The following is a 288,358-nucleotide window of genomic DNA, read 5'->3' as shown; positions in this document are numbered from 1 at the left end:
TTCACTTATATATTGTGTATTTATATAAGACTGTAGCACTAACCCCTACTGTACCATAACATAGTTCATTAGTTACAGCCACATATTTAACCCTTTAACCGCCAACGTCCGATTGATCGTACGTTCCGGAAAATACTTTCCAAGTTATGTATTCGTTTTAATAATCTATAATACCAGTTTTGGACTAGTGTTTGGATTAAATAAGACTATATACAAAAAGTCTAGTTGAGGAACTTGCTGCCGAGTGGCTTGGTGGCCAAGCGGCAATTCGGCTCCCGCGGGCGGGTAACGAACCCCTTAATATTTTACCGAAAAAAAGGAACGCAACTGTTCCGTATTCAGAAAGATTAGTACTAGTAAAGGTGGTAAATGGAAAAAAGACCAGATGCATTTGTAAACAGTGTAAGAAGAGCGTACACCCTTTGTGCCTCCCTAAGCACATTTGCTAGAACACGTCATAAACATGTGTAAATATTAGTAAATCATTTCTTGTATCATATTTTTAAGGCAAAAAGTGAATTTTTGAGCGTTAAGTCTGTGTGAAATAGATATTAGTAGTAATTTTTTACTTAAAACGAACCAGGAACTGCAGCATTTGCATATAATGTAAGATTAGAACATTTCACGTTAATGTAATAATAATAATAATAATAATAATAATAATAATAATAATAATAATAATAATAATATTGTAACTGTAATATTGTACATAAGGCTCTACTTTTTATATATAGCATAGGAAGCACCACCTCTCTAAAATAATGCAGCTTTTGATAGTAAAATAGTTTTTTCTTACCGGTTTTTGATCATGATATACTTTTTTCAAAGAAAGGAAACATTTATTTGAATTATCACTTCATAAAATAAAAATTTATAAAATAAAGGTGCATTAATTTACATCAATAAAATGTCCGAAGCATTACCTTTGAAACAAAAAATGTCCATCCAATTTATATAAATTGAACAGAAGTTATTACGAATAATTTACTGTAAGGTAAAAAAGTGCTCATTTGGCCTTGGCGGTATAGGGCATGGGCACCACGTATGAGGCTGGCGGTCAAAAGGTTAAATAACATTTTAACTGTACAAGAGTATGATCCCCAATTTTAGGGTTGGAAATGTTTGTATATGACTATCTCCCAATTTTAGGCTAGGAAATTTTCGTAAAATAATTTGCAATATAAAGTAGTAAATATCATGTGAGTTTTTAGATTAAGCTGTAATAAAATAATATTCTAAGAAGTATGTGTAGTTAGGGAATAGTGAATACGGTATGTGCATCATTATATTTTGTATACATTTCTGTTTGGGTAAGACTCTGTAAACATGGCCTAGCAGTTGAGATTGTGTAAGCTGGAAAACCGCTGCTATATCAGGAAAGACGGTTGAACTCGGTTAAAAGTGTTGCAACGTGTTGTTTAGGCACCCGGGGTAAGGCCGGGACGCGTGTGCTGAAGCGTTGCCTACGAGATATACAAGGCCGGGAAGTGTGCGCTAGTTCTGAGCATAAAAACCGTCCCCAACCAGGTTCGTAGTACCGCCGCCAGATGTCTCGACATCATGCTATAGTTTTCATGTGCTGTAGTGTATTAACATATGGAGAAAAGTGTTTTTAAATACGTTTACTTACAGATTTCACTTACTGTTAGTGTTCAAATGAACTCGAAGTAAATTTCATATACTCTATAAAATATGGTATATCGTCCAATTCGTAAAAAAAAAAAGAGAACATTTGGAGTTTTCAATCATTTCCAGCCGATCCAGTTTTAAATGAGAAGTGAGTAATTGCTACATCCGGACGGGGGTGGGGAGAAGTTAGGTTCGCTTTGGTCGCCTGGGACGTCATCCAGAGTCTGTAATTTACATTTAAAATATTGAGACTTCAGATTATGGGTTAAAGATTCATTAGATCACTTCACTGCCTCCGACTACCGCATCAAAAGACACGAATTAGGCCTATGGTTGCTTTTCGAATCGAAAAAACTAGAATAACACCCCTCATTAATGATACACCTGTGGGTGGGGGCGGTAAAATAACCCTCACGGTATCCCCAGCCCATCGTAAGAGAAGACTAAAAGGGGCCCCGAACTTTGGAACGTGGGTTAGCGACCACTGGACCCTTAGCTGAGACCTGGCATTGCTTCCACTTACTTGTCCTAGGCTCCTCACTTTCATCTATCCTATCCGACTCTTCTTGGCCAACTCTTGTTCTTTCCGACCCCCACGGTATTAGGTTCCCCAGGCCTAGGGATTCTTTCATTTTCACGTGGTTCTTGTCTTCCTTTGGCCGATATCTTTATTTTTTGAAGTGCCTAGTTGTACTTACCCTTAAAACAATGATTACCACCACCACCACCTCATTAAAGAAAACCTCCATTACGAAGTAATGAATTTGACATGCGTGGAGGAAACGTTAGGATCCCTTATCATAGATGAAATTGCTATCAAGCCCGGAGTGCACTATAATCGTAATCCTGATGAGCAACAGTTCTGGAAATAGGCCTATTCGATGAGACGTTCGAAGGTAAGCTAACTAATCAATTCGCGATTATTCTATTTTCTTTCAGATGTACTATTTTTAATAGGCCTAAAATATCTGGAAGTTTTTTTGCTATTAGTTTTACGTCGCACCGATACAGATAAGTCTTATGGCGACGATGGGATAGGAAAGGGCTAGGAGTGGGAAGGAATCGGCCGTGGCCTTAATTAAGGCACAGCCCCAGCGTTTGCCTGGTGTGAAAATGGAGAACCACGGAAAACCATCTACAGGGCTGCCGACACTAGGATTCGAACGCACTATCTCCCGGATGCAAGCTCTCAGCTGCGCGCTCCTAACCGCACGGCCATCTCGCCTGGTAGTTTTATATTATCTTAGATGCTATTGATATTAAGAATGACACCATGCCTTTTCAGAAAAAACCTGTCACTCTGGAGTTGTCTTCTTTGGCCATGATATGTGGTTATCGTGTTCGAGTTGCGGAAGAACATTCCAACTGTGAATCATGCTTGGGGCAGATATCCTCGGCCGCTACTGACAGTCCATTGATGTGCCTCATTAGGATGAAAGATCGTGGAGCATTACGCTACCCCTCAAAATAATTTGTTTACTTCCTGCAAAATATGTTGAATTTTACGCGTCACTCATTATGTTATCTGGGAAGTACGAATTTAGTTTAAAAACGTTTTTGTTGTTCCAAAGTTCACTGAGGCATTCAGATGTGAGGAGTGTGATCAGAAAGTACTGACTGCAACTCTCATTACAAAACTTTTAAAACCAATACTCGACAATGAAGCTCATACAATTATAGATGCTCATGACTTGGAAAATAACATCAGGACAAAACCTTTAAGTTGGAAGATCTTAAAACTGTGAGTGATACGAGCAGTGATCATGGTAAGTCATTTTTAATGTATTGCTTTTATTATTTATTGCACTTGACTCCTCTAAAGTAATACCACTTAAATGTGCTTTACTTTACATCCAAACACTCGAAATCACATTTAGGTGGTCCGAACTTCATTATTTGTAGATTTTTACGTCTTTAAAAACCAACATGTACCGGTACTATTAAGTGAATGTATTTCGCGCGAGCAACATAGCACGATGTCGAGACCTCTATCGGACGTTCGTAAAACTACTTGCGACCCGCATTGCTATCGGTCCATTTCCCGGCCTTGTATATCTCGTAGGCAACGGCTGAAGATGGTAATTCATGTGGATGAACATGCAAGATCGTGATTTGCGGATCAGCAGCTTCGTAACCAATCTGGAAGCTCCGATTTCGAACGAGGCTGCCTTGACCAAGAGACGCTTGAAGATGTGGCAATAGTAGTGTTGTTTCCTGTGGATTTTGGCAGACCACATTACGCTACTTAGAGTGGGCCTATATATACATAGCCTATGTGCACGTGCAATGAGTGTCTTATATCAGATTTATCATGGAGTGATGGACAAAGCATATTGTGCCTGCTGCGAGTTTGTTATTATTAACTTACTGTTCACGACTATTGCGGTTGCTGTTCATGAAGATTACCGGTACCATTACGAAGTGTTTGCTATATGAGTTCTTTACGGTTTTATTAATGTAGCGTTATGGAGTCACGGCGAGTGCATAACTCGGCAATCAAGTTTCCGATGACCAGTTGGTGGAAGATGCTACATTGTGTTCTTTTATAAGTAAGACTCTGGATGATTCCTCGCTGAGGAAATGCACACTGTGAGATAATTTATGTGTGTAATCTGGAGGTAATATGTTGTTGTGCACAGAACTAATTACGTATTGATGAAAACGTAGGCCGAGTGTTTATTACCACTGCCTTCGTAATGTCCAGGCCGTATTGTACCTCTGATGACGTCACGCTTTGGGGGGGACTTGAAGGCGATACGCATACGCTCCGCTTGAATAACACACTCGTTTAAATTACTTAAAGAACTGTTAACACCTTATAAAACCAAAACCTATCCTCAAATATTTGTTAATTCTGACATACAATGCATATTCTTCTCCGTAACGTTGTATTTCTCGCATATATACGTTCGTTTGCGTGAGTACAGCAAATGTACTTTGAGATATGTTCTTGCGATTTTAACCATTTTTTGGTCAACTGGAACATTCACATCATACACACTGACAGAAAACATACAGCCAATTACCATTACTATTCATTTATTACAAATATAAATTATTTCTGTACCGTACCTCACTGCTTCTATTCCATGAACATTGCAGCTTTCCTGGACCTCTTGCAGGATGTTACACCAGTATGGAGTAGGTCTGCTCTCTTTGAAGCACTTTGTTGAATACACAAGTCGGTGTGAATTTTAAATAAGTTATTTAAAAATATATTCACCCAAATATATATAGGCCTACAGTGTCCAGCCAGGTCTTCCATTTTTTTCCCGCAGTCACAAATGACTAGGGAATCTGCCAACTGCATTGACTCCAAAGCCAAGGATTTTGTGACACACTTAGGATTGTCTGAATTTAGAGATACCATCTTATATGTATCTGACACTAACACACAAAATACTTTGTACACCTCAATTCCATGTTCTATTGACATGTCTGATGGATACTTTAAGCCCCCTCGATTTAGGAAATTCAGATATCTTACTTCTGAAGGTAATTCATAAATAAGATCTGAATCAGTCAGAAGATAAGATTCACGTAAATCACACTGCTGTTTGATAATCATAAATTATTATTATTATTATTATTATTATTATTATTATTATTATTATTATTATTATTATTATTTTGCTATTTGCTTTTCGTCGCACCGACACAGATAGGTCTTACGGCGACAACGGGACAGGAAAGGTCTAGGAATGGCAAGCGGCCGTGACCTTAATTAAGGTACAGCCCCAGCATTTGCCTGGCGTGAAAATGGGAAATCACGTAAAACCATCTTCAGGGCTGCCGAAAGTGGGGTTCGAACCCACTGTCTCCCGAATACTGGATACTGGCCGCACTTAAGCGACTGCAGCTATCGAGCTCGGTGATACTCATAAATATGACTTGCATGTTCAAATTCACCGAATTCAGATAAGCCGTAGGTCTGATTACATAAACATATAGGGCTACCTAATGTTACCCATGTTTATGACATAATAAAAAAATTTAACTCACCATCTGGACGGGACACTCTTATTTCTCTCAGGATGTGATTTTCAGGAAAGTGCTTGATACACACAACTGTGTTGTGATTAACTATTAAATTCTTCCTGGGAATAGCCTTCTTCCATAACTTAACTCGTTCTTCATCAGAAGGAAACACAAATACCGGAGTGTACTCTCCTTGTTTATAATTGGCTTTGCAGCCAGGCACACAGCAACTCTTAGGCATGGTGATTTCCCTCACTGATCATCTTAATTCAAGTATATACAATTAGTGGTTAATAATAAAACACAGAATGCACTAACTCAATTAATTTTACACTATAAATATCACTTTACACAAATAAACTACAAAATTAAAACACTGAAGAACGATCTTCTTAACCTATAGCTTCACATAAATACACGCTCACACTAAGTTTTCTTCACTAATTAACGACTTTCCACTTAATAATGCAGTCGATGACGACTCATTCTCGCATATATCTGAGTGAACATGCGTCCACTGGTAAAAATTTCAATAAAACTGCGAAAATCTATGTTTAACTCTACTAACTCATGTACTAAATTTCCCCCCTAACGATCAGCTGATTGCTTTCCCGCGCTCGGTACAGTACGGCCTGGACATCACGAAGGCAGTGTTATTACTTGCTCGTTCTTTGAATAATATGACATGGTTGTCGTTATTTATCAATCCCACAGCAGACATTTTACATTGTGGATGTGTATGGCTTATTAACAGTGTATAGTGTGACGACTGGGTTTATTTCACATAGCCTACAGTTATAACCCTGGATAAATAGATTCCGCGGTGATGATGCTATTGTGCTAATGTACCGTATATAAGGTTAGGAAGGGACAGTCTTCTTATTCTTAGGATATATACAGTTTGAAGCTGGGCCTTCAGAACTATGCATAGTTGTGGTGTTTTGGGAGTAAATTCATGTAGTGAAACTTGTGGTAAATCTTTTATTGGTGGAGTAAGGAAAAACCTGGCATGCTACCCACATTTAATTTCAGGAGTAAACAGTAATAGGTAAGGTTATAAAGCAAGTTTGGAGCCTCGTCAGCCTGATGACCGTTGCCTTGGGAGAGGGAGTTCTTTCATGCTCTACAGAATCGATTATTTCTGTAAATCTTTTGCAGGTGGCCCCGCTGCTTGGGTCACGTAGCTATCAGCTTGTATTTGGGAGATGGTGGGTTCGAACCTCGCTGTTGGCAGCCCTGAAGATGGTTTACTGTGGTTTCCCATTTCACACCAGGCAAATGCTGGACCTGTACCTTAATTAAGGACATGGTCACTTCCTTCCCACTTCTAGCCCTTTCCTATCCCAGCATTGCTATAGGACCTTCCAGTGTTGCAGTGACATAAAGCAAATTGTATTGAATAAATAAGAAAAGCAGATGAGGAGTTGGTGATCCATCCAACACTCATTAATATTTCATGCAGTCCAAGACTGCTCCAGTGCAGAGTCGATTTAAAGGGAATTTGTAAGCAAGGAAACAGCTTATTTGCTTGATCTTCCGTTACCAATAAGTTTGCTTTCAGATATTTTCTTGTTTATTCCTCATAATGGATACTGAATTATTGTATGTCATCTTCTTCATCCATTCCCTTTTCCTGATTCTCATGTTCATTTTCCAAAATATGATTTCAGAATACCATCAAACATTTGTTTTAATCTGGAGATTCTAGCGAGACCTGATTAGATTGTATGGTTGAGTTGATTGATTGCATTTTGCATTTCATTTCTAATATCAATGCTTTGTTTTCATTAATACTAATTTTATGTTTTCTGATTTCAGTTTGAAGAGGAATTCCAACGCATATTTTTATGCGACATTTGCAGCATACTTTCTTGGTTTGATGGCTACTATATTCGTGATGCATTTATTCAAACATGCACAACCTGCCTTGTTGTACCTTGTGTGCCTGCCTGTTTGGGAACCCCTCTTGCATTAGCAGTTGTGAAAGGTGACATCAAAGCTATGTTTTGTAAGTATCTAAGCAATTTAATACACCAGTATGAGTGAATATATTTTCTAGGAGTCTGTAATGTAGTGGAACTAATGTTATTTTAATGGACCTCCAAGTATAATCTCTGATGTTGCATTGCTCTGTTAGCAAAGTTAAAGTGATGATTATGTCTATGGTTATGAAAAATGTTTAGATTCATGGTGAAATAGTTTTCATGCCATTAACTTGTTTGAATCTCTCCTACAAAAAATAGCTATGATATTTAGCTTTGCTCTCATGCAAAATTAAGAATGTTATGAAATACAATGCAGTTGTGGAATAGGCCTACACCATTTGTGCTGGCATTAAAACAGTATTATCCTACAATCTGACCTTGTCTGTATAAGTAGTGTCTCTGCAGGCTTCGAGATAATGTTGTAAAGTTGTCAGAGGCAGCTGGTGTGTAACACTTTTTATCCAGAGCAGAATGAACTGTTTGTGTACATTTGTGGTGTGACCCTGGAATACATTTAACTGTTGTTGTTCTAGAATTTTGTAATGCAGTAGAACTAATGTCATTTTAATGGTTCTTCAGGTATAATCTCTAATGTTGCATTTATCTATTAGCACAATTAAGGTGATGTGTTTTATGTCTGTGGCTACAAAGAATTTTCAGATTCATGGTGAAATTGTTTTCATGGTGTTAGCTTCTTTGAATATCTTCCCCAAATCAAGAAACACATGTGAATGATACTGTGCAAAGAAGAATCTATTATTAGGCAACTCAAGGTAAATCAAACTCAGATTACGGTGTCCAATACCTAGAGGTGTTAGTTTTTGTTAATTAGCAATAAAATGAAAAAATTATTCATTGGTTAGGATGGTTTTATTTTCACGTATTTACATGTTTTTTGTTGTCTGGGACTGAATTTAAATAATGAAATAACACTAATTTTGTAAATAACACCACAAACACCACAATCGGCATAATATAACCCTTTTTATAAAAATAATCCAATGTTTGAAATTGTTTTGGGTAAATTCGTAATGATGGATTGTGTAGTTTCACGAGGGGAAATATATTGTTGATAGTCTCATTACTTGGCGACTCATGAGTAATGGAGTTGGTCCTGGATTAGTAGCACTGTGGCCTCATACTTCCTTTTTGTTATTTCAGATTATTCGAAATTGGGCTCAGTTGTTGTCTGTGTGGTTGCTTTTGTGAACATCACAGCAAAACAGCTTGAAAGAATTTCTTGAAATTGAAGTAGAGGGATATGCAGAGTGTGCACTAGGCTATATATTATTTGATTTATATACTGTGACATGGAAATATTGAGGATCATCAAAACATGAAATGTCAAATTTCTCCTTTAATATTAGCTATATTAGAATACTGTACATTTTGAAAGTTGTGTAAAATATAATTTCCAATGTTTTATGTGTTACAAACTTTTACCTTAAGAGAAAAAATAACTGATATTCGTAACTATTACATTATTCACAAATGTCCAAATGTCCTGGGATATATTTCTTCAATTAAAAACCTGTACATGACAAACGTTATAAAAATTGAAATATACAATTCTTTGTCTTGTATATTTTTACTCCAGGGACACTGATAAGAGATCTTCACGAATTTAGATTTTCAGAGCGAAGGCCACCGACGTCAAACATCACTGATATGGAAATATTGTTCAATCTTTATGGTAACGAGGTACATGGCGATATTGGTGAGAGATTTTATAAAGTACAAAACTGCATCATCAGCTTATATTGATCAGGAAAACAGATAACTATTGAAATGAGAACAACCATAGTAAAAGCAAAAGGAACCGTAAAGGGACGTGGAAATATGACTCCCCGACCTTGGGTGTTCCAATATTGCCAAGCCAGAAGAAAATGAAATGCGATGGATTCCAATGTCCTAAGCCTTTTAGAACTGGTCAGCAATAACATTACATTGACTGTTGTTAATTGAGAAGTGCTGTTTCTCTCTTCGGCTGCTACTCTTCTCCACTTGATGGCATTACCGCTCTAGTTGTATATAAAGAAACCTGTTATTTTCAATAATTAGTTTACAGTAAAATGTACTGAATTCTCTCCTCACTTATTCACCCTTATATTTTATTGCCCCATTCTATAGTCAAGAATTGGAGGGCTTCCGTGATAAACTCTTCTTTTTATTCAACTACTCTTTGAATTATTTCTCCTCTTATAAATAATAACTCTGCCTTGTGTTTGCCTCAACACTTCTCCATGCTCTCTCATCCTGGACTACTTGAAATAACTTCTATGTAACCACTTCACCTTCTAGTAACAAAGTTTTCAATCTCTTATCGTCCAAGTCTTTTTTTTCTGTTCCTGAAATTGCTCGTTACCTTGTTTTAAAGATGAGCTCTTCTTTTTCAGTTTCCTTCAAATTCCATTGTGAGCATCCCATATGGTTATAACATTCTGTATCTGTTACTTAATGATTGGTTTATTTGTTATAATTTTTATCTTCAAGTTATATATTTTCTTTGCTTCATTACAATGGAAAATAATCATTCTAGCAATATTATTTGTGCTGTTTGTGATGTCACCATCCCACTATTATTAATTACATATATTTTTCACATCATGTTATTTTACAGGTATGAAGACCATCTATATGAGAAAGCTGAAGAGCCAAGTAAATCTGTCACAAGCAAGGAAAATAAAATAAAATAGATATTCCATTATTTTCGTACAAGTTACAGTGATGCAACTCAGGAGTGGTCTAAAGGAAGGTGCAGCCCATATTTATTTTATTGGAATTTTGAAATAATATTGGGGGCTAGAGTTCTGTGGACCATATAGTTCCAGTTAGCCTATATTGTCATTAAAAAATAAATTTTCCTGAAGTCTATTTCTTTGAGGCCATTTAACACTGATAGCAGTTTTGATTTGTATCTACCTAATTTCCCTTTTACCCTGAAAATAGCATTTAAGGAAGTTATCGCACTTTCTAAATGCATCGTTCTTCAAAAGAACTGTATTGTGAAGATTATACTAAACTATCCAGATTATGAAAATACTGAATTATACAGCCTTATAAAGGTTTTTTCCTCAAAAGAAAACTTTCATTGGACAGTTATTATAAATGTGTACATTTGGCACATTAATCTGGAAATTAACATTAGTCCCTAAATTGATAATTTAATATCTTCTCACAGCCACATCATTGTGTACAAAAGTGGCTTGACCACTGCTGGGTTAACATCAGTCTGCCCCAAGACTATGCTTCGCAAGATAAATTTTGTGCAGAAAAGAGAAAAGAAGCGAGTTAAAATGTTAAAAATCCATTGATTGTGATCATTATTTGCCTTCGGTGTGCATGAGAAACCTCTGCCATATTCTATAGCTGGGCATTTCTTATAAGAAATTTTCCCATCAAGGGAGATTTCTCGCAAAGGGTGAAGTTGATAGCTTGTCTGTCCCTGAAATGTGATTTGAATTCTTCCTTTCGAACTAATTTCAACGCACATGCCAGGATGGTAGTTATTTCCTTTGGGAAACAGAGAATAGCTTCTCCTGTAAGAAAAAAGAAGTATTATAATTATTTATAAATTTTATACATGAACAGAAGGAAGTTCAAAGTGTATTTGTCCTTCTTGTTCTGCAGAGGAATAGGACAATAGAAAGATTGTGTAGGCCTTTTGACACTGGCACAGGGGCCTGTATTTGATGTCATTAAAAAAAATTTTTTATTAATTTGAAGCCTTTCCTACTTTTTCCCTTTATCATATTTACATTGTGCATTCTCTTAAGAACTTAGGTAGGTAGATACTGGTAATTGTACAGTTGACAGAAACAAATTTCAAAAATGGTTATTATCTACAGTTGTAATTGTAAATCCATAAATTTTATTACGTGATCAAAGAAAATCAGCAGGAGATCTTGTTTAGATTGTTTTGATCAGTGAAAGGGATTTTTGGTTTTATTAGGTTCATGCTGAAGGAACATTGCCATACATGAAGTTCGATAATTATGATCTTTCGGCTTAAGAACAGCTGTTTGAAAGTAACTTATGTATTATTGATTAGGAGGTTAACTGGAAGTAAATTGGAATTTTGAGCAGAAGAAATAAAATGATTATTTTATCCTTATGTTTATCTTTGTCCAAGATGGAAGAAAAGTTGAGCTTGAGGTAAAATGGACTAAAAATGAATTCAACTTTTGTTACTACATCTAGGATTGATCAGCTTTTTCAAAACATTTTGTGTGAACTCAGTGTTTTTGAAAATAATGCTTTGTTAAAATTGTGTGTGTCTAATGAAATCGGTTGTCCTCGTAGATAATTGGAAAGAAGTCAGTTCTTCCTTGTTCTTCCTATTAATCTGGACATTCAAACTGTTCATTCTAGTATTACTGTAGGCATTTCTCCAGAATTGTTCATTATTTATGAGGTATTTGATGTATTATATATAATCTTCTGTGTACAGAACACCAGTAGGAAAGAAATTATACAAGAGGCAATACTGAAGGATCATGTACGGTATGTATTTTAAATGTACTCCATGCAACATTGCAAAAAGCCTAAGTCCCACTAATAATTCTTCAGTACTTTGCAATTTACGAACGTTGTAATCTTTGAAATGAACAGTCTTCCTTTCTTCACCTAATAGATACATTTCTTTGCATTTAGTACAATATCCATGGATATAGAGCAATTTCCATTTGGCCAGCTCTCCCTTTAAGAGGGATTGTAACAATGTTCATTGCAATTCAGGTTACATATATTGTTTTGATATGTCTGAATAAGTGTAATTATTGTGCACTTTGCACATTATTACTATTTTAGAAGCATGCCTCAAGCTTGCTTTTGCAGTTAAAAAAACCTCTTATATATTTAAAAAATCCATTTAATTGAAATATTTTACACCTGTTTATTATTAGTGGCAAACTTTGTATGTCATAGCGAATGAATGTTGGTATATGTGCTTCCAGACTTTTTCAGTCAAATTACTGTTGAAGTTTCCAGAAAAGTCTCCTCCAAGCTGTGTTGTATTTGAAATAACTCTTAGGATCATACAAGACTATAAATCTAATACTAAAATGATTTTTATTTTGATCTTTCTAATTTAAACTGTAGCTGTTGTTGTTATAGTATTTCTCCGATTTTGTGTTAGCTCTGTCTAGATGAGGTTTACCGGGCGAGTTAGGGGCACGCAGCTATGAGCTTGCATACGGAGATAGTGGGTTCGACCTCCATGGTCGGCAGCCCTGAAGATGGTTTTTCTGTAGTTTACCATTATCAGACCAGGCAAATGCTGGGGCTGTACCTTAAGGCCACGGCCGCTTCCTTCCCACCCCTTGGCCTTTCCTATCACTGCATCGCCGTAAGACCTATCTGTGGCGGTGCGACATAAAGCAAATTGTTAAAAAAAAGAAAAATAATTATAATTCTAACAGAATATTTTTGTAATATTTGATGAAATAAAAATTATTCCTCTGAATTTACAAAAACTATTATCAAAAAGAAACAGGTGCATCAACAGCAGCTTCCTAAAAAGAGGTTCAGCAATGAGAAGAATTGATGTACATGTTGCTAAATTGCAGGCAGGAGTACAGAAGATCAACCTCTGGAGTGGCCCTAAAGTTAAAGGGGATGGAGCACCAGTAATGAAAGTAAAGCATTCTTCCAAATCAGATGCCAATGTTCAGTGTAATATTGAAACAAAACCTCGAGAACTGACCACAAAGAGAGGTAGAACCCGAAAAATCATTGACCTAACATCAAATTACTTCAGATTCAAGTCTGTCACATCATTTCACCTCTATCAGTACAGTGTTGACTTTGCTCCAGAAGAAGATCTTAATTCAATAAAACAGAAACTTGTGAGAATCCACAGAGAGACTATAGGTGCCTATATCTTTGATGGCACTCTTCTTTTTACTGCACGCAAGATTTTGAGGGACCCACTGACGTTAGTATCGTGAAGAGAAGCAGATGATCCCAATGTTGTTGTCACCATACGGCTTGTAAGCAGTGTGTCAGCTGGAGAATACCATTACTGTCACTTTTTTAATATCCTCATGAGATGTTGCTTGGAAACACTAAATTTACAGATGGTAGGTTGTAATTATTTTGATGCAAAAGCAAACATGCCAGTACCCAACCACGAACCTACTACATTGGTGTAGCAGGGGGAGAGGTGATACTCCCACGTGGCGCGTCCCCAGGTGGCGGATCGGGGGGTCCTAACCGGCTTGCCGGCGGACTTGAGCGAAATAAAATAGCTCTCGCGGACCAAACTCAACCCCCTGTGGGTGGGGGATGCAGATGGAGAATACACCCACGGTATCCCCTGCCTGTCGTAAGAGGCGACTAAAAGGGGCGACCAAGGTTTGATTGAATTAGAACCATGAGACTTCTTGTAATTAGTACCATCACACAGGGAACACCTTGGGTCGCTTTTACTTGCGCGTTGTACCAGTATGTTATGTACACAATAGGTTTGCGAGTAGTAGCAAAAGAGTGCGCTTCCGGCTGGGTTTTACAGTATCCATGGTTGGTACCAAGTACCACTATATGAGTGACACCATGGTTCTGCCTTGCCTATGATTAGTACCCACTATGTGAGGAACACCACGGGGTGGTACGAGTCCCTATGGTTAGTACATTTATGTAAGGAACACCATAGATTTGCGTTGTCTGTAAATGGCGCCACAATGTGCAAAACACCATAGGTCTGTGTTACATGTGCGAATTACATTACCTGTGAGTAGTATCATAATGTGTGGAATACCGTGTGTCTACGCTACTTTTGAATAGTACCACAACATGACAAATACCATGGTTCTACTTTCCTAGTGATAAGTACTGTTATGAGGGGCCAATGACCTGGATTTTGGGTCCCTTTATACTACAAGCATCATTGATTCTGTATTGTGCTTTAGAAGCAGTCCCTTGGTCAGTGATACTATTGTTTAATGCTAGTTTTTGGGACTGTGGGGCATTGTGGGTCAGATCCACTGATTGTTTTAAATTCATATCCATCCATTCATTCTTTGTTCTCGTGTTTTGAATTCTGATCAGTGGTGTATTTTGGACTTAACTACCATCTTGAATTATGGCCAGGGTATGTGACTTCAATCCAACAACATGAAGACAACATTTTGCTGTGTGCCGAGATTACTCACAAGGTGATGCATCGAGATAATTCTCTCGACATTCTGGAGAGTATTGCCGAAAATGATCCGGCTCATTTTCGGCACTTATGTCAGAAGTGCATTGTGGGAGCAACAAAACTGAAAGACTACAATAACACCCCTGTGGGTTGGAGACTTAGATGTAGAATACACCCGCGGTATCCCCTGCCTGGTATGAAGCGACTAAAAGGGGTGACCAGGGGATCATCGAATTAGAACCATGAGACTACTTGTAATTAGTACCACCACGTGGAGAATACCATGGGTCGCTTTTACTTGCGCGTAGTACCACTTCATTAGGTACAAAATAGGTTTGTGGTTAGTAGCAACAGAGTGTGCTGTTGGCTTTAAGAGTACCTGTGATTAGTACCACTATATGAGCAACACCATGGTTCTGGCTTGCCTATGATTATTACCCACTCTGAGAGGAACACCACGGGATAGTACGAGTCCCTGTGGTTAGTACACTTATGCGATGAACACCATAGGTTTGCGTTGCCTGTTAATGGCGCCACAATGTGCGAAACACCATAGGTCTGTGTTACATATGCGAATTACATTACCTGTGAGTAGTACCATAATGTGTGGAATACCGCGAGTCTACACTAATTTTGATTAGTACTGCAACATGACAAATACCATGGTTCTACTTTCCTAGCAATAAGTACCATTATGAGGGGCCGATTACTTCGATTTTGAACCCCTTTAGACTACAAGCCTCATCGATTCAGTATTGTGCTATAGAAGCAGTCCCTTGGTTAGTAATAATATTTTTTTACGTCAGCTTCTGTGAATGTGAGGTATTGCGGGTTGGATCCACTGATTGTTTTAAATTCATATCCATCCATTCATTCTTCGTCATGTTTTGAATTCTAGTCAGTGGAGGATTTTTGATTTTTAATTTGTCATTACGTTTTGTCTCATTTCGTACCATTAGGGGCCGATGACCTAGATGTTAGCCCCCTTTAAACAAGCGTCATCATCAGACTACAATAACAAGACTTACAGGGTGGATGATATTGATTTCACCGTAACTCCTATGAGTCCATTTTCTCAAGATGGCAAGCATGTAACCCCCAAGGCTTACTTCAAATCTTGGTATGGCCTTGAAATCAAGAATTCTGAACAGCCAATGCTTGTATCTCTACTCAAATTGTGTGAACGTCATCGATGCTTCTCCATACCAGTGTATCTGGTGCCTGAGCTGTGCCGTATGACTGGCATCACAGATGAAATGCGTGCCAAGTTCCACCTCATGAGGAACTTGGCTGAATACACGAGACTATCACCAAAAGACCGCATTGCAGCCCTGAACAATTTTCACAAGAGACTTTCTGACATGAATATATGTGATTTTACCATTCCTCATCATGTTTATTTTGAAAAACAACATCATAGTTCAGTACAAGAGCTCACCCTTATGTGAATAACTGTTTTTAATCATAAACAGTCTAATGCAATTGAGCGAAGATTATTATGGTCATTGATTTATACGAACATTTAATCACTACATATTATAGTAACATTTCATGTCATTCATTCCACTTACAGTTGAAGCAATTTTAATGATCAATATTTGTTTTAATAGACATAATATAATCTTATTGATTATTTTTTAAAAAATTTTAAATTCATATTTTATCAATGTATATCAGACGTTTTTTCGTTATATATACCAGGATCAGGGCGCTGACCTACCATGTATTATGTTATCTATAGGTGATGATGCTCACTAAGATTGAGCGAAACATGTCCTACTTGTAATTAAATGGTTTTATCCTAAATATAAAGGACTATTGTGTATTGCAAAGGTGGTTTTATTAATATAATAACTTCATATTATGAAGAAGGTAGCCAGTGAACTGAAACAATGGAACTTTGCTCTCCCAAATGAGTTTATCAAGGTGGGAAATGCTTTATCTTTGCATAGTGGCACACAGAATAACTGGGGCCGAGAAATCAGTGTTTAGGCCCTGCTGTGTACCCCAGTCCTGAGAGAGTGGGGAATTTTAGTTCCTTGCGGTTTCAGTCACCCACCTCACAGTTTCACAGCAACACTTACAGAGGTTGCCACTAGGATGCACTTTTGCATGAAACCATCATGTGTGCAAGAGATTTTTTATGAATGGACGACAAGATATATTGATGGCATTGACAGCATTACCTGCTCAAAGAATCCAAAGTTACTCATGCTGATGTTACCAAACCGTGCCTGGTGTAGTCCCGGTTGGGGACTGGTTCTGAGTTGGGTAGGATCCAGTCACTACTCTTCAGGGAATAGACTGGGATGGGGGGCCTCAACCCCAATACGGCGTGTCCCAGTGGGGAAGTTCCTGTAGATATGCAGGGCAGGTGCAAATGTTATACCAAATAAGCAACCGTGGATCAACCTGGGAAATCCGCTTTTTTGTGGATAGGGTTTTGACACAAAAGCTATGGGAGTAAACCCAGAAAGAAAATCAAGCAAGTACAGAGGCTTTAAGGGGGCAGTCCTCTCACTGTCCTAGCACCATCACAGGGTTAATTACCCATATGGAGTGAATTTCAAAACAATTCAGAGAAATATTAGATTTGAAGTCGGATGGATCACAAGACGACGAATTGGTGAGAAAAGGAATATGATAATCGGAACCTAGAATATTTCCTTTTACAGGCAAGGAAGTGGAAGTGGTGTAGGAGATGAAGTACAAACTCAAAATTCTTGGTATCATTGAGGCGAAGGGAAAGGAAACAGGGGAGATGGAACTGAACCAGGGATATGTCCGAGATATTCAGGAGTTGATAAGAGAATTAGAGCTAAAGGAGTCGGAATTATCACAAGTGAACAAGTAAGTAATAAAGTGGTGGATTGGAAGGCAGTAAGCCCAAGGATAATGAGATTAGATCAGGATCTGGAAAATAACCGAAAAGTTGCACTCGTACAGATATATGCTCCTACTGAATATAATGATTAGATAGAAAAGGAGATATTTCACTCTGCCCTCCAGAGGACATTGGACAAAGCTAGAGATGCCATAGAATCGGTGGTGATAATGGGGGACTGGAATGCTAGAGTTGGAAATAAGGTGAGTTCTGGTCATTGAAGCTTGGGAAGGTATCAGGCAGAGAGAAGTCTGAAAAGCAATGGGAAGATGATGCTTGAGTTCTGCATAGATAATGAAATGCAAATAGGGAATTCTTTCTTCCCTCATAAACAGATCCACCAAATTACCTTTGTGGCAATAAGCAGAAATGTATGAAGCACAATAGACTACCATGTGTACTCAAAGAATACCAACTATGATGTAATGGATGTGAGGGTATTCCGCAGTACGGAACTCAACACTGAACATAGTTTATTAGTAATGGAAACCTGGTTCAGATGTATATCAGAATCAACAATAAATTATGTCAAAGTGAAAGTATCTGCCTTAGAGGATATTTCCATGCGACAGGAGTATGAGAATAAGTTGGGCGAAAAACTCATACAGAAGGAGCAAAATCACAGAGGTATGTGGAACATGGAAGACAAATAGGTGATGAAAGAGGCTACAGAGGTGTGTGGGATCAGCAGTCAAAGGAAGCAGGAAACATACAAGATGGTGGAGTGAAACCGAAAAGGAAGTGGTTGCAGCCAAGAAGAAAGCATGAAAAAGATATATGAAATCCAAAAGTGAGGAAGACAAAGGAACATATATTCAATTAAGAAATGCAGCAGGGAGAGCAGTCAAGGAAGTTAAACAGGAATTCTGGGAACAGTTCGGAATGGAAATAGAAGAAAGTTATAAGGAAAATCAAAGAAAGTTCTGGCATGTGGTGAAAGGCTTGAAGGGGAAAGAAAATCAGAAACATTAAGGATAAAAATAACAGGCTGAAAACCAACATAAAGGACATCCTGGAACTGTGGAGCAAATATTACTGAGAAACTGTCAAGGAAAGCAATAGAATGGTGGGCATGACACCAGTGGAAGAGGATAACAGTGGAGAGAGGGAAAAGGAAGAAGGTTTTAGATTGAAGGAAGTGCATGAGGCAATCAAGTCTGGTAAAGCAGCAGGCTGGGATAATATTTACCGGGAGTTTGTGAAATTCGGAGGGAGAGAACTAGAGGAATGGATCCGGGATCTCTTCAAGTTAGTTTGGAACTTTGAGAAAGTACTAGAAGATTGGGAACGGAACATCATATTTCCCATTCACAAGAAGGGAAGCTCAGATGACTGTCATAATTACAGAGTGATATGCTTAGCATCAGTTCTCCAGAAGTTATATTCAACTATAATAGAGAAGAGACTTAGAGAGCAAGTGGAGGAAGAACTGGAAGAACAACAGGCTGGATTTAGAACCCATTGGCAAACACAAGATTGAATCTTCTGTTTGAGTAATGCAGCAGAAGAGATCCTAAATCGGCAAGGAGAACTGTTTGCAGCATTTATAGATTTGAAGTCAGAATTTGACAGAGTACCGAGAGAAGAGCTATGAATGGCTTTACAGAAGGCACATATTACCTCCGAACTGACTAGGATGATTAAAAGTATTTACAGAAGGGTTAACTCAAAGGAATTTACAATGGAAGGAGGTGTCAGCAAGGTGATGGGCTTAGTCTTCTACTCTTTATAATATTCATGGATCAAGTTATTAAACGATGTAAGAGGCGAAGAAGTGAATGCAAAGTTGGAACTTAAAAGATGAGGCCAGTGTGGATACAGGCACTAGTATACGCAGCTGATATCGCGTTGGCAACAGATGGAGATAAATTATAGAGGGCAGTGTTAGAATGGGGGTGTGCAATCCAAGATGGGGATGGAAGTTAATGTTAGTAAAAGTAAAGTTATGTACCTTACTAAGAAAGAACAAAAAGACCTGAACATCGAGTGGCAGAATGAGATTTTAGAACAGGTTCAGCAGTTTGAATATTTAGGCAGCATCATAACAGCAGATGGGAAAGTGGATTTTAAAATAAATCACAGAATCCATAAAACTAACAATTTATATTATAATATTAATGATACCATCATAGGAAAGACAGGTTACCAGGAAAACAAAAATTAGAATATACAAATCTGTTCACCTTCCAGTGCTGACGTACAGATCTGAAAGCTAGACACTGCAGAGTAGTTTATAGAGCAGACTCTCTGTCACAGAAATGAAGTATTTGTGAAAAAAAGAAGGAAGGACAAGGAGGAATATGGTTAGAAATACTAGGACAAGGAAAGAGTGTCTCAACCAAGAACTACTAATTAGTTTAATTGAAAAGAAGGGACTTGGATGGTTGGGGGACCTGCTGTGGATGGAAGAGTAAAGGAAACCTAAACAAATATTCCAAGCAAGACCAGAGGGTAAAAAAGGGAGCGGATGACCGAGGCTGAAGTGGGTCACCTACGTCTTTGACCTGGCACGAAAGAGGGGAAAGACTCCAGCAGAATTGAGAACATGGCTCTGGACCGGGTTTCATATGGAAAGGACCCGAAGCCTGCGAGGACATAAAGGGAAAAGAGAAAAATGATGATGTTACCAACACTCTGCACATACAGATATAGAAGAGAGGCTGTGTGGATTTAGGAATTCCCACTCAAGTGGTACTCCCAAAGAACCTACAAGGCAAGAACTTGAAGTCCATTGCAATCAAGATAGCCATCCAGATGTGCTGCAAGATTGGGGGTGCACCATGAAGTGTAGTCATTCCTCTGTCTGGACTCATGGTGGTGGGATTTGATGAATATCATGAGGCCAATATGCATGGAGTCACTATTGGTGTTCTTGTAGCAACCATGAACAAGGATGCAAATCAGTACTTCTCAGCTATAAGCTACCTGCGCACATGAGAAGAAATGAGTAGGGACTTGACCACTAACATTGTGAAAGTTCTTTGCTAGTACAACAACTGCCTACCACAGCATATATTGTTGTATCGAGATGGAGTTGGTGAGGGTCAAGTTGCCTATGTGTTCCAGCAGGAAGTTGAACTTCTCAGGAGAAAGCTCAAAGAGATATATGGAGAACATGAATGGAAACTGGCTTACATCATTGTTACCAAACGTCTGAATACTCGTCTTTTCCATGGGCTGGATAATCCTTCACCTGGCACTGTGGTTGATGGTGTCATCACACTCCCACAAAGGTATAACTTCTATCTGGTGAGTTAGTCTGTACATCAGCGAACAGTGAGTCCCACATCCTACAATGAGATCAGCAACAATTTGGGTCTAGAGCCAGATCAGCTCCAATGTCTCACGTACAAGTTGACACCATCTGTATTATAATTGGAATGGAACAGTTTGTGTACCAGCACCAGTACAGTATGCTTACAAGCTGGCCTTCTCGGTTGGGCAGAACCTCCACAAGATACCCAGTCCAAGACTCGAGGATAGACTACTTCCTCTAATGATCACTGTATTCCACATGAGCTTATTTACTACAGTAGAATTTCGTACTTTCTGAGGATATTTTATCAGTTAGATGGTTTATATACTTTAAGATTATGTAAGCAAGATTATGCCTTTTTTCATGTCTCAGGAATTAGGGTTCTGTGGGTAGATGTACATTTTTCGTATCATATGTTGTTCGTAAATGGTTATAAAAGGATTATCAATCAGGTGTTTACAGATGCTTTGGCAGTCAAGAGATCAATGTAATTAATTTAGAAATGGGAAACCACGGAAAACCATCTTCAGGGCTGCTGACAGTGGGGTTCGAACCCGGATGCAAGGTCACAGCTGCATTCCCCGAAATTTATGGCCAATTCGCCCGGTAGAATTGTTTAGCATTTTACTCTAGGAAATGTGGAAATTATTTTTAATAGTATATTCTGTGTATGTGGAAAATAAACAGCCTTGCTCTAGCAAAGAGAATATCTGTGAACTAAGATATATATAGTGCAGGAGGGAACTGGCATGCATCTTCAAGTTGCTGTATTCCTCACATGCAAACATTTATCTTCATGGTAGGGACTATTAGGCGAACAAATGTAGTGAACATATTGCAAAATTAATACTACTTGATAGTGATGTAACAATTTTATAAATCAAGTGTATGGATGGACGGACAGACGGTAAGTGCAATATTTGAACTGTACATATATCTGTATATTTTTAAAATAAAATTTGCAGTTCCAAAAGACTATATTAAATATCATTTTGAAAACTTAATGAATGAGAAGATACTAACATGTTGGTAAATTAAAGTATTCAACCTCTTTAAACCTTCTCAATCATAAAATTACCAGTATTGTGCCCCAGTGTGGCAGTGGCAGTGAGCTTATGAGTTGGGTTGCCACCCCTTTCCATTTATGCAAGTTAAGGTATCTCCTCTCCTAGCGTGCTGTCCCTGCATTGTTATCACAAAGAGGGTTGCAGAGGTGTCTCAATGGTGCACTACCCACCAGCATCTAGGAAAGGTGTAGCAATTGATTCCCTTCTGGGAGCCTAATTGTTGATATGTTTGTAATTGTTGACATATTACATAATTATTTTGTATCATTTAATTAAATGCAGTGTATGAAAATTTAGATATTTCTAATACATATCTTACCTCTTGCTATTTACACTCCTTACAACTGAAATTGTCATAATGTTATAATATTACTTTGTTCTCCGGTGTATGCGAGTGTATTTTTCGAGTGCTGACAACCTGTGAAGAAAATATTGGAGTACGTGTATCTTCATCCCTGCGGCATGCTGTATGGGACGAGGTGGACAAAGGATTGAAGGATGAGTGGACATCAGAGCGATATACCAGAGGTCAGTCATTCCTCTCATTTTTCCTTTCTTTCCTAACTTTATATCATGGAGTCTAATGATTAAAACCTGTTGGTGAAACAACGGGCAGTCATTAAAAATTAACTGACATGTATCAGTAAGTATGTAGACAAGTTTGTGGCGGGCTCCGATATTAATACATTATGTAGCAGGTAGAAACAATTGCCTTCACTCTGGGAGAAATATAAGCACGTTCAATGTAAACTTGAGATTAATGATGACAAGAACTACAAAAATCATGAATGGGATAGAGAACAGTTCGAAGAAACCTATTACAATTCAGAGGTGAGAATGACTACACTTACTGAAAAGAGCACAACCTCCGAGCAGAATATCGATCAGTTATCTCAGCATTCTTGCGGTAATTCCCAACAGAATTCCATGGAGATACGATTGCCCGTCATTAACCTCCCTACATTTCATGGGCAGTATGAGATTTGGACTCATTTTCAAGACACTTTTCAGGCTGTAATTGCTGGTAATTTAAAACTATTGAACGTTCAGCATTTTCATTGTCTACTTTCAGCACTTCAAGGCGAGCCTCATCAATGAATTCAGATCATTCCTGTTTCTAACCCTAACTCTTTAGTAGCTTGTGAAATCGTATGTAAGGGGTACAACAACAGAAAACTGATAGCAACACAACAGAACTCAGAGATTCGCAGTTACCTCTACGATTTGATAAGGAAGACAATATCAAAACACCAGGATTGCTGTGGCATCCCTTTCTTGACAAGTTCCAGTTTGAGGTCCACATTAAGGAGAACAGTGGAGGCCCTACAAAACGAAAGGTGCTTTCAATAATAGCCTCTGTATTTGATCCACTAGGGCTGATGGGACCAGTAATCATAGTGTGTAAACTTTTCATGCAGCAGTTGTGGCGAAAAAACTAGGATGGAATGAACCACTACCATCTCCTTTACTTGAGGGCTGGATTAAAATCTTTACTGATCTTCTAGCACTGAACAGCATTCATGTCGACAGGTTGATTCTTTGCACGGGAAGAGTAATCCAAATAGAAGTTCATGGCTTCTCAGACGCTTCTGAACGGGGCTATGCAGCGTGTGTGTATATTCGCAGTGCCAATTAACACGGTGAAATTTTGGTGCATTTGGTATGTTCAAAATGCAGAGTTGCTCCTCTGAAACAATAGTCTCTCCCTAGATTAGAACTGTGTGGGGCTCTTTTGTTGGCATGTCTGGTTGATATGACTACCAACACCCTGAACCTGACAACACTTTCTTGTGGACTGACGCGACAATAGTACTCGCGTGGCTTGCAGCTGAACCGACCGAGATGGAAAACTTTCATTGCAAATCATGTCTCTGAGATACAGCAGTTGACTGGAAGAGAGCTGAGTGGGCTCATGTTATGTCAGATGACAAAGGGAGAAGGACAGCTCAGCTTACAACGTAATGAGGAATGGTGGCATGGACTGGCATGGTTAGTGCAAGACGCAAGTCGCTGGCCCACTAAGGATACAAACGACTCTGCAGACGAACTTCCAGAAAGAAGGGATATGGTACAATGAGTGCCAGTCCATCTGACGAAGTCACGACAAGGTTCTCATCCCTCCATCGTCTACGGAGGGTGATGGCTTATTGCAACTGATTTGTGTTCAATTCCAGAAGACAGAACATAAGAGAAACGGGACCAATATCTGCAGGAGAACTAGCGATGGGAGTCGGATATGTATCAAACTTGCTCAAAGTATGACATTCAGAAGGGAAATGGGCGAGTTGAATTTGAATTGATCAGTTTCACTGCAAAGTTCAGTAAGGAATCTGACCTCATTCCTAGATGGGTACGAGGTATTACGAGTAGGTGGATGCTTACAAAACTCTTTGAAACCATTTGCAGAAAGGCATCAAATCATATTACCTCAGCGTCATAACATAATCCAGGTGGTTGTGGCTGACGGGCATATTCGGCTGCTATATGCTGGTGCAAATCATGTAGCAGCTACTTTTAGGTCCAGATATTGGGTAGTGAGCATAAAGAAAGTGGTACAGACTGTCATTCACAAATGTTGAATTAATGAACTTCATTGTTTGTCTGTATTGAACCAAGATTACAACTTTTATTATAATTTGGGTCCACCTTATTCAATACATAAAAGTTGTTGCGTACATTTAATTACAACATATATTTCAATCAGTACTAGTTTCGGCGCCTGTCTGCGTCATCATCACCTGATAGAAGTTTGTGGAAAAATTGACAGTCATATAAATTTATCAGCGTTATATGATTGTCAACTTCTATCAGCTGATGATGACGCAGAATAAGGTGGACCCAAATTATAACAAAAGTTGTATTCACAAATGTGTGAAGTGTTTCAGAATACGAGCCTCAACAGCAACGCAACTCATGGGGCAGCTACTTTCTCCTCGAGTGACTCCATCTTGCCCATTCTTGAATACGGGAGTTGACTACGTTGGTCTGTTGTACATTAAACAGTGTTTAACCAGGAGCAAAGTCAAGGTAAAATGCTTCGTAGCATTGTTTGTTTGCCTTTGCACCGAGGCAATACACTTGGAAATAGTTTGTGACTTGACCACACAGGGCTTTATTGCCACCATATGGAGATTCGCAGCCAGTAGGGGAGGTGTACAAACCTATATAGTGACAATGCTACTAACTTTGTAGGAGCTAGAAATGAATTGTTGAAGGTGCACCAGTCGGAGCAGTGGAAGTCCGAAATGCTGAACAACGTAGCCCAAGAGGGATTCACTGGGCATTTCATTCCTCCTAATTCACCTCACTTCGGGGGACTCCGGGAAGCTGGAGTGCAATCCATGAAACATCATTTCCGAAAAACTACTCGCAATGCCTGCTTAACGGAGAAGCTGATAGATTATAGTGCTTAACGTTTGACGAGATGTATACCCTACTTTGCCAAATAGAGGCATGCCTAAACTCACGACCAATCGTTAGACTCTCAGGCGACAGATGAACCCTCATACCTACCTCCTGTCCACTCTCTGATCTGAGCTGCCATGCTATCCTTCCCTGAACCTGACCTCAGTGATGGTGTGCACTGATATACTTACAGATGGCACTACATTCAGGTGGTGCAGCAGTACTTTTGGAGACAGTGGTCCAATGACTACCTAATTAGCTTACAACAGCAGCAGAAATGGTTGACGAGTCAGCCTAACCATCAGCTTGGAACTATCGTTTTAGTTAAGGACGACAACATTCTTCCTCTCTATTGGCGACTTGTAAGGGTCGAGGAAACTCATACTGGAAAGGACAGATGAGTGCGTATGGTTACAATTCGCACCAATAATGGAATTTTAACGTGTTCTGTACATAAGTTATGTCCATTGCCAGGTCAACACTGATACTTACAAATACATTCTAGTCTCATTTTAGGTTGGTGTTAAATTCGTTGCTCTTGTATTGTAAGATTTTAATTGTGATCAGTGTCCTTTATTGTTTGTGTTTAGTGCTGCACTTTTGTTTTGTTAGATTTAAATTTGTTCATTTAGGTTTCATTATTTGAACATCTGTGTACATTTTTGCTAAGTTATATTGGTTGAACTTGTGCGTGTCTCGTAATCGGCATATGTATTGATGGTGAAAGAACTTCCAAATATGGCTGTGTGTTCAGTTTAAATTCAATATTTCTTTTAATTGTTAAATGTGATAATTTAGGTGAGGCGGTATGTTTGTGGTTGATCAGAGCGCCACTTCATGAGATAGTTTATCTCGGGAGTGGTCAGGCACCTTCATGTGCAATCGGGTGAGCGAGTGAGTAAATAGCAAGACTATGGTGAATTGTGTTATGCAGTCAAGTTTTGTAAATATCCAAACCATAACATGAGCGACAGGTTAAACAAATGTATCATGAGGTGTATATAGTGTAATAAACCTAGTATATATATAAATAAATACATTTCATCTTTCTATGTGTTGAACCAGCATGTGGTTCCTAGAACCACGTGTTCTCCAAACAAGGTTGGAACACATACCTTGATAAACCGGACTTTGCTTAACTCAGAGACAAGAAACAAAGCAGGAGAGGGAAAAGAAAGTTAGGAAATGCAGAGTGCAAAGTCAACAATCACATTTGTCATTCAGCTACGTTGTGGTAGATTGTTTTCCATTGTTGTTTCTACTCTTCTTGCTGGTTATTTAAGTTAATCTGACTTCCCTTAATCCAAACAACTCACCACACCCCAAGTTAGTCTGGATTAACAAGGTTCTACTGTGCTCAAGTAGGGTCTAAGAGGAATCACACTTGACCCCTTATTTTCAAAGTAGAGCAGAAAATAAGATTGTTGGATTGTTGGATGTGCTTGTAAATGGTCGGCTGTTGAGAGAGCTCTTGCATTATTTTAGTGATAAAGTAGTTAAAACCTATTAAAATTGTTCAACTTTGCGTGTGTGTGATCCATTTAGTGCTATTTATATATTGATGTTTAGTGCTTGTTGTTAGAAATTGGGAGTGTTGATATTTATTTGAATTTTGTAAGAAGTAATTCAGTTGGTGTTCAGTAGATTATGTTTTCTAGGTTAAGTAGGCTAGCTAGGTGTACCTTGTTCAAATTTAGGTGTAGGAAATATTTTAGATAATATTATTAACTTTTAAAAAATATTTTGAAATATCCTTGTAACTTCCGCCGCAACATTTCCAGTATTTTGTATAGATATCCATTCAAACTATCACGAAAGTAATGATTTATTAAATTAAATAACACAATACGCCTGTAAACTTCGATTTAATAAGAAGTTAAAGAGATTACACGGCAATTACACTGGATAATTCAGGTACTTAACAGTTTCTGAATTGTTGACGATTGTTGCTACATGCACATGGTAGTTGTGTAAACAGATACAAAATCAGCTGATTACTTTATTCCAATAATTTGTAGTTTAACTTCCCGGCATACTTTGTACTTTCCTTTGTTCATCGAGTAAAAGATAATAATCAAATTACTATATCCCAATAATATTGCAGTTCAAGCTCCCGGCATATTTTTGACAGAAATTATTGTAGCCAACCTCATATTTTTCAGCATTGAAGGACACTTTTATTCTCCGTCCCATGTAGTAGGGAAAATAATAGTAATACACCAACGGTAAATATCATATAAACATATTTCAGTTAGAATTGTAGTGTTGATACGATATATTTAGATAGTACCGTATCTTGCCTGCTATATTTTTGTGTATCTTTCATGTGTATCTATTAGTGCATAGTACTAATAATAATCTGTCTAAGCATTTAGCTTTGTTTGTAATCTTCGAGTACACTAGGTCGTGCTATTTTCATTTCTGTTTGTGCTTACTAGTGACATACGGTACCGGTATTGTAATTAGGATATGCTTGAATGTAGTTTAAAATTATTGTAATGTACTGCACAGTAGTATACGAGTAATATCTTATTAGAAATCAACATGCTTATTTTATTATTTTAAAGATATTTCTGTACTATTTGTATAGTAGAGGTATCTGTAGAAACTCGTTTACTAGAATTCTGGTGTTGTAATTAGAATAGGCTTAACTGCAGTTTAGAATTGTGTGATTCTTGTGTAATTCTTTCAGTATCCAGTAACTAACAGCAGTTTTTATCATGTTAGGGTGTTGTAGGAGAAAAATAGAATACGACTAAGTAGTACTGTAGTGTAGTAGTATATTAATTACCTTATTGTCGTGAGATCTTTGAGTACTAACCTAGACAATATTTCCTTCCGTCTTTTTCTTTTGCACATAATAAGTTATTTTATTTTTCCTTTTCTTTTCATTTTTTCCTTAAAGAATGGCACATGTGACGAGGCATTGAGGGATATGAGAGAGGAGTTGGAGAGTTGAGAGAGATAATTAGGATTCTCACAGAAGACAGGAAGGAAGGTAGGCCTCCCTCAAACAATGTACGGTACAGGCTACAGTAGGTATAAAAGAGGAATGGGAAGAAAAGGGGAGAATTGTAAAAGACAGGTGGTCTAATGTTCTAAGGGGAGGGAGATTGTAGGCTAAGGGCTCTATTCAGGATCAGAATTCAGGACAGGTATCTGTGAGAAATCGGTACAAGTCACTCCAGGTAGAACAATAGAGCGAAGATCAGGAACAGGGAACTGTTGCTGAGATGTGTGGAATTAGGAGGAAGGGAAAGGTAGGAAAGGGAAATGTAGAGTAGAGGACAGGAAAAGACAGGTGGAACAGGGTCATGGAGGAGAGAAAAGGGAGTAGGAAATAGCTTTCCTAGCTCTCAGGAAAGATAGGGCTGACCAGGAGGGGAGGGGATCAAGTGAGGTGGGTAGGGTTGATGCTCTTGTTATGGGGGATTCCATCGTTAGACATGTGGGGAAGGTGTGTGGAGGAAAGGGAACCAGGGTAAAGTGTTAGCCAGGAATTAGGTTGAGGCAGATGTTGAGGAAAGTAGAAGAGAAGGAGTTGGGAAGGAGAAGGTGGTAGTGTTTCACGTTGGTACCAACAACGTAAGCCAAGCTGGTATAAGTGCCAACATAGTTGGGGATGTGTGGGATCTAGTAAATGCAGATTGTTATCAGTGGAGTACTGTATAGGAGGGATACTGACTGGAGGCTGATTGGAGATTTAAATGAGACTATGGAGTGGGTATGTGGGAAATTGGGAGTGAAATTTCTAGATCCTAATGGGTGGGTAGGAGATAGGGATCTGCGCTCAGATGGCCTTTACTTAAACCGCAGTGATACGTATAAGTTAGGAAATTTGTTTGGAAGGGTAATAGGGAGGTACATTCAGGGAGACAGAGTTGTCTAGGGAGCGGTGATAAGGGTAGAGATCTGGAAGTCAAGTAGGGATGACAAAAATGTTAGAGTTGAACTGTAAAAGTATTGTAAAGAAAGGAATAGAATTAATTAATTTAATAGATATATACTTACCAGATATTTTAATAGGAGTTGAATCATGGCTGACAAATGATATAATGGATGCAGAAATTTTCTCACGGAGCTGGAGTGTGTATCATAGAGACAGGATAGGAATGGTGGGAGTGGGAGTATTCATTTTGGTGAAAGAGGAATTTGTAAGCTACGAAAAAGTTAAAGATGACAAACGTGAAATTCTAGGTGTAAGGTTCATTTCTAAGGATAATATGCAACTTGATATCATTGGAGTCTACAGACTGGAAAAGGGTGGCACTGACACGGATTCAGATTTATTTGATAAGATAATCAGTTATGTGCGAAACGACATGGAAAGGAATGCGATTGTAGCGGGAGATCTGAATTTACCAAATGTCAATTGGGAAGGAAATACGAACGACATGAGGCATGACCAACAAATGGCAAATAAGCTAATATGGGAAGGTCAGCTGATTCAGAAAGTGATGGAACCAACTAGAGGGAAAAATATCCTGGACGTGGTGCTGGTAAAACCAGATGAGCTCTATAGAGAAACCGAATTATTAGAAGGTATTAGTGATCATGAAGCTGTTTTTGTCGTAGTTAAAATTAAATGAGATAGAAAGGAAGGTCTTAAAAGTAGGACTATTAGGCAGAACCATATGGCTGATAAAGCACACACGAGGCAGTTTTTGAAAAGTAACTGTGACCGGTGCAAATGGTAAATTAAAATGTAAACAGACTCTGGGATGGGATAAACCAATTTTTGAGGAATGTGAAAAATGGTTTGTACCTTTAAAGGTGGTAAGGAATGGTAATAAATGAACAAGGGGAGTGTGTGTGTGAGGATCTTCAAAAGGCAGAAGTATTCAGTCAGCAGTATGTAAAGATTGTTGTTACAAGGATAATGTCCAGATAGAGGAGGTGACTATTGCTAAAGAAGCAATGAAATTTACATATGATAACAATGACATTTACAATAAGATACAAAAGTTGAAAACTAGAAAAGCGGTTGGAATTGATAAGATTCCTGGTGATATACTAAAGACAATGGGTTGGGATATAGTACCATATCTGAAGTACTTATTTGATTATTGTTTGGTTGAATGAGCTATACCAAATGGATGGAGAGTTGCTATAGTAGCCCCTGTGTATAAAGGAAAGGGTGATAGACATAAAGCTGAAAATTACAGGACAGTTAGTTCGCCATGCGTTGCATGTAAGCTTTGGGAAGGCATTCCTTCTGATTATATTAGACATGTTTGCAAAATTAATAACTCGTTTGATAGAAGGCAGTTTGGGTTTAGGACAGATCATTCCACTGAAGCTCAACTGGTAGGATTCCAACAAGATACAGCAGATATCCTGGATTCAGGTCAAATGGACTGTATCGTGATTGACCTATCTAAGGCATTTGATAGGGTAGATCATGGGAGACTACTGGCAAAAATGAGTGGAATTGGACTTGACAAAAGAGTGACTGAATGGGTGGCTAATTTTCTAGAAAATAGAACTCAGAGAATTAGAGTAGGCAAAGCTTTATCTGCCCCTGTAGTCATTAAGAAGGGAATTCCTCAAGGCATTAGTATTGGACCTTTATGTTTGCTTATATATATATCAATGATATGTATAAAGAAGTGGAATCATAAGTAAGGCTTTTTGCAGATGATGTTATTTTGTATAGAGTAATAAATAAGTTACAAGATTGTGAGCAACTGCAACATGACCTCGATAATGTTGTGAGATGGACAGCAGGCAATGATATGATGATGACCGGGGTTAAAAGTCAGATTGTGAGCTTTACAAATAGGAAAAGTCCTCTCAGTTTAATTACTGTGTTGATGGGGTGAAGGTTCCTTTTGGGGATCATTGTAAGTATCTAGGTGTTAATATAAGGAAATATCTTCATTGGGGTAATCACATAATTGGGATTGTCAATAAAGTGTGCAGAACTCTGCACATGGTTATGAGGGTGTTTAGGGGTTGTAGTAAGGATGTAAAGGAGAGGGCATATAAGTCTCTAGGAAGAACCCAACTAGAGTATGGTTCCAATGTATGGGACACTCACCAGAATTACTTGAATAAGGAACTGGAGAATATTCAATGAAAAGCAGCTCGATTTGTTCTGAGGGATTTCCGACAGAAAAATATTGCAAAGTTTGGCCTGGGAAGAATTGGGAGAAAGAGGACTCATTGCATAGTGAACAAATGAAATGGCATATGGCTTTTAGTGCCAGGAGTGTCTGAAGACAAGTTCGGCTCGCCAGATGCAGGACTTTTGATTTGACTCCCATAGGCGACCTGTGCATCATGATGAGGATGGAATTATGATGATGACTACACATACACCCGGGACCCATGCCAGCGAAATAAACCAATTAAGGTTAAAATTCCCAACCCTGTCTGGAATCGAACCCAGAGCCCCTGTGACCATAGGCCAGCACGCTAACCATTTGGCCATGGAGCCAGACTGAACAAAAGAAAAGGGGCACTCTTAGAGCAAATAATCTAGGGATAGCATAGCCAAAGCAGTCAACGGGTGCTTGATTTAGCTGAAAGGACGTGGATTCAATTTCCCACGTGATAGTCAATAAACTTCAAAATGAGGCTGCCCCTTCTAGGATGTGGGATTCACTGTTCACTAATGTACAGACTGACTCACCAGATAGAAGTCATACGTTTGTGGGAGTGTAATGACACCATCAACCACACTGCTAGTTGGAGGATTCTGCAGCCCATGGAAAAGACAAGTATTCAGACATTTGGAAACAGTGATGTAAGCCAGTTTACATTCATGTTCTCCATATATCTCTTTGAGCTTTCTCCTGAGAAGTTCAACTTCCTACTGGAACACATAGGCAAATTGACCCTCACCAACTCCACCTCGATACAACATTATACGCTGTGGTAGGCAGTTGTTGTAGGCGTTGAACTGGCGAAGAACTTTCACGATGTTAGTGGTCAAGTCGCTACTCCTTTCTTCTCCTGTGCGCAGGTAGCTTACAGCTGAGAAGTACTGACTTGCATCCTTGTTCATGGTTGCCACAAGAGCACCAAAAGTGACTCCATGCATATTGACCTCATGATATTCATCAAATCCCACCACCATGAGACCAGATACAGGAATGAGTACACTCCATGGTGCACCCCGAATCTTGCAGCACATCTGGATGGCTATCTTGATTGCATTGGACTTCAAGTTCTTGCTTTGTAGGTTGTTTGTGAGAGTACCACTTGAGTGGGAATTCCTAAATCCACGCAGCCTCTCTTCTTAATAACATTGTATCTGTCTGTGCAGCGTGATGGTAACACCAGCATGAGTAACTCTCGATTCTTTGAATGGGTAATGCTGTCAATGCCATCAATATAACTTGTCGCCTGTTCATCAAACATCTCTTGCACACATGGTGGTTTAATGCAAAAGTGCATCCTAGTGGCAACCTCTGTAAGTGTTCCTATCAAAATGTGAGCTGGGTGACTGAAACCACAAGGAACTACAATTCCCCACTCTCTCAGGACTGGGGTACACAGCAAGCCCTGACCACTGATTTTTCGGCCCCAGTTATTCTATGTGCCACTATGGAATGATAAATATTTCCCACCTTGATAAACTCATCTGGGAGAACACGACCTTTCAAAGAAACCAAGCTTTCACTGAGAGCAAAGTTCCTTTGTTTCAGTTTACTGGCTACCTTCTCTATATCAGAAAATCTCTTGTGAAACTTGTTCAGGGCTGTAATGCGGTCTTTTGTTGATGGTCTCATGTGTTCAGCCATGTTCCTCATGAGGTGGAAGTTTGCACGCATTTCATCTGTGATGCCAGTCATACTGCACAGCTCAGGCAACAGATATACTGGTGTGGAGAAGCCCCAATGACGCAATTTGGGTAGAGATACAAGCATTGGCTGGTCAGGATTCTTGATTTTGAGACCATACCAAGATTTGAAGTAAGCCCTTGTGTGTTACATCCTTGCCATCTCAAGAAAATGCGCTCACAGGAGTTACAACATCATCCACCCTGTAAGTCTTGTTATTGTAGTCTGTCAGTACTGTTGTTCCTGCAATGAACTTCTGATATAAGTGCTGAAAATGAACCGGATCCTTTTCAGCAATACTCTCCAGAATGTTGAGAGCATTATCTCGACCCCTCACCTTGTGAGTAATCTCGGTACACAGCAAAATGTCGTCTTCATGTTGTCGGATTGATGTCAAATACCCTGGCCATAATTGTTAATTGGGTACCGGCACGTTTGTTTTTGCATCAAACTACATTCGACCTACCAACTGTAAATGTAGTGCTTCCAAGCAACATCTCATGAGGATATTAAAAAAGTGACAGTAATGGTATTCTCCAGCTGACACACTGCTTACAAGCCGTATGGTGACAACAACATTGGGATCATCTGCTTCTCTTCACGATGCTAACGTCAGTGGGTCCTTCAAAATCTTGTGTTTAGTAAAAAGAAGAGTGCCATCAAAGATATAGGCACCTATAGTCTCTCTGTGGATTCTCACAAGTTTCTGTTTTATTGAATTAAGATCTTCTTCTGGAGCAAAGTCAACACTGTACTGATAGAGGTGAAATGATGTGACAGACTTGAATCTGAAGTAATTTGATGTTAGGTCAATGATTTTTCGGGTTCTACCTCTCTTTGTGGTCAGTTCTCGAGGTTTTGTTTCAATATTACACTGAACATTGGCATCTGATTTGGAAGAATGCTTTACTTTTATTACTGGTGCTCCATCCCCTTTAACTTTAGGGCCACTCCCAAGGTTGATCTTCTGTACTCCTGCCTGCAATTTAGCGACATGTACATTGATATCTTCTCATTGCTGAACCTCCTTTTTAGGAAGCTGCGTTGATGCACCTGTTACTTTCTGATAATAGTTTTTGTAAATTCAGAGGAATAATTTTTATTTCATCAAATATTACAAAAATATTCTGTTAGAATTAGAATTATTATTATTTTATTTTTTTTAACAATTTGCTTTATGTCGCACCGCCATAGATAGGTCTTACGGCGACGCAGTGATAGGAAAGGCCAAGGGGTGGGAAGGAAGCGGCCGTGGCCTTAATCTTAATTAAGGTACAGCGCTAGCATTTGCCTGATGTGAAAATGGGAAACTTCAGAAAACGATCTTCAGGGCTGCTGACAGTGGAGTTCGAACCTGGATGCAAGCTCACAGCTGTGCGCCTCGAACCCCACAGCCAACTCGCCCAGTGAATTGTTTAGCATTTTACTGTAAGGAATGTGGAAATTATTTTTAATAGTATATTCTGGGTATGTAGAAAATAAACAGCCTGGCACTAGCAAAGAGGATATCTGTGAACTGAGAAATACAGTATATAGTGCAGAAGGGAACTAGCATGCATCCTCAAGCTGCTGTATTCTTTACATGCAAACATTTATCTTGCATGGTTGGGACTATTACTCGAACAAATGTAGTGAACATATTGCAAAATTAATACTACTTGATTTATAAAATTGTTACATCACTATCAAGTGTATGGATGGATGGTAAATGTAATATTTGAACTAAACATATATTTATGTATTTTTATCACAAAATTTGTGGTTCCAAAAATTTATATTAAATGATATTTTGAAAACATAATAAACGAGAAGATACTAACATGTTTGTGAATTATTCAAGCTAACTTTCTCAGTCGTAAAATTACCAGTATTGTGCCCCAGAGTGGCAGTGGCAGCAAGCTTATTTGTTGGATTGCTACACTTTTCCACTTATGCAGGTTAAGGTATCTCTCCCAGCGTGCTGTCACTACATTGTCGTAAAAAAGAGGGTTGCAGAGGGGTCTCAGTGGTGCACTAGCTACTAGCATCTTGGAAAGGTGTAGCAATTGATTCCCTTCTGGGAGCCTAATTGTTGATATGTTTGTAATTGTTGAGACATTATATAATTATTCTGTATCATTTAATTAAATGCAGTGAATGAAAATGTAGATATTTCTAATACATATCTCCTCTCTTGCTATTCACACTCATTACAACTCATTTCAATACCTGTGATAGGGCCGATGACCTAGATGTTAAAACCCTTTAAACAAGCACTACCTATGTTCAATGTATCATGTATAGTGCTGCTGTACTTGTCATCTACTCTCCACCACATAAGAAGCATTCTCCTTCTTGTTGGATGTTCTAAATTCTGCTGCTATATCATATTGCTCATCTATCTACTTCACTTAACCCTGTTCACAGATACCTTCTCTTTGTTCAAGTTCATTACAACAACTATACTCAATTTTAGAGGGCTATAACAGTACTTTCTGCTTTGTTTGTTAATGTACAAAATTTATAAATAATGCTTACTCTATCAAATTTATATATGTTGTGTATTGTTTTAAAATTCAAACCTGTAATTTTCATGTACCTTGAACTTCACTTTTCTTCCTCTATAAAATGCTGTGGACATACAAGTGGTGAAAATATCACAAACTCTTAATAGTTTTGTTAGTAAGCAAATGATTGAGTACTTCTTCCCGAGATGAGTGACATTCTCATCTCAGTATTGTTTATGATGTGCTTATATAAATTCATGGTTTGTCCCAAAAGATTGAGAGAAATCTCTTTAAACTGCTCCTGTATATAGCGAGGCATATTATCTGTTCATATTCAACTGGTATCGTTTATGATTGCTACTGTGCCAGTGTTTTGACCTCCTCCTACATTTTCTTTCAAAGTTCCTCTTGTATTTTAACTCGTAATAAAATGTACTGGTTTTATACTTATAGGAGATCTTACTATTTGTATATTTGTATTTATGAACATTTTCTGTTTTCAGTTATTTGTTCTCATCAAAAATATTTGCGTCATATCAGTGATACTTTGCCTGAAGGAATTGTTATTTTATTGCTTCCTTCAGACATTCTGATATTACTCTTTGACAGTCATCATTTTCATCAAGAAGTAGAAAGAGATAGAAACATTTCTTTGATGTGCATAATTGTTATTGAGAACAGGAGAATTATAGCCATTTTCTTCCAATGTTTTTATGATATTTTAAGGCTTCCAGGTGCCATTTGATGTCAAATAGAACTGACTGAATTATTTCACACTGTTATTGAGAAACTGAAGCCAGCTTGCTGGAGTGAAGAACTAATGATTATACTTTAAGAGGTACAGATTACTGTATTATTCTTTCTGTTCCATGGTTTTGTACTTATTCAGCTTCCTATTTTATTCTGTCCTTTGAATAGCGCTTGCTGGTAAATGAAGTCTAGGTGAAAGAAAATGAAAATTGCTTTTCAGATATGTTTTGTTTCCTTTACATTTCCTGTTGAAAATTGCCATGTTAATTGTGTTTAAACCATTATATATGTTGTATCAAAAGTTTGTACTTGATAAATGTATCGATTTGTACAGAGATGACAACCATCAAAATGTTATGATAAATAGAGAAACATTCTTGATCCAGTTCATGTGGCTTCATATTCTTCTTTCCATTGTTACTGTTTTGTTGAAGTGACAATTTTTGTAATCACCCATTGTTCTGGTTTATACTAATTATACCTTAGAACGTATGAAGAAAGAGACCAAGTTTTGATCTGTTCTTTGTTAAAAATAATTTAAGCGCAATTCATTTTAGTTCTAGGTTTGATACTGCACTAAGATTTTCAGGTATACACTGTAAAATGTTACAACCTAGAGCACCCTAATGTCAATAATGAAAAGTGTGGGTGAGGCGTATGAGCAGGCATCATCCTAAACTATTGTCCGCACATAGCTAGAATGGGATTGACTGCTGCCTCAGCTCATGTTCTCAGCTGTAATGGGGATGGAGTGAGAAGAAAACATTAGCAGGTTGTCATAACAACCCAAATTTGGCAAATCACATGCAACTGGGCACAAAAGAATGCAGGCAAGCAAAGAGAAATGAGGGAAAGCTCAAGATCTTGTTGCCGTTCTCCTAACGTGTGGCACGAGATAACAAAATAGCTTTCACCAGCAGTGTTCACTGTGCTATCAGTTTCTTAATAGTGGATGTTACTTTGTATTGGTAAATGTATGTCCGTGTGTATAATTGCTTCATTTCTAATAGTAACTGATATTAATAAACAGTTTCTCTGCGTGCATGCATGCATGTGTGTAATAATAGTTGTACAGTTAAGTTTTAGATATTGTTTGTGTATATATGCCAAGTAGTATCTTCTAATTTTAATTCAATGGCAGAAAGTGAAGGGAGAGAACTTCTCGGCAAAGGCATTCCTGTAAAGGGACAGTCTCTGAACGTTATTTGTTATGTACGAGAGTACTTTGAATGGGAGAAAGAGGGCAACAATTCTGACACTGGATGTGGCTCACAGATGAGTGGTGTATTCCATATATAAGATTTATCGTGTCAGGTATGACGATATATCGTCAATGTTCACACTGGCTAAAAAGACCAGCTGGCGATATTTTGTCAATGGAATAAAAGGATGTCTGTAGGCCAAATATTTTAACACATGAATAATATGACGCTATATTAAGGGTCTTGAAGATCTTTCGGGACAAAGTTTGATTGAGTATGGCAGTCAAACCATGAAATAAACACCAACAAGTACAGTGCAGCACACCTAATGCAGAGTGCCGCTGTGCAGTCTGTTGTTGCCGTTTCAACATAAACCACGAGTGGTGGCAAGTAACATAGTGTATTCTTCTCAATTTTATTATTTGTTTGTTATCTTATTTACGATATTTCCTTTCCAAAATTCTGATAAATCTAACAAGTCATCATCAAAGTTCTTATTGAGTTCTGCCTGCAATTCGCAACTTGTCATACGTTTACAAGAAACACTCATTATTTACAAAGGTGATGGCTGTATCACTCGAAACGGAAAACAACAATCAAAATAATTATCCACTTGGAAAGAAGATACTGTAAATAAACAAACAAACGATAAAACTGTATATATAAAATATTGTTTATTCTAAAGTATTAATTTTGTTCAAACTGCCTCCGTTTACATCTCATAAGAAAAAGGGTTGTTTTATCAAGATTTGGAACAAGAATCATGAAGAAACCTTTATTGCAGCCTAAGTTATAGGTTTCTGAAAGGAGATGTGAAAAATATGCCTCGAATGCCTTGGTCTTTTTTGCCATACCACATGCTAAACAGCTGGTCTTCTTAGGCGCTCCCACCTTGAACATACCCGATCCTAAAAGGGTTAAATATTTGCATAATCCTGTTTTATGTTTTTGTACTTTTTGGTTACTCTAAAGGGGTAGTTGAAAGACAGGAATTATATCTATTCTTGCCATAAATACTAATCTGAATTTTGAATTACATATGTATTTTTATATTTTATTTTGAATATCTGTGTGAATTCTTTAAAATACTTTTCCTCTAATGTATGCTACTAGAATTTGCTGCGAGAAGGCCTTCATTAGCGTAACACTACATGTCAACACCTAGCATCTCGCTCTCTTAAAAGTCAATCCCATTCTAGTTTAGCATGGACAATAATGAACATCTGTGCTTATAACAGCACTCAGAACGAAGAGCCTTTCAAGATTGTCAAAAATTACTTACCACCTTGCAGTCAATGCTCATTGACCATGCAAGTGGCTAAAGCAGATGTGGCAAAACTCTGTCAATAAGAACACTGCATTGTAGCGTTTCAAGGTTCTAAGCGCAGATCCAGCAACTGTAGGAATATGCTACGATGAAGAAATTTATTACTCCTAACTTATGAGGGGAACCCGCCAAGTGTAACAACCCAGTTTCCCAGAAATTTCGCTCAGCGAAAGAGGGTTCGAAATTAGCACGCATACATGTTTCGGCTTGTCTGTAGACACTCGACATTTTCCGAGAAAATAGTGCTTGAAGTTTCTGACATTTTACGTACCACGTTGAGCGTAACAAATTCAACTGATGTGGTGGCGCAGTAGCTATCACTGTGGCTTTACAATTTTGCGCCTCATGTTCAAATCCTGATTAATTGTTTTGTTTGATTTATCTACTTATGTCCATCCATTGAATGTTGGTTGTAAAATTACAACTGGGTTTCACAATAAGTGTTATGTATGTGTTGTTATATATATATGGCTGGCCCTGTTGTGTAGGGGTAGCATGCCTGCCTCTTACCCGGAGGACCCGGGTTCGATTCCCGGCCAGGTCAGAGATTTTTACCTGGACCTGAGAGCTGGTTCGAGGTCCACTCAGACTATGTGATTAGAATTGAGGAGCTATCTGATGGTGAGATAGAGGCCCCGGTCTAGAAAGCCAAGAATAACGACTGAGAGGATTTGTCGTGCTGACCACACGACACGTCATAATCTGCAGGCCTTCAGGATGAGCAGCGGTCGCTTGGCAGGCCAAGGCCCTTCAAGGGCTGTAGTGCCATGGGGTTGTTGTATATATTATATGGTATATTTCAGAGATTGCAATAAATTGTAAGTTCATTCCCATATTATCGCTTCAGGGAGATACGGAGCATTCCCTTGGATGATTCCGATCATAGGAACGTTCAAAACATGGCAATTTCGCTCACAGCGAGCATCATTTGAAGGCAGATTTGCCATGGTTATATTTCTGGGTGGGTATGTCGCTTAGGAAAGAAACTTTGTTAACATTACTGAAGATTTGGCTGTAAGTCTGCAACAAACCACGCATAATGGATCATTTTTCTGAAAACTGGCGCTTGCAGTTGATTATGAATCAATGCGTGGATTTTTATTGCATCACATCTAGTCGTGATATCCCTTTGCTGTGTAATGAGTGTAGAACAATTGAAGTTTTAAAATTCAATTATCAGGCAGAAAATAGATGAAAAAGGACAATGATATTTCAAAATACATTGAGCAAAACCATTCGTGTAGTAATCGTAAATGTACAAATGTAAATAAATGAAACAAAAACAAAAAATCACAATTCATCAGCATTTGAACATGGTGTAAAAGTTTCAAACAAATTTATATAAAAACCACCATTACAATACTTTAAAATCTCTAAGTTACTAAGATACTAATACTACATACATGTTGAAATGGGACATGTTTCGCTTAGTATAATAATACAAGATAAAACAGTCATAAAATCTAGTTTGTGGAAAAAGCAATACTTAAATACATATAAAATTCAATAATGAACTTGTCATAATATTATATGTACATGGAATGAATACTAGTGTTCATCTAAAAAAGTACACGTTAGTTATTTGTAGAACGGGACAGTCATAATGATCTGACATACATTTGGATTGTACAGATTGTTTGACATTAATGAAGCATGGATTAATTAAAAATGTCAAAAAATAAACTTCGAGCATTGCTGACTGAGAATCAGGTACGTAGAATACAGTAGAGTTGTTGACTCCAAGTGGTTGCGTAATAAGTTCTAAACGTTGAAGGTTAGGTCAAATGTTCCACCTTTACAATACCAAGATTCTTTAATAACTAAATATTTACATGATTTTTAATTATATCGGGACATGTTTCGTCTACCTTGTAGACATCATCAGCCATAAAAACTTTTGAGAAAAAGCTACAAGGACAAGGACAAAGTAACACATTAAAATAATTCGGATAACCGAATATGTCATTTAAAATGGTGAAGAATTCAGAACTGTTTTGATCATAGCACTTAAGAATACCGTTGACATTAAAATTAAAATTGTCCACATGGGATGATTCAGTAAAAACTTTGCGTTAAAATTCTTCTTCTTTTTTTTTTTTTGTGTGATGCGTTAATATATAATATTCTGTTGTCGTGAAGGCTTGATAATGAATTGCACAATGTTAATTCCAATAGGATAATAACGATGTATAAGAAATCCAGCGAGCAGATGTTAAAGCCGTCTTATTGGTGTAGTGTTGGCATTTCTTGTTGAGAGGTTAGGTGGAAAATTTAAATGTGATAACATAATGTGGAATGTGCAATGGCTGATGATGTCTACAAGGTAGACGAAACATGTCCCGATATAATTAAAAATCATGTAAATATTTAGTTATTAAAGAATCTTGGTATTGTAAAGGTGGAACATTTGACCTAACCTTCAACGTATACTCACGACAATACGGGCTTTATAATGAAGTTTATTTTATGTAATAAGGTCTAAAGGCGCTTGAAGCATCAGTATAGAAGGGTTGTGTCTCCTTCTAGAATAATCTTTGTAATAGATTGTAGTCGCGAGCTGTCTAGCGTAGATTCAAAAAATAGGATGTTCAATAAAGCCTTAGATGTGGGAGAATTTGCAATGTAGTGCGTGTTGAAAACTGAAATGTGTAAGAAAATAAATGTAAGTTTTGAAGCATAGAGAACATTCTATTAATGAGTGGAAGTTTAACAACGCTTACCCCTAGTGTTGACAGAGAGGTGACTAGTCGTGTTGGTTGTCTGAGACGATCTGGCAGTTGTTATTCTACTGCTACGTATACTGTAGGGGTGTGTCTGTGAAGGCGGAGAATGAGTCAGGAGAGGGGAGGTATGCGGAGCATTGAGGACATTAGGAGTACATGGAGGGGGTGTGGCGTGAATCGGTGACTTGGGAGTGGCTACTATTGCGTTATGGAAATTGCTGACGTGTTTATAATTAAATATTTTCATGAAGTTATTTGTATTTATGTTGAAGACTGTGAGTAATTTAGGGATTTATTCAATTAATGGGCTATTTGTGTCAAGAACATTGTTTAGATTACTATTAATGTTATAATGCTGGTCTAGAAAAATGTAAGCATTTTCAAACTCGGTCATCAGTTTACTCTCGTTGACGTGTTTTATAATATGAAGGTCTTGTTCAGTCGTGGTAAAGTTATGGCCGGTATCCTTCATATGATTGCTCATGGCGGAATATTTTCTATGTTTTGAAGCATTGTAATGTTCCAAATATCTAGTTTTGAAACTGCGTCCGGTTTGTCCTATGTACGTAAAGTTACATTGGGCGCATTTGAGTCTATAAATTCCGGAATTCGAAAATGTATTGTGTATTGAATTTACGGTATTGGAGTTTAAAAATATATTATGATTCATGTTACGAGTTTTATACGCGATTTTGACATCATCATTTCTTTAGCAGATTGGTTATACGGTATATAGAAGGGTCAGTAAAAGGAAAAGAAGCAAAATTAGTTTTTTCGGGTTTTTCGAGAGTTAATTTTGAAGCGGCTTTTCGTTTGATTTTACCTATAATTTTATTGACCATATCTGATTTGTAGCCGTTGAGTTCAGCTAGATCTTTAATGTAACCAAATTCTTTCTTTCTGTTAGCTTTAGACAGTGGGATTTTTAGAGCCCTGTGAATTAAACTGTAAAAAGTCGCCTGCTTATGAGAATGTGGATGCAAAGAATCATTCTTTATAGTCAACGGAGTGGACAAAGGTTTCCTGTAAATTTGTAATATAAATTTATCCTTAGCCCTTGTTAAATTTAAATCCAAGAAAATCAGAGAATTATTGGATTTGTCTTCTTCAGTGAATTTGATATTATTGTCAAGGTCGTTGAGGTACTTTAATATATTATCACTGTTATTTTGATGTTTGTCAATGATAGCGAATGTGTCGTGTACAAATCTCAGCCACAATTGAAGACCATTGATTCTGTTAATTATCTTATTCGTTTCTAGGTTGTCCATGAAAATATTGGCAAGAATACCCGAAACTGGGTCGCCCATTGTGAGGCCCTTTTGATGGTAGATTTTGTCGTTAAAAGTGAAAAAGTTATTGTTTAGAACAAATTTCAGTAGATTGATGAATTCTTCTATTTCAAATTTACTTAAGTTATTCTGTTTTGAAAGATTAGTTTTAATGATGTTGATAGTTTCGTTTATAGGTATATTCGAATACATATTGACAGTGTCATATGAAACCATTATATGATTGTGTTGTAATTTAAATTTAGAGAGTTTTTCGCAAAAATCGATGGAATTTTTGATGTAGGCGAGATTATTAAATTTAAAGTGTTTACTTAAGAAAGTGTGTAAGAATTTAGAAACATTGTATTTGGGGCTGTTTCTGCAGTTTATGATAGGGCATACGGGTACTTCGTTTTTATGAATTTTTGGTAAGGCTTTGGCTGTTGGTAGTTTGAGATTCATTAAAATAAGCTTGTGATATTCGTGTTCTTGTAAAAGAAAGGACGAATTTTTCAATAAATTCTTTAAATCTCGTTGGATCTTAGGGATTGGGTCTTTATTTATTATGGTATATGTATTAGCAGAAAAGAAGTCTTCAGTTTTTTTGATGTAGTCATCTTTATTAAGCAACATGGTTGTGGAACCTTTGTCTGCTTTCGTAATGATTATATTCTTCTTAATTTTACTCTTTATCTCACGTTTTTGTTTCTTGAGAATCGGATCGGACTTGGATCTTAGTTCATTTACTAAAGAAGGGAGTTTCTTTTTTATTTCGTATTTGATGTCATTTTGTTTATCAATGGGAAGTTTTGAAATATTGGACTCAATTTCAGCAATTGTAGTGATTAAATCGTCCGTATTATTAGGATTAGGCTAATTGAATTTCAACCCTTTATTTAGGAGAGCGGGTGAAATGTCCAATATTTCAAAACATCCTGTGTTACTGAGTTTTAATTGATTTTGTCGGATGAGCACCAAATTTATCAGCAGATTTCTTTAACGTTCCGACATCCAACGAAATGCACTTCTTTCCATTTCGTTACCTCTGCCGGGTTTGAATCGACTGTCTTGAGATTCGGAACCTGACAATCTACCATCATCAACAGAGGGAATTATCTGTGCAATGAAGCCACGTCCACATTGTTCGTATTCCACGTAAAACTGGAGATGCCATGGCTTTGGTGACGATATCGGCAGTCACATAAAACTACAAGTTTGCTTGACTTTTAGTTTTGGAGATCACTTTGGTTAGTTGTTTGCTCACTGTGTGAACTGCCTCAATAATTAGAATGATTTTTATTCCAGCAAATATTTTTGCAAATTTTCCACCTTGCTTTCAGACAATAACCGGATGTAGCAGTAAAAATAAACTTATCTGAGAAGAAGATCCACCAGATTCTTGGTACATGTGATCAGAAACATGTAATCAAACGTGTGGAAACCCCAGGCCTACGTAAAAATAGATAATTACTTCCATCTATGAAATACATCATTAGGATGCCCAATGTCAGACCTCTGCCCAGAAGCGCGCACCTTGCGGTGGGGATAAGGAAAAAACAGTGGGAATACCAAATGAATGTGAAATGCATGAAGGAAATTAAGGTCCCTCTAAAAGAACGGAGACTCTGATTGGACACCGGACAGCCAATATTTGATTTCGAGTAATTATTTCCGATACTCCCCCATAAAGAAGGAAAAGTAAACAACTCTTTATGTTGTGGAGTTCTCTTTCGTACTGTGACGTCCCGTCCATTACCTTCAAGCTTGAGTTCGAAGTTTGATTGAATTTCCTTAAGAGACGTCATACACGATGTTTGTTTCGTAGCGTCCAGTACCTTTCCAGTAGCGTGAGTGTCACGTATTTTAGTGTATGAGCTACAGATGTGACCAGGAAATCTTGATCTTTCTTCCTTTCTTAATCTGTTTACCCTCCAGGGTTGCTTTTTCCGTCGGACTCAGCGAGGGATCCCACCCCTACCGCCTCAAGGGCAGTGTCCTGGAGCTTCAGACTCTGGGTCAGCGATACAACTGGAGAGAAGGACCAATACCTCACCCAGGCGGCCCCACTTGCTATACTGAGCAGGGGTCTTGTGGGGGGATGGGAAGATCGGAATGGGTAGACAAGGCTGAGGTGGGAATCGAACCTCCCGAGGCTGAATGGATCAAGTTCCAGCCCTCGTACCACTTTCCAACTTTCGTGGTAGAGCCGGGAATCGAACCCTTGCCTCTGGGGGTGGCAGCTTAATCACACCAACCAGTACACCACAGAGGTGAAATTAGAAGTCTTCATTTTGCTTCAAATATGCAATAAACAATTCAACGTGTAATTCTCGACACAAAAACTCAGCAGACACTTGAACGGAAGATACACCGTCAAACACTGTATATCTCGTCAGTCCGGCTTTGTGAATAAATTGTCGGCACCATGGCCTTCAGTTCAGAGAGCCCGGAGTGCTATTCCCGTCTGGGCTGGGAATTTTAACTGGGTATGATGGATTCCTCTGGCTCGGGAACTAGGTTTTTTGTTGGTATTAAAACACATCTCTTCATCTACGCACAACACAACACAGCACGCCACCAACCACCACAGAAACACACAACAGTGAATACATCCCTCCATATACTGTACGGTTGGCGACAGGAAGGGCCAAATCCACACTAAATGCCCACCCTAATAAACAGGAAAAGGACAACAAAAAGAACTGAATATCTCGTCACGTTCTGTAGTCTGTAGAACATTCCTTGGCTTTCTCAAATTACCCATTTGTTCCGTACCTTTTAAAGTTTTTCAATGCATCGAACACTGGCTACATACCTGAAAAAAATTAATTAGTAATGACAGAATTATAAGTTTCGTTTTAGAAAATTTTGTACAGGCTGGAAAACCTGAAAGTTGTTTTATCTAAATCGACATTAAAAGCATGGCTTTCATCTTTTTTTTAAAGACTATTTGTTGTACGTTGCACCGACACAGACAGGTTTTATGGCGATGATGGGATTGAAGGAAGGTACTGTGACCTTAAGGTAGGCCCTACAGCCCCACCTCGTGTGAAAATAGGAAACAATGGTAAACCATCTTGAAGGCTGCCTACAGTCGGTTACTGCGAATGCAAGTTCACAGTTACACAGCCACTCGCTCGGCGGCTTCCGTCTTAACAAAGCCTTCAGAACAATTTGTAAGGAACGCCATCACTTAAATTCGCTCCAAAATCAGGGAAAATGCCTGTTTATTGGGAAAGTGCAGTTATACCTCACTGTATTTCCATCGTAACGTGCTTCTTCCTTCTGGTCATGCTTGTACTCGGGAACTTAGCACATTCAACTGATCACTTATTGTATCAAGAAGTGTACTTACGAGGAAACCTTACGGAAGAGTTCTGCTTTTGGCGCAACCGACATTGGTTCAAGTGATTAAGAGTCAAGCTCCGTAGAGTAACGATTACCCCCATTAGTTGCCGTTCTCAGATGACTGGGTTCGATTCCCTGCCCAGCCATAGATTTAATATTGACAACGGAGCTGGTACATGTTTAAAAAATACATGCCGTGCAATGAGTGAGTATGAGCTTATTCCTCTCCAATTCTACTGGTAGACTCGGTGAATAGTAGCCGGTCTGCCACGGGAAATACTTGCTTTCTTCCCGAGTGGCGGGTTCAAAGTGCGTGGTCAGACAGCGCAGTGAACATGGTTAGCGGTAAGCGTGGTTTACGAGTGGCGTTCTTCCTGAGCGCATGTTATTATAATTATTAGTGTTGCATTCCCAAACTTGTTTTTGAATGTTATTTATGTTAGCTATTTCTATGGTAACATATGGTATTAGACAGCGGATATTTCTAGAAATTGTATAACAAATAATATAATAATATTATTGGCTTTGCGTCCCACTAACTCCATGTTTACTGTTACCACAATGCAAAGTGGAAATGAATGCTTATAATATTGGTGCTGAGCATTTCTGTCCGTTCTTTCCGCCACGCTCAGCCTTGCATTGTTATAACTTGTGTTAATTATTGTTTTCTGTTATAATTCATCATGACTTTTATTGTTTAAGTTTGAATTTATATTTAACTAGCAATTACCCGCGGCTTTGCTCATGTGGATCTTGTAATTTGATCAAAGTAATCATTCCTCGGCATTGTACAGAGATATTATCTGAAAATTCCTAAAGTATAAAAACTCACCCAAAAATTCCAAATTCATTTACGCCGGAAATTCTTTGTAAACCTTGTTTATGGTATTACCTTTTGGGGCTAAGACGACCATGCGACATAGAATTGTACATGTGAGAAACAGTCTTCTCTCAGGTCGAAAAAATAAATACATGTTTCTTTATTTTTAAAGGAAATTCCAAATACCTATATTTTTAAAGGAAATTCCAAATACCTATTCCCTCACCTGTAACATCTTCAGTTTTTGAGATATACATAAGTATCCCCATCAAAAGAATTCAACCCCTTGATCAGTCCTTCCCCCACCCTCATCCTCATCTAAGTGTATTTTCCAAAAACAAAAATTCATGTTTCTTTATTTAAAAAGGAGTTTCCAAATACCAGTTTTCACGTCTGTAGCATCTTCAGTTTTTAAGATATAAGTATCCTCATTAAAAATAATTCAACTAATTTTCACTTCTTTCCACCCTCTGTTATGCACCTTCTCCAAAAACAAAAAGTTCGGGTTCCTGTATTTTTAAAGGACTTTTCCAAATACTAAGTTTCTTGTCTCTAACATGTTAAGTTTTTGACATAAAATGTAGATATACCAGTACTCATTTCAAAAATTCACCCACTTTTCTTTTCAGTCCCTTAACTGGATTTTGTGAAAACAAAAAAATACGTGTTTCATTATTTTTAAAGGAGATTCCAAATACCAGTTTTCATGCATGTGCTCTGTAACACCTTCAGTTTTTGAGATAAATGTATACTCGTAAGAATAATTCACCTTCTTCACTTCTTTCCACCCCTCTTCCGCCTTAAGTGGACGTTCAGAAAACAAGGAATACATGTTTCTTTATTTTGAAAGGAAATTCAAAATACCAACTTTTACATCTTTAATAGCTTCAGTTTTTAAGATAAAGTATCCTCATAAACATACTTCAGCTCCTTATTTACTTATTTTCAACCCCACACCCCTTATGTCGATTTTCTGAAAAGAACAAATGCATGTTTCTTCATTTTTAAAGGAGATTCCAAATACTAATTTTCACATCTGTGCCATCTTCAGTTTTTGAGATATAAGTATACTCATAAAAGTAATTCAACTCCTTTTCCAACCCCCCCCCCCACCCCTTCTTACTCATTAAATTGATTCCCCTCCTCCTCCTCAAAAGTGCGTGTTCCTTTATTTTTAAAGGAGATTCCACATACCAGTTTTGATGTGTTTAACATTTTTAGTTTTTTAGATATAAGTATCCTTACACAAAGAATTCAATTAATTTTTCATTTCATTCACCCCCTTAAGTGGATTTTCCGTGGGACAAAAGAACATTTGTTTCTTTACTTTGAAAGAAGATTCCGAATACAAATGGTCATGCCTCTAACATCTTCAGTTTTTTAGATACAAGTGTCCTCATAAAAAGAATTCAACTCCTTTTTCACTCCAGCCCGTTCAGTTTATTCCCCACCCCCTCCACAAATGCATGTTTTTTTAATTTTTTAAGGTGATTCCAAATACAAATTTTTGTGTGTGTGTTACCTTAAGTTTGAGATATAAGTTTCTGCATAAAAAGAATTAAATTTTTTCACTTTTCACCCTCCCCCCTTAAATGAATTTTCCGAAAGCCAAAAATACTTGTTTATTTATAAAGGGGCTTCCAAAATGCCAATTATCATGACTGTAACATCTTCAGTTTTGAGATATATGTATCCTCATAAAAAGGAATAAACTGCTTTTTAACTGCCCCCGCCCCAAGTTGATTTCCCACCCCTCCACCCCGAAAATGCATGTTTCTTTATTTTCAAAGCAGATTCCAAATACTAATTTTCATGTCTGTAACATCTTTAGTTGTTGAGGTTTAAGTATCCTCATACAAAGTATTCAACTAATTTTTCAATAAATTCACATCCCCTTAAGTGGATTTTCCAAATACAAAAGATTACGTATTTCTTTACTTTGAAAGAAAATTCCAAATACAAATTTTCATATCTTTAACATCTTAAGTTTTTGAGATATAAGTACCCTCATGAAAAGAATTCAACTCCTTTTTCACTCCACCCCCGCCCGTTAAGTGTGTTTCCACCCACCCAAAAAATGCGTGTTTCTTTATTTTTAAAGATGATTCCAAATACCAATTTGCATGTCTGTAACCTTCAGTTTTGAGATATAAGTTTCTCCAGAAAAAGAATTCAATTTTTTTTACATTCTTTCACACTCCGCACTCAAGTGAATTTTCCGAAAACAAACAGTACCCGTTTCTTTAAAAGAGCTTCCAAATATCAATTATCACGACTGTAACATCTTCAGTTTTTGAGATATATGTATCCTTGTAGAAGGAATTCTTCTCCATTCCCCCTCCCCGCCCCCCTACAAAGTTGATTCTCCCCACCAAAAATGCGCGTTTCTTTATTTTTAAAGGAGATTCCAAATACCAGTTTTCACGTTTGTAACATCTTTAGATTTTTGGGTATGTATATATATTCACATGCAAATTGCAACTAATTTTTCACTTTCACTCCCCCACCCCCATTAAGTTTTTTCGGAATAGAAAAGAATAGGTGTTTCCTTATTTTTGAAGGAGATTCCAAATATCAATTTTCACGTCTGCAACATGTTAAGTTTTTGAGATATACTGTGGATACATTAATTTTAATAATTCACCCCCTTTTTCATTTCCCCTTAAGTGGATTTTCCGAAAAAATATTTGTTTCTTTACTTTTACAGGAATGGTTCATGTTTGTGAGTTACTGTAGTCATGTCCTAGTTCGTGAACCATGGGCAACGGCTGAGTGGCCTAGTAAGTGGTCCTGAGAGTCGGGATACCAGTTGCTATGGAATGGGGTGGGCATCTCGGACATATTCTGAGTCATGGCCCTCTTTGTGGTCAGGCGGCTAGGACTATACAATTCACTGGTGGTCCATAACCCGTTAGAGGAGAGATCTTCACTTGGACTATGTGCAAGTAGGGTAGCATCCTGCTTCATGAATTTACCGAGCTCAGACCATTTTAAGCAAGCCTCGGAGCTATGGGAGTAAAGGAGTCCCACTCCCATTTGACAGGCGAGGGACTCCTTGGAAACAACTTGGCGAATGAAATGGAATTCGATGGGGAGCTGTCAATATTAATGGGGCTTATGGAAGAAAGAAGGTAGGACTGGCTGAGTCAGAAAAGAGGATGCATCTGGATTTGCTAGGAGTAAGTGATATTCGGGTAAGGGGAGATAATGAGGAAGAGATAGGAGATTATAAAGTGTACTTGACGGGTGTTAAAAAGGGAAGTGCAGAGTCTGGGGTAGGGCTCTTTATCAGGAATACCATTGCACGTAACATAGTTTCTGTTAGGCACGTAAATGAACGAATGATGTGGGTAGATTTGTCAGTTGGAGGAATTAGGACAAGAATTGTGTCCATGTATTCACCATGTGAGGGTGCAGATGAGGATGAAGTTGACAAGTTTTATGAAGCATTGAGTGACATCGTGGTCAGGGTCAACAGCAAGGATAGAATAGTGCTACAGCCTGTGGGTGGGGGAGGCAGACGAAGAATTCACCCACGGTATCCCCTGCCTGTCATAAGAGGCAACTGAAAGGGGCGACCAAGTGATGAATGAATTAGAACCATGAAACTACTCTTGATTCGCACCATCATGCGGGGAACACCATGGGTTGCATGTACTTGCGAGTAGTATCACTAACTTGGTACGAAATAGGTTTGTGATTCGTTGCAGTAAAAAGCCTGGCCGGGTGGATTCCAGTACCCGTGCGTTGTACCCATGTGGGCAACACCGCGGGTCTGGGCGTAGCCTGTGAGTTGTACCACTATATGAGCGACACCGTGGGTCTGCGTTGCCTATGATTAGTACACACTATGTGAGGAACACCACAGGGCCCTTGGGACCGGCACCCGTGACTAGTACACCTAGGTGAGGAAACTCATCGGTTTGCGTTGGCTGTAAGTGGCGCCATTGTGTGCGAAACACCATAGGTCTGCGTTACCTGTACGAAGTACAATACTTGTGAGTAGTACCATCTTTTGTGGAACACCGTGAGTCTTCGCTACTTCTGATTAATACCCCAACATGACACATACCATGGTTCTATTTTACTAGCGACATGTACCATTGTGTGGGGCCTTAGATTTGGATTTTCCACCCCCTTTAGACACCAAGCATCATTGTGCTTTATAAGTGGCTCCTTGGTCGGTAATAATGTTATTTTCGATCTCTATTGAGTCCGATCCTCTGGTTTTTGTTTGTTTTGTGTTTTGTTGGGTTCCTGTCCATCCATTCATTCTTCATGACATATTTTATTTTTATTTTGGTCAGTGGATGCCTTTGAAATTTTTTTCTTTCATTTCGTACCATTAGGGGCCGATGACCTTCGATGTTAGGCCCCTTAAAAAAACAAGCATCATCATCATCATCAGAATAGTGCTAATGGGCGATTTCAATGTGAGAGCTGGGAATAGAACTGAAGGATACGAAAGAGTGATTGATAAATGTGGGGAAGATATGGAAGCTAATGGGAATGGCAAGCGTTTGCTGGTCTTCTGTGCTAGTATGGGTTTAGCTGTTACGAATATATTCTTCAAGCATAAGGCTATTCACCGCTACACATGGGAGGCTAGGGGTACCAGATCCATAATAGACTATATCTTAACAGACTTTGAATTCAGGAAATCTGTTAGGAATGTACGAGTTTTTCGCGGATTTTTCGATGATACAGACCACTATCTGATCTGTAGTGAACTAAGTATATCTAGGCCTAGGGTAGAGAAAGTGAAATCTGTCTGCAAACGAATAAGGGTAGAAAATCTCCAGGACGAGGAAATTAGACAGAAGTACATGGATATGATTAGTGAGAAGTTTTGAACAGTAGACAGTAAGCAGGTTCAGGATATAGAAAGTGAATGGGTGGCATACAGGGATGCTGTAGTAGAAACAGCAAGGGAATGCCTAGGAACAACTGTGTGTAAAGATGGGAAAAGGCAAACATATTGGTGGAATTATGAAGTGAGAGCAGCCTGTAAACGTAAAAAGAAGGCTTATCAGAAATGGCTCCAAACAAGGGCCGAGGCAGACAGGGATTTGTACGTAGATGAAAGAAACAGAGTGAAACAAATTAGTTGTTGAATCCAAAAAGAAGTTATGAGAAGATTTTGGTAATAACCTGGAAAGGCTAGGTCAAGCGGCAGGGAAACCTTTCTGGACAGTAATAAAGAATCTTAGGAAGGGAGGTAAAAAGGAAATGAACAGTGTTTTGGGTAATTCAGGTGAACTCATAATAGATCCCAGGGAATCACTGGAGAGGTGGAGGGAATATTTTGAACATCTTCTCAATGTAAAAGGAAAGCATCCTGGTGGTGTTGCAAACAGCCAAGCTCATGGGGAGGAGGAAAATGATGTTGGTGAAATTATGCTTGAGGAAGTGGAAAGGATGGTAAATAAACTCCATTGTCATAAGGCATCAGGAATAGATGAAATTAGACCTGAAATGGTGAAGTATAGTGGGAATGCAGGGATGAAATGGCTTCGTAGAGTAATAAAATTAGCGTGGAGTGTTGGTAAGGTACCTTCAGATTGGACAAAAGCAGTAATTGCACCTATCTATAAGCTAGGGAACAGGAAGGATTGCAACAACTATCGAGGTATCTCATTGATTAGTATACCAGGCAAAGTATTCACTGGCATCCTGGAAGGGAGGGTGCGATCAGTCGTTGAGAGGAAGTTGTATGAAAACCAGTGAGGTTTCTGACCACAGAGTGGCTGTCAGGATCAGATTTTCAGTACGCGCCAGGTAATTGAAGAATGCTACGAGAGGAATAGACAGTTGTGCTTATGTTTCGTAGATCTAGAGAAAGCATATGACAGGGTACAGAGGGAAAAGATGTTCACCATGCTGAGGACTATAGGGTTAAGGATAGATTATTAAAATCGACCAAAGGCATTTATGTTGACAATTGGGCTGCAGTGAGAATTGATGGTAGAATGAGTTCTCGGTTCAGGGAATTTTAATTAAATGGAAGACTATCCATTTTTGCTGATGACACTAATATTTTTTATACAGGCTCTAGCAATCATGAACTTGAACAAAATATGCAGCAGGATATTCGATTACTTGAAACATGGCTTAATTCCAACCGCTTAACTATCAATCTAACAAAAACAAACTACATAAATTTTCACAAACCTTTATATGTATTAAATTTGGATAAAAATCTGCTTTTCTTCAATCAAAGAGTAATGAAAGTGCACAGTACTAAATTCTTAGGACTGATTATAGATGAAAATCTGTCGTGGAGTAATCACGTGGAGACTATTTGTAATAAAATTATCCCTGTGATTGGTATCCTCAGTAGATTGCGATATAAGTTTTCTCGTGGGTTGTTGAAGGGTATATACTATGCTCTTATTGAAAGCCACATCTCTTATATGATACATGTCTGGGCATGCTGTAATAAAGAATTATTTGGAAAGGTAGAGGTCCTTAGGAAGAGAGCACTAAAAATAATTTTCAAACTGCCCATTCTGACACCGACTAAAGATCTGTATAAATATTGTAATATATTATCACTTCCAAACCTCCGCATAAAGGCTTCTATAATTATGATCTATAAAATTCAAAACAAATTAGTCCGCTCAAACACATCAGTAATTACCAATTCACAGATTCATAATTATGAAACAAGAATTATTTATAATATTCACTACAATCAGATTCATTCCACTAGTTATGGTCAAAACTCTCTTTGGCATTTTTCTATAACTATGTATAACTCGCTTCCAAAAAATATAAAAATGTTACCAACTTTATCTATCTTCAAGAGTAATGTAACTAAATACCTGAAGTAGTATGGTAATTATGGTTAGGAAGCTTTGTCTAATCTTATCTCTTACACCATGTTAAATTATATACTGCTGTGAGCTTGCATCCGGGAGATAGTAGGTTCGAATCCCACTATCGGCAGCCCTGAAGATGGTTTTCCGTGGTTTCCCATTTTCACACCAGGCAAATGCTGGGGCTGTACCTTAATTAAGGCCACGGCCGCTTCCTTCCAACTCCTAGGCCTTTCCTATCCCATCGTCGCCATAAGACCTATCCGTGTCGGTGCGACGTAAAGCCCCTAGCAAAAAAAAAAAAAATATATACTTACTGTATTTTATTTTGTAATCAGATTGTGAATATAGCTGCCATTGTCATTTATTTGTATTACACCAAGAAGAGCCTTGGCTCAGGTGCCTATATTGAAATGAAATAAATAAATAATGATAAAAATAATACAGGGATTAGACAAGGCTGGAATCTTTCACCCTTGCTGTTCTTAGTTTACGTGGATCATCTGCTGAAAGGTATAAAATGGCAGGGAGGGATTCAGTTAGATGGAAATATAGTAAGTAGTTTGGCCTATGCTGACGACTTGGTCTTAATGGCAGACTGTGCCGAAAGCCTGCAGTCTAATATCTTGGAACTTGAAAATAGGTGCAATGAGTATGGTATGAAAATTAACCTCTCAAAGACTAAATTGATGTCAGTAGGTAAGAAATTCAAAAGAATTGAATGTCAGGTTGGTGATACAAAGCTAGAACAGGATGATAATTTCAAGTATTTAGGTTGTGTGTTCTCCCAGGATGATAATATAGTAAGTGAGATTGAATCAAGGTGTAGTAAAGCTAATGTTGTTAGCTCGCAGTTGCAATCAGCGGTATTCTGTAAGAAGGAAGTCAGCTCCCAGGCGAAACTATCTTTACATCGGTCCATTTTCAGACCAACTTTGCTTTACGGGAGCGAAAGCTGGGAGGACTCAGGATATCTTATTCATAAGTTAGAAGTAACACACATGAAAGTAGCAAGAATGATTTCTGGTACAAACAGGTGGGAACAATGGCAGGAGGGTACTTGGAATGAGGAATTAAAGGCTAATTTAGGAATGAACTCAATGGATGAAGCTGTACGCATAAACCAGCTTTGGTGGTGGGGTCATGTGAGGCGAATGGAGGAGGATAGGTTACCTAGGAGAATAATGGACTCTGTTATGAAAGGTAAGAGAAGTAGAGGGAGACCAAGACGACGATGGTTAGACTCGGTTTCTAATGTTTTAAAGATAAGAGGTATAGAACTAAATGAGGCCACAACACTAGTTGCAAATCGAGGATTTTGGCAACGTTTAGTAAATTCTCAGAGGCTTGCAGGCTGAACGCTGAAAGGCATAACAGTCTATAATGATTACCGTATGTATGTATGTACTTTTACAGGAAATTCCAAATACCTGTTTTAAAATCTGTAATATGTTATGTGTCTGAGATAATTTGCAAATATCTTTTAAAAAATTCACCCCGTTTGTCACTCCTGTTCACCCTCTATCAGATTATCCAAAAACACAAAAGTACATGTTTCTTTATTTTCAAAGGAGATTCCAAATTTCAATTTTCTTGTCTGTAACATCTTCAGTTTTTGAGATATGTCTCCACATAAAAGGCGTTAAACCCCTTTTCTCACCCCACTTAATGGGATTTTCCGAAAACAAAAAATGTGTGTTTCTTTATTTTTAAAAGAGATTCCAAACACAAATTTTTACATCTGTAAACTTTTAAGTTTTGAGATATAGATATCCTCATTTTAAAAATTCATGAATGTATCCTCAAAATTTCATTTCTTTATGTCCAGTAGTTTTGGCTCGGCGTTGATGAATCAGTCAGTCGGGACAAGTTATTTTATATATATATTTGTCTTGGCATATTTTAGGACCATCAAATGAGCCAGGATCAAACTCGTTAACTTTGGCTCACAAGGGATTTATAGCGCATTTCTCATACCTACCTTGAAACTCTGGAGGCAGAAACGATGTACCATCAGAAGGTCATTTCCAAAAATTATCTGCTAGTATAAACTGATACTGATAGCATTTTCATGGATGGAGATGTAAAAGTCAACTTCGTAATCTTAAATGGATTGATTCAACTTATTTACCTTTTAATAGTGCATTTGAAGATGCATAAAAATGTATGTTGATGGTCATTTAAGATGGTTGAAGGTTGATGAACACATATCAAAGAACAGATCAGTTTTTTTTTTTGTTTTGTTTTGCTAGGGGCTTTACGTCGCACCGACACAGATAGGTCTTATGGCGACGAAACAGATCAGTTACTTCAGTAACTGACTATCATCCTGTGTTTAGAGTGGTGATATGCTTTGAAGTGACTATATGCAGGTAATAATACTGTTCGATGAATTTCTTCAGTCCTTAACACAGAACGTGCTCTTTCAAATCTTTAGGGCTCATTGATACTTCTTAGTCCATTTGGGATTTTAAATTTTCTGATTTAAAAAAAAACAAAAAACATTGAAGCTCTTTAGGTCTTTTCAATTGTGAAATTACCAGCTTTTTGCCCCACTGCAGCTGTGAGCTCATCAATTGGTTTGCTGCACCTTTCCAGGATGCTGGCGGCTAGTGTGCCATTGAAACACTACAGCAAGCCTCCTGTGTAGGACAATGCAGTGATAATGCATTAGGGGAAGTATGTACCTCCACTTGCATAAATGCCTGCCGTTTGCCTTTATATAAGAAATTAAATTTCATCAATATAATTAAATTATGCATTCTTTCCGTAATGCACTGTCACTGCATTTTCCTACATAGAACACTTGCAGTGGTGTCTCAATGGCACACTAGCTGCCAGCGTCATGTAAATGTGTAGCAATCCAACTCATGAGCCTAATGTCATACTGGGGTGTAACGCTGGTAATTTCATGATTAAAAAGGCTGGAAGGTATGTTTTCCTTTTTAACACTCATTCAGACTAAATATTCAAGCACCAAAGGATAAGTGTGGAAAATACATACATGAACACAACAGGAAGTCATCTTGTGTTGTAAGATATGTAGAAAAACATACAGCATATTACAAGGGACAGCCTAGTCTTTACAAGAAGGATAAAGCTGACAAAGTATATCATCCTGATGAATTGAACATATATAAGATATAAGTAAGTAAGTAAGTAAGTAATTCGTCTTTATTCGTGGCGAAGTTAGGGCTCAAGGCCCTCTCTAACACTTAACCACTATATATATACTATATATACTATGTATATATATATAGAAAACTTTTGTTACCGCAAATGATAGAAAAGTACCTGTTCAAGGTTTTGAGCATGTTACGGTGTGCTGACGGCTCTTCATCACTTGGTGACCTCACTTTAGGTTGTCAAGATAAACTATCTATGGTAAATCAAAGGCATGTTCTAACTGTATTTATTGAAGAATAGGAGCAAGAATTATTTCGAAGTGACAAATAGGTCATGACTAAAAATATGGGGTCAGTGACCTTAATGATGAACAGCTGGACTATTTCAGGATGTGTTATGCCTTTACAATCTGGCTGAAGGGCTGACACTTAACAAAACCTCTCCCAACACCAACAGTATGTCACCAACAACAACCTGGAAGCACTAATATTCGGTTTAGTAAACAAACTGCGGGTTATGCTGCGATTTCTGGAATGCCTAAATATCACAAGCTGATTTCCAAATGTTCTTTTAAATTAAGGCTGTCCACTAGCTGACAGTTGCGTAGGACAAGCGACATGGACCCTTAATTGAACTGAGCAACCTTCAGTTACTACCAGGAGCTGATCATCGACACTGCTTAATGTGAAATTATAGTAAGCATCCAGGTTTGATGACCATGGTGCCCTTGACTGAAGTTGAATTAAAAACTGGTTGATGACCCAAATGATATTTCAGTGAGGTTATGTTGAGTTAATGCCATCGATGACCACAGTGACCAAATATGCACTGAAATAAAATTAAATAAACATGACTGATGGCCAACGTGTCCCTCCAAAACAAGTTACGTTCATTAAATTCTAAATACCATAAAATCCCCCTCACAAAATGCAAAAAATTTATAAATGAGTTTAAAGTTAACCAAAAACAACTACGCTTTCCTGGTTAAGTTTCAAGTGGGTATTTGAACAAATATTCAAACAGACACCTGATGGGTGGAAAACAAATAACTGCCCGGATTACTGGTGGTTTTGACAACTGAATTTGCGGTCATTACATAAACATTACTTGCTGCCGATATTTATTGTCCTGAAGCACATATTTTCAGAACTTGATCTGAATCAAAGATGTGAAAAAGGAGTCTTGTGCCACAACATGGTAAATATGAATAAACCTTGACATCATCATCCATGGTTGCGATAACCTTACATTAGAAATATAATTTGCGACCCAACTCGTGGACACCCTGGTCATAACACAAACGCAATAAAACGCTAAAATAACCATGAAGAAGTTAATGAGACGTACAAAATGAAGAAAAATATTAATTCGATTAACTATATACAACAGGTCAGAATGCAACAATATCCCTTGGACAATGGCTAGGGCTTCCTCATCCATAAAATCCTGTATGGCTCTGGTCCCATGTGCTTCACTGGCAAATTCAACATTCACATAGGGTGAATTGGCCAGCTGCATTACTTTCCCAGTCCTGTCTAAGCCCAACTATTTCATACATTCATCCTCATGTAGGCCATTAGTCATAACCCATCAAGCAACACTCCGATAATCCTACACTATCAAACTACTGTAAATATGACTACAAAGACTAAATATAACATTCTACTATTATTTACACATGTCTGTTCACATTGTACAAAAGCGATATCCATAAAGAAAACATAAAATGCTATTAAGAAAAAGGTAAACTAAAGCAAACTATTCTGGTTAAACTCAAATGCAAACTCCCCTATCTAGTTCATTGGACTCGAAATGTGAACTATCTCAGCCTGATAACTGTGGCTACCATCATATCACATTGAATTGCCTGGGGAATGAAAACTGATCCAAATGATACTTGTAATATAATTCAGACAAGACTATCTCCAATGTCTTGGTTTTAATTTCAAGTAGGGCAAACCCTTCGCTCAACGCAGCATGTGAACACCTGTTCACTGACAAGAGCCGTCTTGTAAGACCCTTTTGTCTTACAATGTTGAACTCAATTTACATTTTATGCAGTTTGAAAATATGTAATTTAACACCAAATATTGGTGTCTAATATCCATCCCTTTTAACCTGAACCTAATAAAACTAGGGGAATGCGTTACATGCCATCTTGAATTATATATTGTCTCTGGAGTTAAATAACCGCCTTTTCCTTTTTATGTTTTGTTTGTTTGTTTGACACGCACAGAATCAGAATTAGGATCATTTCCACATCCCACATTTCAACGAACCCTGTCCTAGTGTTTTCTCGTGGGGTTTTCCACAAAATCCTGGTACCAATATATCTCCTCTGGTATCTTCACCAGGAATACAACACTCCTGGACTCACCTACAGAATCACATTACAAAAGAACAACAATATGTCTCATGGTCTCACACACATGGACAACATTTCTTTCCCCTAGAATAAGCATCGAACAGTTATGAACTTCTCTCCATTTCTCCTCTTGATATCATGGCACTCCAGACATAAATATGGCATGTTCCTTCCTACACATAATCCCAAGTCTCATCAGATTGAACCCTGGTACTTTGCCTCCCCACTGAAATTTCCTAGACGACTTCTTCCCAACTAGATAAATTTATACATGAGCCTAAATCGTGACATGCCTCATTCCCCAGTAGAATAAATATTACTACAGCCATTATTAAAAATATTATTATTATTATGGTGATTTTACCTCACATTTTGACTGACTCATGCAGGTGCCTGATTATTCATCCAAACACGAAATACTTTGCTGTGACATGTGCACACCTCTCTTATACATGACATACACAAGACACCCTAACTTCCAAAGTATGACCGCGAATTTGTGCTCCTCTACGTCTAACTGAATACTGGTAACAGAAAAATGTCATAGGAAAAATGAACGGACTTCACTATCTCCCACGAAAATTTCATATATAACACAGAGAACATTATTACATCTCCCAATGGCATCTCAATACACATCCTAAACAAAAATCTGCCCATGAGTTGTCCACGACATACAAAATTAACTACATACCGTAGTAAAAATCCCATACACGTAAATGTGAAACGAACATAATTTTTCCTCCACACGAACAGAAAGAAAACAAGGTTTATCACAGGATTACTTTAAAGAACAGGTGTAAGGAGCATACCTGATGGAAATTTCTGACATCAGCTTCAATTTTGTAGACCAGCTGCCTCTGAATTATTTAACAATCCATTTCAAACATATTAATCCTTTTATTGATAGTACTGATAGTAACAGAGGCTTCAGATATTTCATTTTACATGTGATTTTCTTCCTTATGGCTTATACTTAAAGACCTGTAAGAGAACATAAACAAAAAAATACCCTCGAACTCACACTATATATACAGTGGCGGTCAAAATAATAGAGCCACCTCTATTGACGAGATTAAGAACTAGGATATCTATTAGTTCGCAAAATCTCCACGAGTGCCGTGTTGTCAGTCCCTTTTAGACAATATCAGGGAAGACGTCGCTGCTGTCTGTAGTCATGCGAAAGGAAGCGTTTGAGCTAGACGTTCGAAAAGAGGCATAAAGGTAAGAATCTTATGGGTCAAAATAATAGAGCCGTTTTACAAAAGTCCTGTTCAAATTGATTTTTTGCAGTTGTTTTGGGGGCTAGCGATATTATTTGTCAACAAACCTCCACTCAATATTATTTTGTATGTAAACTGACGTTTGGTTTTGTTTACATTCTTCTAGATGGGCAGAGCAGAGCATACAAGTGATGATGGTCGTATAGTAATGTTCGGGATGTTCAAAAGTGGGATATCCATGAATCAAATAGCCAATGATTTACACGTTTCACGAAAACGAGTCCAGAACGCCATTAGACTGGCAAAACAAACAAAGCCGCAGGTGGGGAACAGGGGGCGACCTCGTGTAACTACTCCTCGCGTAGACAGACTCATCACTAGGGAAGTAAAGAAACCCATTTTTGTCACCACCACGACTGAAAGCCATTTTGTTTAGCGACAAAAATGATGTTCAACCATCAACTTCAACGATTCAAAGACGACTGAGATCCGCAAAATTGAATGGGCGCATTGCGAGACAGGAGCCACATGTTTCAAAAGCTAATGTTCGGAAAAGGTTGGCCTTCGCCCGGAGAAATGAACACAAACCCAATATTTGGTGGAGGAACATCCTTTGGTCCGATGAATCCAAGTATAATAGGTTTGCCTCAGACGGAAAGGTCTATGTGCGCCGCCCACCAAACCAGGAATTTAATCCCAAGTACACTTTAAAAACTGTGAAATACGATGGCGGAAGTGTTACGGTATAGGGATGTTTTTCATGGTATGGCCTTGGTCCAATACGCCGTATCAACGGCATAATGAACGCAGAAATGTACAACGACATCTTAGCAAATGTGATGCTGCCTTATGCTGAAGAGGAAATGCTGCTGAAATAGAAATTTCAGCACGATAACGATCCAAAGCATACTGCAAGGATCATACGGCAGTTTTTTCAATATCACCATATCGAAGTATTAGAGTGGCCACCTCAATCCCCTGACGCATCATCCATCGAGAACTTATGGGAGATCGTAGACAAGAGAATTGACCGCTCAAAAGCAACGTCTTTAGATAAACTTTGGGAAGAAATCCAGAGAGCCTTGTATGCGATCAGCAGCGACGAATGCAGGCGTTTAGTCGACTCTATGGGTAAGAGGTGCAGGGAAATCCTCCAAAATAAGGGTTACACCACGAAGTACTAATGCACTACTATCCAAAAACGACTGTTCCTGTAAATTTCATAAGACTTAGATCAAGTACAAAATATTTGAGTCAATTGGCTCTATTTTTTTGACCCTGTGGTCTGGTATTATTTTGAATATTATTGATTAGTTTCAGTTGTGTTATCTATATAACTGACTGTGGTACAATATGACTCTGTTGTAATGGTTCCTGTACAACGTAAAATTTTGTTTCCATCATAGTACAAACATGTCTAGTAATAAATTTGCACTTTATTCTAAACCTTTGCCAGGTGGCTCTATTATTTTGACCACCACTGTATATCGCACACGATAGCCGAAAGTCTGATCTTTCACCCGCACACAACAGACAATAAGTTTACTGACATCAACAACCCTCTCAGTTCAGCCAAAAAAAAAAAAAAAAATGGTTTACTACCAGACCGACCGTTACTACGCAGCAAATGACAAGGTCTAGCGTATTTGTTTCTCTCCCACCTTCCTTCTGAGTAAAATTGGAGGACAGATAATTTACAATACTGTCTAATCCACTGTTTAAAAAACACTTTGTATTGAATTACAAACAACTCGTTTTAAATACAACTGATACTTGATGTTTTGAGACAACCTTGCCTCATAAGCTTAATTTGCACTCTCACCTTAGGTGATTGAACCATTTTTTGGGGTGTCCTCAGAGCTACTATGGGTTAACGTGTTCCTCCATCGAAATCTCCCCAGCGAGTGATGGCAACTAGAACGCTTGCTGTTGGAACATGGACTCCTATGGCGCAATACTTTGTAATTTTACCACTAGGGCGACACTAGGGTGTGAAATGCAATCAAAATGTACAGGAAAAAATTTCTTCTTTTATTATAAATGACCAGGTTCGCTAATTGTTTGCTTTTTGGACAGGTAATTAATGAGGGTAAAATTCACATTGTGTATCCCCCACCATACATGTGTATCAAAAAGTTCTCCCATCTTCCTGAAATTGTCTCCACATGTCAAGGCCAGACACACAATAGTCACCTCACTCTGAAACTGCCAAGATGGCGCTCTCCCAAGTCCGATACATTAAAGTAAATAAATATTTAATTTCTCCTTTTTTGGGACATCTAAATGATGGGTTCAATATATATATATAAAATGTACAAGGGAAAAATCTTTTCTTCATGCATCCTATGAATTTTATAGGATAATATTTGACTCAAAGAAGAAAGAGATCCCAGAAGAGTGGGGAAAGGGTTTAATTATCCCAATATTTAAAAAAGATGATAAAAAGGAATGTAAAACTACAGAGGCATCACTCTTATTGCTCATGTGGCTAAGATCTTTGAGAGAGTAATGGAAGAAAGACTGAGGTGGAAGCTAGAAGGAGAAATGGAAGAACAGTATGGTTTTAGGAAAGACAGATCAACGTTTGACCTGATCTTTATATTAAGGCATATAAGGAGAATATATAGGAGTTTGGAAAAGACATAGTGATGACGTTTATTGATATTGAGAAAGCTTATGTCAGTGTGCCCAGAGAGTTGATATGGGACACTTTAAGGAAAAAACAAGTTAACAGAGTGGAAGTGCAAATAATCAAAGCTATGTACAAAGAGTTAGTAGTGTGAAAACTAGTAAAGGAAAAACTAAATGGTTCAGAGTTGAAACTGGTCTCTGACAGAGAAGTGTAGTATCCCCCATACTTCATCATAGTCATGGATGAAATTCATAAGAACATTAAATAGAGATTGGGAGGACAGGCAGCAAAAGCCACGTTGTTTGCAGATGATATAGTGATATGGGGTGAAGAAACAGAAGTGAAAAACAAGTAGATGTATGGAATCAAGAGATAGAAAAATTTGGGATGAAAGTAAGCACAGAGAAAAGTAAAACAATAGTGATGACAAGGGGAAGGAAGAAAGAGGAAAGATAAAACTGAATGGTAAAATACTGGAAGTGGTTAAAAGTTTCAAGTACTTGGGAAGTGTGATAACAGAAGCTGAAAAGGTAACTAAGGAAACTGGGAAATTAATACAACAACCGGGTGAGTTGGCCATGTGGTTAGGGGCGCACGGCTGTGAGCTTGCATCCGGGAGATAGTGGGTTCGAATCCCACTGCCGGCAGTCCTGAAGATGGTTTTCCGTGGTTTCCCATTTTCACTCTAGGCAAATGCTGGGGATGTACCTTAATTAAGGCCATGGCCGCTTCCTTCCAACTCCTAGGCCTTTCCTGTCCCATCATCGCCATAAGACCTATCTGTGTCTGTGTGACGTAAAGCCACTAGCAATACAACAAGCAAACAGCTTCTACCAGAGTGTAAGGGGTATTTTGTGGAACCAAGACATCCCGAAGAAGTGTAAGAAATTATTATATTCAACCTATTATGAACCCATACTTACTTATGCAGCTGGATCACGGACTGCAACAAAACAAGAGGAGAGTAGAATACAGGCAGCAGAGATGAAATTCCGAAGAGCTTTTGAGGGCAAGACCGGAATTGTTAGAATTTGTAATGAAGAGACAAGGAAAAGGACAGGAATCTTGAAACTTTAAGACAGAATAGAAAACAACAAAGCTAAAATGGTATGGGCATATGATGAGAATGGGAGAAAAGAGAGTGCCAAAACAAGTTTTTTCAGAGAAGTTAACAGTAAAGAGACCACGAGGATGACCTGAAAGAGATGGACAGATTCAGTATGGGAGTGCATAGAGAGGAGGGAAGAAAAACCAGAAGATGTACTTTAAAAAGGAAAAGAGTGGTGGAGAGACAGGCAGCGATGGAGGTCCTTGATTCGCAACCTGACCCGGGAAGCTGGAAATGGAAAATGAAGATGATTATGATATTTGACTCAAAATTCAACAGTGCATTTAGATATCCTAGAACTGCTACCTGTATTCGTTTTGGCAAATATCGGGCAGAATGGAAGTATAGAACAATAGGTCGCTTTGAGAGCCCTTCAAAACCTGATGAAAATGCAGACATTACCATCACAGCTATGAAAAATTGAAGTTGAAAATTAACTTCACAAACTGAGAGCAGAAACATTTTATGCATGAAAAAGAAGCATGAGAAACTTAAGCATGAAATGGGATGATTATGAATTAATTGCTATGGACTTTCAAGTAAATAAGCATTTCCCAAGTATTTGGCCAATGACATGTACTACAGGAGGTTAAGTACCTTAAAATACTCTGTGACTCATATCGGGGGGCAAAATATAAATTATACTGTGTTCAGTTTTCTACATTACATACTAACAACTGCTAAGAGACTGAAAACTATCAAAGACACTTTCACATTGCAGGGACATTATCTGGAATGTGATTGCAATATGGCCCTAATAAACTCATAATCACGGGCAGAAATTCTAGAAGACTGGATTCATGCATTTGAATCTGCCTAGGTGAAGCAATCTCCTTTTCAAGACATTGCAGTTGACCAGGAACTTCTACAAAAATGTACTTCATTCCTACAACCTATGTACAAGAAGTAGTGTCCCTTTGCCTCAAGACCAATTTGGCAAATATCATTTGAAGCAGATTATACTAGAATTGTGCAGTATAGATCTACCTTCAATGGTGCTTGGGAATCAAGTATCTTAAGGGCCATGTATCCTGCAAGGAGCTAGGAATGTACAGCAGAGGGGAATGCTTTCTTCCACATCATCTTTTTCTCAGGACAAATTAAGGGACCTACTACTCCTAGCACGATTCTGTGCCCCAAGCAGTAGAAATTTCTACACGACACTTACCCATGAGTAAGACCAAAATAGGCTTTATGTAAAGCAGCCCACAATTTACAATTTTACTGCCCAAAAGGTCATAATTTTAAAATATTAAATTCAATCAAAATATTGACTTTTCTGTTGTGAATGTATTTAGTAATAATGTATGAAGCAAGTCAGTGGCTTGTTTTATCAATGAGATGCTTGTTTTATAGTAACGAGTCTTTGCTTCTATAATTTCAAAAAAAGGAATAGCGGAGTGACATACAACATTCTTGCAGTTGACTCGTTATGTGCTGTCATCCTTCTCTAGTCACCCCTGTGAAATTTATGTCCACTTACCGCTATTTTTTGTGTTCTTGCCAAACAACAGGTTTGCCAGGTATGTGCCTCCTTCCTGGCCAGTAAGCCTCTGATGACTGGAGATGCGGTCAGGTATTTCCTCCTTACCCAATTAGTTATGCTTTTCCTTCCAATACTTGGGTTGCTTATTGATGTGATTTCCCATTGGATGATGGGTGTGCCACATTCCTACACAACCTCAGGACAAGAAATTATAACCATAAAATTTACCTGGATATACAGCAAATTTTCACCAACATAAATTTTGGGGTCTTGAAATTAATTACTCCATGTTCGGGGGAAAAAAAAAAAAAAAAAAAAAAAAAAAAAAAAAAAAAAAGAACATGGCAGACTCAAAGTCACAGAGATTATTAATGCTGGCAGGCTAGATACTGGACAGGTACCGTACTTACTCATAGCTGGTAGAGATGTTATAAGTGAGCTGTATGGTAATACCCTACCTGTTCCTTCTGCACCATAATTGTGCTCTCATATTAACACATAGTGATAGGTAGTCTGAGACTGGTTCTCGAGACTAGCGCAGGCACTGTTTCTCATGAGAAATTTCAAGAGATCTTGAGAGCGTTGTCCCTCATTGTGTGGCGAGCAGCGTGTCAAAAGCTTACAGGTAGATGGAGCTGAATGTTTTTTTGCAGAGTATGTGAATAGCATTCCACAGGCCTTCCCCATTCCATAAATACCTGTCAATAAGTGACTATGGCGTTCATTTCTTTCATTTCTACCGAGTTCTATTTTGACGCAGTATACCATGACTATAAAAGATACATGTTCTGACACTGTATGCAGCAAGTGCATGAATGGGTAGGCTAAGTACAGAAACTGACGGCTACAGTAGGTCTACATTGTTATGACTCATAATTTTTCAGACCCCACATTCAACATCCATTTGACCAATCCTTGTGTTCACAATAATAATTATTAAATGAATGTCGTAATGGTCCACCTTTTTAATGCTATAATATGTAATATTTTTGAATTACATTACTAAAGTAGGGACTAGTTTCGGCCTTGGCTGGCCATCTTCAGCCTTAATGTAATACCTGTAATCACTAAACAAATGTACAAATGTACAAACACATAATTGACATGAAAACAAATGTACACTGACTGACAGAGCAAATGCAACACCAAGAAGGAGTGGTCAGAACTTTATGCCAAATGCAGGGTAGACTGACGTCACTGAGGTATGCTCATGATGTGAAATGCGCCGCTGTGCTGCGCACGTAGCGAACGATAAATGGGACACGGCGTTGGCGAATGGCCCACTTCGTACCGTGATTTCTCAGCCGACAGTCATTGTAGAACGTGTTGTCGTGTGCCACAGGACACGTGTATAGCTAAGAATGCCAGGCCGCCGTCAACGGAGGCATTTCCAGCAGACAGACGACTTTACGAGGGGTATGGTGATCGGGCTTAGAAGGGCAGGTTGGTCGCTTCGTGAAATCGCAGCCGATACCCATAGGGATGTGTCCACGGTGCAGCGCCTGTGGCGAAGATGGTTGGCGCAGGGACATGTGGCACGTGCGAGGGGTCCAGGCGCAGCCCGAGTGACGTCAGCACGCGAGGATCGGCGCATCCGCCGCCAAGCGGTGGCAGCCCCGCACGCCACGTCAACCGCCATTCTTCAGCATGTGCAAGACACCCTGGCTGTTCCAATATCGACCAGAACAATTTCCCGTCGATTGGTTGAAGGAGGCCTGCACTCCCGGCGTCCGCTCAGAAGACTACCATTGACTCCACAGCATAGACGTGCACGCCTGGCATGGTGCCGGGCTAGAGCGACTTGGATGAGGGAATGGCGGAACGTCGTGTTCTCCGATGAGTCACGCTTCTGTTCTGTCAGTGATAGTCACCGCAGACGAGTGTGGCGTCGGCGTGGAGAAAGGTCAAATCCAGCAGTAACTGTGGAGCGCCCTACCGCTAGACAACGCGGCATCATGGTTTGGGGCGCTATTGCGTATGATTCCACGTCACCTCTAGTGCGTATTCAAGGCACGTTAAATGCCCACCGCTACATGCAGCATGTGCTGCGGCCGGTGGCACTCCCGTACCTTCAGGGGATGCCCAATGCTCTGTTTCAGCAGGATAATGCCCGCCCACACACTGCTCGCATCTCCCAACAGGGTCTACGAGGTGTACAGATGCTTCCGTGGCCAGCGTACTCTCCGGATCTCTCACCAATCGAACACGTGTGGGATCTCATTAGACGCCGTTTGCAAACTCTGCCCCAGCCTTGTACGGACGACCAACTGTGGCAAATGGTTGACAGAGAATGGAGAACCATCCCTCAGGACACCATCCGCACTCTTATTGACTCTGTACCTCGACGTGTTTCTGCGTGCATCGCCGCTCGCGGTGGTCCTACATCCTACTGAGTCGATGCCGTGCGCATTGTGTAACCTGCATATCGGTTTGAAATAAACATCAATTATTCTTCCGTGCCGTCTCTGTTTTTTCCCAAACTTTCATCCATTTCGAACCACTCCTTCTTGGTGTTGCATTTGCTCTGTCAGTCAGTGTACAAACACACAGTTTACATGAAAACAAATGTACAAACACACAATTAACATTAAAATCAGGTTGGTGAGAATTTTATACATAGTTAATCTTTGTACATTTGTTTTTATGTCAATTGTGTGTTTGTATATTTGTTTAGTTATTAGATGTATTACCTTAAGGCTGAAGATGGCCAGCCAAGGCCGAAACTAGTCCCTAGTGTAGTAACGTAGTTTAAAAATTTTGCATATTATAGTATTGGAGAGGTAGACCATTACAACATTAATTTAATAATTATTATTGTGATCACAATTCAATACGGATCAAAACAATGAAGTTTATATCCTATGACAACGCTTGTGTGTACCAACATCATGGGGACGACGGAAATAATTCCTTACAATGTTATAGAGTATTCACATCATAATTAGTCACTTTTGATAATGATGGTACTGTATATAATTGTGTCTTTTCATTGTACGTGACAGCTTTGAGACGATGTCCAAAACGCAACGTAAGTCGTGGATGCGGGATTATTTTTAAGAGATGCCACAGCCCACTGTGTTCTTTATTGTAAAGAGGTAAAATACGTCAGCAGAAATACTTCTGGGGTGATCCAGCACTTAAAAACATATAATATTGCTGAAGGGAAATTGTCACAGGGAACACCTCCGGCTCAGTTTGCATCACAAGAAGCTACCTTGTTGACAACAATGGTGAGGTATCCAGTAGTGCCATGCAAAACAGACTGTGTTCTCGGTTCGTATTTGCCGAGCATGACCATGACAGGAGTTTGCTTCTAAAAGGCGAGGCAAGCTATGTTCGTTCAACCTTGCCCCGTAATACCCGCTCCTTCATGCACTATCTCAGTTGCAGGTACAAGTGCTCCCTACCCTCTGTCCTTATTTCTGGTATTGTGGTGACACATCAACAATATCTACAAAAATTAGCATTGATTGCCCTAATTAGTTAAAACCTTCACCGGCAACAGTGTTAAATGGTCGGAAATGTTTAGCACACATGAAAATACACGCGCTAGTTATGGTTTGCTTTGTATTACTGGGCAAAACTTGGTGAGAAGCGCTAGAATTAAATATGCAAATGGGTTTTCTAAATGAGTTGTACCGGATTTATATGCTAACAGTGCACAAAATATTTCACGGGAAACATACCCTGTCTCCTGACTGTCTGCAGTGACCACAAATAGGTATTTCTTCCAAGCATTAGAACTGAGCCTGTCTCTCTTGATTAGTTTATATATTAACAATTTTGAATTTTAGCCATAATGCTGTCCATTGATTCACATGGCATGGTGAACTTCAGCTCAAAACTAATGGTTAACTCAACCATTCCATCATCTTTTTATACCTCTGAATTCCCAGCCTTTGCTCTGTGTAAACAAGGGCTTATTCATCTCTAGAGGAACCACATTGTTTGCAACGTCAGTAAAGTAAGCATCGTTGTCCTCCCTAGTCAGCATACTTCACATCGAACATGCCCTGTCGAACGAAGTGGAGCAAATGTGGGCATTTTAGATTACATGTTCAACTCATAACTAATGGTGGTTGCATATGCAGCAAGGCACATCATGTTCTGTCTTGGTTACCCATATCAAGTTTGAATAATGCACACCTCTCATATCCAGGTAAGTTACATCCTATATACAGTTATTCACAAATTATCCAGGGTTATTCATCTAAGATGTCCACCTCAAATAAGTTGTGAACGGTTTAAAATACTGACATTCTGTTTTCACTTTCGTTAATGGTATTAAGGGGCTCACAGTTGAACATGCAGTACTTTTCCAGGCTTTTGACAAAATTTATCAGCACATATGTTTCCGTATGAAAATGTTATTTCACGCACTAATTGCTTATGATATACTATCGAGCTTACGCTCTTAGTTACTGAGACATCTCACCGATCGCAGCACATGAGAACCGGTCTCGAGATCTGTGACGTCAGTCTCGAGAGTCTCAAGCAAGTGTATGGCCCATCACTATTGACACCATGTTATACTAAAGAATTTTATATTTCCTACTGTTTAAGGTGAGTAAGAGAAATATTTTTAAAATGTTTTAATGTTATTATACAAATCTGCCTTCTTAGCAGCACCTTGCATTAAATCTACTTTGACTCGCCCGACTTGCTTTTTAAATGTTCAGCATTTCAATATATTTTTTTTTCCCTAGTGGTTTTACGTCGCACCGACAGAGATAGGTCTTATGGTGACGATGGGATAGGAAAAGCTTAGGAGTTGGAAGGAAGCGGCCGTGGCCTTAACTAAGATACAGCCCCAGCATTTCCTTGGTGTGAAAATAGGAAACCATGGAAAACCATCTTCAGGGCTGCCGACAGGGATTTGAACGCACTATCTCCTGGATGCTATTCAATATCTTTAGTAGCTTTAGTTTAGTTGTAGTATAATAAAGGTGACATATTTCTTACTTTGCACTGCATATACATTTTCAATTAGCTATTAAAGATGAATTGGCAAACTTGTGAATATGTATTTGCAGTTCCTAAATTTCATTTATGTCACATTCGCCGTGTTATTTTTGTGGTGTCTGTATAGGTATATATGTAAGTAGATCATGATTTTTTTTTTTTTTTTGCTAGGGGCTTTACGTCGCACCGACACAGATAGGTCTTATGGCGACGATAGGATAGGAAAAGCTTAGGAGTTGGAAGGAAGCGGCCGTGGCCTTAATTAAGGTACAGCCCCAGCATTTGCCTGGTGTGAAAATGGGAAACCACGGAAAACCATTTTCAGGGCTGCCGATAGTGGGATTCAAACCTACTATCTCCCGGATGATCATGATTCTAACCACAAGACTTGAAAACAAGAATTACTCTTCACTCACTGTAAGCATTGCCTTCGGGAAATAAGGGCATAAGAGGGTAGAAAGAATGAGAATAGAAGTTCTACCTTCTTAGACATAATTTATTACCGAGCGGCCAGTGTGAGCTTGCATTCAGGAGATAGTGGGTTTGAATCCCATCATTGGCAGCCATGGTTTCCCATTTTCCCACGAAGCATATGCTGGGCTGTACCTTAATGAAGGTTGCAGCCGCTACTTTCCCAATCATAGCCCTTTCCCTTCCTTCCTTTGCTGTGTTAGTGCAACGTTAAACCAGTAGCAAAAATATTATATTTATTCATTCACTTTTGAGCCTTAGCATTTCTGAAAATTATTTTATGATGGTGCAGTGTGAAACAGATAACATAAAGAACAATTTTCTTACGTAGGGTTGTATTAGTTTGTTGATTTTCTTTAGAGTCTCCGATAATACTGTAGTTTCTCCCCTTGAAACAACACTTGCCACTCCCATTGCTATTAATTGAGGCTATCAGGGAGCGGAGATGTGGGTACAGAGATCTGGAAGTCAAGTAGGGATGACATAAAAATGTTAGTATTGAACTGTAGAAGTAGTGTAAGGAAACAAATAGAATTAACTTAATAGATATTTACCAGATATTGTAATAGGAGTTGAATCAAGGCTGAGAATTGATGTTATAGATGCAGAAATTTTCTCTCAGAACTGGAGTGTTCATCATAGAGACAGGTTAGGAAAGGTAGGAGAGGGAGTATTCATACTGCTGAAAGAATAATTTGTAAGCTATGGTAAAGTTATACATGAGAAGCATGAACTTCTAAGTGCAAGATCTATTTCTAAAGATAATAGGCATCTTGATCTTTCTGGGATGTACAGACCTGGCAAAGCTGGCACTGATGCTGATGTGGAATTATGATAAGATAATCAGCTATGTGAGGAACGATGCAGAAAGGAACATTATCGTAGAGGGTGATCTCAATTTAATGAATGTTAACTTAAATACCAGATGATCATTATTGCTTTAGTGCTATTTATTTATTTAAAATGATACCATTGATAGTAATTTTGTATCCTTTATATACATAATTGAAGCCTCATGTAGGAACATTATTTTTGTACTGGACTCATCTCAAGAAGATCATTGCCATTGCTTTCTTACAAAGAATATTTCTAAGCTCATATTTGAAGGTAGAAACATTACATACTCATTTACGTCGTTAAAAATGAGGGCATAGTTTCCAGTGTCGACTCACTTAATGTAACTTTATTGATTTTCAGTCTGTTGAACCCTAATTATAACACAACACCATAACTTACCTGTAAAAATAAAATAGTATTAATAGTGTTGCATATTCACTTAAGGATAGCTCCTTGGAAAGGAAAACATATACTGATGGCAATTAATAGAACTCTTGATTGCTGTAATCTAGTCTGTGCTGGATTCCTTGTTTCTCGCACACATCTCCTGCTATTATGAGAATCCTATGAAAAGTTTCCGCCGCTGACCAAGTATTAGCAACAGGAGATATCTCTTGATTTCACTTGCATTTAAACTAGTTTTGGTAGACTGTAGAGAATAATTGATTACAGAAAAAGTGAACTATTTATTTATTTATTTATTTAAAATTATATCATTTATAGTAATTCTGTATCCTTTATATACCTACATAATTGAAGCCTCGTGCAGGAGCATAATTTTTATACTGGACTCACCTCAAGAACATTATTGCTATTGCTTTCAGTTAATGTTATGAACCAGTAGCAATTCCAGGAAAATAACACTGGAAGACTGCTGTATAACAAACCAAACTTTAAATTGCATTGTTGTACATCAATAAGTGCACAGTCAGAAATAAAGATTTTCAGGAATAACATTTAATGAAACATATTTCTATATAAGACTAATAATAACTGTGTTACAATGATATATTCAGGTGTATCCTCTTTGTTAACATCCTTGTGAATAATGGAAATCTTGTATAAGGATGGGAGTATAGCTTAAGTACTAACAAGACTCATTTAGCAGAATAACAAACCCAACTTTAAATTGCATTGTTGTACATCAATGTATGCAGAGTCAGGAATAAGGATTTTCAGGGATAACATTTGATGAATCATATTCCTATACAAGACTAATAATAACTGTGTTACAATGATATATTCAGGTATATCTTCTTGAAATTTCCTTCAGATATCTTTGTATTTTCTCAATTCTCGTCTTTGAATCTTACCACTGACCGTCTTGGGAATAAAGTCAACAAATTTGACTCCACCATGTAATCTCTTGTGTGGTGACACCCTCTCTGGAATAGAGGAAGAAAAGTTAGTTTTACAGTACAATTATTGTTAGGACGACAAAAACAGGAAATATTTTATCTCATTACACATTAGTTATCCTTATGAAATATAACTTCAATTTTTCAGTAAACCAGTTTATGTTTAATCAATCAGTCATCTTTGATTTGCATATAGGGTTGTCACCCAGGTTGCACATTCCTATCATTTATTTACCTAGCCTTTTCTTAAATAATTTCAAAGAAGTTGGACATTTATCAAAGATCTTCCGAGGTAAATTATTCCAATCCCTAACTCCTTTGCCTATAAACAAATACAGTATTTGCCCCAAAATATCCTCTTGAATTCCAGCTTTCTTCATAATGTGATCTACAACAGCCCAACATATAAAATCTCAAAATTTACACACAGGTTTCTTTCTAACAACTATAAGTTCCACAATAAGTCAACAATAAGAAATTTGGTAGATTTTTGCAAAAGTTTAGAAAGTTTCAAGCTTTAGCCCCATCATTACTTATGTTCATTTGACATGACTAATAAGTATGCAAATATCCCGGTAAATAAAGCAAGAGATATTATTAGAACAAATTTAACTAGTCAAGGTCATCTAGGGAAACTAGAGATTGATCAATTCATGAAAATTCTAGAGATTGTCACAAAAAATAACTCTTTTACGTTCAACAACACTATTTATAGTTAAGAGGGTTTACCAATGGGAGCTTCTGCCTCAGGTATATTAGCCAATGTTTATTTAGACCATCTAGAGCACCGCAAAATAACAGGACATATTCCTGGTTTAGATTTTTGGACACGATTCGTGTACGATACCTTTGTAATAATAGATAAGCGTTGCAACAATAGTAACAATATCTCACAGTTTTTAAATTCATAAGATGAAAGAATAAAATTCACACTTGGAAATGAGAAGGACAATGCTTTGAATTTCTTAGATGTAACCGTTAAGAGGGAACCTGGTAAGTTCTCTTAAAAAGTATACAGAAAGTATACGTTTACTCCTGTGACCATTAAAAATGATTCTTTACATCCTGGGAGTTATAAGAGGGCTGCCTATTTCAGATGTTATTCTGTACAGAGTAATAAATAAGTTAAAAGATTGTGAGCAACTGCAAAATGACCTTGATAATGTTGTGAGATGTACAGTAGGCAATGGTATGATGATAAACGGGGTTAAAAGTCAGGTTGTGAGTTTCACAAATAGGAAAAGTCCTCTCAGTTTTAATTACTGCGGTGACGGGGTGAAAGTTCCTTTTGGGGATCATTGTAAGTACCTAGGTGTTAATATAAGAACAGATCTTCATTGGGGTAATCACATAAATATGATTGTTAATAAAGGGTACAGACCTCTGCACATGGTTATGAGGGTATTTAGGGATTGTAGTAAGGATGTAAAGGAGAGGGCATGTAAGTCTCTGGTAAGACCCCAACTAGAGTATTGTTCCAGTGTATGGGACCCTCAGCAGGACTACTTGTTTCAAGAACTGGAAGAAATCCAAAGAAAAGCAACTCAATTTGTTCTGGGCGATTTCCTAAAAAATAGTAGCGTTACAAAAATGTTGCAAAGTTTGGGCTGAGAAGATTAAGTGGTATGTTCCAAGCAGTCAGTGGAGAGATGGCGTGGAATGACATCAGTAGACTAATAAGTTTGACTGGTGCCTTTAAAAGTAGGAAAGATCACAATTTGAAGATAAAGTTGGAATTGAAGGGGACAAATTGGGGCAAGTATTTGTTTATAGGAAGGGGAGTTAGGGATTGGAATAAGTTACCAAGGGAGATGTTCAATAAATTTCCAGTTTCTTTGCAATCATTTAAGAAAAGGCTAGGAAAACAACAGATAGGAAATCTGCCACCTGGGCGACTGCCCTAAATGCAGATCAGTAGTGATTGATTGAGTAAGGTTTCCTACTTTCAAAAACTCTGCCCAGTCTTATTCGTTTACTAATGTCATTCCATGCCATCTCTCCATTGACAGCTTGGAACATACCACTTGGACAAGCTGTTCTTCTCCTTCCTCCCTAGTCTTCCTAGTCTAAAGCTTGCAACATTTTCAAAACACTAACCGTTTGTTGGAAATTACCAGGAACAAATTGTGCTGCTTTCCTTTACATCTTTTCCAGTTCTTGAATCAAGTAATCCTGGTGAGGGTCCCACAGACTGGAACAATACTCTAATTGGGGTCTTACCTGTGAATTAAGTGCTTTCTTCTTTACATGCTTGCTACAATCCCCAAATAGTGTACCCTCATAACCACATGAAGAGATATGTAACTTTTTATATACAGTCCTGTTTATGTGGTTATCCCAGTGAAGATCTTTCCTTATATTAACATCTTGGTACTTACAATGACCCACAAGGTACTTCACCCCATAAACACAGTAATTAAAACTGAGAAGACGTTTCCTCTTGTTGAAACTTTCAACCTGACGTTTCATCCCATTCACCATCATCTAATAGCTCTCCATCTTGCAAAGTTGTTGAGGCCTTTTTGCAGTCACTCACAATCCTGCAACTTATTTATTACTCTATACAGTACAACATCATTTGCAAAAAGCCTTATCTCTGATTCCATTCCTTGTCACATATCAATTATCTATATAAGAAATCTTAAATGTCCAATAATACTTAGTGAATATATCCCTTCACATAGGGTTGGTGTCAGTGTAACCGTTTACGGGGTAAATACAGCTACAAGTAATAATAATAATAATAATAATAATAATAATAATAATAATAATAATAATAATAATAATAATAATATTTGTTACCATTGTGCAACAACATAGTTACACACCAACACAAATTAACACAAAGAGACGTGATAATAACATGCAGGAAATTAAAAACCATATGCACATTAAGCATAGAAAACAATAACGAACATGTTAACCAACATGACGGCTAAGAAAGGATAGTTGGAAAGCAGCTAGGAACCATATCCAGGTGGTGAAAGGTATTGGCAATGCTGAAGAAGCGAAATCAATGGTGATTCTGATTCAATAAGTTTACTTAACAATTTATATGAAAATTAGAGCACAAATAAAAATAGAAAATGGTTTCCAAAATAATTATAATTTACCCCGAGGGTAGAATTTCAGTAATTTAACCTTAGGCCGGAACATCTCATACAATGTTCTACTGTTCATGGCGAAACATTTAAATCACATAATACTGACAGAAAGAAAAAGGAAAGTAACATTATACAGTCACAAGTATGTATATGTTAGAAAGGGGAACAGTATTGAAGATAGTTATCCTAGTGCAGGACACCTTTAGGAGGCAGCCTCCTCAAAAACACTTCTGAGAAAGGGTGCCCATCCTAAATGTGAATACTGTAAGATGACGCAGAATAACATTATACAATCATAAGGATATACACATAACAAAGAAAATACAACCTTTAAAAAATAATCTTGGTGCAGTAGGCAGTCCCCTCAAAAACACTTCTGAGAAAGTGTGCCCATCCTAAATGTGAATACTCAAAGATGGCGCAGAATAAATGAGACAGCCCCAAGGGGAAAGTTGCACTTTACGATGACATTGAGAGGCGTTGAATACCTATCTAATTTACAGAATCAAAGAAATGGGAACTGTCCCTTAACACAAATCTGATATGACTTGGCGAAAGGCTAAGTCATTTTAAGAAAAATTTGGCGATGGAAAGAAAAAACGGGCAAGCTCCGGCAAAAGAAGTTAAATGGAACACTACATTTGAAGATAACTACCTGAAAGATAAAAAACAACTAAGTGCTTACCTGTTGGAGGGACCAAGAAGACCCGTCACCTGAAGAAGGCAACCTCTCCCTTCAGCGGTCAAAACAGAAAGATGCCTCAGCAGAGCTTGGCGTTAGCCACGAACTCCTCTCCAGAAATTAGGAAATCGTAAAACAACCAATGAGCGTCCGTATTTTCCTTCGTCTGCCAATCACAACTAATTTTATAATGACCAATAGGGGCCCAGGAATAAAATCTGATGAAGAACATCGAGTAGCATCCAGAAACTTTGAAATTGATGCAATATGATGAAACCAGAAACTTCCGGAAACATCCCATCCTGATCTAGCGCGTGTATTACAGTGTGTTTAATAATCATTACATCTTACTTCAATTTTTTACGACAACCAAACAATCTTGAAGCCATATCAAGATTAAATAATTCCAAAATTCATGCACAGAAAATACAAACTATAAATAAATACATGATATAAAATTCCCCAGTCTTTCAATTTCAAATAATCACTACAGTCAGGAAGGGTATCCGGTCATAAAACTGGGCTTTTATCTATATTATTACCTATCCCCAATGGTTGGGAAAAGGCCAGGTGAGGGAAAAAACTTATACTCCTGAACATAATGGAGCATAATCTATCATAATTTGCTCGTTTGTCTTTTGATAACAGGCTAATATTAAAATTTAAGGAATGAAAAGAATTTGAAAACTGATGGCTCATTTCAGAATTTCAAATACCAGTAGTGGCTCGTGGCTCAAATGGTAGGTGGGGCTAATGTGGGTATTTTTTTCTTCTTCTTCTTCTTGTTTCGGTCTTCTATGGACCATGCTATTTCAAATCCTTTCTCCTACTATCTTGTACAATTGCCCAGTGTTCCCGCATTCTTCTTTGTTTTGGGTTTTGGCTGAAAACTCTGTACTTCTGCAAGTTTCTTCTTCAAAGATTCATGTTCCAAGATGTCCTCATTTGAGATCCCCAGTTCTTGTAGGTCTATTTCCTCCTCTATAAACCAGATCTCTTTGGTTTTCTTTCCCACAAAGTTGGCACAGATTTGATTGGACAATCTTTCGGAGCTCATTCATGTCAAGTGGCCATAGAAAGAGATTCTCCTTTTGCGTATGGTGTCCATTATCATCTTAACATAGAGTTCATCGTTGTGTCATCTTCTGTACTCTCCTGGTTCTTCGACCGGGCCCAAAATCTTTCCTAAAATCTTCGTCTCTTTGGCTTCCAGTTGTTCTGTCAGGCCTTTCTTATTCATCGCAAGGCATTCTGATGCATATAACATCTCCGGTCGAATAACGGTAGAGTAGTGCCTAAGTTTGTCCTTGAAGGACACTGATCGTTTATTGTAGACCTAGGTGTCTGTTTAGATGGTAAGCCATTTCCATTTTGTTGACCCTTGACATGAAGGCTTCCTTTTCATGAATGTTGGGCTCTATCCACTCACCCAGGTATTTGAATTTCTCTGCCTTCTTTACTTTACCTTCATTCAACTTAGGTTCTCTGGGTGTTGACTCGATGTTTGTTATGAACTGCGTTTTCCCAAATGAAATCTGAAGCCCTGCCTTTGCTGCTTGAATCTGTAGTTGACTGATTTGTTGTGTAGCCATGGCAAGAGAATTAGAGAGAATTACAAGGTCATATGCAAAGAACTAAACAGTTGATTGTCAGGTCCTTGTTCTTACAAACTATTATTATTATTATTATTATTATTATTATTATTATTATTATTATTATTATTATTATTATTATTATTATTATTGAGTTTCCATGGTTTACAGAGGTTTAAGAAGGTGTGGGTATGAATGGGTGGACAGAGAAAAATGATTTACAGAATGAGCTTGAAGCTCCCAAATTACAATTTTCAACATGCATCATTGTTCTACACAATTAACTCTCTAGGAGACTACTCTCCAAAAAATTAAGTAGGAAAGTTAAACTCATCCTACCTGGCCTTAGTGAAAAAAAAAAAAAATTAATATATCAGCCATAAACCTAAATGTTAGGAGGCGAACACTTGCACTCCTTTGAAATTCACTTGAAAATTCTTAGAACCCTATGTGGGCTTATGGCCTGAAGTTACAGAGGCTAAGCCTATACTACAGAGGTGACTAGATGGAGTAAGAATTTTAAATTACAAAAGGAAGAGATACATCTTAAAGTTTATGAAATCATAGTCACCTCAATACCAAGTTGAATGGGAATTAAAAGGGGGTTCACATTCTTTATTCCCTAAGTTAGAATAAGGTTGATTGAAAATTTACATTGAAGGGTTGAGTTTTACATTAAGAAAGAATTTTGAAACCTTCCACTCAAGTTAGCTTTCTGAAACTATTACATGATTAAAATATGTCTGCTATTACCTTGAGCTGGTGGACCTTCTGGAGATGGGCAAGGCTTGCCCTTTGCCTCCAAAACACACTCTAAACCTCTTGACTGGAGTGATGGGAAAACAACACGACCCAAAAGGTACCAGCTTTTATAGCGGAGAGGAAGGTTCCCAAACTCTCTGGGCCAAAGCCCTGTACACACCCACAATTCCTGTTGGTTAATTTAATAAATATCTAAAATTCCTGATGGGTGGAAAATTTTAAAGAAGAAGGAAGGGATAGCAGTGCTAGTAACTTAAGAACACAAAAAAAGTACACATATTACAGTTTTGAAAACCTAGAAACTACAAATTTCTTTGAAGATTAATTGTCCATCTTTCCACTAGAGGGGGCACATAAATTGATAGTAGAGACACCTGATGATAAAGTTAGAAACTTCTTGTGTTAGACAGTTCACTGTACCTATTGCAGATGGCCTTCTAAAAGGTGCTCTGGTACTATTCTTCTTCTTCCTCTTCTATTATTATTATTATTATTATTATTATTATTATTATTATTATTATTATTATTATTATTATTATATATAATTCGCTGGGGCCATCAAGGACCACGTTAAGTCTTGTTGAATTTGACACTGAATTTGGCCTTCTTTAGAGCCCAAATTTCCCTCATTCTTTGTGAGTGGGCCTGCTTACGCTCCTCTGTCCAAGGGGCACCGTGTCTTCTCTTCGGTTGCTCGTCTCGGTTTAACCCTTTCGTCAATATTTTCTTGCAGAAGAGATCTCTGTTAAGGGCGTCTTCAGCTGAGATATGTAGCATTTGCAGGTCTTCTTTGGTATTTTTAAACCAGGGAATTGTGGTTTTGGGATTTGAATCAAAAAAGTGAAAGATTTCTTCAGTTAACTTTCTTCCGTCCATTCTTTTCAGATGACCGTAAAATCGTGCCCGTCTTTTTCTGATTGTGTCGGTAATTTTCTCTATTTTGCTGTAGACTTCCTTGTTGGATTTCTTTTGATGGATTCCATTTCTGTACTTTGATCCCAAGATTCCTCTCACAATTTTGCGTTCTCTTTTCTCCAGTTCTTCAAGGAGTCCTTTGTTGGCATTGAGAGACAGGGTTTCATCTGCATATTGTACTACTGGCTTCAGAACTGTTTAATAGTGATGTATCTTGGTGTTTTCGGAAAGGCATTTTTTGTTGTAGATTGTGCGGTATGTTTGGTAGGCTATTTCCAGTTTGCGTACTCGCTCCTGAAGTGCTTCTTTGTCCAGTCCATTTTTCATGATGATCTCACCCAGGTATTTGAATTTGTCTACTCGGGCGATGTCCCCGTATTTTGTATGGAGTTTTGGTGGAGCCTCTTTGATGTTAGTCATCTTGAGTAAAAATCAATTATACATAATAATGATTGAAAACACTTAAAATTAAGGAATGAATGTATGGTTTACATCTAATGTATAATCGTTGTCTTGAAAGAGTTCATGATCTTAAAAGATTACAATTGCTAAAATTATTTATGTTTGCACTAGTGATCCACTTGTCTTGAATAATATTTCTTGATGTTATGAATAATAGAAAGTCAGCTAACAGGAAACAATCTCTAATGAATATTGCATATAAAAGTTGGCTGCCAATAGGAAACTTCAGATGGCAACAAATACTGTAGTATTAGGATTGCCTGTAAACAAAAAGTGGCAAAATGGAAAAGAGAAGAAATTATAGAAGTGTTGACTAAGTGTTGTTAAATAATGTATAACAAACAGATCTCCCATTGCCCAGTTGAATGGCCGTGGTCTAGTGCAAACTGAGGTGTTTGTTTGGTGCAGAGGACTGGAGCTCTTGAGGGGAGGGCAGGACAGGAGAGGGGCAATATTATTGGATATTTATGTTTTCTTATATATAAATGACTAGCAATTACCCGCAGCTTCGCTCATGTGAATTTCGTAAGTTGATCAAAGTAATCGTTCCTCATCTTTATATTAAGACATTATCTGAAAATTCCTAAAATATAAAAACTCACCAAAATATTGAGTTTCATTTACACCAGAAATTCTTTGTAAACCACGTTTGTGGTATTACCTTTTGGGGCTAAGACGAACATGTGACATAGACCTGTACATGTGAGAAACAGTCTTCTCTCAAGTCGAAAAAATAAATACACATTACTTTATTTTTAAAGGACATTCCAGAAACCTATTTCCACACCTGTAACATCTTCAGTTTTTGAGTGTTTCTTTATTCTTAAAGGAGATTCCAAATACCAATTTTCACATCTTTAACATCTTTAGTTATTGAGATAAAAGTATCCTCATACAAAGAATTAAATAAATTTTAATTTCATTCACCCCCTTTAAGTTGATTTTCCAAAGACAAAAGAACACGTCTTTCTTTGCTTTGAAAGAAGTTTCCAAATACAAATGTTCATGCCTCTAACATCTTCAGTATTTGAGATATAAGTATCCTCATAAAAAGAATTGAACTCCTTTTGCACCCCAGCCCGTTAAGTTGATTCCCCCCACCCCCTCTAAAAAAATGTGTGTGGTTTTTTTAAAGGAGATTCCAAATATGAATTTTCACATGTGTAACCTTAATTTTTTGAGAACCGAGCTCGATAGCTGCAGTCGCTTAAGTGCGGTCAGTATCCAGTATTCGGGAGATAGTAGGTTCGAACCCCACTGTCGGCAGCCCTGAAAATGGTTTTCCGTGGTTTCCCATTTTCACACCAGGCAAATGCTGGGGCTGTACCTTAATTAAGGCCACGGCCGCTTCCTTCCCACTCCTAGCCCTTTCCTGTCCCATCGTCGCCATAAGACCTATCTGTGTTGGTGTGACGTAAAGCAACTAGCAAAAAAAAAAAAAAAAATTTTTGAGATATAAGTTTCTCCATAAAAATGAATTAAAGTTTTTCACTTCCTTTGACCCTCCCCCCCCCCCCCTTAAGTGAATTTTCTGAAAACCAAAAATACTTGTTTCTTTATTTATAAAGGAGCTTCCAAATACCAATTATCACAACTGTAACATCTTCAGTTTTGAGATATATGCATCCTTATAAAAAGAAACTCCTTTCTCACTGTCCCCCCAACCCCCAAGTTGATTTCCCCCCAAAAATGTGTGTTTCTTTATTTTTAAAGGAGATTCCAAACACTAACTTTTCTCGTCTGTAACATCTTTAGCTTTTGAGATATAAGTATCCTCATACAAAGAATTCAACTTATTTTTCAATTAATTCAACCCCCTTAAGTGGATTTTCCAAAGACAAAAGAATATGTGTTTCTTTAGTTTGTAAGAAAATTCCAAATACAAATTTTCATGTCGTTAACATCTTCAGTTTTTGAGATTTAAGTATGCTCATGAAAAGAATTCAACTTCTTTTTCACTACACCCCCACCTGTTAAGCTGGTTTCCCCCCACAAAAAATGCATGTTTCTTTATTTTTAAGCTGGGCTGAGTGGCTCAGATGGTTAAGGCGCTGGCCTTCCGACCCCAACTTGGCAGGTTCGATCCTGGCTCAGTCCGGTGGTATTTGAAGGTGCTCAAATACGTCAGCCTCGTGTCGGTAGATTTACTGGCACGTAAAAAGAACACCTGCGGGACTAAATTCCGGCACCTCGGCGTCTCCGAAAACCATAAAAGAGTAGTTAGTGGGACGTAAAACAAATAGCATTATTATTATGACTTTATTTTTAAAGGATATTCCAATACTGATTTTCACGTCTGTAACCTTCAGTTTTGAGATATAAGTTTCTTCATAAAAAGAATTCAATTTTTTCACTTCCTTCCACACTTCCCACTTAAGTGAATTTTCCAAAAACAAACAATACGTGTTTCTTTAAAAAACTTCCAAATATCAATTGTCATGACTGTAACATCTTCAGTTTTTGACATATATATATCCTTGTGAAAGGAATTCATCACCGTTTTCATCCCCCCTACCAAGTTGATTCTCCCCCAAAAAATGTGTGATACTTTATCTTTAAAGGAGATTCCAAATACCAGTTTTCATGTTTGATATGTATATATTCTCATGCAAATAATTCAACTAATTTTTCAATTCTTTCACCCCTCCCCCATTAAGTGGATGTCCCAAAAACAAAAGAATATGTGTTTCCTTATTTTTAAAGGAGATTCCAAATACCAATTTTCATGTCTGCAACATGTTAAATTTTTTAGATATACTGTAGATATGCTCATTTTAAAAATTCACCCCCTTTTTCAGTTCCAATTAAGTATGTTTCCAAAAAAACATGTATGTTTCTTTAATTTTACAGGAAATTCCAAATACCAATTTTCAAATCTGTAATATGTTACATGTCTGAGATAATTTGCAGATGTACAGTAGTTTTTTTAAAAATTCACCCCGTTTGTCACTCCTGTTCACCCCCTATTCATCGGATTATTCAAAAGCACAAAAATATGTGTTTCGTAATTTTCAAAGGAGATTCCAAATACCAATTTTCATGTCTGTAACATCTTCAGTTTTCGTGATATAAGTCTCATCATAAAAGGTATTTAAGCACTTATCCCCCTTTTTTCACCCCCTTAAGAGGAATTTCAAAAAAAAAAAAAAAAAGCGTTTCCTATTTTTAAAGGAGATTTCAAATACCAATTTTCATGTGTTTCAACTGTCAAGTTTTGAGATACAGATACCCTCATTTTAAAATTTCACCCCCTTAGTGACAGAATATCCCAAAATCCTCCCTTAGTGAGCGCCTACATTTTAATATATATGTATCCCCAAAATTTCACTTCTTTATGTCCAGTAGTTTTGGCTCGGCATTGATGAATCTATCAGTCAGTGAGGACATGTTATTTTATATATATATACCCAGGTTGATATAAGTAAAGAACTGAAATTACTGATAAGGCTATTTGTGGATGAAATGATATGGTGCATGGCCTTTAGTGCTGGACATGTTCGGCTTACCAGGTGCAGGTCTTTTGATTTGAAGCCCGTAGACGACCTGTGCATCATGATGAGGATGAAATGATGATGAAGACGACACATACACCCAACCACCATGCCAGTGAAATTAACCAATGATGGTTAAAATTCCTGACCCTGCTGGGAATCAAACCCATGACCCCTGTGACCAAAGACCAGCACGCTAACCATTTAACCATGAAACCAGACATTTGTGGATGATGTTATACTGTATAGAGTAGTAAATAAGTTACAGAATTGTACGTGACAACGGGAAGACCTTGATATTGTTGTAAGATGGACAGCAGACAATGGTATGATAGTAAACACAATACAAGATCAGGTTGTAAGTTTCACCAAGAGGAAAAGTCCTCTTAGTTTTAATTACTGCGCTGATGGAGTGACAGTACCTCATAGTGATCACTGTAGGTACCTAATATAAGGAATGATCTTCATTGGGGTGATCACATTAAAGAGGTTGTAAGGAAAGGATACAAATCTCTTCATATGGTTATGAGGGTATTTAAGGGCTGCAGTAAAGATGTAAAGGAGAGGGCATATAAATCTCTGGTAAGAACCCAATTAAAGTAAGGTTCCAGTGCATGGGACCCACACTAGGATTACTTAATACGAGAATTAGAAAAGATCCAAAGGAATGCAGAATGATTTGTTTGTGTTTATTTCTGACAGAAGATTAATGTTATAAAATTTTTGGAAAGTTTGGGCTGGGAAGACATGGTAGAAGGGAGACGAGCTACTTGACTAAGGGCCCGGTTCAACCAGCTGCTGGTAAACTAGATGGCAGCTACATGGGAGTTAACTACCTGGGGGTGTAAATTAGCTGGTACTTTCGCTTGTATTATACCACCTCTGCATAAGTGCTAGGTAGCTACCTGGAGCTAGACATTGATATACGGGACTGGCTAGACTGATTTTCAGTGATTTGTCACTTTCGACTGAGGTGTTATATATCTTCAGATGTATGAAGCTCATTTTGATCGTCTTATTTTCATGTGCTTGCATATGCTGTTCATCACCAATAAGCCTAATAATGGGAGTCTGTAGAGTTGTGGACAACATTTTGTGTCAAACATTCATGAGCTTACTCTATGTGGTTCAAAAACAGTACCTAATTGGGCTTAAAATCTCAAGACATTAATGTTTAAATTTTCTTATGCCCGTTATAAGCTGTCATATAAAGCAGCATTTCAGAAAGTATTCTCATAATAGAGTGGTCAAGGTGCTCACTCAGAAACAGAAGGTAAATGTGCTCTCTTTGTCTTTTTAATTTAAATTCAAATTTATTTTTATTCCCTGCTGTTGTTCAAAACTCTCTTTTACATGCTTCCATATATATATATATACACACACATCTTCCTAATGGACTTACTGCTTTTGAGCTTTCTATCTGCAGGCTTCTGTGAATTAAGTACCTCCATGATCCTCTATTTGCAAATAGCTCTGTGACCTTGTTTAGTTCTACGTACTTCCCTTCATAGATATTTATTTCATTCTAGTGTTTAACTTTATGAAGATAAACTTTGAAGATAAAAATCAAGGAAAATTGAGATAAGTATCCAGTTATAGGAAGAGGAATTTGGAACATACATACATACATACATACTACATACATACATACATACATACATACATACATACATACATACATCATTATAGACGTTATGCCTTTCAGCGTTCAGTCTGCAAGCCTATCTGAATTTACTAAACGTCACCACAATCCTCAATTTACAACTAGTGCTGTGGCCACATTAGTTCTATACCTCTTATATCCAATTGTTAGAAACTGAGTAGAACCATCATCGTCTTGGTCTCCCTCTACTTCTCTTACCCTCCATAACAGAGTCCATTATTCTCCTAGGTAACCTATCTTCCTCTATTCGCCTCACATGACCCCACCACCAAAGCCAATTTATGCATACAGCTTCATCCATCAAGTTCATTCCTAACTTCGCTTTTATCTCCTCATTCCGAATACCCTCGTGGAATTGTTCCCACCTGTTTGTACCAGCAATCATCCTTGCACCAATCTGACATTCAATTCTGTTGAATTTCTTACCTACTGACATCAAGTTAGTCTTCAAAAGGCTAATCTTCATACCATACTCCTTGCATCTATTTTCAGTTTCCAAGGTATTAGACTGCAGGCTTTCGGTACACGTCATCAGCATAGGCCAGACTGCTTACTACATTTCCACCTGCCTGAATTCCTCCCTGCCACGTTATACCTATCAGCAGATGATCCACTTAAACTACGAACAACAAAGGTGAAAGGTTACAGCTTTGTGTAACCCCCGTGCCATGAACCAAGAACTCATTCTACCATCAATTCCCACTGCAGCCCAATTGTCAACATAAATGCCTTTGATTGATTTTAATAACCTACCCTTAATCCCATAGTCTCCCGGTATGGTGAACATTTTTCCTTCGGTACCCTGTCATATGCTTTCTCTAGGTCTACGAAACATAAGCATAACTATCTATTCCTCTCGTAGCATTTTTTAATTACCTGGCATGTACACAAAATCCGATCCTGACAGCCCCTCTCTGGTCTGAAACCACACTGGTCTTCATCAATTTCCTCTCAACCACTGGTCGCACTCTCCCTTCCAAGGTGCCAGTGAGTACTTTGCCTGGTATACTAATCAATGAGATACCTCGAGTTGTTGCAATCCTTCCTGTTCCCTTCCTTATAGATAGGTGCAATTACTGCTTTTGTCCAATCTGAAGGTACCTTACCAACACTCCATGCTAATGTTACTATTCTATGAAGCCATTTCATCCCTGCCTTCCCACTATACTTCACTATTTCAAGTCTAATGTCATCTATTCCTGCTGCTTTATGACAATGGAGTTTAATTATCATCCTTTCCTACTTCCTCAAGCATAATTTCACCAACATCATTTTCCTCCTCCCCATGAGCTCGGTTGTTCACGACACCACCATGAAGATTTCCTTTTACGTTGAGAAGATTTTCAAAATATTCCCTCCTCCTCTTCAGTGACTCCCTGGGATCTATTATGAGTTCACCTGAATCACTCAAAACACTGTTCATTTCCTTTTTCCTCCCTTCTTAAGATTCTTTATTACTCTCCAGAAAGGTTTCCCTGCTGTTTGACCTAGCCTTTCCTGGTTATTACCAAAATCTTCCCACGACTTCTTTTTGGATTCAACAACTATTTGTTTCACTCTTTCTTTCATCTATGTACAATTCCCTGTCTGCATCAGCCCCTGTTTGGAGCCATTTCTCATAAGCCTTCTTTTTACATTTACAAGCTGCTCTCACTTCATTGTTCCACCAAGATGTTCCCTATTTCCCATCTTTACACACAATTGTTCCTAGGCATTCCCTTGCTGTTTCCACTGCAGTATCCCTGTATGCCACCCATTCTCTTTCTATATCCTGAACCTGCTTACTGTCTACTGTTCAAAACTTCTCACTAATCATATCCATGTACTTCTGTCTAATTTCCTCGTCCTGGAGATTTTCTACCCTTATTCGTTTGCAGACAGATTTCACTATTTCTATCCTAGGCCTAGAGATACTTAGTTCACTACAGATCAGATAGTGATCTGTATCATCAAAAAATCCCCCAAAAATCTGTACATTCCTAACAGATTTCCAGAATTCGAAGTCAGTTAAGATATAATCTAATATGAATCTGGTAACTCTAGCCTCCCATGTGTAGCAGTGAATAGCCTTATGTTTGAAGAATGTGTTCGTAACTGGTGAACCCGTACTAGCAGAGATGTCCAGCAAATGCTTCCCATTCCTATTAGCTTCCATATCTTACCCACATTTACCAATCAACTTGTTGTATCCTTCAGTTCTATTTCCAACTCTCGCATTGAAATAGCCTATTAAAACTATCCTCTCCTCACTGTTGATCCTGATTATGATGTCACTGAATGCTTCATAAAACTTGTCAAATTCATCCTCATCTGCACCGTCGCATGGTGAATACACTGAGACAATTCTCATCCTAATTCCTCCAACTGCCAATTCTACCCACATCATTCGCTCATTTATATGCCTAACAGAAACTATGTTGGGTGCAATAGGAATTTGGAAATGAAATCATTTATCAAGGGAAATGTTCGATTGATTTCCAAGTTCTGTGAAGACTAGATAAAAAAATTGATGGGGTGTCACCAGGGTGATGGTCCTTTTTTTTTTTTACAATTTGCTTTACATTGCACAGGCACAGATAGGTCGTATAGCGACGATGAGATAGGAAAGGGCTAGGAGTTGGAAGGAAGTGGCCTTGGCCTTACTTAAGCTGCAGCCCTAGCATTTGCCTGGTGTGATAATGGGTAACCACCAAAAACCATATTCAGGGCTGCAGATAGTGGGGTTCAAACCCACTATCTCCCAGATGCAAGCTCACAGTTGCACGCCCCTAATCGTTTGGGCAACTCACCCGGTGACAGTAGTCCTAAATGCAGGTCTATGGTGATTGGAATTCATCATAACATCACTTTCTAAAAGTAGCACACATTTAAAGCTTTCCTAATAGACATAATATTGTAATTAAACATTTCAATATAATATATTATCAACAAAAGAATGTATGAAAAAGAGGCATGCAGATCAATACAATAGCTAATTATGGAAATAAAAATATTTGGCATAATGAGGTCTCAAATCTACATACCTCATATTATCAATCAATCAATCAATCAATCAATACTGATCTGCATTTCGGGCAATCGCCCAGGTGGCTGATTCCCTATCTGTTGTTTTCCGTGCCTTTTCTTAAATGATTTCAATGACATTGGAAATTTATTGAACATCTCCCTTGGTAAGTTATTCCAATCCCTAATTCCCCTTCCTATAAATGAATATTTTCCCCAATTTGTCCTCTTGTATTCCAACTTTATCTCCATATTCTGATCTTTCCTACTTTTAAAGACGCCACTCAAACTTATTTGTCTACTAATGTCATTCCATGCCATTTCTCTGCTGACAGCTCGGGACATACCACTCAGAGAGACTCAGAGCCAACAGAAGGGTGGCTACCAACGCAACAGTAGATAGCAAATGACAGCTTTCAACAAACATTAAACATTTTACAGTATCTACTGACATTTCCTGACATTTCCTGACAAAGTCTCAGACAATAATATTGCCTACTGGTGCTAAGGGCCCCTTCTGCAATAATTCAACTGATGCTTCAGTTTCACCTTATGCTCACAATTTCATCAGCGGCCTTGAACATGTTATATTTATGACATTCATTTTTTGCTTGTGTTTCACAACCTCATGTCGTTGGCATTGTGTCATTGTCACTTTGGTATACCACAAATAATTTTAAATGAACCATTTAAATTAGAAATTTTTAACGGAAGAAGTTTTAGTCTCTGACAAAATAGAGTATGGTTTAATCATTGACAGTGTTTCCATTAACATGTTTGTATAATGTATCATTTTTCACATTTTTATGTACTGAATTTTAGTAACTGGCTGAACTTTTAGCTTCCATATTAATATAAGGTGTACTCTTGAAGATTGTTTTTAGGCTGAAGATGCCCTAAATTGAGGTTGAAACATGTCCCATTTAACTGATAGTCTGTTTATGTAACAACTATAAGTGGAAATTAAAGTATTGAATAGGTAGATTAAAGAACACCTTTATCATTTTTTTACTGTACATTTTCAATACGGACCAAAAATGAGATTTATAACATGTAACATACCACTCAGTCGAGCAGCTCGTCTCCTTTTTCCCAGTTCTTCCCAGCCGAAACTTTGCAACATTCTTGTAATGCTACTCTTTTGTCAGAAATCACTCAGAACAAATCGAGCTGCTTTTCTTTGGATTTTTTCCAGTTCTTCAATCAAGTAATCCTGGTGAGGGACCCATACACTGCAGCCATACTAAAGTTGGGGTTTTACCAGAGACTTATAAGCCCTCTGCTTTACATCCTTACTACAACCCCTAAACACCCTCATAACCATGTGCAGAGATCTGTATCCTTTATTTACAATCCCATTTATGTGATTACCCCAATAAAGATCTTTCCTTATATTAAAACCCAGATACTAACAATGATCCCCAAAAGGAACTTTCACCCCATCAATGCAGTAATTAAAACTCAAAGGACTTTTCTTATTTGCGAAACTCACAACCTGACTTTTAACCCTGTTTATCAACATACCATTGCCTGCTGTCCATCACAGAACATTATTGAGGTCATTTTGCAGTTGCTCACAATCTTGTAACTTATTTATTACTCTATAGAAAATAACATCATCCGCAAAAAGACTTACCTCTGATTCCACTCCTTTACTCAAATCATTCATATATATAAGAAAACATAAAGGTCCAATAATACTGCCTTGAGGAATTCCCTGCTTAATTTTTACAGGGTCAGATAAAGCTTCACCTACTCTAATTCTCTGAGATCTATTTTTTAGAAATATAGCAACCCATTCATCACTCCTTCGTCTAGTCCAGTTGCATTCAATTTTGTCAGTAGTCTCCCGTGGTCCACCCTATCAAATGCTTTAGACAAGTCAATCGCGATACAGACCATTTGACCTCCAGAATCCAAATTATCTGCTATATCTTGCTGGAATCCTACAAGTTGAGCTTCAGTGGAATAACCTTCCCTAAAACCGAATTGCCTTCTATCGAACCAGTTATTAATATCACAAACATGTCTAATGTAATCAGAAAGAATGCCTTCCCAAAGCTTACATGCAATGCATGTCAAATTTACTGGCCTGTAATTTTCAGCTTTATGTCTATCATCCTTTCCTTTATTTACAGGGGTTGCTATAGCAACTCTCCATTCATTTGGTATAGCTCCTTCAACCAAACAATAATCAAGATATGGTATTATATCCGAACCCATTATCTTTAGTATATCCCCAGAAATCTTATCAATTCCAGCCACTTTTCTAGTTTTCAACTTTTGTATCTTAGTGTAAATATCATTGTTATCATATGGAAATTTTAATACTTCTTTAGTATTAGTCACCTCCTCTATCTGGATGTTTTCCTTGTAACCGACAATCTTTACATACTGCTGACTGAATACTTCTGCCTTTTGAAGATCCTCATACACACACTCTCCTTGTTCATTAATTATTCATGGAATGTCCTTCTTGGAACCAGTTTCTGCCTTAAAATACCTATACATACCCTTCCATTTTTCACTAAAATTTGTATGACTGCCAATTATGCTTGCCATCATGTTATCCTTAGCTGCCTTCTTTGCTAGATTCAATTTCCAAGTAAGTTCCTTCAATTTCTCCTTACTTCCACAGCCATTTCTAACTCAATTTCTTTCCAGTCTGCACCTCCTTCTTAGTCTCTTTATTTCTCTATTATAATAAGGTGGGTCTTTACCATTCCTTACCACCTTTAAAGGTACAAATCCGTTTTCACATTCCTCAACTATTGCTTTAAACCCATCCCAGAGTCTGTTTACATTCTTATTTACCGTTTTCCACCAATCATAATTACTTTTTAAAAACTGCCTCATGCCTGCTTTAGCAGCCATATGGTACTGCCTAATAGTGCTACTTTTAAGACCTTCCTTTCTATCACATTTATTTTTAACTATGAGAAAAACAGCTTCGTGATCACTAATACCATCTATTACTTTGGTTTCTCTGTAGAGTTCATCTGGTTTTATCAGCACCACGTCCAGGATATTTTTTCCTTCTGGTTGGTTCCGTCACTTTCTGAATCAGCTGTCCTTCCCATATTAGCTTATTTGCCATTTGTTCGTCATGCTCCCTGGTGTTCGCATTAGGGTTGGGCAGATCAGAACATTCACTTGTTCCGCAACATTAGGAGCTTGAGGAGGAGTGTTTCGGTACAGAGTGCCGGGACAAGGGACACAGGACTGTAACTGCGTCCTAGAGAGAACTTCAAGAGGCAACAGGACATGCTCCGCTTCAGCTGGAATGTGCCTGAACCGAACGTGGTGTGTCAAGGCCGCACTAGATAGATTAGTTGGCCTTGGCTGTGTCTGCCTGTCGATACCGGCTGTGTGCCGCCCTGTGCTGGAGTGTCAACATTTTTTCATCCAGTTATATCTTTAATTCCAAAGTGATGACCCATATTTTTCTTGGGCTTAAAAGTTTTCTTAAAGTCCAAATTAAATTTTAACGCCAATCCCCGAGAAAGTGTTGAGGGAAATTTTCGAGTTATTGAAGACAGTAAATGGAAGTTGAGAAGGAAGGAATTCAAAGTGCAGTGAGCATAAGAGCACTAAAGTAGGCTACATCAATGTTTTCATCCAGTTATATTTTTAATTCCAATGCGACGACCCATATTTTTCTTGGGCTTAAAAGTTTCCTTAAAGTCCAAATTATCAGGTGAGTTGGCCATGCGTGTAGAGGCGCACGGCTGTGAGCTTGCATCCGGGAGATAGTAGGTTCGAATCCCACTATCGGCAGCTCTGAAAATGGCTTTCTGTGGTTTCCCATTTTCACACCAGGCAAATGCTGGGGCTGTGCCTTAATTAAGGCCACGGCCACTTCCTTCCAACTCCTAGGCCTTTCCTATCCCATAGTCGCCATAAGACCTATCTGTGTCGGTGCGACGTAAAGCCCCTAGCAACAAAAAGTCCAAATTAATTTTTAACGTCAATCCCCGAGAAAGTGTTGAGGGAAATTTTCGAGATATTAATTACTTACTAATTACTCACAATACAGGCCAATACATTCAACTGGTGAGAATATTCTTGAATTGGTTACTTTTAAACACCTGCACTGCAACTGTAAACGTGTTATGTGTATTTTATATTGACCGGAAAAAATCTTAACCTAAAAGCAGCCTTTAAACGTGATTATTGGGCGCGAATTTCAGTGTTCCGACTGTTCCCTGCAGCTTTATGCTGGACCATGGCCATGGCCATAACACAGGCACACACCACACAGCAGGTTCCGAACAGGCACGTTCCCAGTTCCCACTGGCGCGGAGCATGTGATGTTGCCTCTCGAAGTTCTCTCTACACTGCGCAGTTACAGTCCCGCGTCCCGTGCGCCCGCTGCACAGTTCAGCTAGTAGGCGAAGGGAGGTGCATAGTGGCGCTTCTGACGGGACAGCGAGTCAGTGTCTCCGGCTCGCTTGAGAATGTTTCAGAACAATTGACACTCGGTGTTCTGGAACAGCGGAACAGGGACATAGTGCACAACCCTAGTTTGCATATCCTTCCCAATTGACATTTGGTAAATTAAGATCTCCCGCTACAATCATATTCCTTTCCATGTCATTTCCCACATTGCTGATTATCTTATCAAATAATTCTGAATCCGTGTCAGCACTACCCTTTCCTGGTCTGTACACTCCAAAGACATCAAGTTGACTATTATCTTTAGAAATGAGCCTTACACCTAGAATTTCATGTTTCTCATCTTTAACTTTTTCGTAGCTTACAAATTCTTCTTTCACCAGAATGAATACTCCCCCTCCCACCATTCCTATCCTATCTGTACGATATACACTCTAGTTTCGTGAGAAAATTTCTGCATTAATTATATCATTTCTCAGCCATGATTCAACTCCTATTACAATATCTGGTAAATATCTATCTACTAAGTTACTTAATTCTATTCCTTTCTTTACAATACTACTACAGTTCAATACTTACATTTTTATGTCATCCCTACTTGACTTCCAGATCTCTGTACCCTCATCACCGCTCCCTAGACAACACCGTTTCCCTGAATGTACCTCCCTATTATCCTTCTAAAGAAATTTCCTAACTTATACGTACCACTGCGATTTAAGTGAAGGCCATCTGAGCGCAAATCCCCATCTCCTACCCACCCAGTACGATCTAGAAATTTCACTCCCAGTTTCCCACATACCCACTCCATAGTCTCATTTAAATCCCCAATCACCCTCCAGTCAGTATCCCTCCTACACCATATTCCACTGATAACAATCTCCGCTTTCTTAAACTTCACCCGTGCTGCGTTTACCAGATCCCACACTCCCCAACTATGTTGGTACTTATATTAGCTTGCATTATGTTGTTGGTACCAACGTGAAAAACTACCACCTTCTCCTTCCCCTCCTCCTTCTCTTCTACTTTTCTCAGCATCTGCCTCAACCTAATTCCTGGATAATACTCTATCCTGGTTCCCTATCCTCCACACACTTTTCCCATGAGTCTAACAATGGAATCCCCCATGACCAGAGCCTCAACCCTACCCACTTCCTTTGATCCCCTCCCATCCTGGTCAGCCCTATCTTTCCTGAGAGCTGTGGAAGCTACTTCCTCCTCCCTTATCTCCCTCCCATGACCCTGTTCCACCTGTCTTTTCCTATCCTCTACTCTAAATTTTCCTTTCCTACCGTTTCCCTTCCTGCTACTTCCACACATCTCAGCAACAGTTCCTTCTCCTTCCCCTTAGAATGTTAGACCACCTGTCTTATACAGTTCCCCCCTTTCCTTCCCCTCCCTCATTTACACCTACTGTAACCTGTACATTGTTTGAAGTAGTCCTATCTTCCTTCCTGTCTTCTGTGATAATCATAATTATCTCCCTCAAACTCTCCAACTCCTCCCTCATACCCCTCAGTGCCTCGCCACACCCACAGTTCCTACACTTAAACTCTTTAGCCATTCTTTACGGAAAAAATGAAAAGAAAAGGGAAAATAAAATAACTTGTTTTGTGTCAAAAAATGAACGAAAAGAAATATTGTCTATGTTAGTACTCAAAGATCACACGACAATTAAGTAATTAATATACTACTGCACGATAATACTACTTAGTTGTATTCTATCTTTATCCTACAACACCCTAACAGATAAAAACTACTGTCAATTACTGAATACCGAAAGTAGTGCAAAAAAATTACACACTTCTATACTGCAATTAAGCTTGTCCCAATTAAAACAAGAGAATTTCAGTAAGATTTTTTCTACAGATACCTGTACTATACTACACAAATTGAACAATAATAAACTAAGCACGCCCCTTTCTAATAAGATACTACTCGTATACTACTCTGCAGTACACTACAATAAATTTAAACTACATTCAGACGTACCGGTATCCTAATTACAATACCGGTACCGTATGTCACTACTAAGCACAAACAGAAATTGAAATTGCAAGTTTGAAATTTGCACGATCTACTGTACTCAAAGATTACCTACAAGGCTAAATGCTTAGGCAGATTATTATTAGTACTATGCTCTAATAGATACACACACGAAGATACACACGAATATAGCACGTAATGTACTGTACTACCGGTACCGTATCTAAATATACCGTATCTGCACTACAATTCTAAACTGAAATGTGGTTATATGAATTTTACCGCTGATGGATTACTATTATTTTCCTTACTATGCGGGACAGAGAATATAAGTGTCCTTAAATGCTGAAAAATAAGAGGTTGTCTACAATAATTCCTGCCAAAACTACGCCAGGGGCTTGAATTGCAATATTATAATGATAGGCCCTATAGGAATTTAATTATTAACTTTTAATCGATGTATGAACGAAGGTGTAAAGTACAGTACAAAGTATGCCGGGACCTTAGGCAACAAATTATCGGAATAAAGTAATCGGCTGATTTTGTATTTGTTTACACAACTGCCATGTGCCTGTAGCCCATTCTCTTTGATCTCGTCGGAATGTACTACGGTATCAACAATCGTCAACAATCCAAAAACTGTTAATTACCGTAATTATCCAGTGAAATTACTGTGTAATCTATTTAACTTCTTTTTAAATTGAAGTTTACAGGCGCATCGTGCTTTTTAATTCAGTAAATTATTAACTTCACGATAGTTTGAACGGTTAACTATACGAAATACCGGAACTGTTGTGGCGGAAGTTACGGTATTATTCCTTATGATAATCTGCCTTTGTAAGTATTATACCAACGACCTACAGATTTTTATAAATACTTTTAAAGTTAAAATGATTACCTACCTAAAGTATTTCCTAAGCCTGAATTCGAAACAAGGTACACCTAGCTAGCCTACTTAACGTAGAAAATGTAATTTACTGAAGACCAACTGAATTACTTGTTCTAAATTTTAAATAAATATCATTACTCCCACTTTCCACCAACAAGCACTAAACACCACTACATAAACAGATTTAATGAATCACAAACATACAAAATTAAGCTATTTCAATAGGTTTTAACTACTTTATCACTACAATAATAAGCTCTCTCAACAGCCAACCGTTCACAAGCGCATCGAACAATGACATTCTAATCCAGCTTGAATCAAGCGTGTTAGCCATTATGCTACACGAATGCTTGGGGTAATCCAGTTACATATAATAACTTATGCCTGCTGTCTGAAAAGTGAAAAATTTAAAATTTGAAATTTAAAGCCCATTTGAGATGATTTCCAAATAGGGTTTTATTTTGTATCGTTGTAGAGTTTCTTTGCGAAACTTGACATATAATGTGTGTTTCTGACGCTGTGAATGCGAGCGGCTGGTGTGACCATTGTAACTCAAGGAAAGCATTCATGTTTAAAATCCTGCAGTACAATACCGATCTCTGTTACAATATAGTGCTTTAATCAACGTACTAAGCTAATTTAAGCTGTTTATCGCACAAAAAATACAGCTAATAAAGTTCAGTTCTCAAAACTTGCCCGACAGGTAAAGTCTCATCAGACCCTCGAAGTGGCCGACAAATTGCATGCCGGGTACCTACGATTTATGCCGCCATTAGCGCTATGTGGGAATAGTCGAACGGAATTATTATTATTAATACTAGTATTATTTAGGATATTCAAACTTTCTGTACCGGTAAGTAAGTGGTTTGGCAAATTCTCTATGGTAATTCATGCAGAAATAATTGTGTACTGTATTTTAATAAAAGTCTGGTCTGCAGTATCGTTAAATGAGATCCAAGTTGCCTCTTATGCCATACGCATAAACTCACTCACACATAACATTGCAAATGCAACAACCGATATAATATAGTGCACAAGAGATTCAACATATGTGGCCCATTGCATGGCAAGGGACCTTAAGTCAGATTTTTCATTTTTTGAGATTTTTGTGATTCTAAAATTGGCATAAGATAGTGAGCATTTTACGAAATAGCTCATGGTTCTATCTGCAATACTTCAAAACAGTATTTTGAGGAAAGTACAATTACAACTTTCACTAATTTTCTTACTAATTTTACAAAGTTTTCATGACATTGAGTGGCAAAGGCTCGAATTGCTGCATAACTTGATTTGTTAATAGGACCCATAGGTACCTAGTGCAAGAAGTCAAAACATAGAAATGCAATTTCTACTCCCCGGACACTTTTGTTCAGCTCTGCTGTAAAATTTCATTTACCAACTTTGGGTCTCTTTCCGAGCAACGGGTCACATGTACTGTCTCATACTTACTTGCAACAAATTCCATGATTTCTTCTCTTGATATTTCAATTCCTGGTTGCTTAACAATGAATGCTTGAGGTAGTTCTCCAAATACATCATCTGGAATCCCAATGACTGCTGCATCTTGTATTGCTGAATGGGTGAGAAGAATTGATTCTAGTTCAGTTGGAGACACCTGGATTAACAGAAAGTAAAAATGCAAAGAAGTGCATGTAAATATTATTATGCTATTTCTACAAAGTAGGAGTTAATGACAGTTATATTGATGCACTGTATATTTCTTATGATTTAGTCAGGTCTAAAATTATAGTCAAAGGGAGACTGTCATTTAACTGGTTGAGTGCACTGTACATGTTTGCGTGCTTAAAGGATTCTCAGAAATTTAACAAGTAAGACTATCTCTGTTTCTTATCAATGCATACTGTCCCCTTCAAATTTGGTCTACAATGAACATTTTATTGTGTGTGGGAAATGAGAGGCTATCATTTCTTTATTAAAGGTGATATATTTCAAGTTCATTCTTACACAGTCGTGTTCGCATGCATAGAACCGGTTTTTACAGGCCGGGGGAGCAGTATTGATTTTTCAATCGACCAGTCAGCTGTGTCATGTGACCTACTTGGGAAATTTCAAGGCCAGGTTAATTAGCAGCGCGTGTGGAATATTCTGGAGAATGTGATATGTAGAATTATAGTAACCGATCAGGTGCAAGTACGATGTCCATTTACGAGACGACATTTTGACACACCCACCTGGTAAATGCTTAAATACTCGTGTTTTACGAACAAACGTTCTCTTACATTCTGATTTTACGACACTCTGCTACTCTGACATTCTGATTCTACGATACTTTGACATTCTGACATTCTGGTAGTCATCGAGTAAAGCATATTTTCGAGAGCTAAGTTACGTACTGTTCTTCAATAAATTCAACATGGTTGTGTGTGGAAACATAGACTAAAATTTTGTGTTAGTTTCAGCTTTCACCTTTTCAAGGGAGAAGAGGACCGCAACGTGTTCGATAATCTTCGCCAGGATTTTTCAACTACCATCCAAAGGAGAAACCTACAAGATTACTGATCTGGACTTGGGTGTCGACATGGAGAATTAAGATGTAGGCATTATCTAACATGGAGAGATAGCGACTGGAGCAGATAACCATCAGCATGTAAGCGAGCAGATCCAGAACATCGATGAAGATCCAATTCCATCAGAAATTTAAGTACGGTACCATTTTATAAGGTTTTTTCTGTTCACCTTTGTAAATAAAATGAAATGAACAATAAAACAAAAAGACCTAACGCCACGGTTCTATACCAGAACCAGCTCCATCAACACCAGTTTACGACAACTCACGAATAAAAATAAAATAAAAGATAAGGCTAAGGATAACAACTATCCCATTTCCTATTGCTGGTCCCAAACTATCGTACCTCCTCAGCCTGTTCTATGTTTACATTCTACTGCTGGTGTTGCAACTTTCTGCTTGTTATCACTCACACGTCCCCACTCATCACGCAACCTTCTTGCTTCAGCATTTTCATCACCTCTATTGTTCCCTGACCTACTCCAAAATAAGCTACAACAGCAACATTACACGATTGCATACAAAACCAGCCATAACACTAACATCATTCAATCTTTCAGATTCCACCTCCTACAGTAAAAGGCAAAATAATAACAACAATATTCCGTCATTGCATTCCAATCCATCATACCACAGCTTTTACCAATCCGCGTTAACATTGCTTCATTTCATTTTATTCCGCCATAACACTCCATAATAAAATTACCTCTCCATCTCCACAAATTTCGGCAATGAATAACAAATACCAATCACGCATATACCAACACCTCTCCAACATCATATTTCTTCATCCTCTCCATACAAACAAACCAAAATTACAAAATGATAATAAAATCACCTCTCTCCAGCTCCAAAAATTCAATACTCATACCAGACACCAATACAATAATACCACCTCCCAACTCCTACGAATTCAGCCGTAAATAAAGCATCTCGATACCAAACCATACATCACCTAATCATAAATACTAAGCCTTCAATACTTCCAACACCACATTTCAGCAATACAACACCAACTCCCCATCATATACCACCTCTACTTATATCACCACTTCTCCCACACCACATTCCAACGATATAACACTTCATAAATTAATCATAACACATAATCATAAATACCAAGCCCTTAATATTTTCCGACACCCCATTTCAGCAATACAACACAAACTCCACCTCTTATACCACCTCTACTTCTTCTACCATTACACTCACCTTCTGCCATCCGCCATCTTATACCACCACTTCTCTAACACCACATTTCAACCCTATAACATATCATAACTTATACATCACTTCTCCATCACAACATTTCAGCCTCCACAGATAAATAACACATAATCATAAATACCAAGCCCTCAATATTTTCCAACACCACATTTACCACCACTCCTCCATCTCCAAATATCAACAATAAATAAACACACTTCATTATCTACATATTCAACAATGCTTCGATAATAACACTCGCCTTATGTCATCCACCATCTTATATCACCGCTTCTCCAACACCTCATTCCAACAATATAACACCTCCTAATTTAATCATAACACATACTCATAGATACCCAGCCCTCAAAAACTTCCAACACCACTTTTCAGCAATATAACACCAACTCCACCTCATATACCACCTCTACTTCTTCGACCATTACACTCTCCTTCTAAACACACTTCATTACCTACATATTCAACCATGCTTCGACAATAACACTCACCTTCTGCATCAACCATCTTATATCACCACTTCTCCAACACCTCATTTCAACAATATAGCACCTCCTAATTTAATCATAATACATACCAAGCCCTCAAAAAACTTCCAACAACACATTTCAGCAATATAACACCAACTCCACCTCAAATACCAGCTCCACTTCTTCGACCATTACACTCTCCTTCTGCCCTCCACCATTTTCTACCACCACTTCTCCAATACCTCATTTCAGCCCAATAACACGTCATAACTTACATACCACTTCTCCATCACCACATTTCAGCCTTCACAAATAAATACCATCATAACTTCCAACTCCCCAACACCACCTACATCTCTTAATTCTTCGACCATCATGCCCTGAATTACTTACTACTCGCTTTATTATTGTTATTTCTTCTTTCTATAAATAGCTGCCAACATGGCCATAATTTCACTATCTCTCTGACCGCCCCGGCTCAGCTCGTGCCGGAGCCTCTCCCGAGTTACCTCTGTCCTTACTTGTTTACCCTGATCTTGCCTTACTCTACTGTTTTAACTTCCCAGTCTTTGCGTTTCCCTTACTTCACTGCTTTCCCTTCTTTGCCTGCCTTCTTCACTTCTTTTGACACTTCCCTTACTTCTCTCTTCCCTGCAAATAGTCACATTCTCACTTGTCCTTTCTACCCGCACTTCTTCACTCCGAACACTGCTATTATCACTTGACACCTCTCCCTGCCTCTCTTCACACGGTACACTGTTACTTCTTGTATTTTGCCTATCCTCTCCACTAATCGCTGCACTACTCCCTTTTTCTTCAGCCCGCCTTGACTTCATCTCTAAGTCCATCCTCAGCACACTGTTATTTGTATTTCGCCTTACTTGCTTTGCAGTTTATTGCACTACTCTCCTTTTCTCCCTCTTGTTTTAACTTCGATTCTAAATCCATCAATCTATCCACAGACCAGATTCTCTTCCAGTTTCTGTCTGACACCACTAGATTTTGACCTCTGATAGTTGCCCTCAGCCCCTGTTTTACAGCCAGTATCTTGTGTTTTCTGAGTAGCCTCTCATTTCTGATCGCGTCACTTCCCACGTCTCTCCTTATCCATATTTTATCCCTCTGGACATTTCCCGCATTTGCTAACACAATATCCGCCATCAACGTTGAAAACAATTGAACCTTTATAGGCCTATTGCCTCTAGTTCTCCCCACTCTCTGCACATCGTCAATATCCACTTCACTAAAATTTATTTTCATTTTTCCCTGTATTAGGTCCACTACTTTATAAGTTGTAATTACTTTGACTTCACTCGTCTCCTCAGGCACTCCATAAATAAACAAGCACTTCTTCCTTCTATATAAAATATTCGCTTCCACTTCTACTTTCAGCTTTAAATTCTCCTCTTCCAGTCGTCCTACTTTATCCCTTAGTGCTACCACTTCCTCGGCGTTATTTCTCACCTGTGCTGCTATGTCGTCCGTTTTTCCTCTTATCCATACTTCCATTTTTTCAATCTTACTGGTCTGTTCTTCAGTCATCTCTTTTATTTGCCGGAAAGGGCAAACTTCTGTCAACACCTCTCGTACAGCTCTTTTGATTGCGCCCATATTTTCTCTTTCCTCATTTCTACTAGATGTCGGGCCTGGGTTCAACTCGACTCCCCCAATATATAGTAAAATTATAATCACTGCTGCCGATAACAATAGTTCTCCTTTCCTCTCCATATCCATTTTACACCCACCTGGCTTCTTTTCTTCTTTCTTCATTTTCCTCTACCATCTTCCTATCGTCGCTCTGTACTGCTCTATACCAATCATTGTCGGCCCACTTCTCGGCGACCTTCCAGCACTCCACACTCTCGAACTCCACTCCCCCTCCCGGGACTCAGCGCTCAATGCGACCTCCTTTGTCGGTGGCTTAGGCAAGACTGGTTCACCTTTGTAGAAATAATACATACTTATTCATTAATGGTAGTATTTCTATTAGATTTGTAAATTTTGATGATATTTCCATTCTTCTTTCACGTGGGTAACGGTAGTGTTGTTACGTTTAGAGTGTATGAGTTATTGTATTCTATTAGAGTAGTTATTATTATTATTATTATTATTATTATTATTATTATTATTATTATTATTATTATTATTATTATTATTATTATTAAAGCGTCTTTATTGTGGCGAAGTTAGGGCTCCCGGCCCTTTCTTACACTTAACCACTTCATGTATATACAATGTATATTTCACATAAAATTTAAACATATGAAATCTTTACAACCTAAAGTAGTTAGACTGTGTGTGTCTTCTATTATAATTCTGAATGACCCAACCAAAAGCTTAGTGTACTATTTAAAAATCATTGACCTCACCGATAATAGATGTTTGTTTTTGAGAGGATATTTTCAAATGTTGAATTCGTGCGGGACAGATTTATGGCATATTTAATATGTTGAATTTCAGTGTAAATTTCACCTCACGTATTTCATTGGATTTTATGCGAGTTAGTATCACCAGGTTCATTGTCAAACTCAGATTTTTGTGGAAGTAATATCCAGCAATAATAATAATAATAATAATAATAATAATAATAATAATAATGAAAATTATAGCTCGGGTTAGACTAAAGATTAAGGGTCATGATTAAATTTTACTTGTTCTTATTGTGTAGTCTTTGATATGTGCTCAATTAAGTGGAATATACGTCTGGAATACGGCGAAATCCCGAGGGATTAATTATTGGATTTATTTGGGAAGTATGTGTTTGGTGAACCATGACTTCTGCAAATTTTGGAGCACGTGTTAAATGATGTGTGTAACATTTAAAGGAATAATAATATTATCGTGACTCATGAACTGCAGGTTTGATGGTGTTAATGTTTGACCTGTATTATATGCATGTTTGTAGTTGACTATTCTTCTGATATTGAACTGATGATATTCCTAATGATCAACGTTGTGAGAGCCTTGTTATTTCTGAATAAGTGATCGCCCATATTTTATCGCATTTCTGTGAGGGTCGTGAGTTGATATTTGACCAATACCGTCATCATTAAAATTTCATGAGTAGGGAATAATAACCAGAATTTAGTAGTCAAATTCTAGAATCCGCTTGTAACACATGTAAATAATATCCGCGTATCATTTGTGTGAGTGTTGTAGTTAATTACATTTGTTTCTGTGATTTATTGAAATGTGGTTCTGGCCTGGCCACGTGTTCACCATGTTGGGCCCAGGTTATCAACAGTGTTGTTTAGGATGATTTATTTTGTGTTGATTTAAACCTTTAGTGAATTTTATTTAAAATTAACATAAAAGTAACATTAAGGTACCAGTCACGAATGAATAAGTGTGTAATATTTCATAAGTGAGAGCAAAGGCACCCGAATTTGTAAAAGTTGCTAATTTCATTTTTGAGGTGTCAGATAATAAGAATTGATTAATACCACGTATTATTCAGTGAAATTTTGAAGGAGTTTCTTGGAAATAACAATTATAAGAATGTAATTTAGTGGTGATAAGTCTTAAATAGATATGCTTTAGTAAAATTTTAGAATAAATATTTGAAGCATAGTTCAGGGGAACTCACGCAAGATAAATGAAATAATGTTAATGAAATTCATCCATAAGAAGGACGACTTTGTTATAATATTTCTGATAGATTTATGTGAAGTTAATGACGCCACAATTAATTAATTTTTCAGAATACATGAAGTTTCTTTGTGTGAATGTAGATGTCATTACAAGAACACATGAAAGTATAAGATAGTCTAGGATAGCCTAGGATGGCATAGGTGTAATTTTCGAGCCATGGAAAGCTCATTGATATTTAATTTCTTATCAATTGTCAATAATCCCACCATTATTAAGACGAGATAATCCCAACATCATTTAATTTCTTTATTCAAGCCAGATGTAGGCTACTAAATATTTATTATGTATTTCAGTTAAATTCAAGTTTCGATATGAGTGGAGAACGACGGTGTTATATCTCAGGCAACTTGCAGAGAAGAATTTGAGTAAAATCCATCAAGATTTGTTTATTAAAATTTGTTAAATTTGTGTTTTGAGTGCTAGTTTAAAATAAATGTCAAACCTGTTGTTTTAAATGTTCTTTTTATGATTGTCATCACTCCTTGTATCTTTCCTGCCTTTTTAAAGTAAGCAAAACCTGACAGCGAACGGTCCACGTTTGGGACTTTCGCTCTCCGGCTGAGCCGACCGGGAATAAAGGCGGTAATACTTGAATTCCATTTTCTTCTTGTATGATAAAGAATGGTCTTACATTAATTTCTTTTACTGGAAATTCTGTAAGATTTAAATACACCGACTGGCAAGAAAGTGGATTCATTTTGTAAAAATTGAATTAAAAAACACCAACATGCAGGGATGAACTAAGAAACATATATCCGACAATTTTAAGGATAAGAGACCATACACGCCACTCCATGAGCTGCTTTTGAACCCTAAGGGTTAAGTGCTAATTTTAATGCTCCCACAGGCAATAACACCCATTAAGTTTTAGATGCTTTTGTGACACCAGGGTGGAGGCTATTAATGGATCATCAATGTATGGTATCATCTTTGTCACAAGTAACAACATTTCTTCAGTTTGGTGCTGTAAGAGCCATCACATTAATAAAGGATGAACGAAGCATTCATTATGCCGCTAATGTGATTGATGCATCATATGGAGGCGTACAGTGTGCTTTGACACAATTCTATAATAATTATAATTTTGTGTGCCTATTTCTAGCCGAGTGCAGCCCTTGTAAGGCAGACCCTCCGATGAGGGTGGGCGGCATCTGCCATGAGTAGGTAACAGTGTGTTATTGTGGTGGAGGATAGTGTTATGTGTGGTGTGTGAGATGAAGGGATGTTGGGGACAGCACAAACACCCAGCCTCCGGGCCGCTGGAATTAACCAGTGAAGGTTAAAATCACCAAACCAGCTGGGAACTGAACCCGGGACCCTCTGAATCGAAGGCCAGTACGCTGACCATTCAGCCAACGAGTCGGACTGACACAATTCTGTAAACTAGGTACCAATCAGAGATGACGTGGATCAGGCCATCAGAGGCTTACACCTGTCAATGATGACAGGTTCCTGATCCTTCAGGTCTTGCAAGATCGCAAGACTACTGCGATCCAGGCCAGAAATTGTCTCGGGGCAGTAAGAAATGTCCCTGTAAGATGAAGACATCTGGAAGCCAATTTGAGGTCAAGAATATCCACCACTGGTGTGCAGGTTATTTCCCAGCCCCAAGCAGTGTCAATACCAGAATTTCACTGTAGGCCAGTGGTTGGTGGTTCTCTTCACAAGTAAACGTTGAAGGTTGAGTCAAATGTTCCACCTTTACAATACCAATATTCTTTATTAACTAATTATTTACATAAATTTTTAATTATTATCGGGACATGTTTCGTCTAACTTGTAGACATCATCAGCCATAAAAACCTATGAGAAAAAGCTACAATGACAAGGACAAAGTAACACATTAAAATAATTCGGATGACCGAATATGTCATTTAAAATGGTGAAGAATTCAGAACTTTTTGAGTACAGCACTTGAGAATACCGTTAATATTAAAATTAAAATTGTCCACATGGGATGATTCAGTAAAAACTTTGCGTTAAAATTCTTCCTTTTTTGTGCTGTGTTGACATATAATATTCTGTTATGTCGTGAAGGCTTGATGATGAATTGCATAATGTTCATTCCAGTAGGACAACAACAGTGTGTGAGAAATCCAGCGAGCGGATGTTAAAGCCGTCTTATTGGTATGTTGACATTTCTTGTTGAGAAGTGAGGTGGAATATTTGAACGTGATAACGTAATGTGGAATGTACAGTAGAGGACTCTAGAACAAAAATAATGGCTGTTGTTAGTATTGAAATAGGCAAGTTTTTGTGACTTGAGATGTAAAGTAATGAAAGAATGAAAATAAGAAGTGCGGCACATCTGATTACTTACGTTCTCGCCTGTCCGACAGCGACTAGTTCAGTGTGGATGACTGTGGCTGACTAAGAGCGAGCTATGGAGGTCGTGTGTGAAGGGAGCCGGTACGAGGGGAAATTAGGGGAAGGTTGGGATTAGTAGGCGGGGAGCTGTCACGTGGATGCTTGTTAGTGGGTTTGTCAAAGTAAGAACTATTGAGCAATGCCTCGAAAATTACGTTCGCTGTTTCTGAAATTTCATTCAAATTGTGAATGGGATTGCATTTATGATCTATATTAATATAGATATTTTCTAAAACATTGAGTAAAGTGCTTTTATTATGAAAATAAAGAATTTTTAAGTCCTGTTCTATGGAAGTGAAGGAATGATTGGACTCTGTCATATGAGTGCTCATGGCGGAGTACCTTCTGTGTTTAGCGGCATTGATATGTTCCTTATATCTGACTGAAAAGCCTCTTCCGGTTTGCCCAATGTAGCTCGCGGAACATTGGTTGCACTTTAACTTATATACGCCTGACCTATTATATTTATTCATAGTGTTGTTAATTTTATATTGGTTGTAAAAGAGATTAGTATTATTGTTGACTGTTTTAAAAGCAATATTGATCTTATGCTTCTTGAGGGTATTGGTGATATCGTAAATCTTACTATTTGTATAAGTGAAGGTGGCGTATTTGTCTGTTTTTCTTTTTGTTTCTCTAAGCAAAGTTGAACTGGATTTGTTAGTAACTTTATTGATTATCCTGTCAATGAAATGCCTGCTAAGTCCATTTTTACTCGCTATTAAGCGGATAAAGTCAAGTTCTTTTTTACGATTAACATTAGAAAAAGGGACGTGAAAAGCTCTGTGGATTAAACTATAAAATGTTGCTCTTTTTGAGATTCCGGATGCATTGAGTCTTGCCGAATAGTATTAATGGTTTGGGTGGGCTTCCTGAATATGGTATAAGAGAATTTGTTAGAGCTGTTGTTAATAGTAACATCTAAGAAGTTTAATGAATTATTGACTTCCGCTTCGGAAGTAAACTTTATCCATGGATCGACTGCATTCAACTGTTCAAAAACGAGATCGCCGTTGGAGACGTTATGATCTATTAAAGTAAATGTATCATCAACAAAGCGTGTCCAGAATACGATACTTTTAATTTTGTTGAGAATTTTGGAATTTTCCAAGTGGTCTAAATAAATTTCTGCCATTATTCCTGAAGCCGGGGAAACCATAGGAAGACTATCCTGCTTATAAATTTTTCCATTAAAAGTGAAATAGTTGTTGGAAGTTACAAATTCTAAAATATTTAAAAATTCTTCTATTTCTTGTATGCTTAGTTTTCTGCGTTTTAGAAAATTGTCCTTCATGATCTTTAAAGTTTTCTTGACCGGTATATTGGAATACATGTTTTTTATGTCAAATGAGTACAGTTTTTGCTGTGGCTGTAATTCTAGGTTTTTAGTCAAATTACAAAATCCTATAGAATTCTTCATGGAGTTGGGATTTTCAAGTTTGTAGTATTTCTTCAAGAAGTTATGAATAAATTTGGAAGTTTTGTAAGTCGGGCTGTTCCTGTAGTTAACTATGGGTCTTATGGGAATATCTATTTTGTGGACTTTAGGTAATGCTTTAGCTATGGGGATACTGGGATTCATATTAATGAGTTTTTGAGAATCATGTTCAGTGAGAATGAAGGACGTTTGTTTCAATAATTGTTTTAAGTTCTTTTGAATATTGTTGGTAGGATCTTTTTTATCAGTTTAAAAGAATTATCGGAGAAGAAGGTTTCAGTTTTTGCACGTAAGTTTCTTTGTTCATAATAACTGTGGCATTGCCTTTGTCCGCTTTCGTGACTATTAGATCATTTTCGTTAATCTTCTTTTTTAACGAGTCTATGGCTTTTTTGGGAAATAAAGGAGCTGTAGATTTATTGACTTCAATTAAATTAGAAAGTTTTTTTACGAATATTGAGTCTAATTTCTGTTTGGCTGTCAATTGGTAGTTTTTGTATGGCATTTTCAGTTTCAGCAGTGATAGCAATGGTATCTTTCCAATTTAAAGGCAGTAGGCTAAGTGGATTTAGGTCCCTTCTCTAAAATTTCGATATCCGAAGCGCTAAGTTGAGTATCAGAAAGATTTATAACCGGGTCACGTCCCTTTATCTAATGTTAATCGTAAAAAAGAACTTGACTATAATATTCTGTTATGTCGTGAAGGCTTGATGATGAATTGCATAATGTTCATTCCAGTAGGACAACAACAATGTGTGAGAAATCCAGCGAGCGGATGTTAAAGCCGTCTTATTGGTATGTTGACATTTCTTGTTGAGAAGTTAGGTGGAATATTTGAACGTGGTAACGTAATGTGGAATGTACAGTAGAGGGCTCTAGAACAAAAATAATGGCTCGCTCGCTCGCTGGATTTCTCACACATTGTTGTTGTCCTACTGGAATGAACATTATGCAATTCATCATCAAGCCTTCACGACATAACAGAATATTATATGTCAACACAGCACAAAAAAGGAAGAATTTTAACGCAAAGTTTTTACTGAATCATCCCATGTGGACAATTTTAATTTTAATGTCAACGGTATTCTCAAGTGCTGTACTCAAAAAGTTCTGAATTCTTCACCATTTTAAATGACATATTCGGTCATCCGAATTATGTTAATGTGTTACTTTGTCCTTGTCATTGTAGCTTTTTCTCAAAGGTTTTTATGGCTGATGATGTCTACAAGTTAGACGAAACATGTCCCGATATAATTAAAAATGTATGTAAATAACTAGTTAATAAAGAATATTGGTATTGTAAAGGTGGAATATTTGACTCAACCTTCAACGTATACTTACGACAATACAGGCTTTATAATGAAGTTTATTTTATGTAATGACTTCACAAGTAAATCAAGATTTTACCTCCAGTCGTCTGGTGGTAGAGAGAGAGAATATAGAGGAGTGGGAAGTGATATTACCCTGCAATATCTCTGAGATGACATCATTTGGAGGTGGCTCAACCATGGTTTGGAATGGTATCAGTTTGGAGGTGCAAACGGATCTTTTCATCATTGATGGATGTGCTCTGAATGCAAACCAATGCATTGAGGTGGTGTTAACAGAGCATGTAATACCCTGTGCTCCATTTGTTGTAGAAAACTTCAGACTGGTGCACAACAATTCCCACCTACATGTTGCTCATTGTGCGTTGGAATTTCTTTGCGACGTTGGGATCCAAACCTTAAACTAGGCAGCATGTAGCTTAGAGCTCAGTCCCATTGAGCACTTATGGGATATGCTTGGGCAAAATGTATGGCATCAAAATTTAGACATCCTGAAAGAAATGAGACCAGCATTGTTGGGAAACATTCAAGAACTTTGTGGTGTAGTATGCCATGGCACATGGAGTCTATAGTTGCCAGGGGTGGAAATACATATTACCAGCATGAGGAAAGTGGTCAGTGATAGCAAGAGAACATTCAATTAGAAGATTGTGAATTAGCATAAGTCAGTGTCCATTTAATTCCATTCAGTAAAATTCTGTGAAAATGCAAAAAATTGCAACTTTTGAGGAATGTCACAAAATAATATATTGTAAAAAGAATTTAACATTGACATTTGATAATGCCAAAAAAGTAGTTACAAGGGAAAACAATGGGAAAATTGTTATCTTAGTGCATAAGCTGACCTGTTATTTTTTTCCTAATCATGTCTTACTGTGCTTGTGCTTCATTTGAGTTACATAATTATTCTGATTGGTGCATGTAGGTAAATAATAAAATTCAAGAACAGGCTCACAAAGTCCTTTAATCAAAATACAAAAACTGAACCTGAGTGTGACTGCACTAATTTTACATTTTGGTTTACAAATCAACATTGCTTGTATTGTTGTATTTTTTTCATTGCTACTAAGTGCTTTGAGTAGTTTCTTATTATTTTTTCATATCTTTGTATAACTCTTTGCATGAAATGTAGTGAAGTTTATAGGCACTAGTTGCTTAGGTCTCACTGACTCAGCTAAGCACCTGTTTCTGATGTAACTGCACTTTAAGTTCATATGTGAGAACACACTTTACACAAAAGCATTAGAACTAGGTATACTCTCAAGCAAAAGCTATTCAAATTTTAAAAATTTGGCACACACTCTACTTCATTTCTATAAAACAAACACCCATTTCTCACTTACATTCAGTTTATCTAGTTTACTTGCAATGGCCAATGAATCTTTCAGAATATTGCACTTGTCATACAGCTCATCAATATTAATATCTAGATGTGTACTTGATACTAATTTAGTTATGTCAGCAAAGGTGGAAGGATTCTTAAAATCTAAAACTTGCATCTGAAAAATCAAACCAATTTTCAATATATTATATTGCACAATTCAGAACATTATGGGAGTTTTCTGCAAGTTTTGTTAGACTGTGATAAAATATAAATAACTTATGCGACTATTATTTACTGCGGACTTCCTGTCACGTACGCACCTCCCGTGTGCAGTCTGTACCGCCGGGCTGCTTGACTGGTTAGGCTTTACGTTGCTTGCCCTGTATATCCTGAAGTTAGATGACTATGTTTTGCACTTGCTAATTAAGTTTCGCTTTCATATCTTTAAAAACAGAGCAGTTACATTCTTTTTTTTTCTAAAAGCGTACATTTTCCATTGAAACAGCCTGGTGATTTTTGACCTCACCTTTACTAAAAGGGTTAACATTGCTTGATGTCAAGGAAACTGGAGCTTTGTTAAGTAAGCGAGATGATTTAGAGAGACCAATCAATCAGGTTGCAATACGAGTATCTTTGTTCAGGCTGTAGTGGTGTTTGCTTGTTTCCACGTGCTGATAAAACTCCCATTTCGAACTGTAGACAGCCTGACATCTCCTAACCAAAGAAAGAGTAATGTGTGAATGATCTTTGTATTCATAAATGATTTGGGTTATATTATCAGTCACCTTTGCAGTCAGTCATCATCATCATGACTTGACCACAATTTGTAACACTCCCAAGGGGAGAGGAAAAATAAAACAATAATTGTTGTTGAAGTATTGCATGTGCAGGCCGAACTTCTTCCAATACTAAACCTGATATAGTTTATATAACATATCCTGCTGCCACTAGCATGTGCCAAGTGTCTCTGGTAATCATGTGATATGTTCTTCTTTACTTTGTACACCTTTTTACTTTCTTGTGTGTCTCTTTTTCCTCTCTCGAAATAGAAGCAAAGTATTGTCTAATTCAAATGCCACTATAGAGCATCCACAGTTAAGAAAATACTACAGGCCTTATGGCCTGCTGCCTTCCACTGTTGCCATACTCGCTCACTCACCGCAACTCGGACACTGCTTCTGAAATACAGTGATGACATAAAATTATACATCGCTTGGTACAGCAGTTGCAATAATAATAATAATAATAATAATAATAATAATAATAATAATAATAATACCCGTGTGGAGATTTACCGGTTACCTCCATCGGGCGCGTCCCATTGGAATTGGGGAAGCTCGCTGGCTCTGCCGCTAGCAGAGTCAGAGGGTAGTAGGGAAATAAAATACCACCGTGAAAGAAAAACTGGTCCCTTGCCAGGGTTACGGCGAAGACTGGTAAATGACCAGAAGCCAGAAAACATCTTGAGGCAACCTCTAGGGCTAACAACCCTAGTTGTAAAAGGATGGGTACCCGTCCAAAGCAAAGTCAAGTCAAAAAGCATGATGGCACAACATTTCAAGAAACATACCCCAGGGGGTAAATCTTCGTATAAATCCCTCGTCGTGAACGCTACGGCGCACGAGTCTCGTTCGGATTCTGGGGGAAACTCGACATCATGCAAGAGACGAGTCGGAGCGTCTCGGTGTACCCAAAAGAGTCAAAAACTCAGGCCAAAATCTAGAACTTTTCTAGCAACATTCAACATAAATTCACTTACACAAACTGGCAAGCTGAAAACCCTCACAAAGCTCTTCACGAAAATCAGATATCCATAATGGCCCTACAGGAAACAAGGTACCCAGATGAAGAGATTTTTGAATCCGAAGGCTACCGATTTTTCAAGAGCAAAGCGCAAAGAGGAATCCTCAATGGAGCTGTGATGCTTGGAACCGCGTTTGCTGTTAGAACCGAGATCCTTAAATCGGTTGCAAATTTCGAACCTGTGAATGACAGATTGTCTATACTCACAATTAAATGCTCGAACAAAACCTACGCCCTAGTTAACGCACCTGCTCCTACAAATGATAAGAACAAGTCTGATCCAGACGAAGTTGATAATTTCTGGGACCTACTGGATGAAAAATTAAACGAAATCCCCAAACACCATGTCAAGCTTCTTTTGGGTGACTTCAATGCCCAACTAGGTCGTGAACAGAAGTACAAGAAAGTTATAGGAAATTACCCTGCTCACAAAAGAACCAATCCCAACGCAAAAGACTGGTGTCCATTTGCGAAAATCACAACCTGCAGGTCATGTCGACCCACTTTTGCCATCTAGCCAGAAAGCAAATGACTTGGCGTTCTCCCGTCCAAGCAATCGGAGAGTTCCAAATTGATTATGTTGCAATCTCCAGGAGAAACAGCCCTGAGATTATGAATGTCAAGGTAAAGAAAGGCATCAATGTGGCCTCAGATAATTACACTGTATGTCTCTTATCAAATTCAAAACAATTCCCGCAAACACAAGGAAGACAACCAAACAGATCACACGCTTCGACAATGATAAACTTCGGCAAAGGGTCGAGGAGTTCCAGGAAAAGGCTAGACCAAATGACTGTGACTTTAACAACGCCAAATGTCTCCTTGTTGAGGCCGCCAAAGACGTTGCAGAAATCAAGAGAAGCAAAAAGCATGCCTGGTGGAATGGTATCTGCGAATCAGTCCTCCAAGAAAGACTCAATGCGTGGAAACAGTACTACTCTACAAAATCAGAAAATGATTGGGAAACCTACAAAACCCAACGTGCCCACGCAGCTAGGGTGTTCAGAACTGAGAAACGTAAATACGAAAAATCTCTCATTGAAATGATAAAACAAAACTTTAGGAAGAATGAAAGCAGAGAGAACTACAGAGCCTTCAAACGCAAACTCACTGGCTATAAACCACCATCTCTATGCTTTGAGCGAAAGGACGGCACACTGGCGACGTCAAATGAAGAAAATTGCAGCATTCTGGCAGATTACTTCAAAAATTTACTTAATTGCTCTAAACCGCAAAGCGCCATTGAGACCAAGGAACCCTTACTCAGGTACTCAGATTCCATACCACCCGACAGAGATGAAATCAAGCGCCACATTGCCCGTCTCAAAAATAACAAAGCGCCGGGGGAAGACTCAGTAGTAGCAGAACTATGGCAATATGTCCCAGAGGAATCACTTGATATCTTGCAAAAGCAAATAGAAGAAATTTGGAACAAGGAGACCCTACCCGAAGATTGGAAAATAGCTTTGATCCATCCATTACACAAAAAAGGCAGCATGAATAACATCAACAACTACAGAGGAATATCTTTGCTACCCGTGACTTACGAAATTCTATCACTTGCCATCCTGGAACGTTTGGAAGCACAAGTCGAACATCAAATAGGTGAATACCAAGGAGGGTTCAGAAAAGGTCGCTCAACAGCTGAACAGATCCAAAATCTCAAAACGATCATCAGATATTGTACACTAAGGTCCAAGCAGTATGTGTCTGTCTTTGTGGACTTCAAGAAAGCGTACGACTCCATTGACTGGGAAGTCCTGCTAAACATCTTAAATGAAATTGGGGTTGATTTGAAACTGCTGGCATTAATTAGAGCCACCCTGACCGATACAAAATCCAAGGTGAAGTTCCACGGATGTCTCTCGCATTCCTTTGACATCAAAACAGGAGTCCGACAAGGTGATGGGCTATCCCTGATCCTCTTCAACTGTGTTCTTGAAAAGATCATCAGAACCTGGCGGGTGACATTACAGGAAACCAACTACAGTCCATTGAGAATAGGAACCAAATCCAAGGGGATCGCAACAGACTGCTTAGCATTTGCCGATGATATTGCTGTTCTCTCAAATGACATAGAAACCGCTAGAGCTCAAGTTGAAATTTTAAAGGAAATTGCCGAACAAACTGGTTTGCAGATATTGTTTGAGAAAAAAGACGTAATGACTAACATCAAAGAGGCTCCACCAAAACTCCATAAAAAATACTGGGACATCACCCGAGTAGACAAATTCAAATATCTGGGTGAGATCATCATGAAAAATGGACTGGATAAAGAAGCACTTCAGGAGCGAGTACGCAAACTGGAAATAGCCTACCAAACATCCCGCACAATCTACAACAAAAATACCTTTCCCAAAACACCAAGATACGTCGCTATTAAACAGTTCTGAAGCCAGTAGTTCTATATGCAGCCGAAACCCTGTCTCTAAGTGCCAGCAAAGGACTCATTGAAGAACTGGAGAAAAGATAACTCAAAATTGTGAGAGGAATCTTGGGATCAAAGTACAGAAATGGAATCCATCAAAACAGATCCAACAAGGAAGTCTACAGCAAAATAGAGAAAATTACCGACACAATCAGAAAAAGACGGGCACGATTTTACGGTCATCTGAAAGGAATGGACGGAAGAAAGTTAACTAAAGAAATATTTCACTTTTTTGATTCAAACCCCAAAACCACAATTCCCTGGTTTAGAAATACCAAAGAAGACCTACAAATGCTACATATCTCAGCTGAAGACGCCCTTAACAGAGATCTCTTTCGCAAGAAAATATTGACGAACGGGCTAAACCGAGACGAGCAACCGAAGGACACAGGAGCGTAAGCAGGCCTACTCACAAAGAATGAGGGAAATTTGGGCTCTAAAGAAGGCCAAGTTCAGTGCCAAATGCAACAAGACTTAACGTGGTCCTTGATGGCCCCAGCGAATTATATAATAATAATAATAATAATAATAATAATAATAATAATAATAATAATAATAATAATAATAATAATAATAATAATAATTACATGCGTGTCCAGAAACCGAAGTGATTGTCTAGTTTCTTATATCTGAGAAATGATCGTTGTTGCTTTCAGAGAGCGCAGTGCTGAGTCTATTAGCCCCAGAAATATTTCACTATTAAGGCAAATTGTGGTTACAGCACAAGAAGCTGACGGCGAGATATCTCTACCTCGGTGATGAACCCTTCAGCTCACTTCAGATAAATTTACTCGTAAGTGACAACAGATGCAAGGGCTTCATATTAATCACAAAATACGATAACTTAAATATTCTTCCGCAACATAAAATACAGAATGCTGAATCACCTATTCGTATGATTTCTTAAAATCAGGTAGTTCGAGGTTGCTGTTTACGGAAGTGAGAATTGTGTTCAGAGTTGGCGGTTCATCTCTACAATAGAATTCATGAACAATGTGCTGTATTCCACTTCTGACAAAATCATCGTATTTAATGTGTCTGGAATTACTGCGAATTAACTTTTTCCTTTCCCGCTTGTTGCTGGGAATCTGGAGTGGCCCTTCGCTGGCTTCCTTCCTTATTTTGAAGACGGAAGACCTTGAAACTCCTAAAAACTTTGCAGCTTTATCTACTACCCAGCTTACACTTTGTCCTGGATGCTTTGTTTTCAAATACAAAATGTATTAAGCAACATTTGTCGTTCCTTTCTCCTGACAACTTCACCACTTCTCCTTTTCATATGTTCAGCCATAATTTAAATGTATTAGTCACTGATTGATTATATAAAATACTAAACAGGGAAAAAATACATGATACACACAATCAAGAGCAATGCAGTACACGAAAACGAAACACAATATACTGTATTTATAACAAACCACAATGCGCCCCAGAAAGACGATCACTTCAATCTGCCGAATATCTCCCTTATTTAAGCAATTACAGTAATGAGTGACACACGCAAAACGGGAAACATGCCGCGCTGACCTCACCAATGATGATTCGCAGTAGTTAAGCTGAGTTATTACACGTGTTGACTACTGTACACACTTCCGCACTACATGCTGAAATGTGGCGCGCGATGCGATAAGCATGGCCGGCTGTTCCATGTACTGAACCGGTTATACAATATTTAAAAGGGTAAACTCAAAGATATCAAAATGATTTTACGTCTTCTTCAGTATTGTATGGCACAACCAATGCTTGTTTCATAAGAAAAATTATAAGTTTTGATAGGAATTCAATATAATTCTTATATACATGTAGAACTAAAGTGGTTAACACCAATAGAAGTAAAAGCCTGTTTGGTGACGAATTGAATGCTGTAGCACACATGTTGTATTACTAAACAGCGATGATTACTCTGGTAGTGGACTGTAGTTTGGTTAAGCACGTGATAAGACCACAGGGCCGAGTCATGTATCAATATTACACGTAAATAAAACATTTATTACAATTAAACATGATTAACAAACTGCGTAGAAATTATTTACACATTAACAATAACTGAAATGCCTGGATGGCTATTGATTAAGTTAGAGGCCATGTGGCCGTGAATGCTTCTCTCGCCGACATGTTGTCTTGTACTAGTCTGTCTCGTTTTCTTGCCGGAAACCAGATGCATTCTGGACACTCAGTAGAGACGCGGACAAGAGCGCGCTCTGTATAAATTTTCTGAGAGGACGGAACATTCTCCCCTCTGTTGATTGCATTCAATCAAGACAAAATACAGTTTCAATGAAAATAACACTAACATAAAACAAAATGTCATCAGAATACAAATACATAATAATAAATGTTGCACTTAAATGAACGTCAATCACTAATTAACATAGATAAAATGAAACAGAACTGTACACTGGTGTGCAGGCTGATGCATAGTTTGTTTTGTTCACAGCTGCACAATGAGAGTTTTTGAATTGTTCATTTTGTTAAATGACTGTACAATATAACTACAAATACAACTTTATACACCAATCAACTCACTGACACTGTAAGGAATCATATTGTCATTAAAAAGAAAACACTACTCGATGGGAAGGGGACACAACTTCACTACTGGTCTCTTGAAATTTCCATGAGCAGTTTTTATGGTGACTGCTCGCATAAGTCCATCGAGACCTGGGTGAAGTTCCTCAACCACACCTAGTCTCCACTGAAGCGGGGGTAAATTGTCCTCCTTGATAACCACCACTGCTCCAAGTTGTATACAAGGTTGCTGGGAGGCCCACTTTGGCCTGTTTTGTAGTTGGGTTAAGTATTCCTTATGCCATCTGGTCCAAAAGTGTTGCACCATTTGCTGCAACCGTTTCCATGCTGAAAGTTTATTGCTGGGTACAAGTGTCAGATTGGATTCAGGGATGGAATTCAAACTGCTTCCAGTAAGAAAATGACCTGGAGTCAAGGGTTGGGGGTCAGTCGGATCTGAGGATAGGACTGTAAGTGGACGTGAATTTAAACAGGCTTCAATTTGTGTGAGCACAGTACTAAGCTCTTCAAATGTTAATGATGAGTTTCCAACAACTCGATGCAAATGATATTTAACTGACTTGATGCCAGCTTCCCATAATCCTCCAAAATGGGGTGAACGAGGTGGAATGTAATGCCAGTTGATACCCTTGTTTGCCAGATTGCTTACAACTTCCTCTTGATGCTGCGGTGATGCTATGAATTGGTGAAGATCTTTTAATTCTCTATCGGCTCCAATAAACGTAGTAGCATTGTCACTGTAGATATCTGCGGGCTTTCCTCTTCTGGCTATGAAACGGCGAAGTGCGGCTAAGAAGGCATCTGTAGTAAGACTGCTGACTACTTCCAAATGTACAGCCTTTGTCGTGAAGCAAACAAATAGTGCGATGTATGCCTTGATACGGACATTGCTCCTCTTGTTAATTGGGCGAAGTAGAATAGGACCTCCATAATCAATGCCACAAACACTGAATGGACGTGCTGGTTGAACTCTATGCTCAGGATAGTCAGCCATGAGTTGATGGCTAGTTACGCCTTTCAATTTGTAACATGTTACGCATTTGTGCACTTGCTGTCTGGCTACATTTCTGCCATTCAGAATCCAATAACGTTGACGAAGGGTTGCTAACAACAATTCTGGTCCTGCATGAGCTTGTTGTAAGTGTTCATGTATGACAATTAGAGTCGTCAGGTGATGTTTTGATGGTAACAGTATTGGATGTTTGGATGAAAACGGAATCGATGCATTCTTCAACCTGCCTCCGACCCTTAGAATATTGTTGTGTAAGAAGGGACATAGGTTCCTTATCTGGCTCTTCTTAGAGACTACGCCTCCGTTTTTCAGGTCTCCAATCTCTTCTGAGAAGGCTGCATTTTGTGCAATACGAATGCAGACTTCTAATGAATGTTCCAATTCTTCAACATTTAAAGGCCCAATTTTCTTGTCCCTGGCATGCTTAGTGTTATGCAAAAATCTGTAACAATAAGCTATTACTCGTTGCAGTCTTATTAGTGATGAGAATTTCTCAATAATAGTTTCAGCTTGTGTCACTAATAATAGTGTGGATGATTGTCGCTGCTCTGCTATGGCGAGCGAATCCTCAACATTGTTGTTCTGCGGCCAATTTAACTCAGAAGTGGACAACCAGGCGGGTCCTGACCACCAAATGGTTGAGTTTTGCAGATCTGCTGGTCTGACGCCTCGAGAAATCAAGTCCGCTGGATTATCTTGTGATGGTACATGATGCCAGTCACTAGTGTTCGTTGACTGTTGAATGTGAGCTACCCTATTTGCTACAAAGGTCTTCCAACGTGATGCTGGTGATGCTAACCATGACAGTACGATAGTGGAGTCTGTCCATAAATGTGTTTCATTAATGGCCAAGTTTAAGACTGGCATGGTTTTGTGTACCAACTGAGCTAATAATGCTGCACCGAGAAGTTCTAGACGAGGAAGAGTGACTCGTTTAACCGGAGCTACGCGCGATTTAGAGCATAGCAGTTTGACTGATACTTCACCCTCCTGATTCACTGACCGAAGGTAGATGCATGCGCCATAAGCTCGCTCGGAAGCGTCTGAAAATCCATGAACTTGAATATTTGCCAAGTCACCCTCAATTAATACGTGGCGTTCTACTTGTATATTGTCAATGTGTGCTAGCTGCATTTGTAATTTTGCCCAGTCTGATGCTAATGGATCTGGCAGTGGGTCGTCCCAGTGAAGTTGATGTAACCATAAGTCCTGCAAAAATATCTTGTATAGTATCACTAATGGACTGATCAATCCTAATGGGTCAAATATAGATGCTACAACTGACGTAGTGGTGCGTTTAGTAATGTTACTGTTCCCTGGAATGTGTTTGATTCTGTTTGCCACTAAGAATTTGTCTGACGTAGGATGCCATGATAATCCTAAAGCTTGTATGGTGTCATCATTATCAAACTGGAAAGGTAAATTAATTTCTCTGTCTTCAGGTGGAACAGCGGCAAGTATAGCTTGATGATTTGAGCACCATTTCCTGATGGGAAAACCACCTTTATTGAGTAAGGCTATGAGTTCACTTTGCAATTTTAATGCTTCAGCGATGTTGGACGCACCACACAGGGCATCGTCAACATAAAAATCCCTTTGTAAAACCGTTGATGCCAGTGGAAATGAAGTTGCTTCATCTTCTGCCAATTGTTTGAGGCACTGTGTTGCCAAATATGGAGCTGAAGCTGTACCATACGTGACAGTCAATAGTTCGTAAGTCTTGATAGCTGTTTGTGGCGATTCCCTCCAAATAATTCTTTGCAACTGCGTGTCATTTTCATGAACCCGAACTTGTCTGTACATTTTCGTGATGTCTCCCGTAAATGCAATGTTGTGTGTCCTGAATCTCAACACAATGGAATAAAGGTCTTGTTGTATAGTAGGCCCTACTAACAATGCATCATTAAGCGACACTCCAGTAGTAGTTTTGGCTGATGCGTCAAAAACTACTCTGACTGATGTAGTTGTGCTTTGTTTAAATACTGCGTGGTGTGGCAAGTAATAATGTTCAGAATCATTTGTTGCATGTAGGCCTACCTCCCTCATGTGAGATAACTGTTCATACTCGGACATGAAGTTTGCATACTGTTCATGCAATACTGGATTTTTCTTGAATTTTGCTTCCAGTTGTTGAAATCGCTGTGTTGCCATATCACGAGAATTGCCCAAGGGTGATCGAGTTTCCTTACGAGGTAACCTGACAACGAATCTTCCTTCAGGAGTGCGTGTGGTGTTTTCCTTGAAGTGCTGTAAACACTGTTGTTCATCCTGAGTTTTGGGTTTAGTGTGCAATTCTTCTATTTCCCAAAATTTACGAAGTTGCGTGTCGAGTTGATCTTCCTTTTTGACAAAGAGAGAAGTGACTGTGTTGCATGCAGGATGGCTGTTTGACTGAGGGCATTTACCAGAAATTATCCAACCCAGATGAGTGTCCTGCAATACCGGGTAATCACCTGCACGTTTTTTCCCATCTGTCTTTAAAATGTTAAAGAACATCTCTGCACCAATGATTAAATCTACCTTGCCTGGACTGTAGAATTTAGGATCTGCTAGTGTGATGTCATTAGGTAGGTTCCACGATTTGTAGTCTAACTCCATGGAAGGCATTTCTCCTGTGATGGCAGGAACCACTAAACAATTTATGTTAGTGTTAAAATCTGATGTTGTGGACTGGAGGTGAATATCCACACTGTGTTTCAGAGTTGATGAAGAATTGTTAATGCCTACAATAGAAGTGGTGTCTTCTTTACATTTTAAATTTAGTCTGCTGACAGTGTCTGTAGTAATGAGATGAGTCTGACTGCCGCTGTCCAAGAGTCCTCGAACCTTGCGAAATTTACCACTGTGATCCTTGATTTTGACAATAACTGTGGATACCAACACATATGGTTTGTTTCGAGTACATGGATGTTCATTCTTGGTGGTTGTGTGAACGCTGGCAAATACCACCTTGTTGTTCGAAGTAGTTTCGTTAGTTGTACTAGACTTGGGATTTTCAAGATGGAGTAATGTGTTGTGGGCCTTGTTGCATTTGCGACAGTGACTGGATGTACACTCTGACGTTTTATGTGATGCTCTAAGACAATTTAAACAGAGTTTGTTGTCACGAGCATATTGAATGCGATTTGACACTGTTAACTTGAGAAATGCTTCACATGCAAAAAGTCCTGGTGTATGACCTTGTTTACAGTAAGAGCACTGATTGTTAATGCATGCAACATGTGTATAGGACGACGGTTTTTTCTTGTGTGAGCTTTCTTCACTACAGCGCACCTTGCCTTGACTGACAGATGTTTGCATGCTTTCAAGGACTTGGCAGCGATGTTCAATGTAAGATGTTAATTGTTTGAGGGAGGAATTTTTGTTGGCGTTTGCTTCTAGTTCCCAGCCCCTCCTGGTTTCATAATCAAGATGATCAACAATATGTTGTGATAATATTACTTCTTCGAGAGGAGTATCTAATTTCAATGCTTTAAGTGCTTGTAAGTTGCTTGAGAATGTGCCGATGAACTGCCTGAGGTCTTCAGCGGTTTCATTCTCCACTGTTGCAATGTTTAAGATTTCTCTAACATGCTTTGCTGCTATCAGTCTCTTGTTTTGAAACCGATCACATAATAGGTTCCAAGCTACCGTATAGTTTGTTTCAGTAGTTGGAAGGTTCTGAATTAATGCTTTAGCTGAACCTTGAACTGCTCCTAGTAAATAGTGAAATTTCTGAATGGTTGCTAGACTGAAATTTTCATGCACCAATAGTTTGAAATTATCTTCAAACGACATCCAATCTTCATAGTTACCACTAAACATGGGTAGTTTAATCGCGGGTAATTTGATGTTGATATTTTCATGCGACGAATTGGAAGTGTTACTTCTGATACTACCGGCATTTTCGTGTTGGTCTGGCGACAATAATACCTGCATTTTTGCCTTCAAACTGTACACAATGTCATCTACTTCATCTCTATCTACCCCATGATCTCGTTTACTATCCTCCACCTCAAGCTGCGATTGAACTAAATCGTATTTGCTTTCTAAATCAATAAGTGCATCATATCTAACCCTAATGTCTGCTAGGTTTTGAGTAGTGTCGTACTTTTCGACGAAAGTTTTGATTTTTGTGATTCTACCTTTCAGATAACCCCGTTGCTTGATCAGCTTTGCGATTTCGTTCTCGTCCATCGTAAAGCACTGGCTCACACAAATGTAAATAATGCAAGGAAAAGGTAATTAAAGGGAATCTGACCTTGTAAACTGAAGAGTCCCACGTTGCATTGTATGTTTCCAATCCTGCGGATATTTCACACGCGTTTCACTTTTGCCGTGTAATATCGGGCCCGGAAATGGACCAAAATGTTTGGTGACGAATTGAATGCTGTAGCACACATGTTGTATTACTAAACAGCGATGATTACTCTGGTAGTGGACTGTAGTTTGGTTAAGCACGTGATAAGACCACAGGGCCGAGTCATGTATCAATATTACACGTAAATAAAACATTTATTACAATTAAACATGATTAACAAACTGCGTAGCAATTATTTACACATTAACAATAACTGAAATGCCTGGATGGCTATTGATTAAGTTAGAGGCCATGTGGCCGTGAATGCTTCTCTCGCCGACATGTTGTCTTGTACTAGTCTGTCTCGTTTTCTTGCCGGAAACCAGATGCATTCTGGACACTCAATAGAGACGCGGACAAGAGCGCGCTCTGTATAAATTTTCTGAGAGGACGGAACAAAGCGCATAAGACCTTTGTAAAAGCCCATAACACCTTTAGTCTTTTCCTAACGCTGGATGCTCTATAGATCTCTCTCATAGTGTGTCTACTCTGTCCCAAATCTTCTAATGTTTAAAACACTTTTTAACACGCACAGTAGTAAAATTAAGCAATTTCCTCAATTGTGCCAAGAGTTGAAGGGGCTAAAGGGCCCAGAACGGTTTCAAATTGTGAGTCTTGGATAGCTCTATCGAACTGAAAGAAACAAATTTCAAAAATCACTTCCGGCCTAAATGCAGTTCCAGAAAAATAGCCTAAAATCGCTTGTTTTTTTACTCGTTTTCTTTTACGATACAATCTTAACCAAATTAACTTATTTACATAATTCTCTGTGTAATGTGTTCCTTGGTTTTTGAAATATGTCCACAACGAATGCGGTTATAAAGGCTTAAGTGACACTGTGCATTGACTCATATTAGTGCTCGTAGTGGTAGGAAAAGGCAGACTGCTAATCTAATGGACCGGATAATGATGATTAAGAAAAGGGATCTAATTTTTAGGAGTAAATAACGGATATATTCTCATACTCTACTATATTTTATTTTCCTTAAAATTCGTAGCTCATATCCCTAAGGGGGGGGGGGGTTTCAACATTGATTTGCTTGCCTGAAGAACTAGAACTGTAGATATTTATTCAATAAATGCAGTCACAAGGCAAAAGGTAGTATAGTATATCCGATCGTATCGCGATTGACCTGTCTAAAGTTTTTGATAGGGTGGATCATGAGAGATTACTGGCAAAAAATGAGTGCAGTTGGACTAGACAAAAGAGTGAATGAATGCGTTGCTATATTTCTAGAAAATAGATCTCAGAGAATTAGAGTAGGCGAAGCTTTATCTGACCCTGTAATAATTAAGAGGGGAATTCCTCAAGGCAGTATTATTGGACCTTTATGTTTTCTTACATATATAAATGATTTGAGTAAAGGACAACTGGCAGAGATTACTGCACGAAAGAGAGAGGAAGAGAAATGAGATCTGGCCCAACCTCTACATGATGGAGACCATGATGAATAATTCATGGTCCGACACCAATCAAGACCTTCACCATTTTGTGACCTCATTGGTAGTACGTGGATACTATCATAAAATCTGCAAAAACAAGATTTGTCATGACCCCGACAGCAAAAGCATATGTGAACTGTGTGAACAACTCTGTGATCGTGACCATGTTACCATGTTGCCACATGTAAAAATGGAGTAAAATCTCTAGTGGATTTTCGTCTTGTAAACGGTTTGAAGTAATTGGAATGTGAAAGCGTACATGGAGTGGTAACACCAGATGTTATGCACTACTTATGCGCATTTCAATAATTTAAAATTGTTCTTTAATGAAGTATAAGCTGAATATTTTTTCCCGAAATTAGAATTTGTATTTTCTGCACAAATGCTCAGTTAATAAACAAATTATACGATTAGATATAGCTTCAGCAATTTCATGGGGCTCCTTGAAAAAATATAAGATTTTTCACGCAAACTTCTTTCACTGGGATAAAACGCTGCACAGAAATTGATGAAATTTTCTGTTTCCTTTGAAGTTCCTGTGCAAAGAGAAAAATTCTTTCTTTTGATAATTAACAACACCATTCATTGTAAAAGGCCCCAATACATCTTTTGCTATTAACTCTGCCTTTGTGCGACCACATGCACTGTGGTTGTTATTTTCGAGTCCTCGAAGAGGAAGCACACAAGCGTTTTACCACAGTCCATAGCATTATATGATTAGTTCAATCAATCAATACTGATATGCATTTAGGGCAGTCGCCAAGGTAGCCTTTTCTTAAATGATTTCAAATAAATTGGAAATTTATTGAACATCTCCCTTGCTAAGTTATTCCAGTCCCTTACCCCCTTCCTATAAATGAATATTCACCCCAATTTGTCCTCTTGAATTCCAACATTATCTCTTAATATTGTGATCTTTCCTGCTTTTAAAGACGCCACTCAAACTTAATTCGTCTACTAATGTCATTCCACGCTATCTCTCCGCTGACAGTTCGGGACATACCACTAACAAACCATAACTCTCATCTTTGTTCCGTATTGAAAACAGCTATCTCACTAAGTTTACAAAAGGTGTATTTTTATTACCCCACCTATTCAATACAAATTAATTTCACAGTTATGTGGTTAAGTAAACATAGAAATTACTATTAAGGGCGAAACATGTCCCTTCATAGTATTGGAAAGGTGGTTTTTTTAATAAATTTGTTTGAAACTTTTACATACCTCTTAGTCGAGCAGCTCGTCTTCCTTCTCCCAATTCTTCCCAGCCCGAACTTTGCAACATTTTTGTAACGCTACTCTTTTGTCGGAAATCACTCAGAACAAACCAAGCTGCTTTTCTTTGGATTTTTTCCAGTTCTTGAATCAAGTAATCCTGGCGAGGGTCTCATACACTGGAACCATATTCTAGTTGGGGTCTTACCAGAGACTTATATGCCCTTTCTTTACATCCTTACTACAACCCCAAAACACTTTCATAACCATGTGCAGAGATCTGTATCTTTTATTTACAATCCCATTTATGTGATTACCCCAATGAAGATATTTCCTTATACTTACAATGATCCCCAAAAGGAACTTTCACCCCATCAACGCAGTAATTAAAACTGAGAGGACTCTTCCTATTTTTGAAACTCACAACCTGACTTTTAACCCCGTTTATCCATATATCATTGCCTGCTGTCCATCTCACATCATTATTGAGGTCACTTTGCAGTTGCTCACAATCTTGTAACTTATTTATTACTCTATACAGAATAACATCATCCACAAAAAGCCTTACCTCTGATTACACTTCTTTACTCATATCATTTATATGAGGGCCATCCGGAAAGTAGTACCCGTTAGCGCCACATGAAGCGCTGACGACTCGGGTAGACGCTGGGCAAGGTCAGACCGCGTCAGTGGCTTGTCTGCCTGCTCTGTGCGGGGTTGCGTGACGCTAGCATTGCTTGTGTTGTGTCTGTGATCGTTAAAAATGTTTAAACAAATTGAAAACCCCGCCAGTTGTGAAGTGAGGGCCGTGATTAAATTTCTTAATGCACGAAACGTTCGACCTTGTGATATCCATCACCAATTAACGGAGGTGTATGGAGACAATGCGAGCGACGAGTCGTCTGTTCGGCGCTGGTGTCGCAACTTCAACCTGGGGAGGGGGAATACACACGACGAGGAGCGTTCAGGAAGACCATCTGTCATTAGAGACCAACTGCTGAGCACAATAGACGTATGCGTGAGGAACGATCGGCGCGTCACAATTGATGAACTCTGTGAACATTTTCCTAATGTGTCTCGAACAATTGTTCATGAAATTGTCAAAGACCATCTGCATTATTCAAAAATCTGTGCAAGGTGGGTCCCTCGCATGCTTACAGAGGAGCACAAAACCAAGCTTATGGCTGCAGCACTGACGTTTCTGGGACGTTATTCCGATGAAGGAGACACTTTCCTGACTCGCATCATTACTGGGGACGGAACATGCGTTTGTTATGCATCACCTGAGAGTAAACGACAGTCAATAGAGTGGCATCATGCTCAATCACCAACCAAACCAAAAAAATTCAAGACAGTTCTGTCCACCAGGAAACTCATGGCAACCATTTTCTGGGATCGCCGAGGTGTACTACTCATTGATTTTATGGCCCGTGGAGACACAATTAATGCTAATGCGTATTGTGAACCATTAAAGAAACTACGGCGGGCAATACAAAATTGACGGCGAGGTCTATTGTCTACAGGCGTCATTCTCCTTCATGACAATGCCAGGCCTCATGCAGCTGCGATAACACAACAGCTTTTGCAGCAATTCCAGTGGGAAACATTCGACCATCACCCATGTAACCTGGACTTGGCCCCTTCGGATTTTCATCTCTTTACGAAGATTAAAGACTTTCTGGCGGGAAAAAGATTTAACGGCGATGAAGAACTTAAACGAGCCATGACTACCTATCTCAATACGCTGGCGGTGGAGGACTATGATGCTGGAATACAAAAACTCGTCCCACGTTATGACAAATGCCTAAATTTGCTTGGAGATTATATGGAGAAGTAGTGTAAAGTATGCTCTTTCCAATAAAAATGTGTATATTTGTTAATATTTACTTCTGTGTCTTTATTACACAAACGGGTACCACTTTCTGGATGGCCTTCGTATATACAAGAGGACATAAATGTCCAATAATACTGCCTTGAGGAATTCCCCTCTTAATTATTACTGGGTCAGATAAAGCTTCGCCTACTCTAATTCTCTGAGATCTATTTTACAGAAATATAACAACCCATTCAGTCACTCTTTTGTTTTGTCCAATTGCACTCATTTTTGCCATTAGTCTCCCATGATCCACCCTATCAAATGCTTTAGACAGGTCAATTGCGATACTGTCCATTAGACCTCCTGAATTGAAGATATCTGCTATATCTTGCTGGAATCCTACAAGTTGAGCTTCAGTGGAATAACCTTTCCTAAACCCAAACTGCCTTATATCAAACCAGTTATTAATTTTGCAAACATGTCTAATATAATCAGAAAGAATGTTTTCCCAAAGCTTACATACAATGCATGTCAAACTTACTGGCCTGTAATTTTCAGCTTTATGTCTATCACCCATTCCTTTATACACAGGCGCTACTATAGCAACTCTCCATTCATTTGGTATAGCTCCTTCAACCAAAAATATTCGAATAAGTACTTCAGATATGGTACTATATCCCAACCAATGTCTTTAGTATATCCCCAGAAATCTTATCAATTCCAGCCGCTTTTCTAGTTTTCAACTTTTGTATCTTATTGTAAATGTCATTGTCATCATATGTAAATTTTAATACTCCTTTAGCATTAGTCTCCTCCTCTATCTGGACATTATCCTTGTAACCAACAATCTTTACATACTGCTGACTGAATACTTCTGCCTTTTGAAGATCCTCACATACGCATTCCCCTTGTTCATTAATTATTCCTGGAATGTCCTTCTTGGAACCTGTTTCTGCTTTAAAATACCTATAGATACCCTTCCTATTTTTCACTAACATTTGTGTAACTGCCAATTATGCTTGCCATCATGTTATCCTTACCTGCCTTCTTTGCTAGATTCAATTTCCTAGTAATTTCCTTCAATTTAGTTATGTTTCATGCAATGAAAGACATGAATCAGCTCTGTCACAGCAATCTTCCATCAAATACAAATCATGTTTAAGGTTTTATAGCAGTTATTATTTATCAACAATTAAGCCTGCTAATGTTTTATGAAATTTGCATATTTATTGGTTTTAACTAAGTGCCATGTAGCAGATAAACATACAGTTCTAAACAACATTTTTCTACTGACCTTTTTATCTTTAGAACCTGTTTTTTTGTGAAAGGCTACTTATTAATGTACTAGATGAAGTAGATATTATACTATTCTTATGGTCAACTCCTCGAGCATGTTGCAGTGCATCGTTGCACCATACTGTGCTATGAAAATTCTTTTTTTTTTGTACAGTACCTGAAACCTGCTTTATATTTATTATTACTGTTTCTCAGACACAGATCATCTTCTCCCAACCATAACTCCCAAAATGCACACAATCTTCTCTTTCTCTTTTCACCAGAAGCATCTACCGGTACTGTACTTTATGTTTTGCACTCATCTTCTAAATTCAAACTACACCAGTAGAAAGGATTCAATGGTCAACAGCCCTTAGTTGAATGTGCAGACAGGAAAGCAGCCTGTCACTTGCAATTTCAAACCACTAGCACACTAGCGTCCAAGGTCAAAACAAAATTGACCAAATACGGAATCAAAGCAATCATCACTCCCATGATCCATGGTGCAGCAACTAATTTAAAACATTGAAGTAGTCAGAAGAGAGGAATTTCCAAATAAGGGACAACTGGCGTCTCGTAGAAATGTTATTGGGACGCAGGAAACTGTATTCATATATGGGATGCCTGGCAACCCTGTCTTTGTAGGAGGCAAGGTTGTCAAGCACAAAGTATTCTCCATGCCCCATTTGGAAAGAGCTGAAGAAAAGGAACTCTGTTATGTGATGTGGGTGGAATATATCACAGTGGAGGAATTACTGAAGATTGATGGGTTTGATGTGCACAGTATTGATGACTCTAATACCAATATAAATGGTCCGCTATTGAACACTATAAACCCTCCAGCCAACCCACTCTATGACTCTACCATAAACAAAATGAAAGTCAACTTTAAGGAACATGAGGATATTGGAGAAGAAAATCCATATGAAGTCCTGCAATTATAAATTAACATAGCTGAAGAAGAAGTCAATGAAGCCAGGGTCATGATACCTCATGAGAAAGATTTATAAGACCAAGGATTGTAGGAGAACACAAGTGAAAATATTGGTGAAAAATGGTACTATTAGGATCAGATGGATTCATTTAGTAGGATTTTAAATGACTTAATGATATATCTCAATATGACAGAAAAAATTGATATTTTATCTGAATATGATGACTTGCCATATATTCTGATAAATCATTCTAAGTATGGAGCAGCTATAATACTGGAAGCCAAATGTTAAGTATTACAAGCCAAATACATTAGTGTGTATATGTACATATATTTACCTGATATCCCTGATACTTTATCATCTCTTTCAGCCGATCAACAATGAAGAAGTAGCTATCATTGTCATAGTACCCAAGATCTCCAGAATGAAGCCATCCCTCAAAATCAATTGCTTCTGAAGTGGCTTCCGAGTTTTTCATGTAGCCTGCCATCAACAAAGGGCCTCGAAAGCACAGTTCTCCTATTTCATTTGGCCCACACAGTTGTTTTGTATTGGGATTGATAACCTAAATAATTATAAAAAATTGTTATTGTTAAATGAACATATTTAGTACGGGGTAAGTCAAAAAGTAAGATTCCCTAATGTATTGCAGAACAGGTTAATATAAGGAACACTGCTTTTTAATTTTCTATCACCCTTTTTTTCAAAATAATCACCAAAGTTATTCAAGCATTTGCATATCGCAAACGAGTCTCCCCTTTCCGTGACCATAGAATGTGGCATCCTCTTTGTTGAACCCCTCTAATCTGCTCTCCCGTACCATTTCATCAAGGTATTAATGAATGCATCTGATGTTGATTGATGGCCACCTCCACTTTTTCATCTTTCATAGTCATTTGAATCTCTGCAAATTCACAGCACCACTTCTGCACTTGTTGGACAGACATTTTACAGACACAATCCTCATGTGCATGATGACAGGTTCCTTTTTTTTTTTTTTTTTTTGCCTGCAGAAAATAGTTCACCATGCAAACTTCCTCTCGTCACTCATTCAGTAAGTTCCCAATTTTGCAACGGTCACTGTGTTAAGGTTCAGTTTTACCAACTTATGCACTTGTGCACAATCTTTCTGTATGATTACAAATTATCAGACAGTTTGAGTGAGCTCCGTTCCTTTGTTTATGAAAAGTAAACAGGGATTCTTTACCCTCATTACTATACTACTACTACTAGGCCTAAACATTTTCATTCCTCCCCCGAAGGGGGAGGCGGGCCTCTTAGACGGTTACGCCGTCTCTCAGGCCGGAAGATTTGTTATGGTGAAGGAGATGTGTGGATAGGTGAGGGGGTTGGGCGGCCGTGGCCTATACTACAAACTGTCCCGGCATTCGCCTTAGTGCAGGAGTTGTAACAGTAAGCAGATGCCAAAGATTGGAATTTGAGCACAACTAAACAAGCTTTATTGAATTTCTGGTTGAGGTTAATTCCTTTAAATTTTCAGCAACTATTATGGTTTGTTGGAGAAAGAATATACAAACAAGGTATTAACGTTCATTCAATAGTTTCTGTTGCTGAAGTATTTAATTATACTGAGCTTTCTTATATCAAATGATCTGAACTGAAAAGTTAATTGCAAGAACAAGCCATTAAACGAACATTTAAACAGACGTATATAATGACTTCGCGTGTATCTGTACATATTTATAAAATTTTCATTGCATTTTTGAATGCACAGTTATACAATACTTTATCCTCAACTTTAGGAACAATGTAATTAACAATAATATAAAAAGAATCATTACCTTACATTCGAGCCCTGGTGTCAATTTTCCAGGTGAACCACTCTTATCAAGTCTGTACAGACCAGTGAATACTGTAAATGTGGTCTCTGTAAGACCATAGGAATGATGTAAATGACCATGACCTGCAAGTTTCTCATTTACAATTTTCTGTATGTCTGGATTAACCGATGCTGCTCCAGTCCAAACTTGCCGGACAGACCTGAAGATTTCATCAGTTATTAGGTCTCTCTTTGAAATAAGGGCCAGTAGAGAAGGAACTAGGTATAGACTTGTAATCTGTAAAAGAACAAGCATAATAATTCAAAATGATGTGCTAACATATGTTTGAAGTGACCTACTTGTTAGTTAAACTAAGTCATTATGAAACAGTAATTATAGTATCTGTATAAAGCCTTCAGAAATGGCTATCAAATGTGTATTGTTAAGGATATAAAAAGACTTCTAAAAAAATCTTTCTTCGAAGGTCTGGTAATCCTATTACTTTATCCTTCAAGGCAACAACCACCAATTACTCACTTTAACACATTGAGTGCCAAGCGACCCCATTTCGGTACGTGAGAGTAGTCAAGTTTTTGATCTTCACGTTCCTATGTGGGGTCATACGTTCGTTCTAAATCGTGAACTGTGCAAACCCATTTGGTGTGTAGTAAGTATGTGTTTGGTACCTATATAAAGTATCTTCCTGCAAACTGTTGGTCATCTATTTAAGTACATGCATAGTCCACTTTCCATTCTTCAATTCCTGTTTTGGCGCAACCCCATATGAGTACGTTAAGCGTGTTCTGTAGGGTGACAAATTCACTGGCTATTTCGTGCCCGGATTGTTTATGTAAGTGTGCAGTTTTGGGAGTTCCCTCGTTTTTTTAAAGTCGCTATGAGTAAATTGAGCAGTAAAAGACTTAGTGCAGATAGTCTACTGGACAGTATATCAAACAAGTTGGACAATGATGATATAGACGAAGTGTATCGTTACAGTGATTTTGGACTCAGTACAGAGCAAACAGCGATCTCGCACGTTCATCCACATTGATGAACTGCAATCTGCAGCGTACACTTCCCCACTGTACTCCGGGTTTCCAAGCCAGCTGTTGCAACAATTGTGACCGTCTTCAACGATATAGTCACTGGTTCCCACGCTGCACAATTATCGCTGCTAGATTCTCTTACTCAAATTAAATGTTATACAAACATAATTATATACTTATTCAATACTCCATAACTATTAATTATCCTTATAATATTATTCTCTTACACCTTAATTTACCAAATTCACATGATTTTCACTACTTTATATAAAAATCATTTAATACAAAAATTTCCTAACTTCAAATCGGAAGATCGTAATTTACAAACATTTCCTGACCTAAAAACAGGGGTTCGTACATTTTTACAGATCCATTATGAACAACCTAACGCGTCTTTCATAATCAATGGCATATAATGCTTCCCTGCAAAGGAAAAGGTAAGTATCACTGAGCGTCGGGACAGTGACTACTGTATAAATGCGACCCCATATGGGGGCACGTGTACGTGTACAATTCGTAATGACCAATACGACCCCAATAAGTTAACCTAATATATCATAAATATATCCTCATTTCAGCGATAATTTGCTTGGTTAAGCCTGTGAACGTTTTGGCACCAGGGAGTAACTCCATCTTCTTAGCTCACGGCAGTAGGCGGCAATCGTATGAATTTCGGTCCGGCACTCAACGTGTTAAACTATAAACCTTTGCAGCCAGTCAAAATAAATAAATACATACACATACATACAACATCATTATAGACCATTATGCCTTTCAGCGTTCAGTCAGCAAGCCTCTGTGAATTTACTAAACATCGCCACAATCCTCGATTTGCAATTAGTGTTGTGGCCTCATTTAGTTCTATACCTCTTTAAATCGTTAGAAACCGAGTCTAAGCATCGTCGTCTTGGTCTCCCTCAAGTTCTCTTACCCTCCATAGCAGAGTCCATTATTCTCCTAGGTAACCTATTCTCCTCCATTCGCCTCACATGACCCCACCACCGAAGCCGGTTTATGCGTACAGCTTCATCCATCGAGTTCATTCCTAAATTAGCCTTTATCTCCTCATTCCGAGTACCCTCCTGTCATTGTTCCCACCTGCTTGTACCAGCAATCATTCTTGCTACTTTCACGTCTGTTACTTCTAACGTATCAATAAGATATCCTGAGTCCACCCAGCTTTTGCTCCCATAAAGTAAACTTGATCTGAAAACAGACCGATGTAAGGGTACTTTCATCCAGGAGCTGACTTCCTTCTTACAGAATACTGTTGATCGCAACTGCGAGCTCACTGCATTAGCTTGACTGCACCTTGATTCAATCTCACTTACTATATTACCATCCTGGGAAAACATACATCCTAAATACTTGAAATTATCTACCTGTTCCAGTTTTGTATCACCAATTTGACATTCAGTTCTGTTGAATTTCTTACCTACTGACATCAATTTAGTCTTGGAAAGGCTAATTTTCATACCATACTCATTGCACCTATTTTCAAGTTCCAAAATATTAGACTACAGGCTTTCGGCAAAATCTGCCGTTAAGACCAAGTCGTCAGCATAGGCCAGAGTGCTTACTACATTTCCACCTGCCTGAATCCCTCCCTGCCACTTTATACCTTTCAGCAGATGATCCACGTAAACTACGAACAACAAAGGTGAAAGATTATAGCCTTGTCTAATCCCTGTAAGTACCCTGAACCAAGAACTCATTCTACCATCAATTCTCACTGAAGCCCAATTGTCAGTATAAATGCCTTTGGTTGATTTTAATAATCTACCCTTAATTCATAGTCCCCCAGCATGGTGAACATCTTTTCCCTCTGTACCCTGTCATATGCTTTCTCTAGATCTACAAAAGATAAGCACAACTGTCTATTCCTCTCGTAGAATTTTTCATTTACCTGGCGCAAACTGAAAATCTGATCCTGACAGCCGCTCTGTGGTCTAAAATCACACTGGTTTTCATCAAACTTCCTCTCAACCACTGATCGCACCCTCCCTTCAAAGATGCCAGTGAATACTTTGCCTGGTATACTAATCAACAAGATCCCTCGATAGTTGTTGCAATCCCACCTGTTCCCTTGCTTATAGATAGATGCAATTACTGCTTTTATCCCATCTGAAGGTACCTTGCCAACACTCCATGCTAATCTTATTACTCTAGAAAGCCATTTTATCCCTGCCTTCGCACTATACTTCATCATTTCAGGTCTAATTTCATCTATTCCTGCTGCTTTATGACAATGGAGTTTAATTACCATCCTTTCCAACTTCCTCAAGCGTAATTCAACCATCCTTCTCTCCAAGAGCCCGGTTGTTTTTGACACCACCAGGAAGATTTCCTTTTACATTGAGAAGATTTTCAAAATATTCCCTCCACCTGTCCAGTGATTCCCTGGGATCTATTATGAGTTCACCTGAATTACCGAAAACACTGTTCATTTCCTCTTTTTCTCCCTTCCTAAGATTCTTTATTACTCTCCAGAAAGGTTTCCCTGTTGCTTGACCTAGCCTTTCCTGGTTATTACCAAAATCTTCCCACGACTTCTTTTTGGATCATAAAACTATTTGTTTCGCTTTGTTTCTTTCACCTACGTACAATTCCCTGTCTGCATCAGCCTTGTTTGGAGCCCTTTCTCATAAGCCTTCTTTTTACGTTTAAAGGCTGCTTTCACTTCATCATTCCACCAAAATGTTCGCTTTTTCCCATCTTTACACACAGTTGTTCCTAGTCATTCCCTTGCTGTTTCTACTACAGCATCCCTGTATGCCACCTATTCTCTTTCTATATCCTGAACCTGCTTACTGTCCACTGTTCGGAACTTCTCGTTAATCATACCTATGAACTTCTGTCTAATTTCCTCATCCTGGAGATTTTCTACTCTTATTCTTTTGCAGACAGATTTCATTCTCTCTATCCTTGGCCAGAGATACTCAGTTCACTACAGATCAGATAGCAGTCCGTATAATCGAAAAATCCCCAAAAAACCCGTAGATTCCTAACAGATATCATGAATTTGAAGTCAGTTAAGATATAGTCTATTATGAATCTCTTACCCCTACCCTCCCATGTGTAGCGGTGAATAGCCTTATGCTTGAAAAATGTATTCATAACTGCTAAACCCATACTAGCACAGAAATCCAGCAAATACTTCCCATTCCTATTAGCTTCCATATCTTCCCCACATTTACCATTCACGAACTAGGACATGACTACAGTAATAAATAAATAAATAAATAAATAAATAAATAAATAAATAAATAAATAAATAAATAAATAAATAAATAAATAAATAAATTTTTTGCTTCATTTGAAGCAATGATTTATTTGTAATGCAAAGGAAGACACAAATGCAAATTAATTCATATACCGAAAGACAGCACTAAAGTAAAGAAATAAATAAATCAATAAATAAATACATTTTTGCTTCATTTGAAGCATTGCCTGACTGACTGATTGATTGATTTATTGATTGATTGATTGATTGATCGATTGATCGATCGATCCCAGTTCTTCTACATCCATTTCTTCTCAACTCTCAACAGGCTGATTTCTGCTTACCAGCTTCATCAAGAAAGCAGGCTTCAGCAATCATTCAGGGGCCACCTTGACTGATTTTCAGGTTTGATATGGGAAGTATAGGATAAGAATAAAGCTGGATAAACATAGGAAAATGGAGGAGACAAAAAGATAAAAGTGAATACAGGGGGTAAAATACTAGGAACACAGAACAATTATTGTGTGTTCCTTTCAATGTACCTATATTTCTATTAATGCCAATATTCATTTGTGTGTTCTAACCACATCCTATCTTTCTGAGGTGTTTATACACTCGTTTTCAAAATATATACTGTATATACAGGTGGCCTAAAAGTCACTTCCCATTACTCTTACAGTATGTAGTTTCAAGACCGTAGGACCCAGTCTGACGCAACTTAAGGAATATATATCTATATAAACAAAGTAACTTGTCCTGACTGATTCATCATCGCCGAGCCAAAACTACTGGACATACAGAAATGAAATTTTGGGGATACATTCATATTAACATGTAGGTGCTCGTTAAGAGAGTATTTTTGGATATTCCGTCGCTAAGGGGGTGAAAAGGGGGGGGGGTGAAATTTTAAAATGAATGTATCTATATCTCAAAACTTTAAAAGTTTACAGATGTAAAATTTGGCATTTAGAATCTTCTTTAAAAATAAGGAAATACGTATTTTTTTGTTTTCAGAAAATCCCAATAGGAAGGATGAAAAAGGGTAAAAAAGGGTGAAAAAGGGGATGAATGCCTTTAATCAGGATACCGGTACTCATATCTCAGAAACTGAACATATTACAGACCTGAAAATTTGTACTTTTGATCTCTTTAAAAAATAAAGAAACACGTATTTTTTTGTTTTCGGAAAATCCAATTAATGGGAGGGTGAAAAGGGGGGTGAATTTTTAAAATGAGTGTATCTATATCTCAAAATTTTGAAAGTTTACAGATGTAAAAATTGGTATTTAGTATCTTCATTAAAAATAAAGAAACACGTATTTTTTTGTTTTCGGAAAATCCCAATAGGAGGGTTAAAAAGGGGTGAAAACGGGTTGAATGCCTTTAATGAGGATACATATATCTCAGAAACTGAAGATATTACAGACCTGAAAATTGGTGCTTGGGATCTCCTTTAAAAATAAAGAAATACGTATTTTGTGTTTTTGGAAAATCCAATTAATGGGGCGAAAAGGGTGTGAAATTTTAAAATGTCTGTATCTACATCTCAAAACTTTAAAAGTCTGCACATGTAAAAATTGATATTTAGAATCTCCTTTAAAAATAAAGGAATACGTATTTTTTTGTGTTCTGTAAATCCTAATAGGAGGGGTGTAAAAGGGTGAATAATGGGTTGAATGCCTTTAATGAGGATACATATATCTCAGAAACTGAAGATATTACAGAACTGAAAATTTGTATATGGGATCTTTAAAAATAAAGAAATACGTGTTTTTTGTTTTTGGAAAAACCAATTAATGGCGGTTAAACAGGAGTGACAAATTGGGGTAACTTTTTTGAAAGATTATATCTACAGAATACCTGAGAAACGTAAAGTGTTACAGACGTAAAAAGTGGTATTTGGAATCTCCTGTAAATGTAAAGAAACATAGGTGATTTGTTTTTGGAAACTCCACTTCAGGGGAACTAAAAAGGGAGTGAAATTTTAAAATGAGAATTTGTACAGTATATCTCAAGAAACTTAACATGTTACAGAAGTGAAAAATGGTATTTTTATCTCTATTAAAAATCAAGAAACGTGTATTTTTAGTTTTCCGAAATACCACTTGGGTGGGAGGTAAAAGTGTCTGAAAATGGTGTTGAATTATTTTAATTAGGCTACTGATATCTCAAGAATGAAGATGTTACAGACGTGAAATTTAGTATTTGGAATCTGCTTTAAAAGTAAAGAAACACGTATTCTCGGAAAATCCAATGAAGTGGGAGGGGGGAGGTGAAAGAATTGAAAAATTAATTGACTTAATTGTATGAGAATACTTTCATCTAATAAAAACTAAAGTTGTTGCAGACGTGAAAATTGGTATTTGTATCTCATATAAAAACAAAGAAAAACGCGTTTTGGGGGGAAAATCATCTTGGGGGCGGGAGTAAAATGGAGTTGAATTCCTTTCATGAGGACTCAGAAATCAAAAACTGAAGAAGTTAGAGTCGTGATAATTGATATTTAGAAGATCCTTTACTATTAAAGAAACAAGTTTTTTGCCGGAAAATTCATTTGGGGGGGGGGGGGAGGAGTGTGAAAAGGAGTGAAATAAAGTGAATTATTTTTATGGGGATACTTATATTCCAAAGCTGAATGTAATAGACGTGAACATTGGTGTTTGGAATCTCCTTTAAACATAAAGAAACATGCCTTCTTTTAATTTTTTGTGGGGGTGGGGGTGGGGGGGGTGGTAAGTAAACTTGACGACAGTGGGGTGTAAAAGGAGGTGAGTGCAGTTGATTTTACTGTTCATAATGTATGTATAAGGAGCCTCCGTTGTTCAGGTGGCAGCGCGCTGGCCTCTCACAGCTCGGTTCCGTGGTTCAAATCCCGGTCACTCCACGTGACATTCATGCTGGACAAAACGGATGCGAGACAGATTTTCTCCGGATACTTCGATTTTTCCTGTCATCATTCATTCCAGCACACTTTCCAATATCATTTCATTTCATTTGTCATCCATTGCCCCAGAGGAGTGCGACAGGCTTCGGCAGCCGGCACAATTCCAATTGTCGCCGCTAGATGGGGGCTTTATTCATTCCATCCCTGACCCCGTCGAATGACTGGAAACAGGCTGTAGATTTTCGATGTACTTATTCTGATCATAAACCGATCATTTCCTGGGTTCGTTTTCAAGAGCCATCTTTTTCTTCGGAGAACGCTCTTAGATTACAGTAGATTCTCCTGGCATATAAATAAAAATTTAAACACCTTTGAAATAAACGATAGAAATGAGATTGACCGTCCAATTGTTCACCTCTATAATAAGGTCAATAATACACGGAAGTATGTCATGAATCTTGCTATGGGGTCCAGATCATCTATAATAATAATAATAATAATAATAATAATAATAATAATAATAATAATAATAATAATAATAATAATAATAATAATAATAATAATAATAATAATAATAATAATAATAATAATAATGTTCTAGACCGTCGCCAAATGTGCGGACCGAGCTGGAAACGGGTCCTGGACGGGTAATGACTAAGAATGCAGTCCGGCCGCGGGTTCAGTACCGCCAAGGCACCCAAGAAGAAACCACGCCGGATCACCTCAAGGATTTGATCCATATTAAAAATGCTTATAGGAAAAGATGGCAAAGATTTAGGGACCCAAGTGACCGGGTGGAATACCTGGACCTAGCCCGGGAAGTACGAAATCGATCCCTGGAAAGAAAGATTGAAAAATGGGAGGAAACTTGCCGTAATCTATTAGAAAACGCGAAATTTGGCGGATTCTCTCAGAAAACCAGTCAGATCGCGAATTTCGGCTGATTATATATAAAACAATAGGCATTCAATTATGAATTTCAGTATAATACCGTAGCGAAGCACGGGTGTCTTGCTAGTCTATATATATAAAATAACTTGTCCTGACTGACTGGCAGATTCATCATCGCCGAGCCAAAACTACTGAACATAAAGAAATGAAATTTTGGGAATATATATTCATATTAAGATCTATGTGCTCGCTAAGAGAGGATTTTTGGTTATTCCGTCGCTAAGGGGGTGAAATTTTATAATGAGTGTATCTATATCTTAAAACTTTAAAAGTTTACAGATGTAAAAATTGGTATTTAGAATCTTCTTTAAAAATAAGGAAATATGTATTTTTTTGTTTTCCGAAAATCCTGATAGGAGGGGTGAAAAAGGGTGAAAAAGGGGATGAATGCCCCTAATCAGGATACCGGTACTGATATCTCAGAAACTGAAGATATTACAGACCTGAAAATTGGTACTTTTGATCTCTTTTAAAAATAAAGAAACATGTAATTTTTTGTTTTTGGAAAATCCAATTAATGGGAGGGTGAAAAGGGGGGTGAATTTTTAAAATTAATTCATCTATATCTCAAAACTTTTAAAGTTTACAGACGTATAAATTGGTATTTAGAATCTTCATTAAAAATAAAGAAACATGTACTTTTTGTTTTCAGAAAATCCCAATAGGTAGGGTGAAAAGGGGTGAAAAATGGGTTGAATACCTTTAATGATGATACATATATCTCAGAAACTGAAGATATTACAGACATTAAAATTGGTGTTTGGGATCTCCTTTAAAATAAAGAAACACGTAAGTTTTTTCTGGAAAATCCAATGAATTGGGGGTTTGAAAAGGGGTGAATTTTAAAAATGAGTGTATCTATATCTCAAAACTTTAAAAGTTTATAGATGTAAAAATTGGTATTTAGAATCTCCTTTAAAAATAAAGAAACACTTATTTTTTTGTTGTCAGAAAATCCCAATAGGAAGGGTGGAAAAGGGTGAAAATTGGTAGAATGCCTTTAATGAGGCGACGACTTCTATTTCAGAACCTGAAGACATTGCAGACCTGAAAATTGGTATTTGGGATCTCCTTTAAAAATAAAGAAACAATAATAGTTGTTTTTGGAAAATCCAATTAATGGGGCGTGAAAAGGGGGTGCATTTTAAAAATGAGTGTATCTATATCTCAAAACTTTTGAAGTTTATAGATGTAAAAATTGGTATTTAGAATCTTCTTTAAAAATAAAGAAACACGTATTTTTTTGTTTTCGGAAAATCCCAATAGGAGGGGTGGAAAAGGGTGAAAAATGGGTGGAATGCCTTTAATGAGGCTACTTATATTTCAGAACCGGAAGATATTACATACCTGAAAATTGGTATTTGGGATCTACTTTAAAAATAAAGAAACAGGTATTTATTCGTTTTTGGAAAATCCAAATAATGGGGAGGGGTGAAAAGGGGGTGAATTTTTAAAATAAGTGTGTCTACATCTTAAAAATTTAAAAGATTACAGATGTAAAAATTGGTATTTTAAACCTCCTTTAAAAATAAAGGAACACATATTTGTTTTTTTCTGTAAATCCCAATAGGAGGGGTGTAAAAGGGTGAATAATGGGTTGAATGCCTTTAATGAGGATACATATATCTCAGAAACTGAAGATATTACAGAACTGAAAACTTGTATATGGGAACTCCTTTAAAAATCAAGAAACACGTATTTTTTGTTTTTGGAAAATCCAATTAATGGCGGTTAAACAGGAGTGACAATTTGGAGTGAATTTTTTGAAAGACTGTATCTACAGAATATCTGAGAAACATAAAATGTTATAGACATAAAAAGTGTGTATTTGGAATCTCCTGTAAATGTAAAGAAACACAGGTGATTTGTTTTTGAAAACTCCACTTAAGGGGAACTAAAAAGGGTGAAATTTCAAAATGAGAATTTCTACAGTATATCTCAAGAAAACTTAACAAGTTACAGAAGTGAAAAATGGTATTTTTTATCTCTATTGAAAATAAAGAGACGTGTATTTTTAGTTTTAGGATATACCAGTTGGGTGGAGGGGGGGGGGTAAAAGTGACTGAAAATGGTGTTGAATTCTTTTAATTAGGCTACTGATATCTCAAAAATGAAGATGTTACAGACATGAATTTTGATATTTGGAATCTGCTTTAAAAGTAAAGAAAGACGTATTCTCGGAAAATCCAATGAAGTGTGTGTGTGTGTGTGTGTGTGTGTGTGTGTGTGTGTGTGTGTGTGTGTGTGTGTGTGTGTGTGTGTGTGTGTGTGTGTGTGTGTGTGTGTGAAAGAATTGAAAAGTTAATTGACTTAATTGTATGAGAATACACATATCTAATAAAAATTAAAGTTGTCACAGACGTGAAAATTGGTATTTGGATCTCCTTTAAAAACAAAGAAAAACACGTTTCGGGGGGAAACCATCTTGGCGGCGGGAGTGAAAAGGAGTTGAACTCGTTTCATGAGGACACATAAATCAAAAACTGAAGAAGTTATAGTCGTGATATTTGGTATTTAGAATATCCTTTACTATTAAAGAAACAAGTATTTTTTTTTTGCCGGAAAGTTCACTTAGGGGGGAGGAGTGTGAAAGGAAGTGAAAAAAGTGAATTATTTTTATGGGGATACATATATCTCAAAACTGAAGGTAATAGACATGAACACTGGTGTTTGGAATCTCCTTTAAACATAAAGAAACACGCCTTCTTTTAATTTTTTGGGGGGGGGGGGATGAAAAGAAATTTAATTCCTTTTATGAGGACACATATATCGAAAACTGAAGATGTTACAGTCATGGTAATTGGTATTTAGAAGGGGTAAATAAACTTAAGGGCGGTGGGGTGTAAAAGGAGATGAGACCAATTAATTTTACTGTTCATAATGTACTAATAAGGAGCCTCCGTTGCTCAGGTGGCAGCGCGCCGGCCTCTCACAGCTGGGTTCCGTGGTTCAAATCCCGGTCACTCCATGTGACATTCGTGCTGGACAAAACGGAGGCGGGACAGGTTTCTTCCGGATACTCCGGTTTTCCCTGTCATCATTCATTCCAGCAACACTGTCCAATATTTCATTTCATTTGTCATTCATCGATCATTGCCCCAGAGGAGTGCTTCGGCAGCCGGCACATTTCCTGTTGTCGCCGCTAGATAGGGCTTTATTCATTCCATTCCTGACCCTGTCGAATGACTGGAAACAGGCTGTAGATCTTCGATGTACTTATTCTGATCATAAACCGATCATTTTTAATCTTTCCTGGGTTCGATTTCAACAGCCATCTTTTCCTTCGGACAACGTTCTTAGTTTACTGTAGATTCTCCTGGCATATAAATAAAAATTTAAACACATTTGAAATAAATGATAGGAATGAGATTGACCGTCAAATTGTTCACCTCTATAATAAGGTCAATAATTCACGGAAGTGTGTCATTCGTATCGCCAGAAATCCCGCACACTTACCTACGCGCGATAATGGTGCTTGTCACATTGTCAACAAAGGCAATGGCAGCAGATGTAATTTACCGCCAAGCAGCGGTCTTGTATCTTGCTGTGGAGTCCAGAACATCTAATAATAATAATAATAATAATAATAATAATAATAATAATAATAATAATAATAATAATAATAATAATAATAATAATAATAATAATAATGATCTGGACCGTCGTCAAATTGTGCATACGGCGCTGGAAACGGGTCCTGGCCTGGTAATGACTACGAATACAGTCCGGGCGCGGGTTCAGTACCGCCAAGGCACCCAAGACGACACCACGCCGGATCTCCTTCAGGATTTGATCCATACTAAAAATACTTATAGGAAAAGATGGCAAAGATTTAGGGACCCAACTGACCGCGTGGAATACCTGGACCTAGCCCGGGAAGTACAAAATCGATTGCTGGAAAGAAAGATTGAAAAAGGGAGGAAACTTGCCGTAATCTATTAGAATACGAGTCAGATCGCGAATTTTGGCGGATTATATATAACGCAATAAGCATTCAATTATAAATTTCAGTATAATACCGTAGCGAAGCATGGGTATCTTGCTACTCTCTCTCTCTCTCTATATATATGTATATATATATAAAATAACTTGTCCTGACTGACTGACTGATTCATCATCGCCGAGCCAAAACTACTGGACGTAAAGGAATGAAATTTTGAGGATATATTTATGTTACAATGTAGGTGCTTACTAAGGGAGGAGTTTTGGATATTCGGTCGCTAAGGGGGTGAAGAGAGGGGTGAATTTTTAAGATGAGTATATCTATATCTCGAAACTTTAAATGTTTACAGATGTAAATATTGGTATTTAGAATCTCCTTTAAAAATAAAGAAACACGTATTTTTTGTTTTCGGAAAAACCCACTAGGAGGGGTGAAAAAGGGTGAGAAAGGGGTTAAATGCCTTTAATGAGGATACTTATATCTCAGAAACGGGAGATATTACAGACCTGAAAATTGGTATTTTGGATCTCCTTTTTAAATTAAAAAACACGTATTTTTTGTTTTTGGAAAGTCCAAATAATCGGGGTTAAGCAGGTGTGACAAATTGGGTGAATTTTTAGAAATTTTTAAAATTAGTGTATCTATATCTCAAAACTTTAAAAGTTTACAGATGTAAAATTTGCTATTCAGAATCTCATATAAAAATAAAGAAACACATTTTCTTTTGTTGCTAAGGGAGTGAAAAGTGCGGGTGGAATGTTTAAATGAGGATATCTATATCCAAAAACTTAAAAGTTTACAGACGTAAAACTTGGTATTTGGAATCTCCTTTGAAAATAAGGAAATACTTTTTTTTGTTTTTGCAAAATCCCAAAAGGGGGTTGAAAAAAGGGGGGGAAATTATTTGAATACCTTTCATGAGGATACTTATATCTCAAAAACAGAAGATGTTACAGACATGAAAATTGGAATTGGAATATACTTTAAAAATAAAGAAACACATATTCATTTGTTTTTTGAAAAATCCGATGAAAAGGGGGTGAACGGGAGTGACAAACGGGGTGGAAATTAAAAAAAGTATATCTAGGCCTACAATATATCTCAGACACTTAACATGTTACAGAGTTGAAAACTGGTCCTTGGAATATCCTGTAAATGTTAAGAGACATAGATCATTTTTTGGAAAATCCACCTAAGGGGAACAAAAAAAGGGGGCGAATTTTTAGAATGAGCATATCTACAGTATATCTCAAAAACTTAACATTTTACAGAAGTGAAAATTGGTATTTTTAATCCCTTTCAAAAATAAGAAACACGTATTTTTTGTTTTCGGAAAAACCACTTGGGGGGAGGAGGGGCGGGTAGAAAGGACTGAAAAGTGGGTTGAATTCTTTGTATTAAGATACTGATATGTAAAAAACTGAAGGCGTTATAGACGTAAAAATTGGCGATTGGAATCTCATGAAGAAATGCATACTTTTTTGTTTACGAAAAATCCACTTAGGCAGAGGTAAAAAATTGAAAAATTAGTTAAATAATTTGTATGAGCCTACTTATATCTGAGAAACTATAGATGTTGCAGACATGAATATTGGTGTTTGGAATGCCCTTTAAGGTTAAAGTAATACATGTTCCTTTGGTTTTTGAAAATCACATTAAAGGGGGTGAAAGATATTAAAAAAATTATTGAATTATTTGTATGAGGATAATCATACCTTATGACAACTAAAGTTGATACGGACGTGAAAATTGGTATTTGGAATCTCCTTTGAAATAAAGAAACAAGCATTTTAGGGGGAAAACTTGGGGGGGGGGGTGGAGATGAAAAGAAATTTAATTCCTTTTATGAGGACACATATCTCGAAAACTGAAGATGCTACAGTCATGATAATTGGTATTTAGAAGCTCCTTTGTAAATGAACACGTATTTTTTGTTTTGGGAAATTTCACTTAAGGAGGGAGGGTGAAAGGAAGTGAAACAAATGAATTCTTTTTATGTGGATACTCATATCTCAAAAACTGATGGTTACAAACGTGAAAATTGGTGTTTGGAATCTCCTTTAAAAATAAAGAAACACGCATTGGGGGGGGGTCAACTTAACCGGGGTAGTGTAAAAAAGGAGTTAAATTCTTTTGTGAGGATACTTATATCTTTAAAAAAAAGATGTTACAGACATGAACATTTGTGTTTGGAATCTCCTTTAAAAATAAAAAAAAACACGTCTTCTTTCGTTTTTGGAAATCCACTTACGGGGGGAAAGAATTGAAATATTCCTTGAATTATTTGTATGAGGATACTTATATCTCTAAAAGATAAAAATTATACAGACGTGAAACTTGGTATTTGGAATCTCCTTTAAAAATAAACATTTTTGTTCGATTTGAGAGAAGACTCTTTCTCAATTCTGTGTTGCATGGAAATCTTAGCCTCAAAAGGCAATAACACAAACGTGGTTTACAAGGAGTTTCCGGGGTAAATGAAAATCAATTTGTCGGTGAACGTTTATACTTTAGGGATTGTCAGATAATGTCTTAGTACAGTACCAATCAATCAATCAATCAATCAATCAATCAATCAATCAATCAATCAATCAATCAATCAATCAATCAATCAATCAATCAATCAATCAATCAATCAATCAATCAATCAATCAATCAATCAATCAATCAATCAATCAATCAATCCTGATCTGCATTTAGGGCAGTTGCCCAGGTGGCAGATTCCCTATCTGTTGTTGTTTTCCTAGCCTTTTCTTAAATGATTGCAAAGAAATTGGAAATTTATTGAACATCTCCCTTGGTAAGTTATTCCAATCCCTAACTCCCCTTCCTATAAACGAATATTTGCCCCAATTTGTCCTCTTGAATTCCAACTTTATCTTCATATTGTGATCTTTCCTACTTTTAAAGACACCATCCAAACGTATTCGTCTACTGATGTCCTCCCATGCCATCTCTCCACTGACAGCTCGGAACATACCACTTATAATACCAATATCAAATGGTCCGTTATTGGACATTATAAATTTTCCAGCTAGCTCATTCTTGGTTGCCAGCGTTTCGCCCTCATGTGCTAGGGTGGGCTCATCAGTTGGTACCTAGCACACTTACCAATACGCTGGCTAGTGCATACCGTGGAGGCCACTGCGTAGGCTAACTGGAGCCACCGGCAGTGCCAATGCACTAAGAGACTTTGTCTCATCACTAAAAATTGATGCCTGCTTGGCCATCAGATGATATAGATGTTGATTCCCATAGGGAATCTGAAATATTTGTCCTGAATGAGCAAATTTATAATACCAATATCAAATGGTCCGTTATTGGACATTATAAATTTTCCAGCTAGCTCATTCTTGGTTGCCAGCGTTTCGCCCTCATGTGCTAGGGTGGGCTCATCAGTTGGTACCTAGCACACTTACCAATACGCTGGCTAGTGCATACCGTGGAGGCCACTGCGTAGGCTAACTGGAGCCACCGGCAGTGCCAATGCACTAAGAGACTTTGTCTCATCACTAAAAATTGATGCCTGCTTGGCCATCAGATGATATAGATGTTGATTCCCATAGGGAATCTGAAATATTTGTCCTGAATGAGCAAATTTATAATACCAATATCAAATGGTCCGTTATTGGACATTATAAATTTTCCAGCTAGCTCATTCTTGGTTGCCAGCGTTTCGCCCTCATGTGCTAGGGTGGGCTCATCAGTTGGTACCTAGCACACTTACCAATACGCTGGCTAGTGCATACCGTGGAGGCCACTGCGTAGGCTAACTGGAGCCACCGGCAGTGCCAATGCACTAAGAGACTTTGTCTCATCACTAAAAATTGATGCCTGCTTGGCCATCAGATGATATAGATGTTGATTCCCATAGGGAATCTGAAATATTTGTCCTGAATGAGCAAATTTATAATACCAATATCAAATGGTCCGTTATTGGACATTATAAATTTTCCAGCTAGCTCATTCTTGGTTGCCAGCGTTTCGCCCTCATGTGCTAGGGTGGGCTCATCAGTTGGTACCTAGCACACTTACCAATACGCTGGCTAGTGCATACCGTGGAGGCCACTGCGTAGGCTAACTGGAGCCACCGGCAGTGCCAATGCACTAAGAGACTTTGTCTCATCACTAAAAATTGATGCCTGCTTGGCCATCAGATGATATAGATGTTGATTCCCATAGGGAATCTGAAATATTTGTCCTGAATGAGCAAATTTATAATACCAATATCAAATGGTCCGTTATTGGACATTATAAATTTTCCAGCTAGCTCATTCTTGGTTGCCAGCGTTTCACCCTCATGTGCTAGGGTGGGCTCATCAGTTGGTACCTAGCACACTTACCAATACGCTGGCTAGTGCATACCGTGGAGGCCACTGCGTAGGCTAACTGGAGCCACCGGCAGTGCCAATGCACTAAGAGACTTTGTCTCATCACTAAAAATTGATGCCTGCTTGGCCATCAGATGATATAGATGTTGATTCCCATAGGGAATCTGAAATATTTGTCCTGAATGAGCAAATTTATAATACCAATATCAAATGGTCCGTTATTGGACATTATAAATTTTCCAGCTAGCTCATTCTTGGTTGCCAGCGTTTCGCCCTCATGTGCTAGGGTGGGCTAGCTGGAAAATTTATAATGTCCAATAATGGACCATTTGATATTGGTATTATAAATTTGCTCATTCAGGACAAATATTTCAGATTCCCTATGGGAATCAACATCTATATCACATACCACTTAGTCGAGCAGCTCGTCTCTTTTCTCCCAAGTCTTCCCAGCCCAAACTTTGCAACATTTTTGTAACGCTACTCTTTTGTTGGAAATCGTCCAGAATAAATCGAGCTGCTTTTCTTTGGATTTTTTCTAGTTCCTGAATCAAGTAATCCTGGTAAGGGTCCCATACAATGGAACCATACTCTAGTTGGGGTCTCACCAGAGACAAATATGCTCTCTCCTTTACATCCTTACTACAACCCCTAAATACTCTCATATCCATGTGCAGAGATCTGTACCCTTTATTTACAATCATATTTATGTGATTACCCCAATGAAGATCTTTCCCCATATTAGTACCTAGGTATTTACAATGATCCCCAATGGGAACTTTCACCCCATCAATGCAGTAATTAAAAGTGAGAGGATTTTTCCTATTTGTGAAACTCACAACCTGACTTTTATCCCTGTTTATCATCATACCATTGCCTACTGTCCACCTCACAACATTATCGAGGTCATTTTGCAGTTGCTCACAATCTTGTAACTTATTTATTACTCTGTACAGAATAACATCATCTGCAAAAAGCCTTATCTCTGATTCCACTTCTTTACACATATCATTGATATATATAAGAAAACATAAAGGTCCAATAATACTGCCTTGAGGAATTCCCCTCTTAATTTTTACAGGGACAGATAAAGCTTCACCTACTCTAATTCTCTGAATTATATTTTCTAGAAACCTAGCCACCCATTCAGTCACTCTTTTTGTAGTCCAATTGCACTCATTTTTGCCAGTAGTCTCCCATGATCTACCCTATCAAATGCCTTAGATAAGTCAATCGCAATACAGTCCAATTGACCTCCTGAATCCAGGATATCTGCTATACCTTGCTGGAATCCTACAAGTTGGGATTCAGTGGAATAACCTTTCCTAAACCCAAACTGCCTTCTATCAAACCGGTTATTAATTTTGCAAACATGTCAAATATAATCAGAAAGAATGCTTTCCCAAAGCTTACATACAATGCATGTCAAACTGACTGGCCTGTAATTTTCAGCTTTATGTTTATCACCCTTTCCTTTATATACAGGGGCTATTATAGCAACTCTCCATTCATTTGGTAAAGTTCCTTCATGCAAACAATAATCAAACAAGAACTTCAGATATGGTACTATATCCCAACCCATTGTCTTTAGTATATCCCCCAAAACCTTATCAATTCCAGCTGCTTTTCTAGTTTTCAACTTTTGTATCTTACTGTAAATGTCATTGCTGTCATAAGTAAATTTTAATACTTCTTTAGCATTAGTCTCCTCCTCTATCTGGACATTATCCTTGTAACCAACAATCTTTACATGCTGCTGACTGAATACTTCTGCCTTTTGAAGATCCTCTCATACACACTCCCCTTGTTCATTAATTATTCCTGGAATGTCCTTCTTGGAACCTGTTTCTGCCTTAAAATACCTATACATACTCTTCCATTTTTCACTAAAATTCGTGTGGCCACCAATTATTATGCTTGCCATCATGTTATCCTTAGCTGACTTCTTTGCTAGATTCAATTTCCTAGCAAGTTCCTTCAATTTCTCCTTACTTCCACAGCCATTTCTAACTCTATTTCTTTCCAACCTGCACCTCCTTCTTAGTCTCTTTACTTCCCTGTTATAATATAGTGGATCTTTACCATTCCTTACCACCTATAAAGGTACAAACCTATTTTCACATTCCTCAACAATTGCTTTAAACCCATCCCAGAGTCTGTTTACATTTTATTTACCGTTTTCCACCGATCACAGTTACTTATTAAAAACTCCCTCATGCCTGTTTTATCAGCCATATGGTACTGCCTAACAGTCCTACTTTTAAGACCTTCCTTTCTTTCACATTTATTTTTAATTACCACAAAAACAGCTTCGTGATGACTAATACCATCTATTACTTCGGTTTCTCTATAGACCTCATCTGGCTTTACCAGCATCACATCCAGAACGATTACTTTTATTACAAAATCCACGCAAGTGAAGCCACGGGTAACTGCTAGTATATATAATAGCAAAATACCCGTGCTTTGCCACGGTTTTAAACTGAAAGTTATTATTCAAAATTTTTTACATTTTGGAGAGTCCACTGTTGGCTGAACCTATAAAGTACACTTTCGATTCATACGCCATACGGTTTTGTGGGAATTATAATTTTATTTTATGACCTAACCCTCATTTTTGAAACCCATACACTAGAATTGGAATGTTTTAAACCCTATCTTATTTAATATCTAGGACATAAAATGGACCAACATGTGGAATTTTAATTTTGTACGACGAACAATAATGGAGGAATGAATGCTGATTTAGTGGGTGGATGTTTAAAAATATTTGTTAAATTCTAGGATATAGAAGATCACCCTTCATGTAAAATTTTAAGTTCATGCCTGAAACGGTTTCAGAAGAACAGATATTGTGTTTTTGAGAGTCAACCGCTATCCAAACCCCTTAGGGGAGAAATATTTGAATTATGTGACATTTTACCCCTATCACATAAATTAATGTGTATTCTCACAGCACTTTCTAAGGTTCTGGAGAAAATTATGCTAAGCAAATAGTTAAATACTTGGAAAAACATTCTGTACTTGATCCCGTACAGTCTGGTTTTAAGAAAGTACACAGTACTGCAACAACACTAATGAAAATCACGGATGACATTAGTCGGGCTATGGACGAACAAAAACTGACTGTACTTATCCTACTTGACTTCAGCAGTGCGTTTGACACTGTAAATATTGACATATTGTTAGCCAAGTTAAAAAAACTTCACATGGCTCAGTCTGCTATCCAGCTCTTGGGCTCATACCTCAAAAATAGACGACAGCGAGTTGTATCAAACATGACAACAACAGAATGGAGGACTAAGCTATCTGGCATTCCCCAAGGGTCTGTTCTTAGACCTCTTTTATTCTAATCTATATTAACGAAATTTCTTCTCTTCTGAATGACTTTAACTACCACCTCTATGCTGACGATCTTCAGATATACTAACACTTCAATGTCTCCGACACAGAAAAAGCAATCCACCGAATGAACTCGACTCTAAATTTAATTCGCTCGTGTGCAGAAGAGAACTGCCTATTAATTGACCTGAGGAAAATGCAAGCTCTCATAATAGGACAATCTAGGCTTTTAAATATGCTAAACATCACACAACAGCCTACTCTCGTGCTCTGCAGTGAAGCTATACCTTTTCAGAAGTCTGTTAAAAACCTAGTCATTGTCAAGAATGATAATTAAAGTGGAATGACCATATAACAAGTGTCTACAGAAAGGTATATGCATCTCTCCACCCACTAAAAGTGAAACAATCCATTCTTCTACATAGCATGAAAATAAAACTTATTCAAATTCTCATTTTTCCAATAATTTATTACTGTGATGTCGTATTAACTGATCCAACTGTAGAACAAACTATGAAACTTCAAAGGGCAATGAACTCTTGCATACGATTTACATTTTCTTTGAACTTTAGGACACATATTTCCCCATATTATGCCAACTATCCTGGCTGAATATCGATCAACTAAGAAATCTACATACTGTGACACTAATTTTTCAACTTCTGAACGAATCTACACCTGAATATCTATCCTCACATTTTAACTTCCTCTCATCTATCCATGGACATAATACCAGATTGACTTCTACCCTTCTGATACCAGTTAATCATTCATCTGCATATAGCCACTCTTTCCAAGTGTCTGGGGCATGGCTATGGAACACTCTCCCTGTCAGTAGACGTAATAGCACATCAATAGTTGCATTTAAACGGTCTTGTCGAGAATTCCTCTTAAATACATGATCAGTTTGTATGAATGTTAGTGTGTATGAGTGCAAGTATGATTTAGAGCTAGGTGATGTAAATAGATAATATTAATTATTTTAAAAAACAATTGTAATAAGTTATAGGCTAATATTAATCCATTAATTTAGGTAGTTTTTAGAGACTGTTAACAATGCTATTTCTCTAATTCATGTGACTATTAACAAAGGAATAAAATAAATAAATAAAAAACTTCTCGTAAAATTATAACTTTGTACGTCAAACGGTTTTACAGGGATGAATAATTTCGTTTCTGGAGCTAACCACATTTTATTTAAAATCTAAGACAGAATTGTATGTTTGTAGAGGACAGCACCAATCTCTGATAAAAATCGAGATGAAACCTCAATTACCTCCATTATTACTCAGGCCTAGTAGATGTTTTGAGCTTGTGGAATTTGGTTAGTAATTTGAGAGGTTTAAATCTCTAACATTCAACATGTACAAGAATGTGTAGGTACCATTAATGGTATACAGTCTCAAAAAAATGTTCCTCCAGTCATGTACTGAGTTTAAGATTATTTCAATTAAAACCCTAAGTTTTACAAATAAATATTTTTGGCAGTAACAAAGAGAAATCAGAAATTCAGTCTAGTACCTTGGCAGTTGTGAAGACTTAGTTTTATAACTTCAACTTTAACATGGTCCCAATCCTTATATACATGAAATATTTTGAATTATATCATATTTGACACCTACAACATCCGAAGTTCTTGTAAAATTATATATTTGTACGTCAAATGGTTTGGAGAGATGAATAATTTTGTGATAAGTCTTCACCCCCAGAAAAAATATGTTACGGGTGTATTGTTTTAAGACCTGTTATTTATAATCTAAAACATACAGGAGCAATCATCATGTGAAATTTTAACCTTGTATGTCAAACGATTTCCCTTCTTAGGTAAAATGTAAGGCATACAGGAACAACAAAAATGTGAAAATTCAACCTCGTATGTCAGACAGTTTCAGAGAAATAAATATGTTTGTCATCAGACATCACCCCCGAATCAAAAACCCTTAAAGGTGAATTGTTTGAAGACCACATCTTATTTAAAATATAAGACACTGAGGAGTAACCACCATGTGAAAATTCAACCTCGTATACCAAGCGAATTCAGAGGAATGGATGTTTTTGTCATCGGGTCTCACACCCACCCCCAGTCAAAACCCCATAGGGGTGTATTGTTTTAAGATCATTTTTATTTTAAATCTATTACATATAGGAGCAACCATCATATGGAATTTCAACCTCGTAAGTCAAACAGTTTCAGAGAGATGAATATTTGTGTTTTCAAGCCTTACCATCCTGGTCAAAACACCTTAAGGGTGTATTGTTTTAAGACCACTTGTTTTTTTTTAAATCTAAGACATGTAGGACAACCATCATGTGAAATTTCAAGCTCGTATGTTAAAAATGGTTTGAGAGAAATAAATATAGATGTTGTCAGCTACCCCCTCCAGTCAAACCCCCATAGGGTTTTATTGCTCTGTATTTCTTTAGTTTTAAAGGATATTACAAATACCAATTTTCATGTCTGTAACATACTCAGTTCTTGAGATGTAAGTATCCTCATGAAAAGAATTCAACTCCTTTGTCACCTCTTTTCACCCACCCCCCTAAGTGGATTTCCCAAAAAGAAAAGAATACGTGTTTCTTTATTTTTAAAGGAGATTCAAAATACCAATTTTCATGCCTGTAACCTTCCATTTTTGAGATATGATTATCCTCATAAAATTATTTCAATCTTTTCAACTTCCCTTCACCCCCCCCCCCCAAGTGATTTTCCAAAAACAACAAAATATGGCCGGGCTGAGTGGCTCAGACGGTTGAGGCACTGGCCTTCTGACCCCAGCTTGGCAGGTTCGATCCTGGCTTAGTCCGGTGGTATTTGAAGGTGTTCAAATACGCCAGCCTCGTGTCGGTAGATTTACTGGCACGTAAAAGAACTCCTGCGGGGCAAAATTCCGGCACCTCAGCGTCTCCTAAGACCGTAAAAGAGTAGTCAGTGGACATAAAACAAATAACATTATTATTAACAAAATATGTGTTTCTTTATTTATAAAGCAGATTCCAAATACCATTATCATGAGTGTAACATCTTCAGTTTCTGAGATATAAGTATCCTCACAAAAATACTTCGACTCCCTTTTCACTTCTTTTCACCATAACCCCCTCCCCCCTTTAAGTGGCCTTTCTGAAAACAATAAAAAGTGTTTCTTTATTAGTAAGGAGATTCCAAATACCAATGTTCACGGCTGTAACATTTTCAGTTTTTGAGATATAAGTATCCTCAAAAAGGGATTCAACACCTTCAACCCTCCCCCCCCCCCCATTAAGTGACCACTCCAAAGAAAATATACAGGTTTCTTTATTATTAAAGGAGATTCTAAAAACCAATTTTCACTTCTGTGACAACATCTGTTTTTGAGATATAAGTATCATCCTACAAAAAACAACTGATTTTTCAATTCTTTCACCCCCCCTTAAGTGGATTTTCCAAAAACAAAAGAATACATGTCTCTTCATTTTTAAAGGAGATTCGAAATACCAATTTTCACATCTGTAACATCTTCAGTATTTGATATATCATTATCTTCATACAAATAATTCAACTCTTCCTTCACTTCTTTTCATCCCCCCCCCCCCTTAAGTAGATTTTCCAAAAATAAATAGATATGTGTTTCTTTATTTTTAAAGAAGATTCCAAATACAAATTATCATGTCTGTATCATCTTCAGTTCTTGAGATATAAGTACCCTCATAAAAATAACTCAACCCCTCATTCCGTCCTTTGTACAAACCCCCTTAAGTGTATTGTCCGAAAACAAAAACATATGTATTACTTTATTTTTAAAGGAGATTCCAAATATAAATCTTCACGTCTGTAACATCTTCAGTTTTTGAGATATCAGTATCCTAATTAAAAACTTCAACACATTTTTCAGACCTTTTACCCCACCACCCCCCCTTAAGTGTTTTTTTCTGAAAACAAAAAATATGTGTTTCTTTAGTGTTTCTTTACTCTTAAAGGAAATTTCAAATACCAATTTTCACATTTGTAACATGTTAAGTTTTTGAGATACAATGTAGAAAAGCTCATTTTTGAAATTCACCCCTTTTTCTCTTCCCCTTAAGTGAGTTTTCTGAAAACAAATTATGCAGGTTTCTTTACTTTTACAGGAGATTCTAAATACCAGTTTCCATGTCTGTAACGTGTTAAATTTTTTACATATACTGTAGATATACTCATTTTTATAATTTACCACCTTTGTCACACCTGTTCACCCCCTTAAGTGGATTTTCCAAAAACAAAAAATATGTGATTTCTTTGTTTTTAAAGGAGATTTCAAATACCAATTTTCATGACTGCAACATCTTCAGTTTTTGAAATAAGTATCCTCATATAAAAGGTATTCAACACCTTTTCCACCTTTTTTCTTCCCCCTTAAGATGATTTTCCAATAAAAATACTTGTTTCTTTATTTTTAAAAGAGAATCCAAATACAATCTTTTACATCTGTAAACTCTCTGATTTTTGAGATATAGATATACTTATCTTTAAATTTCACCCCCACTTTTCACCCCTTAGCAAAGGAATATCCAAGAATCCTTCCTTAGTGAGCACCTATGCTGTAATATAAATGTATCCCCAAACAGATAGGGAATCTGCCACCTGGGCGACTGCCCTAAATGCAGATCAGTATTGATTGATTGATTGATTGATTGATTGATTGATTGATTGATTGATTGATTGATTGATTGATTGATTGATTGATTTAATTTTCATTTCTTTATGTCCAGTACTTTTTGGTCGGCGATGATGAATCAGTCAGTCAGTCAGGACATGTTATTTTATATACAGTATATAGATTTGCACCAAAATGGTGGCAGCTTTACATAGTATTCAGCCAACACTATCTCTGGTTTGTGCTGACATGTATTTTTCATTTGGCTTTCCCAAAATACGGAAATAGCAGCTCACTGTCATTCTTATGTTTACATTTGAAGGCACGTGTGATGTTCATCTAACAATTAGACTCTAATGTAAACATTAGAGTACATTGCTAATTAATCATTCCGCTGTTTATTTAGGGGTTAAATTTAGTTACTGTATACTGTATATAAAATAACATGTCCTGACTGACTGACGGCTACTTAGGTTCCAGAATGGGTAAAAAAAAATTTTTTAAAAATGCAATGCTAATTTTAATCTTATACCAGTTGTATAGTATCATTTGAAGTAATTCCACATACTGTATATCAGTTGACTATTTTTGCACGTAGTACAGAAGATATTATAAGTAGAATTTTGTAAACACCGAACAGGCAGCAAGAAATCTTGGAAATCGTGATGCAGTAGTGATCATCGGCGGGACGAACAACGTAGCTCACAACGACACTAAGAATGTCATTTCTCAACTTAAATGTACACTAGGTAAGCTGACTCACACTAACATCTTTGTAGTGAATGTGCCCCACAGGCATGATTTGATTAGAGACTCATGTGTGAACATTGAAGTGGACAAAGTTAATACAGATATGGTTAAAATTTGTAAACATTTTTGTAATACATAGGTAATTGATAGCAACAGTTTCGAGAGAAACTGTTACACAAAGCATGGCCTTCATCTAAACAATTCAGGTAAACGAAAGATAGCAAATATTGTTCTAGATTTTATTAATCTTAAGATATGTACTGTAAAAAAGGCAACTCCCTTGAGTTATAATACTGACCAGGAAAATTAGTAGAAAGAGCCAGCTGTACTTCAAGCTGGCTCAGTCAACTAGAAAATGAAACTCAGAAAAGTAAGGAATTTCAAGTTACCCAATTGCAACAGTCAAGTTTAAGGGAGGAAGTGGGTCTGAGATTGCTCTTGGTAAACTGTCAGGGTGTAGTAAATAAACAATTAAAATTTGGTACATTGATGGAATCTTATGAGACTGATGTGGTGATAGGAATGGAATCATGGTTAAGAGAAGGGGTGGGTAATAGAGAAGTATTTCCAGAAGGGTATACAGTCTATCATAGGGACCGAAGAGATAAAAAGGGAGGGGGGGGTGTTTATTCTGGTGAAGGAAACTTATAGTTCACATGAATGGTTTACCGATAAAAGGGGTGAAATATTAGGGATAAAATTAGTTTGTCATAATATGAAGGAGGTGGGAATTATAGGAACATACAGGCCTGGAAGAGAGGAAAGAGACATGGAAGTATTTGAGAAAATAATAGATTATACTCATAAAAACAATAATAATGATATGGTAATAATTGGGGGAGATCTAAACTTGCCTGAAGTTGAATGGAATGGAGCTGCAAATGAAGCCCATAAACAGAAACTGGCAGATATGTTAATTTGGGAGGGAGGATTTACACAGGTAGTACAAGAACCGACTTGTCTCAATAACTTACTAGATGTATTCTTGTTTAAACCATGGGAAATTGTTGATAAAACTGAGATAATTGAAGGAATAGGTGACCATAAGGCTGTAATAATTGATGTAGGACTTGTACCTAAAATGCTTATAAGAGGGTCACACAAGACAAGAAATTATACAGAAAAACTAAAGTTGATGAATTTGGGACTTACCTTAAATCACAATTCAGTTGTTGGATAAGTGAAGGGAGTAATGTGGATACACTTTGGGCTAAATTCAAAGGAATCGTTTGGGAAGGAGAGAAGAGATTTGTACCTGTTAAGAAGGGTAAAATGACCTCAGACCCTGTTTATTATACAAGGGAAATAAGAAAATTGAAAAGAAAATGTAGAATAGTAAACAGGAAAATCAAAGAAGGTAGGGAGAGTAGAGAAAGTAGAAAACAGCTAATGAGGGAACTGAATAGAGTGAAAAAGGAAGGAAAACAGAATTATATGAATGGCATACTTCAAGAGGGTAATGACCACAAAGGGAAAGAGAAAAAGCTGTATTCATGTATCAGGAATCAAAAAGGAAAAGGAATCCAAATTCCTACAATGGTGGGAGAAGGTGGTGAACACTATTTAACAGATACTGAGAAAGCAAACCTATTTAGTAGGGAATTCAGAGATTCAGTAGAAGATTGTCAGGAGTTGGAAACCAAAACAGAAGATAGAGAGGAAGAGACACAGAGGGAAACAAGAAGCTTCTCATTCACAAATGAAGATATTTTCAGAGAAATCCAACTGCTTCAGCAAGGAAAAGCAGCAGGAAGTGATCAAATTACTGGAGAGGTGTTAAAGACAATGGGTACATAGTGCCTTATTTAAAATTTCTCTTTGACTATGTCATAAATAATAGTGTAATACCAAAGGAATGGAAGGAATCTATAATAATACCAATTTATAAAGGAAAGGGTGATAAAAGGAAACCAGAGAACTACAGACCAATCAGCCTGACCAGTATAGTTTGTAAAATACTGGAGAGTTTAATAGCAAAGTACATCCGAGGGATATGTGATGATACAAATTGGTTCATGAGGAGCCAATATGGATTTAGAAAGAAATTTTCTTGTGAAGCACAACTGGTGGGATTTCAGCAGGACATATCAGATCAATTGGATACAGGAGGCCAGTTAGATTGCATAGCCATAGATCTTTCCAAAGCCTTTGATAGAGTGGAACATGGAATATTATTAAAGAAATTGGAGGGAATAGGATTGGACGTAAGGGTTACACATTGGAGAAAAACATTTCTAAATTCAATGGTTCAGAATGTCAAGGTAGGAAATAATGTATCGCAGGAAGAGAAAGTTTGTAAGGGAATTGCACAGGGTAGTATAATCGGTCCATTACTTTTCTTAATATACGTAAATGATTTAGGGAATAATATAACAGCAAAAATAAGATTGTATGCAGATGACATAATTGTTTATAGGGAAATAAATAACATTGATGATTGTTCAGAATTACAAAGGGACCTTGAGAGTATACAAGAATGGGTTGAAAAGAATAATATGAAGGTTAATGGAGGCAAATCAACTGTTACAACTTTTACAAACAGGAGGTTTAAATCTGAATTTGAATATACTTTGAATGAGGTAGTTATCCCAAAAGATGGCAAGTGCAAATACTTAGGTGTGAGATTTGAAAGTAATTTGCACTGGAAGGGTCATGTGGATGAGATTGTTGGGAAAGCATACAGATCGTTATATGTCATAATAAGGCTACTTAAAGGATGCAACAAAGAATTAAAAGAGAAAAGTTACTTAAGTATGGTTCGTCCATCATTGGAATATGCAAACAGTGTTTGGGATCCTCACCAAGAGTACCTAATAAAAGAAATAGATAGTGTGCAGAGGAAAGCAGCAAGATTTGTAACAGGTGATTTCAGGAGAAAGGGTAGTGTATCAAAAATATTAAACGAACCTGGGTGGGAAACTTTAAGTAAGAGAAGGGAGAAAACTAGACTTACAGGATTATATAGAGCCTATACAGGAGAAGAAGCATGGGGAGATATCTGTGAGAGGCTTCAGTTGGAAAATAATTATATTGGTAGGACTGGCCACACATATAAAATTAGAAGGAATTTTATCAGAAGCAATTGGAGTAAATTTTCATTCATTGGGAAGGGTGTGAAGGAGTGGAACAGTTTACCAGAGGTAGTGTTTGATCCTTTTCCAAAATCTGTACAGATATTCAAGAAGAGAATAAACAGGAACAGAGAAAATAAATGTTAGAGGGCATTTGGCCAGTGCAGGTTAATGTAAATAAAATATGTGTGTGAATAAATTAATTCCATCCCCTGGTCTAAGGAGTTTGGACAGCCCAAGTAGGGGACTGCCTGTAGGGGTGAAGTACAGTGGGGACTTCGAGGGCCCTGGGACCGCTACGGTAGCTGTGAAGGCCCTTCAGGAACTCTGAAAAGTGGTGGCAAAAGGGGCTCTGGTTAAGACGCAGCAGGTCATTATGCTACTTAGGTTCCAGAATGGGTAAAAGAAATAATAAGTAAATAAATGCAATTCAAATTTTAATCTTATACCAGTTGTATGGTATCATTTGAAGTAATTCCACATACTGTATATCAGTTGACTATATTTGTAAGTAGTACAGGAGTTATTATAAGTAGAATTTTGTAAACAGTATATTTTATTAAGATTGAACTGTGTGTTTAATAGAAAAAAATGTTAGCGTAAATTGTATAATATAGTATTATAGGATAATTTTCTTCTTGTTAATTTAATATTTAGTGCTTGACAATAATGTATTTTAGTGTACCATTTGCCACCAAGGTAGACACCTCATTTGCAAATAAAGATATTTTGATTTGATTTGAAAAACAATATAAATTTATTAAGGATGTGCTGTGTGCTTAATAGAAAAAAATGTTAGCGTAAATTGTATAATATTGTATTATACGAAAAATTTTCTTCTCTTGTTAATTTAATATTTAGTGCTTGACAATAATGTATTTTAGTGTACCATTTGCCACCAAGGTGACACCTCATTTGCAAAATAAAGAGATTTTGATTTGATATTCAGTGTTCACAGATGTTGTTATTATGTTGTCAAAAGAGGAAGGCAGTTTTGCTGTTTAAACATCATGCAAAAGTGGTTTTCAGTTATTATTTCAAGAATGGAACCAACACTTTGACACTGTTCCACCAACACAGAAGGCAGTCTTCAATTTACAGAAACGTTTCAAAGCAAACAGAACAGTGATGGACTGTCCTAGGTCAGATAGGCCATCATTAAGTGAGGAGATGAAACTGAACATGTTACATGCTGTTGTACAAAGTCCTAAAACATCTACTCGCAGGCATTTGCTTGTACAGAATGTTTCCAGAATGTTTGTCCAGATAAGGACACATGGTAGAGTTGAGGGATCAAAAAATTGATCGTTTTTCTTCATATATATAATGTATATATATGGAAATGTGTACTTAATAGGCTGGGATATGATTTTGGCACTTTTGGCACTTTAAATGCCTCAATTCAGTTATTTAAACATGGTGTCTAGTTACCATGCTCCTCTGTCAAGCTCTGTTAAGTAGATATTTAATTTAGGACCTCCTGGTAAATTAAGAATGTTCTCAAGGAAATTTAAGATACTTATTTCGGCAGTACGAAGTATTTGAAAACCGCAGAAACATCTGACAATATCTATCTGCCTATGTCTGTTGTGTTTCCATTCTTACATCATGCTAGGCTATTGAGTGTATTTTGAAAGAATTCTTGTAAATTTTATTGCATTTACTTCTTCTACTGTTTAATAATGGGCAGAATTAAGAAGTTACAAGTGAATATATTGATTCAGGGATAATTTCTCCTACGGCCAATGAAGAGGTCAGTGCATTAGGTATGCCTACTTTGAGTGCTTACATACTTGAAGCCTGAGGACAAACAGAGTTTTACTGTGATTAATGTGGATGATTCTGATGGTTATACAATTGTAAAAATAAGTGTTCTTTCATAATTAATCTATAAATTTGTCAAATGTAAATACTGTTATGGTGTTAATTGTATAAGCCTCAAGGAAAAACAAAACAGTAGGAGGGGATTATCTGCACGATTATCTAAGAGTGCAGTTCCTGTAGCTATAAGAAGTCAACAGTGTCCTCAAAACTAGTTCAAATGATGTAAAAATTAATGTTAGACTTGCATATGGGATGGTTCATTATGGGATGTTTCGTGGTGTGGGTTACTGTTGTCACATCCTAGTTCGTGAACGACGGGCAACAGCTGAGTGGCCTAGTAAGTGGTCCTGAGAGTCGGAATACCAGTTACTATGGAATGGGAAATCTCAGACATATTCTGAGTCATGGCACTCCTTGTGCTCGGGCACTTAGGACTGTACAGTTCACCAGTGGTCCCTAACCCATTAGAGGAGAGATTCACACTGGGACTATGTGTAAGCAGATAACCTCCCTGCTTCACAGAATTTTCACCAAGCACATTCAAAATGTTTTAGGCAAGCCTCAGACCTATGGGAGTAATGGAGTTCCGCTTCCATTGACAGGCCAGGGACTCCTTGGACACAATTTGTCGAACAAAATGGAATTTGATGGGGAGCTGTTAATATAAATGTGGCTTATGGAATAAAGAGGGGAGAACTGGCTGAGTCAGCAAAGAGTATGCATCTGGATGTGTTAGGATCAGATTTATAATAATTAGTACAATCTGAACTATAATTTAGATAACAAGAATCCTCTTTATGATGAAACTCCTTTCTTATTAACACTGTTAGGTTTCAATCAAGAGACATTTCTTAAAAAAGAAACTTGGTCGGTAGATGCAGAGTGGGTCTTGGCTCATAAGTGGCCACGGCTGGTCTGTGGTCCAACAGCTCTGCACTCTGACCGGCCAACCAAGCAGAGGAGGGGTGGCCATGGCTCTTCCATGGCTCTACACCTCTGAATTCGGGAGACGGTACAGGGATGGACCTCTCGGCTGGTTCCAAACGTCGGCTGTCCTGAGAATGGTTTTCTGTGTTTTTCCATGGTTTTCCATTCTCCTGCACTAAGGTGAATGCCGGGACAGTTCCTAGTACAGGCCACGGCCGCTAATCCCCTCACCTTCTTCGAGCATCTCCTTCACCATAACAGATCTCCCGGCCTGAGAGACTGCATCACCGTCTAAAAGGTCTGCCTCCCCCTTCTGGGGAGGAATGAAAACATTTTAGTAGTAATAAAAGAAACTTCCCCTCCTTGATAGATGTACACTCCTCATCTGCCCCTTTTTATCCCCTCTGTTTTCCCTCCACATCCTGCTGCACATGGAGGTCCCACAGTCACACACAGATACAATACTAGATGGAGAGCAGCTATTAGTACAGTAGGTGGTGGTGAGTGAGTCGGCTGTGGAAAGTGGTATGGGGTGAGTATGCCTAAGATCTAACTATACGCAGTAATCTGTCCCTTTACATTCACATACTCATCATCATCATCATCATTTCCCTTTATCCAGCTGTAGCTGGGTAGGGGCAAATATGGTTCCTCTCCACTTTCTTCCGTCTTTCCACCACTCCTCCTCCAACACTGTGTCCCAGTCCAGGTTTCTTTCTATAATGCTGTGTTGGATGGTATCCTTCCATCTCAATCGTGGTCGTCCACGGCCTCTCCTTCCTTTGATTTGCATTTCCATCACCTTTTTTGGTATTCTTTCGTCGCTCATTCGCTTTATGTGCCCAAACCATCTTAGTCGGCTCTTCTCTATTCTATCATTCATTTTTCCACTCCAATTTCTTCCCAGATTTTCTCATTCCTTATTTTGTCTCTTCTACTCTTCTGTATCATACTCCTCAAGAACTTCATTTCGGCTGCCTGTATTCGACTCTCATCCTTCTTTTGTCCAAGTTTCTGCTCCGTAAGTTGTTATGGGTACGTAATACATCTTGTACATAGTATCCTTTGCTTCCGTTGGCTCATCCTTGTCCCATAACATGTTTCTTACACTATGATAGAAACGACTTCCAGCTTGAATCCTTTTACTAATCTCAGCATCCAGTCGAGCATTCTCCATTAATTCACTCCCCAGGTATTTAAACGTTTCCACTACTTCCAGGGGCTTGTCTGCAAGTCTAATCTGACCTTTCCCTTCTTTCTCCCCTCTAGTCATAACAAGAGTTTTACTCTTTTCTACACTTATTTTTAATCCATATTCTTCGATCTTCCCATTCACCACATTCAACTGTTCTTGAACCTTCCTGTCGTCTTCTCCCCAAATCACAATATCATCTGCAAATAACATCATGTTCATTTCTCTTCCTCCATATGCTGCTTTTGCTTTTCTCATGATGTCATCCATTACTATTGTAAACAGTATTGGTGATAGAACATTTCCCTGTCTCAGCCCACTAGTTATTTTGAACCAACTTGTCCTGCCAACTTGTGTTTGCACGCAACTACAACATTCCTTATACAATGCCATGATCATTTTTATTAATCCCTGTCCAATTCGTTTTTGCACCAGACTGTCCCAAACTTTTGTCCTTTGGACACTGTCATATGCCTTTTCAATGTCAATGAATGTCATCACCATATCATTCCCATACTCCCATTAGTTGTCTCATAATGAAAATGGGCTCTATTGTTGACCTTCCACTTCTGAAACCAAACTGATTTTCCTGTATCTGATTCTCAACCCTCAACCTTATTCTACTTTCCAGTATCCTTTCCATTATCTTAGCAACATGGAATATTAGAGTAATTCCCCTGTAGTTCTTCAAAACTTTCTTATCACCTTTCTTGAAAATTGGGATGATTATTACTTTTTGCCAATCCTCAGGGACCACCTTATTCTCCCAGACATTCCTGAGAACCTGATATGTCCACTGCAGGCCTACAGCTCCAGCTGCCTTTATCATCTCCACTGAAATTTCATCTATTTCAGCAGTTTTTCCATTCTTCATCTTTCTTTCTTACTGCCATTTCAATTTCATTCATTGTAATTTCTTTATCAGTTTCTTCATTAGCTAATTGCCTTTCCTGGTCGTCCATTGAATGACTGTCATCCATTCTTATGTTCAGCAGCTTCTGAAAATACTCTCTCCATCTATTTCTTATTTCTTCTGGCTTTGTTAAAATTATGCCACCTTCATTCTCCACAAATCTGGTGTTTACTTGATCTCTCTTTTTGTTTCTTAAGATACCATACAGTAATTTCTTGCTGCCCTGCATATCATCTCTCAATTTCTGTGTGAATAAGGCCCAGCTTTTCCTCTTTTCTTCCTCCACTACTTTCTTGGCCAAATTCTTTGCCTCCACATATTTTCTTCTACTTTCTTCAGTCTTAGATGTTTTCCATACTTTCCATGCCATTTTCTTTTCCTTCACTTTAATCATTACCCTATCATTCCACCAGTGTGTTTCTTTGTCTTTCACATTTCCTGATGTTCTACCACACACCTTTTCTGCACATCCAACCAGTGCTTCCTTAAATCTTTTCCATTCCTCTTCAACATTCCCCACCTCTGTCCTGGGTACCAAGGGTATCATTTCCCTTTGAAATTCTTCTTGTATGCTTTTCTCCTCAACTTCCATATTTTAATTCTTTTCTCTCTTCTTAATTGGGGTTTTTCAATCTTTCCAATTTTCAATTTTCCTATCACAACTCTATGATCTCCACCAAAGGCTTCTTCAGGCATGGCTGTTACATCTACAAGGTTCTTCCGGTGTTCTTTCTCTATGATTATATAATCAATCATGGTCTTTGTTCTTCTGTCTCCCCAACCATACCTTGTAATTTTCTGACTGTTCTTCTTCCTAAACCAGGTGTTTCCAACAATCATTTGATTCCTCATGCAAAAATCCACCAACAACTCGCCTTCTGGATTTACATTTCCATATCCAAAGGGCCCTACAACATCTTCCTTTCCTTGTCTTTCCATTCCAACGTGTGCATTTAGATCTCCCATCAATAGTACTTCCTTATCTTATATCTGTCTCTCCACTTCCTCTAGGAAGACCTCTAGATGTTCATCTATGCAACCAATTTGTGGGGCATACTACTGAAATAGATCTTTCACGCCATTTTCAAACTGGAGTCTCATCATCATCATCCTATCACTGACGTACTTTGTATATTCCACATATTCTTGGATTTCTCTTCTAAGTATGTTGGCCACTCCATTTTTTGCTTCACGTCCTCTGCTGTAATACAGCCTGTATCCTTCTCTCAGAGGGATCTCATCTGTACCCCTCTTCTTGGTCTCGCACAGTCCAAGTATGGCTATATCTTTTTCTATCATGAAGTCAAGCAGTTCTTCTGTCTTTCCCATCAGTGTCAGTACATTTACTGTTGCAATTTTGATGTAGTTTGGTGCTGGTTGCCCATTTTTCACAGTTCCCCCAGCACCTGAAGAGCTGCGTGTCGCTTTTAGCAGGGGACGCCCTAACCTTTTCCGAGGCACCATATCTGCTTTGTCCATATAGGCTATTGTTACGATGGGCTCGCCACACCCAAAGGCATTTTATACCTACTGCCAGGTTCAAAATTAGGCCGCCCCTAACATGGAGACAGACGCCTTTTGTAGCCGCCCCTTTGGAGTACAGACGCTACGGGTATGCCCCTTCCGCCATCTCCGCCATACCGAAGTCCACCTTCTCCACCGTAGATGCCACTGAGGTCTTCACTCGTAACCCTGAACTGGGACCCATACCAGATGTTACACACCGGGTCAGTATGCTCTGGGACTCACATAGGCAGGGGCGCCACTCCCTGGGTAGGGCTGCCTCCGAAGAGGGTCCCTAGCTGCTACCTGCTACTATCATCTTCATTTTCTCATTTTTCCAGATTTGGACATAACAATAATATATGGAATTTGTTCATTTACTTCAAGTAACAAATGGTCTGTTTTGTCCAACAGTAAGAAATCCACTTTCACTCACAACAAATAGACTACTGACATAAGCCCATTTTAATACTTCTTATGTAAGTTACAATTTCTGGAGTAAAAAGAGGATTTTAAAGATTTAAGACTGGTTGGAGATTTTAAGAGAAAGTCTACAAGTGCATCTTTTCAGTAAGAATGTATTTCTTATGAACAAGATATGTCACGCGCAAAAAGAAGATAAGAGTCACAAGTCTCTACCATTTTACTATTCCCATTAATAAGCATATTTTAATTAAGTGCTGCCAATTGTCTAATGTTTCATGGAACCTGTTCTTTGTGTTTAAAAAGAATTAAGTCTGTAACAAGGAATCATGGCTGAGGATGACCAAAAACAGGATGAAACATGTCCCGTAGTTAATGTAGATTTAATGTAGAAATAAATAGTCAAGAGATTATCAATATAGTGGTGGAAAGGTGGATTTTTAATTTATAAGTTTTGATTACATATCCACCATGGACCAACAATGAAATTTATAACATGTAAGCGGTGTGTTCCGAGCTGTCAGTGGAGAGGTGGCATGGAATGGCATTAGTAGATGAATAGCATTGAGTGGAGCTTTTATAGGCGGGGAAGACCATAACATGAATATAAAATTGGAATTCAAAAGGACAAACTAGGGCAAATATTTATTTAAATTATAGGGAGAGGAACCAGGGATTGGAATAATATAACAAAGGAAATGTATGACAAATTTCCAAGTTCTTTGAAATCATTGCGGAAAAGACTAGGTAAACAACTGATAGGGAATCTGACACTCGAGCGACAGCCCTTAATACAGATCAATGATGACTGTTTGATTGAAACAAAAGGACAAGGAAATTCTCATCTTCATACACTGCCTTCATCAATTCATCCCTTTAACTTTCCTTGTATCCTTTGTACTTTCCTGATTGTTCTTGTCTCCTCTTTGTGTTATTCTCTCCTCCCATGCTGACTTCTCATTATGTTTATCATGGTCATATTCATGTTCCTATCTTGATATTGTACCCAAAATGCCGATACAGCAATTACAATTGAAATTACAATGTATTTCAGCACATAGTTACACACACGTCAGCTCTGCTCAGGCTGGTGTGGAGTGGATGACACAGGCCTCTCTGCTTCCGGCCAAGGTTCAAACACATCACCAAGTATCATATGATGTTCTGTCATATTTTATATCTCCTATAATAACAACTGGAATACAACAAATCGGATAACAGCAATGTGTGTGTCACTACAAATTCTACAAAACCTCCAAATTTCATAAAAATCTGATAATTTTGAGAAGTTATTCAAGGAGCATGAAACTGATGCAGTAGACATGATATGTCTCACCAGCTGCTACTCTCCAGTATACGACGTTGCCTGGATTCACTCAAATCATCCAGTTGAGATTCACAGCTCTACCTTGTTGGTTAGCTGCTGGATTTTATTCCAGTTCAGCGTTATTTCTTTGTGTCTTAGGACAGAATTTCCAAGTGCTACAAACTTAATAATCACAGCGGTAAAAGTAATACTTTAACTTTCTTATACAGAACAGCGTTACAAACTTAGATTATTTCTTAGCCGAAGTAACACTTGTATTTTCTGCTACATGACCGTGTTGCAATCTTAGATTATTTCTTTACAAGAAACAAACTTTAGATTCTTCTAAGCAACAGTACTGCAAACTTACATATTTTCTTTAGTGAAAGTAAAACTTAACTTTCATAGTATAATGTCCTTGTATTATGCAGTGATTACTAGTGGAACTAAATTTAACTTTTCACATCATCATGAGTGAACATTCAATAACTCTAGCTTCCTGTAGAATAAACTGAACTTACTCTTTATTCTATAATATTGAATTCTCTACAGACACTCAACTCAGAGTGACATTATTATTATGAATTTATTAGGACATAGTGTTAAAAAGTTTTTTTGTGTATTATAACTCTGGCAGACTTGTGTTTCCTTCATGATAATTGGTGCAAACCTCAGCAGTGTTCACATATGTGGATAAACTCTATATACCTGTAAATATTCACAAATGGTTGCAGGTTTGATTCCACTGACATTCAAACGTGATTCATTTTCTTTTCACTTTAAGTTTATCTCCAGTGATAATATCAGTGAAAATTAATTTCTTCATGTGAATGAACTTACAGTTCACATCACAAATAGTTCATCTGTTCTGGTTGTATTTGGGAAACTTGTACTTTCGAACTCGAATAGTCAACTTCAAATGAGTGTGAAGCCCATATCGGGAACTTCAAGAACTTCAAGAACATGTAGAGCTTCTGTCAAGGGAACTAGGATGTGGTACCATGGGGATGACAGCAGGACGTGATTCCATGGTGCTGACACAAGTTCCATGGTGAAGATGGCCCGAGGACATGCTTCTATGAGAAAGACATCACCAGCGAACATCTGAGAAGTCATCACACCAGAACAGCGCTCCTTATAAAGGTGATATAAAATAGAATTTGAAAACTAAAGCCAAAAATGTTAAAGTAAGACAAGTTACTGAACTAAAATCTGTACCAACTCCAATTAATGTACTGTACACGCCCTGCGTTAATATCTCATATTCTTCAAGGTAGTGCCAAAGTATGGGCATTTCCTGATATATACATCTTCACTTGTCACTAGTTCATTCCTTTCTGTGATTAAACAGACCTACTGTGGTATTGTACAGTAATCTACTTTGTATTAAATTGCTTCATGCCGAGCAAGTGGCCGTGTGGTAAAGGTCATGCAGCTGTAGCTTGCATTCGGGAGATAGTGGGTTTGAACCAAATTGTTGGCAGTCCCAAAGGTTTTCTGTGGTTTCCCATTTTCACACCAGGCAAATGCTGGGGCTATACTTATTTAAGGTCACAGTTGCTTCCTTCCCACTCCTCGCCCTTTCCCATCCGATCATCACCATAAGACGTATCTGTGTTGGTGTGACATAAAGCAAATTCTCTAAATTGCTTCATACCATAGATTTAAAAATTATGTCTGGCTCCTTGGCTGAATGGTCTGCATACTGGCCTTGGCTCAGAGAGCACCAGGTTCGATTCCTGGCTGGGTTGTTGATTTTCACTGTGTGTGGTTAATTCCTCTAGCTCAGGGGCTAGGTATTTGAGTTCTTTTCAATACACATCATCATTTACCTACAACATATCTCACTGCACATCACCAGAGAAACACGCAGTAGTGGATATATCCCTCCATATATGTGTCAGGAGGGGAATCTAGTCATAAAACTGGGCAGATCTACATTAATGCTGATGCCAGTAATTGGGAAAAGGCCAGGAAGAATAAGAAGAATAAGAATAAGATACATGTGAAATTCAAGTTTTGGCACACCCACATAAACTAGCCTAGTAATGTGTTAATAGTGCTTATGAGATATATGATTTAGGTAATGACTTCATTAACCCACGTCATTAACAGAGTTTTTCAGTTTGAGAGTGTTATGGATTACATTCTGCACTGCAATAATTACTCAGTTGTTTCTTTTCTATCTCAGTGGTCTAGTAATAACAGCACCATACTTCTGACAATAAGGATTACGAATTGGTATTCACTTGTGGTAAGCCTCTGACCTTTCTATAGCATCTCCAGGTGGACTGGCCAAGAAAGGAGATGAGCTGCTCGATTAAGTGGTATGTTCTGAGCTGTTAGTGGAGAGATGGCATGGGAGGACATCAGTAGACAAGTAAGTTTGAGTGGTGTCTTTAAAAGTAGGAAAGATCACAATATGAAGATAAATTTTAGTGAAAAATGGAAGGGTATGTATAGGTATTTTAAGGCAGAAATAGGTTCCAAGAAGGACATTCCAGGAATAATTAATGAACAAGGGGAGTGTGTATGTGATGATCTTCAAAAGGCAGAAGTATTCAGTCAGCAGTATGTAAAGATTGTTGGTTACAAGGATAATGTTGAGATAGAGGAAGAGACTAAGGCCAAAGAAGTAATAAAATTTACGTATGATAACAATGTCATTTACAATAAGATACAAAAGTTGAAAACTAAAAAAGCGGCTGGAATTGATCAGATTTCTGGGGATATACTAAAGACAATGGGTTGGGATATAATACCATATCTGAAGTACTTATTTAATTATTGTTTGGCCGAAGGAGCTATACCAGATGAATGGAGAGTTGCTATAGTAGCCCCTGTGTATAAAGGAAAGGGTGATAGACATAAAGCTGAAAATTACAGGCCAGTAAGTTTGACATGCATTGTATGGAAGCTTTGGGAAGGCATTCTTTCTGATTATATTAGACATGTTTGTGAAATTAATAACTGGTTCGATAGAAGGCAATTCGGTTTTAGGAAAGGTTATTCCACTGAAGCTCAACTAGTAGGATTCCAGCAAGATATAGCAGATATCTTGGATTCTGGAGGTCAAATGGACTGTATCGCGATTGACATGTCTAAAGCATTTGATAGGGTGGATCATGGGAGACTACTGGCAAAAATGAGTGCAATTGGACTAGACAAAAGAGTGACTGAATGGGTTGCTATATTTCTAGAAAATAGATCTCTGAGAGTTAGAGTAGGTGAAGCCTTGTCTGACCCTGTAATAGTTGAGAGGGGAGTTCCTCAGGGCAGTGTTATCGGACCTTTATGTTTTCTTATATATATAAATGATATGAGTAAAGGAGTGGAATCGGAGCTAAGGCTTTTTGCGGATGATGTTATTCTCTATAGAGTGATAAATAAGTTACAAGATTGTGAGCAACTGCAACGTGACCTCGAAAATATTGTGAGATGGACAGCAGGCAATGGTATGTTGATAAATGGGGCTAAAAGTCAGGTTGTGAGTTTTACAAATAGGAAAAGTCCTCTCAGTTTTAATTACTGCGTTGATGGGGTGAAAGTTCCTTTTGGGGATCATTGTAAGTATCTAGGTGTTAATATAAGGAAAGATCTTCACTGGGGTAATCACATAAATGGGATTGTAAATAAAGGGTACCGATCTCTGCACATGGTTATGAGGGTGTTTAGGGGTTGTAGTAAGGATGTAAAGGAGAGTGCATATAAGTCTCTGGTAAGACCCCAACTAGAGTATGGTTCCAGTGTATGGGACCCTCACCAGGATTACCTGATTCAAGAACTGGAAAAAATCCAAAGAAAAGCAGCTCGATTTGTTCTGGGTGATTTCCGACAAAAGAGTAGCGTTACAAAAATGTTGCAATGTTTGGGTTGGGAAGAATTGAGAGAAAGAAGAAGAGCTGCTCGACTAAGTGGTATGTTCCGAGCTGTCAGCGGAGAGATGGCGTGGAATGACATTAGTAGACGAATAGGTTTGAATGGCGTCTATAAAAGTAGGAAAGATCACAATATGAAGATAAAGTTGGAATTCAAGAGGACAAACTGGGGCAAATATTCATTTATAGGAAGGGGAGTTAGGGATTGGAATAACTTACCAAGGGAGATGTTCAATAAATTTCCAATTTCTTTGAAATCATTTCGGAAAAGGCTAGGAAAGCAACAGATAGGGAATCTGCCACCTGGGCGACCGCCCTAAATGCAGATCAGTATTGATTGATTGATTGATAAAGTTGAAATTCAAGAGGACAAATTGGGGCAAATATTCATTTATAGGAAGGGGAGTTAGGGATTGGAATAACTTACCAAGGGAAATGTTCAATAATTTTCCAATTTCTTTGCGATCATTTAAGAAAAGGCTAGGAAAACAATGGATATGGAATCTGCCACCTGGGCGACTGCCCTAAATGTAGATCAGTAGTGATTGATTGATAACATGAGTGATAATAGAATATCCTTCATACAGATATTTAGTATGTTGATAAGGGCTATTAGAGAAGTGGACCACTTCTCATATTTGGCAACTGACATCAAAATAAATACCATACACTCTCATTCATCCCTATAATCACAAGGTCCATCTGACACATACCTCTCATAAGCCCAAGGAAAGGAGTATCTAACATTAAGATCTTTTAGCCACCCATAACATTTTGAAATCTTACCTGGTACTTTTTAATGGTTGAAACAAATACATCAACTGCAAATTTGTTCATGACAACTACTTTTGCTCCTTCACAAAGGCACATCAGCATCAAAACCAGTCCATACGCATGGAAAAATGGCATCAAACCCAAAGCAATGTCCTCTCTACTTGCGTATGAACCACTGAAAAACACACATACTGTACATATTCTTTTAAAGGCACATATAAAATAGATGACATAGTTTTAATGGGTATGACAAGTGTGAACAATGGTAAATTACTACCAAAAAATGAATAGCATTGTTACTGACATCTCAACAAGGTGACTAGGATTTGAATCCTAGCTAAGATATATAGAATTTTTGAAAGGAATAGTCATGCACTTGTAGTTTGAATTTCACATAAAACTGGAGGTCCCATCAACAGTGATGTGTACCAAGCAAGATGACTGCATGGTGATACAGACCATGTAGCTATGAGCTTGCATTTGAGAGTTAGTGCATTCGAACCTTACCATTGGCAGCCCTGAAGATGGTGTTCCATGGTTTTCCATTCTTACACCAGGCAAATGAGGGGGCTGTACCTTAATTAAGGCCATTGATGCTTCCTTATCATTCCTATACCTGTCCTATCCTATCGCTGCCATAAGACCTGTCTGTGTCGGTATAATGTAAGACAAACAGCAAAATAATAATGATGATGATGGAGATGAAAGTGAGATATCTATGTAGTATGCTTCATATAGCTGTAAGCTTGCATACAGGGGATATGGACTGTGAACACCTGCTGTCATATCTTTGAAGATAGTTTTCCACAGTTTCGCATTCATACACCAGGGAACATTCGGCTTCACCTTAACCTTTTCTCCCTGGCAAAGCGAGAGCGTATCAGTGCCTAGCGTGGCCAGCCTTGCCCGCTGTACAGGATATTTCCTGCTCTCCACTATCTTGCTTGCATTCTTTCATATTGTTAAGACATGACAGGTTGACAATATAAAAAACAATATATATATATATATAGGATGGGTAGGATATAACTAGCAGCTATGAAAACATGATGCCCAAGGTCATTAAGAGCTGAAAGACATGAAAATAGAACAGTAAAAAATGTATGGTTTGGGAGAAAACAAGATGAAATATACGTCATACATGGCAATATCGCTTGCTGTAGTTAACTACAGAGTACTATGTGTAAGACCAGAACCATGAAAGGCGTCTTGGGGAAGAGTCAGCAGTAACCTTGTATTGTGGATAGCATGAGAGGATGAAGTATGAAAACAGGTTTTGTGTATAAACATCAAACATACACATGTACAAATCTGAGAAATGTAAACAAGGTTACACATGCCAGACATGCAGCCATCAACCTGATGCCTAGCCAATGGTCACTTTCATGAGTACCAGATGAGTTATTAAATTATAAACAATTCCCAAATGTCGAACATATCTAAGAGGATTCTGCCACTGCTACATCTTACATTTTACTATGATGGTGCTAATAACAAATTGCAGTAGGTTATGTTACCGAGTGTTAAGATGCTGCCAGTAGAACACACCCAGGATAAGTCATAAGGCTCCAGAGGAGAAGAAGAAGGTAACAGTAGCCCCAAAGTCAAACATGATATAGCCGAACAAGGCTCACATTAGTGACAGATATAAGAGTGGTATGGCTGTAGGAACTACAGTCATAATAGCAACACTTTGTCACAGAAAAGAATGGTCTAACATACAGTTAAATCCACTGGATTAAGGTCTGGAGATCTGGGGGGGCCAGCTGATGATCCAGGTCATCCTATCCACTGATGAGGAAATGTCTGATCCAACATAACGGTGGCACCGGCGAGCTCGTAATGCATTAAACAGGCTTGCTAATGTCGGTGCATTATCCACAGGTATTGAATAACACGAAAGATGAACAGTAAAGATAGGTTAGAGCTACAAAATATTGGTCTGGACAAGACAATTGGTCTGGACTGGTTAGGTACTGCTAGTGACAAGACCAGAGGAACAAAGAAAATTGTGGCATTATTTAGTTTCAGGCTGTTTCTGTTTTAATTCTTCTATATAAGTAAGAATATTTTTTTGGGATGAGTAGGTTGGTCCCTTTCAAGTATTGAGGAAGGATCTCTACTCTCTGCTGCTTCAGGTCTCATAAAACATTATTTTTCTATGATTCCAACATCTGAACTGAATACCAAAATGCCACTGGAAAAAACACTTACACATTGTCATGGTCTTGTTAATACTGTCAACAACAATGCATTGTAAATGTTTCTGGTGGCAAACAGAATTTTTACATATTCATCTCTCTGCATCATTGTACTGATAATATGATAATAAAAAAATGCAATGATGCATTTATAAGCATATATGTCAAGAATATGTGCTTGTTCTGTATATATGCTTTTATATGCACTATAAAACTTAGCCAATTGATTTCAAAAGGTATGAATATTTCTTATAGGCATACTATACCTTGAAACAAACAAAGTATGCAAATATGCAAAAATCCACCCTCTAATGATAACTGTTGCAGCTGTGTGAAGACAACCTGTGGGTACATCAGAATGGTTTGGAATTAACAATGGACTAAAACAAGGGAGTGTTCTGTCACCTTTACTCTTCATAATGGTGATGGATGACATCATAAAGGCAGCAACGGAAGATTATAGAGGGGAAAAATGAATGTGATATTGTTTGCAGATGATGTGTTCTGGGAAGAAGAAGAGGAGGAGCTACAACAACAGCTGAATGTGCTGGATGGAAGGATTGAACAGTGATGATGGAGGATCAATGTGAGAAGAGCAAGGCAATGGTAATGAGTGGAGGAAGTAAAGAACGAATAAGAGCTATCAAAATTGCAGACAAGGAACTGGAAATAGTAGAACAATTAAAATAATTGTAAAATGAACTGACAGAAAATGGGAGACTGGATATGGAAACTAGTAGAAGGATACAACTGGGGAGTGCCTTTTATCACCTGATACGGAGATGAATATGGAATAAAAATGTATCAAGATAATGGTGATGAGTAGAGGAAGTAAAAAAGGAAAAGGAACTATGAAAATTGGAGACAAGGAACTGGAAATACCAGGTGTATGCATAAGTTTTTGCTAGTTTTTTTTTTTGGTAAAGAAAACACGTAATTTTCCAGGGAAATTCATTTTTTTGTTTATTCAAAATATTGGCCATTGGTTTCTACACACTTTGCCCATCCTTCAGGTAAGTTATGAATAGTATGCCAGAAAAACTCCTTGTCTTTTGTGGCAAACCATTTGTGGAGCCATTTCCGAACTTCCTCGAAACTGCTGAAGTACTGCTCTGTGAGCGTGTGCCCCATTGGTGCAAAGAGGTGATAGTCAGATGGCACCAGGTTGGGGTAGTATGGCGGGTGTGGAAGGATGTACCATCAAAGCGATTTCAAGGTGTCTTTCACTGGTTTTGCTGTGTGAGATGGCACATTGTCGTGTAACAAGATCACTTTGCCATGTTTTCTGGCCCATTCTGGTCATCTTCCGATCAATGCGTGATTTAAATAATTCATTTGTTGGCGATAGTTGTCCCACTCACTGGCTGAATGGTCAACATTGAGGCCTTCGGTTCAGAGGGCTCCGGGTTCGATTCCTGTCTGAGTCGGGGATTTTAATCACATGTGATTAATTTTTCCAGCTCGGAGACTGGGTGTTTGTGTTTGTCCCAACACTTTCATCTTCATATTCAGACAACACACTACACTACAAATCACCACAGAAACATGCAATAGTGATTACATCCCTCCATATAGGGTTGGTGTCAGGAAGGGCATACAGCCGTAAAACATGACCAAATCTACATGTGCGACACAGTTCGCACCCGCGACCCCACAGCTGTGGGAAAAGTGGTAGAATAAGAAGACAATTTGTTGGCAATAGCATTGTACATTAATGGTTTTGCCGGGCTTCAAGATTTCACAATACACAATACCGCTCTGGTCCCACCAGACACAAAGCATGGTCTTCTTGCCGAAGTGATTTGGCCTTGGTGTTAAATGACCGGCTTCGCCAGGTGACAGCCATGATATTCTCTGCTTCAGGTTTTCAAAATAAATCCGTTTCTTGTCAGCCGTCACAATTCGGTACAGAAATGATTTTCTTTTGTGACGTTGAAGCAGCATTTCACAAGTGACTTTGTGATTTTCCATTTGCTGTTCATTCAAATCATGTGGGACTCATTTACCAAGTTTATTGATCTTCCCCATTGCTCGTAAATGTCTGCTGATTGTTTATTGTGACATATCTAATGCTTGTGCCAATTGGTGTTGCGTTAGAATTGGATCATCATCCAGTAATGCCTGCAATTGCTTGTCTTCGCACTTTTGTGGTCTACCAGACCATCCAATGTTTTTCACATTGAAATCACCATGTTTAAATTGCCGAAACTACATCTCACATGTTCTGATCAATGGAGTGTGTTCGCCATATGTTTCTACCAGCAAACAATGATTTTCCAAAGCCTTTTTCTTTTGATTAAATAAGAAAGTGATGCATGTCGCAAATGTTCTTTTTCAGGCACAAACGTCAACATGATCACTGAACAATACAACACAGACGTTAGTGTTTGGCGGACTCAACTCGTGAGTGTTGTAGGTTAATGTCAGACGAATAAACTGATGTATGTGTCAAATTCATACGCTGCGTACTGTTCGCTGGTGCCATCTCTTAGTGAAACCAGAAAAGACTTATGCATACACCTGGTAGTAGAACACTTCAAATACTTGGCAATTGAACTGACAGAAAATGGAAGACTGGATATGAAAATTAGTAGAAGGATACAACTGAGGAGTGCCTTTTACCACCAGGTATGGAGAATAATATGGAATAAAAATGTACCAATGAAGGTTAAGAACGTAATGTACCTTGTACTTACCTATAATGACATATACACCAGAAACCTGGACAATGTTTCAGAGAGATGGGAGTAGTGTACAGGCAGCTGATATGATATTCCTGAGGAGTATGGTACAGAATACAACGAAGGATAGAGTGAGAACTGAAGACATATGATAAGAGCTAAATGTCCAAAAATGTAATGAGAAACTGGAACAGAACAAATTAAGATGATTTGGACATGTCAAGCAGATGAAATAAGAAAGTGTGCCAAGACAAGCACTGGGAAAGTCAGATGACAGGGAAGAGAGGACGAGGAAGATCAGGAGTACGATGGATGGAGTCTGTGAAGAGCTCAATCCCGCTTGCCCATCACTACTATGAATGGGACTGGAGCACAGAGTTGAATGAGGAATGGTGGAGAGACAGGATGAAGTGGAGATAAACCATATTTGCCCCCACCTGGTTTCAACTGGAAAAGGAGAAACAATGATGATGATCATGATAATGATGTCTATATATAATTATATTTTCTGGCAGTTTGTGAATATTGTTTGTAGTAACTTCCTTACCTTGTTGTGAGAGCTGCTACTACATTGGTGTGTGTTAGTGTTACTCCTTTGGGAAGGCCAGTGGAACCGCTGGAACTCAAGATGAGGGCAATATGGGATTCTCCGCTCTTTACTGCATCACAGTTAATACTAGAACTTTCAGATGACTTCTGATTTTCAGGATATTGTTTTGATTCTATTTCAACTGTGTGATTTATAATATCCTCCAGTCTTTTACATACATTTGGTAAATTTTTATCTTGAGAGCCCCATACAATTACATCCTGTATGCAGTCTATTTTGAAAAATGCATCGATCGATGGAGTTTGCCCCTGTTGATTACATTTCCCAACAGAAGCAGAACAGAGTACAATCCTTGGCTGAGAAATTTCCAGCGCATGTTCCAGCTCTCCTGCAAACAAAAAGACACTATTTTCTGTACAAGATACGAAAAGGAACAGTACCGGGAGAGTTGGCCGTGCAGTTAGAGTCACATGGCTGTGAGCTTGCATCCGGGAGATAGTGGGTTCGAATCCCACTGTCAGCAGCCTTGAAGCTGGTTTACCGTGGTCTCCCATTTTCACACCAGGCAAATGCCGGAGTTTTACCTTAATTAAGGCCATGGCCACTTCCTTCCCACTCCTAGGCCTTGCCTATCCCATCGTCGCCATAAGGCCTATCTGTGTCGGTGCGATGTAAAGCCATTGGCAAAACAAAAAAAGAAACAAATAACACTAGCCTGTAAAATAATATTTTTTTTCCTCTGGTAAAAGGATTAATAGGTGATCTAACCTAATGTAGGTATGCTGAGTTCAAATCTGTTTTCCATATCACGTAAGGATTTTTCAAAGTAGACTCATCATTTCCTTTAATATCATGATTTTGATCATATTTCACTAAATTTTGACACCCCTTAAATATCTGTAAAATGATGATTCTATAAACGAACATTAATAAAACTCATGTGCTGACTTCAAATCTGCTTTCTGTTTTTTCATATCTCTTGAGGATTTTTCACAACAGCAGCATCATTTCCTTTAATATTGTGATTTTGATCACATTTCACCAAATTTTGACACCCCATAAAGTTCTGCCAAAAAAAAAAAAAAAAATGGGTGACCGTAAATGACTTGCCTGCAAAATAAATAAAAAATTTCTGAGGTCTGAGATTTTACAGGTGAATGTAAATAATTTTAGTACACTGAATTCAGTGTTGGAGTCCAGTTTTCTTACAGGATATAAAACAAATGTCATAAAAGTCAGCTTTTACCTGATAAAGTGCATTATAAAATTGAAGAAAAACTTGAAAAACATAAAACAGACTACCTACATACCTTTACAAAGCATCACTTGAAGAAAAACTCTTTTCCTTTGCCTGGAAGGAGGGCTGTGTTGACCGACATTTATAGCCGTGTTATGTAGTTTCCCTCTTCGAGCACCAGCAGTAATCAGCCAACATCATTATGTGTTACTGTGCTTAGTATCTTCTTTCCATTTCCTTTATTTGTTGGTGGAATCTGTCACCCTTCTCATCACTTAGAGCTCCCAAATTATCAGGGAAATAGTCCAGATGATTGTTCAAGAAATGGAGTTTGAAACTCATGTTGCAGCCGAGAGCTTGATATCGTTTCAACATATTTTTCACAATTGTCTTATAGTTCATATATTTTATGTTTCCCAAAAATTTTGAATTATAATCATTATAAAATAACAAAGCTATTTCTTATTAACAGTGCTGATGTAGTTAATTTTATTATTATTATTAATTATATACAGTCATATCAGCACACACTTCATTTAAACATAACTGGTTTTCGGACACTAAGGTCCATCATCAGTGTTAAAATTTAAATTTAATTTCACAAAAGTGTGTCGTCAAAATTGGTTAAAATGAGTTTAAAATGTAGCCCTGTTGACATCAACTGTAAAATAAGAAAAAGAAAAAAACAAGTGTTAAAATATGAAAATAATACATTTAAACTTACAATGTTGCTGTAAAAGGTTTGGACATACCATAGGAAGGGCTGGCTTTTCCTCATGCTGCGGCTGTTGGTCGAGTACTGACAAACATTCAGCTTTAAGTACAGAACCATGCTGCAAGCACATGATGTTACGTCACTTCAAGGTTTCGTTGAAAGCACCTGATGTTATGTCAACTCAAGATTGTAAACAAAATGTTGCTTGCGACTGTTTCATTTAAAATTTTATTTGGTTCCCTTGTCTGCACCACTTGTTTTTTCTCTTTCTTATTTTACAGTTGATGTCAACAGGGCTACATTTTAAAATCATTTTAACCAATTTTGACAACACACTTATGTGAAATTAAATTTAAATTTTAACACTGATGATGGACCTTAGTGTCCGAAAACCGGTTATGTTTTAATAAAGTGTGTGCTGATACGACTGTATATAATTAATTATATTTTAAAAAATACCAAAAATTTGTAGATTACTTCTTTGAAAGCACACCATGCCTGACATTCAGCATCATTCATAGTAGTGATGGGCAAACGGGATTGAGCCGACCCGATACGTGCCGAGGTTCGAGCCTGTTCGAAGCAGCTCGAGCAGTCACGGACCGAAGGCGGAGTCCAACTTGGGCTAAAGCACAAATGTGCAGTGAAGCAAACAGCATATGAAGTGAATCACCGCTCACACATGTGTGTGAATATGATATTGGTAATGAAGGTACATGCTGTCTTATACCGGTACTACTACATTCATTCATTGGTGTATATCTAGTGGGGAATAAAGGCTGTCCTTAAAATTACGAGGATTAAATTATGATAATACGCTATGAAAAGGACATGGCATGAATCCATAATATTTCCCATGTATTAACGGAAATACTTCAGCCCGCCTGGTAGCCATGATCATTAAGGCGCTGAGGTCTAAAATGGTCTGACACCGAGGTTAGCCGGTTCGAGTTCCATTGGTCGAAAAAATTTTCACCGTCAGAATGTTGGCCGGCAGGGTAGGGGAGGTGGTGGTATACAATTTCTAATCACTAGATTGCGTGCCAAAATCCTGGATTAAATTCCAAACCTCTCCGCAGTGTTCATATGGAGTGAGGGCATACGACGCTGTTGATGGTGATTCGTCCATCGGATGGAGACGTGAAGCCTTGAGCAGACCCCTTGGTGCTATTCGACAGGAGTAGGCTATGTGCCGGCACCGGGTTTCACCCTCTCCTTACTACCATATATCACGTCATTCATTTCATCTCATTAACTTCTCTGAGGAGGTTGACGTCAGGAAGGGCATCCGGTCATAAAAACCCGCCACAACAGATTCATCTCACCTCATACGCAACCCCGTAGGAAAACGGGACAAGGGTTGGACAAACATGAACGGAAGTACTTCCTTCCACTTGTGTATCTTGTAACAACCATATGTTTGACACAGCATTATAAATACGGTAATATTATTCTTACGTTGTCATGCTATGGACGGCTGAGACAACTGTGTAGTGTGGAAGGTGAGGTGCTCCTTCTGACTGCAATGTTGTGGGTTTTAATCCTTGCCTTGGGAAAGAATTACACATTTTGCTTGTATAGAAGAACTTGAATAAGAAAGGATTAATATCTCATCAATCTTGTACAAATATAAATGTATAGATATTATTACTGATATGCAGCTGTGTTAACTATCTGAATGCGTGAAATATATCAAAATCAAAAGAATCCCTTCTGTACGTTGGGATTTCAAGCTATATCCTTACAAAATTTCAGGTAAATCGGTCCGGTACCCAATCAGTCACTACTGATCTGCATTTAGGGCAGTCGCCCAGGTGGCAGATTCCCTATCTGTTGTTTTCCTAGCCTTTTCTTAAATGATCGCAAAGAAATTGAAAAATTATTGAACATTTCCCTTGGTAAGTTATTCCAATACCTAACTCCCCTTCCTATAAACGAATATTTGCCCCAATTTGTCCTCATGAATCCCAACTTTATCTTCATATACTGATCCTTTCTACTTTTAAAGACACCACTCAAACGTATTCGTCTACTGATGTTCTCCAATGCCATCTCTCCACTGACAGCTTGGAACATACCACTTAATCGAGCAGCTCATCTCCTTTCTCCCAAGTCTTCCCAGTCCAAACTTTGCAACATTTTTGTAAAGTTACTCTTTTGTCGGAAATCACCCAGAACAAATCGAGCTGCTTTCCTTTGGATTTATTCCAGTTCTTGAATCAAGTAATCCTGGTGAGGGTCCCATACACTGGAACCATACACTAGTTGGGGTCTTACCAGAGACTTATATGCCCTCTCCTTTACATCCTTACTACAAACCCTAAATACCCTCATAACCATGTGCAGAGATCTGTACCCTTTATTAACAGTCATATTTATGTGATTACCCCAATGAAGGTCTTTTCTTATATTACCACGTAGGTACTTGCAATGATCCCCAAAAGAAACTTTCACCCCATCAACATAGTTATTAAAACCGAGAAGACTTTTCCTATTTGTGAAACTCACAACCTGACTTTTAACCCCATTTATCATCATACCATTCCCCACCGTCCATCTTACAACACTATTGAGGTCACCCTGCAGCCGCTCACAATCTTATAACTTATTTATTACTCTGTACAAAATAACATCATCTGCAAACAGCCTTATCTCTGATTCCACTTCTTTCCACATATCATTGATATACAGTATATAAGGAAACATAAAGGTCCAATAATACTGCCTTGAGGAATTCCCCTCTTAATTATTACAGGATCAGATAAAGCTTTGCCTACTCTAATTCTCTGAGTTCTATTTTCTAGAAATATAGCCACCCATTCAGTCACTATTTTTTCTAGTCCAATAGCACTCATTTTTGCCAGTAGTCTTCCATGATCTACCCTATCAAATGCCTTAAATAGGTCAATCACAATACAGTCCATTTGGCCTCCTGAATCCAGGATATCTGCTATATCTTGCTGAAATCTGACAAGCTGAGCTTCAGTGGAATAACCTTTCCTAAACCAAAAATGCTTTCTGTCAAACCAGTTATTAATTTCGCAAACATGTCTAATATAATCAGAAATAATACTTTGCATGTCAAACTGACTGGCCTGTAATTTTCAGTTTTATGTCTATCACCCTTTCCTTTATACACAGGGGTTAGTATAGCAACTCTCCATTCATTCGGTATAGCTCCTTCAACCAAACAATAATCAAATAAGTATTTCAGATATGGTACTATATCCCAACCCATTGCCTTTAGTATATCCCCAGAAATTTTATCAATTCCAGCTGCTTTTCTAGTTTTCAACTTTTGTATCTTACTGTAAATGTCATTGTTATCATAGGTAAATTTTAATACTTCTTTAGTATTACTCACATCCCCTATCTTGACATTATCCTTGTAACCAACAATCTTTACGTACTGCTGACTGAATACTTCTGCCTTTTGAAGATCCTCGCATACACACTCCCCTTGTTCATTAATGATTCCTGGAATGTCCTTTGAACCTGTTTCTGCCTTAAAGTACCTATACATACCCTTCAATTTTTTACTAAAATTTGTATGACCACCAATTATGCTTGCCATCATGTTATCCTTAGCTGACTTCTTTGCTAGATTCAAATTCCAATTAAGTTCCTTCAATTTCTCCTTACTTCCATAACCATTTCTAACTCTATTTCGTTCCAACCTGCACCTCCTTCTTAGTCCCTTTATTTCTCTGTTATAATATAGTGGATCTTTACCATTCCTTACCTCCTTTAAAGGTACAAACCTATTTTCACATTCCTCAACCATTGCTTTAAACCCATCCCAGAGTCTGTTTACATTTTTATTTACCATTCTCCAGCGATCATACTTACTTTTTAAAAACTCCGTCATGCCTATTTTATCAGCCATATGGTACTGCCCAATAGTCCTAATTTTAATATCTTCCATTCTTTCACTTTTATTTTTAACTATGACAAAAACAGCTTTGCGATCACTAATACCAACTATTACTTCAGTTTCTCTATAGATCTCATCTGGTTTTATCAGCACCACATCCAAAATATTGTTCCCTCTAGTTGTTTCCATCACTTTCTGAATCAGGTACCCTTCCCATGTTAACTTATTTGCTATTTGTTGTTCATGCTTCCTGTCAATCGTGTTACCTTCCCAATTTACATTTGGTAAATTGAGATCACCTGCTACAATCACATTCCTTTCCTTATCGTTTCCCACATAGCTGATTATCTTATCAAATAATTCTGAATCAGCATCAGCGCTACTCTTTCCCGGTCTGTACACTCCAAAGACATCAAGTTGCTTATTATCTTTAGAGATGAGCCTTACATCCAGAATTTAATGTTTTTCATCCTTAACTTTTCCATAGCTTACAAATTCTTCTTTCACCAGAATGAATACTCCCCCTGTATTTCAGATATGGTACTATTGCCATCATGTTATCCTTAGCTGACTTCTTTGCTAGATTCAAATTCCAATTAAGTTCCTTCAATTTCTCCTTACTTCCATAACCATTTCTAACTCTATTTCGTTCCAACCTGCACCTCCTTCTTAGTCTCTTTACTTCTCTGTTATAATATAATGGATCTTTACCATTCCTTACCACCTTTAAAGGTACAAACCTATTTTCACATTCCTCAACCATTGCTGAAATCTGACAAGCTGATTTGAACTGATGACAAATCTGTCAATAACTGAAGACAAAGTATAATAAATTTCTACTCTTATAAACATTCAAACTAGTAACTATTTGGACACTTGTAATGTTATCTTTATGATACACACTCCAGTTCCATGAGAATATTTCTGCATCCATTATATCATTTCTCAGCCATGATTCAACTCCTATTACAATATCTGGTAAGTATATATCTATTAAATTACTTATTTGATTCCTTTGTTTACAATGCTTCTACAATTGAGCACTAACATTTTTATGTCATCCCTACTTGATTTCCAGTTCCCTGTTCACTTAACACCTCTCCCTAGGCCACGCCGTTTCCCTGTAGTTTTCGAACCTATCCAGAACAAACAAACAAACAAACCATTTCTTTTTTAGTAATAGTAAGTTACAGATGACGCGCATGAACTGATGACAAATGTGTCAATAACTGAAGACAAAGTATAATAAATTTCTACTCTTATAAACATTCAAACATGTAACTATTTGGACACTTGTAATGTTAAGACAATATACTTTGTTGTCCTTTTCCTGTATTTATACGACCCATGCAACACACTTTTAGTAGACAATTTGTTTATTCTGAGGAGGCATTTCTAACAAATCATTATACAAACACAAATTCTGACTATCTGAAAAATACATATATGGGTTGGACTGATATTATGTACAAAAGACACAGAAGTAACAGTAAACAGAAGACGAACTTGTACTGTCTATCATAATACTCTTACACATCCTTCTCAAGAACTTTGGGTGTTAGTAAGAGCAAGCTGTTAGGTTGCAGAGCATACAAAAGCTCAAACTTGTTTGAACTCTGATGTTATCTGTTGAAGCAACTTGAGCCAGGCTCAGGCACATCACTAATTCACTGTGCCCAGAAATGCAGTGTCCTTCAAATACTCCCTCATTTATTTTAGCTTCTGAAAAGAGTGGAAATCCTTGGTTTAAGTCCTCAAAGCACACACCACTATTGTCCAGTGCTTTAACAAGTTGCTTTTTGATCCCAAGTTTGATATGCAAAGGAGGAAGTAGTATTTTTTAGGATCAACCAGACTAGCACAAAATACATTTTTCTCTTCAGGAGTTAAACATTCCCTCTTATGCCACTCTTTTGTTGTCCAATATTTATCTCTACTTCTACTACCCCATGATACAAAAAGCAAGGAAATTTTGTGTAACCTCTTTGTTGGTCTAGCAAGATAGTGGTTACCTTTAGCTCTACACACAGTAGCTGACGATGATACTGGTAGTGAATTTTTTCTAGAATCAACTAAAATTTATGAAAGTTTCTTTGAGTAAGACAGAATACCCAACAGGAATCGAAGCAAATTTGCTTCTATTATCTAGTAACACTGTTTTCAGGCTTCTCTTTGACACATCAATAAATAAACACCACTTTACAAATAAAAAGTCTTGTATAATCCTTCCTTTCAATGCAAAACAACTATCTATATTAGATGGGACTATATCTATACATGTTTCAGCATATTTCAGTAAAAGCTCAAATATTACCAAACAAATAAAAACACTGATGAAGTGTTTGGAATTAAAATACAATGATCATGATTGACATATTAAAAACATGTTGAGTTAGAAAAATACTCTCGTCTAAAAATTTGTTTGGTTGACATAAAACTTGCTAATCCTTTTAAAAAGGCCTAATATCAAATCAAAATCTCTTTATTTGCAAATGAGGTGTCTACCTCGGTGGCAAATGGTACACTAAAATACATTATTGTCAAGCACTAAATTTTAAATTAACAAGAGAAGAAAAAAATGTTTTCTAGAATACAATAATATACAATTTATGCTAACAATTTTTTTCTATCAAACAAAAAGATCCATTATATCATTCTTCTTTATATTGTTTACAAAATTCTAATTATAATATCTCCTATACTTACAAACATAGTCAACTCATATGCCATATGTGGAATTACTTCAAATAATACTATGCAACTGGTATAAGATTAAAATTTACATTGCATTTTTTTACTTTTTTTTTTAAAACCCATTTTGGAACCTAAGTAGCATAACAACCTGCTGCGTCTTAACCAGAGCCCCCTTTTGCCACCACTTTTCAGAGTTCCTGAAGGGCCTTCACAGCTACCGTAGCGGTCCCAGGGCCCTCGAAGTCCCCACTGTACTTCACCCCTACAGGCTGTCCCCTACTTTGCCTGTCCAAACTCCATGGACCAGGGGATGGAATTAATTTTTTTTAACACACATTTCTTATTTACAATAGCCTGCACTGGTCGAATGCCCTCTAACATTTCATTTATTTTCCCTGTTGCTGCTTATTCTCTTCTTGAATACCTGTACAGATTTTGGAAAAGGATGAAACACTACCCCTGGTAAACTGTTCCACTCCTTCACGCCCTTCCCAATGAATTAAAATTTACCCCAATCGCTTCTGCTAAAATTCCTTCTAATTTTATACTTGTGGTCAGTTCTGCCAATATAATTATTTTCCAACTGAAGCCTCTCACGGATTTCTCCCCATGCTTCTTCTCCTGTATAAGCTCTATATAATCTTACTCTCCCTTCCCTTACTTAGTTTCCCACCCAATTTCCTCTAACATTTCTGATACACTACTGTTTCTCCTGAAATCCCCTGTTACAAATCTTGCTGCTTTCCTCTGCACACTACCTATTTCTTTTATTAGGTATTCTTGGTGAGGATCTAAAATACTGTTTGCATATTCCAATAATGGATGAACCATACTTAAGTAACTTTTCTCTTTTAATTCTTTGTTGCATCCTTTATGTAGCCTCATTATGACATGTAACGATCTGTATGCTTTCCCAACAATGTCATCAAAATGACCCTTCCAGTGCAAATTACTTTCAAATCTCACACCTAAGTATTTGCACTTGCCATCTTTGAGGATAACTACCTCATCCAAAGTATATTCAAATTCAGTTTTAAAGCGCCTGTTTGTAAATGTTGTAACAGTTGATTTGCCTCCATTAACCTTCATATTATTTTCTTCGTCCCACTGTTGGATACTTTCAAGGTCCCTTTGTAATTCTGAACAATCCTCAATGTTATTTATTTCCCTATAAACGATTATATCATCTGCATACAATCTTATTTTTTATGTTATATTGTTCCCTAAATCATTTGTGTATATTAAGAAAAGTAATGGACCGATTATACTACCCTGTGCGATTCCCTTCCAAACTTTCTCTTCCTGTGATATATTATTTCCTACTTTGACTTACTGCACCCTTGAATTTAGAAATGTTCTTATCCAACGTATAACCCTTATGTCCAATCCTATTCCCTCCAATTCCTTTAATAATATTCCATGTTCCACTCTATCAAAGGCTTTGGAAAGATCTATGGCTATGCAATCTAACTGGCCTCCTGAATCCAACTGATCTGATATGTCCTGCTGAAATCCCACCAGTTGTGCCTCATAAGAAAATTTCTTTCTAAATCCATACTGGCTCCTCATTAACCAATTTTTATCATCACATATCCCTCTGATGTACTTTGCTATTAAACTCTCCATTATTTTACAAACTATACTGGTCAGGCTGATTGTTCTGCAGTTCTCTGGTTTCCTTTTATCACCCTTTCCTTTATAAATTGGTATTATTATAGATTCCTTCCATTCTTTTGATATTACACTATTATTTATGACATAGTCAAAGAGAAATCTTAAACAAGGCACTATGTACCACCCCATTGTCTTTATCACCTCCCCAGTAATTTGATCACTTCCTGCTGCTTTTCCTTCCTGAAGCAGTTGGATTTCTCTGAAAATATCTTCATTTGTGAACGAGAAGCTTCTTGTTTCCCTCTGCGTCTGTCCCTCTGTAACTTCTGTTTCGGTTTCCAACTCCTGACAATCATCAACTGAATCTCTAAATTCCCTACTGAAGAGATTTGCTTTCTCAGTATCTGTTAAATAGTGTTCACTCCCTTCTCCCACCATTGTAGGAATTTGGATTCCTTTTCGTTTTTCATTCCTGATATATGAATACAGCTTTTTCCATTTCCCTTTGTGGTCATTCCGCTCTTGAAGAATGCCATTCATATAATTCTCTTTTGCTTCCTTTTTCACTCTATTCAGTTCCCTCATTAGCTGTTTTCTACTTTCTCTACTCTCCCTACCTTCTTTGATTTTCCTGTTTACTATTCTACATTTTCTTTCCAATTTTCTTATTTCCCTTGTATAATAAACAGGGTCTGAGGTCATTTTACCCTTCTTAACAGGTACAAATCTCTTCTCTCCTTCCCAAACGATTCCTTTGAATTTAGCCCAAAGTGTATCCACATTACTCCCTTCACTCATCCAACAACTGAATTGTGATTTTAGGTAAGTCCCAAATTCATCAACTTTAGTTTTTCTGTATAATTTCTTGTCTTGTGTGACCCTCTTATAAGCATTTTAGGTACAAGTCCTACATCAATTATTACAGCCTTATGGTCACCTATTCCTTCAATTACCTCAGTTTTATCAACAATTTCCCATGGTTTAACCAAGAATACATCTAGCAAGTTGTTGAAATGAGTCAGTTCTTGTACTACTTGTGTAAATCCTCCCTCCCAAATTAACATATTTGCCCGTTTCTGTTCATGGGCTTCACTTGCAGCTCCATTCCATTCAACTTCAGGCAAGTTTAGATCTCTCCCAATTATTACCATATCATTATTATTGTTTTTATGAGTATAATCTATTATTTTCTCAAATATTTCCATGTCTCTTTCCTCTCTTCCAGGCCTATATGTTCCTATAATTCCCACCTCCTTCATATTATCACATACTAATTTTATCCCTAATATTTCATCCCTTTCATTGGTAAACCACTCATGTGAACAATAATTTTCTTTCACCAGAATAACCCCCCCCCCCTTTTATCTCCTCTGTCTCTACGATAGACTGTATACCCTTCTGGAAATAGGTACTTCTCTATTACCCACCCCTTCTCTCAACCATGATTCTACTCCTATCACCATATCAGTCTCATAAGATTCCATCAATGTACTGAATTTTATTTGTTTATTTACTACACTCTGACAGTTTACCAAGAGAAATCTCAGACCCCCTTCCTCCCTAAAACTTGACTGTTGTAATTGGGTAATATTAAACTCATGATTTGAGAACATCCCTGGAACCCAGATCTTTGTACATAGATCTTGATTTGAGGATCTGGGTTTTTTTAAGTGCATATTAGTTTGCAAATCTCTGTTGATAATTGTAGCAATTTGTCTACAGAGAGTTGCTTTTCCATTACCATTCAGATGTAACCCATACCTAGTGAACATTTGCCTGCCAAGACCTAAAGTTTCTACTGCATATACCGGTACCGGTACATTTCTAAAACTCTTACTTAATCTCTTGATTTTTATATTTACACCATGTACAGCTTTGTTCACACACAAGTCTTCTATAAGGTCATACCTGGGTGGCACATTAACTACAATTACGTACTTTTGAGTCAGGTACCGGTAGTTTCGAAATCTTACCTCTGAGGGTCGTAATTAGTTCCTCACCGTCAATTGCAGCAATGTCATTTGTACCACTCACAATCACCACGTAGTTGTCCTTCTCTAACACAGGATCACAACTTGAGAGGACGTCTTCAGTTTTGGCACCTGGTTTTATTAGTCCTAAAACTTCAGTTTCTGGATTATGCAGCTCATCCTTGATGCCTTCTGCCATACCCCGCCCTTGACTGTCTGCGTAGAGATGAATTTTTGGCGAACTTGACTTCCGGTTGGTTTTCTTCTTCTTATGTAGGTTACCTCCACTGGATTTAAAATTATTCGGAAAACTTGATGTGTCTTCTTCTGGAACTTGTTGCAATGACTGAAATCTATTTTGGCACCGCAAAGAGTTTTTTTACCGGTTTTAAGTTGTACGTAGTTTCTCCCATATGTTTAACATTAGGCCTAAAATGGCTACGCGCCACTTCCGTCCACGGCGATCTTTATTCTCCACTGTCTTCTTTATCTTCCAGTTTCTTTATTCTGTCCTTTAAGCTTTCATTTTCAAGTTTCAGAGCACATAAGTCTTCTTGTAGCACTCCTAAAATCTTAAGCATAGATTCGTAAGTCTCTCTTTCTTGTTGTTCTACCTCACTATCAGTTTGTTTACACTCGGGACACAGCCACACACTTTCTTCAATATCAGACCTATTTACAATATTTGCACAACGAAAATGGTACCATTCATCGCACTTACGACACAGAATCCCATTTTAAACTACTCTTCTGCATTTGCCACATTTTTCACTGCATCTTACACCATTATCCACCACGGGTATCACAGACTCACACACAGTAATCGCCATCTTCAATAGCTGATTCTAATATTTTATTTTTGATTTATTAACCTTGTTGTACCCGAATACCTTGCACATACAGAAAGAGCAATCATCCTAATGAGTTTTGGTTCACACCAAATCACGGGAATTCTAAACTTAATGAATTTCTGTTTTCCACTAAATCACTCTCTTAGTCCTACAAAACATGTTTTACATATTGTATGTGGTGCCCATTTTTTGCCTTGATCTCCAAGCTTAACTTTGAAGTACGCAAATTACACTTTCTTAAAGGGTGTAATATTATGTTTCTGCCTTCTTGGTGCTGCAGAGTTTGAAACAGTATTATATTAACATATCACTACACATAACACTAAGGAACACTTAAAACCTGGCAAATATTGCACTCTAGCAACAATGAGAAAAGAAAGCCAACTGAAGACTATGGGGGTACTATGCTCAAATACATTTCTCTAAGGGCTGTGTTTATCTTAACTTACCTTTTGTTTCCTCAGACTTTTTATGAGCTAACATGTTTTGGCACTCCCTTCTTCAGTGCTATTAATGCTGATAAATATATTACTCCCCTTCACTGTGTTGGTCTTGTGTTGTCAAATCACCCAACCCTCGGAGAATTTTAAACACATGGGCGACCAAAGATAAAGAACTGGGGGTGAAACGGGTGTTTTATTTCATGAAAATACTCTCTGTATAGGTTCGCTTTTTAATATTTGAGATTATGTAATGCATTATAAAATTTCCAAAGCATTCAATATATCCAATAACATTGAGGTTGTATGTTATTTTCACGTAGGGGTGTCTTATTCCGGTAGTATTAAAAAAAAATCAAAATCTCTTTATTTGCAAATGAGGTGTCTACCTCGGTGGCAAATGGTACACTAAAATACATTATTGTCAAGCACTAAATATTAAATTAACAAGAGACGAAGAAAATTTTCCTAGAATACAATATTATACAATTTACGCTAATAATTTGTTCTATTAAACACATACATCATCCTTAATAAATTTATATTGTTTACAAAATTCTACTTATAATATCTTACAAACATAGTCAACTCATATACAGTATGTGAAATTACTTCTAATAATAATATACAACTGGTATATGATTAAAATTAACATTGAATTTATTTACATATTTATATTTTACCCATTTTGGAACATTAGTAGCATAACGACCTGCTGCGTCTTAACCAGAGCCACTTTTGCCACCACTTTTCAGAGTTCCTGAAGGGCCTTCACAGCTACCGTAGCGGTCCCAGGGCCCTCGAAGTCCCCACTGTACTTCACCCCTACAGGCAGTCCCCTACTTGGGCTGTCCAAACTCCAAAGACCAGGGGATGGAATTAATTTAATCACACACATTTTTTATTTATAATATCCTGCACTGGTCGAATGCCCTCTAACATTTCATTTATTTTCTCTGTTGTTGTTTATCCTCTTCTTGAATATCTGTACAGATTTTGGAAAAGGATCAAACACTACCCCTGGTAAACTGTTCCACTCCTTCACGCCCTTCCCAATGAATGAAAATTTACCCCAATCGCTTCTGATAAAATTCCTTCTAATTTTGTACTTGTGGTCAGTTCTACCAATATAATTATTTTCCAACTGAAGCCTCTCACGGATATCTCTCCATGCTTCTTCTCCTGTATAGGCTCTATATAATCCTATAAGTCTAGTTTTCTCCCTTCTCTTACTTAAAGGTTCCCAACCAAGTTCCTTTAGCATTTCTGATACACTAGTCTTTCTCCTGAAATCCCCTGTTACAAACCTTGCTGCTTTCCTCTGCACACCATCTAGTTCTTTTATTAGGTATTCTTGGTGATGATCCCAAACACTGTTTGCATATTCCAATGATGGACGAACCATACTTAAGTAACTTTTTTCTTTTAATTCTTTGTTGCATCCTTTATGTAGCCTCATTATGACATGTAACGATCTGTATGCTTTCCCAACAATGTCATCAACATGACCCTTCCAGTGCAAATTACTTTCAAATCTCACACCTAAGTATTTGCACTTGCCATCTTTGAGGATAACTACCCCATCCAAAGTATATTCAAATTCAGTTTTAAAGCTCCTGTTTGTAAATGTTGTAACAGTTGATTTGCCTCCATTAATCTTCATATTATTTTCTTCAACCCATTCTTGGACACCCTCAAGGTCCCTTTGTAATTCTGAGCAATCCTCAATGTTATTTATTTCCCTATAAACAATTATGTCATCTGCATACAATCTTATTTTCGATGTTATATTGTTCCCTAAATAATTTGCGTATATTAAGAAAAGTAACGGACCGATTATACTACCCTGTGCAATTCCCTTCCAAACTTTCTCTTCCTGTGATATATAATTTCCTACTTTGACTTTCTGAACCCTTGAATTTAGAAATGTTCTTATCCAACGTATAACCCTTACGTCCAGTCCTATTCCCTCCAATTTCTTTAATAATATTCCATGTTCCACTCTATCAAAGGCTTTGGAAAGATCTATGGCTATGCAATCTAACTGGCCTCCTGAATCCAACTGATCTGATATGTCCTGCTGAAATCCCACCAGTTGTGCCTCGCAAGAAAATTTCTTTCTAAATCCATACTGGCTCCTCGTGAACCAATTTTTATCATCACATATCCCTCTGATGCACTTTGCTATTAAACTCTCCAGTATTTTACAAACTATACTGGTCAGGCTGATTGGTCTGTAGTTCTCTGGTTTCCTTTCATCACCCTTTCCTTTATAAATTGGTATTATTATAGATTCCTTCCATTCCTTTGGTATTACATTATTAGTTATGACATAGTCAAAGAGAAATTTTAAATAAGGCACTATATACCACCCCATCGTCTTTAATACCTCCCCAGTAATTTGATCACTTCCTGCTGCTTTTCCTTCCTGAAGCAGTTGGATTTCTCTGAAAATATCTTCATTTGTGAATGAGAAGCTTCTTGTTTCCCTATGTGTCTCTCCCTCTCTATCTTCTGTTATGGTTTCCAAGTCCTGACAATCTTCTACTGAATCTCTGAATTCCCTACTGAAGAGGTTTGCTTTCTCAGTATCTGTTAAATAGTGTTCACCCCCTTCTCCCACCATTGTAGGAATTTGGATTCCTTTTCCTTTTTGATTCCTAATATATGAATACAGCTTTTTCCATTTCCCTTTGTGGTCATTACCCTCTTGAAGAATGCCGTTCATATAATTCTCTTTTGCTTCCTTTTTCACTCTATTCAGTTCCCTCATTAGCTGTTTTCTACTTTCTCTATTCTCCCTACCCTCTTTGATTTTCCTGTTTACTATTCTACATTTTCTTTTTAATTTTCTTATTTCCCTTGTATAATAAACAGGGTCTGAGGTCATTTTACCCTTCTTAACAGGTACAAATCTCTTCTCTCCTTCCCAAATGATTCCTTTAAATTTAGCCCAAAGTGTATCCACATTACTCCCTTCACTTATCCAACAACTGAATTGTGATTTAAGGTAAGTCCCAAATTCATCAACTTTAGTTCTTCTGTATAATTTCTTGTCTTGTGTGACCCTCTAATTAAGCCTTTTTGGTACCAGTCCTACATCCATTATTACAGCCTTATGGTCACCTATTCCTTCAATTACCTCAGTTTTATCAACAATTTCCCATGGTTTAACCAAGAATACATCTAGTAAATTATTGAGCTGAGTCGGTTCTTGTACTACCTGTGTAAATCCTCCCTCCCAAATTAACGTATTTGCCAGTTTCTGTTCATGGGCTTCACTTGCAGCTCCATTCCATTCAACTTCAGGCAAGTTTAGATCTCCCCCAATTATTACCATATCATTATCATTGTTTTTATGAGTATAATCTATTATTTTCTCAAATATTTCCATGTCTCTTTCCTCTCTTCCAGGCCTGTATGTTCCTATAATTCCCACCTCCTTCATATTATGACAAACTAATTTTATCCCTAATATTTCATCCCTTTCATCGGTAAACCATTCATTTGAACAATAAGTTTCCTTCACCAGAATAAACACCCCCCCTCCATTTTATCTCCTCGGTCTCTACGATAGATTGTGTACCCTTCTGGAAATACTTCTCTATTACCCACCCCTTCTCTCAACCATGATTCTACTCCTATCACCACATCAGTCTCATAAGATTCCATCAATGTACCGAATTTTAATTGTTTATTTACTACACTGTGACAGTTTACCAAGAGCAATCTCAGACCTCCTTCCTCCCTAAAACTTGACTGTTGCAATTGGGTAACGTTTGACTCATGAGTTGAGAACGTCCCTGGAACCCAGATCCTTGTACATAGATCCTGATTTAAGGGTCTGGGTTTTCTGGCAGTTTAGTGGTATGGGTTTTCTTAAGTACAGATTAGTTTGCAAATCTCTGTTGATAATTGTAGCAATTTGTCTACAGAGAGTTGCTTTTCCATTACCATTCAAATGTAACCCATGCCTAGTAAACATTTGCCAGCCAAGACCTAAAGTATCTACTACATAGACATTTCTAAAACTCTTACATAATCTCTTGATTTTTATATTTACAACATGTATAGCTTTGTTCACTCATGAATCCTCTAAAAGGTCATACCTAGGTGGCACATTAACTACAATTACTTTTGAGTCAGGTAGTTTGGAAAGCTTACCTCTGAGAGTCATAATTAGTTCCTCACCTTCATTTGCAGCAATGTCATTTGTACCACTCACAATTACCACATAATTGTCCTTCTCTAACACAGGATCACAACTTGAAAGGACGTCTTCAGTTTTGGCACCTGGTTTTATTTGTCCTAAAACCTCAGTTTCTGGATTATGCAGCTCATCCTTGATGCCTTCTGCCATACCCCGCCCTTGACTGTCTGCGTAGAGATGAATCTTTGGCGATCTTGATTTTCGGTTGGTTTTCTTCTTCTGTAGGTTACCTCCACTGGATTTAAAATTATTTGGAAAACTTGGTATGTCTTCTTCTGGAACTTGCTGAAGTAACTGAAATCTATTTTGGCACTGCAAAGAGTTTTTTCCCGGTTTTAAGTTGTACGTAGTTTCTCCCATATGTTTAACATTAGGCCTAAAATGGCTACGCGTCACTTCCGTCCACGGCGATCTTTCTTCTCCAATGTCTTCTTTATCTTCCAGTTTCTTTATTCTGTCCTTTAAGCTTTCATTTTCATGTCTCAGAGCGCATAAATCTTCTTGTAGCACTCCTAAAATCTTAATTATAGTTTCGCATGTCACTCTTTCTTGTTGTTCTGCCTCACTATCGGTTTATTTACACTCGGGACACAGCCACTCACTTTCTTCAATATCAGTCCTATTTACAATATTTGCACAACGAAAATGGTACCATTCATCACACTTACGACATAGAATCCCATTTTTAACTACTCTTCGGCATTTGCCACATTTTTCACTGCATCTTACACCATTATCTACTACGGATATCACAGACTCACACACAGTAGTCGCCATCTTACCTTTTTTTACATAATAAGTCATAATATTATGTATTCCACCAATTGTTATTAATGGCAATTTTTGTATGTCATAAAATGATTTTCATATTCCCATAAATTTCCAATGGCAGGTACATTGTTAAATATTTCACTGACTCATGCATCTACTTGCTTTCCAGTAGCAGTCACAAGATGGTACAAGATGGCGTCAGCGAGGGATGTAAGTGAAGATAGCTCCCGGTTCTCTTGCGAAATAATCGGGAATAAATGTGGTGTAAACAAGAAGCGAGTGAAGAATGGTATCCAGTGTGAAAAGTGTTTAATTTGGTACCATTTTGAGTGTATATGTAGTGCTGGTTTTGCTAAAAATGAAGATACTTGGACTTGTGTTAGCTGTGGCGAGAGCAATTTGAATAGCGGTAGCAAACATAGGCCTACAATGGTCAACGAATCGCTGGCGTCTCATTACTTGGAGGATGGAGGTAATGATAATGTACTTGTAATTCTCTCTTTATTGCAACAGGATTTACAAGCATTAAAAGCGGAGAATGAGATTTTAAAGGAAAAGGTACACTCAGAAGGCACTCAGAACACAGGTGGCCGCGAGAATCCTAGCGCGTGGTGTCAAGTTGCTTCAGAATCTAGGAGGAAAAATGTACAGTTTAATAAGGACAACTTTGTAATTGACACCAAAATTAGATTTTCAGCCCTGAGGGAAGTAAGCGATACGCAAGGTATCCGTATAGGAAGCAGTCAAACGTATAGCGCAAAATCCGTTACGAGAAGCGGCAAATTTAGGCCTAAAATCCCACACAGTGCACCGGCGAAAGTGTCGAACATTCTTATATTTGGTGATAGCCAGGCGAGGGGAATTGCGGAGAAAATGGTCAATGAAGATATTGCAGCATCGGCAGGCATCTATCCTGGGGCCCCAATGAAGAAGGTATTGGAAAACACGGAACAGGCGGCAAGAAATCTCGGAAGTCGTGATGCAGTAGTGATCATCGCGGGACGAACGACGTTGCTCACAACGACGCTAGGAATGTTATTTCTGAACTTAAATGTACACTAGGTAAGCTGACTCACACTAACATCTTTGTAGTGAACGTGTCCCACAGGCATGATTTGATTAGAGACTCGTGTGTGAACATTGAAGTGAACAAAGTTAATACATATATGGTTAAAATTTGTAAACATTTTCGTAATACACAGGTAATTGATAGCAGCAGTTTCGAGAGACACTGTTACACAAAGCATGGCCTTCATCTAAACAATTCAGGTAAACGAAAGATAGCAAATATTGTTCTAGATTTTATTAATCATAAGATATGTACTGTAAAAAAAGCAACTCCCTTGAGTTATAATACTGACCAGGAAAACTAGTAGAAAGAGCCAGCTGTGCTTCAAGCTGGCTCAGCCAACTAGAAAATGAAACTCAGGAAATTAAGGAATTTCAAGTTACCCAATTGCAACAGTCAATTTTTAGGGAGGAAGGGGGTCTGAGATTGCTCTTGGTAAACTGTCAGAGTGTAGTAAATAAACAATTAAAATTCGGTACATTGATGGAATCTTATGAGACTGATGTGGTGATAGGAGTGGAATCGTGGTTGAGAGAAGGGGTGGGTAATAGAGAAGTATTTCCAGAAGGGTACACAGTCTATCGTAGAGACCGAGGAGATAAAAAGGGAGGGGGGTGTTTTTTCTGGTGAAGGAAACATATTGTTCACATGAATGGTTTACCGATGAAAGGGATGAAATATTAGGGATAAAATTAATTTGTCATAATATGAAGGAGGTGGGAATTATAGGAACATATAGGCCTGGAAGAGAGGAAAGAGACGTGGAAATATTTGAGAAAATAATAGATTATACTCATAAAAACAATAATAATGACGTGGTAATAATTGGGGGAGATCTAAACTTGCCTGAGGTTGACTGGAATGGAGCTGCAAGTGAAGCCCATGAACAGAAACTGGCAAATAAGTTAATTTGGGAGGGAGGATTTACACAAGTAGTACATGAACCGACTCGTCTCAATAACTTACTAGATGTATTCTTGGTTAAACCATGGGAAATTGTTGATAAAACTGAGGTAATTGAAGGAATAGGTGACCATAAGGCTGTAATAATGGATGTAGGACTGGTACCAGAAAGGCTTAATCAGAGGGTCACACAAGACAAGAAATTGTACAGAAAAACTAAAGTTGATGAATTTGGGACTTACCTTAAATCACAATTCAGTTGTTGGATAAGTGAAGGGAGTAATGTGGATACACTTTGGGCTAAATTCAAAGGAATCGTTTGGGAAGGAGAGAAGAGATTTGTACCTGTTAAGAAGGGTAAAATGACCTCAGACCCTGTTTATTATACAAGGGAAATAAGAAAATTTAAAAGAAAATGTAGAATAGTAAACAGGAAAATCAAAGAGGGTAGGGAGAGTAGAGAAAGCAGAAAACAGCTTATGAGGGAACTGAACAGAGTGAAAAAGGAAGCAAAAGAGAATTATATGAATGGCATTCTTCAAGAGCGGAATGACCACAAAGGGAAATGGAAAAAGCTGTATTCATATATCAGGAATGAAGAACGAAAAGGAATCCAAATGCCCACAATGGTGGGAGAAGGGGGTGAACACTATTTAACAGATACTGAGAAAGCAAACCTCTTTAGTAGGGAATTTAGAGATTCAGTAGATGATTGTCAGGAGTTGGAAACCGAAACAGAAGTTACAGAGGGACAGACACAGAGGGAAACAAGAAGCTTCTCGTTCACAAATGATGATATTTTCAGAGAAATCCAACTACTTCAGCAAGGAAAAGCAGCAGGAAGTGATCAAATTACTGGGGAGGTGATAAAGACAATGGGGTGGTACATAGTGCCTTATTTAAGATTTCTCTTTGACTATGTCATAAATACTAGTGTAATACCAAAATAATGGAAGGAATCTATAATAATACCAATTTATAAAGGAAAGGGTGATAAAAGGAAACCAGAGAACTATAGACCAATCAGCCTGACCATTATAGTTTGTAAAATACTGGAGAGTTTTATATCAAATTACATCAGAGGGGTATGTGATGATAAAAATTGGTTCATGAGGAGCCAGTATGGATTTAGAAAGAAATTTTCTTGTGAGGCACAACTGGTGGGATTTCAGCAGGACATATCAGATCAGTTGGATTCAGGAGGCCAGTTAGATTGCATAGCCATAGATCTTTCCAAAGCCTTTGATAGAGTGGAACATGGAATATTATTAAAGGAATTGGAGGGAATAGGATTGGACATAAGGGTTATACATTGGATAAGAACATTTCTAAATTCAAGGGTTCAGAAAGTCAAAGTAGGAAATAATATATCACAGGAAGAGAAAGTTTGGAAGGGAATCGCACAGGGTAGTATAATCGGTCCGTTACTTTTCTTAATATACACAAATGATTTAGGGAACAATATAACATAAAAAAATAAGATTGTATGCAGATGATATAATCGTTTATAGGGAAATAAATAACATTGAGGATTATTCAGAATTACAAAGGGACCTTGAAAGTATCCAACAGTGGGACGAAGAAAATAATATGAAGGTTAATGGAGGCAAATCAACTGTTACAACATTTACAAACAGGAGCTTTAAAACTGAATTTGAATTTACTTTGGATGAGGTAGTTATCCCTAAAGATGGCAACTGCAAATACTTAGGTGTGAGATTTGAAAGTAATTTGCACTGGAAGGGTCATGTTGATGACATTGTTGGGAAAGCGTACAGATCGTTAATGTCACAATGAGGCTACTTAAAGGATGCAACAAAGAATTAACAGAAAAAAGTTACTTAAGTATGGTTCGTCCATTATTGGAATATGCAATCAGTGTTTGGGATGCTCACCAAGAATACCTAATAAAAGAAATAGATAGTGTGCAGAGGAAAGCAGCAAGATTTGTAACAGGGGATTTCAGGAGAAAGGGTAGTGTATCAAAAATATTAAAAGAACCTGGGTGGGAACCTTTAAGTAAGAGAAGGGAGAAAACTAGACTTACAGGATTATATAGAGCCTATACAGGAGAAGAAGCATGGGGAGATATCTGTGAGAGGCTTCAGTTGGAAAATAATTATATTGGCAGGATTGGCCACACATATAAAATTAGAAGGAATTTTATCAGAAGCAATTGGGGTAAATTTTCATTCATTGGGAAGGGTGTGAAGGAGTGGAACAGTTTACCAGAGGTAGTGTTTGATCCTTTTCCAAAATCTGTACAGATATTCAAGAAGAGAATAAACAGGAACAGAGAAAATAAATGAAATGTTAGAGGGCATTTGGCCAGTGCAGGTTAATGTAAATAAAATATGTGTGTGAATAAATTAATTCCATCCCCTGGTCTAAGGAGTTTGGACAGCCCAAGTAGGGGACTGCCTGTAGGGGTGAAGTACAGTGGGGACTTCGAAGGCCCTGGGACCGCTACGGTAGCTGTGAAGGCCCTTCAGGAACTCTGAAAAGTGGTGGCAAAAGGGGCTCTGGTTAAGACGCAGCAGGTCATTATGCTACTTAGGTTCCAGGATGGGTAAAAGAAATAATAAGTAAATAATTGCAATTCAAATTTTAATCTTATACCAGTTGTATGGTATCATTTGAAGTAATTCCACATACTGTATATCAGATAACTATATTTGTAAGTAGTACAGGAGATATTATAAGTAGCATTTTGTAAACAATGTAAATTTATTAAGGATGAGCTGTGTGTTTAATAGAAAAAATTGTTAGCGTAAATTATATAATATTGTATTATACGAAAATTTTATTCTCTTGTTAATTTAATATTTAGTGCTTGACAATAATGTATTTTAGTGTACCATTTGCCACCGAGGTAAACACCTCATTTGCAAATAAAGAGATTTTGATTTGATCATTCTTGGTTGTTAGAGCAGCGCAACCTTTCAAATGACTTTGTCCTTCACCTTTTGGTTGCATAGCTTGCAGTATGATTTAGAAAGAATGGCGAAGTAATGATGATCCTTCCCTGAGCAGTCATTTCTAACACCCAAGCGAAGAGGTATTCTCTCTTACAGAACAGTGAATTTCACTAAATTATATTTTTTGACAGTCAGTTTGGCAGATTGGTAAAGTAATAACGGAAACTTTAGCAGCCTTGTAATTTGGTTCATTACCTTTGATTAAAAAGTGCCCTGGTAGGCATGGTAGAGGGACTATATTACCTCCTGCCTTGAGTTATTATGCGAGATGTTTAGATTACTGGGCATCTACTGAGGTTGTGTTATGACTCAGACCTATAGATTGATTTGCACTTCTTTTGAATCAGACAAAATGACTATTGCCTCAAATCTTTCCTAACGTGGAGTCAATTGTTGTAGTGCATTGCAAATGGCTTCATTTTCACTATCAAATACCAAAGAATGTAGTCCTATGGGTATATAGAGGGCAAATGGACTGCAGTAGATGCCAGCACCTGCATTAAATTTCCACCACTATATGACCCACCCGTGAACACGCAGAGTCTTTTGTAAACTGCGTATCCACTATTTCCAGAGCTGGGAGCCTAAGATTTTGTGGGTCTGTTTCATGTTTAATTAAGTCTTGCAGTAGTTCTGTGTAGAATTCAACATATACTAGATCAGCTGGTTTTTGTGCTTTTCTGTTGCAGCAGGTGAGGCCTGCAATCAAATTGTATTTCAGATTTAATTTCTGACACATTTTGTACAGTCGCTATCCCGCATGGTGGTCATGATCTTTAAGGCATCAGGTCTACATGGTCTGACACTGTGGTTAGCTGATGTGATTACAGTTGGTGGAAGAAATTTTCACCATCAGAATATTGGCTGTCAGGGTAGGAGAGGTGGTGCTATACAATTTGTAATCATCAGGTTGCATGCCAATCCCCTCTGCAGTGTTCATATGGAGGAAGGGCATATGATGTTGTTGATGGTGATTTGTCTGCCTGATGAGGATATTGAGCCTTGAACAGCCCCCTTGATGTTTTGTGAAATTCTACAGGAGTAGCCTCTGTGCCGACACCAGGTTTCACCCTTTCCCTATCTCATCATCAGCATCATCTTCATCATCCCACACCCAGACGAGCAGATCACCATGGGTGTCAAGTAGAATGACCTGTACCAGGTGAGTCAAACATATCCTCGAACTCTCCTGGTGCTTAAAAGCCATACGCTAAGTAATAATAATACAGTTGCTCAAAAAAGAATAAGGGCATGTTATTGTATATGTAACTTAAAAGCTGTCGAACACACAAGTTCAAAATATAATATATAACACTCTAATATACCTGTAAAAAATACACACTATTAAACAAAGACTGACAGTTTTCATACTACAAGAACATCCTCAGACTCTATCAAATCATTAAATCATGCACATATATGTCAAATGTTGTTTACATTGCATACCTAGGCAATGATTATGAATTCTGAATATATAACGAATGTATTAGTCTTCCACTGTCACTTAAGTCAATTATTCAAATTTTCCAGTACTTATCTTAGCTGCTGTCATCCAATACTTTCAGCAACTGTCTCTGGACTGACATCAGTTGTTTATTTCCCGTATTCATCTTTGTAGCTAAGTAGGGGGTTGAGGAGAAATTTTGTAGGCAATAACTCTGTTTCGTGGAGAGGGAATGGGGTGTAGATTGGGCAATGGGAATGTGTGCTTATTGGTTCTGTATAATGGTGAGGGGAGGGAAGGGTCCTGCTTCTTCATCTTATACGTATTTTTGTGTTTCAGGCAGTAAATATATGTTAATGATTCTGATAAAATAAAGTATAGAACTGAATTAAATGTGACTCGTAAGACCTTATTTTTAGTGATAGGTAATAACTTATAAAAAGATTTGACTGGCGAAGAAGCTGCGTAAAATCAGAGAATTTACTACAGATACGTATATCCTAACCCACATTCCATAGATTTAAGTGAGAGTAGCCTCCTGTAGCAAAATATTTAGTCAGAAATTAATTTAGTAAGGCAAAAAATGTTAATTTTTTAAATGTGTATGTTCATTCAGGTTGGTTTCATTAGCTTTTTTTTGCAATGTTAATTTAAAATAGAATCTAAAATTTTCAAAGATTTACTTCAATTTTTGACATGTAAAATTTTTAGATTTTTAGATCTGTGCCAATATCTGTGAAATGGTGTGAGTTGTGTTCTCCGAAGGCTGAATGCCGATTGTATCTCATTGCATTTTTGTTTTCTTTCTACCTAGTGTGGAAATTTTTTTTGTTTGTTGTTGCAGTTTGGTTCTTGACATTTGAGTTCGTAAACTCCTGATTTGGAGAAATGGTCTTTTTTGATTAGGTTGCATTTGCTAATGTGTTTTCCCAGTGTGTTGTTTGTTCTAAAGGTTACTTTTAGAACTTGTTTTCTGTTTAATATTAGCTATTTTTGTGTTTTTATTTATGTAGTTGAGGACGATGGTGTATTCTATTTTTCATAGGGACTATGTTGTTTTTCTGGTATTTTTCCTTTGTTTACTGAGTAGTTTATCTACTGTGTCAGGAAGGTGGAAAATTTATAATGTCCAGTAAGTAAGTAAGTAATTACTGAGTATTGTTTTGTTGACAGGAGGGAAAGCTGGTTATTGTAGGATAAAAAGGCACAGAATTTTCACTATTGCCTGTAGCTTGTCACTATGATATGTTTTTTGGGATTCATCAGTGCTTGAACTTGCTATATGTTTTATGAAGTGTCACTGGGTAGCTTGGCAAAAGATCATGAGGATGAACATGTCCACAGAGGGTAAAGTGCCGGAAACAGGGTTGCTTATAACTGTAGGAGTACTTCATGAATGCCTGCATTAAGCAGTCTCCCAAGTCACACTGCTTTTGAACATCAAAAACACGTATGGGCAGTGTTTTGCCTGGTTACACAGTTTAATATCAAAATGTAAAGTTACAAATGTTCAAATAATGATTTCAAATTTTATAACCTATATTTCAGCAAACTCATAACTTAATTTTCAAAAAATATATTAAAGCCTATTTTATTTATTTTTTGGACCTATTTCCTAATTTTAAAATCCTATTTTAGGCACCTGAAATCAAATTTTTGTGAATTAATGGTCCAATGTCTACTCATAAGTTAGCAGTGACATCATGTCTTTTAAAACCACAAGTCAAACATGCAGTAGAATGCTTCTGTATAGTACTGTATGAAATATGGTTTATAACTGTTAGGTTCTTCAGTCTGTCCAAACTAATTTATGACTAAATAAAATTTAGAAACTATCTGAAAAAGAAAACCTATAATAACAATTATACCTCTAGATCTTAAGGTATAATTTGTTATTACACTCTTTTTTGTGGCGGTTTCTAAAGAGACTGAAAAACCTATTATCATAGTTATAAATTAACTGAGTGGAAACTAGAAAGAAAATTGCTTCCACTATAACAAAGTAGGTACTAAAGATGGACAGTGATATTACTTGGTGTATATGCAGGGTTCAATAATATGCAGCTTGCTCCAGCAGCTAATGATCCAAGAAGAACCCATGGGTATTCAATATTATTCTCACTGCTGATGGCTATGACATCACCTGATCTTATGCCATAGGCAGTTAATGATTTCTTCATCGTTACAACGGAGTTAGCAAGTTGTGTGTAGGTAAGTTCCACTCCAGTTTCAGCATCAATCTGAAACAATGAAAATATAAACATAAGTTATTAAGCATCATCATGTTGCAATTACTGTGTCTTTGGACAGCTTGGACCATGACCTTAGTGCCTCCAAGATCCTGTAAGAAATGGTCACTTATAATCAAGCTGATTTCACTAACATTCTAAATCAGTGTCCACCAACTGGCTGACGTGTGACATTGGAGAGCCTGTGCGATGCAAGAGCACAGAATGGTCAGGCGCTTCAGTCGTAGAGTGGGACCAAGGGACTGCCTCGCTTTGTAGTAGGCACATGCTGTGCCATACATAATGATGTTAATAGTGGTACAGTACACTACATAAGCTTGGATGAACCGAGCACATCACAGTCCAACAAGCTATCTATGCCTCCAAACTTTTTATCTTTATATGAAGATCTATATTTATTTGTTGAAAATAAACTAAATGTTTAGTTTGTAGAAAAAAGCTATGGTATGTAAAAAGACATAATTTATAATGCCAGTACAGTTTGTGTCTTGCTACAGATTATGATCAGTTTCATGGTAAAGAATGGGTACGTGTAAATGCAGCACTGAAAGATAAATTAAACAACCCTGTCGAGCATTCAATCAGTGAGTCAGCAGTTCGACTGAGTTTTAAAATTTCATATTTAAATGCAAAGAAACTTAAACCGTTCAGTGTTGGTGAATTCGTGAAGGAATGTTTAATTCTAACTGGTGAGGAGTACTGTACTATACCACTACTAACACCACTATGTATGGCACAGCATGTGCCTACTACAAAGCAAAGCAGTCCCTTTGTCCCACTCTACAACTGAAGCGCATGACCACTCTGTGCTCTTACGTCACACGGGCTCTCCGACGTCACACGTCAGCCAGTTAGTGGACACTGTTCTAAATGAATAGGCACAATTCAAATCACCTGCATTACATGACCATATCATGCAGAACTGCCTTTCTGATGTTGATGCTGGTAACAAACACAAAACATCAAGTGTTCCAGTTCTGGGTACCTTGGGAATCAACTGCTGAAGATGGCTGATTATAATCTGCTCTAAAAGGCTCCAACAAGGTAACTTATTTACTACTAAAACTATAGTGAACTTGTTATCATTTATAATTCCCATATTTCCTTGTGTATTAGGACCCCCTCACATATTAGACTCCCCTGGCTGTTTGAGACAAAGAAAAGGAAAAAATTTAAGCTCACATACAAGATCCCCCCAACATAATTCACTGGAGAAGAACAACGATTCTGCTCTGTAGTAGGTACTGGCCATACTGCCACTCCAATGACACCACACAAATAGGTGAATAGTTTCCTCCATCCAACCAGCGCAATGCAAGCATGCATCAAAGTCATGCGGTGTAACTGTGCCTCATAGGTAAGAAATGTCCACCTCTGTAGCATACCACAGCTCCAATGATGCCACAAACAGGTGAACAATTTTGTATGTCCGCGCATTGCAAGCACGCATCAGTTATGCGATACATCTGTATTTTGTACTTAAGAATGTCCACACTGCAGTGTAACAATTAGCACAATTAGCTGGCATTCTCAAATTTCAATTCGTGGTACTGCCAGAAATTTTAAAATGATAGGAACGTTGGTATGCGATAATATGGTACAAGCAGCTCACCTCGATTGGGGGGCGTACCTGAAAAGAGCTGCAGCACCTCCAGATGAGGACACAAGTTTATTTTAGTTAAGAAATATTCATGGATGTTGCTATTAATAAACTACAGCAGGTAAGATCATTAACACTGTGATCATGTAATATTCCATAAGTCAGGACAATATATGTAATTTTTGGAGAAGTAGGTTTAAAACTTGATAAAAGCAATCCAATCATAGTGTTTGTTTTACATGTCACCATTCCTAATAAAACATACTATGCATTAATAAAAACATGGATACAACTAACGTACAATATTAAATATTATGACACCGGTAATAAACGCCATTATCTCCACACCTTGAAATATCCATAACTATACTGCAAGCTTTCTTATTATTTATTTTTAATTTTTTCGTTGTGGAACTTCTGGCACTATCCAGGCACTTAGAGTTAACATACCTAACCTAAACCATTTCTACCTCAATTACAGCTCTACCTCAATTACAGCTGTCTAGGTAAATCGTGATGTGTTAAACGTAGAGAACAAGCATGAAATATATTTAAAAATAAAGATCTACGTTTCAACAGCCCCAATTATCCAAAGGATACTTCAAGTCACTGTTATTACATTTGGAAATACAACTCTGAATATTTGCTCAAACCATCTCAAGTGATCGGCTGATGTGTTGGCACGTTTTCTACAGCAGGGCTTTATTCCAGAGGATGAATTCTGCTACACATACACCAACTGGGAGAATACAGAGACTATCTCTAGAAACCATCTGTGAATAGATTCTCACTGTTTTGACTCTAATCGGGAATGAAACTATTGTGAAAAGTTTCAAAACTGGGATCATGAATGCTCTCGGTGGCAGTGAAGATGTAATTTGGGATGACGACAGTGCTGGTAGCAGGAAAGTCAGCAGCACAGACGATGATGATTCAAATGAAAGCAGTGATTAGTGTGATAGCCTACTTCTCAACTGAGAAAGACAAATGACTTTCATTCTTTTGTATTACTATTGCATAACACGATAAATAAAACAGTATGTCCAGACCTTATCCTGTTTCTTTACAGGGTCGAGTACGAAGTGAGCTGAATCTTTGTAGCAAGTTTTTATGACTAGATGTCATTCCTGATCTCAGTCTCATCACAGGAGTTAATAAGATGAAGTGAATCATGTGATATAAGAGTAAATAAAACTGATTGATTATATTAACAATATGTGTAGGTTTGAAAGTCATGTGTTCATCATTTATTATTTTCTTTATTTTTTAAAATTCAGAAATAGTGCGTTCCAATGAAGGTAGCCAGTAAGGCTCAGAATACAATCATATGAATTTGTTAAAGAGCAGTGTAGAATACACACACGTGTACAATTTATAATTCTTTAAAGCCAGAAGTCATGGATTCACTGTACAAAATGGGAGGCTATCATATGTTCAACACCACCCACCACCCCCAGTGGCTTATACTGAGGGTTACCAAGGCTATCGGTGAAGCCCAAACCTCAGTTGAGAATGATGGAAGTCTAAAGCACATGATAATGTAAGCATCTGACACATTGTTCCCATTACAAAACTTGAAAGCAGTGAGGAAAAAACGTTGCATATATTTCTGAGAGCAAGGCATCGGAGACTGATATTGCTGCCCAGACGTTCGTCCCTCTCCCCTTAACTCAACCTGTGCCGTTTGCTGTTGTATATCGGATAGGAGTGGACACTGGAGGGGATTGGTGTGCTAGGCTTCGTTCTCTCAGATCGCCACTGGTAACTATCAACAATGTGTTACTCATCGTATATACTTCCTCACCTCATATTTCTGACTTAATCATATAGATAACAGAGTGCTGGTATTTCACTTCCATTTACTTCTACATCATTGTAGGAAGACACTACAGGGCTGCTGTTATAGGAATAAGATAGTTTTCTTTTATAGGTAATCTGCTAAAATGGAATGCAATCTTTCAGGTTCTCTTTTGTTGGTTGGAATCAAACTCGTGATCATGGGTTGGACACCACCACTGATCTCCCAAGAAAGCTAATTAACCAGTGAACGATGGGTACGACCGCTGTAAAATTCAACATTTGTATTTAATACCGTAATAATAATGGTGCATGGCATCTGTATAGGCTTGATGGTGTCCAAATGAGGATAAATTGTATGGCAAAGATGTCATAAACACCCAGTCCCCAAGCCTGGGGAATTAACAGTATGAGGGATTTGATTCTGAAAATTAATCTGAGGTCATAGGACCAAAGACAAGCATTCTATCCATTTAGCTTTGTGCTTAGTAGTGACATATGGTACCGGTATTGTAATTATTATACATCTGAACATTTTTTGAAATTATTGTATTGTACTGTACAGTAGTATATGAGTAATATCTTATTAGAATTTAGCATGCTTATTTTATTATTGTAAAATATTTGTGTACTATAGTAGAGGTATCTGTAGAAACTCTTACTAAAATTCTGTTGTAATTGTAGTGTAATTGTAATTAGGATAGGCTTAACTGCAGTTTAGAATTGTGTAAGTCTTGTGTATTCTTTTTGTATTCAGTAATTAACAGCAGTTTTTATCCTGTTAGGGTGTTGTAGGATAAAAATAGTGTACAACTAAGTAGTATTGTAATGTAGTCATATATTAATTACTTTATTGTTGTGTGATCTTTGAGTATATGCCAGACAATATTTCCCTCCGTTCATTTCTTCTTGCACATAAGTTATTTTATTTTTCCTTTTCTTTTCATTTTTTCCGTAAAGAATGGCTAATGAGAGCAAGTGTAGGAACTGTAGGTGTGGCAAGGCACTGAGGGGTATGAGGGAGGAGTTGGAGAGTTTGAGGGAGATAATTAAGATTCTCACAGACGACAGGAAGGAAGATAGGCCTCCCTAAAAACAATGTACAGGTTACAGTAGGTATAAAAGAGGGATGGGCAGGAAAGGGGGAAATTGTAAAAGACAGGTGGTCTGGTGTTCTAAGGGAAAGGAGATTGCTGGCTAAGGGCTCTATTCAGGATCAGAATTCAGGACAGGTGTCTGTGAGAAATCTGTACCAGTCACTCCAGGTAGAACAACAGAGGGAAGATGAGGAACAGGGAACTGTTGCTGAGATGTGCGGAAGTAAGAAGAAGGAAAAAGGTAGGAATGGGAAATATAGACTAGAAGATAGGAAAAGACAGGTGGAACAGGGTCATGGGAACGAGAACAGGGAGGAGGAAGTAGCTTCTACAGCTATCAGGAAAGATAGGGCTGAGCAGGAGGGGAGGGGATCAAATGAGGTGGGTAGGGTTGAGGCTCTGGTCATGGGGGATTCCATCGTTAGGCATGTGGGGAAAGTGTGTGGAGGAAAGGGAACCAGGGTAGAATGTTATCCAGGAATTAGGTTGAGGCAGATGTTGAGGAAAGTAGAAGAGAAGGAGGAGGGGAAGGCGAAGGTGGTAGTGTTTCACGTTGGTACTAACAACGTAAGGCAAGCTGGTATATGTACCAACAAGTTGGAGATGTGTGGAATCTGGTAAATGCAGCACAGGGAAGTTTAAGAAAGTGGAGGTTGGTAACAGTGGAATACTGTGTAGGAGGGATACTGGCTGGAGGGTGATTGGGGATTTTAATGAGACTATGGAGTTGGTATGTGGAAAACTAGGAGTGAAAATCTAGATCCTAATGGGTGGGAAGGAGATAGGGATCTGCACTCAGATGGCCTTCACTTAAACTGCAGTGGTGCGTATAAGTTAGGAAATTTGTTTGGAAGGGTAATAGGGAGGTACATTCAGGGAAACAAGGTGGTCTAGGGAGTGGTGATAAGGGTAAGGAGGTCTGGAAGTCAAGTAGGGATGACATAAAAATGTTAGTGTTTAACTGTAGAAGTATTTGAAAAGAAAGGAACAGAATTAAGTAACTTAATAAAAATATATTTACCAGATATTGTAATAGTTGAATCATGGCTGAGAAATGATATAATGGATGAAGAAAGTTTCTCACGGAACTGGAGTGTGTATTGTAGAGATAGGACAGGAATGGTGGGAGGGGGAGTATTCATTCTGGTGAAAGAAGAATTTGTAAGCTATGAATAAGTTAAAGATAACAAACATGAGATTCTAGGTGTAAGGCTCATTTCTAAAGATAATAGGCAACTTGATATCTTTGGAGTGTAGAGACCAGGAAAGGGAAGCGCTGACATGGATTCAGAATTATTTGATAAGATAATCAGCTATGTGGGAAACGACATGGAAAGGAATGTGATTGTTGTGGGAGATCTGAATTTACCAAATATCAATTGGGAAGGAAGTGTGAATGACAGGAAACGTGACCAACAAATGACAAATAGGCTAATATGGGAAGGAAAGCTGAGTCAGAAAGTGATGGAACCAACTAGAGGGAAAAATATACTACATGTGGTGCTGGTAAAACCAGATGAACTCTACAGAGAAACCAAAGTAATAGATGGTATTAGTGATCACGAAGCTGTTTTTGTTGTAGTTTAAAATAAATGTCATAGAAAGTAAAGTCTAAAAGTAGGACTATTAGACAGTACCATATGGCTGCTAAAGCAGGCATGAGGCAGTTTTTAAAAAGTAACTATGATCGGTGGAAGACGGTAAATAAAAATGTAAACAGACTCTGGGATGGGTTTAAAGGAATAGTTGAGGAATATGAAAACAGGTTTGTACCTTTAAAAGTGGTAAGGAATGGTAAAGACCCACCTTATTATAATAAAGAAATAGACTAGTAAGGAGGTGCAGATTGAAAAGAAATAGAGTTAGAAATGGCTGTGGAAGTAAGGAGAAATTGAAAGAACTTACTAGGAAATTGAATCTAGCAAAGAAGGCAGCTACGGATAACATGATGGCAAGCATAATTGTCAGTCATACAAATTTTAGTGAAAAATGGAAGGGTATGTGTAGGTACTTTAAGGCAGAAAAAGGTTCCATGAAGGACATTTCAGGAATAATTAATGAACAAGGGGAGTGTGTATGTGAGGAACTTCAAAAGGCAGAACTATTTAGTGAGCAGTATGTAAAGATTATTGGTTACAAGTATAATGTCCAGATAGAGGAGATGACTAATGCTGAAGAAATTTTAAAATTGACATATGATGACAATGATATTTACAATAAGATACAAAAGTTGTAAACTAGAAAAGCAGCTGGAATTAATAAGATTTCTGGGGATATACTAAAGGCAATGGGTTGGGAAATAGTACCATATCTGAAGTACTTATTTGATTATTGTTTGGTTGAAGAAGCTATACCAAATGAATGGAGAGTTGATATAGTTGCCCCTGTGTATAAAGGAAACATCGATAGACATAAAGCTGAAAATTACAGGCCAGTAAGTTTGACATGCGTTGCATGTAAGCTTTGGGAAGGCATTCTTTCTGACTATATTAGACATGTTTGAAAAATTAATAACCGGTTCGACAGAAGGCAATTCAATTTTAGGAAAGGTTATTCCACTGAAGCTCAACTTGTAGGATTCCAGCAAGGTATGGCAGATGTCTTGGATTCAGGAGGTCATATGGACTGTATTGCGATTGACCTGTCCAAAGCATTTGATGGGGTGGATCATGGGGGACTACTGGCAAAAATGAGTGCAATTTGACTAGACAAAAGAGTAACTGAATGGGTTGCTATATTTGTAGAAAATAGATCTCAGAGAATTAGAGTAGACGAGGCTTTATATGACCCTATAATAATTAAGAGGGGAATTCCTCAAGGCAGTATTATTGGACCTTTATGTTTTCTTATATATATAAATTTTTATTTAAAAAACGCGCACATGCCGTGCAGAATTCCATTACATTACATTTACATTACTTTTCTTTGCTATAAGCTACGATGGATTTCTGTCTATTCCTTCATTTTGCAATATGGTATCTGTCACAGAATTCCAAGCACAACTCACACACACATTCGTCATTTGGTTCGTGAAATAATTTGTTGCAGCACACCTGGTGGTGGAAACCATGGATCGCCAATCTCGTTGTCACGTGTCGCATATCATGATTAGCTTCCATCCAGGTCCTGTCTTGCATAGCAGATGTTGCATAGAAGTCCTCTGGTATGTTGTTTTTCTTCTCATGCAGATCTTGTATAAGCTGTTTGAAGCTGGTACTAGCTTGAAGTATGAGCTTGCATCTCAGATCCTCTATTAAGAAGGTCTCCCTGGTAAGCTCATACACTAGCCTCGATCTTGCATTTTGCGGGACTCCTAAAATTCTCTTCAGGTATCTAGCCTTTACTCGCTCCAGTTCTTCCAGCTGTTTGTACGTGAGGTATTCTTCCACTAATTCCAGGCCATACGTCAGAACAGGTAGTACCTTTAGCCTAAACAAGTCCATAGCTGTGCTGATCGATAGTTGTGTGATGTTCCAGATTTCATTCATAGCCCTAGTGGCCACCACTGCTCTAGATCTTATATGTAAACTGAAACTTTTTCCCGTTGTTTGAATTGTGATACCTAGATATTTAAAATTGTTAGCCCTCTTGAGTAGTTTGCCATTGCATTTGATGTTCTCTGCTTCAGTGAGTCTTCCTCCTTTCCTAAATACTACCAATTCCATCTACTCTTCGTTTATCTGGATGTCGTTTCTCTCTGCCCATTCACATAGTGTGTTTAGCGATACTTGCAGTTTATCTATATCTGTCGCTGTGATGGCCATGTCATCAGCGTATACGTATGTGCTTGTTCCTGCCATTCCTTTGGTGACATCATTCGTGAGAATATTAAACAGGATAGGGCTGAGTGGATTGCCTTGGAGGACACCGTTCGTCTGCGACAGCCAGTCAGATATGCCTATTCCATTATCTATCTGTATGTAGTTTTCTGCCAGTATATTCGATATCAGGGTCGTTGTGCTCGTTCTTCCAATTAGTTCCTCCAGTTTATCTATTAATACCTTTCTGTTGACCATATCGAAGGCTTTTGAGTAATCAAAAAAAACCACATATAGTTTTCCTTTTGGTCTTTCTATCGTCTGTTTTATTTGTTCCAACAGGTTTTCTACTGCCAGAGTCGTGGACCTTTCCTTTCTAAAACCAAACTGTTCCTCTGGTAGAAGGGGTTCTAGCTTCTCTGCCAGCCTTTTGGCGAGGATTCCTGTTAGGAGTTTCAGTAATGTAGATTTCAACGCTGTTCCTCTATACACGTTTGGGTTCCCTGTGTCTCCTTTTCCCTTGTATAGTAGCTTGATTGTTGACTTTCTCCATTCGTCTGGTATATTTCCTAATTCTAAACATTTATTTAGAAAGGAGGTCCATATCGGTAGGTATTCTTGTGCTGTCTGCTTTAAGTGTTCACTTGTTATTCCATCTACTGCTGGTACTCTGTTATTCCTCATTTTCTGTATCGCTTTCGCGATTTCATCTGTGGTGAAGATCTCATCAACTTGTGGAGTCATAGGTGTCTTAATCATGGGTCTTGTTTCTTTTGAGCAAATTACTATTCTTATATGATCTATTCATGTTTCCATAGGTATGTTATGATATGAGTAAAGAAGTGGAATCAGAAGTAAGGCTTTTTGCGGATGATGTTATTCTGTATAGAGTAATAAATACGTTACAAGATTGTGAGCAACTGCAAAATGACCTCGATAATGTTGTGAGATGGACAGCAGACAATAGTATGTTGATAAACAGGGCTAAAAGTCAGGTTGTGAGTTTCACAAATAGGAAAAGTTCTCTCGGTTTTAATTACCGTACTGCGTTGCTAATACTTTATTAACGGTAATACAATTTTACATAACAGTAGAGAAGAATAAACAAAACAAAGCACACTAAAAAGAAAGTTCAATGGAATGAAAGTTCCTTTTGGGGATCATTGTAAATATAAGGAAAGATCTTCATTGGGGTAATCACATAAATGGGATTGTAAATAAAAGATACAGATCTCTGCAAATGTTTATGAGGGTTGTAGTGAGGATGTAAAGAAAGGGCATCTAAGTCTCGGGTAAGACCCCAACTGGAGTATGTTTCCAGTGTATGGAACCCTTGCCAGGATTACTTGATTCAAGAACTGGAAAAAATCCAAAGAAAAGCAGCTCGATTTGTTCTGGGTGATTTCCGACTAAAGAGTAGCGTTACAAAAATGTTGCAAAGTATGGACTGGGAAGAATTGGGAGAAAGAAGACGAGCTGCTCAAGTAAGGGGTATGTTCTGAGCTTTCAGCGGAGAGATGGAGTGGAATGACATTAGTAGATGAATAAGTTTGAGTGGCGTCTTTGAGAGTATGAAAGATCACAATATGAAGATAAAGTTGGAATTCAAGAGGACTAATTGGGACAAATATTAATTTATAGGAAGGGGAGTTAGGGATTGGAATAACTTACCAAGGGAGATGTTTAATAAATTTCCAATTTCTTTGAAATCATTTAAGGAAAGGCTAGCAAAACAACAGATAGGGAATCTGCCACCTGGGCGACTACCCTAAATGCAGATCAGTATCGAGTGAGTTACTGATAGCCAAAAAACCAGACTTTAATTTACTAAAGCTTAGGCTACCATCTGTACTGATCAGGGGTTGAGCATTGGCAGTAGCAGAGGCCAGGGCAGTAGCTTGTGAAGCAGCCTTCACAACACAACAGGCTTCTCCGTTTGCTATTGGCTGCAGCTCAAAATGCTGAAGACTTGATGTTCACTAAACCAGTCATTGAAAAGGGGTAACCTAAGTCTAGTGGTAGCTCACTTCTTGATCCCAGCACATACCACTGACCGCCTCACCAGTTTTTGCGGCTATAAAAGTGAGAAAATGGATCTTATATGCGAGGAAATATGCTACTATACAGATTAATCAATCAATCAATCAATCAATCAATCAATCAATCAGTACTGATCTGCATTTAGGGCAGTCACCCAGGTGGCACATTCCCTATCTGATGATTTTCAAACCTTTATCAAACTTATTCATCTAGTAATATCATTCCATGCCATCTCTCCACTAACAGTTTGGAAAATACCACTTAATCAAGCAGCTCGTCTCCTTACTTTCAAGTCTTCCCAGTTCAAACTTTGCAACATTTTTGTAATGCTACTCATTTGTCGGACATCACCCAAATCAAATCGAGCTGCTTTTCTTTGGATTTTTTCCAGTTCTTGAATAAAGTAACACTTTTGAGAGTCCTATACACTGGGGCATAGGCTACTCTATTTGGGGTCTTATTAAAGACTTGTATTCCCTCTCCTTTACATCCTTACTACAACCCCTAAACACCCTAATAACCATGTGCAGAGATCTGTACCCCTTATTTACAATCCCATTTATGTGATCATCCCAATGAAGATCTTTCCTTGTATTAACACCTAGGCATTTACAATGATCCCATAAGGAACTTTCACCCCATCTACGCAGTAATTAAAACTGAGAGGACTTTTCTTATCTTTGAAACTCACAACCTGACTTTTAACCCTGTTTATCATCATACCATTGCCCGCTGTCCATCTCAAAACATTATTGAGGTCATTTTGCAGTTGCTCATGATCATGTAATTTATTACTACATACAGAATAACATCATCCACAAGAAAACCTTATCTCTGATTCCACTTCTTTACTCATATCATTTATATATACAAGAAAACATAAAGGTCCAATAATACTGCCTTGAGGAATTCCCCGCTTAATTATTACAGGGTCAGAAAAAGCTTCACCTACTCTAATTTTCTGAGTTCTATTTTCTAGAAATAGAGCCACCTATTCACTCGCTCTTTTTTCTAGTCCAATTACACTCATTTTTGCCAGTAGTCTCCTATGATCTACCCTATCAAATGCCTTAGATAGGTCAACCACAATACAGTTCAATTCACCTCCTGAATCCAGGATATCTACTATATCTTGCAATCCTTCTTTCTGCCTTCTTTCAAACCAATTATTAATTTTGCAAACGTGTCTAACATAATCAGAAAGAATGCTTTCCCAAAGCTTACATGCAATTCATGTCCAACTGACTGGCCTGTAATTTTCAGCTTCATGTCTATCCCCCTTTCCTTTCTACACAGGGGTTACTACATTCATTTGGTATAGCTCCTTCATGCAAACAATAATCAAATCAAATCAAATCAAATCAAATCAAATCAAATCAAATCAAATCAAATCAAATCAAAATCTCTTTATTTGCAAATGAGGTGTCTACCTCGGTGACAAATGGTACACTAAAATACATTATTGTCAAGCACTAAATTTTAAATTAACAAGAGAATAAAATTTTCGTATAATACAATATTATATAATTTACGCTAACAATTTTTTCTATTAAACACACAGCTCATCCTTAATAAATTTATATTGTTTACAAAATTCTAATTATAATATCTCCTATACTTACAAACATAGTCAACTCATATACAGTATGTGGAATTACTTTAAATAATACTATACAACTGGTATAAGATTAAAATTTACATTGCATTTATTTACTTTCTTTTTACCCATTTTGGAACCTAAGTAGCATAACGACTTGCTGCGTCTTAACCAGAGCCCCATTTTGCCACCACATTTCAGAGTTCCTGAAGGGCCTCCACAGCTACCGTAGCGGTCCCAGGGCCCTCGAAGTCCCCACTGTACTTCACCCCTACAGGCAGTCCCCTACTTTGGCTGTCCAAACCCCATGGACCAGGGGATGGAATTAATTTTTTTAACACACATTTTTAATTTACAATAGCCTGCACTGGTCAAATGCCCTCTAACATTTCATTTATTTTCCCTGTTGCTGTCTATTCTCTTCTTGGATACCTGTGCAGATTTTGGAAAAGGATCAAACACTACCCCTGGTAAACTGTTCCACTCCTTCACGCAATTCCCAATGAATGAAAATTTACCCCAGTCACTTCTGCTAAAATTCCTTCTAATTTTATACTTGTGGTCAGTTCTGCCAATATAATTATTTTCCAACTGAAGCCTCTCACGGATTTCTCCCCATGCTTCTTCTCCTGTATAGGCTCTATATAATCCTATTCTCCCTTCTCTTACTTAGTTTCCCACCCAATTATCCTCTAACATTTCTGATACACTACTGTTTCTCCTGAAATCCCCTGTTACAAATCTTGCTGCTTTCCTCTGCACACTATCTATTTCTTTTATTAGGTATCCTTGGTGAGGATCTAAAATACTGTTTGCATATTCCACTAATGGACGAACCATCCTTAAGTAACTTTTTTCTTTTAATTCTTTATTGCTTCCTTTAAGTAGCCTCATTATGACATATAACGATCTGTATGCTTTCCCAACAATGTCATCAAAATGACCCTTCCAGTGCAAATTACTTTCAAATCTCACATCTAAGTATTTGCACTTGTCATCTTTTGGGATAACTACCTCATCCAAAGTATATTCAAATTTAGTTTTAAAGCTCCTGTTTGTAAATGTTGTAACAGTTGATTTTACTCCATTAACCTTCATATTATTTTCTTCAACCCACTGTTGGATACTTTCAAGGTCCCTTTGTAATTCTGAACAATCCTCAATGTTATTTATTTCCCTATAAACGATTATATCATCTGCATACAATCTTATTTTTTATGTTATATGGTTCCCTAAATCATTTGTGTATATTAAGAAAAGTAACGGACCGATTATTCTACCCTGTGCGATTCCCTTCCTAACTTTCTCTTCCTGTGATATATTATTTCCTACTTTGACTTTCTGAACGCCTTGAATTTAGAAATGTTCTTATCCAATGTATAACCCTTACGTCCAATCCTATTCCCTCCAATTCCTTTAATAATATTCCTTCTTCCACTCTACCAGAGGCTTTGGAAAGATCTATGGCTATGCAATCTAACTTGCCTCCTGAATCCAACTGATCTGATATGTCCTGCTGAAATCCCACCAGTTGTGCCTCACAAGAAAATTTCCTTCTAAATCCATACTGGCTCCTCATGAACCAATTTTTATCATCACATATCCCTCGGATGTACTTTGCTATTAAACTCTCCAGTATTTTACAAACTATACTGGTCAGGCTGATTGTTCTGTAGTTCTCTGGTTTCCTTTTATCACCCTTTCCTTTATAAATTGGTATTATTAGAGATTCCTTCCATTCTTTTGGTATTACACTATTATTTATGACATAGTCAAAGAGAAATTTTAAATAAGGCACTATGTACCACCCCATTGTCTTTATCACCTCCCCAGTAATTTGATCACTTCCTGCTGCTTTTCCTTGCTGAAGCAGTTGGATTTCTCTGAAAATATCTTCATTTGTGATTGAGAAGCTTCTTGTTTTCCTATGTGTCTCTTCCTCTCTATCTTCTGTTAGTGTTTCCAACTCCTGACAATCTTCTACTGAATCTCTGAATTCCCTACTAAAGAGTTTTGCTTTCTCAGTATCTGTTGAATAGTGTTCACCCCCTTCTCCCACCATTGTAGGAATTTGGATTCCTTTTCCTTTTTGATTCCTAATATATGAATACATCTTTTTCCATTTCCCTTTGTGGTCATTACCCTCTTGAAGTATGCCATTCATATAATTCTCTTTTGCTTCCTTTTTCACTCTATTCCGTTCCCTCATTAGCTGTTTTCTAGTTTCTCTATTCTCCCTACCCTCTTTGATTTTCCTGTTTACTATTCTACATTTTCTTTTTAATTTCCTTATTTCCCTTGTATAATAAACAGGGTCTGAGATCATTTTACCCTTCTTAACAGGTGCATATCTCTTCTCTCCTTCCCAAATGATTCCTTTAAATTTAGTCCAATGTGTATCCACATTACTCCCTTCACTCATCCAACAACTGAATTGTGATTTAAGGTAAGTCCCAAATTCATCAACTTTAGTTTTTCTGTATAATTTCTTGTCTTGTGTGACCCTCTTATTAAGCATTTTAGGTACAAGTCCTACATCCATTATTACAGCCTTATAGTCACCTATTCCTTCAATTACCTCAGTTTTATCAACAATTTCCCATGTTTTAACCAAGAATACATCTAGCAAGTTGTTTAGACGAGTCAGTTCTTGTACTACTTGTGTAAATCCTCCCTCCCAAATTAACTTATTTGCCAGTTTCTGTTCATGGGCTTCACTTGCAGCTCCATTCCATTCAACATCAGGCAAGTTTAGACCTCCCCCAATTATTACCTTATCATTATTATTGTTTTTATGAGTATAATCTATTATTTTCTCAAATATTTCCATGCTCTTTCCTCTCTTCCAGGCCTATATGTTCCTATAATTCCCACCACCTTCATGTTATCACAAACTAATTTTATCCCTAATATTTCATCCCTTTCATCGGTAAACCATTCATGTGAATATTAATTTTCCTTCACCAGAATAAACACCCCCCACCCTTTTTATCTCCTCGGTCTCTACGATAGACTGTATACCCTTCTGGAAATAGGTACTTCTCTATTACCCACCCCTTCTCTCAACCATGATTCTACTCCTATCACCACATCAGTCTCATAAGATTCCATCAATGTACTGAATTTTATTTGTTTATTTACTACACTCTGACAGTTTACCAAGAGAAATCTCAGACCCCCTCCCTCCCTAAAACTTGACTGTTGTATTTGGGTAACATTTGACTCATGAGTTGAGAACATCCCAGGAACCCAGATCTTTGTACATAGATCTTGATTTAAGGATCTGGGTTTTCTTAAGTGCATATTAGTTTGCAAATCTCTGTTGATAATTGTAGCAATTTGTCTACAGAGAGTTGCTTTTCCATTACCATTCAGATGTAACCCATGCCTAGTGAACATTTGCCTGCCAAGACCTAAAGTATCTACTACATATACCGGTACATTTCTAAAACTCTTACTTAATCTCTTGATTTTTATATTTACACCATGTACAGCTTTGTTCACACACGAGTCTTCTATAAGGTCATACCTGGGTGGCACATTAACTACAATTACTTTTGAGTCAGGTACCGGTAGTTTCGAAATCTTACCTCTGAGGGTCGTAATTAGTTCCTTACCGTCATTTGCAGCAATGTCATTTGTACCACTCACAATCACCACGTAGTTGTCCTTCTCTAACACAGGATCACAACTTGAGAGGACGTCTTCAGTTTTGGCACCTGGTTTTATTAGTCCTAAAACTTCAGTTTCTGGATTATGCAGGTCATCCTTGATGCCTTCTGCCATACCCCGCCCTTGACTGTCTGCGTAGAGATGAATTTTTGGCGATCTTGACTTCCGGTTGGTTTTCTTCTTCTGTAGGTTACCTCCACTGGATTTAAAATTATTCGGAAAACTTGATGTGTCTTCTTCTGGAACTTGTTGCAATGACTGAAATCTATTTTGGCACTGCAGAGAGTTTTTTCCCCGGTTTTAAGTTGTACGTAGTTTCTCCCATATGTTTAACATCAGGCCTAAAATGGCTGCGCGTCACTTCCGTCCACGGTGATCTTTCTTCTCCACTGTCTTCTTTATCTTCCAGTTTCTTTATTCTATCCTTTAAGCTTTGATTTTCAAGTTTCAGAGCACATAAGTCTTCTTGTAGCACTCCTAAAATCTTAAGCATAGATTCGTCTCTCTTTCTTGTTGTTCTACCTCACTATTAGTTTGTTTACACTCGGGACACAGCCACACACTTTCTTCAATATCAGACCTATTTACAATATTAGCACAACGAAAATGGTACCATTCATCACACTTACGACACAGAATCCCATTTTTAACTGCTCTTCTGCATTTGCCACATTTTTCACTGCATCTTACACCATTACCCATCACGGATATCACAGACTCACGCACAGTAGTCGCCATCTTGAACTACTCAAATAAGTACTTCAGGTATGGTACTATATCCCAACCCACTGTCTTTTGTACCGTACATCCCCATTAATCTTATCAATTCCAGCCGTTTTTCTAGTTTTCTTCATTACTGGGCGAGTTGGCCATGCGGTTAGAGGTGCACGGCTGTAAGCTTGCATCCGGGAGATAGTGGGTTCGAATCCCTACTTCCGGCAGCCCTGAAGACGGTTTTCCGTGAATTCCCATTTTCACACCAGGCAAATGCTGGGACTGTACCTTAGTTAAGGCCATGGCTGCTTCCTTCCAACTCCTAGGCCTTTCCTATCCCATCGTCGCCATAAGACCTATCTGTGTCGATTCAATGTAAAGCCACTAGCAAAAAAATATTTTTCTTCTTTTTTATCTTACTGTATATGTCATTGTTATCATAGGTAAATTTTAATACTTCGTTAGTGTTAGTCACCACCTCTATCTGGACATTATCCTTGTAACCAACAATCTTTACATACTGCCAACTACAAGTAAGATGGCGGAAGGTTGCGGGCGTTTTGTAAGTGTGTTCCTGATAATAATCGTGTTTCTTGTGGTCCAACTGCTTTCATCGTGGTTACATGTGAATGAAAGTGAAACGACTAGCATGTACTTTGATGTTAAGTGCCGTATACATTGTTGGGAATGTATACTATCCAATAATAAGCTGTAAATAAGTGCCCACGTGTTGTGTATTAACGGCAAGCAGCAGCGAATGGCGTCCAGTCAGCGTGTAAAGCACAAGGCTTCGGCCAGTGACACATCCATCCTGACGCTGAGAATTCTACTACTAGCAGTTGCCGGCGATGTCCAGCTGAACCCAGGACCGGAGGTAAATATCAGCCTTAGCATCTATTACCAGAATGTCTGTAGTCTTAAAAATCACTCGTGGACTTAAACGTCGCTCTGAGTGACATGCATTACGTCTGCGTGTGTTTAGCGGAGTCCTGGCTCGACTCTTCAATCGACAATAGTGAAATACTGCACGGCAATTATGTTATTTTCCGCAAAGATAGGCAAAATTTCATTACTAGTAAGAACAAGAGAGGTGGGGTTTTATTAGCAGTGAACTCTGCGTACGGTCCAGTGTTACGGCCTGACCTAACGAGAGACTGGGAATGTGTTGGGGTGAAAGCTACCCTATCCCCTGGTCGAGCGCTGTACATAGTCTGCTGTAACGTGCCCCCGGACGAGGTGAAAGTACGGCTCACAGGCTTCCGAGAAACACTGGCTCGAATCAATCGTGTAGCAAAACAAAATGACACTATTATCGTGTGCGGTGATTTCAATATAAGCCAATTAGCCTGGGCCTCAAATGATTCGGGATCTATTAATCCTATCCTCATCCACGTCAACGAGGAAGCCTGCTTTCTTTTAAAGATCACCAATGAATTTAACCTTCTCCAAGTTTGCGGTTTCCCAACACGAGGAAATAACTTTCTGGACCATGCTCTCGTGTCTGAAAAAGTCACTAATAATACCCTGTGTGAAGCAACAGAACAGTTAGTACAATCAGATCATTCTGCGCTTGAGCTCAGACTTCATATTTCCCGTGTTCTTCATTTACAACAGACTACAAAATCATTATTCGTTTGGACAAAAGCAGACTTTTCTCATCTATGAAATATCTTATCCCTCTGTCCGTGGAACTTGCCTGAATCCTTTCCATCTCTTGATGACGCAGTTGACTTGTTTTATGACTTACTGCACAGTGCTCTTAAGGACGGCGTACCTTCCCGCATAATGAAGACTAGGCATCTTCCCTCTTGGTATGATTCCGAACTTACAGACAAAATGCGGGGAAAGAGCAAGGAAACGAGCTGCAAGGTCTTCACTTCCCTCAGATTACATCAAATTCGCGACGCTAAGAAAGGAATACAAACAAATGTAGCGGAGAAAGTATAGGGATTATGTCGGGTCTATTGTGGTCAGACATCCACAGAGATTTTGGAAATTTATTAATTACAAATCAAAATCTAGGCGGCTGCCCTCTATGATGATTAATGAAGATAAGGAAATTAGCTCATTGAAAGATATTCTGGATAATTTTGCTGACACTTTCAAAAAATTCCATCCATCCAGTGTTCCCTGTAATTCTCACACCGAACAATTCGGGTAAATTAACTTATCATCAGTGGTAACTTCGGCATCAGAAGTCTACAACATCTTGAAGTCGATGGATACGAAGAAGTCTTGTGGTCCAGATCACATTCCAGGAATTGTGTTACGTGAGTATGCTGAGGAGCTGGCAACCCCAGTAGCCACGATAATCAACTGGTCTCTTCGTACAGGCAATTTCCCGTCCGAATGGAAGAAAGGATATGTTACTCCAGTCTTTAAGAAAGGTGACAGATCATTATTTGTCAATTACAGACCAGTAGTTCTTGTTTCACTCATTTCGAAACTAGCGGGAAGAGTCGTATACAAAGCTTTGTACAGTGCAGTCAGTGGTTTAATTAATATTAACCAGCATGGTTTTGTCCAGAAACTCTCAATTACCACCAATCTTGCTGTGTACTCCCACTTCATATCTAACGCTCTGGACAATTCCAAGCAGGTTGATGCCGTGTACACGGACTTTTCCAAGGCTTTCGACTCTGTGCAGCATAATGCTCTTCTGACTAAGTTGTCAGCATATGGCATTCATGGAAGCTTGCTTGTATGGTTTAAATGCTATCTTTACAACAGGAGGTATTAAGTAAAATAGAAGGGTATAATTTCTCATCCTTATCAGCCTATGTCTGGCATTCCACAAGTTTCACTACTGGGACCTTTATGTTTCCTTCTATTTCGTAATGATCTGCCATCACAAATCCATTCGAGCAACTACCTGCTCTATGCTGATGACCTTAAAATCTACAGGGTGATTGAAAAGATGAGTGACTGTGAATTGTTACCGGTACAGTATGATATAAATAATATTAGTGATAGGTGTAATAAGTGGCATTTAACCCTAAATATTTTAAAGTGCAGTGCAATATCCTTCACGAGAAAATTGCAAGTTAATGTATTCAATTATCATATAAAGGATCAAGAAGTGAAGCGTGTTAATAAAATTAATGACCTTGGTGTTATTTTTAGTAATCAAAGTGGTCTATCTTTCAATGAGCATGAGTTAAATATCGTTAACAAGGCATTTAAAACGTTAGGCTTCCTCAAAAGAAATTGCAAGGGTTTTTTAATCTGTTGTCCCATTGAAAACCCTGTATTTCCCACTTATACGATCTAGTCGAGAATACTGCTCTTAAGTGTGGATCCCCTCACAGCAATAATTAGTTAATGCCTTAGAGCGAGTACAGATCCGATTCTCGAAATGGATCAGTAAAAATTGTTTGGGCATCAAGCTGTCATCCACAGATTATGATTTGTTTTGTACAAACATGTGTATAGAGTCTCTTAGGATTATGCGCAGGTATGTCAACGCACGTTTCATACACAAATGTATCGGTAATTTCCTTGACTGTCCCAATTCACTCCAGTTGCTACCAATTCATATTCCCTCCCGCAATACCCGACAGGCTGTCACCTTTCTCTTACCCAGGTGCAGAACGGAATCACACAAGAACTTTTGGTTTATGCAGGCCCTAAGATCCCTGAACGAAATTAGCGGGATAGTGGATATATTTCACTCTTCAGCTAGTGAAATTCAACGACATCTTATGGACACTTCATGGACAGAGTGTTCCTTGTATCTTGTTCTGCGGATTTGAAAGGTATAAACACTTTTCTGTTTTCATGTCTTTCTTTTTCTTATGTATTTTATAAATACGTATATATTATATATTGCTTAGTTATAATTAGTAGTAGTAGTAAGTGCTGTTAATTTGAATGTATTATATCATCTGTAATTGGAGAATTAATAACTCTGTTGATAATCAAATCAAATCCGATCAAAAATCAAATCAAATCGTATCAAATCAAATCATATCAAATGAAATCAAATCCAATGAAATCAAATCCAATCAAATCATATCATATCAAATCAATTCTTCTGCCTTTTGAAGATCCTTGCATACACACTCCTCTTGTTCATTAATTATTCCTGGAATGTCCTTCTTGGAACCTGTTTCTGCCTTAAAGTACCTATACATACCCTTCCATTTTTCACTAAAATTTGTATGACTACCAATTATGCTTGCCATCGTGTTATCTTTAGCTGACTTCTTTACTAGATTCAACATCTTAGGAAGTTCCTTTAATTTCTCCTTACTTCCAGGTCATTTCTAACTCTATTTCTTTCCTTCTTAGTCTCTTTATTTCTCTGTTATAATAAAGTGGGTCTTTACCATTCCTTACCACCTTTAAAGGTAAAAACCTGTTTTCATATTCCTCAACAAATGATTTAAGCCTATTCCAGAGTCTGTTTATATTTTATTTAATGCTTTCCACCAATGATAGTTACTTTTTAAAAACTCTCTCATGCCTGTTTAATCGGACATATGGTACTGCCTAATAGTCCTACTTTTAAGACCTTCCTTTATATCACACTTATTTTTAACTATGATAAAAACAGCTTCATGATAACTAATACCAACTATTACTTCGGATTCTCTATAGAGCTCATCTGGTTTTACCAGCATCACGTCCAGGATATTCTTCCCTCCAATTGGTTCAATCACTTTCTGAATCAGCTGTCCATCCCATATTAACTTATTTGCCATTTGTTGGCCATGCTTCCTGTCATTTGCACTACCTTCTATTGACGTTTGGTAAAATGAGATCTTCCGCTACAATCACATGCATTTCCATGTCGTTTCCCACATAGCTGATTATTTTATCAAATAATTCTGAATCAACATCAGAGCTACCTTTTCCCAGTCTGTACACTCCAAAGACATTAACTTGCTTATTATATTTAGAAATGAGCCTTACACCTAGAATTTCATGTTTATCATCCTTAATTTTTTCATAGCTTACAAATTCTTATTTTGCCAGAATGAATACTTCCCCTCCTACCATTCCTATCCTACGATATACACTCCAGTTCAGTGAGAAGATTTCTACATCAATCATGTCATTTCTCAGCCATGATTCAACTCCTATTACAATATGTGGTAAGTATATTTCTGTTGAATTACTTAATTCTATTATTTTTTACAATAATTCTACAGTTCAACCCTAACTTTTTGTGTCATCCCTACTTGACTTCCAGATCCCTGTACCCTTATCACTGCTCCCTAGACATCTAAGTTACAAAGCCGTTTGAGTCTTCACCACTTGATGTCATGAAAATTTTTGTACAATTCGTTTCCCTGAATGTAAATCCCTATAGGCATAAATGTTTCAATAGGATAGTTCAGTTCAAAAGTACAGAAAGTAGTTGCTAGAATTACTTTAAAATTTAAAGCTTCACATAAGCCCTTGTAGCATAAATAACTATCAAATATCCCGCAGCTTTTTTTCAATAAAAGTGACAAAAATATAAATGCTTTTATCATGTCACATTTAGCAAAAAAATATGGATTTGAAATAGATTGGTTTCCTTACCTGAGCCACCTTATCTCCATAGCTCGAAATTTTCTCACCCATGTACTTCCAAATAGATTCTTTTGGATTCACTATCAAGTTCGGACCATGCAGAACAGACATTTTTGATTTGTGAACAGACCTATAACAAATTTTTAAAAATTGTATAACTGTAGACTACTTTTTAATGATTTGTATTTGAATACTCACATAGATTGGTGTAAGTACCCAAGCAAGAAAGAAATTTAGCGTTCAGCTTTCACCGCATTATACTTGAAATAGTCTTTCAGCTAATAATTTGTGTTGAGTATATATAGAACATGCCAGAAAATGTTAAAATAAATGTTAGTACAGAGCAAACATAATATGTGACCATTGTGTGGAAAGAGACCCAAAATCGGCAATAAAATTTTAATGCAGATCTGAACAAAAGTGTCTGTGGTATAAGAATATTGTATTTCTATGTTTTGCTTTCATGCTCTAGCTATGGGTCTTCTTAAATATCTAAGTTACAAAGCACGTTGAGTCTTCACCACTTGATGTCATGGAAACTTTGTACAATTGGTAAGAACATTAGTGAAAGCTGTAGCTGCAATTTTCTCAAAAAATAGTTATTTTTAAATAGTAACAGTCAAAATTAATATCTTTTGAAGTATTGTAACTTTTACTGTTAATAATAAAAAATAAATAACTGAATAAATAAAATTATGTAAATATAATTACTCAAAAACGTAATATAATACTTGAAGTAAATTAAATTAATAAACATAATTAATCGAAATGTCCGTAGTATGGGCGCCAGAGTTCACCAGAATGGATCCCCCGAATTTAGATAGAGCATGATAATTCTTTATATCCCAGGGCGTGTACATAATGCTGCGTACTGATACATCTGCTTCAGGCCTTACCTAACCTTCTGTAAACGACTAAATATGTAGGAACTGCACCTAGGTTCATCAATAACTCCACTGTTTCTAAAATATCTAACTATATTCTTAATAATAAAATCCGTGCATGAGCACCTCATCAACACACCAAAATACACTTATAATACACAAACAAAAGATTGCTGGAAGGCTCCACATTTACAACAACAACAACAATGAAGGCAGTGGGAAAACGAAAGCGAGAACTAAGCCACCATTTGTAGTTAGTTCGTTGAACAATGTACATATATGTATATAAGAACACTTCACTGTCTCTGTATCAACACGACTTGCCGATTCTCATAATCAGCACTTATAAAATCACACAGATACTGTACCTCGTAATACTGTGTTCCAAATACCAATGTTCACGTCTGTTACCTTCAGTTTTGAGATATAAGTATCCCCATAAAAAGAATTCACTTTTTTCACTTCCTTTCACACTCCACACCCCACATAAGTGAATTTTCGGGCAAAAAATAATTCTTTCTTTAATAGTAAAGGATCTTCTTAATACCAATTATAACGACTCTAACATCTTCAGTTTTTGAGATATGTGTCCTCATAAAAGAAATTCAACTCCTTTTCACACCCGCCCCCAAGATGATTTCCTACCCCCAAAAAACGCATTTTTCTTTGTGTTTTAAAGGAGATCCAAATACCAATTTTCACGTCTGTAACAACATTAATTTTTTTTTTAATGTAAGTATACTCATACAATTAATTCAATTAATTTTTCAATTCTTTCACATACCCCTCCCATTCATTATATTTTCCGAGAATACGTGTTTCTTTACTTTTAAATCAGTATTTAAATACCAATTTTCAAGTCTGCAAAATCTTTCGTTTTTTGATAATAATATCTTCAATACAAATAATTTACCTAATTTTTCAATTCCCTCCAATTTAAGTGGATTTCCGAAAACAAAAAATACGTATTTCTTTATTTTAAAGAAGATTTCAAATACCAAATTTCACGTCTGTAACATCTTCAGTCTCTGAGGTATCAGTAACCTAATAAAAAGAATTCAACCCCATTTTCAGTCATTTTACCCCACCCCCACCCAAGTGGTTTTTCCGGAAACAAAAAATACATGTTTCCTTATTTTTAATAGAGATAAAAAATACGATTTTTCATTTCTGTAACATGTTAAGTTTATGAGATATGCTCATTTTAAAATTTCACCCACTTTTTAGTTCCCCTTAAGTGGAGTTTCCAAAAACCAATCACCTATGTTTCTTTACTTTTACAGGAGATTCCAATAACCATGTTTTACGTCTGTAACATTTTAAGTTTCTGAGATATGCTGTAGATATAGTCTTTCTAAAAATTCACCGAAGTTTGTCACTCCTCTTTAAGCCGCATTAATTGGATTTTACAAAAAAAAATAATGAGTTTCTTTATTTTTAAAGGAGATCCCAAATACCAAGCTTCAGGTCTGTAACATCTTCAGTTTCTGAGGTATAAGTATGCTCATTAAAGGCATTCAACCCCTTTTTCATCCTTTTTTACCCCTCCTATTGGGATTTCCCGAAAACAAAAAATTACTTGTTTCTGTATTTTTAAAGGAGATTCTGAATACCAATTTTTAAAGCTGCAAACTTTTAAAATTTTGAGATATAGATACACTCATTTTAAAAATTCACTCCCTTTTCACCCCCCATTAATTGGATTTTCCAAAAACCAAAAATACGTGTTTCTTTACATTTAAAGGAGATACCAAATACCAATTTTCAGGTCTGTAATGTCTTCATTTTCGGAAATATAAATATTCTCATTAAAGGCATTCAACCCATTTATCACCCTTTCCTCCCCTCCTATGGGATTTTCCAAAAACAAAAAAATACGTGTTTCTTTATTTTTAAAGGAGATTCTAAATACCAATGTTTACATCTGTAAACTTTTAAAAATTTGAGATATAGATACACTCATTTTAAAAAATCACCCCTTTTTACCCCCCATTAATTGGATTTTCCAAAAACAAAAAAATACGTGTTTCTTTTTTAAAGGAGATCAAAAATGCCAATTTACAGGTCTGTAATATCTTCAGTTTCTGAGATATAAGTATTCTCATTATAGGCATTCATCCCTTTTATCACCCTTTTTACCCGCTACACTTTCTTTTCCATATCTTTTCAGACATATCTGATTATCTTATCATATTTCTGAATCAGAATCAGCGCTATCCTGTCCGGGTCTGAACACTCCAAAGATATCAAGTTGCCTATTATCTTTAGAAATGAGCCTTACACCTAGAATTTCATGTTTGTCATCTTTAACTTTTTCATAGCTTACAAATTCTTCTTTCACCAGACTGAATACCCCCTCCTACCATTCGTATCCTATCTCTACGATACACACTCCAGATCCATGAGAATATTTCTGCATCCATTATATCATTTCTCAGCCATGATTTGGCTCCTATTGCAATATCTGGTAAGTATGTATCTATTAAATGAATTATATTCCTTTCTGTACATTACTGACATTTTTATGTCATCCCTACTTGACTTCCAGTTCCCTGCACCCTTATTACCGCTCCCTAGGCCACTCCATTTCCCTGAATTTACCTACCGCCCTATAGCCCGTCTAAACAAATTTTCTAACTTATATGAACCATTTTGGTTTAAGTGAAGGCCATCTGAGCGCAGATCCCTATCTCCTTCCTACGCATTAGGATCTAGAAATCTCACTCCCAGTTTCTCACATATCCACCCCATAGTCTCATTTAAATCCCTAATCACCTTCCAGTCCATATCCCTCCTACACAGTATTCCACTGATAACAATCTCCGCTTCTTTAAACTTCACCCGTGCTGCATTTACCAGATCCCACACATCCACAACTATGTTGGTACTTATACCTGCCTGTCTTACGTTGTTACTACCAACGTGAAGCACTACCACCTTCTCATTTCCCTCCTCCCTCTCTTCTACTTTCCTCAACATCTGCCTGAACCTAATTGCTGGATAACACTCTATCCTGGATCCCTTTCCTCCACACACTTTCCCCACTTGTCTAACCATGGAATCCCCCATGACCAGAGCCTCAACCCTACCCACTTCCTTTGGTCCCCTCCCCTCCTGGTCAGCCCTACCTTCTCTCTCTGCTGCAGAAGCTACTTCCTCCTCCCTTTTCACCCTCCTATGACCCTGCTCCACGAATCTTTCCTCTCCATTACTCCACATTTCCCGTTCATACTTTTCCCTTCCACCTACTTCCACACATCTCAGCAACAGTTCCCTGTTCTTCATCTTCCCTCGGTTGTTCTACCTGCAGTGATTCGTACCAATTTCTCACAGAAACCTGTCCTGAATTCTGATCCTGAACAGGGCCCTTAGCCTGCAGTCTCCTTCCCCTTAAAACATTAGACCACCTGTCTTCAATAATTCCCTCCTTTCCTTCCCATCCCTCTTTTACACCTGCTGTATCCTGTACATTTTTTGAAGGAGGCCTACTTTCCTTCCTGTCTTCTGAGACAATCCTAATTATCTCCCTCAAACTCTCCAACTCCTCCTTCGTACTCCTTAATGCCTGGCCACACCCACAGTTCCTACACTTGCACTCCTTATCCATTCTTTACGGAATAATGAAAAGAAAAGGAAACATAAAATAACTTATTCTGTGCAAAATAAAAATGAAAGGAAAGAAATATTGTCTAGAATAGTTCACAAAGATCACACGACAATAAGGTAATTAATATAGGCTACTACTGCATTACAATACTACGGTACTTGGTTGTACACCAACAAAATGAAAATTGCTGTTAATTACTGAAAACCGAAAGTAATACACAAGAATTACACAATTATAAACTGCAGTTAAGTCTACCCGAATTACTACAATAGAATTCTAGTAAGAGTGTTATTACAGATACTACAGATACTCCTACTACACAAGTATTTCACAGAAATAGAATAAATACACTAATTTCTAATAAGATACTATAATACACTACAATAATTTTAAACTACATGCAGACGTATCCTAATTAAAACAGGTTATTACCAAGCACGAACAGAAATGGAAATTACAATTAATGTTTGAAATTTGCAAAACTACTCAAAATATTAGAATAAGCACTCTAATTTCTAATAAGTTACTACAATACACTACAATAATTTATAAACTATGTTCAGACGTATCCTAATTACAATAGGTTATTACTAAGCACAAATAGAAATGAAAATTGCAATTAGGACTAAAGTTTGAAATTCGCAAGAACTACTCAAGTATTACCAACAAAATTAAACGTATGGTCAGATTATTATGAATTTAGTACTACTTTTTCCCACTATGCTCTGATAGAAATGAAATCTGCCGTTTGGTTAAATGCTAAATTATCGAAAGGGTTACTCTACACAAAGATGCACACGAATATAACAGGCAAGATACTATCTAATATACCGTATTCACACTACCATTCTCAACTGAAATGTGGTTATGTGATTATTACAGCTGGTGGATTACTATTATTTTCCCTACTCCACGGGACGGAGAATAAAAGTGCCCTTAAATGCTGAGATATATGAGGTTGTCTACGATAATTTCTCGAAAATACTTCTGTCAAAACTACGCCATGGACTTGAATTGCAATTATTGGGATATAGGAACTTGATTATTATTAGCTAACCGCTCACAAATACTGAAAGATCGAGGGTGCAAAATGTAAATTAGGTACGGATACTTTAACTACCTACTCAGAACTACAAATGATCGGAATGCCAGTATCAGCTGATTTGTATTTATATTTTCTTCATTACACTACACACTTTATTCACGACTGTAGCCAACAATGCAATTTTTGAATATGAACAGCGACAATAATCGATAACAATACAACGACTGTTTACCACTTCGCCCGTGAAATACTGTATATTCAGTTGAAATCCTTTTTTTAAAACAAAATTTACAACAGTACTGCGTTATTTAAAGAAGTTATTACCTTCATGATAGGTGGAACAGTGAAACTGCTATTTGAAATACCCTGTCAATTGCCTGCACTAATGTAACCGCTGCCGAAGTTACGACTCCTTTTAATATCTTGTCTTTGTTAGTATTTTATCAACAAAACTACTGATATTTTAATAATCACATAAAAAATATATTTCTTTCACTCATTTCTAAATTACAGTTTGTAATCTACCAAAAAACTGCTCAGTGTAAAAATTGTAAATAAATACAACTAATCTCAATTGCTACAAACAAACACTAAACACCAGTATTTGTGAAACTAAGTGTATCACACACACACAAAATTTGCTAAATTTCTACAACTAATTACTACTTTATCACTAAGATAATACAAAGCTCTTGGAACAGCCAATGCTGCAAAACCTTTCCATTTTGCTTGTTTTATCTGGTAGACCCTTTTCCTGTTATTTGGTATATGTATTCGCAAGTACTTTAATCTATTCGTGACGTGTTCTTATATCACTCTATCATCCCTTGTTCATTCTTTGCTTGTTTTCACCCCCCCCCCCCTTTTTTTACAAATCAGAACTTTCATCTTTGAGATGTTAATTTTTATATAAAACGTTCTTTAGAAAATTCAGCCACAGCATTGATACATTTTTGCATTTTGCTTGCCTCTGGCTGTTAACGTCAACAGCAGGACATTCATTGTCTGCAAAAATTAGGCCTGATATTTCATGATTTACTAAAACTGGACATGTCTACTTATTTCCTGCATGCTCAATTAATATATTATTGATAAATAACAAAAATAAAATAGGAGATAGTCCTCTTGAACTGCTTTTTCTATTATCCCATTCTGGTCTGGGCCTGAATATCCCTAACAAACATTCTGGATTGGGAATTTTTAAGGATTGAAAAATATATATATTATATCTGTGCCTATAGGAGATATTTGCATGATTCTTTTTTTTTCTTTGTGCTTGTTTGAGCTTCTAGTAATGAAAAATGTTGTTTGTTTCACATCAGCTATCACTTGAAATTTTAAAATTGTTTATATACTATACCAAGTTTTTTCGGATGAAATAAGTGTGACGGATTAATAAGTAGGTACAGTTTTCTGAAATACTGTTATATTTACCCTATTTTGATAATGTAAAATGACCGAGCTCGATAGCTGCAGTCGCTTAAGTGCGGCCAGTATTCAGTATTCAGGAGATAGTAGGTTCGAACCCCACTGTCCGCAGCCCTGAAGATGGTTTTCCGTGGTTTCCCATTTTCACACCAGGAAAATGGTGGGGCTGTACCATAATGAAGGCCACGGCCGCTTCCTTCCCACTCCTAGACCTTTCCTCTCCCATCGTCGCCATAAGACTTATCTGTGTCGGTGCGACGTAAAGCAACTAGCAAAAAAATGTAAAATGTGCATTGCAGTTACAAAGCAACAATAATGAAAATGATATTAAAATAATAATTGTTCAGTAATAATAGTAATAACAATAATGAAAATGGAAGCTCTTATGAAATTTTATTTATATGTTTTTACGTGACGATAGTGGCTCGGAAGGCGATATTTACGAAGATACTCAGAGTAAAGATGGTATTGAAGGTATGGAATTATAATTTCATACACAATTGAAAATATTATAATCATCCAAATATCAATTCGAAACAATTTCTTACATTTCATCATGATCGGAATTTGTTTTACAGCCTACCACATGTTCCCACACATTTCATATTTGCGTGAATACATATGAATGTCTACATATTAGTAAAGATATTTCTTTTAGATATGAGCGATTATGATTACATAAAATAAAAATATATCTTTCATCAAGCACTTGTTTGCTGTGAGAAGCCATGTTTTAGAACACATTGAGTGACAACATCATCTAATCCACACTTGTTGAAAATATCGCAAATTCTCTGACTTACAAAGGAGTTAACGCAAGTTGCAATTTCAACTGCAGTTGAGTTGTGGTTTGTATGAATATGTTTGAGGTGCTGATTGCAAAAATGTATAAACTATGTGCCATCGCCAGTTACACTGTTAAGTTACAAAGATTTGGTATTCCACTCACAACGGACAATACCTAACATGATATTGTGACTTTAGTAACTTTAGTCATCGTAAACATTTTTTCTCTAGCTAATGTAGTTATCTGCAGTGTATACTATGGTTGACACACGCCATGCCGTACCGAAGGTCACCTGGTGAAGTGTCCGATGTGACATCTACGAGAACCAGACAGACATGACGCATAAGATCAAGGAAACCAGTACAATAGTGACCCCCGTCTGTGTTGCATCAACCTCGGCAGTTAATCCATCCATTTGTGGTGTTACCAATTTTGTAGCAAGTCACGTTACTCTTACTGTCAACATAATCGTGTGATAATGAATCCTGCAAAGTATAGTGAGCATGTTTGTTAGCCATTACAAACACAAAAGAAGATCTATAGAAGTTACAGTAAAGGAGTGAAATGCAGCTGCATTCATAATCAGTATGATAGATGAAACAGTTGCAATCAATGGTAATAATATACATCACGAAAATACAATAGACTATATTGAAGAATATGGATATGCAGAAGAAGGCTTGTATGAATTTAAAAAATTATGGATAATCCACAACCTGACAGTAAAGAAGAGTTGTTAAGAAGTGATGGAAGCCAGTCGTCTGCTTATCTGTCAAGCCTACAGAAGAGGAAGAAGTGGGATGATATATCCTTTGAAAAGGCAAAGGAGATAATTGCTTTTCAGGATTCTGGAAAAACTAAAAGATTGAGCTTCATTACAGTACAGAAGTCATATCGTATGGTGCAAGACATACATCATCCATGATATTTACGTCATATGGTAGAGAAAAGGGAAACAGGCCAGCACTAAAAACTTCACATGCTTAGCGATTATGTACCTGAAAAATTCAGGTTGGCGAGAACTGTTCTAGGCGCTAATTTTCACGACAGGGATATTCTTGCTTGGGGTTCGGAAAAGGCCCGAGAAATAGGACTGGCGTGATTCACTGGATCTATCCATGGATGGGCTGCAAGGTTTAAACAGAGACACCATCTTGGTTCACGGTCAATAACAAAATGTGTAACCACTAAAACCTGGAATACAGATGGTGACGTGAATGAAAGATGTGACGTGTTTTGCAATGAGGTAATATCCTTAATGAATATCATGGAATGTATACAGATTTATAATACCGATCAAAGTAGTATACAGAAAGAACTTCACTCATCGCGAACTCTGCATTTCAAGGGAGAGAAGTCGGTAAGAATTTCGTTGCGGAGTTATCATGCAACAACTCATTCCTACACCATCCAACCCGTTACATCGGCAAGTGGATACGTGTTTCCTAACATGCTGCTAATTTACCAGGAACCTATAGGTCAATTTGGAGTTCAAGTAGTGCAACACATGCTGAAACCACAAAATCTTATTCAAGTTGCCTCGAAGTCCGGCCTAACCAAGAAACAAATCCTGATGCAATTATTTCAAGATGTCTGCTTCCCATATGCAGCAAAGGAGTCTCTTCTCAGGACATATCGCGACAGAACTCACATCGATGCCATCCGACTTCAAAACATGGTGTATACAGTCACCTTACATTCAGCCAGTAGACGTGCTATTCTTCCTACAGTTCAAGGTGGTGATGAAGCGGATTTAAAATCGAAGTATCCTTAACGACTATCAGTTCACACTATCATCGAAGGATTCAATTTCGTTGTTGATGTGTATTCTACACAATCAGTTCTATTCTCCAGTCTTCGCAGACTTTGTTCGGTACTCCTGGACTGTAGTGGGATATGATGACTTCAGACCAGAGAGGTTTCAAACACTGCCCATACGTATTTTTGATGTTCAAAAGCAGTGTGACTCAGACGACTGCTTAATGCTGTGATAAGCAACTCTCTTTCCGACACTTCATACTCTGTGGACGTGTTCATCCTCTTGCAAAGAGCTACCAACAACCCATTTTTGAACTCGGTAACTGAACATGCGCATGATTGTAAAGTGCAGTGTAATTGCCAATGGCTAATATTGTGCGCATATTTGTAATGTACATGTAAAACTCTTACATGCAAACCAAAATGTTTTGCAATTGCAATTGCAACTTGCGCTAACTTCGTTGTTAGACAGATAATACTGCCATGTGTTGAAATACTCTTGTAACTAATTCATGAAGAAACATGATGTAGCCACCAGAATGTGTGCATAGCTTGTTCTCGATTCTTAGTGAATTGTTAAATCTTACTAAGGGCTTTGCTCGCAGTGCGACGTGAACGTCATTATGGCCGCTGCTCCCAGTTAGACTGGAATGTGTTAAACCATATACAGTAGCCAAGGGCCAAGATCATTTGAACTTGCCAACCATCAGGCAATCGCATGATTATCCCTCCCACTCGACTGTCCTCCAGGCCTCAGGCCAGCCATTAAATTGAAAAATTAGAGGATGCTTTAACTCAGCATGTAAAAATAGTACTTTATAGCTTTTTAAGTATAATATTTTTTTAATTAACTTTATATTGAGGGTTTTCATTGAAGGCATTAAGATGGAAATCTGGTCAGAGGTTATTGGACAGTCTTTATATTAAAATAATTGGCAAGATATGTGCAGTTGGTTTTTGAAGGAAGTGTAGGTGGTAAGAACAGTAGTGGTAGACCAAGGTATGAATATCACAAGCAGATTAGAGCAGTTGTAGGATGCAGCAGTTGTGTAGAAATGAAAAGGACAACAGAGGACAGGGTGGCGTGGAAAGCTGCATCACACCAGTCTATGGACTGATGATTCAAACAACAGCATGTTCACCTCTCACTTAAATTGAAATATCTCAAAAAAATGGTAGAACTACGACAATGTATCGGGGCTGAAAACAAACACAGCTTGATGGTGTTGGTACGTGTTGAATACTATTTTAATTCAAGATACTCCAATCAACTTGTTGTCATATTTTAACATCTGATCTCTTCATCAAGGACTACGTCAATGCCAAATCATCAATTACGTATTTACAAGTCAATAATCACAAATCTTAATCTCTCGAACCAACTTTATTGATATTATTTCTGAATAAGCTCTTAATTAACTGATTCCATATCGTTAGAATGAATTTTGTAAACATTCTGAAATATTGTAATATAGAAACATCAAGATAGACTACTGCTATAAAGCATTGTGCTATGTACTTTTGACACAACCATTAATTAATTAATTAATTAATTACAGCTAATGATTGATATGTTGTTATTCAAGATAATACCAAAATTGTTATTCAACCTTTCTTGTTAACTGCTTCTATTTGTAAGAGTGTAAATGTTAAATCTTAATAATTATATTTTTTTATTTGAAATCAGGTGCCTGATTTAATCTCGAGGTGATACAATGACTGAAGTTGCCTTCTATGAAAGGCGAACATGTCTCATATTTTTATAATGTAATAAGGATGGAATCCTAATTATATAAGACCCTAATGTATTGGTAAGGAAAGGTAAGGATGTATTCTCCCCGAAGGCAGGTCCGAACCTCTGCAGAGGTTTGCCTGAGCCGGAGTTTACGTACGGTAGAGTGGCCAGTTCCTTTCCGCTCCTCCATTCCCTTACCCCCACCAACAGCGTGTGGCAACCCATCCAAACCTTGACCACGCCCAATGTTGCTTAACTTCGGAGATCTCACGGGGTCCGGTGTTTCAACGCGGCTACGGCCGTCGGCCAAATGTATTGAATAGGTGGTTAAATAATAAATGAATTAATAATCGTATAAGTAAGGGGCAAAAGATCTCTATAGGTCGACGCCCCGAACAAATAGCAAATAAATACAAATCTTATTAGTAATCTTCAATATGGAACTACAATGATATTTATCACTTGCAAGTGTATGCAATATCCGCATAACAGACGCTCGGCTGATGTTTGTCTCCTGTGCAATGGCCCGTGTGCTAGTATGAGGGTTACGCCGGATAGCGTCAAACACGACCTCTTCATTGTCAGCAGACGTCACAGGATGATGTCGAACAGGCCGTGTCCTTCCCGGGGATGCAGTAGCCCACAGGCATCTTTCCACACTCCGAAATGTCATGCCCGTCGGTTGTCGTTTATCCGGATAGCGTTCTTGGTACAGGCGTTGTGCCTGTTATGCATTTTGGTCTAGCTTTTCCATAGATAAGTAACATATCCACACACTCGTTGCTGGAATACATCTCGAGGCAGTGAATAAACATTTTGTGTTGTGAATTGCTTCGCACGCCGCCTCTGTGGTGTAGTGGTTAGCGTGATTAGCTGCCACCCCCGGAGGTCCGGGTTCGATTCCCGGCTCTGCCACGAAATTTGAAAAGTGGTACGAGGGCTGGAACGGGGTCCACTCAGCCTCGGGAGGTCAACTGAGTAGAGGTGGGTTCGATTACCACCTCAGCCATCCTGGAAGTGGTTTTCCGTGGTTTCCCACTTCTCCTCCAGGCGAATGCCGGGATGGTACCTAACTTAAGGCCACGGCCGCTTCCTTCCCTCTTCCTTGCCTATCCCATCCAGTCTTCCCATCCCTCCCCAAGGCCCCTGTTCAGCATAGCAGGTGAGGCCGCCTGGGCGAGGTACTGGTCATACTCCCCAGTTGTATCCCCCGACCAAGAGTCTGAAGCTCCAGGACACTGCCCATGAGGCGGTAGAGGTGGGATCCCTCGCTAAGTCCGAGGGAAAAACCGAACCTGGAGGGTAAACAGATGATGATGATGATGATGATGAATTGCTTCGAAGGAGGGGAGTTTTCACAGCTACATACTTACCTGCCATCGCATGTTGTTATCGTTCCAATTGGGCATACTTTGCCATACCTGTGGTTACGAAGCTTGGAACATGTACGACGTAGCTAACTGGCCACTGACCATCATCTCCTCATCCCCGTCCAACCCAGCACCGTACCCAATGCAACGATACATACGGTCTTTTACAGGGTCAAATAAACAAATCAGTCCTTAGCAGATATCAAGGCCAGGCTGAGTGGCTCAGACGGTTGAGGTGCTGGCCTTCTGACTCCAAGTTGGCAGGTTCGATCCTGGCTCAGTCCGGTGGTATTTGAAGATGCTGAAATACGTCAGTCGTGTCGGTAAATTTACCGGCACGTAAAAGAACTCCTGCGGGACTAAAATCCGGCACCTCGGCGCTGAACGGTCAGCGTACTGGCCTTTGGTTCAGAGGGTCCCGGGTTCGATTCCCGGCCGGGTCGGAGATTTTAACCTTAATTGGTTAATTCCAATGGCACGGGGGCTGGGTGTATGTGTTGTCTTCATCATCATTTCATCCTCATCACGACGCGCAGGTCGCCTACGGGAGTCAACTAGTAAGACCTGCACCTGGCGAGCCGAACCCGTCCTGGGATATCCCGGCACTAAAAGCCATACGACATTTCATTTCATCTATGCTGTTTACGGCATGCCAAACGACCACTCTCTGACAATGGGGTCCAGTTGTTGAGGTCCGTGGTTTCAATTATTCTTTCTTAATCTGTTTACCCTCCAGGGTTGGTTTTTCCCTTGGACTCTGCGAGGGATCCCACCTCTACCGCCTCAAGGGCAGTGCCCCGGAGTGTGAGAGATGGGGTCGCGGGATACAACTGGGGAGGATGACCAGTACCTAGCCTAGGTGGCCTCTGCTGCTATGCTGAACAGGGGCCTTGGTGGGGGATAGGAAGATTGGAAGGGATAGACAAGGAAGAGGGAAGGAAGCGGCCACGCCCTTAAGTTAAGTACCATCCCGGCATTTGCCTGGAGGAGAAGTGGGAAACCACGGAAAACCACTTCAAGTATGGCTGAGGTGGGAATCGAGCCCACCTCTATTCAGTTGACTTCCGAGGCTTAGTGGACCCGTTCCAGCCCTCGTAAAACATTTTCAAATTTCGTGGCAGAGCCGGGACCTCCGGGGGTGGCAGCTAATCACACTAACCACTACACCACAGAAGCGGACGATTTCACTTATTCCTGAATAATAATATTTGCTTTGCGTCCCACTAAGTACTCTTTCGGTAGTCGAAGACGCTGAGGTGCCGGAATTTTGTCCCGCAGGATTTCTTTTACGTGCCAGTAAATCTACCATCGCGAGAATGACGTATTTGAGCACCTTCAAATACCATCGGACTGAGCCAGAATCGAACCTGTCAAGTTGATGTCAGAAGGCCAGCGCCTCAACCGTCTGAGCCACTCAGCCCGGCCAATTAATCCTGAAGAGGGCATACGATGATGCACAACAGACATCGGGAAGGTTTTGACCGGTAAAGAAGCCAAAGTATATTCCCTTTCCTGGTGGATACTCTTCCAGGGGGAGCCACATTTTACGACACGATGCGGCTCAGATGTGGCGTGGAAGGTGATGTGGTACAGATGCAATGAACCTGGATGCTGTTGGAAGAAATCACATTTTATGAAATGCTGATGCCGATTATGAGGTAATGAAATTACGTCAGCTGTTTTACAATTTGATTTACGTCACAGCGACACAGGTAGGACTTATGGCGACGATGGATAGGAAAGAGCTAGGAATGGGAAGGAAGCAACCGTGCGTGGGCTTAATTAAAGTGCTGCCCCAGCATTTGCCTGGTGTGAACATGGGAAACCATTTTCAGGGCAGCCAACAGTGGGGTTCGAACTCACTATCTCCCGAATGCAAGCTGACAGGTACGTGACCCAAACCACGCGGCCACTTGCTCGACACGGTATATGTTAGATGTAAATACAGGTTACATAAAATATTTATCATAACATTCTATTACTGTATTTTAAAAATATGACAATTACCGATCAGAGGCTTTTAAATAAGGTGACTTAACGAACTTTCACCCGTTTTATGTAAAATGAAGCTGTGGCAATTTTAAAAATTGGTACCATGTGGTTGCGTGGCTCGGAAATAAACAATAATTTAACCAAATGTCACACACCTCTAAGCCAACCTATATAAAAATATATTTAATTTATGGTGACATCCTGGTATTTCGTAACTGATCTGAAAACTTGAACTGGATCTCCAGTAACATTTAGAATAAGTGACTTAACAACTTCTGATTCTGGGTGCCTCATATTGCGCTCTCGTTGAGTGTTTGTGAGCTTACAGTACATTTGCTATAAGCAAACTATCCAAAGCAAACTATGACCTTAAAACGGTCCCTGAATTTTTGAACAGCCGGGCTGAGTGGCTCAGACGGATAAGGCGCGGGCCTTCTGACCCCAACTTGGCAGGTTCGATCCTGGCTCAGTCCGGTGGTATTTAAAGGGGCTCAAATACGTCAGCCTCGTGTCGGTAGATTTACTGGCACGTAAAAGAACTCGTGTGGGACTAAATTCCGGCACCTCGGCGTCTCCGAAAACCGTAAAAGAGTAGTTAGTGGGACGTAAAACAAATAAAATTATTATTATTATTATTATTATTATTATTATTATTATTATTATTATTATTATTATTATTATTATTATTATTATTATTGAATTTTTGAACAAATTTCAGGTTGTCGACTTTCTGCTATATTCCTATACGCCTATGTCGGTAATGAGAATGCCGAACAGTAGCTTACTCGTAATTTTCTCTGACTACAATGTATCTCTGAAGCCTTCAGCAAGGCGATTCCGGTATTATTTTTATGAAATAATGTTTAAAACCCTGATTCTCATTTCTGTTTTTTGAATAGTTGAGGGGGAAATTTTAACCCCAGAATTTCACTGCATGGTATGTCTACTCAAAGTAATAGAGAATATTATTTTTCCTTTTGCTAATAGTGTAACGTCGCACTAACACCGATGTGTCTTCGGTGTCATTCGGGCTGAGAAAAAAGTGACCCTGGCCTTAATTAAGGCACAGCCCCGGCATTTACCTGGCGTGAAAATGGAGCAGGACAGGAAACCATCGTCAAAGCTGTCAGTACAGCGAAGCTCGAACCCATTACCTCCTGAATGCAAGCTCACGGTTACACCATCCAAAACGGGCCGAACATTTCTCTGTTCGTGGCATGTAAAAGTGATGCATGCAGAAAATGTCGAAGATTAAGAGAAGATTTTTTAATGAAAATTAATATGCATGCCATTCTGTGAGCCCAGGTTAATTCCGATTGTTGTCCTTTTGTGGGTGGGATTTTGTTCACATTATTCCCTATTTTTTCCCAGTTGTGGGAGACAGTCTAGACTGTTCTACCCAGGGTGCGAAATCGCAGGGGGGGGAGGGAGGGATTCCCCCCGCCTCGACGATTTTATCTCAAAGCCCTCCCCCCAGCCCCCAGTAAAATTGCCCTGGGGGATTCTTTCATTATAAAATAAAAACTCGGCACCTGTTTCATACTGATAAGTCCATCTGAAACCCGGGCAAAAACGTAAATTACTTGAAGCTCTCCTCCCTTGTCGTTGCTCTAAGTGCTATATGCTAGTTGCTTTACGTCGCACCGACACAGATAGGTCTTACGGCGACAACGGGACAGGAAAGGGCTAGGAGTGGGAAGAAAGCGGCCGTGGCCTTAATTAAGGTACAGCCCCAGCATTTTCCTGGTGTGAAAATGGGAAACCACGGAAAACCATTTTCAGGGCTGCCGACAGTGGGGTTCGAACCTACTATCTCCCGAATACTGGATACTGGCCGCACTTAAGCGACTGCAGCTATCGAGCCCGGTATTGCTCTAAGTAGCTCGAGCTTACACCACTCCTGTACTTCTTGGAGAGGGTGTGTTTCCGATAGGTATCAGTAGAACAATATTCACTTAAGCAGTTTACAAACCGACATATTTGTTCAGTCAACACTTAGCACTGGTAGAGGAAGGTTCCACTAATAAAACAATAAATCAGGACAAATGGCGCCTCGTCTGGCCTTTCTTAAGAAAACGACAGTCTCTCATAAACTTCTCAGCTGATGGGAATAACGTTCTAAAGTTTATCATTCTCGTTATAACAACAAAATTCAAACAAAAAGATCTAAAATTTACATTTTTGGGGGGTTGGGAGTGGGTAATTAAATTACAGGGGAATTTTACACCCCCTCCCCCCGCCGGATACTGCCTGAAATAAACACTAGTAGTTAAGACCTATGTTCCTTCCCCACCACCACCACCACCACTTCTTTCTGATTTCGCACCTGGTTGTACCTTTTGTTTGTGGGGTGGTCTGGTAATTCAACCTTGAGCTTTAACGGAAATCTCTGCTAGTAAACTGTCGCTGCTACATAAATATCCCCCCCCCCCCACCATCACCACCACCTGGCACTTAACGCCCTTGAAAGGGCCTTGGCCTGCCCAGCGACCGCTGCTCAGCCCGAAGGCCTGCAGATTACGAGGGATGGTGTGGTCAGCACGACGCATCCTCTCGGCCGTTATTCTGGGCTTTCTAGACCGGGGCCGCCATCTCACCGTCATATAGCTCCTCAGTTCTAACCACGTAGGCTGAGTGGACCTCGAACCAGCCCTCAGGTCGAGAGAAAAATCCATGACCTGGCCGGGAATCGAACCCGGGGCCTCCGGGCGAGAGACAGGCACGCTACCCCTACACCACGGGGCCGGCTTTAGATAAATGTTAGTCAGTTCATACTCATTTCTCGTGTGTCTAATGCGACGAATATCACAACGGAAGCTAGGAAATAGATTTCGCTTCGTAAGCATCCGGCTACTTGAGAGAAGTTCAGCATGTGCTTGCATTGCATTCTTTACTCAAGGGATGTGTTTGCGTTCAACTTCGATTGATGTCTGATATGAACCTGCTAATCATCTAACAACTGACAGTATTAAATTTGACAAGGCATAATTTTTCTGTACATTTCCTCGGATTATGGAAGGACTAGGAAGGGCCACTGTTTCGTATTCTGGGGTTCAAATCCCGACGCTGACAGAGGCCATTCTGAGAGTAATTTCGCCTAATTAATATCAGGAATATCCTAGAAGGTTACCTATAGCACCTGTAACACTAGAAAGTTTTCTAAATTAAAGTTTCACATAGACTCCATAAAAGTTTAGGATACGGTACCGTATCAGTAGACTACAAGAGGCTGATGACCGAACATGGTCAATAATAATAATAATGATAATAATAATAATATACAATCCTCCGTAGCTCAGGCGGCAGCGCGTCGGCCCCTCGCCGCTGGGTTCCGCGGTTCAAATCCTGGTCACTCCATGTGAGATTTGTGCTGGACAAAGCGGAGGCGGGACAGGATTTTCTCCGGGTACTCCGGTTTTCCCTGTCATCTTTCATTCCAGCAATACTCTCATTAATATTTCATTTCATCTCTCAGTCATTTATCATTGCCCCAAGAGAAGCGCGACAGGCTTCGGCAGCCGGCACATTTCCTGTCCTCGCCGCTAGATGGGGGCTTCATTCATTCCATTTCTAACCCGGTCGAATGACTGGAAACAGGCTGTGGATTTTCATGTTCAATAAAAATTAGAAAGTAAAAGTCCGCTGTGTATGTACGAGCTAATGTCGACAACCACTGCGTTTAAGGAAGGTTTAAGTGTATGAAACATTAGTAACATTAGTCTACGACAAAAGAGAACCGAGTAGTGGCGATTTTAGTGAAGGAAGTCGCAGATAAACAGCCATCCGAGCGCTTTCTGGGCTTCTTATTATTTAGGTCATCAGTCATCAGTCCATAGACTGCCACCCTACCCTGTGCTAACCTTTTCATTTCTACGTAACAAATATATCCTACATATCGTCGTTGCCGACCAAAACCTCCTATGTGATAATATTTTCGGAGATATACTGACCCGCAGCACATACATTATGAAGAGCGAGAATGCCTTGAGAATATTCACACAATATTGCACCTTAAATGACAGAACCTTACCGGCCAAAGTTCTAAGCTAAAATAGTTCACACAGGAGGTTTTGTCCCGGTGGCGACGATATACTCTTAATCTTAATAGCATATTCATGCTTTGGTCTACCTCTACAATTCTTACTGCCTACACTACCCTCAAAAACTAAGTGAAAATGTCATGGGTATTTAAGATGTGTTCTATCGTTCTCTCTCTTCTTCTCGTCAAATTTCGCCAAATTGCTCTCCTCTCACCAATTCAACTTAGTACCTGTTCACTAGTGAATCGTTCTACCCATCTCATCTTCAACAGTCTTTTGTAACACCACATTTTAAAAGCTTCTATTCTCTTTCCTGTGCATGTTTTACTTCCCTACAACACCAAGCTACAGATGATTGTCTTCAAAAACATATTTTTGATTTGGATATCAAAGTTTGAAGTGAGCAAATGTTTTTTTCTTAAGAATGAGCTTTACCGAACTCGATAGCTGCAGTCGCTTAAGTGCGGCCAGTATCCAGTAATCGGGAGATAGTGGGTTCGAGCCCCACTGTCGGCAGCCCTGAAGATGGTTTTCCGTGGTTTCCCATTTTCACACCAGGCAAATGCCGGGGCTGTACCTTAATTAAGGCCACGGCCGTTTCCTTCCACCTCCTAGGCCTTTCTTATCCCATCGTCGCCAAAAGACCTATCTGTGTCAGTGCGACGTAAAACAAATAGCAAAAAAAGAAGAGAATGAGCTTCCTTACTTGTGCTAGTCTGCACTCTATATTCTCCTTAATTCTGCCACCCTTAGTTATTCTACTGATCAACTAACAATATTTATCTACTTCCTTTCAGATTTAATTTCTAAATCTAATATTTCCTGCATCACCTGACTTCGTTCGACTGTACTCCAGTGCATTTCCTCTGGATTCATTTATTTTCATCTTTTACTCCTTCTCCAAGACTGTGACCATACCATTCAAAAATGTCTCCAGATCTTCTGCAGACTCAAATAAAACAACAATATCATCGGCAAATCTCAGAGTTTTGATTTCCTCTCCTTGGATTGTTATTCCTATCCTTTCCCTCTTTGATTTATTTCACTCATATTCTATACATACATTGAAATGGAGAAGGGACAAGTTGCAGGCTCGTCTCACTCCTTTCTGGATTGCTGCTATTTTTTCATAGCCTTCGATTCTTAGCACTGCAGAAAGACTTTTATACATATTTTAGATAATCCTTCTTTGACAGCATCTGATGCCGATCACCTTTAGAATCTCAAACAGCTTGGTCCAGTCAGTGTTATCGAATGTCTTTTTCTAGATTTACGAATGTCATGCGCGTGGGCTTGTCCTCCTTAATTCGATCCTCTTAAGATTAGACAAAAGTCAGTACTGCTTCACGTATTCCTTCATTTCTTCTGAAGACAAGCTGATATTCCAACACACCATCGACTTGTTTTTCCATTCTCCTATAAAAATACGCGTTAACATTTTGCTAGCGTGAGATACTAAACTAATTGTGCAGTTGTTTCCACACTTGTCAGCACGTGCTTTCTTGGGAATAGCTATAACAACATTATTTTACATCAGATGGCACTTTTCCTGTATCATACAACTTATACGATATATGTGGAAAAATCTCGCCATACCGGTTTCTCCTAACGCAGACAGTAATTCTGATAGTATGTCATCAATTACAGGTGCCTTGTTCCTATTTAGGGGATGCCTGGCCGAGGCGGTAAAGGAGTGCTCGGTTCACCCGGAAAGGCGTGGGTTCGATTCCCCGTCAGGAAGTTGAAAAATTTAAGAAACGAGATTTACACTTCCGGAGGTGCACATGGCCCTGAGGTTCACTCAGCCTACACCAAAAATGAGTACCAGGTTAATTCCTGGGGGCAAAGGCGGCCGGGCGTAGGGCAAATCACTCTACCCCACCAAGTGCCGAGGTTACGGATAGCGGAAGCCTTTACCTTCCACCACTCCAAGGGTCTTCATGGCCTGTACGGAGATGACTTTGCTTTCTTCCTATTTAGGTATCTCACAGCTCTGTCGAATTCTGACCTCAAAACTGGGTACCCAATTTTATCAGCATCAACAGCTTCTTTTTATTCCATTGGGACAATTGTTGAATATTTTCCTGCCATCTTTCTGCCTTCGCTCGGAAATGTTCCTTGAAACAATTCCTCGCCCTCTTTTCCTTCAGATTGTCTAGATCATCTCCTTGCATTCCTTTCTTCAATTTTCCAACTTCACATAGCATTTCATGTCCAACAAGTGAGCTGAGAGTCCACGTCTGCGCCTTGGAAGGCGTTGCAATCCAACACCTAGCTTTTCGAAGAGAAGTTCATCGCACAACAAGCAGACTTTCGTACTGGCAAATCATGTTGTAGCCAGATTTTGAATCTCACCCAACACACAGAGGATGGTTTTGAGCGTGATGACATAACTGGAGTCACATTTGTTGACTTAACAGCTGCATACGACACTGTGAATCATAGGAAGTTGTTGAAGAAGTGTATGGTCTTACCAAGGACCACCAACTAACATCCGTTATCAGCACCTTCCTTCAGAACAGAAGATTACAACAGAAGGTCAGTGCTCGCAATGGCATACTTAAGAAGCTGATCGGCAGCACCTGGGGAGCCGCTCAGTACATGCTAAGCAGGTTGATACTACAGTCAATGATACTGCAAGGATAATCTCGGGATGCCTACAACCAACGCCGGTGCAGAAACTGTACCCGACTGTTGGAATAGCCCCACCCAACAACCGGAGGACCACAGCTGAAGACGCCGAGAGAACAAAGCAGAAGAATGGCCATCGACATCCACTCTATGGTCACCAAGCTCAAGGTCTCACCTCAGATCCCGCAAGAACTTCTTTGCTAGGAGTCGGCTGCTGGAGGGAACACCAGAGACAACTCGTCTTAACAGATGGAGGAGCTCACTGCCCACAGACATGTCACGAAAAGAAGAACAAGCTCCTGGCGCCGACCTACCTTACCCTGTACGGAGGTCCCTCAACCGCTTAAGATAAGGAGTCCTTCGAAGCTAGGCCAACCTGAAGAAATGGGGAATCCTTCCAGCAAACGCAGACACCTCATGTATACGTGGTACTGAACGAGACCCATGCCATCTACTTACCTGTCCCCTCCTGGACAACCCATGCACATCGCAAGATGTCTTTAGCGGAAACAAGAAAGCTATCGCAGCTGCAGCTTTTTGGAAATGCTGACCGGATCCGGAAATGAATGATGAATGACCTAGCTTCTGAATTCCTGCTTAGTCATAATGATGTCTAGTTTATATTTTCCAGTGTCTCCAGGTCTTGCCCACGTATACAGCCATGTGATGTTTGAACCAAGCATTAGCAAGGACTAAATTATGATCGGTCCAGAAATCTACTAGTCAACTTTATCTTTAATTCCTTTGTACCAGCATAAATTCTCCTACTACATTACCAACTTTTTAATCAATCATCATCAGTGACCTGCATTTAGGGCCGTCGCCTAGGTGGCAGATTCCCTATCAATTGTTTACCTAGCTTTATCTTAACATTTTCAATGAATATAGAAATTTATCGAAAATTTCCCTTCATAATTCTTCCGACCGCTTGCTCCTCGTCCTATAAACGAATATTTGACCCAATTTGTCCTCTTGAAATCCAACTCGTTCCTACAAGCTCCGCTCAAGCTTATTCGTCTATTTACGTCACTCCACACCAACTCTCCACACGGAGCTCGAAACACACTACATTGTCGAACATCTCGTCTCCTTACTTCCAGGTCTTTCCAGACCAAAGTTTGCAACGTTTCCGTAACACTACTCCTTTGTCGTATATCACACTGCAGTCGCTCACAATCCAGAAACTCATTTACTTCTCTATACAGTATAACATCACCCGCAAATAGCCGTATCTGCGATTCCAGTTCTTTACTTATACAGTATAATTTATATACCGTGCGATTCAGCCGCCCCTTCCAATGCAGTTTTATGCAACCCAACTAACGTGCGACATGGTTATAAGGTGGCTATTCTCCTGCAGGCGTACTGGGTGCTACTAGTGTCCAGTGAGCACAGTTTGCACACGATTCTAAACCCTGCCGACAGGTTATATCGTCCACTCGCAAAACATGACGCCTTGAAATCATTTAGCGACGTCCTTTGACCATGTAACTATGTTAATGTGTCGTGCCTCTTGACCGGTTGCAACGAAGAAGGGAATCAATGCATAAAACTATGTAACAGTGCAGTAATTCACGTCTATAACACCGAACCGGATGACGTATGTACTCTACTCTCGTCCTACTACCAACATATTACAAGCAGCGGATGTGGTTAAGCATTAGCCTAGCAATCGACGGAATGTGCCATCGGCGGTTGGAATCCTGTATCGTTCGAATAGTTGTGCATCGGTATGATGTTTGAATACGTAAACACAAGCCTGCGTTTGCCACATTCAAACAGTAGAACGACACTGTTATATAACTTGTGCCCTGCGCATACCCCACTGATTAGCGCCTGAATGTAATCTCTGCTGCCATTCGGCAGGTTTTCCACACAGGAATACGTTGGAATGCTCCTCATTTATGGAAAAGAAAGACAAAACGCGTGCGAGGCTCTACGTCTGTACCAGGAAGGGTATCCCGAAAAGCAATACGGGGCTGCTACGACATCCGCCGTGTTGAAAAACGTCTAAGGACAGCAAGCACGATTTCCAAGCAGCCACCAGTCAGTGATAGGCCTTTTACATCGTGTGAAACAGAAGAGGCCGTTCTGGAGGCAGCTCGTAATAATCCACACATCAGTACAAGGGCGACTGCATAACGTGTGAACACCAGCCAGCAGTTCGCCTGGCTAATACTGCATGAACATATCGCCTAATCGACTAATAGACCTACTGGCGAAATACTGAAATTTACCTATGATAAAAAAAGATACAAAAGTTAAAAGCCAGAAAGGTAGCTGCGATTGATAAGATTTCTGGGGACATATTAAAGGCTATGGGTTGGGATATCATGCCATATCTGAAATATGTATTTACTTCTTCCATGGAGGAGCGATACCAAATGAATAGAGAGTTACAATAGTAGTTCCAGTGTACAAGAGAAAGGATGACAAACATAAAACAGATAATTACAGGCCAGTCAGCTTGACATGTGTTGATTGTAAGCTCTGCGAAAGCATTCTTTCTGATTATATTAGACACATTTGTGAAAATACTAACTGGTTTGATAGAAGGCAGTTCGAGATTAGGATATGTTATTCCATGGCAACTCAACTTGTAGGATTCCAAAAAGATGCAGCAGATATTTCGGATTCAGGAGATCAGATGGACTGTACCGCTATTGACCTATCTAAGGCTTTTGATAGGGTAGATCATGGGAGATTACTGACGAAAATGAGGGCTAGTTCACTAGAAAAATAGTGATTGAATGTTTGGCTACATTTCTAAAAAGTAGAACTCAGAGAATTAGAGTAGGTGAAGAGTTATCTGATCCTATAATGATTAAGAGGGGTGTCTCCAAGGACAGTATAATTGGACCATTATGTCTTCTTACAGGCCTATACCGTGTGATTCAGCCGCGCCTTCCGGTATAGTTTTATGCAACCTGCAATATTAATTCCGCCCTGAAAACATCTGCCGTGCCGGTATGCTCAGACAACACAACTTGATGCCTTGGTGTTTACTGCCTCACCATGATAGGACGCCGTAATGTTACACTCGTATTAAACACTGGAAGGCATGCGTGTGCCTTCTAGATCATATGAACCTGACACACCGGCGAAACACTAATTGATACTGTGACTGCAGTGAACATAATACATGCTATAAGCTGCACAGTGTGTCGTTCAGACCCATAGCGTATTTGGTAAAGGGGCGGCCAAGAGGACTTGCGTGTGAGGTGGGAGGTTCGAGTCCGGGACGAAGATCCCATAATTCTGAAATATTGTTTACTATGTACCGCACGTAATACGGTTTCATGCAGATTGGGTGTGAATGGATGTTTTTGTGACCTTAACAAGGGCCGATTAGTTAGCAGGTCGGACACTTACGGACCGGATATAATAGGAACGCATGTTCGATGTGATGGCCGTTTTGGTTTATGCACATTCGGATCCGGTGTCCAATAGATCGTCTTGCGACCTGAAGCATTCCAGGTGTAATTTCTCGGCAGGCGTCCGTGATGAGTTGCCGGAGTTGGTCAGGGTTTTCCGGCGTTTGAGTGTAAACGACGTTCTTTATATGCCCCCACAAGGAGAAGTTCAACGGCGTTAAATCCGGTGATCAGAAGGGCCAAGAAACAGGGCCACCTCGTCCTATCCATTTCCCTGGCAGTTCCTCGTTCGCGTTCCGCGTCCGCTCCGTATCTGTACTTCCTTCATCCGCACCCGCATCCTATCCAAGGTATTGAAACGGATAGATCTGTTAACACAATACAACAGGCCTGACACATGGCTCCAGAACCCCTACAGCCACAGGTTTAGGAGGGATTTTATCTTGCGACAACTACCGACCTATTGACCTTTGTTCCTTCCTTCCATTAATTGCGGGTAGGGGCCAGTTAGGCTACGTTCAGAATTATAGCTTTATGGATTCAAGGTTCTTTATACATCACCATTCTTCCATACCACTGTCAAGGGTCGCCTAACCACAAGCAAAAATAAGAGCATACCTCAGTGAAAAATAATAAAATTATTTAGAAATTACCAGTAAAATAATCTGCACTGCCATTTAGTTTATATCCGCCAAGACCATAACTTAGCGTGTGGGGCTCTACCTATATGGTTGCACCTACGGTTCGGCTACCTGCTTCATGGGGACGCACAAGCCTCCCCACCGCAGCAAAGTCACATGGTTCGCAGGGGGGAGGGGCGAGAAGATGGCTAATACTGCATAAATAATAATAATAATAATAATAATAATTGTTACGGGGATACCCGTGGAATGCAGAGGTGAAAGAAGGTGCGGGCTGGAATGGGTTTATCCATGTACCGGGCGGTACACCTCCACGCCGCTAATTTAAAAATTGCGCCAGTTGAAACTCCTCTGGCGGAGGAAGTCTGAACTTTATCTAATGTATTAATTTTCAAGTTACCCAGAAGATGTCACTACTTGGAAATTTTGAAGTTTCTGAACTGGGTCGTTTTCGAAGTATTTTTGTTTTGCTTATAGTAAGAAGTGTGAACTTTCTCTTCTAGAGGACACTACTGAAAAACTACAATGGTGCACCCTAGTGCAAGGTGAAAGAACTGTTTTTTTTTTGGAGAAATTTTTATTTCAAAAGTTTGTTTCTTGTTAAATTTCTTTCTGGTATTGTTTAAGTTGGCTGTATTCCCCTTTCTTTCCCCGTGTTTTGAATTTAGCCAATCCCGAATTTCTTTAATTAATTTACGACCAATAAGGTGTTTCTTCTTCAAATTGGATATGCTGCTTAAACCTAACCAATAAATGATTGTGGGCGGGTGTTTTCTTTCCTGAAACGCCTCGAACTTTCCGCGAGAGTATATAAACTGCTGATTTTAGGGTCTCTGCGCCACTTCAGTACCATCTTTCAGTGTGTAAAGTACATAGCGGGGGGCGGGTAGCGCCTCTTTCTTCGGGCAGCTGTTCAACAACAAGGTAATGGCCGTTTAATAACTTCTTTTCTTGCTAGCTCAGCAGTTTAACTCTCGGGGCGGGTCCGAAGCGTTTCCACCATGTAACTTTCCCTAAAATGTAAAGACACCTCGTATTTATTCTATCTTTTAAACTACATATTGGGATAGAGAGTGCTTAACCCTCTCGAGCTCCCACTCATATTGTTCTGAGGTGAACTTATTTTTCTCAACCGATTCTTCCGTAACAGTAATGTAAATTGTTTCTTTCTTAAGTCACCTCTTTAGTATGGGATTAGCCCTTGCATTAGCAACCTAGTGCCAGATTAGGTTTTTAAACAAGTGTATTAGGAGTGCAGATCGCCTCCTCTCAAATGGTTATTTTAGAGGTCATGTAATTAACCTTTTTCTCACTTAATAGACCTCAGTAGGTTGGGTATTTTACCCCTGTGTCTATGTCCTTAGAGGACAACTTGAAGGTGGAGTTTGGTGTGGCCTTTAATAGGCTTAATGTTGAGAGCGAGTGGCTCTTTCTCGAAAATTGAGTGTTGTATGCCTCGAGGAGGCTTTACTGTGTAATTGGGAGCAAGTGCTCCTGGGCATGATTGGGGTCTTCTGCCCCTTTGTTGAATTTCTGTATATCGTAAGATTGGGCTAATTGTTCATGTATTGTGGGTTTGGCTCTCGGAGCCCATCCTGTAACTCTGTAATTGTACATTCTCGAATAGTGGCTTTGCTACTCTGTACCTGCCATGCTTGTTATTTCTTAATTTTGAAAAGAAAATATAACCTTGTTAAATTTTATCTTAACTTTAATTTCGTATTTTGAGGCCCGTTCACCCCCGCACCTTCTTTCACCTCTAACTACCACGGAAATCTCCGTAACAATCCACAAAGCCGAGATATGAATTAAAATTTCATTAAAGGTTATATTTTCGAAAATAGCAAAACTTAACAATTTTCACATAGAATTTGAAAATTTAACAAGTAACAACAAGTCAACAAGTAACCGACACTCAGGTACAAGACCAGAAAAAGCCAAGATTTAGAGACAATTTAACAAGCTGGGCTTCAAGCCCCAATTTTTACATTTCCTGAGCTCTCAGCTCACAAACACATATTACCAAAGGGCAGAAATCCCCTAATTACATGGAGCACTTCCTCCCACCTAGCAATGTCAAGCCTCCTAGAGGCACATTTCCAATACATAAAAGATCTGACCCGCTCTCAGTTTTCCAAGCCTATTAAAGGCATACCATACTTTACAATCATTTGCCAGCAAGGCACAAATTACACCACTGAAACGGGGGTATCTTGTACCCAATCTACTGGGCCTTAGCAGAAAAAGAACAGTTTAAGTTAATGGTCCGCAATACCAAAGGAATGGAGGCGAATACTTGCACTCCTAAACACACATCTTAAAACCTATTCCCAAGGGGCTATTCCCAAGCTATGGAGGTGACTCGTATAAGAAAATTTAACACCTTAAGGAAGAGTAGAAAATCGGTTACGAAAACGTAGTCACCTCAAATCAAAAATGAAGGGGAGCTCGAGAGGGTAAATCACTCTCTATCCTCGATTTACAGTTAAAGATAAATGTTTTTACATAAACAGGTTATATGGTAAAGGTTTCGGACCTTCCCCGCGGGTTAAACTGCTGAGCTAGCAAGAAATACAGATGTTAAGCGGCCATTACCTTTACTGAAGAACTGATGCCTGAAGAAAGAGGCGCTTCCCGCCTCCTGCTACGCGTCCATACACTAAGTTAAATGTTGATGATGTGGCCGAGAGACAAGGAAATCAGCAGTTTTTATACCCTCGAAGAAAATTCGAGACCTTTCATGAATAAAACAGCCACAGCCACAGGCTTTTATTGGCTAGCTAAAAGTTACACATCAAAATCGAAGAAGAAAGACACTATTGGTCAAAAATTAATTACAGAAATAATTGGTTGGCTAACTTCAAAACTGGCGGAAAGAAAATATTAATATTGGCAACCCACAAATGAAAGAACGAAATTTAGTAATAAGAAAACTTATGAATATAAAATTTCTTCAAAAAAGGTTCCTTTACTTCGCACCAGGGTTCATGATCATGGTTTTTTTTTTTGTAGAGACATCTATAAGAGAATGTCCACACTTCTTGATCAATGGAATACAAAACAAGTGGAAATCCACACAGTATTGACAGCTTCGTAATCACAAAATTTATGGTAGTGACATCTTCTGAGAAACTTATGAGTTGATCCAGTCTTTAAAGTTCAGGGTTTCTCCTGTAGAGGAGGATTTATAGGCGCAATATTTAAAACTGCGGCGTAGGGGTGTACCGCCCGGTACAATAATAATAAGAAGAAGAAGAAGAGGAAGAAGAATAGTAACGTATGTGCCTTGTTCTTGTTGGCGTAGTTAAAGTTGATAAGACTTCTCTTACACTAAATGAACGTTAACAGTTACAGTAGATACTAAGTGTTTCAGATACGTACAGTTTAGTAAGCTTGGTGGCCGAAAATGACAGGTGCTTCGTAGAAGTAGCTTTTCTGTCCGATATGTCGGTAACCTGTCTGCTTTACCTGTGCAGCAGGGCAGTCTGCTCTTACTACAGGTGCTTATAGGAACCAAACGACTTTCTACGGCACGTTAGATGAGGTTTTAAAACATTGTGCACGAGGGGGGGGGGTATTTGTTGAGGTTTAGACTTCGTTCCCAGGCGAAACTTTAAAAAAAAATTTGAAACGCTACTCTTTTGTCCGAAATCACCCAGAACAAATCGAGCTGCTTTTCTTTGGATTTTTTTCCAGTTCTTGAATCAAGTAATCCTGGTGAGGGTCTCATACACTGAAAGCATATTCTATTTAGGGTCTAACCAGAGACTTATATGCACTCTCCTTTACATCTTTACTACAACCCCTGAGTACCCTCATAATCAGGTGCAGAGATCTGTACCGTTTATTTACAATCCCATTTATGTGATTACCCCAATGAAGATCTTTCCATATATTAACACTTAGGTACTTGCAATGATCCCCAAAAGGAACTTTCACGCCATCAACGCAGTAATTAAAGCTGCGAGGACTTTTACTATTCGTGAAACTGACAACCCGACTTTTAACCCTGTTTATCACCATACTATTGCTTACTGTCCCTCTCACAACATTATCGAGGTCATTTTTCAGTTTCTCACAATCTTATACAGAATATCATCATCTGCAAAAGCCTTATCTCTGATTCCACTTCTTTACTCATATCATTCGTACATATAAGAAAATAAAAGTCCAATAATAATGCTTTGAGGAATTTCCCTCTTAACTGTTACAAGGTCAGATACAGCTTCGCCTACTCTAATTCCCTGAGTTATATTTCCTAAAAATATAGTCACCACTCTATTGTCTAGTCCAAATGCACTCACTTTTACGCAGTTTATAAGTACTGCATTGTCTCGTTCTCTCTCCCATAAACTTTTGCAGACTTTTCAGCTTCACTCCCTACTTCTCAGTCACCTTCTACCTCCACAATAATCATCATTTTTCAGCTCCAGTTCCGACAACTTGAATTTAATTGCTCCTCTGTCTACAGAATGTTGAAATTTACACTTTCTTTTAACTCACTTTCATTCTAAATGCACTCATATATAATAACCCTTAGTAAATGAGCTATGTATGTTCCAAAACAATGGGTGCTGAGTCAGCATCCTCCCACGAGGTCATTGACCCCTAGTTGAGTAGTAAGGCAATGTATATTCTGACGCGAGGTAATTGACCCCTAGTTGAGTAGTAAGGCAGTGTAGGTTCTAAACCATTGAACGCGCAATAACGTCATAAACTTACCTACGGGAGCAAGCCTAACCCCACAGACTCCATTGGAGAGGCCTAATTGGTCAGGGAATGATCTGGGGGTGCTTTTGACCCCCTAGGTGAGGTTATGACGTCATACGCATAGTACGAGGGCAATGCTAACCTCACTGGCCAACTTGGAGTGTTTTTGACAGCTAGGTGAGGTTATGACGTCATGCCATTACGTATGAGGACAATGCTAACCTCACGGGCTACTTTGGAGGAGCCGAATCGGACGGGCCCCCTTGAAGGAGCCGAGTCGGAAAGATCACGGACCCGTTTGGAGGAGCCGAATCGATCGGCCGCCCATGGAGGAGCCACAAATCGGTTAGGTGACCTGCAGATGAGGTTAAGAGTCATTATGACGTGTTAACCTAACCTTGCGCATGAATGCTAACCTAACCTCATACACAAACTCCCGCTGGAGAAGTCCAATCGGTTAGGTGACTGGTAGTTGAGGTTATGACGTCTTAACCTAACCTCGCTAGGAGGAACGCTAACCTAACCTCAGACGGGTTCCCCTTAGAGGAGCCGTACTAGTGAGGTGATTTGTAGGTGTGGTTAACACGTATATTAACCTAACCTTGGCCACGAACGGTAACTTAACCTCACACAGGCTCTTTGTAGTCTCTCCCCTTGGAGTAGTGACGGAGCTGTGACGCAATAAGCGCGGGTGATTTAAAAATGCATGCTTATCTTTACATAACCCGGTACTGAGACTGGTGCGTGGGAGTGCCCGACGTTCCCCACCTCTATTAGTTGGCTCTGCCTCCTGTCCCAGCTTGCGACTGCTCCAGAGCCATCTCCCCCCGCCTTATATAGCCGCTTAGCTGTGATGTCACAGCGTGACAAATGTCTATCAGATCCCGCTACAGATATATCGGTGCGCTCTCGCGGCGACTTCGTTAGTTATTATAATTGAAAAACTATCAGATCCCGGTAGAGACATAACAGTGCACTCTCGCCGCGACTTCGTGAGTTCCTGTAAACAAGTGACTATTAGATCCGGCTAGAGACATAACCGGGGGGAATGCCTAGAGCGCATGTGCGCATGCACTTGAGCTTGAGCTACTCTCTGACGGTGAGTTTGCAAGTTACTTTGCTATCCCATCGTCGCCGTAAGACCTATCAGTGTTGGTGCGACGTAAAGAAGCTTGTAAAAAACACTCTCTATGCTCGGTTCATATTTGTCGAGTATGCTTATGACAGAATTTGCTTCTCAGAGGTGAGGCGAGCTATGTTCATTCGACCTTGCCCGTTGATACTCGCTCTTTAACGCGCTATCCGAATCATAGGTAGAAGTGCTCGGCTAAGTTTGTATCGCGTTCCTTTATCTCTCAAAACATTACGCTATTGCCACAATGGTGGACTCACGACTGGGCATGAAACTGTCGTAGTAGTAGCAGTAGTAGTTGAGTTAACCATTAGTTTTGAGCTGAAGTTCACGATGCTACGTGAATCGACGGACAGTGTTAAGGCTAAAATTCAATGCGTTGAATATAAATTGCCGGCCCCGTGGTGTAGGAGTAGCGTGCTTGCCTCTTATCCGGAGGCATCGGGTTCGATTCCCGGTCACCTTAGGGATTCTTACCTGGGTCTGAGGGCTGGTTCGAGCTCAACTTAGCCTACGAGATTAGAACTGAGGAGCTACCTGACGGTGAGATAGCGGCCCCGGTCTAGAAAGCCAAGATTAACGGCCGAGAGGATTCGTCGTGCTGACCACACGACACCCCGTAATATTCAGGCCTTCGGGCTGAGCAGCGGTCGCTTGGTAGGCCAAGTCACTTCATGGCTGTAGTGCTATGAGGTTAGTTAGAATATAAACTAATCAATAGAGATGGGCTCAGTTCCACCACCACCACCACCACCTACTACTAAATATTTTCATTTCTCCCCTGACGGAGGAGGCGGGCCTCCTAGACGGTGACGCCGTCTCTCAGGCTAGGAGATTTGTATCGGAGAACGAGATGTGGGTAGAAGGTGAGAGGATTATCAACCGTGGCCTATACTAGGAACTGTCCCGGCATTCGCCTTAGTGCAGGAGAGTGGGAACCACGGAGAACCATTCTCAGGACAGCCGACGGTGGGAACCAGTCCCTCTCCGTCTCCCGAATACAGAGACGTACAACCACGGTAGAACCGTGGCCACCCCTCCTCTGCTCGGTTGGCCAGTCAGAGTGCAGAGCTGTTGGACCACGGACCAGCCGAGACCCACTCTGCATCTGCCGACTCATAACTCAAAAATTTCATCACCCTTTTATACTTCCGAATTCTCGCCCTTTGCTCATCGTAAAAAAGGGCTTACTCATATCGGGATGAACTGCATTTCTTGCAACATCAGTAAAGCAATAAAGGTCATTCTCCCTAGTCAGCAATTTCTCTTCTAACATACCCTGTCGAACGAATTGGAGCAAACCCGCGTATTACATGCTCCACTCAAGCTGATAGTGGTTGCATATGCAGCAAGGCACATGTTGCTCCACCTTGGTAACCCGCTTCAAGTTCGAACAATGCAAGCCTCTACTACCCCTACACCACGGGACCGGCATCATTGCTTACTACACCTAGACACTCTCTGTGCCAAATCACTGAATTCAAATAACATCTAGAAAGTTGCCTTAAATTTGTGAATTGTATTCGTTCGCTATGTCTGCCATACCGAGAATTTCAGTATTTCTTGAAGAGTTTCGGTTCAGAACTAGAATACATCATTTTTTACGCTGAAGGTGGTTCAGCAGAGGTAAAATATGAAAGCGGGTATTCGATCTTAAAGAATAAATACAAACGTTTATGGAGGAGAAAGGAAAGCCTATTATCTAATTTAGTAACCTATCATGGATGTGTGACTTTTCCTTCCTAGTTGATGTTACAGTACATTTCTTTCTCTCTTTCGTTTCCTTCTTAACCTGTTTACACTCCAGGGATGGTTTTTCCCTCGGACTCAGCGAGGGATCCTACTTCTACCGCCTCAAGGGCAGTGTCCTGGAGCGTGAGACATTGGGTAGGGGGATACAACTGGGAAGGATTACCAGTAGCTCGCCTAGGGGGGGGGGCTCACCTGCTATACAGAACAGAGGCCTTGTGGGGGATGGGAAGTTTGGAAGGGATAGACAAGGAAGAGCGAAGGAAGCGGCCGTGGCCTTAAGTTAGGTACCATCCCGGCATTTGCCTGGAGGAGAAGTGGGAAACCACGGAAACTACTTCCAGGATGGCTGAGGAGGGACTCGAACACCCTATACTCAGTTGACCTCCCGAGGCTGAGTGGACCACGTTCCAGCTCTCGTACCACGTTTCACACTTCGTGGGAGAGCCGGGAATCGAACCCGGGCCTCCGGGGTGACAGCCAATAACACGAACCACTACACCACAGAGGCGGACACAGTACATTTCAATGCACTAAATTTACGTCTACAAGGTGAAGATAAGTTGACCACTTCTGTGCTTTCTCACGTAAAGGCTTTCGAAATAAAATTACGAATTTTGGAATCACAAGTGTAAGAAAAATGTTCGCTCATTTTTTACCCGTGTTCAGTATGTTCAAAAGTACACACGAATACTGTCAGAATTAGGTAATGAATTCAGCACTAGACTTCAAGACTTCAAAGGTAATGTTAGTTTCAGTTTGATTTCTTCTCTGTTCTCCATTAGTATAGAAGAGATCCATGAGACTTTGAGGGAGAATTCCTTAAGGCAGTATCACTGGACATTATGTTTTCTTACATATATAAATGAAATGAGTAAAGAAGTGGAATCAGAGATAAGTATTTTTGCATATGATGTTATTCTGTACAGAGTAATAAATAAGTTAAAAGATTGTGAGCAACTACTAAATGACCTCGATAATGTTTTGTGATGGACAGCGGGCAATGGTATGATGACAAACGGAGTTAAAAAATCAGGTTGTGAGTTTCACTTCTTCTTCTTATTCGCCTTTATCTGTTTACCCTCCAGGGTCGGACTGAGCGAGGGATCACATCTCTACCGTCTCAAGGGCAGTGTCCTGGAGCTTCAGACTCTGGGTCGGGGGATACAACTGGGGAGGATGACCAGTACCTCGCCCAGGCTGCCTCACCTGCTATGCTGGACAGGGGTCTGGTGGGGGATGGGAAGTTTGGAAGGGGTAGACAAGGAAGAGCGAAGGAAGCGGCCGTGGCCTTAAGTTAGGTACCATCCCGGTATTTGCCTGGAGAAGAAGTGGGAAACCACGGAAAACTACTTACGGCTAGGAAAACAACAGATAGAGAATCTGTCACCTGGGCGACTGCCCTGAATGCAGATCAGTATTGATTGATTGATTTATTTATTTGCAAAGGAATTTTGTTGAGTTTCATTGCTCATTGTCCCTTCATTAAAATTCTATGGCAAATATATTCTCACGGAAATCTATCCCATTATGTATAAACATGCAATTCGACTGTCGTCACTCCTTGGCAGCACATACACCGTCTGATTCAGCCGCCCCTTCCTGTGTAGTTTTATGCAACACGCAATATGAATTCCGTCCGTAAACATCTTCTCTGCCAGTATGCTCAGACAACACAACCGGATATCTTGGTATTTACCGCCCCACCATGATAGGACGCCATAATATTGTACTCGTATTAAACACTTGAAGGTATGGGTGTGCCTTCGAGATCATATGAACCTGATACGCCAACGAAACAGTAAATTTATATTGTGAACGCAGGAAACCTAAAATACATGCTATAAGCTACACAGTGTGTCATACCGAACCGTAGCGTAGTTGGCAAAGGCGCCGCGGAGAGAGTTTACGTGTGAGGTGCGAGGTTCGAGTCCTGGGCGAAAATTACATATTATTGAAATATTGTTTAATACTTACCGGACGTAATGTCAGTTTAACACTCTCCCACATGCAAACTGTGTGTCAATGAATGTGTTTGTGGCCATAAGAATGGCCGATTATTTAGCAGACCGGAAACATACGAACCGGAAATAGTAGGAAGACAACTTCCCTGATAATGTTTTATCGCAGCAAATGCTCGATTTGATGACCTTTTTGCTTTATACACATTCGGGTCTGGTATCCAATAGATAGTATTGCGCGCTGAAGCATTCCAGGTGTAATTGCTCGGCAGACGTCGGTCATGAGTTGCCGGAGCTGGTCGGAGTTTTCCGGCGGTTAAGGACGTTCTTCAAATGCCCCTACAAGGAGAAGTATAACGGCGTTAAATCCCGTGATCAGGTGGACCAAGAAACAGGGCCTCCTCGTCCTATCCATTTCCCTGGCAGTTCCTTGTTCAGATGGTTACGAACGGGTAAAGTCGAATGTGGTGGAGATCCATCCTGTTACGATCACATAGTAAACGATCGTGCAAGGGCTCCAGCAGCAGTGGGAGATTCAGACGTAAAAATGCAGGTAGCGTGCGCCGTCGAATGGCCTTCAAAGAAATAAGATCCAATCAGGCGATACCCCAAGATTCCACACCACACATGCACTCCCCATCGCACCCAGTGAGAAGTGTCCGGACTTATATAATGCATGTTGTGGCGATTGACATTCCCATTAAGACCGCCTCTGTGGTGGGTGGTTAGTGTGATTAGCTGCCACCTCCGGAGTCCCGGGTTGGATTCCCGGCTCTTCCACGAAATTTGAAAAGTGGTAGTAGGTCTGGAACGGGGTCTACTCAGTTGACCTCCCGAGGCTGAGTGGTACCTAACTTAAGGCCACGGCCGCTTGCTTCCCTCTTCCTTGCCTGTCCTTTCCAATCTTCCCATACCTCCGCAAGGCCCCTATTCAGCATAGCAAGTGAGGCCGCCTGGGCGAGATACTGGACCTACTTCCCAGTTGTATCCCCAAACCCAAAGTCTCCCGCTCCAGGACACTGCCCTTGAGATGGCAGAGGTGGGATCCCTCGTTGAGTCCCAGGGAAAAACCGATCCTGGAGGGTACACATATTAAGAAAGAAAGAAAGAAAGAAAGAAAGAAAGAAAGAAAGAAAGAAAGAAAGAAAGATTCCCCCTCTTCGTTACACCCGATGACGAGGCACGAGAAATTAACGTAGTTACATGGTCAGAGAACGTCGCTACACGATTTCAAGGCGTCATGTTTTGCGAGCGGAAGATATATCCTGTCGGTAGGGTTCAGAATCGTGTGCAAAATGAAGTGAAATGACGTATGGCTTTTAGTGCCGGGAGTGTCCGAGGACAAGTTCAGCTCGCCAGGGGTAGGTCTTTTTATTTGACATCCGTAGGCGACCAGCGTGTCGTGATGAAATGATGATGAAGACGCCACATACACCCAGCCCCCCTGCCAGTGATATTAACCAATTATGGTTAAAACTCCCGACCCTGCCGGGAATCGAACCCGGGGCCCCTGTGACAAAAGGCCAGCACGCTAACCATTTAGCCATGGAGCCGGACATGCGCAAAATATGCTCACTGAACATTAGTACCATACAGTAGATGGAAATAGCCACCTTATAACGATGTCTTATGTTAGTTGGATTGCTGAGGGGGCTGAATCACACGGTATATGTGTGTTCTCCAGAATGAAGCAAGGGAAAGTGTGTAAAATATTACATTTACACGTGTGGCCCGTAAACGAATCCATGATGACATTGGTGGCCCCACATCAAAAAAGGTACAACGTTAGTAAATGTTCCAGTTGCATGTTGTTTGTAAAATTGAATGCAGCAGTAGTGTTATAGTAATGGCGGGTTAGTGGATATGTTATTAGTGCATGGGAAAAATTGACTAAATGTATTTTCTTTTTTGTGGGTCTACATGAGTGACGTAACTAATGCTATATTACTAGGGTCCGGACATTTTCAAAATGCATATGCGCATATGCAAATGCATATTTTGAACGTTAGAGCATATTTTGAACATTAATGCATATACAGACATATTTTTCTCTTATATGTGATCGATTATCTAAGATTTCTGAACGAAATGAGAAATTTAATGAAATCTGTATGTTGCACATTACTTGGTAACATAAGAAACCTTCCCTGATCAAGGAAAGTGCTTTCAGTGTCGTTCATACAAGTACGTAGATGGATAATGACGTTTTTTACAACAGCAATTTCCTTCTTTTTGACATTCCTTCCTCCTTCTCCTTACAGTAGCCTCCCACGGTTTGCTTAAACAAGTGCGTTCATCTGTTAAATTGCTCTTCGTCTATTGCAGTGTTTTACCAGATTAAACTGTAAAAATTGCCTAAAGTCTTTACCAGAAGGATATTCCGAGCAGTCAGAGCCGGTGTGACAGGTATTGCCCAGTTACGTCCGTCGACGTACAACGATCATTTTCAGCGTATAAATTACTTATGTCTGACAGCAGAATGTCATTGACTTCTGAAAACATTGAAAAACTGTTGAATCCTACTGCCATGCATCATTTTCTTAAGGAATGAAACTTGTTTATCAATTTAACACTGAGTTAAAATTAAGTCATGTGTTTGGTAATTGCAATATGTTTTATTTTTCGTGCATATGTGCATGCATATTTTCGGAGTTTTTAGTACATATGAATCCGGGCCCTATATATTACCTGATAACAGGGACTACCTTGGAGAAAATTTAGCGGGAAGTAAGTGAAGGTGACACGCCAGCCATACTGTCAAGGGTGCAATAAAGTATTTTGAGGCTCATAGAGCTTTGTGTGGAACAAACGGCTGTGTATTTTCTTTTTCACAATTTCCTTTACGTCGCGCCGACACAGATCTTATGGCGACGATGGGATAGGAAAGGCCTAGGAATGGGAAGGAAGTGGCCGTGGCCTTAATTAAGGTACAGTCCAAGCATTTGTCTGGTGTTAAATTGGGAAACCACGGAAAACCATCTTCAGGGCTGCCGACAGTAGGTTTCGAACCCACTATCTCCCGGATGCAAGCTCACAACTGCGCGCCCTCAAACGCACGGCCAACTCGTCCGTAAACGAATCCATGATGACATTGGTGGCCCCACATCAAAAAAGGTACAACATTTACGCATAAGCAACACGGTATTTTACTTTAACAAAATTGCACTGTTTATTTAATTTTTATTTTTCGTTCAGTTACTCGAGGCTTTCTCCTTGAGAGTAGATCGCCCCGCAGCACAGATAGAGCAGAGAGGTTGCCGAAACATGCGTATTTTCTAACGAAAATCGACTACTCTGAAGCACCTGGTGCATCATGAAACTATGGATTTAGTTGAAAATGAAAAACCTACAACCTGTTTTCCAGTCATTGACAGGGTCAGGGCTGGAATGAATGAAGACCTCATCTGGCGACGAGGATAGGAATTGTGCCGGCTGCCGAGGTCTGTCGCACTCCTCTGGGGCAATGCTTATTGGATGACAGATGAAATGAAATGTTGATGGAGAGTGTTGCCGGAATGAAAGATGACGGGGAAAACCGGAGCAACCAGAGAAAAGCCTGTTCCGCCTCCACTTGGTCCAGCACAAATCTCACATGAAGTGACCGGGATTTGAACCACGGAACCCAGCGGTGAGAGACCGGCGCGCTGCCGCCTAAGCCACGGATGCTTCTATGAATTTAGTTACCAGGAAATAATTGTAAAAACGAATCTATAAATAATAATGAAATAATCTTCATTATAGGCTGTTATGCCTATCAGCCTTCAGTCTGCAAGCGTCTGTAAATTTCCTAAACACCTCCACAATAATCTGTTTATAGTTAGCTCTGTGACCTCGCTTAGTTCCATAATTCTTACATTTAGATCATTAGAAACTGACCCACCATCGCCGACTTCGTTGCCCTCCACTTCTCTTACACGCCATGACCGAGTCCATTATTATCCTAGGTAACCATCATTCTCCATTTGCCTCACATGATCCCACTACCAAAACCGGTTTATGCGAACTGCTTCATCCATCGAGTTAATTCCTAACTTAGACTTTATCTCCTCATTCTGAGTACCCTCCTCACTTTGTTCTCATATGGACAGCGGCTCATTGGTGCCAGAGGCCAGCGGAGGGTGTCGCGCATTGTTCAGAACGACCGCGGGGCCATAGTTTAAGAAATCACCTACAGGTACAACGGTCATGGCAGGTCAAGGTTTCCCTGCACACGGTTCGTGGAACACTGCTGCGAATGGGACTGCGGAGTAGACGACACAGTCATAAACGCGTGATTGGAAAGAAAGAAGATAATAATAATGCTATTTGCTTTACGTCCCAATAACTACTTTTACGGTTTTCGGAGACGCCGAGGTGCCGGAATTTAGTCCCGCAGGAGTTCTTTTACGTGCCGGTAAATCTACCGAAACGAGGCTGTCGTATTTGAGCACCTTCAAATACCACCGGACTGAGCCAGGATCGAACCTGCCAAGTTGGGGTTAGAAGGCCAGCGCCTTAACCGTCTGAGCCACTCAGCCCGGCAAAGAAAGAAGAAATAAATAAATAATAATTTGTCTTTCATTCTTAATTCGTTTACACTCCAGGGTTGGTTTTTCCCTTGGATTCAGCGAGGGATCCAACTTCTACCGCATCAAGGGCAGTGACCGCGAGCGCGAGACTTTCGGTCATGATATACAACTGGGGAGTAGGACCAGTACCTCGCCCAGACGGGGCCCCACCTGCTAGGCTGGACAGGAGCCTTGTGGAGGGAGGGGAAGCTTGGAAAGAAACGGAAAGGAAGCGGCCTTGGCATTAAGTTAGGTATTGCACCCATAAGCGAATTTACGTAATTAATTTACAAATTAAAAGTTGAATATTTCGCATATGGGATACTACAGGAGGCTGGGAGTCCAGCAGTCACAAAGGAACTTTCTGGCGCCAGTCAGGCGGCGAGTAAAATCCACAAAACTCTTCTTAGAGCACGTCCAACTTGTAAACCACCCTGAGTACTCCTTCCAATAAATTTTATGACACCGCCTAGGAGTGGCGACTTTCTGTTGGTTCTCATGAGAAAATCACGCGTTGAGGCCTGACCTACTTAGCTAGGACAAAAGGGACAACGACAAAACCCGCCAATCCTTGGGAGGAAATGGAAGCATCCACGCTACGAAGAGCGCGAAAGTCTCAGCCAATCACAAAATTCTAAATTTGAATGAACTGTCACAGCGGGAATCTACAGGCAGTATTTCGCTATCTGAAGCCCGGTGTGGTGGTGAAAAACAGTGTCCTGATTTCTTTATAATATTTGGAAAATTATCAGTGCGAATCTGTGGTTAATCAGTGCCTAATTAATAAAATTTAACTTCACACGGAGGAGTAAGTGTGCCCAGAAGGATGAACTGTCATGGCAGGATGGAGCCATTCACCGGAAGAAAATAACACCAATGACGCGCGCCGTCGTGTGGATTATCCTGTGATCATTTCCCACGACGCAATATTACATGTAAGTCAGACCGAAATTAGGGAGTTTTGTACATAAATTTTGAAAATCTTAACCTACGGATGTACGATAAAGTGCTCCCGAGGGCTAGATCATTACGCCACATCCCTTCCACGGAACTATTTTCTAGGTGGGGGGAGAACTCTTTACAAAACCCAGCGACCAGGGGGTTGAATTCTCAGTGTTTCTTGAAGTCTCAGTGTGTCTTCAGAAATCTCAGTGAAACTTCAGTTTGACAGTGCGAATCAGAGCGACAGTATGACAGAGAGTGACAGCTAATTTAGTTAGTCAGCTTTACTTTTGGCTGGTAAGAAAGTGATTAGAGACACTTGTAGGCATTTTGAGAAGGCCTTGTATTATTTCACTTGGGAGAGTAACATTTCAGGAATGAACACTTTAACAAACTTTTGCTATTTATGCAGAAACAACAGACAAGAGCTACACTTTCAACACTTGGCTTAAATAAACTCACTTTACGAGTCGAGAGGAACAAGTCCATGTTTTCAGCATAATTACATAAAACCTCTCTAACCCACGGGTAGTTTCACATTTGTTATAAGCATAAATTTCTCCACAACATTGGAACTGTATTTAGCTTGCTTTACCATTTAATAAACTGTTTGGCAAGCGAGATGTTTACGGGGAGAAACTTGTAAAGGCAGACGGGGAGGAGAATGACTTTTCTTTAATGAAGGCAGCAGTGGCAGACCTTGAACAAACAGTTACGTCCCGTTGGGGTTAATGTTCGATAAGCTGTGTGTGTAAACAAAAGCTGAGAGACCGGTGTGGAAACCAACAGGTGATTTCCAGGCAGGTAGCGAGACGACCGTCTAACTTCACGACAGGAGTCTGCAGTGGCATCGTCTAACCTTCACTGGAGTGCGAGAAATGCGAGTGTTTTTATGTCAACGTAAGCGTGTGTTACGCCATGGCAAATATGTGTCAAATTTGCGTGTGTAAAAATTTGGAATACCACATCAGCTTGAAGATGGAATTCTAAATTCACCATGACCTAGGCCGGAGGGTGAGACAGCATGCCTCCATCACACAGGTATGAGCATCAATAAATAATGTAAATAAATATGTAGGACCGTGACTAATCGATGATCAATGTAGTTTAGAGTATTAGGTAGGATTGTAAATAGTTCACATTTTTTTAAATAATCATAATTATAACTATAATAATAATAACTATAATAATAATAATAATAATAATAATAATAATAATAATAATAATAATAATAATAATAATAATAATAATAATAGGGTTATTTGTGCATTTCGTTTAGGTAGATGTTGTTTGCGTGTTCTGTAGTATGTCACTTTGACAGTTTAGGAAGCTATGATATTTGATCTGTGAGTGTAATGCCGATTTATAATTAATTATAATATTCATCATGTTATTATATCGTTGGTTTTGAGTCATATTTGTTGGAGTTTTGATCTTGTAAACGCCGCCTTGATGTTTTTAATGTTTATTTTTTGCTATTTTGCGCTTACAGCTTGTTTTATGTTGTGTATTTTGCGACGATTTTTGGTAGACGCGAGTATTTACTTCCGTGTAGTTGCGGTTACACATCTTTCAACATCTGTGTTTTGAGAGGCAATCTCGTCACTTTTTTTATATAGAAACAGTGAGTGCTAGGAAGCCATTGATGAGTCAGCTCTGATATTTTGTGATATGTGAAGCAGAGAACGATCAAGAGATCGAGCTAGATGATTAATATCCCTGATGATCTACGTTGATAATGGAAATATGATTTTGGACCATGTCATGAACTGTCGTAAGAAGTCGTAATATGCACGACAGATATTTTGCCCGCCGGATACGAGCGAGGCCGTGTTGTGAGAATAATGAATAATAATGACGTCGAGAATTAATGAGCAAAGAGAATTGTGAAATGAATAATTTAACCAAGAGTGTTAAGTGTGTTACGACATGGGTTATGATTGTAGGCAGAAGCCTGTATTTGTTTAAATAATTCCAGGGAAAGTAGATGCTCGGCAAATATGCTAGCCATTGTACAATGTGAGCAGAGCGACGAGTCAATGTGGTTTTTTTTAATAATCATGTAGAGTCATGGATGACATGAAATAACAGTAATTATTGTCCACAAAGGTTAAATAGTATCATGGCCAGACATTTATCGTCTGAGGTTAGAGATTGCCGTCAAATTCACAATATTTATATTTTGCTACTCGCAGCGGGGTATATTTTTATGGAGACTCTGATTTTTATTGTGCGCATTCCATCCTTATTAATTTCCAGTAGGCCGCGATGGTGGGATCTAGTTTTGCTTATTTTATTTCTTTCTGAGTGTACTTTATTACCGTTTATTTGTAGGACGTAAGCGTATGTGAATTATTTATATTTGATTTGATGTAAATAGATAGATGTAGATAGGCTAGTTTTTTTTCTGTATTTTCTTTGTCGGAGCAGTGTTTCTCCATTTAACAGATTTAGTGATGTAAATAAGATTTCAGATGTTAGGTTAATGGATCGTCGATTAGGTCACAGTCGAAACGATAGTAGTGGTATGCTCATACCAGGCATTTAAGTAATTACCAAACTTTTTTTTTAAATCCACTACGTTTTATTTAGGAAATGAAGCGATCTTTAATAAACCAATTGTATAAAACTGCCGCAATGAATGAGGTAAACAAGATGGCATCTGCCTCCATCTAGTGGTGGTACCACAAACAATGAGTTGATAATGAAATGCAGTTAGCGGCAAATTCAATAGAAATTTTAATGTACAAGGATCGCTGTCATTTGAAATGTTAACATCAGGCACTTGGCCTAATCTTTTGGATTATTTTAAGCAGTCCAGTCTATCACAGGTATGCAAGTGAAGTTTAAAAATTAGATGAGTGGTTGTAACACTCAGATTGATGTTTCAATAATTTATTTTGTTTAATCATGAGGTGTTTGAATAAGACAATGGTTATGTAGGAAATGAAGGGTGATGTTCATGGTTGTTTTTCTTCGAATTATTCCTTATGTGATACACTTGGTTAGTGCAGTCCATGATTTTTTTTAAAGTGGGGTGTTTTCCCAAATGAGCCACATGTGATAAATATTTGATAACTCCTATGAGTCAGTGGATTGATGACGTAACTAATTATTTTATTATGATTCAACTATTTTAATTTAGTTTGAGAGATATTTTCTACGTAATAATTCTGTATTTTAAGAAGGTGGTCTTTCTGACCAGAGTTTTAACTGATTCACGTTATTAACTTGAAGGCAGTGTCAACATAGTCTGGAATATATTTTAATTAAGGTGATTGACCTTCAGTCAGTTATCAGGCAGATAATGGTGTTTTGTAAGGCAGATCTTCAATCTTTAATTTTCTTACTCTCATTTATTTCATTTGTTTACATTTTTCACCAGTCTAGTTCACTTACATTTTTTTTGGCACTCTGCATTTTTTTCAATAAATCAGTCTTTTATTTAAATTTTAATTCAGTCTTTGGGTACCGTCATTTTAGTTAGTCTACCCCCCCTCTTTTCATTTCCTCACTCCTTTGATCGACGGGTGGCCTCTCTTCGGGGATAGCGGACGGTCACGACTGAGGAAGAAGGGTCTACATGCAGCGGTGAGTATGATTTACATGTCATTTATTACAGGAGCAGCCGGCGCATGGAAGAAGGAAGAGTTCACCGCAGTTGTTGCCTTGAAAAGGGCACAGTATCATCCCGGCATTTGCCTGGAGAAGCGGGAAACCACGGAAAACCACTTCGAGGATGGCTGAGGGGAGAATCGAGCCCTCCTTTACTCAGTTGACCTCACGAGGCTGAGTGGACCCCGTTCCAGCACACGTACCACTTTTCAAATTTTGTGGCAGAGCCGGGAATCGAACCCGGGCCTCCGGATGTGGCAGCTAATCACGCTAACCACTACACCACAGATGCGGCCGAATAATAATAATAATAATAATAATAATAATAATAATAAGTGTACCGGGCGGTACACCCCTACGACGCAGTTTTAAATCTTGCGCCAATAAATCCTCCTCTACAAGAGAAACTCTGAACTTTAAAAACTGGATCACCTCATAAGTTTCTCAGAAGATGTCACCACCGTAAATTTTGTGATTACGAAGTTGTCAATACTGTGTGGATTTCAACTTGTTTTTTTTTTCCATTGATCAAGAAGTGTGGACATTCTCTTATAGATGTCTCTACTAAAAAACTATGATCATGCACCCTGGTGCGAAGTGAAGGGACTTTTTTGAAGAAATTTTGTATTCATAAGTTTTCTCTTTACTAATTTTCGTTCTTTCATTTGTGGGTTGGCAATATTAATCTCTTCTTTCCGCCAGTTTTGAATTGAGCCAATCCAGAATTTCTGTAATTAATTTTTGACCAATCATGTCTTTCTTCTTTGATTTTGAGTGTACTGTCTACACTGACCAATAAAATTGAGTAGGTGTGGCTGTTTTATTCATGAAAGGTCTCGAATTTTCCCCGAGGGTATAAAAACAGCTGATTTTCTTGTCTCTCGGCCACTTCATCAACATCTAACCTAGTGTATGGACATGTAGCAGGAGGCGGGAAGCGCCTCTTTCATCAGGCAGCAGCTCTTCAGCAAGGTAATGGCCATTTAACATCTTTATTTCTTGCTAGCTCAGCAGTTTAACCCCCGGGAAAGGTCCGAATCCCTTTACAATGTAAACTATCTTTTTTGACATGTAATTTTTTACCGTTTGTTGTAAAAACTTCATTAAATCTGTAACTGCAATTCGGGGATAGAGAGTGCTTTACCCTCTCGAGCTCCCCTTCATATTGGTTTGAGGTGACTACGTTTTGTAACTGGTTTTCTTCCCTTCTGTAAAACCTTAAAATTTTTCTTATACGAGTCACCTGCATAGTTTGGGAATAGCCCCTGTTTCATCGGCTTAGGTTTTAAGAAGTTTCATATAGGAGTGCAAGTACATGCCTCCATTCATCTTTGTATTTTGGGCCATTTACTTAACCTGTTCTTTTCTGCTAAGGCCCAGTAGGTTGGGTACAAGATACCCCTGTTTCCTTGTAAGTGTGCCTTGAGGGCAGTTAATGGTAAAGTATTTTGTGGCCTTTAATAGGCTCAGAAAATTGAGAGCGGGTCAGCTCTTTTATGTGTGGTAAAAGTGCCTCAGAGAGGCTTGATATTAAAAGTTGTGAGTAAGTGCTCCATGTATGGAGTGGGATTTCTGCCCTTTGGTAAATATGTGTTGTGTGAGCTGAGAGCTCAGGAAATGTAAAGTGAGGGCTTGAAGCCCAAGTTCTGTTTATACCACCAATCTTGTCTTTCCTAGACTTAAATTTTGTTACTGGCACCTTGTTACTTGTTGTTTCTTTTAAAAGGGAGAAAAATATATAACCTTTGTTACAGTTTTAAATTAACTTTGATTTTGTAGTTAGACCCGTTCACCCCGGCACCTTCTTTCACCTCTGCTGTTCCACAGATACCTCAGAACAATAATAATTGAGGAGGCAGAAATTTACGAGAGATCGGAGAAGTTTCCAGGTGCATGAAATTAACAAGAGAGCTGAAAGAGGAGTATTCAAATTGAATTGATTCAGTCAGGGGTAAGTATTTTGAACACATTAGGATTTGAGATTATGCAGGCTTTTTACATTTTTTATTGATCTTTTCAGACTTTGGCCTGGATCTATCCTCTCACTTCTTCCATTTGCAAAGGAAATAAATCTCAGGAGAAGCCCAAAGAAAAGGAAGAGAGAAGAGGAACTGGAGTCAGAAACAACAATGGGTGGTGAAAGTGAAGTGGTAAGTAATGACACCTTCAAAGTTAAGGAAGAGTGCACAAAATGTTCACAAATGGCAAGAAGGTGCAAAGCCTTACAAAATACAGTGCCCAGATATAAGAAACAGAATTGTGTGTTGAAAGCTAGGCTAAGTAGTTTAAATCATAGGGGCAAAAGATCCACATGGATCGACGCCTTGGACAAATAGCATTTAAAAAAGTTTAAATCATACTAAAATGAGAAGTAAAACTACAGAAAAGTATATCATTAGTGATTGTGAAGGTAATTTTTGTAGTGATGTAGAAGATATCTTCATAAAACTCCAGGCTAAATGTAAGGACAGAAAGGCTCAGGGGAGGAGATACTCAGATAAAGATAAGAGTTTTGCTTTGGCCCTGCATTCCTGTTCTCCAAAATCATACAGGTTCTTGCAGACATACTTTTGTTTACTTACTACTAGGTCATTGAGAAGTTGGCTACAAAATTCAGAGGTAAAGCTGCATGTTCAATTTAATTATCTACCATACCACCCTCTGCAGCTATTACAACTGATTTCATTTAAATGTGTGACATACTATTTGACATCTTCAATTCCTCAAAATGTAGTAGCCCTAAGGAGTATAGAAAACCCCTTTGCAGTAATTCTAATCATTTAGAAAAATTGATAGAAAATGAAAAATGCCTAAGGCAGATAATTATGTTAAACAGACTGAATGGCATGGTTCTTGATTTGTTACAAATTAAGTGTGAAAATATGAAACTCCAAGAAAAAGTCATATCTGTGGTAATCGATGAAATGTCTCTTAAGTGTCTGTTGACCAATACTGCTCAAAATGACTTGCTCGAAGGGTTTGTAGACACAGGTTCAGAAATCTTGTCTGACTTAAATGTCACTGAAAGAGAGTTATGTAATCAGGCTATGGTCAAGCAAATTATAGGATATTATTTGACCAGAGATGTTATGTCAGGGCAGAGCATTAAAGATATGTTAATTAATGCATTAGTGAAAATTCAGGACACTGGACTAGTACCCAAGATTGTATGTTGTGATCAAGGGGCAAACAATGTTAAAATGAGGAAAATTCTGGGGGTCAGTTCAGACAAACCATATATTGAAATAAATGATGAAAAATATACTTTTTCTATGATGCCCTCACTTGATTAAATCACTGAGAAACAATAAAGAAAGTATAATTTCAATGTAGGAGGGGAAATTTGTAGCTGGTCTCATAGTGAAGAATTTTATAACAAAGATTCAAACATTGTGCCCAGACTAGCCCCAAAATTAACAAAACAATGTATTTCACTTCCCCCCTTTCCACCAATGAGAGGGTGTTTAGCTGTTTGGATAGACTAAAGTTAGATGTAGTTGGTATGAGTGAAGTACGTTGGCAGGAAGAACAGGATTTTTGGTCAGGCGACTACAGAATTATCAACACAAAATCAAACGGGGAAAATGTAGCTTTAATAATGAATAAGAAAATAGGGCAGTGGGTAAGCTACAAAGACCAGCCTAATGAAGTGATTATTATTGTCAAGATAGACACCAAGCCAATGCCCACCACAATAGTGCAGATCTATATGCCTACTAGTTCAGCGGATGAAGAAGAAATTAAAAGAATACATGAAGAGAAAGAAGATTTAATGCAATATGTAAAAGGTGACGAGAAGCAAATAGAGATGGGAGACTGGAATCCAGTGGTAGGCCAAGGAAGAGAAGGTAACATAGTAGGAGAATTCAGATTGGGACAAAGGAATGATAGAGGAAGCTGGCTGGTTGAATTCTGGACCAATTATAATTTAGTCCATGCTAACACTTGGTTCAAACATCATAAACGACGGCTGTATACATGGATGAGACCTGGAGACACTGGTAGGTATCAAATAGACTTCATTATGATTAGGTAGAGATTCAGAAACCAGGTGTTGGATTGCAAAACTTTCCCAGGAGCAGATGCGGACTCTGACCACAACCTGTTGGTCATGAAATGCCATTTGAAAGTGAAGAAACTGAAGAAAGGAAGGAATGCAAAGAGGTGGGATCTAGACTAGTTGAAAGAAAAGAGTGTGAGGGATTTTTCCAAGGAACATGTAACACAAGGACTAAATGGAAAGGCTGAAGGAAACACAGTAGAAGAAGAATGGACAGTAATGGGATCAGTAAGGCTGCTGAAGGAGTTTTTTTTTTTACTAGTTGCTTTACGTCGCAGCGACACTGATAGGTCTTACGGCAACGATGGGACAGGGAAGGGCTAGGAGTGGGAAGGAAGCGGCCGTGGCCTTAATTAAGGTACAGCCCCAGCATTTGCCTGGTGTGAAAATGGGAAACCACAGAAAACCATCTTCAGGGCTACCAACAGTAGGGTTCAAACCTACTATCTCCCGAATACTGGATACTGGCCGCATTTAAGTGACTGCAGCTATTGAACTCAGTGAAGTAAAGGTAGGAAGAAAGGAAATATCAACTAAGAAACAATGAATAACTCAAGAGATACTAGGCCTGACTGACGAACAACAAAAGTACAAAAATGCAAAAAATGAGAAGGGCAGAAAAGAATACAGCCAAATAAAGAATGAAGTAGATAGAAAGTGCAGGACAGCTAAGGAAGAATGGCTGAAAAAGAAGTGCAAGGATGTTGAAGGTTGTACGGTCCTAGGAAAGGTAGATGCTGCATACAAGAAAATCAAGGAAACCTTTGGATAAAGGAAAACTAGGTGTATGAATATTAAAAGCTCAGATGGAAAACCACTTCTAGGGAAAGAAGACAAGTCAGAAAGATAGCAGGAATATATACAACAATTGTATGAAGGTAAGGAAGTAGATGATACGGTTCTGGAACAAGAAGAGGCTGTTGATGCTGATGACACGGTGGGAATTAATGACATACCCTCAGAATTACTGACTGCCTTAGGAGAAACCAGCATGGAGAGGTTACACCGTTTAGTGTGTAAGATGTACGATACTGGAGAAGTGCCATCTGATTTTCTGCAGAATGTTGTTATACCTATTCCCAAGGAAGCCGGTGTTGACAAGGATGAAAACTACCGCACCATTAGTTAGGTATCTCACGCCTGCAAAATTTTAACACTTATTATTTACAGAAGAATGGAAAGACAAGTTGAAACTGAGTTGGAAGAGGATCAATTTGGGTTCAGAAGAAATGTGGGAATACGTGAAGCAATCCTAACTTTACGTCTGATCTTAGAAGACCGAATTAAGAAAGACAAGCCCACGTACATGGCCTTCGTAGGTCTAGAAAAGCCATTCGATAATGTTGAATGAACCAAGCTGTTTGAGATTCTGAAGGTGATCGGGATCAAATACAGAGAAAGGAGAATATCTACAATCTATACAAAAATCAGTCTGTAGTGTATGAATCAAGGGCTTTGATAAAGAGGCAGCAATCCAGAAAGGAGTGAGGCAAGGCTGCAGTTTGTCTCCTCTCCTTTTCAATGTTTACATAGAACAGGCGATAAAGGAAATCAAAGGTGAATTTGGAAAGGTAATCACAATCCAAGGTGAGGAAATCAAAACCCTGAGATTTGTCAATGATATTGTTATTTTATCTGACTCTGCACAAGATCTGGAGAAATTGCTGAATGGTATGGACAGAGTCTTGGAGAAGAAATACAAGATGAAAATAAATAAGTGCAAAACAAAGGTAAAGGAGTGCGATCGAACAAAGTCAGGTGATGCAGCAAATATCAGATTAGGAAATGAAGTCTTAAGGGAAGTAGATGAATATTGTTACTTGGGTAGTAAAATAACTAATGATAGTAGAAGTACGGAGGACATAAAATGCAGACTAGTACAAGCAAGGCAGGCCTTTCTTAAGAAAAGAAACTTGTTCACCTTGAACATTGATATAGGAACTAGAGAGATGTTTTTGAAGACTTCCGTCTGGAGCGTGGCATTGTATGGAAGTGAAACATGGACAATAACTAGATCAGAAAGAAAGGGAATAGAAGCTTTTGAAATGTGGTGTCACAGAAGAATGCTGAAGGTGAGATAGGTACATTGAATCACGAATGAAGAGATACTAAAATCGAATTGGTGAGAGGAAATAGGTCTGGCTAAATTTGACCAGAAGAAGTGATAGAATGATAGGGCACATCTTAAGACACCCAGGACTTGTGCAGTTGGTTTTTGAGGGAAGTTTAGGTGGTAAGAAAGGTAGGGGTAGACCAAGATACGAATATCACAAACTGATTAGAGCAGATGTAGGATATAGTAGTTATGTAGAAATGTAAAGGTTAGTACAGGATAGGGTGGCATGGAAGCTGCATCAAACCAGTCTATGGACTGAAGACTCAAACAACAGAAGGTATGTGTGACAATTGTTATTCCTTGTTGGCCCATGGATACTTTGCAGTCCTCAATAAAGCTTTGTAAATAAAACAAATGGTTCCTACACATCTCAGCAGAAAAAGAAAAATGCCAAATTACAGAAAGAAACGCATATGTAATTTAATGTTCAAGTGCATTTGGATGTACATAATATAGTATATATAGGCGTATATAATTATGATAAGTGCATGGTTGTCAGTACATGAACAATGAAGATATTGCAGCATCGGCCGTCATCTATCCTGGGCCCCAATCAAGAAGGTATTGGAAAACATGGAACAGGCAGCAAGAAATCTCGGAAGTCGTGATGCAGTAGTGATCATCGGCGGGACAAACGACGTAGCTCACAACGAAGCTAAGAATGTCATTTCTCAACTTAAATGTACACTAGATAAGCTGACTCACACTAACATCTTTGTAGTGAATGTGCCCCACAGGCATGATTTGATTAGAGGCTCGTGTGTGAACATTGAAGTGGACAAAGTTAATACAGATATGGTTAAAACTTGTAAACATTTTCGTAATACACAGGTAATTGATAGCAGCAGTTTCGAGAGACACTGTTACACAAAGCATGGCTTTCATCTAAACAATTCAGGTAAACGAAAGATAGCAAATATTGTTCTAGATTTTATTAATCTTAAGATATGTACTGTAAAAAAGGCAACTCCCTTGAGTTATAATACTGTCCAGGAAAACTAGTAGAAAGAGCCAGCTGTACTTCAAGCTGGCTCAGTCAACTAGAAAATGAAACTCAGGAAAGTAAGGAATTATAAGTTACCCAATTGCAACAGTCAAGTTTTAGGGAGGAAGGGGGTCTGAGATTGCTCTTGGTAAACTGTCAGAGTGTAGTAAATAAACAAATATTATTCGGTACATTGATGGAATCTTCTGAGACTGATGTGGTGATAGGAGTGGAATCGTGGTTGAGAGAAGGGGTGGGTAATAGAGAAGTATTTCCAGAAGGGTACACAGTCTGTTGTAGAGACCGAGGAGATAAAAAGGGAGGGGGGGTGTTTATTGTTCACATGAATGGTTTACCGATGAAAGGGATGAAATATTAGGGATAAAATTAGTTTGTGATAATATGAAGGAGGTGGGAATTATAGGAACATACAGGCCTGGAAGAGAGGAAAGAGACATGGAAATATTTGAGAAAATAATAGATTATACTCATAAAAACAATAATAATGATATGGTAATAATTGGGGGAGATCTAAATTTGCCTGAAGTTGAATGGAATGGAGCTGCAAGTGAAGCCCACGAACAGAAACTGGCAAATAAGTTAAGTTGGGAGGGAGGATTTACACAAGTAGTACAAGAATTGACTTGTCTCAATAACTTATTAGTGTATTCTTGGTTAAACCATGGGAAATTGTTGATAAAACTGAGGTAATTGAAGGAATAGGTGACCATAAGGCTGTAATAATTGATGTAGGACTTGTACCAAAAAGACTTAGTAAGAGGGTTACACAAGACAAGAAATTGTACAGAAAAACTAAAGTTGATGAATTTGGGACTTACCTTAAATCACAATTCAGTTGCTGGATAAGTGAAGGGCGTAATGTGGATACACCTTGGGCTAAATTTAAAGGGATCATTTGGGAAGGAAAGAAGAGATTTGTACCTGTTAAGAAGGGTAAAATGACCTCAGACCCTGTTTATTATACAAGGGAAATAAGAAAATTAAAAAGAAAATGTAGAATAGTAAACAGGAAAATCAAAGAGGGTAGGGAGAGTAGAGAAACTAGAAAACAGCTAATGAGGGAACTGAATAGAGTGAAAAGGGTAGCAAAAGAGAATTATATGAATGGCATACTTCAAGAGGGTAATGACCACAAAGGGAAATGGAAAAAGCTGTATTCATACATCAGGAATCAAAAAGGAAAAGGAATCCAAATTCCTACAATGGTGGGAGAAGGGGGTGAACACTATTTAACAGATACTGAACAGAAATTGGCAAATAAGTTAATTTTGGAGGGAGGATTTACACAAGTGGTATAAGAACCGACTCGCCTCAATAACTCACTAGAAATAGGGAAACAAGAAGCTTCTCATTTACAAATGAAGATATTTTCACAGAAATCCAACTGCTTCAGCAAGGAAAAGCAGCAGGAAGTGATCATATTACTTGAGAGGTGTTAAAGGCAATGGGGTGGTACATAGTGCCTTATTTAAAATTTCTCTTTGACTATGTCATAAATAATAGTGTAATACCAAAGGAATGGAAGGAATCTCTAATAATACCAATTTATAAAGGAAAGGGTGATAAAACGAAACCAGAGAACTACAGACCAATCAGCCTGACCAGTATAGTTTGTAAAATACTGGAGAGTTTAATAGCATAGTACATCCGAGGGATATGTGATGATACAAATTGGTTCATGAGGAGCCAGTATGGATTTAGAAAGAAATTTTCTTGTGAGGCACAACTGGTGGGATTTCAGCAGGACATATCAGATCAATTGGATTCAGGTGGACAGTTATATTGCATAGCCATAGATCTCTCCAAAGTGTTTGATAGAGTGGAACATGGAATATTATTAAAGAAATTGGAGGGAATAGGATTGGACGTAAGGGTTACATGTTGCATAAAAGCATTTCTAAATTCAAGGGTTCAGAAAGTCAAAGTAGGAAATAATGTATCGCAGGAAGAGAAAGTTTATAAGGGAATTGCATAGGGTAGTATAATCGGTCCGTTATTTTTCTTAATATACGTAAATGATTTAGGGAATAATATAACATCAAAAATAAGATTGTATGCAGATGACATAATTTTTTATAGGGAAATAAATAACATTGATGATTGTTCAGAATTACAGAGGGACCTTGAGAGTATCCAATAATGGGTTGAAGAGAATAATATGAAGGTTAATGGAGGCAAATCAACTGTTACAACATTTACAAACAGGAGGTTTAAAACTGAATTTGAATATACTTTGGATGAGGTAGTTATCCCTAAAGATGGCAACTGCAAATACTTAGGTGTGAGATTTGAAAGTAATTTGCACTGGAAGGGTCATGTTGATGACATTGTTGGGAAAGCGTACAGATCGTTACATGTCATAATGAGGCTACTTAAAGGATGCACCAAAGAATTAAAAGAGAAAAGTTGCTTAAGTATGGTTCGTCCATCATTGGAATATGCAAACAGGTGTTTGGGATCCTCACCAAGAATACCTAATAAAATAAATAGATAGTGTGCAGAGGAAAGTAGCAAGATTTGTAACAGGGGATTTCAGGAGAAAGAGTAGTGTATCAGAAATGTTAAAGGAACTTGGGTGGGAAACTTTAAGTAAGAGAAGGGAGAAAACTAGACTTATAGAATTATATAGAGCCTATACGGAGAAGAAGCATGGGGAGATATCCGTGAGAGGCTTCAGTTGGAAAATAATTATATCGGCCGGACTGACCACAAATATAAAATTAGAAGGAATTTAGCAGAAGCGATTGGGGTAAATTTTCATTCAATGGAAAGGGTGTGAAGGAGTGGAACAGTTTACCAGGGGAAGTGTTTGATCCTTTTCCAAAATCTGTACAGATATTCAAAAAGAGAATAAACAGCAACAGAGAAAATAAATGAAATGTTAGAGGGCATTCGACCAGTGCAGGTTATTGTAAATAAAAAAATGTGAGTGAATAAATTAATTCCATCTCCTGGTCTAAGGAGTTTGGACAGCCAAAGTAGGGGACTGCCTGTAGGAGTGAAGAACAGTGGGGACTTTGAAAGCCCTGGGACCGCTACGGTAGCTGTGAAGGCCCTTCAGGAACTCTGAAAACTGGTGGCAAAAGGGGCTCTGGTTAAGACGCAGTAGGTCGTTATGCTACTTAGGTTCCTGAATGGGTAAAAAAATAAATAAGTAAATAAATGCAATTTTAATTTTAATCTTATACCAGTTGTATAGTATTATTTGAAGTAATTCCACATACTGTACATGAGTTGATTATGTTTGTAAGTATAGGAGATATTATAATTAGAATTTTGTAAACAATATAAATTTATTAAGGATGATCTTTTTGTTTAATAGAAAAAAATTGTTAGCATAAATTGTATATTATTGTATTCTAGAAAACATTTTTTTCTTCTCTTGTTAATTTAAAATTTAGTGCTTGACAATAATGTATTTTAGTGTACCATTTGCCACCGAGGTAGACACCTCATTTGCAAATAAAGAAATTTTTATTTGATTTGATTTAAAGAAAAAACATATGGTTGCCTGGCCTGTAGTTGCATGCAAATTTTTACAGAAATTTGTCATGACTAAACTTTAATTTGTGGAAAATTAGCCTGTGTACAGTAGGCTAAGTTATTTTTGAATGTATATAGTTGTCACTTTTCATGCCTTATGTAAAAATTAAAGACAGTAGGCTATCACGTGAAAAATTCAGTAGTTTTGGTCTAGCTGTCTGCCTAAAATGGATGTTACTTTTCATGCCTTACTTCGTGACTAATAAAATGTTATAACCCCAGATCAAACATTTTATACTAGAATAGCTATTCCATAATTCCTTTAAAACTTAAAACCAATACATTTTCTTGGACAGGTGAAATTTCGAGATCTCTGGTTCACGTATTATGTCATAGCAGCCACAAGGAGCAGTCAACAGCTGTTCATTTTATACAATGCGAGCCGCTAGATAGTGCTAGTGACGCTGTCTTGTCGGAAAGCTATGCACTTTCGAGGGAGTTTCCGCTATTATCTTTATAACCTACTTGGTTTTATCACTGTAAAGGAAAGTCTTACGTGATAAGCGACTTCAGTAGCACAGTCAGCTAGACATCATCATTTTCTTCGATCCCTCTGGGGTGGGTTGCATTTGTGATAACTCCCTTTTGTTGGCTTCCAGCAAGTTAAAGAATTGTTGTAAAAACCCTGAAACCCTGGCATCTTATTAAAATCTATAACTACTGAAGGAACATGCTATAATCTATTAGCTTCATAGTCCGTATTGATAATTCAAGCACACAGGTATGAAGGATGAGTTCTCCACCTAATAAATACTTAATTTTACATATTTTACATGGGCGCCCATATGGCAGTTTCTAGAGGGGGCCCAGACCTGGGGGTACATAGTAGTTTTAATATTTTGGAAGATAAATGGCGATTTGTATTCTGCGGTAGAATAACCCACGGTATCCCCTGTCTGTTGATGGGGGACGATACTGCCGGTTTTACATAATACTGACTTTTAAATCATTTTCTTGAAAGGAATACATGTGACTACACTAGATTTTTGGCTTTCCCTGAGAGCTAGAGCGGGGCCACGGCCCCACCTTGCCCCCGGGTATGGGCGCCCTTGATATTTTACATACTGTCCTTTTATGTAAATAATATTGACACTATGTAAAATAAAGTATTACTGTCCTTTTATGTAAATAATATTGACAATATGTAAAATAAAGTATTGACTGTCCTATTATGTAAATAATATTGATGCTATGTAAAATAAAGTATTGATCTATCCTTTTATGTATGTAATATTGACACTATGTAAAATAAAGTATTGACTGTCCTTTTATGTAAATAATATTGACACTATGTAAAATAAAGTATTGATTAGGTGGAGAACTCATTCTTCATACTTGTGTGAAGGAACATGCAGCAAATAACACTATTATACCTTAAACTAGCTGCAGTACCCGTCGTTGATGGGACAATTACATAGTATGTGCAAAGTCATCTAACTCCCCAGCTACTTTCTGCCAATATGCAAGCATGCTGTTTCACTCGGGACACAGCAGTAATCCCATCTATCGGAGATGAGGGGCAGCAGAAGAGACAAATCACATCTCAACAATGGTCAATGTAATGCTATTGTTGATCAGTTATATTAGTTTTCGATATTGTAGGCCTTCACATTTAGTTTTCTCCTGACTCTGGGATATTAGAGCATCTAACTGTAAAGGCAGTGCTTTCATGGATTCCTCTTGTCTTATTCCTCAAGCAATTGTTCCTTCATGATTTTTCTCATTTTTTATAATCATCATCACATTTATCCTTGTCGATATGGACCAAGGACCACACGGTCTTACACCTTACAACAATGACAAAAGCAATCGCCAGTTAACACGACTGAACAATATTTCTATGTTAGCAATGCTTGGAGCCGGCTCCGTGGTGTAGGGGTAGCATGTCTGCCTCTTACCCAGAGGCCCTGGATTCCATTCCTGGCCAGGTCAGGGATTTTTACCTGGATCTGAGGGCTGATCCGAGGTCCACTCAGCCTACGTGATTAGAATTGAGGAGCTATCTGAGGGCGAGATAGCGGCCCCGGTCTAGAAAGCCAAGAATAACAGCCGAGAGGATTTGTCGTGCAGACCACACAACACCTCGTAATCTGCAGGACTTCCAGCTGAGCAGCGGTCGCTTGGTTGACCAAGGTCCTTCAGGGCTGTAGTGCCATAGGGTTAGTTTGGTTAGTTAGTTAGCAATGCTTGGCGTTGATATGGACTAAGCAACGAGTCTAAATTCATGAATTCTGTTATCATAGTCAGTACGGTAAAACTGTATAACACATAAATGATTGGAACTTGTATTCTGTATAACTTTTGTTACAGTATGTAACCTTTGCTGGTGGGACCTAGTGTTTACAGTGTACTATGTCTTCTGGTATAGGCTAGAGCAATTTTGTTACTTTCATTGACCCGTCTCAGTCTTATCCTTGGCTTTGACAATATGAAAGTGACTGAGGTATGAGCGATGCTAGAAATGCCATTCTTTATGCAGCCATTCCTGCCACGAATGGGGTGAAATATGTTGCTCATAGGGTTGGTTGATGCATGCATTTCAGTGGGTTTGGCAGACTGATATGTAATAGCAACTTCTAGCTCGGTGAGGAAAGCAACGGGAAACTACCTCGCTCCTCATTTCCCTAGTGCGCCTCTTCAGTGATACCTAGGCCATCTACGACAGCTGATGGCAGAGATTTTTTAAGAATTTGTTTTACGTTGCACCGACACAGATAGGTCTTATGGCGACGATGGGGTGGGAAAGGGCTATGAGTGGGAAGGAAGCGGTCGTGGCCTTAATTAAGGTACAGCTCCAACATTTGCGTGGTGTGGAAATGGGAAACCACGGAAAACCATATTCAGGTCTGCCGACAGTGGGGTTCGAACCCACTATCTCCCGGATGCAAGCTCACAGCTGCGCGCCCCTAATCACACGGCCAGCTCGCTCGGTACATGTAATACTTTCCGACAGGATCGATAACATGGGTATTTTTAAAAAAATTAGGCACCTCCCCCTAAACTACAATTTCATCCAGCGTGAATAAAAAGTATTTATAACCTAGACTGTAGCACCTTATTCCCAGTCTTTACATACCGGTACCGATATTCATTAAATTCTCTTCACCCATTTTCTCGTGGTTCGGCGTTGATATAGACTTTGCAACAAACATCGATATTCATGAATATCTCTGTTATCAAAGCCGGTACAATAAAAATGTATGGCATAAATGATCGGAAATTTAATTCTATATAACTTTAGTTATGTATTATGTATCGATAGGACCATTAATAACAAATATTAGAGAATTAAATTTGATTCCTCCCCCTAAACTACCATTTCACTCAGCGTGAATAAAATTAATTATAGCCTAGATTGTAGAGCCTCATTTCCCGACCTTTCATACCGATTTTCATTAGGGCCTACATTCACTTCAGCCATTTTCTCGTGATGCCCGTACTTGCAGACAGACATGACGGAAAATTAAAAAGTGCATTTCCTTGTTACTGTCCACACGACCGATACAGAAATACCATTATTTTAAAATTGTGAGCAATGTACAGACAAAACTCTTAATATACACGGTGTATAATACAACTTAACGAAGACTAAAATTGTGATGATGATGCTTGTTGTTTAAAGGGGCCTAACATCGGAGGTCATCGGCCCGCTAAAATTGCAGAAATAAAGCGATCTTTGTTCGAATCCCGGCCAATGCAGGTGGGACTTTTGAAATCAAAATTCACCTTACTGTGGTTCGAATTTCGCGTAAAACTGGAGGTCCCGTGGCTATGATCACGACATAAACAGTCACGTAAAACTACAAGTTTGTTCTCCGAAGGCCACGCGCCATTATTAGCCCGTCTCAGTAACGTAACTGTTAGCGTTATTATCCGCCATCCACGGAGACCCGAGTTCAATTTCCCCTACTGCCAGAGATTTAAGAATGGCAGGAGGGTTGGTATGTGATTACAATGGTAGGCTACATGCAGCTCACCTCCTTTGGTGTTGTGCCAGAAAAGAGCAACCCCACCTCCGGACGAGGACACGATTTTACTTTACAAGCTTGCTTGCTTGCTTAGTACGACGAAGAATGCTGAAATACAGTACAATGATTACCGATTCGACCATTTTCTGCGAAGAGAGGTGTTCATTTAACAAGCATAATACTACATGTACGCTCCACTAACTACTTTTACGGTTTTCAGAGACTCCGAGATGCCGGAATTGTGCCCTGCATGAGTTGAACATTCTAGTAAAACTACCGACACGAGGCTGGCGTATATGAGCACCTCAAATACCACTGGACTGAGCCGCGATCGAACCGTCGAACTTGGGCTCAGAACGCCAGCGTGTCTACCGTCTGATTCATACAACCCGACCCTGTGCTATCAAGTTTGTCCAATACGGTATATTTGCCTTCGGGTCTGGTGAGTAAGAGAGATCCAATCATAATCCTCTTTCCCAACCACTATTTACGGTAAATACTTATTTTAGGCATCTATCCCAGCGCTGCTGGGGTAAAAAACTTTGTATTAACATTTTCTAATTATTCGTTGGAACGATTTTTTAATGTTTGAAAAATTGCGAACATCTAAGCCAAGTACAACTGTCTCGACAATCGCCTCACACTATCGCAGTTCAGCTTCTCCAGCGAGCTGGGTTCCCTTGCCGGCGCGATAGAGAGCTACCCCCAGCGAAATTTAAGGTCGCTTCGGTGACGCATACACCTGAAGCTTCCTCGAGGCAAAGCTGTGGCCCCTCCCCCGACAGCAGTTTACGGTGACAGGCCATCTAGCTTAGGTAAGGGGTGTTAGTTTTAATACTTGACACTCGAAGTTTTCAGCGCCACACACTAGAGACTGCAGGAAAAATATAAACATCTTAACAGTATAGCCATTTGCACATCGTCTTGCTAATAAAAATAGAGCCAGTATATGAAATCAATTGTAATATAGAAGAATATTTTTTGTCTTGGGTTTCGGCATGTATATAGTCTTATCGAGCAATTCATTGATGGCACGTGTAGAGTATGTGTTCCTATAGCTGCAGGCAAATATTTAGGTTGCCCAGCATGAACACAGAGTTAAGCGCGAATGGTTGTCTGTGATTGTGGTATACAGTGAATTTTTGTAGTGCTCCTCTTGAATTATAGGCGAAGGTTTCGCGAGTTCTGTGGCATTCTTCATTAATATACCGTGTGTTATACGTCGTGACAAGTATTTTCCCTCGTTTGTCGTTGATGCACGCACACTCAGTATGCGAGCGAAACTATAAAACTTCAGTTAAATTTTGCTGATTAGTTTAGATTAGGCTTTTAAATTAAAAACCCAATAGTTAGTCCCAGTAATAATAATAGTAACGGCGTATGGCCTCCGGAGAGGCCTGATTGGTGCAGGTCCTTTTCTACTAGACGGCCTATTAGATGACCTGCATGTCTGTGAAGATGTGGCCCTACCTAGGATGATTTCTAATGTTGAATACGCCACACACACCCAGCCCCCGAGCCATTGGAATTAACCAATTAGGGTTAAAATCCACGACCCGGCCGAGAATCGAACCAGGGACCCTCTGAACCGAAGGCCAGTACGCTGACCATTCAGCCAACGGCTCATACTTTGTCCCAGCGTATTTTTGTGAAAACCATGACTATACTATCACGAAGCGTCACCGGATGAACCTGTAAGTACATTGTTTAAAATCTGCTATGCAGTAAATTAAGTTATGATGGTGTCTTTACTGCCGTGAATATCAATTTGGAAGTATGTACGAGCGTGTGGTTGAAAATATTCTTGAAAGATCTTTCTCGGGTAGACCTTTCCACGAAAAATGCAGCCTTATAAAATGGTAATGTTGACTTTAGAGAATGTAGTGGGGCTACGATTGTTTATATTTAAAAAACATTTTTGCAACTGGGGTAATGAATATGATCACCGCACGCCACTGTTATCCTCACATGTTTGGAAACTTCTAATTATGTTTTGACCGTCTCTTTCCCATGGATATATGGTGTCGGCAACCTATCCAAATCACTATGGAATTTGATCGGAAGTTCGTAACCTGGGCAATTCATGTGGAACTTCCTGCCTGCAATTTCAAGTTCTATTGTAAATACCTCCCGAAGGCACATGGATTCGAGCCAAGGATTGTTAGGTTGGAAGCCGAGTTGCGAAAATATTTCATTATCATCACCCAAGTACAATGCCAGATCAATTCGATGGTATCGGGGCGTGATGGCCGAGTGACCTGCCACGAAATTTGAAAAGTGGTACGAGGGCTGGAACGGGGTCCACTCAGCCTCGGGAGGTCAACTGAGTAGAGGTGGGTTCGATTCCCACCTCAGCCATCCTGGAAGTGGTTTTCCGTTGTTTCACACTTCTCCTCCAGGCAAATGCCGGGATGGTACCTAACTTAAGGCCACGGCCGCTTCCTTCCCTCTTCCTTGTCTATCCCTTTCAATCTTCCCATCCCCCACCAAGACCCCTGTTCAGCATAGCAAGTGAGGCCGGCTGGGCGAGGTACTCGTCATCCTCCCCAGTTGTATCCCCGGACCCAATGTCTCACGCTCCAGGACACTGCCCTTGAGGCGGTAGAGGTGGGATCCCTCGCTGAGTCCGAGGGAAAAACCAACCCTTGAGAGTAAGCAGATTAAGAAAGAAAGAAAGAAAGAAAGAAAGAAAGAAAGAAAGAAAGAACTTAGCCGTCCATTAAACCGATATGTTCTTAACCTTATTCTTAATTTCATCACTCCTGCATCCAGAAAGCTCAATTTCGAGCGCCTATTGTAATACAACTATCAAAGAGCCCTTACTCACCCGCGTTTCCTCTTCCACACACAGCTTCAGAGAAAGGAAGGTATGATTCCGCCTGAGCAGGAAATGAGGAACTAGCACTTGTCAGCAACATTTGATACGAACCACAGCGTCACCAGCCAGATACAAGAAAAGAAGTCATCTCGAATCACATCACAGGATTGTATGCGCATTTTATACTTATGAAACACAATTCTGTAAACGTCCAGGATAACAAAAGCTAAATTTAACATATAAGTTATACAGGGCTGAATCAACACTTTCTTGGTCCCCGACGGGAAACGAAATATGAGGTCGCCCATTTGCTTTATGTCGCACCGACAGAGATAGATCATATGGCGACGATGGGATAGGAAACAGCTAGGATTGGGAAGGAATTGACCGTGGCCTCAAGGTACATCCCCAGCATTTTTCCTGGTGTGAAAATGGGAAACCACGGAAAACTACCTCCAGGTCTGCTGACGGTGG

The 288,358-nt window shown here is 38.4% G+C and overlaps 1 protein-coding gene across 2 annotated transcripts; it reads right to left on the bottom strand.

The window, feature by feature from the left end:
• Positions 1-72,762: 72,762 nt before the first annotated feature.
• On the bottom strand, positions 72,763-288,037 carry LOC136864040 (luciferin 4-monooxygenase). 2 transcript variants are annotated; one of them, XM_067140563.2, is made up of 9 exons: positions 287,894-288,037; positions 226,435-226,555; positions 204,414-204,621; positions 177,609-177,999; positions 172,192-172,354; positions 131,310-131,585; positions 129,845-130,072; positions 97,833-97,998; positions 72,763-73,469 (listed from the first exon to the last, which is right to left on the bottom strand). In XM_067140563.2, the coding sequence occupies exons 2-9, from the start codon at positions 226,534-226,536 to the stop codon at positions 73,354-73,356; spliced, it is 1,650 nt and encodes a 549-aa protein (XP_066996664.2). In that variant the 5' UTR covers positions 226,537-226,555; positions 287,894-288,037; the 3' UTR covers positions 72,763-73,353. The 2 variants fall into 2 exon arrangements, with proteins under 2 accessions (XP_066996664.2, XP_066996665.2); XM_067140564.2 differs by lacking the exon at positions 226,435-226,555 and having other exon boundaries at positions 287,894-288,033.
• Positions 288,038-288,358: the final 321 nt, after the last annotated feature.

This window comes from Anabrus simplex, chromosome 2 (genome assembly GCF_040414725.1).
Source record: "Anabrus simplex isolate iqAnaSimp1 chromosome 2, ASM4041472v1, whole genome shotgun sequence".
Lineage (NCBI taxonomy): Eukaryota > Metazoa > Arthropoda > Insecta > Orthoptera > Tettigoniidae > Anabrus > Anabrus simplex.
This window is presented reverse-complemented; position numbering and strand designations above follow the sequence as displayed.

Coding starts and splice junctions, on each gene's coding strand:
- LOC136864040 (XM_067140563.2), bottom strand. CDS start 226,536: ATGTCTGTTCTGCATGGTCCGAACTTGATAGTGAATCCAAAAGAATCT. Junction 178,000..204,413: donor GAACCCTGCATATACACCAA/GTAATATCACTG, acceptor TTTTGTTTGCAG/GAGAGCTGGAACATGCGCTG. Junction 130,073..131,309: donor CACCAGGGCTCGAATGTAAG/GTAATGATTCTT, acceptor ATAATTATTTAG/GTTATCAATCCCAATACAAA.